Source organism: Lagenorhynchus albirostris, chromosome 5 (genome assembly GCF_949774975.1).
Source record: "Lagenorhynchus albirostris chromosome 5, mLagAlb1.1, whole genome shotgun sequence".
In the NCBI taxonomy this organism is placed as follows: Eukaryota; Metazoa; Chordata; class Mammalia; order Artiodactyla; family Delphinidae; genus Lagenorhynchus; species Lagenorhynchus albirostris.
The window spans coordinates 16,710,638-16,969,675 of NC_083099.1; the positions used below are offsets into that span (position 1 = coordinate 16,710,638).

At 40.4% G+C, this 259,038-nt stretch overlaps 5 protein-coding genes and 1 long non-coding RNA gene across 14 annotated transcripts in view; 4 read left to right on the plus strand and 2 right to left on the minus strand.

Annotated features, from left to right (window-relative positions):
* Positions 1-13,069, plus strand: part of SIAH2 (siah E3 ubiquitin protein ligase 2) — a 17,528-nt gene extending 4,459 nt beyond the window's left edge. The window contains exon 2 of the mRNA XM_060149621.1: positions 11,500-13,069. Within this exon, the coding sequence (XP_060005604.1) occupies positions 11,500-12,057 (558 nt within the window). The 3' untranslated portion in view covers positions 12,058-13,069. The remainder of the gene's footprint in view (positions 1-11,499) is intronic.
* Positions 13,070-49,975: 36,906 nt separating this feature from the next.
* SELENOT (selenoprotein T) lies at positions 49,976-140,657 on the minus strand. 4 transcript variants are annotated; one of them, XR_009540628.1, is made up of 8 exons: positions 140,408-140,657; positions 120,699-120,809; positions 119,762-119,888; positions 117,882-117,969; positions 115,658-115,811; positions 63,328-63,496; positions 57,165-57,484; positions 49,976-51,187 (listed from the first exon to the last, which is right to left on the minus strand). XR_009540628.1 is itself a non-coding variant. In XM_060149624.1 (6 exons), the coding sequence occupies exons 1-5, from the start codon at positions 140,542-140,544 to the stop codon at positions 115,687-115,689; spliced, it is 588 nt and encodes a 195-aa protein (XP_060005607.1). In that variant the 5' UTR covers positions 140,545-140,657; the 3' UTR covers positions 61,957-63,496; positions 115,658-115,686. The 4 variants fall into 4 exon arrangements, 2 of the variants coding, with proteins under 2 accessions (XP_060005607.1, XP_060005606.1); XR_009540627.1 differs by lacking the exon at positions 49,976-51,187 and having other exon boundaries at positions 56,550-57,484; XM_060149624.1 differs by lacking the exons at positions 49,976-51,187; positions 57,165-57,484 and having other exon boundaries at positions 61,957-63,496.
* ERICH6 (glutamate rich 6) lies at positions 54,957-87,957 on the plus strand. The gene is made up of 14 exons (XM_060149622.1): positions 54,957-55,152; positions 55,931-55,988; positions 60,422-60,513; positions 63,838-63,900; positions 64,198-64,253; positions 64,354-64,470; positions 67,429-67,542; positions 68,718-68,875; positions 69,313-69,383; positions 70,227-70,372; positions 77,557-77,642; positions 79,628-79,783; positions 82,222-82,450; positions 87,694-87,957. The coding sequence occupies exons 2-14, from the start codon at positions 55,966-55,968 to the stop codon at positions 87,955-87,957; spliced, it is 1,575 nt and encodes a 524-aa protein (XP_060005605.1). The 5' UTR covers positions 54,957-55,152; positions 55,931-55,965.
* On the plus strand, positions 139,873-142,064 carry LOC132520864 (uncharacterized). The gene is made up of 3 exons (XR_009540629.1): positions 139,873-140,273; positions 140,466-140,600; positions 141,780-142,064. It is a non-coding gene; the product is annotated as an uncharacterized LOC132520864 (long non-coding RNA).
* Positions 142,065-153,902: 11,838 nt separating this feature from the next.
* On the minus strand, positions 153,903-191,948 carry EIF2A (eukaryotic translation initiation factor 2A). 5 transcript variants are annotated; one of them, XM_060149627.1, is made up of 14 exons: positions 191,817-191,892; positions 182,116-182,185; positions 176,909-176,983; positions 173,787-173,905; positions 172,574-172,673; positions 172,131-172,213; positions 169,035-169,108; positions 168,747-168,891; positions 168,446-168,562; positions 164,925-165,496; positions 161,005-161,118; positions 155,824-155,952; positions 154,954-155,019; positions 153,903-154,305 (listed from the first exon to the last, which is right to left on the minus strand). In XM_060149627.1, exons 1-14 carry the CDS (start codon positions 191,842-191,844, stop codon positions 154,240-154,242), a joined length of 1,758 nt encoding a protein of 585 aa, XP_060005610.1. In that variant the 5' UTR covers positions 191,845-191,892; the 3' UTR covers positions 153,903-154,239. The 5 variants fall into 5 exon arrangements, 4 of the variants coding, with proteins under 4 accessions (XP_060005610.1, XP_060005611.1, XP_060005613.1 ...); XM_060149628.1 differs by lacking the exon at positions 191,817-191,892 and adding an exon at positions 182,526-182,636; XR_009540630.1 differs by having other exon boundaries at positions 154,247-154,305; positions 155,723-155,952; positions 191,817-191,935.
* A 157-nt stretch (positions 191,949-192,105) lies between these two features.
* On the plus strand, positions 192,106-196,724 carry SERP1 (stress associated endoplasmic reticulum protein 1). 2 transcript variants are annotated; one of them, XM_060149632.1, is made up of 3 exons: positions 192,129-192,643; positions 192,934-193,009; positions 194,190-196,724. In XM_060149632.1, exons 1-3 carry the CDS (start codon positions 192,560-192,562, stop codon positions 194,228-194,230), a joined length of 201 nt encoding a protein of 66 aa, XP_060005615.1. In that variant the 5' UTR covers positions 192,129-192,559; the 3' UTR covers positions 194,231-196,724. The 2 variants fall into 2 exon arrangements, with proteins under 2 accessions (XP_060005614.1, XP_060005615.1); XM_060149631.1 differs by lacking the exon at positions 192,934-193,009 and having other exon boundaries at positions 192,106-192,643.
* The last annotated feature ends 62,314 nt before the right edge of the window (positions 196,725-259,038 follow it).

Genomic DNA, 259,038 nt, shown 5'->3' on the forward strand with positions numbered 1-259,038 from the left:
TAGCCAAGTATTTCTCTTCGCAGCCGTGGGAAATGTTCAACCATCGAAGCCCACTTACACTGTGAGACGTTTTCTTTCCACTTTTTCTCTGGCTGCTCTAAAAGTTTCTAGCAGCATTATCACCAGATAATTACGGAACTGGAAAGCCTCTGTCAGATTAAGTCTTCCCTGCAGTTGGATTGTGACAGTGTGGTTAGTGTCGCTCAAAAAAAAAAGTCAAATTAGATAATCCAGCTGAAAGTTAAAAGCTCCTCAGTGTGGACTCATCTAGTCAGGCAGGGACAAATTGTAAATACCAGCAGGGACAGGTAATGCGAGGGACAGAGGCATCTGACACGTGGCCTCAGGTTCGGGTGACGTCAGGGGCAGTGGGGGTGGTTGGGAGTTGGACCACACATGCCACCTTCAAAGAGGGCAACTTTTGCCTGAGTCTGGCCGGTTGGCAGGGATGGGAATGTGGATGCAGCCATGCCAGACCTTTGGATTTTTTCAAGAAAAGCCAGAAATCTGGATTTTTTGAATGTTACATATCTCAATTTGGGCTTCCCTGGTGGCGCAGTGGTTAAGAATCCGCCTGCCAATGCAGGCGACATGGGTTCGAGCCCTGGTCCGGGAAGATCCCACATGCCGCGGAGCAACTAAGCCCGTGTGCCACAACTACTGAGCCCACGTGCCACAACTACTGAAGCCCGCGCGCCTAGAGCCCATGCTCCGCAGCAAGAGAAGCCACCGCGATGAGAAGCCTGCGCACCCCAATGAAGAGTAGCCCCCGCTCGCCGCAACTAGAGAAAGCCTGCGCGCAGCAACGAAGACCCAACGCAGCCATAAATAAATAAATTTTTTTTCTAATCTCAATTTTTTTTTTTAACATTGGCCAAATTCAAATGTAAAGCCAGTAGTTGCAGGCCCAACCAACCATGTCTGCAGACCAAATTCCAGCTGCCAGTGTGCAACCTCTGACCTGGTTCTCTTCTAGAAAGCATCCATTGAGACTGGAAGTTCTCATTTAACTCTGAGCATGCATGAACTTTGAAACTCTGATAGGCCCCAACTGTTACAGCTTATTCCCTTTTCATCTTTGTTTTGCCCAGAGAGAATGCTCAACCTTCTGGCCTTTGGGAGACCTGAGCTGTTGTCCCATTGACTAGATGTTTGACGTTGTACAAGGCACCTGAGTGCCTTTAAGAGAAAGAGTTGAACTAAATGATTATACCAAGGATCTTTTTTGGCCCTAAAATTTGGGAATCTAGCGAGCTGTCCAAGGGAAAAGGGCACTACGCAGGAGACAGGACTGGGTTCTCATCCTGGCTTTCTGTGACCTTAGTCCAGTCACTTCTTCCTTGAACCTTTTTGTTCGTCAGTTTAAAAGAACGGAGATAACCCCTAGCTGGTGGGCGCTCTCAGATCAGAAGTGCTGCAGAGGGCTTCTGCTTCACCAAATCAGATGGAAGATGGGTGGGATCACAGTGGTTGCTAGGTGATGGGCGATCAGTCACCTAAAATTCTGAGGGTATAAGCTGATTTGCCAAAACAATTTCAAAGATCTCTTCTGAGCCTCAGTAATTCCCCTAAGACAAAATCCTTTACTTTGGAAATCGTCCCTGCCGTCCTCACTCCTGGCTGAAGTTGACCAGGTTGCCTCCTAAAAGCCTGTGCTGGCAGGCACTGGGGTCCATGTGCATTTCTGGTGAGGCTCAAGGTTTTCAAGTACAAAGTTGACAGCTTTTGAATATCAAATCAAGAACAGAAGCCCCAACTAGGAAAGAGAACCAAAGTTTAATGCTGATTCTACAGAGTTGGCCCAAGATCTTTCACAGGTCGCCACCGCCTGGAACTAGACTAAATCATTGTTACCTAAAGGTGATCTTTAGTACAAGCAGAGCCAAAAGGTACAGCAGGTCTGACCTATAAAGTCCCCAGCCTAGGAATGGATTAGAGTTGCCCTTTTTTTGTGAAGCCGCATATAAAGTGCTGTATACAGATGACTGCAGTAAGACCTCAGTGTAAAATGTCTTAAGAGCCAGACTTGTACATCTGATGAAATTTGTGAACTATGACATTTCTCATTCCCGCCCGTAAGGTCCTCCTCACTCCTTGAAAGGGGCACAGAGTCGGTACACATTTGCCAGAGTGAACACCAGCCTTCAGAGCCATTGTGTGTTGCTGGTGAGTCACACAGAAAGGCTTCCTGAGCAAATGTGGTTTTTGGGGGTTCTTTTTAAATTTTTTAAAAAATTATTTTATTTTACTTTTTTTTTAAAAAAAATAAATTTATTTTTGGCTGTGTTGGGTCTTCGTTTCTGTGCGAGGGCTTTCTCTAGTTGTGGCGAGCGGGGGCCCCTCTTCATCGCGGTGCACGGGCCTCTCACTGTCGCGGCCTCTCTTGTTGCGGAGCACAGGGTCCAGACGCGCAGGCTCAGTAGTTGTGGCTCACGGGCCCAGTTGCTCCGCGGCATGTGGGATCCTCCCAGACCAGGGCTCGAACCCGTGTCCCCTGCACTGGCAGGCAGACTCTCAACCAGTGTGCCACGAGGGAAGCCCGCAAATGTGTTTTTATATTAAACCTGAGTGTACTTTCTGATGCTTGTGAGAGATACAGAAAATTCCCTAGCAGAATTTCATCAACTTTGACCCACGTGTGCATCTTTCTCCATTCGTTTCTTAAAAATCGGGAAGCTGTCATTCTCATTTCCAGTTGGGTAAAGGCTTTATTGTAATGAATTTTACACTGTACAGTGTCTGTGAGTAAAAGGTTATCCCCTTCCCAGTTTTCAGCCACAGACACTGTCGAGATGGATGGAAGGTAACCTGTGTTAAATGTGTGGACCTGGGCCCTGTTTTATAACTTTCAATCAATAAAGGTAGTGTCTTTGGCTCACTCCTTCCCCAGGCTACCTCTTACTCTGGTTGGTTTTTTGGGGTTTTTTTTTTTTGGTTTTTTTTTTTTGCGGTACGCGGGCCTCTCACTGCTGTGGCCTCTCCCATTGCGGAGCACAGGCTCCGGACGCGCAGGGTCAGCGGCCATGGTTCACAGGCCCAGCCGCTCCGCGGCATGTGGGATCTTCCCGGACCGGGGCACGAACCCGCGTCCCCTGCATCGGCAGGCGGACTCTCAACCACTGCACCACCAGGGAAGCCCATGATCGTTATTTTTAATGTAGAACATATGGGAGATTTCAATTTGATATTATTTTCCGTAATCCCCACCACCTAGAATAGCCACTGCACCATTTTTGCATAGGTCCTTGCAAACTTACCGCTACATCAAAATATACAAACAAACAACAAAAAACAAGTCAGATGGGAAATCCACATACTATTTCATAACCTGGTTTTTCATCTAACACGTTGTGACTGCTTTTCCACACTGATAAATATTCCTTAAGATCCTGTTTAATGGCTGCGTAGTATTGCAGTTCCATAACTCTGGAATGTTATGGAATGGAATGTTGATTATGAATGTATCAGTTATTTAATCAAACTCCAGTTTGTGGTCATTTAAATCATTCTGTTTTCTTACTGTGTTTAAAAAAGAAAAGAAAGAAAAGTACTGCTATAACTGAATCCCTGTGCATAAGAAAATAATTATTTCCTAATGATAAATTCCTAGATGTTGAATGATAGGGCCAAAGGGTAGATGCAGAAATCAGAAGCTATTGCTCATACAGCCAAGTTGCCTTCTCACGTAGAATCATTTACAATCAAGTGCCCACTTCTCTCCAGCGTCACCAGCAATGGGTGTTATCCTTTTGCTTTTCTTAATGCTGCTGCCTGCTTTTTCTCCCCCATGTAACATCAGGCGAGAGTTGGCCCCTCCTGATGACCCACTAACTTGTCATCAGACCCACCCCTGCCTTGGAATCCCCTGCAGCCCCAAGCCCTCTCTTCCTACAAACCATCTGCCTAGCCAGCCATCGCCCCACCCCTCCCACCCCATCCTTCTGAAACTCTGAGTCTAACTCTGGAGATAGATGTGCCAACAGAGCCCTTCTGAAGTAGTAGGAGCAGAGGAGTCTGGAGGCCTCCCTCAGTGGTGGTGTTGGAGCTGCATTAAAAAGGATGAGCAGGACTTCCCTGCTGGTGCAGTGGTTAAGAATCCGCCTGCCAATGCAGGGGACACGGGTTCGAGCCCTGGTCTGGGAAGATCCCACATGCCAGGGAGCAACTAAGCCTGTGCGCCACAACTACTGAGCCTGCGCTCTAGAGCCCGTGAGCTGCAACTACTGAGCCCGTGTGCCACAACTACTGAGCCCGTGTGCCACAACTACTGAAGCCCGTACACCTAGAGCCAGTGCTGTGCAACAAGAGAAGCCACCGCAATGAGAAGCCTGAGTACCGCAACGAAGAGCAGCCCCCGCTCACCGCAACTAGAGAAAGCCCGCGCGCAGCAACAGAGACCCAACGCAGCCAAAAATAAATAAAAATGTTCTTTAAAATTAAAAAGGATGAGCAGCGGCATGCCCACAGAGAAGGAAGGGATGGAAGATCCTGATGGGGCTGTGTGGAAGGCCAGTGCTTGTAGAAAATGTTGTTTACCTGGTCCGAGCTGGGTGCATTACCTCATGTTATCCTCCTAATTACTTTGTAAAGGAAGTAGGACACGGTTAGCATCCCCCCTAAGAGATTTGCCCAAAGTTTGTTAGTTTGGGGAGCAGAAACTCCAGAATGTGCCTTATAATTACACATAACCTCCTGCCCTTTCTGCTACCAACTCCACCAGCTGAGGAACAGGGATCCCAGCCTCACGTAGTGGCTTTTGGAGGGATGGCAGTAGTGGTACCAGAAGGGGCCTTTTATTTAACTGGGCATACAGGATGCCCAGTTAAATTTGAGTTTCAAATAAATAATTTTTTGATATAAGTATAACCCAAACATTGTCTGTAACGTACTGAGCTGCGTGTATCTTCATTAGCTACATCTGGCAACCCTACCACTTCAGCCTTCTTGTGAATTCAGTTGCGTTCACTGAGAAAAACGTCCAGAGGGATCGTAGCACCGTTTGAAGGGGGGGCAGGGCAGTGAACGTGATCATGCAGGTGGGAGCTTGGCGGGAAGGGTGTATTGAGAAAGTCTGGACAAGGCCCATACCGCCTCTCACTCCAGCTCCTACTTTACGATGCTTTTGTTTGCTTGAACAGAGACTCTGAAGGGACCTTACGAAACTGGTTCTCCAAGCCATTGTGGGGTTGCCTGCTAGCTCGAGCTATGGTCAGATGAGAGGTATATTTGGTCAAAAGTCAACTTTTGTTTAACATTTCCAAGATTAAAAAGAACCCCCTGCCAGCCCAAGGAGTCTTTGTAAGACCAAACGCACACACACCCCTCCCCAAGAGTAGGATGTTCTCAGATGACTGCAATAATAAGATGCCAGACTCTTCCACCAAGTCCCCTTCAGTAAGAAAACTCTGCCCCGTGAGGCTCGTCGACTTTTTCTTAGGCAAAAAGGAGGAATTTTTGAGCCTAAGATGTGAATTAGCATTGCCTTCTCTGGAAGAAAGTTTTATAAAGTTAAATGTCAGTATTTTCTTAGCCTCACCACTGTTTGACAGCTCAAGTACTGAGTGACACTGTCTTCTCTGTGAAACTGTTACTGCACTATGGGTAGATAATTATGTCTTTGCACTACCTCATAGCAGAGGTGAGGAATATACTGTTTGAGTTAAGTGAAAATCCGCTGAAGTTCTTAGAGGAAGGATGCTAGACAGACAGATGCAGGGTGAGTATGATTATTATAATAAAGAAGAGATGTCACTTTCTCCTGTTGCCCACGTCTGAAATTCTCCACTGGTAATAACAGCTAAGGGCTGAGTAGTAGGTAGCTTTATGGACCCACTCAGAGGTGACTTGGTAGGTAGGTAGGCTCAATCCAAGGTTACACAGGACACTGGGTACTTGAGTTCTAATCACACCCACTCTACCAGTGGTTGTAAACACATTTTAAGCAAGAGGGACATATAGCCATCAAAACGACGAAAGCATCATGTTTCCCCATCTATGTAAGGTTTCAGAAAAGCTATAAACACCCCCCCACACACACAAATAGTTTATGTAAATAAGGTGATGATGTGATATGCAGTAGATATTCTTATCTAATCTATAGTCCATATTCAAATTTCAGTGGTTGCCCCAGCAATGCCCTTTGTAGCAATTTTGGTTTCCCAGTCCAGGGTCAGACATTGCATTTGGCTGTCAGTGTGCATTCTGTGATGATGACAGCTTATTTAGATGGAAAGAAAGTGCACTTTGCTTTTGCTTACGCTTACTCCAAGACAAGGTCGTTTCTTGGATTTAATTCAAAAGTTTATAAGCATCAGCAGCACGACATATATTGTACTTTGTTTCTCTTGAGCCATTCTCGTTTGAGGCGCTGGCAGACACTTTGCGAATACATTTCACTGTTTCCTAGGAGGTAAGCAGGGGAGGCAAGGCGGTTACCTCACAGTCCCCAGGAGGGACCTGCTTCTGTGCACGGCGCCTCCAGTGTCATAGACTGTTGATTGTGGGAGTCCAGCAAGTCGTTCTTGAATCGCATGGACTCAGATTTGATTAAATAGGTGAAAAGACTTATTCTAAACCAGCCACAGGATCCATGACCTTAACTAGCATGCAAGCTAAGAATTGTTTATATACCCATTCCGTAAACAAATATAATATGCCTGCGTTTCTTAGGTAAATAACAGGTGTCTAGTGTTTGACTACGTTTCTGACACACCTCGTCGTGTGTATTTGAGTGTCAAGGTGTCTCTATGCCAAAAAGGGAAAAAAACCTTGTCTAAATTCCAGCCTAAGTAAAACAACCTTCAAACCCCACGTCCAGAAAACAATTGGCACTATTTACTGCTCTCTGCAAAGACATCAGAATGAGGCACCGGGTCACATGTTGCCCTTTTCATGGCAGAACGTGTTTGCACAAGACTTTCGAGCCATCGCAACGTGCAGGGTTTCTAAAAGAGAAGTCAGAAATGTTATTTCAACATCGCTTTGTTTCTCACTCTGCTGGGCCATCTCCCCCATGCCACACACATTCTTCTTTAGCTTTGAGCTCCTGTGTGTGTCCGTGTCGCCCCTAACCTCCCGTTAAAGAGGTTCACTTAAAGCACATCCCACTCAGCCCCGGAAGAGACGAGCAGATACTTGCCGGTGGAGAAATCTCATTTATAACCATGGATGTGTCCCAGGCTGCAGACAGCCCTCTGCGAAGCAGCCCAGGTGCTTTATCTCAGGAACAAGAGTGTGCAGTGAAGAAGCGGGCGTCTCAAGGAAAGCGGGCATCCTTTGAACCCTCCCCTTGGGTGGGCAGGCCCCAGCCAGACTGAGAGAAGGGAAGCCTCAGGACTTTCTTGCCAGAGGCCAGGGAAGGCTGGGAGGGCCTAATTACTGGTTACTTGTTTGTGAGGTACCGCCACCTCATTCCTTAGGGTGGGCTGCTATCCGGGCTGTTTTATCTCCTTGCCACCCAAGGAAGAAGTTCGTATTCGAACCTGCTTCCAGTAGCAGTGTATCTGTGGACGCTGGGTGTTGTGTGTGTGTTCCGTGGAGGGTACGGGGCATCAAGGCAGATGGAAATTGTCTCTTTTTCTCGAGAGTGGTTCTTAGACTGTCTGACTCCTACGCTGTCGTGTGCCGAAAAAGAGCAGCAGAGGACCCGGAAACAGAGCTCTGACCCTGGTGTGGCCACCAGTGACGACGTGGCCAGGATGAGTCAGTCAGTCTGTGAAACGGGTGGAACCAGTGCCCCAGGCTCCCTCCACGCTGCACAGGCCATCAAGGTCTAGTCGTGCGTCAGGGCTGGCGTTCCTGAGCTGCCCTGGGTAGCGCCCGCTGGCTGGGCCGGTGACCAGCCCGACCGCTTCCTGGTGTGGCCCCTCCTCGCGGCTGCGAGCGTGGCAGCCCCGCCAGGCTCTGTCACTCATTGGAGATCAGTGGCTCTCCATTGGGGTGATTTTGCCGCCCAGGAGACATTTGGCCAGGCCTGGCGACATTTCTGGTTGTCAGAACGTGGTGGGTGGGGGTAGAGGGGTAGAGGCCAGCGATGCTGCTAACGTCCTCCAATGCACAGCCCCCCAAACCCAGACTCATCTGCTCTTTGTCAGTAGTGCCGTAGAGAAACCCGGAAAGTAAACTAAACTGTCAGTGACGTCCCTGACGGAGCCTGGGCCCTCCTCCTCATTTAGGTTTCATCCCCACTGTTTGCTCCACTAACCCTCTGCGAAAACTGGATGGACCTGCACCATCCACAGTCCGCTTCATCCACAGTGAGGCTTCCCATCTGCCCTCTTCCTCCACCTCCCCCCACTTTGAAATCACCTATCACCACCCCCCACCCCGTCTTCCTTTGCATAGTTACCCGTTTTTCTGATGTACCTGAGCTGTTTATTGTTGCATGATGTGGCCCCTCTGACAGCAAACACCACAGGGGGCGGGATCTGCGCCACAGAGGTTGGCAGCCCTTAGAAATCCTTGGAGCTTGTCGAGAAAACACAAGCCCAGGGACCAGTGCAGTTTGGGTTTGCTCCTCAGTGGCACCTAGACCATTTTATAGACAGTCTCGGGGAATTCACAGACCCTGAAGCCTGCCCTCTGATCCCTGGAGGAGTGCCCCTAATGTAGGTGACAAGAACGTCATTCGAGAACAATGGCGAGACTGTCACAAGTATGAAGTGTGGCACGAGAGCGCACGTGTATGTGTGCGTGTGAGTGCACACACGTTGAAAGTTTAGATCTTTCCTTATGAGAGATCACCTCTAATCTAGTCGTCCTAACAGTGGTGCCAATGGTCACGAAGACACACCCTCACCCGTGATGGAAAAGAGAAGGAACAGATCGGCATTAACGTTCAGCTTGTTTACGAAAAGCAGAGTAAGCACATGAACGCTTTAAAATTATATTCATTTAAGTTAATAGAGGCCGCAGCAAGATCTTTTCTCATAAGGTCACTGTCCACACAGATGCTAAGTAACGCCTGGTCTATTCGTGTCATCTGGGGAGGTCCCCTGTTCTCTGTATTCGGGTCGAAGGAAGAGTGTGTGACTTGTAAGGCAAACCAATACTTCAGAATATAAATATTCCTACTTGAGTTACGCAAGAAAAAGTTCTAAAATGATTGCTAGGTGATAAATATTTGTTGTACGTGTGACTTCGTGAACCTGGAGTGGTTTGGGGCTTTGGGCTGGGGAAGAGGGGCAGGTGGTACTTTTCTGTACACTCTGTGGCAGAGCTCATCTCATTCCTGGAATTATTCCAGGCAGCTGTGGTAAACAGCCAATGCTGGAAGGTCTTCAGAACCAGGTATCGAGGGCTTGTTTCAGCCAGGGAATCTGCCAGGCTCTGGGCCAGTTCTTGCTATTTTTATTGTGTGGATGTGTGTTTTTAAACACCCGGCAGAAGCGCCTCACCCATCACTCACAGAAAACCATCAGAAGGCTCTGTATTCCGAGCCTCACCCTAGATTTAAAACACAGTTAATAGAGGTGTGTCTTTTAGGGCCTTACACTATTAGGAACGCAAACTATAAATATATGTGGATAAATAAATTTGTTTCTCCTGATTAAGTTTCTTATACCTGTGCTTTTAAAATTAGTCTGTGGTGTTTTGTTTTGTTTTGTTTTTTGCGGTACACGGGCCTCTCACTGCTGTGGCCTCTCCCGTTGCGGAGCACAGGCTCCGGACGCGCAGGCTCAGCGGCCACGGCTCACGGGCGCAGCCGCTCCGCGGCACGTGGGATCCTCCCGGACCGGGGCACGAACCCGCGTCCCCTGCGTCGGCAGGCGGGCTCTCAACCACTGCGCCACCAGGGAAGCCCTAGTCTGTGGTTTTAAAAGATGAATACACAGTTCCTACGGGCAAAGTAAGTAACTGGTCAACTACTTCTGCCAATTTCTACTGAAGACCGTTATAATTCACTTTAGGCACAGAGGAGGAAGGAGCTGCGTCTCTCTCTTTAAGCCACCCTCTTCTTCCGTATTAGGGGAGACTCATCTCCCTAAGGGTGGTAGCTGCCTTCTCTGCTCTGTATTCACTCAGTGACTAGAGCTTAGGGTCTTGTAAAGGAGAGGATGCTCAGTGTCTGCTTATTGCTAGTGATGAATTCAGCTGTAAAGATGAGAATGTGACCTATTTAAAGTTTATAAGGGGTTTATTCCCTAAAGCAGGGTAGGGAGAAGCAAAAACAGCTGTGGGGTTTCGTTTTGTTTCTTTAGCATTGGACATAGCATCTTGGAAAAATGACATGGGGGACTTCCCTGGCCGTCCAGCGGCTAGGACTTGGCTCTTTCACTGCTGTGGTCCTGGGTTCAGTCCCTGGTTGGGGAACTAAGATCCTGCAAGCTGCCTGGCACGGCCAAAAAAAAAAAAAGAAGAAAAATGACGTGGCTCTTCACTCATTTGGTGTCTTCATGTCTCAGCAGGGGGCAGGGGAATCCACGTGGGGGAACCCAGATGGCATCCCTGCCACCCTGGGCTCGAGGAGGATGAAGCTAACTTCTGATTTCCCCTGAAAAGTTCATTCAGGTTTCGTCATCCTTGACAAAACAACAGCATAGTACTCTGGGCAAGTGTCTACTTGTGAGCTGATTCTCTATCTGGTATCTGGGAATTAACGTGGTCATTCTTACGAAGGTTGGGTATAGAAATCTAATTCCTTTTGGCGTGGTCTTGTCTCATGATGGATGTGATTTATCCATCAGGAATGTCATCCTGAGTGCAGGGAGAAAAAGGTTTTGTTCCCACCCTATTAAGGCAGCGTTGGAGGGAGAGACTGTCAGAAAACTCATCTAGGACGAGCGGCCACTCCAGGACCCACTTTAGTTCCCCTTCTTACCGGGCCTGTCACGAGGACCTGACCCACCGGGTCATGAAGAGATGTGCAGTGCACATGGACTTGAGGAAGGGGTCTGGGGAAAGTCCAGCAGGCTCTCTTCTGCCCTGGGCTGGTCACTCCAGCAGCAAGAGCAGGGAACCACAGGGCAGCCTTCCCACAGGCTGCCTGCTGGTCACAATTTGAGCCAGGAAGAAGTGGACAGGGACAATGGAGGGGAATTATACTCTCTGCAAAATTGTCTGTAGGGGAAAACTAGTCTGGAGATAACATATATTCCTTATCCTACCCCTAAGCAATTCTAAATTCTTTTAAAAAATTCTTTAAATTCACAGAAAATAAGGAAAAGGCCAGATTTTCTAGGGCTGGCTTCACAATTTCGTCTGAGACATTTATAGTAAGAGCACTTGAGTTCTCATGTTTTTAAGTGTTGGAACAGGGGCAGGAGTGCAGTTCATTCCTGGTTCGGGATGTGCCCCTGATTTTATGCACAGCAGTACTGAGGATGAATAGGCACTGAGACTCTGAAGTCTTTGAGGTTTAACTCCCCTCGAGCAAAAGTAGTTGAAATAAGAATGCAGTTTAAGTCTTGGAAACCTGAGCGGGTGAAGGCTCTTAGAGGTTTGCCCCCATAGAGGTTGAGGAGGCCCGAGGTCTCACTCTGACTCTTTCTGTCCCCGCAGTACGCCACCACGGGCTGTTCCCTGACCCTACACCACACGGAGAAGCCGGAGCACGAAGACATCTGTGAATACCGTCCCTACTCTTGCCCTTGTCCCGGTGCTTCCTGCAAGTGGCAGGGGTCCCTGGAAGCTGTGATGTCCCATCTCATGCACGCCCACAAGAGCATCACCACCCTTCAGGGAGAAGACATCGTCTTCCTGGCCACAGACATTAACCTGCCGGGGGCTGTGGACTGGGTGATGATGCAGTCGTGTTTCGGCCATCACTTCATGCTGGTGCTGGAGAAACAAGAGAAGTACGAGGGCCACCAGCAGTTCTTCGCCATCGTTCTGCTCATCGGCACCCGCAAGCAGGCTGAGAACTTCGCCTACAGACTGGAATTGAACGGGAACCGGAGGAGACTGACCTGGGAGGCCACGCCCCGGTCCATCCACGACGGCGTGTCCTCGGCCATCATGAACAGCGACTGCCTGGTGTTCGACACAGCCATAGCACATCTTTTCGCAGATAACGGGAACCTTGGAATCAATGTGACTATTTCTACGTGTTGTCCGTGATGTACTGAAATGATCTGGGTATAGTGCTTTATGGTTAATAAAGGTTTTTATAGATGTTTTATTCACTGTGTCTTCACAAGTCAAGACCCACAGTTACCCCGTGTTCTGTGTGAACGGCAGCTTCCCATCTGGCATTGGCTCAACAAAGTTCATTAAACTGGGACGGAGGAGGTTGGCCTGTTAGTCATTTGGAGGCCGCTCTGTGACCTAAAATCAACTCTATTATTCAATTTTATTTACTTCCTGAACAGCACCTGACGGGTCGTTCGGGCTCCTCTAGACCCGTATGTTAGGAATCGGAGGCCCTTTCCTGCCTGCCTCCCCGCCTTGGTCCCTGCAAGTTGACAAAAGCACAGTGACTGTCAGCAGATTCCTTAAGTTTACTCTTATCTTGTGTTTAAGGGGTGTGAATTGTTTCAATGCAATTTAAACAGTGTTTCTCAAACCAGATGGCTAACCAATGTGCATAGAGTCACCTGGAGTGCTCACCTGAAACATGCAGTCTGGGGAGCCTGCGAATTTAACAATCTCATCAGGGGATTCTTTCCAGCAGTAAAGTTTGAGAATTAATGGGTTAAATTGTGGGAAAGGGTCCAGGTTTTAAAGGTGCTTTAAGATTGCCCTCTGCTGATACCGCTTGTCTTTCTACTATTTCATCCACACACACCCCCCACCCCAAAATTAAAACTAGAACTACAGACCCCCATGAACACAGTCCTGAGAGCTGGTCACGGTCTCGTGTTCGGGGTGGATTGCCTAGGAAAGCAAGTCAGATGGCTTTTGATGGCTCTCACGTCGTTTTTGCTCATCACGAGTCCAGAACACCTGTTTACACGTGGCTTCCTTCAGTGGCCCTCCTTGACTTAGATGGTGGGAAAGACTAGATGAGTAGAGTTGGAAACGCTTTATAACCAGTGTCATCTGCTTGCTGTTTAAAGGAATGTGTTGGGTTCGTTTGTTTGTTTTTGCCACGTTCACTTTAGTTTTTTAATAAATATTTTTCAAAAATGAATATCCTGCTTCATCTTCTGAGTGGAATAATGCATATTTATCGGGTACCTGCTAGGTGCAGGTGCCGTGAAGTTTCACCCCTGTCCTGGGCTTGGAGCTCTCACTGTTTCCACGTGAAGAAACCGTCATTCGTCCAAGATCATGGCACGGATTGGTGGTACCACTGGGGTCCAAACTCACTTCTCTGAACCACAGAGTGTCATTGGTGCGGCAGGTCTCCTCCTTGGAGCGGTTCTTTCTGCCTGACAGTGCCAGAGCTTGTGGAAGGAGAGGATTCCTCCTGCTTTACAGGATCAGAAGGAAGAGGCTTGGCTAGAGCTGACGTCCAGAGTACTGGGTTCGAAGCCAGGGTGACCCAGTCCCTACGTCCCAACCCTAAACCCTCAGAGGAATTCGCAATATTAGCCCTGAATGCCTGGTGAGGATTGACTGCTTACCTTGGTGGCCCGATGGCATTAGAGAAGCACCAGGTGGGAATGATGGCTTTAGAGTTGTTTTGCTTTTTAGATGAGACTGAGTTTTTAGCCAGGAAAAGAGTTTTGGCAGTTAAGGAATTGCTAAAGCAACTTATCTCCAAGGCTATTCTTCATATAAAGGTGAAAAACAGTGCCGTGAATAAAAGAACGTGCTTATCACATGTTTAGTAAATGAATGAAAACCACAATCCTTGTCACCAAGAGAGTCACATTTCAAGCCAGTACATAGAGGGATGCCTGGAGGTGAAACTAGAATCCAGGAGCAGGTGGACTTTGACCCTCGGGGGGCAGAGCTGGTCCAGAGATGGCAGTCTAGGGCACGTATGACACCCAGGCAATGTGTTTTGTACATAAACTAGCCTAGCTTGTCATCATCCTGTGGTGTCCATAGCTCACCCTTCTTGTTATATGTGATGGAGGAAATCAGGACCAATTGGTCAATGAGGTACCAAAGGGTAAAACTACAATCAAAGACTGTAATGGAGCAGACAGTGGAATCAAACTACTCCAAAAGCATAAAATGTTAGATTATCAGCCTCAAGAGGTAAAGGGATGGGCCAGCAGTCATACAGCGCATTAGTGGCAGCGCAGATTCTAGAATTCAGACTTCCTGACTCCCCATTCAAACACGTTTCTAGAACTTAACAAATGAAAATACAGTTGTAGGCAACAAAACGGAACTTTCACTTTCCATAGTTTTCTAGCTCTCTTTAATCTGTCACTGGAAATCTGTAAACTTAACTTTTACTCTGACTTTTTTTTTAAACGTAAGCATTTTCTGCCAGAAAACAAACAAAAATCCCCAGGTTATTCCCTGTATTAAGTGGAAGTGAAAACAGCAAAAAAGATTATGTAAATTAAAATCTCTTTTTTGGGCTTCCCTGGTGGCGCAGTGGTTGAGAGTCCACCTGCCGATGCAGGGGGACACGGGTTCGTGCCCCGGTCCGGGAAGATCCCACATGCCGCGGAGCAGCTAGGCCCGTGAGCCATGGCCGCTGAGCCTGCGCGTCCGGAGCCTGTTGCTCCGCAACGGGAGTGAGAGGCCCGTGTACCGCAAAAAAAAAAAAAGAAAAAAAAATTTCTTTTTTTGTAGTCCCAATTGCAAAATGCAATTTAAAACACAGTGATAGGCATTTGTCAAAACTCATCACATGGTACACTTAGGTACCATATAAAAAAAAAGTCTGTCTCTTTTCCGTCTTAATTCTATATACTAATTTGATAGAAATCTGGCTGATTAAGCAAGATGGTAGATTCAGCCGGTATCTTATATGCCTAAGCCATTCTAAAGGAAAAAAGATTCTCAAAATACCTTGAAGGAAATGTTAATAGTTATTAATTCTGGGTTGCAGGAACCCGGTGTATGTTATATTAGTATTTACATTATTCTCTATTCTTTTTTAATTGTTTTAAGCTAACCAACCTTGAGATCAGGGGTTCCCAACTTTTCCGCAAGGCGGAACTGGCCTTGGTTTCCCTAGATCCTTAGGATTTAGAGGATTAAGAGGATGGAGTCCTCACAGCAAACCGTCCAGTGCAAATGATGGGAAACTTCAGAGAAGAGGCCATGGAGGCATCAACCATGGTGGAATGCACGTGAGTAGAATCTGAAACTCCACTCTCAGATTCAAACAAATGGCTGAGTATCTCTGTCTTAGCAGCAGAATCCTGCAACTCCCATACAAAACCATCCCCAAGAAGGTCTCCTTGTTCCTAACTTCAGGCTCTTGGGGCTGGCCAGATAGCCAGCTGTGTGACCTTAGGTCCATGAGTTGACCTCTCTGGTCCCGAATGTCCTGACCTGCACCATTTGAAGTTCTATTTTCTAAATGGTTTTACTCTAATACTAATTTCGTGAGACAACTGAGCTATTTAAATTTAAGGTGTGTAAGTCATTCCAGCGGGCCCTGAACAAGGTGGTTCAGGGATAATTGTGACCCAGCGTGTGTCATTCAGAGTTAGTAGGTGAGTCACACTCCAGCTGCCTCTCAATTCCCATGGTTTAGAGCCGGGGATGGTGCCTGGGCATTGAAATCAATATTGCTTTGTAGTTCTGGCTTGAGGGGACTGCGGCCTTGACCTTTCCTGACTCATGCATCCCGTGCTTGAAGTATGATTATAATTTCACTGACCTGTGCTGGCCCAGAGGAAAGGGAGTCAAGAGTTCTTAAAGAATAGGAAATCTCGTACTCAGTATTAATTTGTCTTGGAGTGCCCAAATGACAGGGCAAGAAAGAACATTAGACCCTGTTGATACGAACACCTGCTACCACTACCACTATTTTAGAGAATGAATGGATGGATGGAGACATACAGAGGGGAAACCACTAGCCTAAAAACCACACAACTAGTTAGAATTTCCTGTGGTGATGACATGGTGTCTTCTGTATTGAATAAAAGGGGGAAAATTATAAAACTATTCAAACTACAAGCTGACATTTTATGATAATTAAGACAAATGAAGGGAATTCGCCCCCAGTCTTGATGCCACTAAATTCTCCCCACTCCATTGCCACCACCATCTGGGCTTGGACTACTGTCAGAGCTCCTAACTGCCTGTCCTCCCTCTTGCCCTGCTTCAACCCAGTCTACACATAGGAAATCACAAGGCTTTTTTTAAGTGAAAACTGACGGCGCTACAAGCTCTTCAGTATTTTCTTTCAGGAAGCCTTGTTCTTTCCTTTCATAGCACTTTCCACAACGGCAACTGTACATTTTATTTGTTCAACATCTGCCCGCACCCCCTCGACAAACTCCAGGGTGAAAGAGATTGTGAGGTTTTTGCTTGTCCTTGTATCCCTGGCACCTGGGCAACCAATTAATACTGATTGAATAAATTACTACTAACGATTAGTCTGAGCGCAGCATTGAACCAATACGTTAAGAGCTAACGTTCTCTGTTTTTATACCAAAAATCACCAGGGAATGTCCACAGGTAGGCAGGGAACAGTAATCTAACAGTCCAGAGAAGGAAGGAAACAAAAGGTTTCTCTGCTCTGTCATTCTCTAGGCGAGGACACGGGCCCGAAGGTCCTGTGCCTTGAGATGTCATGTCATCGTGTCACCTGACATTCAGATCAAAGGCAGACTCTGCTTTGTGCAGCGGACACAGATCAAGGTTCCTCTGACGTGCAGGGAGCTCTATCACAAGATGAGATCAACTTGGAAAGTCCACCAAGATAACAGCGGTTGCCATTTGATGGGCACCTATTGGTACAAAGTGCTTTGTCTATATTAACCCATTTGATCCTCCCCGTATCCTAATGCAATAAGGGTTTATTATCCTGAATTTGGAGTTGAGGAAATTAAGACTCAGAGAGATTAAGTAACTTGCCCGAACTCACACAGCTGGTAAACAAGAGAACTGGGATATAAACCCATGCATAGTCTCCACGCCCCTTCATTACGTCCCATTGTCCATCAGCGTTGGTGTTCGGCTTTCACACATTTTGACCAAGAGAAATACTGCTCATTTGTAACAGGTAAGGATGACAGGATGTAGAGGTGCAGGAAGCTTGGCGGATACAGAACACCTGTGCTTTAGAACTGCTTTCTCCACTGTCACAGCATATTAGAAGGGGACAGAAACCTAGGATCATTAAGACCCTCGCTATTCGAAGAGTGGTCCATGTACCAGCAGCATCAGTATCACCTGGGAGCTGCTTAGAAATGTAGCATCTCAGCCCACACCAAGGCCTGCTGGATCAGAATCTGCATTTTTTGTTTGTTTGTTTTGTTGTTTTTGCGGTACGCGGGCCTCTCACTGTTGTGGCCTCTCCTGTTGCGGAGCACAGGCTCCGGACGCGCAGGCTCAGCGGCCATGGCTCACGGGCCCAGCCGCTCCGCGGCATGTGGGATCTTCCTGGACCGGGGCACAAACCCGTGTCCCCTGCATCGGCAGGCGGACTCTCAACCACTGCGCCACCAGGGAAGCCCCAGAATCTGCGTTTTAACGCAAACCCAAGTGGACTGGATGCAGTTCAAGTTTGACAAGCACTGGTGTAGACCAGGAGTTCTCAACCTACTCGCCCTTTAGAATCACCCGAGGAATTTAAAGCATACCAGGACCTGAGTTGGAATCCCTGGCAGTAGGGCAGGGATTCTGAGCTCTTTTTCACGCTTCCCAGAAGAGTCCAATAGGCAGCCAGAGTTGGGAAACACCAATCTAGCTCCACTCCAGTGTCTTCTTTTCTTTTCCCCTTGTTTTTATATTACAATTAAAACAAGTGAAGTGACCTACCAAGCGTGATGAAAAGAGCGTGGACTTGAGAGCTTAAACAGAGCAAGGTTTGGATCCTGATTCTGCCACTTATTACCAGTGAGGCTTCAGGCAAAACACTAGCCTCCCTGGATCTCAGTTTCCACATTTATAAAATACGAATAATAATGCCCACCTCAGAGGGTCCCTGTGAGAAATACAGGCACAGCACAAAGGGTGGAATGTTTGCGCTTGTGCGTAGTAGGACCCTGATGACAGGCAGCTACTCTGACCACCCGAGTCAGATCAACCCAGGCGGCAGCAGATGGCTGTCTGAGGAGTTAAGAGCTGAAACATTGCAATTCCTTCCCCCGGCATATTCTCCAAGTGTGGAGCCAAACTTTCATTAAGCAAGCAATGATGAAAAGATGCAGAAGAAGTGGTTGAAAGTGAGGTCCACAGGAAAGGAAGTCAAAGGCGGTCTCCTTTTCCACATGCCTCCACTGTCCCCATCCCCCACCCCAGCCCCTGCATCTAGTCCCACTCTGTCCCTTCCTGCCCCAGCTTGCTACCCTGACTGAAGAACCAGCTTGTACCAGTGGTCAAAGATATATAATCACTGAGGGTTTTTTTAAAATATACAAACAAAAAAACATTTTTCATACTGCATGTTGATCTATATTTACTGGAACGGTTGAATTAACACAGGAAGAAATAGCCCCTTTGACTGAAACTCTATAAGAAAACACAAAATGTGGCTTTGCATCTTCACCTGAGAAAGTCCAGGGCTCAAAGGGTGTGAGAAAGAAAAGAGGTGTTCTCAATCTTCTTTTAGCAGTTTTTTTTTAAAACGTTTTTTGGTGTGGTACAATTAGTTAACATAAAATTACCATTCCAACAATTTTGAAGTGCACAATTTGGTGGTATTAAGTACACTCGCATAGTTATGAATCCTTTAACAGTTTTATACTTCCTTCCTTTTCTTCCTGCACACACCTACACACATGCATACACAGTATCTGCATAATTTTGTGGCTCTGAAACCTTTCACATGTAAAATTAGAAATGATCTGCAAAGGGATTTCAGGGCAACATGCATTTTCTTCTCCTTGGGAGGAAATTGATTTAGTGAGTGACAACCATGTGTCAGGTGCTTTCACATACTTTATTCATAACAACCCCATAAGGGAGGGAGGGGGTCTTACACCTGTTCTTTACAGATGAGGAAATGAGGAAACTGAGGCTCAAGGAGGTAAACGAGTGTGTGCACAGTCAGAGAGAGAGAAAGGACTACAGCCAGCCTTCACACCCATGTCTGTGGAATTCCAAAGGCTATGCTCTTTTTCTTAAGAAAACTGTTTTCTTCTTAGAGAAGTAATATTTGAGTTATTATTTTAAGAAAACAGAAAAATGTAAAGAAAAAATAAAAATCACTAACAAACTCCTCTCCCAGAAATAGTCACTGATGCATATTGAGGTCTTCTTGTCCGATTCTTTCCATATTCCAGGTCATTTACTTCCATGATGTCCCATTTAAAGTGGGACAGGAGAGCGGGGTGGCACAGGGACATGACAGAGAACTTTCATGTGTTTTGTCTCTAAAGATGTATGTGTTGCTTGGATCTTTTACAACAAAATGGATTCACATATTAGTTACATAGTAAAAGAACAGAAAATAATTGGAAGTAAAATCCAGAGAAAGAAAAAGAATGTGTTGATCAAAAAGGGAGAATTGTCAACCCTAGAAATATTTAAAAAGGAGAGTCCAAGAGGCAACAATTGGCTCATAATAAGAACGATAAGGCTCGGGCTTCCCCGGTGGCGCAGTGGTTGAGAGTCCACCTGCCGATGCAGGGGACACGGGTTCGAGCCCTGGTCCGGGAAGATCCCACATGCCACGGAGCAACTAAGCCCGTGTGCCACAACTACTGAGCCCACGTGCCACAACTACTGAAGCCCGTGTGCCTAGAGCCCGTGCTCCGCAACAAGAGAAGCCACCGCAATGAGAAGTCTGCGCACCGCAACAAAGAGTAGCCCCTGCTCGCTGCAACTAGAGAAAGCCCGTGCACAGCAGCGAAGACCCAACACAGCCAAAAATAAATAAATAAAATAAATTTATAAATAATAAATTTAAAAATTTTTTTAAATGTTTAAAAAAAAAGAACGATAAGGCTCAGGCTGGCAGGAATGTTTCTAATATGAAGACAGATACATCAGGCTTTCAGAGCAGGATGCCATTAACCCTCCCTCTCACCTGGCCGGCTCCTTGTAGCTTGGGGTCTAATTCTGTGCCTGCCAGACCACTTTCTGAATAGAACTTAACTTCCCATGTAGTTTGCTTACGGGGTAAGAACGTTCCGGGTAGACTACTGTCAATATTCCAACTATCTGACAGGCCTTTCTGCTAACTAAATTAATTGGTTTTCAAATATTTCTTCATTCTCTGAGAGCTCTATTGGTCAATCAGCATCACTAAATTATGTCAAGTCAGGAAACTGCCTGGGTTCCAAGTTCCAAAATTTAGAAATTTGAGATTTCTGAATCCGTAAGTCTGGACGCTGCATCATGGGAAAGGACAATGTAATGCCATTTCACAGAGGACTTTCTAGGGTGAGAAGCAAGAGCGCTACAGCACCCACCCCTGCTCCTACACGCCCAGTACGTACCAGAGAATGCCACGACGGCACCATTGTTAACATGCCTCGTGCCACGTGTTAGGATAGGGCCAACCTTGCGACATTTAACAGCAGTGCGGGGCTTCCCTGGTGGCGCAGTGGTTGAGAGTCCGCCTGCCGATGCAGGGGATACGGGTTCGTGCCCCGGTCCAGGAAGATCCCACATGCCGCGGAGCGGCTGGGCCCGTGAGCCATGGCCGCTGAGCCTGCGCGTCCGGAGCCTGTGCTCCGCAACGGGAGAGGCCACAGCAGTGAGAGGCCCGCGTACCGTAGAAAAAACAAAACAAACAAACAAACAAAAAACACAGCACTGCGATGTGGCAGTGGGATGGGGAGATCCTGGGGAGAGAGCCAGCCACAGACACTAGGGGGAATCGCCATCCAGCAAGCAAAAGGTCGTATCTGGCTCAGGCGGTAGCAGAAGATGCTACCAGTCTCAGCAAACAGTCAGCCACAGTGAATGCAGGTAGGAGTGAGGCGTGGTGAGGGCTGAGAAGAGCAGTGGTAGAAGGATCCCTGCCTCTCACTTTTCAGAGTAAGTGAGAGGCAGGGATCCAGGCAGGTACTGATTTCAGGTGAGCCCATCTACAGGCATCAGCTCCTGGTACCTAGTCACTAGGCCAGGTTTCTTTCACTCATTCATTCAACAAATGTTTACCACATTCTTCCATGGGACTCACGCACCTATACACCTAGCTGTGTGTGCCAAGGATACAAGGACTGACTGCTCTTTACTTGGCCCATTTCTCAGGGTTGTGTCGTCAGCAAGAAACCTTGAGAGATGAGGTCATGTTTCCCTTGGGACAAAGAACAGGCTTGCATACTGCTGACTATCAAAGTCATGAATTTCCCAAGCTCCGTGTCCTTCACCTAGAGCACAGCTCACTGTGCATGTCCTCTCCATCTGGCCCAGGTCATGTCTCCCCCTTGAGAACACAGGGCAAGGAAAACCTGGTTCAAACATGCTGCTTGCTGTCCTGGGAGGAATAAAGTCCTCTGCTTCCGACCTTGGTGTCTCAGGTCTCCCGCCAGCACCCATGGAAGAGTAAAAGGCTAACTTGCTAGCTTGTAAGCAGGCTAGAATCAAATTCCAGACCTGACAGCACCTAGGGTGTGCTGGGCCCCATGCTGGGTCTTGAGGTCAAAGCAGTGCACAAAACCAGCCTGGCGCCTGTTGTCATGGAATGTACGTGAAACGGCAGGGGCGTGTGTGTGTGTGTGTGTGTGTGTGTGTGTGTGTGTGTGTGTGTGTGTGTGTGTGTGTGTGTGTGTGTGTGTGTGTGTGTGTGTGTGTGTGTGTGTGTGTGTGTGTGTGTGTGTGTGTGTGTGTGTGTGTGTGTGTGTGTGTGTGGAGACGAACAACAGATGAGAAACCAAACAAGAAAATATGAGAAGCATTCAGCGGAGAACAGGAATGGGGTAATGTGCTAAATATGACCAAATGGCTGCTTTAGATCAAATGGCCAAGGAATGCAAATGAATGCAAAACCACCTGGAGGGAAGCACCACAGCAAGAAGAGAATGGCAGGTGCAGACGGCCTGAGGTAGAACCAGCCAGCGAGGCCGAGCAAGGTGGATGCGGGGAGGGGGTTTGAGGGGAGGTCAGTGGGGAGCTATATTCTTGCCCCATGGGGCCAAAGCTAGGGGTTGGATTTCTTTCCAGGTGCAAGAGGAAGCCACTGGAGAATTTTAAGAAGGATTTAGATTTTTAAAACTAGCTCTAGCTACTTAGCGAAGAAACATGAGTGTAGTGGGCAGGAACGGAAGCATTTAGGAAGCTATCGCATTAGTCCAGGGGCAACGTGATTTTGGCTTGGACAAGGATGGGAGAGCTAAAGAGAAGTGGGCACATGGGGGGCCATGTTTTAAAGGTAGAGTTGACAGGAGTTGCTAAAGGACTGGATGCAGAGACGGGGTGGGAAGGCGGTTATAGGAATAAGAAAACAGGAAGAGCCAAGGTGGTCACTTCTAGGTTTCTACCCTGAGTAGCTAGGGAAGTTCCATTTATTGAGATGAAAGAGATGGAGGAAAGAGCCCGTTCAGGGGAGAAATCCAGAAAGAGCGCATGGCTGAAGGCCGCAAGCAGACAGTTGTTTATCTGAATCTGGAGTTGTGAGGGAGGCCAGGCTGGAGGTACCATTTGGGGCCATCCCCATCTCTAGGGTATCTGAGCTGCAGGGCAGGGTGAGAAGACCTGGGGGAATAATATGGAAGGAAAAGAGAGACAGACTCAGGCCCCTATCCCAGGACTGCCAACCTCCTAAGAGGTGACGTGAGGAACCAGAGCACGAAAATGAGACTTCTAGGAGTGGCTGTCAAAGTGAGGGGAAATCCAAGAGAATGTGGTGTCACAAACCCCCCAGGAGAATACTGAGTTCAGGTAGAACAGAGGGGTCGGCTGTGGAACGCTGCTGAGAAGACTGTGCGACTGCCTCTCCCTGAGAGCCAAGCCCTACGTCCTGCTCTAGTTACTGGCGACTCGGGTCCTGGGACAGTGATATCAAGGAAGGAGCACCATGCAGCTCAGAAGGCAGAGCTTCCATTACACCAGACAAGGGCGTGGCTTCTGCGAACAACAGGAAGAGCTGTCCCGTCCACAGTGTGGCACGCTGGTTGTCCCTCCACCTAGCCAACCCACCCTGTCCCCTGTCCCCTAAGGGCCTGCAGGGAGGGCGAGCCACTAGATATGCACTTTTCTTTCCCTTACCTTTCTCATCTTTCCAGCTATGCTAACGCCTCTCACCCTTCGAGGCCTAACTTATTGCTCTTCATTCAAGACACATCCATAAATGGCTCTGTGCTCGGTCCTGGGCTTCTACATCCTTGATAGAATTTAATCCTCACAAAACACTTTTAGGTGAGTATTATCATTCTCATTAACAGATAAAGAGATGCTCAGAGAGGCTAACTAACTTGCTCAAAGCCACAAGTTTGCAAGTGGTGAAAATGAGATTCAAACCCAGGACTCTAGCCCTTCCAACAGCCTGGCCAGCCTGCAGATGAGGCTAAGATACAGACTCTGCAGCCTAGCAGAAATCTGAGAGCAAAAGACGAAGAGGCAAATTACAATAACACAAAATACGCAACTACAACTACATAAACTATATCATGACAATGCAGATTAAGGTAAGAAGGACATACGAATTGCTATGGAGTTCAAAGGGGGATCAGAAAATGCTTCTTGGGGAGGAGGTAGTGTGCGCAATGGGCCTTGAGAATTGGACAGGACTTTGCAGGGCTGAGGCTATCGGGAGGATGTGAAAGGAGAAAGGGGCAGTCTCTCCCTGACCAGGCCCAATCAACTCAGTGCCTGGATCCAGCCTTGCCCACCTCACCATCCCCTTTGCACGGTTTTCCATCTCTTACACTTCATTTCTCCCTACATCCCCAGCACCTAACCCAAGGCCACACACGTAGAAGGTGCCCAGTGAGTATTTGTTGAGTTCAACAGTATCCTGTCTGGTCTCCTAATTCTAGTCTCTCCTTTCCCCAATACATCCCCATACTTGCTAAGTTTCATGGCCAGCCCACAGTTAAACCTACTCCTTCTAGAGAATTTCCTGGCCCATAGTTCCTGGAAATCTCCATTTGAATCCGCAATAACTCACACATACACAAGCTAACAAAAGGGGCCACAGCTGACATGACCCAATCCCAGGCAGGCCGTTCACTGGCTGAGCTCAATCAGCTAGATTCTCTTGATAGAATGGAAGGCAGTCAGTGGTGGGCCCTGGAACCACATGGCCCTGGGATCCCAGTCGGGGCTCCACCAGGTTGAAGGAACAGGCACCAGCAAGGAAAGCACAAACGTGGAAGCAAGAGGCCCTGGGACGTGGAGGGAGGCAGGTTCTTTTCAAAACCTTTTATTATGTAATTTTCAAAAGAAGGAAGGGTGAATAATGACCCATCACCAACTTCAACAATTATCAACTCTTGGTCAATGTTGCTTCATCTATACCCTCACCTCCATCCACATGTGTATTTTTCAAATCAAATCCCAGGCATTATGTCATTTCATCTCTCTATGCATATTTCATATAGAATAACTAAAGATGAGGACTTTAAAGTATATGACAATGGCTTTAAACTATAGGACAATACTGATATCACACCTATAAAAAGTAGTAATAAGTCCTTAATATAATCAAATGCCCAATTAATGTTTATATTTCTCTGATTGATGTACACTCTGAATTGGGATCCTTTGTTTGAATTGGGATCCATGTAAGATCCTTACATTGCTACCGATGAAAAGTTACAACTCTCTTAATCTATAGATTCTCCTTCCATCTCTTTTCTTTCCATGAATTTATTCAAGAACCCAGGTTTCCATAAACAAGAGGAAAAGACAACCCTCAGAATGGGAGAAAATATTTGCAAACGAAACAACTGACAAAGGATTAATCTCCAAAATATGCAAGCAGCTCATGCAGCTCAATATCAAAAAAACAAACAACCCCATCCAAAAATGGGCAGAAGACTTAAAGAGACATTTCTCCAAAGCAGATATACAGATCGCCAACAGACACATGAAAGAATGCTCAACATCACTAATCATTAGAGAAATGCAAATCAAAACTACAATGAGGTATCACCTCACACTGGTCAGAATGGCCATCATCAAAAAATCTACAAACAATAAATGTTGGAGTGGCTGTGGAGAAAAGGGAACCCTCTTGCAGTGTTGGTGGGAATGTAAATGGATACAGCCACTCTGGAGAACAGTATGGAGGGTCCTTAGAAAACTACAAATAGAACTACCATACGACCCAGCAATCCCACTACTGGGCATATACCCAGAGAAAACCATAATTCAAAAAGAGTCATGTACCACGATGTTCATTGCAGCTCTATTTACAATAGCCAGGACATGGAAGCAACCTAAGTGTCCATCGACAGATGAATGGATAAAGAAGATGTGGCACATATATACAATGGAATATTACTCAGCCATGAAGAGAAACGAAATTGAGTTATTTGTAGTGAGATGGATGGGCCTAGAGTCTGTCATACAGAGTGAAGTAAGTCAGAAAGAGAAAAACAAATACCATATGCTTACACATATATATGGAATCTAAAAAAAAAAATGGTTCTGATGAACCTAGGGGCAGGATAGGAATAAAGTTGCAGACGTAGAGAATGGACTTGAGGACACGGGGAGGGGGAAGGGTAAGCTGGGATAAAGTAAGAGAGTAGCATTGACATATACACACACACATTTGTGTGTTTTACACAAATGTAAAATAGATAGCTAGTGGGAAGCAGCCGCATAGCACAGGGAGATCAGCTTGGTGCTTTGTGACCACCTAGAGGGGTGGGATAGGGAGGTGGGGAGAGAGATGCAAGAGGGAGGAGATATGGGGAAATGTGTATACATATAGCTGATTCACCTTGTTATACAGCAGAAGCTAACACAACATTGTAAAGCAATTATACTCCAATAAAGATGTTAAATAAAAAATAAAAGAACCCAGGTTTCTTACAACAGAGTTTCCTATAGTTTCATTACATCCCCAGAACATCATTTAACATATTCCTCTGCCCCCTGTATTTCCTTTCAATGACTAGTTAGGACAAGAGGCTTGATGAGATTCATATTTGATTTCTTTTCTATTTTTTAACAAGCCTGCTTCATAGGTGATGGAAGTATTGTGTACTTCCATAACAGGAAGGACAAAATAACCTGTCTTCCTCCTTCTCTCTCCCTCTCCCTCTCTCCCTCCCCATTTCTCTCTCTCTATTTAGGTGATGTTATCAGTCATTGATGGCCTGTGTTCATTTATTAGGGAATTACAGAATGATAATCCAAATCTATCATTCCTTCTTTATTGACTGGAAAACTTCTATAGTAAGAAACGTCCCTCTTTTCAACTATTTGGTTACCCTAAGGTACACTTTACAAGGGAAAGGAAAGATAAATGCTTGATTATTTCCCTTCATCAATTTACAAAATAATGAGGTGATTTCTTAGCATCCTCCAAAAGTAAACAGTGAAGAAATAGTTTTTTAAAACATCATTCAGCCCATTGTAGTTATTATCCTTATTGATAATCATATCATTCTATCTTGACCTAGTGAATGCTTATGCAGCTTGGTTTCTGGGTCCTTTTGATATGACCATAGATGGTAGTCTTTGATGTTCCAGGAGTTTCCTGTCCTCAACCTAGAATCAACTATGTCTCCAAGGAAACTTGGTTTCTTTTAGTGGAAAATAATAATTCAAGATTACAGTCTAATGTTTACTGCAGTATTATTTACAATAGCCAAAACATAGAAAATAGCCTAAATGTCCATTGATGGATGAATGGATAAAGAAGATGTGGTATATATATACATTGGAATATTATTCGGCCATGAAGAAGAGTAAAATTTTGCCATTTGTGAAAACGTGGATAGACCTAGAGGGCATTATGCTAAGTAAAATAAGTCAGACAGAGAAAGACAAATACTATATGATCTCACTTATGATGTGGAATCTAGAAAAGAAAAAAAAAACTAAGCTCAAAGATACAGAGAACAGATTTGTGGTTCCCAGATGCAGGGGTTGGGGATGGGCAAAATGTGTGAAGGGGGTCAAAAGTCACAAAATAAATAAGTCATGGGAAGTAATCTACAGCACAGTGACTATAGTTAATAATACTGTATTACATATTTGAAAGTTACTAAGAGAGTAAATCTTAAAACTTCTCATCAAAAGAAAAACAATTTTTATAACTATGGTGACGAATGTCAAATAGAATTATTGCAGTGATCATTTTGCAATATCAAAACATTACTTTATATACCTAAAACTAATATAATGTTATATGTAATTATACCTCAATTTCCAAAAAAAAAGCTAAAACACAGTCACAGTCTAGGCATTAGGAGCATTCCCTTTATTCTTGAACCAGTTTGAAAGGATTTCCTGCCTCATACCTAAATAGACTTTAACTAGACTTCTCAATGCTTCCACCAAAGTAAATCACAAAGAAGCAAATCTAATCACAAAAATCTTATTTAAAATCTCCCCTTGTTTTAGACAGGGGTGCCAAAACAATTCAATGGGGGAAAATAGCTTTTTCAACGAATGGTGCTGGGACCATTGGAGATGTATGTGCAAAATAATTAAGTTGGATCCCTACCTCACACCATGCATTAAAGTTAACTCAAGATGGATCAAAGACCTAAATGTAAGAGTGAAAATTATAAAATTCTTAGAAGAAAACCTAGGTGTAAATCCTTATAACCTTGGGTTAGGTAACTGTTTCTTAGCTATGACAGCAAAAGCACAAGCCACAAAAGAAAACTGAGGTAAACTGGACACCATCAACATTTAAAACATTTGTGGGACTTCCCTGGTGGTCCAGTGGTAAACAGTCCGCCTTCCAATGCAGGGGACACGGGTTTGACCCCTAGTCAGGGAACTAAGATCCCACGTGCCACAGGGCAACTAAGCCCACGCGCCACAACTAGAGAGAGAAAACCTCATGCCACGACTAGAGAGAAGCCCACGCACCTCAACAAAGAGCCCCCATGAGGCAACAACAACAACAAAAGATCCTGCATGCCACAACAAAGACCCGACGCAGCCAAAATAATAATTTAAAAAAAAAATTTTTAAGTTAAAACATTTGTGCTTCAAAGAACACCATCAAGAAGAGAGTGAAAGACAGCCCACAAGTTTTTGTAAATCATATATCTAACAAGCGTCTAGTATCCAAAATATATAAAGAATTCTTACAACTCAAAAAGACAACCCAGATTTAAAAATTGACAGTCATTTCTCCAAGGAAGATAGACACATAGCCTATAAGCACGTGAAAAGATGCTCAGCATCATTAGCCATCAAAGAAATGTAGACCAACACTATTTATAACAGCCAAGACACAGATGCAACCTAAGTGTCCATCACATATATATACACATATATATGCCAGCACTATTTATAACAGCCAAGACACAGACGCAACCTAAGTGTCCATCACATATATATACACATATATATGCCAGCACTATTTATAACAGCCAAGACACAGACGCAACCTAAGTGTCCACCACATATATATACACATATATATGTATATATATATATAATGGAATATTACTCAGGCATAAGAAAAGAATGAAATATTGCCATATGCAGCAACATGGATGGACCTAGAGAATATCAAACTAAGTGAAGTCAGAGAAAGACAAATATTATATATCATCTATATGTAGAGTCTAAAAAGTAATACAAATGAATTTATTTACAAAACAGAAACAGACTCACAGACATAGAAAACTAACTTACGGTTACCAAAGGGGGAAGGGGGGAAGGGTTAAATTAGGAGTATAGGATTAAAGATATACACTACTATATATAAAATAGATAAACAGCAAGGATTTACTGTAGAGCACAGGGAACTATTTTCAATATCTTGTAACAAACTATAATAGAAAAGAATCTGGAAATATATATGTATATATAGATATATATAACTGAATCACTTTGCTGTACATCTGAAACTAACACAAAATTGTAAATCAACTATACTTCAATTAAAAAAAAGAAAGGAATGCAAACCAAATTCACAAATCATTTCACACCTCCTAAGATGGCTATAATAAAAATGACAGATACTAACAAGTATTGATGAGGATGTGAAGAAGTTGGAAATCTCATACACTGATGATGGGCAGTTCTCCAAAATAAACATAGAGTATCACATGACCCAGCAATTCTATTCCTAGGTATATATCCAAGAGAAATGAAAACAACACAAAAACTTGTACATGAATGTTCATAGTAGCATTATCCATTAGAGTGAAAAAATGGAACAAACCTAAACATACATCAACTGATGAATGAATAAATAAAATTTGGTATATCCACATAGTGGACTATTATTCATCAATGTAAAGAAATAAAGTACTAACACAAGCCATAACATCGATGAATCTTGAAAACACTATGCTAAGTGAAAGAAGCCAGATATAAAAGGTCACATATTATACAATTCCAGAGATATATAGAGAGAGAGAATAGGCAAATCTACAGACACAGAAATAAATTAACATTTGATTAGGGCTGGGGGGATTCAGAGGCAATGGACAGTGACCGCTAATGGGCATGAGGTTCTTTCTGGAGTGATATAAATGTTCTAAAATTGATATTAGTGATGATCTCAAAACTCTGAATACATCAAAAACCATTGAACTGTATACATCAAGTGGGTGAACTGTATGGAATATGAATTATATCTCAATAAAGCTGGTATATATATAGTTTTTAAATCTCTTCCTGATAATCTGATGCCTCCAGAACTTGAGGCAACATTCATTCATTCATTTATCTGTTTATTCAATACATATTTATTGGGCTTCTACTATTCAACCATTTATTTACTCAACAAATATGTATTGACCACATACCCTGTGCTAGGCACTGTTCTATACACGGAGGATCCCACAAAACATATTAAAAGAGTTGCTTACATTCTTGTGGATGGGCCATAAACAAAATAGGAGGGTCTTATACAGTGCAATACATTGAAAGTAATTGATGCTAGGGAGAAAGATAAAGCCAGGAAGAGGGATGGTCAGCAGGGGAATAGAGAGGAGGGGTCGCAGTTATAAGCAAGGTGGGCAGGGAGAACCTCACTGAGAAGGTGACATTTGAGCAAAGATCTGAAGGAGGGAAGGGAGTGAACCACGCAGATAGCTGGAGGAAGAACATTCTAGGCAGGGAAAATGGCAAGTACCGAGGCCCTGAGGTGGACATGCCTGGTGCATCTGAGGAATCTCTAGGGAGCAGCGTCAGTAAGAAGGAAAGTAGAGGATTCGAAGTTAGAGAAGTAAGGGGAGAGACAAACTCCGTTATCCTGTTGAGGTAGGGCACAGTGGAGTGTGTACATCTGAAAACAGCAGAAATTATTCTGGCCCCTGGCTCCAAGCTTCATGCGCATACAATACGCCCAGTTTCAAGATAAGGCTGCGATCACTGGCGTACTGGAGCTGACACACACCAGCGGCGACAGAATTTTTGAGGAATCTGGAGGTTCAGTTGATAAACACAGCTCTTATTAAAAATTAAGTTATAGAAATTTATAATTAAATAAATTATATTAAAAACAAAAGTATTAAATACTGGCAACTTCCAAATTATTTTGCTACATCTAACTACTATCTAGGCTGTTACGGTTATTTATGTCTTTTGTATCTGTACAGTGGGAATACTATAAAAGGTGAGCTCTGCCCTTCTATTCCCAAATCTGCATCACGCTCAGTGGTGTCACACTGGTAATTTGAAATGGGCCATGGTAGGAGTAGTTACACCACAGAAATCGGCAAATGCTACAAATTGGGGCTTGATTTATTGTCTTATTATCCAGACATAGGAAAGTGAAGGAAAAGGTGTTAATAGTGCAGCTTTCACTTAAAAGTTTGTCACATTTGGGAATGCATTACATTGCACATAGAACAAAAAAAGTGAGGAAATATTTTCCCAGGATTCAAAAACTCTTACCCATTTCAGCAAAGAAGTCACTCATATCATTGATGACAATGAATGGACTAAGTGAAATTCTGACAGATGTCTTTGTTGCTTCACTTTAACCTTGATGATATCAACCAACATCCATGTCTTAACACACTCATTCGTCAATTTCAACCACAGGTTGGCCACAGATGGAAGAGTTCAGCAAAAAGCAATGAAAGCATTCTGAAGGAATCAAACGGCTATACAGAATTTACAAGAGAGTTCTGTGGTTTTCTTAATTTGTAAATTGTGTGCTATACAGGTCTTTGACATCAGTAAGATTTATACTATGTGTGCGTAATACATTCATTTTTGGAAAGCCGGTTATTAAACATTTCCTGGCTAATAGCACACAGTCCAATTTCTTTTTTTTGGGCTGCGTCGGATCTTCGTTGCTGCGCACGGGCTTTCTCTAGTTGTGGCGAACGGGGGCTACTCTTCGCTGCGGTGCACGGGCTTCTCATCACGGTGGCTTCTCTTGTTGCGGAGCACGGTCTCTAGGTACGTGGGCTTCAGTAGTTGTGGCGCATGGGCTTAGTTGCTCTGCGGCATGTGGGAACTTCCTGGACCAGGAATCGAACCCATGTCCCCTGAGCTGGCAGGTGGACTCTTAACCAGTGCAACACCAGGCAAGTCCCACACTATCCAATTTCGAATCAGCTTTTACAGAACTTAGGGACCAGACAGAGGGGAGAGAGGCTGCTCAGCCAACCCTCAGAAAGGGATGGAGTTAATTCAAAGTCATTCTGCTCCAGAATTCAGAGTCAGCCAGGCTGGAAACCAGGAATTCCTTTATATTTATATGGATGGTCACCTTATTTTTATTTATTTATGAATTTATTTGTTTTATTTATTTATTTTTGGCTGCGTTGGGTCTTCGTTGCTGCGCGCGGGCTCTCTCTCATTGTGGCAAGCGGGGGCTACTCTTCGTTGCGGTGCGCGGGCTTCTCATCGCGGTGGCTTCTCTTACTGCGGAGCATGGGCTCTACGCGCGCGGGCTTAAGCAGTTGTGGCGCGCGGGCTCTAGAGCGCAGGCTCAGTCGCTGTGGCACACGGGTCCAGTTGCTCCGCGGCATGTGGGATCTTCCCGGACCAGGGCTCGAAGTCGTGTCCCCTGCATCGGCAGGTGGATTCTTAACCACTGTGCCGCTGGGGATGCCCGGTCACCTTATTTAAGGTAGGTGAGTCTAGCTCTCCGTTCACGGTAGTGATCCAGCTTCCTTTTCAAACAAAATTGCTTACCATACCAAAAAAAGGTCACTTTCAAAAAAATATTAAGTAAATGATAATACAGGTAACACACAGAAAGGCCTGAATGACAGAGAACCCGGCCTCTGGAGGTGTGCACCTGGGCTCAAATACAGACATCCCTGGTGACCGATGGCTTTGCCCTCATCTGGCCCACGGGGGCGACACCTACTCCACAGGATGTTGTGACAGTCAGTGAGCTCAGGGAAGCCCAGGGGCTGGCACAACCCGGCTGAGTAAAGATGGGCCCCAGGGAGGAGCCTGGTCCGGGCCTGGGCTCCTCCCTGATCCAAAGCAGGCACGCCTTCAACTCACCCCCGCCCTCCTCCACCCCCACCCCCCGCCCTCCTCCACCCCCCCGCCCCCCTCAATATGTGTCAAATGTAAACATTCACACACACGCAGCATTCTTCCTTCTGTAATCACCTCCCCACAGCGGCCAGCACCTGCTCTCCATGACTCAGCATTCCGAGCCCAAAGTTGCATTTTTGCTCCTGTCCCTGGAGTTTCAGCTGCTTCCTGTAGCAGGCCAGCTGCCCTGAGAGCGGGGGAAGAAAAACCCACCAGCACAGTTTGTATATGAGTTTTGCTCTTTTATCTTGTTTTAAACTTCCGGGGTGGGGGGCGGCCTCTTGGTAAAATAACCTTCAATAGATAAACACAGTGCGGCATTGCAGCTCCAGGGGGCATCCAACAGCTCGCGATGTAAACAAAAAGGCCCGATGCTTCTCCCGGGCGCAGGACAGAAAGCAGGAGCGGCCTCTGTCCTCCCTGCACCAACGGTTGCCCAGCGAGTGAGGGAGACCAGCTGTCGCAGCGCAGCACACTGTGTGCTCTGTGGCTCTCCTTGCAAGGGATGAAGATTTGTCAAGTCTTCAAGTGACAGGCATTCATGGTCACAACAGTCACAGCCACCCTAGCCGGCACTGGTGCTGGACAGACGCCAAGGGCTGCCCTTCCACTCCCCACCCTTCCGCAACTGCCCTGGGCCCTGGCAGGCCGCCCTCTGGGTTCTGCATCCTCCTAAACGCCTTGCCCTTTGTCCCCCCGTTGGATTGGCCTTTGCGGGGTAGGGGCAGGAGATCAGAGCGGGCGAGGAGAGGGGCTCGGGGGTATGCATCCCCTCCACTCCCGCCCTGCAGGGCGGGCTGGCCCAGCGGCACTCCTGGCCAGAGCCCACAGTTGCTGTCCTGCCACCCTCGCCTGAGTCTGCCAGCTGGCTCGTGACTGCCCCTGCCCCTCGCCCCATCAGGCCCAGGAATGGAACCGGCTTCCTGCAGGTACCATTCTGTCAGCGTCTCCGCCTCTGAACCACACCTGTGTAAATGATCCCTTACACCCACCTCAGTTACCCAGCTGAGTGTTCCCCCCAGACCCGGGCTGCCACCTGGTTACAGAGCGCTTCACACGTGCCCGCCTCTTCTCTGCATATTATATGCATTCACTCACCCAGTCCTCACAACAGCCCTCTGAGGCAGACACCAGTATTAGCCCTGTTTACAGAGGCGGAAACTGAGGCACAGAGAGGTCAATAACTTGCCCAACTTCACACGGTAGTAAGCAATGGGGCAACATTCAGACCCAGGCAGGGCAGCGCCGGACGCCACTCTGTTAGGATGTGTAAGGGACCAGGGAAGTAGGTGTGTCTATTTTTGCTCCAGGGAGCACAGGTCCAGCCCTACAAAGTTTCTGGAGTCTGGGGTGTAGTTCCAAAACAAAAAGACCCTCCAGGCCCCTCTGGGGATCCCTCACTACCTCACAGCTCCTGATATGGCCACATCATCGGGACTCAGGCACGATCTCTCCACTCGTCCTGCCACCAGCAGCCCTGCTTCTCTCTGCTCACCTTTTCTCGTCCTCATTGCTTCTGTCTGCTGCCTTCCCTGTGTGTCCTTTAAAGTCCCCAAAAAAGGGTCTGATTGATGGGGAAGCCACCAGTGAGCCCTGAGTCACCAGCCCGTCCCTGAGTCAGGAGCTGCATGTTTACCACAGCGGGACGGGCTCAGGGGAAAGACCTCCACAGCCCCAGGGCAGGATTGTTTCATGGCAAAGAAAACAGAGCCACACACAAGCAGGAGATCACACAGCCTGCTCCAGGGTGTTCTTGTGGTGGGTGAAGGACGGTCCCTCCCCGGCCTCCCAGCTATTCCAGAGCCTCTCCCCGGGGCAGGACACAGGGGCAGGATGGCCTGGGTGAGGGGATACTCAGCTTCCCGGGGACCCCTGCAGAGGCTCAGGCTCAGGGCCATGCCAAGGCCACCCCTGCAGGCGCCCACCCCTGGTCAGCCACAGCCAGGGTGGGACCTCCCAGAACAGAAGGACAGAACCGGGCCGGGGACATGTAAGGAGCCACACAGGGCCCTCTCTGCCCTCGTGGGGCATGGCAGATCCCTCGGTGCACACTCCTTGGGTGCCCCCCACTCCAGTCTCGCTCAGCTTCCAGGTCCCCAAACACACTGTGTTCACCACCTGCCATCTCCACCCAAACCATTCCCTCCGCCCAGAAAGTCTTCCTCCACTGCGTCCCAGCAAACTCATTCCCACTCATCCTTTAAAAGGCATTCTGGAGAAAACCTCCCCAGATAGCCCAAACTATCTCAGATGTCCTATTGCCTCAAGAGCAAGGCCTGGGTCCGATTCCTTTTTCTATTTGGGGCCCTTCCCCAGACAAGGAACATTCTAGACGTTTCCTGCGTGAGTATTAAAGAAATGAAGAGACGAGACCAAAGAACATGATCAGAGAAAAGGACGGGGACTGTTGTCCGCCCCCCTCCCCCAGCAAGCAGAGCACAAGAAGAGGCTTCAGTGCCATGTGTTTGGGGAAATGATCCCAGGGAACAGGGGTGAGGTGCGGGGAGAGGGGAACAAGCAAGGAGGGAAGGCCAGCACGCGGGTGGAGGGTGGGCTAGCAGCTGCTCACCACTGTGGGCGTCTGGGGCACAGTGCCACGGGCACTTCTGAGGAGCTGTGTGAAGGGACCTCGGAACCGCCCAGCTGACAGATGGGGCAGGCGGGGGGTGGTCCTCACCCTCCAGTTCCCATCCCCCAGTCATCGGAGGCTGCCCCGCAGCAGGGTCAGTCCCTCACACGTCCAGAAGGCAACCAGGTGACCAGCGTGTCCACACTGCAGAGTCAGGGAGATGTCAGGCAGAAAATGAAAGAGTCTCTGTGCAGCTCAAGTGAGAGCTGTCGGGCCACAAGCTGGCTGCCACAGCAGCGGCGAGAGAAAGGAGCTGGGCCAGAAGATGTGGAGCATCCACACAGGTCTGTACAAGGAGTAGGGGATGTTAAGGCTGGAGAAGTAGGGTGAAGGTTATGTTGTAGACGGCCTTGAACATCAGCCCAAGCAGTACAGCTTTATTTGGTAGGCTACCGAGAGCCACTGAGGATTTCTTTGCGATACGGCAATAACATGGCCGCACCAATGGGTGGCTTGAGTTAGTTTCAGCCCCCTTCCTCCATAAAATAACAGCTCTTCACCAAGACCTCACCAAATAAACATATAATCATAGTAAAAACCAGTGCAGGTCCTCTACCCTACTGCCATCAATCAAGAGCCACACCTAATCCCCTCCATAAAGAAACACTAAGCCCCAGTTGGGTGCTGCCGTCTCTCTCTACCCGTCCATGAAGAAATCCCTATAAATACATTTTGAAACGTTCAGTTCTTTATTTAAGCATATCTTTCAGATCTAAAGAAAGAGAAGCTTGGGAACCTTTAAGGAAGAAACCAGTTAAGAGAGCCTTCCTTGTTGCAACCCAGAAGGGGTCTTCAGATGATGGGGAACCAGCCAATTCCATCCAAATTTCAAAAAAAAAAAAAAAAGCAACTTAGAAAAATGATAGGTGAAAAAAAAAACCCTTCAAATTGGAAAAGCATCAAGAGAGTTGCACCTGGAGAGTGCATGAGGTGCGATGACATGGCTTTTTAAATAATTCTATCAGTATACATACACTGAAAGCTCTGTGGCCCCTAACACATGCTCTGATGTGTTCCCTGCTCCACTGTAGGAAGCATTTCTTTATCTTACCTCCTGACTCTGGTGGCATATTTATGTGAATATCCTCCAGGGTTGCTTTCTTTGTCTTTTTGTGGTAAATCAGATTTTCCTGAGTAGTCCAAGATCAAAGGCAAGATGAGGGATTAAGATTTATTTTCTTGTGTGAGTCACAGCCTGGATCACCAAACACAGAGTTCACTAATGTTTTGAGTGGTGGTGACACTACCAAGACAAGATTATAGAGTTCTGTGTGATGTTTAATTAAAACTTTTCATCTGATCAAGGGCACCGTCACTGTTGGTGACAATGTAAATTACCCATCACCCAGCAATTCTGCTTCTGGGAATTTATCCTAAGGAACTAACAAAAAATGTGGGATAAGATTTTGCTACAAGGTTATTCACTAGGCTGCTCTCTAAAAGACCAAAAATTTAGAAATAACCTGAGTTCCCAAAGGGGGGTGGGATTAGTTAAACAAAGATAATACCATCATGTAATGGAATCCTATGTTCCATGCTGCCATAAATATAAACACTCTATATATGTATACACACACACACACACATATATTTATATTTTATGCTTTGAGGCAAGGTAAAAGGAATCTGTGGTATCCCAGGGTTTGGGTAGATGCGATTGTGAGTAATTTGTGTTCTTTTCGCTTGCTTTTTCCTTACGAGCATGAACTGCTTTTTGTTTGGTTTTGTTTTGTTTTGTGGCCGTACCACGTGGCATGTGGGACCCTAGTTCCTCGACAAGGGATCAAACCCACAACCCCTGCATTGGAAGTTTGGAGTCTTAACCACTGGACATCCAGGGAAGTCTGAGCATGAACTGCTTTTATAGCATAGAAAAAATAATTAAAGAAACTTCACTGGAGGGAGTCCCATTGCTCATGCATAAGGTGGTCCTCATTTCCCTCTTTTTCGAGCTTCAGCTCATGGAGCAGTTTGGTCCAGGAGACACTTACCCAGCTTCAGTGGGACATGCCAAGCACTGCAAACTTCTGAGGACACAAAGATGAAGAGGGGATATGGTCCCTGCCCTTGCAGGACTCATCTCAAGTGGGGACACATACACCTCAACAGAAACTCATCAGCAATCTCAGGGAAGTCTAGGATTTGAAGCACAGCTGGGCCTCCCAGAGACCAGATATTATGTTAAAGTGCTTTGAAAGGCAGCACTATAGTAATGTGGGCTCTCAAATACTTCCCATAAGCAGGACCAACTCACAAGAGAAGCTAAGTGTCCTCAAGAGAACTGATACACGGCGTGTAGCATGTGAGGAAATGGTTGTACACCCTCTTTATGCAGGCGCACATAGGTAGAATCTGAGTAATGCTGCAGCCATCCTTCCGGAAGCAACACCCCTCTGATATAATAATAATAACCTTTTCCTCCTATAGAAGAGTACCATAAGATACTATATTAAAGGAAGACATTTCACTTTCCTTTGACACTAGACAGCTTAGGTCTTTTTATGGTCTGAGTTTCAAGTGTGATTTTTAACTGCAATTGCATGTCTCCCCCTAGTGTTCATCCACATTATTGCACCCTGTTGTAACAGGGTGCGGAAAGGGTGAGGATAAGGTGGAGGTAGGTCTGGGTCCCTCAACTTCCCAGAAGGAAAAAATAAGTGTATCGGACGTGTGATAGAACCGTCAAAAGCACTCAAATAACCGCCACTTCAATTGCAAAACATAAGCCATGGCTCTATATTTTCTGTAACCACATAAAATTTGCTAGTTTTTGGTTGGGATAATAACAAAAAATAATATTTATTGTACACTTCCCATGTGCGAGGCACAATGCTAAGTGCATTGCATATATTAACCCATTTAGTCCTCATAATAATCCTAAGGGCGAGAACAAGTTGTCACTCTGAGCTCATGCAGTGTCTTGAATTCAAGGGAGGGGACGGACATAAGATGTCCCGTCAAAACAAAGCGAAGGGGCACATGATATACAGAGCAAGGACACTGGAGTGAAAAACCACATGCAGAAGGCGTAGTCAGCGCTCCATACTGTTGTTTAATTGTTAATAATGTCTGGGTGGTGTGCTTTCAGTTTACCCTCAAAAGTAAACCATCTTTTTTTCTTTTAGCAGCTTTATTGAGATATAATTCACATCCCATATAACTCTCCCACTTAAAGGGTACAATTCAATGGCTTTTAGTAAGTTCACAGAGACGTGCAACACCATAATTAATTTTAGATCATTTCCATCACTCCTTAAAGAAACCACATACGCACAGGCAGTCACTCCCCATTTCCCCAAACCCTACTGATCCTAGACGACCACTGATCTACTAACAATCTCTATACATTTGTCTATTTAGCCCATGTTACATTTCATAAAGATGGAATCACACAACACATGGGCCTTTGTGACTGGCTTCTTTCACTGGGCGTAATGTTTTCAAGGTTCATCCATGTTCTAGCATGTATAAGTACTGTATTTCTTTATATTGCTGAATAATATTCCATTGTATAGATATGCCACATTTTAGTTACCCATTTATCAGTATATGAACACTTAGGTTGTTTCCACTTTTTGACTATTATGAAGAGTCAAAAATATATTATGAATAATGTTGATATGAACATTCATGTACAAGTTTTTATGTGAACATATGCTTTCATTTCTCTTGGGCACATACCTAGGAGTGGAATTTCTGGGTCATACGGTGACTCCGCGTTTAACATATCAAGGAATTGCCAGACTGTTTTCCAAAGTGGCTGCACCGTTTTTCATTCCCGTAATCTGAGAGTTCGATTTCTGCATATTCTTCCCAACACGTCTCTTTTTTTTTTTTTTTTTTTTTTTTTTTAGCGGTATGCGGGCCTCTCACTGCTGTGACCTCTCCCGTTGCGGAGCACAGGCTCCGGACGCGCAGGCTCAGCGGCCATGGCTCACAGGCCCAGCCGCTCCACGGCATGTGGGATCCTCCCAGACCGGGGCACGAACCTGTGTCGCCTGCATCGGCAGGCGGACTCTCAACCACTGCGCCACCAGGGAAGCCCAACACATGTCTTTTTTTACTATCGTCAGCTTAGTGAATGTGAAGTAGTGTCTCACTGTGGTTTCGTTTTGCGTGTCTCTGATGGCTAATGATGTTGAGTGTATAAAATCACTTTTTCTGATACTAGTAATACAGTAGCCACAAAGGCCAAATTAATCTAGTTTTACTTTTATTAATAGTCTAAACACCCCAGATAAAATATGAGTAAGGAATAATCAGAGGAGATGGAGTTGAAAATTCTGAAGATGGCAAGTCATTCATTTATTCTTTTATTTGAGTCCCTGTTAGAGGGAAGAGACTGCTCTGGGTGCTGGGAATGGGGCGGACAGCCACACAGGGGCAGTTTCTGTCCTCCTGGAGTTTAACAGTCTATCAGGGGAGACCGACTAAGCAACTATTTACATAATGAAATCATTACAGTCATGAAAATCTCTGTGAAAGAGAGGTAACGGAGGCTGTGAGACATATAACACAGGGTCCTGACTTCGTCGGGCTCTCCCCCTTCATCACTTTAAATATGTCATGCCACTCCCTTCTGGCTTGTAGTTTCCTCCGAGAAATCAGCTGTTAACCTTACAGGAGTTCCCTTGCATGTTATTTGCCGTTTTTCCCTCGCTGCTTTCAATAATTTTTCTTTGTCTTTAATTTTTGCCAATTTGATTACTGTGTGTCTCGGTGTGAAGACTGGGTGCAGACACTGAATGAGGAGAGGCTGGCAAAGCAAGCCAGGTCACGCAAAGCACTACGACTAGTGTTCAGGGTTTCAACCTTTTCCCCAAGAACAACAAGAAGTCATTTTTTGTTTGTTTGTTTGTTTTGTGGTACGCGGGCCTCTCACTGCCGTGGCCTCTCCTGTTGCGGAGCACAGGCTCCGGACGCGCAGGCTCAGCGGCCATGGCTCACGGGCCCAGTCGCTCCGTGGCATGTGGGATCCTCCCGGATCGGGGCACGAACCCGTGTCCCCTGCATCGGCAGACCTTTCAGGAAGCGATTTTGACTATTCCAGGCCAGAGAGAAAGGTAACTTAAGTCTAGGGCTGGAAACAGTAGAGAGACGTGAGAGATAATTAGGAGAAATGTTAAAGAAACTTGGTGAATAATTAGATCGGGGGGCTAGGAAGTGGCACAGTCAAGGATGACTCTGCAGTTGGATAGAAGATGGAGCCATAGACTTGATCATGGAAACCCCAGGGAGGGAGCAGGGTGGGGATGAGAGAGATCATGAGTTCATCGCTGAGAAGCTAAAGTTAGGTGCCCAGGAAACACCAGAGGAACTCAGAGGAAAGAGCCAAGCTAGAGGTACCCATGTGGGATACTCAGGGTGTTGATGGTAAATGCGGCCTTGGGTGGAGATGAGCTTTTTTTTATATATATAAATTTATTTACTTATTTATTTATTGGCTGCACTGGGTCTTCGTTGCTGCATGCGGGCTTTCTCTAGTTGCGACGAGTGGGGCTACTCTTCATTGCGGTGCGCGGGCTTCTCATTGCGGTGGCTTCTCTTGTTGCGGAGCACAGGCTCTAGGCGTGCGGGCTTCAGTAGTTGTGATATGTGGGCTCAGTAGTTGCGGCTTGCAGGCTTAGGTGCTCCGCGGCCTGTGGGATCTTCCCGGACCAGGGCTCGAACCCATGTCCCCTGCATTGGCAGGCAGATTCTTAACCACTATGCCACAAGGGAAGCCCAAGATGAGCTTTTTAAGGGTAAAGGTATAGAATTAGAAGAGAAGGGAGCGCAGGGATGAGGGAGCCCATGTATTACTGCAATATTTAAAGGTCATACAGGAAGAGGATTTGCCAGCAGAAGAGGGAGGCTGTGGAGAGAGTAAACCGGTAGGATGAGAAATGGGAAAGTTATTCAAGTCAAGAGATAAGACAGTTTCGAGGAGCTAGTGATCAACAATATTGGAAACTACTGAGATGTATAACATGACATGCATTGAATTTAGCTACAGAGGTCATTGCTGACCTCAGCAAGATCTAACATGGCTGGGCAGTAGGGGCTGAAGCCAGGCTGGAGTGAGGTGAGGGGTGTGTGGGAGGTGAGGAAACAGAGATGATGCTAGTAGGCAACTCCTTCAAGAACTATGGAGGTAAAGAGCAGAAGAGGGGGAGTAGCTGGAAGGAGATGTGAGGTCAAGGGAGAGTTGAATTTAAGATGGTAAGATGAGGCATATTTAAATGTGAACGAGAAGAATCCATCCTACTGGTAGAGATGGGAAGATGAAGATACAGAAAGGCAACAAAGCTGAGTGACAACCCAAGTGGTCTGGCTTCTAGAGCTAGACCACTTGGGTTCAATTCTGGCTTCTCCATTTGCTGCCTGTGTGGCTTGGATCAGGGTATTTGGCCTCTTTATGCCTCGGTTTTCTCATCTGTAAAATGGAGAGAAAATGGAACTTCCATTGGGAGTGTTAAATAAAAGAAGAGCTGAGGTTTGGATTGAGTTACTTTGCCAATGCAGGATTCCAAAGCCACACTGACTATTTTCACCCCTCACCTGAGCTTTGCCATTAGAGACACCCATTTGCTGCCTTTTAATTCTTCACAGCACCTACCATATAATTCCTGACTCAAAGAGGATGTTGGCGATGGTAAACTATTTCTACAATTAAAATAAAGTGCCTGGGACGTCCCTGGTGGTCCAATGGCTAAGACTCTGCTCTCCCAATGCAGTGGGCCCAGGTTCGATCCCTGCTCAGGGAACTAGATCCCACCTGCCGCAACGAAGATCCCACACGTGGCAATGAAGATCCTGCGTGCCGCAACTAAGACCCGGTGCAGCCAGATAAATAAATAAATAAATATTTTTAAAAATAAATAAATAAAATGCCAAGGGAAGGGGGAAGGATAAATTGGGAGATTGGGATTGACATATACACATTACTATATATAAAATAGATAACTAATAAGAAACCTGCTGTATAGCACAGGGAACTCTACTCAATACTCTGTAATGACCTATATGTGAATAGAATCATAAAAAGAGTGGTGGACTTCCCTGGTGGTCCAGTGGATAATACTCCACATTGACAATGCAGGGGGCCCGGGTTCAACCCCTGGTCGGGGAACTAGATCCCGCATGCATGCCGCAACTAAGAGTCCACATGCCACAACTAAGAAGTCTGCCACAACTAAGAACCAGCACAGCCAAAATAAATAAATAATAACTATTTTTTAAAATTTTAAAAATAAATAAGAGTGGATATATGTATAACTGATTCACTTTGCTGTACAGCAGAAACTAACACAACATTGTAAATCAACTATACTCCAATAAAAGTTAATTTTAAAAAAAGTACCAACAGAATGTGAACATGTGCTTACCAAAAGTCATAAACTAGAAACTTCACAGCAGCGTGACTCATAACAGCCTCAAATTGGAAGCTACCTCAAAATCCATCCACAGAATAATCAGTAAACAAACTGGTATATGCAGACAATGAATACTTACAGCAATGAGAATATAAAATCCACAACTACACACAGTGATAAAAATGAAAGAAGCCAGATACAAAAGAGTATATGTTCTGTGATTCTACTTATATAAAGGACAAAACTGACAAAACTAATCAATGCTGTTAGATATCAAGACAGGGATTCCCCTTGGGGGTGAGTGGTGACTGGAAGTAGGGGAGGGCTGGACAAAAGGGGCGTTTCCTGGGGAGGTCACGAATATGTACTTTAATAATAATTTTTAAAAGAACATTCTATAAAGGACATATATATTTGGAAAAAATACTTCTTAATACTTCCCACAGCCATCTTTCAAGTTCAAGTTCCTTTATCAGGTTAGTGAAGTAAGTACATACATTCTGAGATGCAAAGCAGCAACAGGTTTTTGCATTGTTCCTACAAAGGCAATAACCCCAGACTCTAAGAAAGGCGTTTAAGAGGCACCGCTTTTCAGAGGAAAAGACTCTTGAGTCTTCTCAGGATTTGAGGTCTTCCGTTTAGTTAAGACCTTTGAATAGGTAGCTTTAAAGAAAGCACCTTCCTGATTCAGCCTGGGTATCCAAAAAACCTCAGCCCCAGGGAGAGTCACTTGGTCAGCCCAGGCAGTGTGTGAAACAGCATCTAACGGCCAAGAAACTGTTCTGATCTTCTCTACAACGTGCTTGCCCAGAAAACTAGTGGATTGACAGTTACTTCTCCGCATGATATCTAAATGCCTGAATGTTTCAGAGACACTGTTGGGTGGTGGCCATAGTCCTACCTGACCTCCTGCATAGGTCTCTTGACGTTTTCTCTCCATTCCGGGTTTCTGCCTGGATTTCTGACAGAATGACTGCAGTAATCTAGCTCTGAAACTAACATAAGGATCTTTACCAAATTTTCTTTCAAACCGTACCTCCAGCTTGTTTCCACCATATTAGATTTGCGAAAGTGAGAACTGCCCTGGGTGAGCCGCGTGCTGCTTGGGAGTTGACCTGAATGGTGGCCTCCTCCCTGGCCTTGCTTCCCACACTTCTTATTCTCTTCATACTTGGGATCCTTCCCATTTTCCCAGTTGTGTCCCCTAATGTCCCGCTCAGGGTCAACGGCCATACTGCGGGGTTAAAGATCACCCTTCTCTCTTTTCCCCACCTGCCTGCTAAATGCCATTTGGAATTTGAAATAAAACCACCCAACGCTCAGCCAATTGGTGGAAATCAATAATAAAAAATGAAGCCGGGAAATAGATTCCATCCATTCCATCCAGTCTTTGGTAATTTCCTCAGGAAACAATTATTTTCAAATTGATCTGTCCTTGTTTTCAATTCCATTTTTTTTTTTTTTTTTGGCCGCACTGCCAGGGATTGGACCCGGGCCCCGGCAGTGAAAGCGCTGAGTCCTAACCACTGGACTGCCAGGGCCTTCCCTCAATTCCATTCTATAAATAGTATACAGAAACTCAGGTCCCTCACTTAGTAAATACAATCTTTCCTAATTTTTTTTAAAGAGGAGGAAGCAACTAAATAAACCACTCTGTGACAACCTAGGTGGGTGGGATGGAGGGGGGGATGGGAGGGAGGTCCAAGAGGGAGGGGATACAGGTATACATATAGCTGATTCACTTCATTATACAGCAGAAGCTAACACAACATTGCAAAGCAACTTTATTCCAATAAAAAATAAATATATCATGTTTCATTTTGTCCTGAAGAACCAAGACCTATATTCATAAAATTCTCATTGAAATATAAATAAAAAGCTGCAAAAATAATATGCTGCACGTATCTTAGTGAAGTTAACACCCAGTGAAATCTGCTTATCAGAGATGCTTCAAGTGAAGAGCTCTAAGTGGCTTTCCAGGATATTCTATTGGAATTAGCAGGGAGAGAGAAACTGGGGATTAGGAAGTCAAAAGTAAAATGGTTATGCTCGTCTATGTTAAGGAGTTTACCTAGTCTAGACTGAATAATCCCGTCCAAAATACCATGGTGAAGGATTCCAGAACTTTACAACTGAAAACTTGGTGCTCAATTATATTATTACTGTTATACACACCCCTTTTTGTCAACTCTCAGAAACAAAGCCGGTCTAAGCTAGTCCTGCCCAAGATGCGGTGTTCTCAAAGTTTGATCCCTGGACCAGTACCATCAACATCAGATAATTGTTAGAAATGAAAATTCACAGATCTACCCCAGACTCACAGAATCAAAACTCTGGGGAGGCACTACCAAGCAACCTATATTTTAACAAGCTTTTTAGACAGTTCTGACACATGCTCAAATCTGACAACTGCCACTCGAATTCATCCTCCCTAACACACAGAGACATCAAGTGCCCTTAATTTTTTTTACTTTTTTTAATTTTTTGCAGTACGCGGGCCTCTCACTGTCACGGCCTCTCCCGTTGCGGAGCACAGGCTCTGGACGCGCAGGCTCAGTGGCCATGGCTCACGGGCCCAGCCGCTCTGCGGCATGTGGGATCTTCCCGGACCGGGGCACGAACCTGTGTCCCCTGCATCGGTAGGCGGACCCTCAACCACTGCGCCACCAGGGAAGCCCAGGTGCCCTTATTTTTGTGTGAAGTCATACTGGTGTCTCTCCTCCTTGTCCCATTAGCCCATCCTGGGTATGAGATGTCATTCTTCCTCTCTTATCCAGGACCCACGACAGAGACTATGAATTGTTCAGGATCCATTCCACTCTTCTCTCTCCTACTAATACAAGCAGGAAACTACATATCTAATCCTCTCTTGACTCTAGATACGGCTCTGCAAATAATTAGTTTGGACCAAGAGTATATGAATGAAAGTGATGCATGCGACCTCCAGATTATATCTTTAAAAAACAAGCAAACCTGGTTGCCTTCCTCTTCTTTTTCCCCTCCTCCCCAACTGGAATGCTAATACGATATTTGGCTACGATGATGAGGACGACATTGCTTTGGGGCAGCAACAGGACAGACGTAACCTGGGTCCTTAGATACTCCTCGATCAGAGCTGCCTCAAGAACCTAACCTACCTTCTTCTGAAGTATTATGTGAGAGAGAAATAAACGCACTGTGACGTTGTTTGAACTACTGTATTTCTCTTTGTCATAACCTAGCCTGTACCTTCTTTAGGGGGCAGAGCTTCCTTCCTAGAGTTATAATCCTATTTCCTTTCCTAAGGCTGAGATTTCATGCATTTGTCCCCATAAATCCACCTTTTATATATGTTCCCATCCAAAACAAGTTGCCACTTTACATAAAGGACTTCTACTTCCACTACTGATGGGCTAGGTAATTTGGACCAACTTGCCCACTGAGGACCTCTACGAAAGCCAGGTGCAATTAATTTTAAAAATCTACTTACAGGCATTGAAGAGCTAGCAAGGCAGGTAAAATAAACTAAGAAAATGGAGAAGGGGGAAATCCAGAGATGCATTTGGACTTGCTACTTTCCTGGGTACTTGGCAATTCTAGAAGAGGCAACTGAGAGGCCAAGCAAGATTTCTGACAGCCTTAAATGGGCTAAGGGAATAAAAAAAAAAATAAGAGTCTAAGCCCACCAAGTCTGGGAGAGAGGTGCCGGTAACCCCACACTTGAGACTGGGACACTGAAGGCTGCATTCTAAGCACAGGTTGAAGTGGAAATAGATTAACCCTTGTAGGGATGCAATCTAGCATTAAATCATGGCAATCACTGAAATTGGATTAAGGTGATCCTGCATTACGAGCTCTTCTAGGTTCCTTCCTACAGCAAATGTAATTCCTCTCCAGAGACAGATTACATAATCCTAAACCTCAAATTACTTCTACAATTTTTTCAAATAACAATGTCTGGCATGCAATAAAAAATAACCAAGTGACAAGATTACATGAACAATAACAACAACAACAAATGAGCAGAAAAAGAAACAATAGAAACAGATCTAGAGGATTCTGGATATGGGAGCTCTCAGACATAGGCTTAAACATAACTATGCCTACAATGTTAAAGGAGACAAAAAACGGGCTTCCCTGGTGGCGCAGTGTTGAGAGTCCGCCTGCCGATACAGGGTTCGTGCCCCGGTCCGGGAAGATCCCACATGCCGCAGAGCGGCTGGGCCCATAAGCCATGGCCGCTGAGCCTGCGCGTCCAGAGCCTGTGCTCCACAACGGGAGAGGCCACGACAGTGAGAGGCCCGTGTACCGCAAAAAAAAAAAAAAGAGAGAGAGACAAAAGACAAGTCTGAAAATTTCAATTCAAAAATATTAAAATATGAAGGACAGAGAAGATTTTTTAATGTATATTTAAAAATATACATTAAAAATGAATTAGGAAATTCATTTTTAGAATTAGGAAACCATGTGCCAACCCCTGATTATGGCGAGAGGTTTCGAGAGATCCTCCTGATGGAAATCCCATGAAATGGGGTCTCCACAAGGAAGGAGTAGAGAGAAGAAATCTCAGCAATCACTGTCCACCAGAAGGCTTTATAACCACGAGTACCAGATGCAGAGCAGACAGATCGTGAAATTAAACCAAGGGAAACGTGACCTTTCATAATGTTTCCATATCAAACTCACCCCTAGTATAAAACTTCAGCTATCAGATTTTCCTCTCTGCTCAAGCCATGTTCTTTTCCTACACAAACCCCTGCTTTTTCTTTTGTCTCCGTAAGCCCAGACACTGTTTGCAACTTTTCTGTTCTGCATTCGAAACCTAAGCTCCCACAACTTTTCTACTGCACCATCCAGTGAGATTTGGAAGGAGCTTCTGGGTCAGCAAATGCGATGACGGGACAGACCAGAACAAGGCCCTAGGCACTGCCCTCAAAGACCTGACGTTATTTCTTTGCATCTGGAAACAGCAGAACACATTTCTACTTCCTCCTCCATCCCCTTCTCCCCAACTTCTCTCTGCTGTCCACACCCACCGCTCACCCCGGCTTCCACCAGTGCCCACAGCAGCTGAAAGGGGAGCAGAGAGCTTCCCAGCTGCTGCGAGGCCTCCCATACTGAGCCAGGTTTGGGCATGGTTCCTCTCACCTCCTGAGGGAAAGGTAACCCCACAGGGCTATGGCTGAGAGGGAAGGGGACTTTAGTCCTCCAGGCCACAAGTTGGGGACATCATGAAAGCACCTCAGCATGATTATGGGTATGTAGTTACTTTTCAAAATAGCTCGGGTAATATTGTAAATACACGTGTTGCAAAATATCTATATACGGGTATACATAGAGCTGAAGTTAAAGGACTTCTTCACTCTGCCACCCCACCCCCATTCATTCCTGCTTCCTAGAGGAATTTGTTTTTAACATTTAAAACAAAAAGCCAGCCCTCTCCTGCATGAATGTGTATGCGTGTGTGTTTATCTCCATCTGTATCTAGGGTGCTGCCTGCCGTACCTGAGGGGCATCACACGTGTGTTTGTTCCTTTCTTTAGAGAAGTTTCAGCTACTGAACTCTCTAGGCTAGAAGAGAAGATCACTTTTAACTCCGTCATCTATCGCCATATCACAAACCATCCCCAAACGTAATGACTTTAAAAACAAACCAGGACACTCACCATTTTACTTCGTTTACCGTTCTGGAGTTCAGCTGTGCGGTCCTGACCTAGGCCAGCTGGTTCTTCCCTGTGGTCAGCTGGTGGGTAGGCTGGAATGCCCATTCACAGGCAGCTGGCTGGCCGGCTGACTGGTGGAGGCAGGGCCCACAGCTGCAATAGCTGGGCCGGGCCCCAGCGGCCTAGCCCAGGCTTCAGCATACGGAGACTTCGGGGATCCCAGCAACAGAAACAGGCAAGCCTCCCAAGGCAGGAGTGCTTTTGTACGTCTGCTTATGTCACGTGTGCTAATGCTCCATTGGCCACAGCAAATCATGTGACCAGAACCAACTTCAAAGAGTGGAGGAATGGACTCCACCTGTTGAGGGGAGAAGCCGCAAAGTTACAGCTACGTTACAGAGGAGAGGAGGGAAGGAATTTGTAGCCACCTATTCAAGACCAGACTCCCTAAGGGCATATGGAGGGCAGCTGGGAATTCCTAGGGATGTCTCTCTGAGATGCTATTTCACCTGGTCAGAAGGGCAAGAAGTTCAGTGTCTAGGGGAAAGGCACACCTCCTTTTCAGATTCTTCGTGCTCTGAGTGTTTAAGGGAAAACTCCTCCCTCAAGGGCAGAGCCTGGGAGAGAAGGCAGACAGTGGTTCTGGGTCTGAGAGGGGTGGGTACTGGGGCCTGGTCTGGGGCAGCTATGATGGGAACCGAATGGGATAAGAGCTGTAAGTTTGTGAACCCAAGCGAGGGGCACTCAGCAACCAGGATGTGACTTATCCTCTCTGGAAAACTCAGGGCAGCAGCCTGCGCGGTTGAGATAGTGCCAGCCAGGCAGGTAAGGGCTTAAGTGATTAACTTGGAAAAGACAGTGAGTGTGACCACTTTCACACCAAGTTTATGGAGAGGCTTATATTAATTATACATATTTTAGTTAATGTTTAGTCACTGAAACTTGTCCTAATGTGTTTACTTCATGAAATTTGTCAAGCTGTACACTTATAATTTATACGCTTTTCTGCATGTGTATTTTATTTTTTCTTTCAATAGTTTTATTTTTTTTTACATTTTTATTGGAGTATAGTTGCTTTACAAGGTTTTGTTAGTTTCTACAGTACAGGAAAGTGAAACAGCTATACGTACACATATATCCCCTCTTTTTTGGATTTCCTTCCCATTTAGGTCAACCCAGAACATTGCGTAGAGATCCCTGTGCTATACAGTAGGTTCTCATTAGTTATCTATTTTATACATAGTATCAATAGTGTTTATATGTCAATCCCAATATCCCAATTCGTCCCACCTCCCCCCTTTCCCCCTTGGTATCCATACGTTTGCTCTCTACGACTGTAGACTGCATGTGTATTTTAACTAAAAGTTTGCATTTTTAAAAATTGCCCCAGGTTGATCATAAAAGTGCCAAGGACATGAAGTTTTTCTGGTTTTGTGAAAATAGCATTGCCCTGGGAACCAGGTGACTTGAGTTTTAGTTCCCATGCAGCCACTAACTAGTTTTGGGCTAAGATAAACCATCAAGTATCTTTGAGTCAGAGCTGTTCACCTGTGAGGTTAGGGGTTATTTTAAATTATACCTAAAACACATTAACTTTTATGTGATCCATATACTTTTATTAAGTATCTGCTCGGCCCTCTGAACACAGTGGAGGATAAAATAGATACATTTCCTGCCCTGGTGGGACTTAGAAAACTAGTAAGTGCAAATAGACAAATACACAAGCAGAAATGCCTGTGATCTGTGCAATCTCTGAAGGGAGTAGCATCAGGGGCAATGGGGGAGGGGGCACCTCCTGGAAACCCTGAAAGACGAGTAGGTGTTAGCCAGGTGAGGCAAGGGGAAGAGCACACAGGAGTAGGAACACATGCTGCAAGCCCTGAGGGGAGAGGCACACGGTGGATTCAAGGACTGCAAAGACATCAGTAGGACCTGAACACAGGAGTGGGTAAGAGTTTAATGAGACATCACTGGAGAAATAGGGCCACAGCTTATTAAATCAGCCCCCAACCAAACCCTGGCTGCCCTGTTCACTGATACCATCACTGATGGGACAAGGTGAACATAGAAACACGACCCAGACTCCTGAGACACCCTCAGAGGGCCTCTCCTGAACCAACAGGCTGTACACCTTACCCTCCTCATTAAAGCTGCACTAGGAAATAAAGCAAGATTTTTAACCCCATGGCCAGCTGCTCTCGGATGTCCAAGGCCTGGTGGGTTGTCAGCACTTACTGGAATGTAAGGATGAAAATAAAAACTATAATCCAGAAAACAGAGTAAAGAGCAAACCTGTGCCTATCTCCCTGCTCACAGATGTTGCGCCTCTATGCTCTTCCCACATGTAACATTCCTATAGGGTCAGCCATCATTTATTCAGTTACTCATTTGCTAAAAAATTCCAGACAGTAGGGAGCTAACGAGTGGAGGAGAATCCGACTTGGCAAGGAATTTCCAATCAATCTGCCGCTTCCTTCTCAGCCTATAAATACACTTGGGTATTTATCATCTATGCCTATTGAAATCTCTCTCTTCTTAACCTTCTCACTTATTTTTTGGATCCATGACAAGCTTTGAAAGGGGCCTCCACATGGCTGCCTCTGGCCACAAACTTTAATTTCATTCTCATTGCCAGACAATGAACACCCTAAAATGTGAACAGATAATGCAATATGTACAGTGTGCCGGGAGCTGTTCTAACTTATTATGTATATCAACTCATTGAACCCTCGTGAGCAGCCTATAAACCAGTTTCAAAGAACATTAGTGCCCACTTCATGCGCTTGTCAGGAAGATTAAAATATTATTTTCATTTTGCAGATGTGGAGACTGAGGCCTTGAGAAGTCAGGTATCTTAGCCAGGTAGTGCAGCTGGTCAGTTTGGAGGCCAGGATTTAAACCCATGTCGTCTTGCTCCTCCAATCCATGTCCTTAATCATGTCACTGTTGTCCTTCTCAATAACACCACCTGCTAGGTGCTTGGATGGAGTGACAAAGAGTCCTCTGGGAAGACCACAGTCAAGTTCCAGGAGAGGAATCAGAGACTGCAAGGAGGAAGGTGGCTTTGAGCAGGTTGTGGCCGCCATGAAAATAAACACTTGTACCCTTGCTTTCTCCCAGCCCACATCCTGATTCCCATTCTGCTGAGGACTCTGGAAACAAACAAACTTGCCTCTCCCCAAACAAGCCACTTCCTTTAAGTAGAAGTGGCCAGCTGAGTTTCATGACTTTTAGGATCCCTTCCAGCATCAAAATGTTTTTATTGCCCAGAAAAGGGTTGGGTAATTTTTCAATCCATTTATCTTAATTGTATCTTTTTTTTTTTTTATAAATTTATTTATTTTTGGTTGCGTTGGGTCTTTGTTTCTGTGCGAGGGCTTTCTCTAGTTGTGGCAAGCGAGGGCCACTCTTCATCGCGGTGCACGGGCCTCTCACTGTCGCGGCCTCTCTTGCTGCGGAGCACAGGCTCCAGACGTGCAGGCTCAGTAGTTGTGGCTCACGGGCCCAGTTGCTCCGCGGCATGTGGGATCTTCCCGGACCAGGGCTCGAACCCGTGTCCGCTGCATTGGCAGTCAGACTCTCAACCACTGCGCCACCAGGGAAGCCCCCTTAATTGTATCTTGACATCTCCACCCATACTTCCCTGCACTGGCCCCCTTTCCTACCCTGGGAGAGCTGGAATGCTTTTGAATGGGTTTCACTCTCCTCTCCAAACACCCACATTTTCCCCTTCCTTCCAAAGCAGCTCAAATGTCCTCTCATCTGTGTTGACTGCTCCAATAGCCTGCAAGAGCTCTTCTTCCAACAATATTCCGTGTGTTTTCTCTCTGACTCCCTGAAGTGCACGGCAATTTTGTGCCTCTCACCTGCCGTGTCCTGTCCCAGTGCCTGAGAGCTTGCCGGACCCTTGCCCCATGCTCAGGTACTGCTGGCAGGTAGTGAGGGCAGGACACACTTCTACTCACTCATGGCCCAGCACCCAGCAGAGAACTGGCTCATAGTACTCAATAAATATTAGTTTGATCTGATAATCATAAAATATTGCTTAGTGATTCTCGACTCTTAACTTTTCACTTTCTGCTTCCTTGAAAGCCCTGTATTCGTCTTCACATACATCTTAGGGGTAAGTATTATTATTCCCAATATACTCCCAGGGAAACTGAGGCTGGACAATGTAGGGTTATTTAACAGAGATTATACAAGGGGACTTCTAGGCCTAACCCTGGTCACTTAATATAAGGATCAATCCAGACCCTTTTCACAACATCCAGATGTCCTCAGCCACATAGAATCTCAGTTGGCATCCTTTACTCAGAGCTGAAGTCAAACAGCAGGAACAGAATCCCTCCCACCAGGAACCCTTCTCAGTCTTAACAGGCTCTTCAAAAGAAGCTGAACTGGACGGTGAAGTCATAGCTTCCAGTCTGAGTAGTAGGTAAACAGATGTCCATTGTATTATTCTGCATACTTTTTTGTGTGTATACAAATATCTTACACAAATTTTAGCAAGTATGAAACCAAGCAGGATCCTGCGGGACCCTCCCAGGTACAAAAGTTCTTCTGTGTCCCCTGTTTCTTGTTTGTAGAAGAAGGCTTTAGTCTCCTAGGAGCCTCCCCTGAGTCACAAAAGCCTGGTTCAAGAATTAATGATTGAAAGGATGTAGACATGTAGTGACAAAAATAGCAATTAGACCTAGAGAACTGGTAACAATTTAAACAGGAAATCGGGACTTCCCTGGTGGTGCAGTGCTTAAGAATCTGCCTGCCAATGCAGGGGACACAGATTCGATTCCTGGTCTGGGAAGATCCCACAAGCCATGGAGCAACTAAGCCCGTGCGCCACAACTACTGAGCCGGCGCTCTAGGGCCTGAGTGCCACAGCTACTGAGCCCGCATGCTGCAACTACTGAAGCCCGCATGCCTAGAGCCTGTGCTCCTCAACAAGAGAAGCCACCACAATGAGAAGCCCGTGCACCGCAACGAAGAGTAGCCCCCGCTCGCCACAACTAGAGAAAGCCCGCGCACAGCAACGAAGACCCAACGCAGCCAAAAATAAATAAATAAATAAACAGGAAATCAGCCAAAGAGCAGTCACAGAATCTTTAGTTCTCCCTGAAGGACATAGATAACAATACCTGAGACACATTCCTGAGTTGTTTTGCAGATACTATAACCACCAAAAGAGGGAAAAAGCTAACTGCATGATGACCAGACTGTAGTCATAATATAAGCTGCTCCGTTCTGAGCAGTACTGAACCTATGGCTAGCGCCATTCCAGGGACTGGCCTCAAGAAAATGGCAACACACCGATCCTGGAGCTGAAGACTTACTGTGCTTAAAACAATCAAGATGACGCTGACCAGACCACCGCATGACCAGTTTCAAGATGATGGTCAGAGCTGACTGTGCTGCTCTGCACATAGCCCCGGCCTGCACATCCTTGGAGCTTTCCTTTAAAGGCTCTTGCACTCTGATCTGGCCATTGCGGGATGGTTTGGGGGACACTAGTTCGCCACCTCCCCAGGTTGCCAGCTTCCTGAACAAAGCCCCTTTCTTTTTCCACCTACCCTTGCTTCTTGACCATCAACTTTTGAGCAATGAGCAGCCAAACCCGAGCTGGTTTCTGGCTCCGGGGGTAACAAGTACAATGAGCTGAAAACAAAGCCCCAGAAAGACGCAGGAGATGCCTTGGTGGCCAGATGCCTCAAGCTTTTTCCACCTCCTGGATGGATGGATGAAACAAGCATCAATCAGGCCCTGGACTAGAGCAAGGCACTCACCTCGGTCGCAAAAGGTAAGCGGCATCAAAAATCTCACTAATCAAGATAAACAATATTTAAGGCAGTGTTTTAAAAAACCAAGCCAGCAAACTACGACCAAGGACCAGTGCCAGCTTTTGTAAATAAAGTTTTATTGTAAGCTCCAGCAAGCACCCAAACGCCGGCATCAGCACTACCAAGAGGCCTTATGGGTGCCCATAGATAGTAGCCACGCCCCCTCCCCAGTCCAAAAAGAAAAAGACTGGCTCCCCAATATTTTATAATAAAATTAAATGGAGTATGGTCTACAAAAATATTGAAATCATTATGTTGTACACTAGAAACTAATACAATATTGTAAGTCGACCATACCTCCATTTTTTAAATTTTAAAAAATTTTGAAAGGGCTTCCCTGGTGGCGCAGTGGTTGGGAGTCCGCCTGCCGATGCAGGGGACACGGGTACATGCCCCGGTCCGGGAAGATCCCACATGCCGCAGAGCGGCTGGGCCCGTGAGCCATGGCCGCTGAGCCTGCGCGTCCGGAGCCTGTGCTCCGCAACGGGAGAGGCCACAGCGGTGAGAGGCCCGCGTACCGCAAAAAAAAAAAAAAAAAAAAAAATTTTCGAAAGACTGTCTCCAAAGGAGCTGAGAGAGATCTGAAAGGAAGATCAGTTCACGGCAGGCCGCAGGGTTCTCCGAGACTCCGGAGAGCAGGTGCGAAAGGAGCTTTCAGTGGTCCTAGTTCCCCCCATGGTCGCTCCGTGCCTCTCCGCCCCTCTCCCCGCAGCGCCAGTCCTCCGGGCTGAAGGGTCCTGCGACTTTAATCTCCAGACTCGGGGGCCGCGCGGCCGGCCGTTGCCCAGGGAGACGGACGCACAGGAGGCCTTGCGCGCCCCAGGCCTAGACCCGCCGGTGTCCCCTGCGCTGGCCGCGATGCCGCTTCCCGCCCGCCGCGGCCAAAATGCACTCTAATCACAGCTTCAGAAAGCCCGAGGAGGAGAACGAGGAGGACGAGGAGGACGCGGCGGCGGCGGACCAGGATGGGGGGTTCAGCGAGGAGTACTTATGGAAGCTTTTGGCCTTCGGAGATGGCAATGAGGAAGAATGGAAAGCCTTTCGTCCCCGCTCAGCCAGCGTAGTTAGCCCCAGCCTGAGCCCGACGCCGACGCTCAGCCGAACGCCGAGCCTGAAGTGGAGCCAGACGCCGGTGGCCAGCGAGAGTGCACCCTCCAGCACCTCCTCCCCAAAAAGTACCGCTCCCCGGCCCGCCCAACCCGTTCCTCGAAGGCTTCCCTGTCCCTAGGGGAGGGCAGGTCCAACTCCTCTAGAGCCTCCGTCTACCCGGCAGTCTGTTTCCAAATACACACAAGACTTGACACACACCCTTATCTCAGTCCCTCAAGACACTGAAATCTTGGCTGAGCGGTTGAGATGGTCCACAGTTGAGCCTCGTCAAACTGGAAACAGGCAGTGCTGTACGGAGTGCTCATTTTATAACACTTCGTGCCTTCAGTGACCGCGTCCTCTTACATTCATTCTCTCCCCCCGCCGCCCCCCTCAAACACGAGCGCGCGCGCGCACACACACACACACGCGCGCGCGCACCCCACTCCTGAAGAAGAAGTAGTGCTTTACGGGCGCTCTGCTACTGAAACAGCCCAGCCAAAAATAATTCACTTTTGTGCTTAACTTCCTGGACTGAAACCACTCCAGCCACTTCCTTAAAAAGAGAGGCACAGCGGTTACTTACAGTAGATTTGTCCATCTCCCAGCATTGACATTTTGGTCAGGATCATTCTTTGCTGGGGCCGCGTGGGTTGAGGGCAGTTGGATGGACTACACATTACAGGATGTTTAGCAGCACCCCTGGCCTCCACTTCTGACCATGCCAGTTAGCCCCTACCGGGCTCTGTGACAATCAAAAATGTCTTTAAACGTTGCTAAATGTTTCCTGGGGGGCAAAATTGTCCTTTTGAGAGCCACTGATTTAAAGGGAATGGCTAAATTGTTTAATGTTTCATTCAACAGGTTTTCCTAAAATACTTCAGACATTTAAAAAAGACATGTCTGAAACGGATTTAGATAGGTAAGAAATTGTTTTCAGTGTTCTATATTATTATTTTTTGAAGCTGATGTTTACTTTTGGAATAAACATGTCAGGAAGTAGAGTAAAATCATCCAGGGCATTTACAACCAATTTATTCAAAAAGGTGTTTTTTAATCTACACTGTTAGACACTTTGGAGGAGATAGATAGGGTCCCTGCCCATCACCGGCTTATTATCTACCTGTAGAGATGACATGTCTACTTACTAATATAGCATGAAATCATAAATGTCATGTGCACAACAGTAAGTGCTATGAGGCTGTAGGACATAAGTCTCTATTGGCTAAATTTAGGAGTGATCAGGGACACCTGTGGTGGAGAGTGGCCATTACGGTTTCTTTTTCTTGTTGTTATTGCTATTAGCCTCCAAGCACTTCTAACTATAATAGGAAGACACCAGAGAAACACATTTGGAACATCTTTATCAGTCTTCCCTGAAACCTCACACCAAACATGGGTCCACAATCTCACATTATTGTTCACCTAAGTTTTGCTTTTATAAGCAAATTTCCATTTTTAAGCAGAAAGAGAATTGTTCTGCCCCACTAATGTTTTTATTTATCCAAGTCAACATTTTAATAAAATATATGTACATGGTTAAAACATTAAAGTAGACAAAGCTATAAAATTTAAAATTTCTGTACCCTTCTCTGCTCCCACTTCCACTCACCCAAGTTAACATATTGTTAACAGTTTGTTTTGTTTCCAGTATAATTTAAATAGCATATTTTCATTCCTTGATTTATTAATCTTTGACATAGCTACTGACTTCCCACCATGAAAGCTGAGGAACGTAACACACTACTTCCCTCCTCTCCATTTTCAGTAGTTAGATTATTTTTATACTTTCTAACCTTTAGGACTTTAAAGTATTTAAACCTCTACTTCTTGACTTATAGTAACTATTAACTCTATTTTGAAAAATTAACACCTTAATGCACTTCTACTTCCTTCTCTCTCTCCTCTCACCCTTTCCTCTCCCAATTAACAACAAATTATGTAACAGACTTTATTAAAATATATAATATATAGTCCTATAAAGTCATATTACTTTACCAAGTTTTATAGTGTTTGCATATTCTGTAATTATAATTAGCTCTTAGTGCTTTGGGTACAAGTTGATTCTAAAAATTGAGGCCCAATAACCAATACTCACAATTTCCTGCTAAGAACCCAATGATGTGACTGCATTCATGCACAAGAAAATGAAACCCTATGTCTGTAAAACTTGGCTCCTAAAAGAAGAACTTCTCAACTCTCAGTTGTTTTTAGTTGTCTTCAATTTTTCTGAGTTGGGCTCAACGGCCATACTTTCTTGTTTTCCATATTGTTTTCTTTCTTTTATTACTTTTCTTTTTGCTGTAGAAACTCCCCAGGTAATTATTTCATATTGATCTCATGCATAGTCAAATTTCTGAGTTCTCGCCTGTCTTGAAATTTCTTCCTTTTGCCCTCATACTTTATTAATAATATAACCTGGAATAAAAGAATGGGTTTAAAACCATTTCCCCTCAGAGCTCCGAAGACATTGCTTCATTGCCTTCTAGTATCCAGTATTGCTGATCAGTCTGATTTTCAAACCCTTCTAATATTTATTTCCTCCCCTTCATTTTCTCTATTCTTTCCTTTGGAACTGCTACTAGCTGGCTGTTGGACTTCTTGGATATCTTCAAGATTCTTGGTGTTTACATGCTATGATGTAGCCTTTGTACAGAATTTTTTATTGGGGGATTCATATAATTTCCAAGAACCGATTCTTACTCTCTGAAGAGGTGTGTGTGTGTGTGTGTGTGTGTGTTTAAATCTCTTTGAGGGTACTGTTATAAAATACTAAAGTTCTCATTTGTTCTTTGTATTTCTTCTTTTTTCTTTCAAGATCACTTGTTCTGTTTGTTTTTCTTGGTCCTTCTATTCCATGCTATGGATTGTCCTTCAGTGACTGGTAATCCTTGGTTATCCCATTGTATTTATCAATGAATGACTGACAGGTAGCTGAAACTAGGATAGGAGTCCTGCAGCCAAGTAGTTCTGTTTCTTGACTGGGCTGGCAGGGGAAGGTTGACTGTGAGTCCTGCGTGGGTGGGTAGGGCAGTCACAGCCAGCTTCCTGTGGGGTGTCAGCAGGGAGCAGGCAAGGAGGGTAAGCCCACTATTACTAGTTATGATAAGGACACTTTACTGGGTGGCTGGAGTTCCTCATGCATTTCTTTCATGGGACTCTCCCTTCCTCCTCTTTCACCCAAGCCTATTGGGTAGGTCCTGAGTAACTCATCCTGCACTCTGCTTCTCTTTCAGACCTAAACTTCCCCAGGCAGGCTTTTTAGAAACCAGTTCTTCGGGCTTCATCCGGAAATAAACACAACTGCTGCCAACTGCCCCGTGTAAGAGGAGAGGAAGGGGTCTGACTGGCCAGCTGTCCCATGTTCACTCCTTGAACTACCCTGATGACCATCTCCAGCCCCCTCCCCTGTGCATTTGGTCGAGTCTGGGCTAGGAGCTTCTCAGGAGTTCCCTTTGGAAGAACTTTACTTGTGTCTCTTATCTTGAGCTGTGGCGGTCTCTGCTCTAGTTTTCCATCAACCTGAGGCCATTTATTTTCTTTCTTTCAAGGACTTCTTCAATATTACTTGGCTACTGATGACACCACTCTTGTTTTCCAGGGCTATTGCTTGTTTGTGGCTTTGAAGTGTTAGTTCAATAAGATCTTGGAAGGAAGGGGAGAATTGCGTGTTCAGGTGCCATCTTGACCTGGACTTTCTATCATATGGGAACTTTTCTTTCCTAAATCAAATTCTTAATTTCTCCTCATAAATCTTCCTAAGAAGATGCTTCTTCTGTGCTTCAAAGCATTCTCTGGTGAATTTGGTGAGATTGTGTTTTTAAGGAAATCTGTCCTTAAAAGAAACAGAAATGCAACCAATATCGGCTCAATTTCTACTTTTAATTGCCCTATTACTATTCTGGGGCAAACTTTAGGAGGCAGATGAATCTGGAGAAACACAGGTTTTGGAACCAAATAGGTCTGGGCCCCATCTGCCTCTGCCATGTTTGATTTTGAGAAGGCCCCCCAGAGCCTCGATTTCCTTGCCTATAGAAAAGGAATACTACCTGCTGTATAGCACAGGGGACTCTACTCAATACTCTGTAATGGCCTATATGGAGAAAGAATCTAAAAAAAAAAAAAGTGGAAATATGTATATATATAACTGATTGACTTTGTTGTACACCTGAAACTAACACAACATTGTAGATCAACTATACTCCAATAAAAATTTTAAAAAAAAGGAAAGGGTATACTAATTCCTACCTTGATTGGTTTTTGTAAAGATAAATGAAGTAATGTAAGTAAAGCAACTACTATGTATCTACTACAACACAGTAAGTTCTCAGGAAATGTTAATTTTGTTCTTATCCTCCAATGTCTGCCATCTTTACACAGAATTTCAGAAACAATCTTTCATGTTGGTTCAAGGGAGGCAGAGACCTAGATGAGTTATGTATTGATTTTGTTAACTACTGTATTGGGAAAACACTGAAATGTAAAATGTTGTCTAGGGATTGCTCGTCAATGTTCCTTTACTCTTGGTCCCATAACTTTTTTACATGGGAACTTAGACAATCAGGACTCCCCCAGACACTTGTTCAGGTGGCTTCTGCAGAGGAGTTCTCAACACACAATGTTTCAAGGAACAAAGCACCGAAAAAGGAAGGTGGAGACATAAGAGAACTGAGAAAGGTGAAAAAGTGACAATCCTAAAGTTGACTAAATTATTTGGGAAATTTTGTTGGATAATTTTAGAAGAGCCAGCAAATTATGGCAAAAAAAATTGAAATTCAAAGAGGCAAAGGAACTTGAAAAGCAATAGGTATTGTTTACTTGTTACCAGTAACAGTCATTTTAGCTAGTAAAAGTCAATAAATTCCTGCTTCCTATCATGCAGATGGTAATTAACTGGTTAAACTGCTTGTGGAAAGAATACAGATTGCTTAATTACAACGCATTTAACTTCAGCCCTTTAAAAAGAGCTTGGATTATTTTAAAGCTATTTTAAAATGAACAACACGTTCTAATTTAAATTCAAGTAAATGTTTAAACACACATACCATCATCGCCACCACCACCACCACCACACAGCACAGATAGAGGGGTAGTAATTTACTCCGTGAGAGAAATAATACGGTATTGGGAGCCTCCAGGATTGAGAGAGGAGTGCTTTGCAAAGAACAGATATGATGCAAACACACTGTGCCTGACTTTACTGAAGACACAGAACGGAAGAAAATATTTCAAAGGAAAAAGAAATCAGGATCTTCTAAGAACATCTGTTATTTGATTGTTAAATGTACTAGATTTAGAAGAACTGCTAACAACTCTATAGGTATACTGAAAACTAACATTTTGTCTAAATTTCAGGGCTGTCTATCACAATCTGTATCCAAGAATTTCAACATCAGTACAAACAGAAGAAAGTTGGCTTCAAGAATTGTCAGGCATGCAGCAGCCGAGTGAGTAGTTTGGTTTTTTAGCTTTTGCTGGGAGATGGGATTGTACACTGGAAAGGGCACTGGTGTAAATGGCCAGGAGAGCTAGGATTGAATCCCAGCCCCAAAACAAACTAACACCATGACAACTGGGCAAGTCACTTAACCTCATTGACTCTGTTTCTTTCTCTGTTGGCCTTAATAATCCTTCTGTAACAGGACTGTTATGAAGATCAAAATGAAACTCAACATTTAAACTCCTTGGCACTGAGCCTTTAATAAATGGTAGCACCTGTGTTCACATCAAGACATAACCTGCCATCATATTTTGAAACACATCTTTATTTTTTATTATAGACGTAACATGCGTGCCGTTTTTAAAACATCAAACCATTAAGAAAAATATAATGTAAACATTAAGTTTTTAAATTATCCCAGTATATTCCTCAGAAGTGATCGTTATGAATAGCCTTTCCTTTCAATTTTATTGTTTTATGTTATATCACTTATTCATGAGATGTTTATTGAGCACACACCAAGCACCTGTCATAGGTCAGTTTCCTGTTCTAAGGTAACAGCAATGAATAGGGCAGGCAAACCCCCTGTCTCAATGGTCTTCTATTAAAGTGTGGGAGGTGGAAGTAATAGCGAGATAAATGATACACAAAGTAAGGAAATACACAATATCTTACATAATGTAAGTGCTAAGGAGGAAAATAAAGCAGGGAGAGGGATGGGAAATGTTGGGTAGATGGGTACAAGCTTACCCAGGATGCTGAGGGAAATCTTCACTGAGAAGCTGAAATATTTGAGTAAAGATCTCAAGGAGGAGAGAGAGTGATAATGATCTCTGGGGGAAGAGTGTTCCAGGCACAGGGAAGAACAAGTGCTTCCTTCTAGAACAAGGAGGCAGCCAGCTTGGCTGCAGTGGGGTAAGTAAGGAGGTGAGCCCTACGGGATAAAATCAGAGACAATGAGGACCAAATCTTACTCAATGAGAATGAAGTGGGAAGTCACTGGAGGGTCTGCACAGAGGAGTGACACAATCTAACATAAAAATTAAAAATTTGGGCTTCCCTGGTGGCACAGTGGTTGAGAATCTGCCTGCCAACGCAGGGGACACGGGTTCGAGCCCTGGTCTGGGAAGATTCCACATGCCGCGCAGCAACTAGGCCCGTGAGCCACAACTACTGAGCCTGCGCGTCTGGAGCCTGTGCTCTGCAACAAGAGAGGCAGCGATAGTGAAAGGCCTGTGCACCGCGATGAACAGTGGCCCCCGCTCGCCGCAACTAGAGTAAGCCCTCGCACAGAAATGAAGACCCAACACAGCCAAAAATAAATAAATAATTTTTTTAAAAAATTAAAAAGTAGACGTATAATTAATATCAATATATTAAACCTAATATTAAAACATGTTAATTATTCCCAAATTAATCTATATATTCAATGTAATTGTGATGAAGTTTTTCAATGGAGTTTGACAAGTTGATTCTTTGGTCCTGCTCTGCAGCGTTCAAAGATAAGTTGAGGCATTTTCAAATTTTTAAGAGTTTATTTGAGCAGATGTGGATTGGAAACAGGTAGCACCAAACCAGAAGTGGTTATGTCCACAGACAAGAGCTAAGGAGAGGTTTTTATAGAGAAGTCGTGGGAGCAAAGCAAGGAAATCATTTGGCTGTTGCTCAAGGTTGCATTACAGTAGGTCACCTACATACGAACGAGTTCCATTCCGACAGTGTGTTCGTAAGTCCAATTTGTTCGAAGTCCAACGAAGTTAGCCTAGGTACCCAACTAACACAATCAGCTATATAGTACTTTACTGTAATAGGTTTATAATACTTTTCACACAAATAATACATGAAAAACAAAAAAATTAAGAAAACATTTTTAATCTTACAGTACAGTCCCTTGAAAAGTACAGTAGTACAGCACAACAGCTGGCATCCAGGGGCTGGCATCAAGTGAGCAGGCAAGAAGAGTTACTGACTGGAGAAGGGAGATGAGGTGGGAGGTGGTAGAGCCCCCTCATCTAGTGGCTTCCTTGTTTGATTAGTTTAACAGCAGGAACCTAATGTACCTTTTCAATTTTTTCATATCTTTTTTTGTAGGTTTTTTTCATAGACAACTGATATGCACCTCTTATTAGTTTATTCCTAGGTGTTTTACAGTTGTCTTTTATTGATGTAATAATTGGAATCTTTTTTTCCTATTATATTTTCTAATTGGTTATTGTCAATGTATAGGAAAACTATTGATTTCAATGCATTAATTTTGTATCTGATTCCCTTGCTGAACTTTCTTATTCTAATATTTTATCAGTTAAAAGTCCACTAGACAATTACATTTCCTGTGAATAACAGCAGTTTTATCTCGTCTTTAATTTTTTTTACTTAGCAGTGTATCAGGGACATCTTTCCATGTCAGGAAATATTGATCTAATTCCTTGAAATGACTATGTAGTATTGCCTTATATACCTACAGTTACTGTGACTTATGAATACATCTGATTGTTAGATGTTGCAGGGTTGTTTGGTTTGGTTTGGTTTTGTGTTTTGACCTCTTCCCTATGACAAATAATGCCTTAATGAAAGTCTTGTTCATTCGTTTGTTTGTTTTTTAATAACTGTGCTGGTATTCCTGTTGGGCAAAATGCCCAAAACATATTTTTAAATTGTTCAGGTACTCAACATATGAAGTATGTCATTTTCTGAAGCCCACCTCTTTCTCCAGCACCAGCCCTGGCTATACAGGGAAAATGGGTCTGCCCTCTCCCTTTACCTCTGCTTCATTGTAGGTTGTTCTGATTGGTTTTTCATCATCCCAGTCCTGTCTGCTTACCTTTCCAGATATTTACTCCAAGCGGCTCGTGTGTTGATAGATGGCTGTCTTCCCCATTTCCAGTATTGCCCTGGAATCTGCAGAGGGAATTATTCTGGTGGTTTAGTTCACTGTCTTGAACTGGGAACCGCCCTCTCACCCCACGCCAGCACTCTTTTCCCTGAAAAATCTTTTGCAGAATAACAGTCATAAATTAGACAGAACAGTAATTTTAAAAGGCAGAACACAAAAGTGTCTGCAAACCATGATTATAATCAAATAAAATATGCATTCGTGTAACATTCTACGACTAAAAAGAAGCAAGGAAGCATTTTTTAATGTGATTCATTAGTGGTGAGTCTTCTCTGTTTTTTACTTACTGTTGACAAAATGTTATTTGGGAAAAGGCAAAAAAAATTAAAAATAAAACACAAAAAGGGCACTTATTTTTCCAAGAGGCATATTTTCTTTTCTATTAGACTTCTTTCATCCTCTGTCAGGATTGATGACAAATGTACACTCTTTTTACAGAGAAGGAAGTGCCCTCTGTAGAGAAGGAAGATGAATCTGAAAATCTAGCTTCTAAATTAAGAGGTAACTGGATGTTTGGCATCATCCCCTCTCCTGGCAAAGGCAAACTGCCCTTAGGAAACCAGCCTTAACATGGACGGTGTCCAACCCCTTTAGAAAAGAGCTCCCCTAGGAGTATATGCAAGAAGGTGGTGAAGGTAGGGTTTCAGGGCATTTAGACAGCACGTGTGTGTGTGTGTGTGTGTGTGTGTGTGTGTGAGTCAGTGTGTGTCATGGGCTAGGATCTTCAAACTAGAGAAAATGGAATACACTGCACAAAGTTTTCAAACATTCCTTCTAAATCTGTCTTTTTGTCTTCAGCAAAATGGGTAATTAACCCAGAAGAGCCAAAACTAAATATTTTATGTGAGCTGGAGGTAAGAAATGTTTATCAGTCCAACTAGTACACTGAACTCATGGTAAAAATCACTTATTCAATCTTCAATTTTTTTCTTTCTCCCTCTTTCTAAAATTTAGTTTAAGGAAGACTTCATAACACTTTTTGAGCCCTCTCTGAGAACACTACCCAGCATCGGACCACCATCTATTCTCACATTCAAACAAGAGAGTTCCAATTTAGGCATTAAGTTCAAGGTAATTTTCATTTATATTTCTTTTTGCTTTTACTGTAATAAATGGTATAAAAAGCCCCATGATGATCTGCACAAAAGACAGTGAACATACTTTTACAAAAAAAAGGCAAGGAGCTCATTTACTTGGAATAGCACTTAGGGTGGCTCTATTCGTTTCCTAGGGCTGCTGGAACAAAATACCAGAAACTAGGTGGCTTACAGCGACAGAAAAGTATTGTTCCACAGTTCTGAAGGCTGGAAGTCCAAAATCAACGTGTCAGCAAGTCTAACCTGGAGGGGAGAGTCCCTCCTTGCCTCTTCTGAGCTTCTGGTGGTGGCCGTCAATCCTTGGCATTCCTTGGCTTTTGGCTGCATCACTCCAATCTCTGCCTTGGTTGTCCCAGCACACTCTGTGTGTCTCTGTCCAAATGTTCCTCTTCTCCAAGGGCACCAGTCATATTGGATTAGCGCCCACGCTAATGACCTCATCTTAACTTGATTATATCTGCAGAGACCCCGTTTCTAAGTCAGGCCACATTCACAGGTACCAGGGGTTAGAAATTCAACAGAGCCTTTGGGGGAGCACAACTCAGCCTATAACAGTGGTCATAAAGCCAGGCAGCACAGGTGAACGTTAGCTGTATTTGATCACATTAAATGACCAATTAATGTCTGCATTCAATGGGCAAGGGAGAGGTCACCTTAGTAATTCCAACAGGACACAAACCACCCTGCCTTGCCACAGAGGTAAGGGACTGACCGGTGGTATGATTATTTCCAAACTTGCAGGGCATGGCCATGTGGAGAGAGCTGCACACTCCCCAGACTGGAACCTCCTTGATTACTTCTTTTGGGGTACACTAAAGGTACAGGCTTATTCACTGAAATCAGAGATACCAATCATGTGAGGCAGGACGGCACAGATGCGTGTGCAGGCGTTGACGGGAATGCCGTGTGGATGCACCAATGTGGTTGGTGTTCACTGTCATTTTGTGCAGCACGTTGAACTATGCGATCTAATGCATGGTAACACATTAAATACATCACGTAACGTAATATGAGTCAACATTTACTGTTTATATTTGCCCAGGTTTCTAAATTTTATGGTCACCTTACAGACTCTTCAGGCTGAAATTCTTTCTTCAAACATAGCACCTTCCTTTTTCTGAAGCACAAAGGCTTGTATCCAGGAAGTTTCTTGAGCTCTCTTCCCCTGACACCCAGAGATGCGCCTGAACATGAGGAAGGCCTTGGGGACTTCCTTCCACAGAGCTGTCCCTACACCGGCCCCTGGACAGGGCTGGCTCCCCCTGCATCCCTGGGCCAACCTTTCAGGTCTTCTGAGATGGGCCTGGACACTGGTCTAGTTCAGGGGCAGCAGCAGCTGGTTGGCCAGCTCTCCTCTTCAGCCACACCCTCTTGAGGTGGAAATTCCAACCCCACTCATGTCTTTTGAAGCATCTTTACTTACTTCGCCCCCAGGTGAAGGAGTGAAGGGGTGAAGGGGCCATGGGCAGAGGAGTTCACTACCGAGATGCTGGCAGCACAGTCTGTAGCTGGCCTGGCGTTGCCAAGCTCTTCCTGCCCATCCCATCATTTGGTAGCTGTCCTGGATTCGTCACCACCATCTCTCTCTTACAAGGCTTTCCTCCCTGAGTGCTCTGCTTTCAGCGATGTGCAGTACTTATTATCGGGTACTTTCCATGGCCTAATTATACTGGACTGTACTCTAGGGTCCCTGGCTGCACCGGCCATCTCAGTCACCCTTTGGCCCCATGGCGGTCACTTTGCCAGGCTCGGAGAATGGTTTCCATGGCAACTGCAGGTGCCCTGGTGGTTTCATGACATGCAAGTCATGATCTGGGTCTTTTCCTGGAGGCCTGTGCCGAGGCTTGGCTGCTCACCTGCCAGGACGCTCTGTAGTCACAGCCATGACCTCAGATCACTAAGAGGGCCATAGTGCATCCACCCCTCACTGAGTCACCTGCGCCCGTAACTCCCAGCCTCCTCTTGCGTTCCCTAGCCTCCCCTCCCCTCCTGGATTACCTTCACAGCACAGATAGGAGAATGTGGTGCCCCAACTGGGGCTTCCCTTGAGAAAGGACTCTAATTTATTTTCGAAAGTTGAGCATTGTAAACAGTGGCCCACATGGTAATGTCAAGACTTTTTCTTAGCTGACACTTCTTTTTTAATTTTTATTTATTTATTTATCTTTGTGGTACGCGGGCCTCTCACTGCTGTGGCCTCTCCCGTTGCGGAGCACAGGCTCCGGGCGCGCAGGCCCAGCGGCCATGGCTCACGGGCCCAGCCTCTCCGTGGCATGTGCGATCTTCCCGGACCGGGGCACGAACCCGTGTCCCCTGCATCGGCAGGTGGACTCTCAACCACTGCGCCACCAGGGAAGCCCTTAGCCGACACGTCTTGAAAGAGTTTATGGTATTTAAACACCTTAGACCATTTACACAAAATCAAATATGTGTTATCCTTTGTGTCCCGCATCTAGTCACACACTGTACCTCCCCCTGCTCGACAAGGGACACTGATGTCAACAGTAAAATCATTTCTGCAACTTTCTTCTTACACTGAGGAGGCATCCCAAGGACCCACAGAGCTCCTGATGGGCTCAGCTGCACCCCAACGAACTGCACCAGACAGAGGCCTCCAAAACACCACTTCCGCCTCCCCAGCCCTTAAGAGCCCTTGAATAGAAATGATGTCTCATTTCTGGAATACACAGATCCTGCTGGCTTCGTGCCTTCTGATATAGGATCTCAGACCCCTGAAAGTTCCCTACGAAGCACCGCTGGGAGCCCTCATGTTGTCTGACAGGAGTTCTCAAGCAGGTTTGTACACCCCTCATCAACCTGTTGTCTGACTGGACATTCGCTGGCCCTGTCCAGGGCTCTGGCTCCGCCTGCTCTGAGAGGCTCTGGGCCTCCTTGTGGGCATGTCTTCATTTTTTTTTTCTCCCCTCTGAAGAGAGAAGAGGAGGAGGTATCGCCCACGTGTGAGTTCTGTGGGAGCGATCTAAGACCATTTCTCTCCAATGTGGATCTTTCCTGTGACTACAATAGCTCTGAACTAGTAGAACAGGTAAGTTCTAAAGCAGGTTCATGGAGGAAATAGTGTTATTTTTAGACACTAATTTAAGCATAAGTAGTATTTTCTTCTGCATCTTTCCAATGCATTGCCTTTCTTTTTCTTTTTCTTTTTTTTTTTTTTTGGCTGCACTGCGTGGCTTGTGGGATCGTAGTTCCCTCACCAGGGATCGAACCTGGGACCCTAGCAGTGAAAGCCCAGAATCCTAACCACTGCACTGCCAGAGGATTCCCTGCATTGCCATTCTTAAGAGAGTTACATGTTAGCCGTCAGGGCAACGCAAATCATAACCACAATGGGATACAATTTCACACCCACTAGGATGGCTATAACCCAAAAGACAGATAATAACAAGGATGTAGAGACACTGGAACCCTCATACACTGCTGAAGGGGAATATAAAACGATGCAGCCGCTTTGGAAAACAGTCGGGCAATCCCTCAAAAAGTTAAACATACAGATGCCATATAACCCAACAAACAATTCCATTCCTAAGTATATACCCAAGAAAATTAACACCATATGTCCACCCAGAAACGTGTATACAAATGTTCACAGCAGCATGATTCATAACAGCCAAAAAGTGAAAATAACCCAGACATTTAGCAACAGATGAAAGGGTAAATAAATGTGGGGTATCCATACAATGAAATATTATGCAGCCATAAAAAGGAATGAAGTACTTATACATGCTATGACATAAATGAAAATATTTGCTATGTGAAAGAAGCAAGTCACAAAGTACCACATGTTGTATGCAAATCTATAAAGACAGCAAATAGATTAGTGGCTGCCAGGGGCTGAGACGAGAGGAGAATAAGGAGTAACTGTTAATGGGTACAGGTTTCAGTTTCTAAAATTGATTGTTGTGATGGTTGCAAAATTCTGTGACTATATTGGATTGGCCAAAAAGTTCGTTCGGGTTTTTCCTACAATGTTATGGAAAAACCTGAGCGAATGTTTTGGCCAACCCAACACTAAAAACCATTGACTTGTACACTTTAAATGGGTGAACTGTATGATATGTGAATTATATCTCAATAAAACTGTTACCAAAAAAATGTTATGATAGATTGTTATCCAAAACCCCATTAACATTTTTGGGGTTTTTTTCCCTCCTGTAATTATCATCTAGGACTGATGAGATGAAAATGAACTCTGTTTTTCAGACCTCCTGTTGTAGTTATTTCCAAAACCTGATTGACTACATCTATGAGGGAAAACAAAAAATCCAAAGCTCTAAAGCTGAATTAATCTGTATTGACCCTCATGCCGCCCACGGCAGTGAAGTCGACAGACTCAAAGCAAAGGAAAAAGCTTTGCGGAGGTAACAGTGAGCCTTTGATATTGAAACTCAGATAGGCCCACTTAGTTAGTTTTTTGTAAAATGAACCTCATTTTCTCAAAATAGATAATTTTGAAGATGCATTCCCAGTGAAGAAACAAAAATTGGCCAAAGCAAACCTACTGCAATTCCTGGTGGACACTGTAAGAGTCAGAAGATTTCAGAAACTCAGTGAACTCACTGACTTAGAGTAGAAATTTGCCAATCCCAAATTCTCAGGGCAATTCAGAATTCCTATATTGGAGAAATCTGTCCACTAAATATAGTAGAAACACACGCACACTGATTAAATGACTTGATTCACAAGTAGTAACAGATAAAAATAACAAGGAATAGCGTTTAAACAGTAAAAATTTATAGTATACTGTTTTAAACTTCCAACATATTTCAGACTTATGCATCATCTTTTGATTTTGTAGAAAACTGGAGCGACGAATGGCCCAACACTATGCAATGTTTACAAAAGAACAGACTACTTTCTCTGAAGAAGGTAAGTTCCTTAACACTGATGTTATAGATCAGAAAGCTCACGTTTGACCAAGAGCAAAAATTGACATATTCTAAAAATAACATTTAAATTTTTCATTTTGGTCAATACATCAGTCAAAATGGCTCAGAAAATCCCGCTTTTCCGTCATCTGGCTTTTGAAGCTTTTAGTCTTCAGCTCACTGTTGTTATTGATTGAAATAAATTAGCAACATCTATAGAGCACTTTACAGATAGCTAGAAAGAGCTTTTGAGTTCATTGTCTCTCATTTTATCAAACATACATTCCATTTTGTTTCAAGCTAGGATATGGAAAATCTGTCAAAAACAAATCAGATTCCTTTCTTATAGGCAGGCCCCATCGGTCAGCTGGCCAGTATAGCTGTAGTACTGGTACGACTGAAGGGGCACCGATTTTAGAATCAGAAGTTCTGGATTTATGTCCTTGCTTTTCTCCTCATAGGCTGCCCAATTGGGGATAAATTATTTAATATTTCTGAGCATCAGGCTCCTCCTCTGTGACTCAGAGCCATTGAAAAGATACTTAGAGAAGATTTTTTTTTCAACGAAACCCCTAGTATAAAATTCCTTGGTATTCAACTGTTTTCTACTAAACCTAAGGCCAGAAAATTCCACGTAATGAAAATCATCATTATTTTTCTTTCAACCAAATGAGAATTTCTCATTTTTTTAAACAAAAGAAGGAGGTCCTCATTTTTCTTCCATTAAAAAAATGTCCAATGAATCAATGCATCCGTAACAGAGTTTGCAATTTCATTTTAGAAGAGAGGTTTTGGAAAGTTTTAAACATCGTATATGTATTTCATGTGATTCTTTTCCCATTAGATGCAAAGCAGTTTAAAACAATTTCTTATCAACTTTCCATGGATATTCCAGAAGTAGAGTCAGCTAAGGAAGAACTAACTGATTATCAACTAGACGAAAGAAATATATCCATTGTTTGTTGTGATTCTAGGATAGCATGTGGAAAGGTAATTAGCTTGTAATTTTTTTTTATTTGCTACTCTTTAAAAATCAGTTTTACCTAAAATTATAAAAGCTGTCATGATGAATATGGCAGCGTGGCTACATGACACATTTAACTATTTGTCAAAAAGAATTGGTATGGACTTGGCCTTTTAACTTATACTAGACTTTATAACAATGCTTTACATATGTTTTATGAGGGGGTATTTTGGTTAAAGCTTTTTTACTTTAAAATGTGATCAGTGTATAGTAAGGAACATTTGGAACCCTTTAGAAAACTAAAAAGAATGGGAGAAAATCATCAAAAGTCTCACCCACATCCCCCAAATCATTATTAATATTTCAATATTATCTAGATCTGCACTGCCCAATATGGTAACAAATACTCCACATGGCTATCCAAATTTAAAATAATTAAAATTAAATAACTCATTTAAAATAATTTAAATTAAATAAGTAAATAAAATGTAATTCTTCAGTCATGCTAGCCACATTTCAAGTGTTAAATAGCTGTGTGTGACTAAAGGCAACCATACTGCAGGGCAGATATAGAAAATTTTTATGGTCACTACAAGTTCTATTAGACAGCACTGTTCTACAGTTTTTAAGCATAGGTTTCTGTTAAAACACTTGTAATTATATTACACATGTAATTTTTATCCTTTTAACTTAATTATCAACAATTTTTCCATGATATTACATAGCTTACATTAACATTTTAATATCTATGTGCCTTTTCATATAGTTTAACCATTGCTTTCAATATCTTTGTGTATAAATTTACACTATACTAAATATAGTTCCCCAGAATAGATCCCTAGAAATTAAACTCCTGAGACCAGTTTTGTTTCTCCTGGGTGATACAGAATTTAAGGCATGGCAGTGAACTGAGGTTCTGACAGAATCAAATCCAAATCCTGTCTGAAGGAAGGTCGCTTATCTAGCCCTGAAATCACTCCTACAAATTATCTTTCAAGTTCAATTACCAGCACACAGTGAAAAATAATTAAGAACACAAGGAAACTCAACACCACAAATGAAAACTCAGAGGATTAGTATCAATAAGAGAAGATCTACAAAGACTTCGAAAACTGAAGTAATCTAACTATGTTTATGAAAACAAAAGATCAGCTTGAAGATATATGGAGGGAACAGAAAACTATAAAGGGACATACAATTGAAAAGAAAAAAATGAACTTTAGAAATGAAAAATACAAAAACTGAAATTAAAAACTTAAAAGATGAGAGTTAAATGCAGGTTAGACCCAACTAAAGAAAGAACTAATGACCTGAAAGAAAGGTTAAAAGAAAACTATCAAAATTTACATGGGGGCAAAAAAAGGTAAGGAATACACAAAAGTGTGTATAATATGAAAATAGAATGAAGGGTCTAAAATGTATTTGTTCAGAATCCCAGAAGGAGAGGAAAAAGATAATCAGGCAGAGGCAGTATTTGAAGAGAGAATGGATGATAATTTTCCAAAACTGATAAAAGAGACCTATTCACAGATTTAAGAATCCCAAGCAGGATGAATTAAAAAAATAAAATAAAGTAAAATAAAAATAAATCCTAGACACAGTACAGTGAAACTGCACAAAGACAAAAAGAAAATCTAAAGATTAGCAGAGAAAAAGAAGTCTGTTTACATTTAAAAGAGAACAGTTAGAAATCAGATAACCTCCCAACAGCAACAATGGAAGCCAGTATAATGTCTTCTGTGTGCTGAAAGAAAATAACAGTCAGTCTACAAGCCTATACCCAGTTAAAATATCTTTCATTAAAATATGCCCCCAAAAGACATGGTCTGGCAAAACAGAGTTTGTCACTAGTAGCCTCTGACTAAAAGGAATTCTAAAGAATGTACTTTGTGTAGTTGGATAGTATGAGATTCAAGAAAGATGAAGAGCAAAGAAAACTGTTCATGGGATATATGTATAAAACTAAAAGTTGACTGATAAAACAATAATAATAATAATGGCTCAAGGACTTTCAAGAAACGGTATAGAGTAAAAATACTTGAAAAAATAGTACATGATTTGGCAAGAAAGCTAAATGCAATTATAGTGTTATAAAAGTCCTTGGTTTGGGAGAAGGGCAAACATAGTTTAAACTCAGACTTTGATAAATTAACTTTGCTTGCTGAAATTTCTGGGGTAGCCAGAAAAATAACAAGTAGAGAGTATAACTTCCAAGCTATCAGAGGCAGAGCAAAAAAATTAGAATAATTCACTTTAAATGCCCCCCAAAAGATAAGAAAGGATAAGGGAAAAGAAAAACACATAACAGAGGACAAATAGAACACGTCAAGGAATGTCAGTAGTTATATGTAAATAGAGTAAATGCTTCAGTTAATAAACAAAAACTGCCTGACAACTTTTTTAAGGAAAAATTCCAACCATAAACTGATTACAAGAGACTATATCTAAAATATAAGGATAGGGGCTTCCCTGGTGGCGCAGTGGTTGAGAATCCACCTGCCAGCACAGGGAACACAGGTTTGATCCCTGGCCTGGGAAGATCCCACATGCCGTGGAGCAACTAAGCCCATGCACCACAATTACTGAGCCTGCACTCTAGAGCCCACGAGGCACAACTACTGAGCCCGTATGCTGCAACTACTGAAGCCTGTGCGCCTAAAGCCCGTGCTCCACAAGAGAAGCCGCTGCAATGAGAAGCCCACACACCGCAACGAAGAGTAGCCCCCGCTCGCTGCAACTAGAGAAAGCCTGTGAGCAGCAACAAAGACCCAACACAGCCAAAAGTAAAATAAAATAAATAAAAAATAAAATAAAAGGATACAAAAAGATTAAATATAAATAAACAAAAATGACGTATCATGAAAATATTAAAGAACATCAGTGAGATAGAGGACCACTTCACAGTGACAGAAGTTTTAATCCACCAGGAAGGTATAATGTTACAAAATATGTTTCCCCTATTAACATAGCCTCAAAAAATATAAAGCAAAATTTCACGGAAGTAAAAGGGAAAAAAATTTAATCCATAATCATAATGGGATACTTTAGCCTGCTTCTCTCAATAATTGAGAGGACTATTAGACCAAAAAAAAAAAAAAAAGCAGTAGTACGATAGAATATTTGAACAACCCATTTAACAAATTTGACCTAATATTCATGGATTGGAAGAGTATTTTAATATGACATTCTTCCCAAATTGATCTATAGATCCAATGCAACTGTAATTCAAATTCTAACAAGGTTGTATATTTGCGTGTGCAGGGGGAAGGAAGGTCTTGACAAGTTGATGCTAAGATTTACATGGAAATATAAAGAACCTAGAAGAGCCAAGACTTTCTTGAAGAAGAAGCCTGGGAGGGAGGGGAACACGCTCTATCAGATACTGAGATCTATTACAAAATATAGTAATTAAGACAGTGTAGTGTTGGGGCAGGATAAACAAATAAATCTATGATACAGAATAGTTCAGAATCGGATTTATGCACACACAGACTTCTGATCTATGCCAGCAGTGGCACTGCACAGTAATGGAGAAAGGAAAATCTTTCCAATACATACTGCTGGGACAATTGGATATCCATATTTTTTAATGAAATTGGAATCATACCTCACATCATATAAAAATCAGTTCCAGTGGATTAAAGACCTAAATGTGAAATGCAAAACTACAATGATTTTTTTTTTAATAGGAGACTAGCTTTATGACTTAAGGTTAGGGAAAGATTTACTAACCAATTTTAAAAAAGCAGTATCCATAAAGTAGTTGATAAATTAAACTTAAAATTTGGGGGACTTCCCTGGTGGCGCAGTGGTTAAGACTCTGCGCTCCCAATGCACGGGGCCTGGATTCGATCCCAGGTCAGGGAACTAGATCCCACATGCACACCACAACTAAGAGTTTGCATGCCACAACTAAGGAGCCAGTGAGCTGCAACTAAGGAGCAGGTGAGCCAGAACTAAGGAGCCCACCTGCTGCAACTAAGACCTGGTGCAACCAAATAAATAAATAAAATATTTTAAAAAATTAATATTTGGAAGACAAGCCAAGGGAGATATTTTGCAGCACATAGGATATACAAAGGGCTTTTATCCTAAATGTATAAAGAACTTCTATAAATCCACATGAAAAAAAAGTCTACCTAATAGAAAAATGAACTTAAAAAACTTGACCACTTCTCCAAGGAGAAAATTCAAATAATCAATAAACATATGAAAAGGTGTTCAACCTCATTAGTAACCTGGGAGAGGAAAATTGAAACCACAATTAGAGATCAGTACATACGTATAATATTGGCAAAAAAAAAAATTGTGAAGTCTGATACTACTGAGTGTTGGAAAGGATATAGAGTAACAGTCCCTATTATTTGCCTCTAGTGTGAATGCAAATTGGTACAACTTGAAAATCATTTTGGCAGTACCTTGTAAAGTGGGAGACAGGCATATCTTGGGGTTCAGCAATTCTACCTCTGGGTATAAGATCTGAGAGTAACTGGGTACCAGCATACATGCAAAAGACGGTTCAGAGTATCATTGTTTATAAGCCAAAAACTGGGAACAACTGAGATATCCATTAACAATAGAATGGATAAGTAAATAATGATGAAGTCATACAATACAATCCTACACACAAATGGAAGTAATTGGACTACAACTACACACTGGGACGTGTATGAATCTTACAAACATAATGTTGACTAAAAGAAACAAAGTATTAAAAATTCATAATGTTCGATTCCATTTATGTAAAATTCAAAATGGGAAAAGTTAAACTATATTGTTTAGAGATTACAGAACACTGACTTTGGGGTAGCACAGAGGGAACTTCCAGGGTATCAGCATTGTTCTATATCTTGACCCAGATGGTGATAACATGGGTGTTCACATTATAATTGCTCATTAACAAAACAGCATATTTTAATGCTTATCTGAATCTATTTTATATTTCATAAAAGTGAAAAGTGTATTATCTTTCAAAATAAATGGCAACATTTACATGAAAATTTAGATTGTTTCATTGTTTAGCCCTAGGAAATTCTTGTATGCATTTTATTACAATTCAAGATTAGGAAGAAACAGAATTCAACTGAAGCTTTAGTTCATTTTAAAACATTGTTGGGGGCTTCCCTGGTGGCACACTGGTTAAGAATCCGCCTGCCAATGCTGGGGACACGGGTTCAAGCCCTGGTCCGGGAAGATCCCACATGCCACGGAGCAACTAAGCCTGTGCGCCACAACTACTAAACCTGCGCTCTAGAGTCCGCGAGCCACAACTACTGAAGCCCACGTGCCTAGAGCCCGTGCTCCGCAACAAGAGAAGCCACTGCAATGAGAAGCCCGCGCACTGCAACAAAGAGTAACCCCCGCTCGCCGCAACTAGAGAAAGCCCGCCCGCAGCAATGAAGACCCAATGCAGCCAAAATAAGTTAATTTTTTTAAAAAGACATGTCTATAAAAAATAAAATATTGTTGGCTACAAATTCATTCCCCTATTGAGTATTACATAAAAAGTAAATAGTTAAGCTTACAGGTACAACAAGCAATATCTTTTGTATTTCTTTCTTCATCTTCCCATATTCCACTAGTGTTTTTCTCAAATGAACTTCAAGAGCAACCTTGAAAAGACACCAGATGCTGCTGCTTACACTGGAGTGTAAAGTCAGTTTATTGAAGTATAATTTATTGTAAAACTCACCTTCTTATATGTACAGCTCCATTAATTTTGACAGTTATGTAATCACCACTACAACCAGGACACAGAATATCTCCACTGTGCTAGGGCTGGGTTTTTTTTTTTTAATCTTCTTTTGTTTTTATAACAATATGCATATAAAGTAAAAGCAGATAAATAAAAAATAAACCTGATTGAAAAATTGGCATAAGACCTGAATAGGCATTCTTTTAAAGAAGACATACAGATGGCCAACATCATTAATCATCAGGGAAATGCAAATTAAAACCACAATGAGATATCACCTCACACCTGTCAGAATGGCTGTCATCCAAAAGAACACAAATAACAAATGTTGACAAGGATGTGGAGAAAAGGGAACCCTTGTGCACCGTTAGTGGGAATGTACATTGGTGTAGCCACTGTAGAAAACAGTATGGAGGTTCCTAAAAAACTAAAAATAGAACTACTGTATGAACCAGCAATTCCACTCTTGGGTGTATAACTGAAAAAAAATGAAAACACTAATTCGAAAAGATACACACACTCCAATGTTCATAGCAGCATTTTTTACAGCAGCCAAGATATGGAAGCAACCTAAGTGTCCATCAACAGATAGATAAAGAAGATGTGGGGTGTGTGTGTGTTTTATATATATATATATATATATATATATATATATATATATATATATATATATAAAAAACACACATACACACATATATATATGGGAATACTACTCAGCCATAAGAAAGAATGAAATTTTGCCATTTGCAACAACATGGATGGAGGGTATTTGGCTAAGTGAAATAAGTCAGAGAAAGACAAATACTGCATTATATCATTTATATGTAGAATCTAAAAGAAAACAAACTAATGAATATAACAAAAAAGAAAACAGACCCACAGACATGGAGAACAAACTAGTATTTTCTAGTGGGGAGAGGGAAGTGGGGAGGGGCAAGATAGGGGTAGGGGTTTAAGAGGTACAAACTGCTATGTATAAAATAGATAAGCTACAAGTATATATTGTACAGCACAGAGAATATAGCCAATATTTTATAATAACTATAAATGAAGTATAACCTTTAAAAATTGTGAATCACTATGTTGTTCGCCTGCAACTTATATAACATTGCACATCAACTATACTTCAATTAAAAAAAATACCTACCATATAAGTTCTTTTTAAGTGTTTGCTGTTATGATGATGACAATTACTTAAAATATAATTCTGACTGAAGCCTGAGCACTCTCTTCTATCTTGTTCTATTGAATAAAAATTGTTTTTAATTTTTTAAAAAAGACAAAAAACAAAAAACACTCTTCAAACAGATAAGTAATGTCAGATTCCTGCCAGAAAGGTTTAATCAGGTTATCTGCAGGGGTTAGGGACAATCTTTAATGATTCCTAAGGATTGTTCCCTGTTGCTGATTTAGGATCAAAAATTTAAGTTAAGAAATGGTTTGTGTGAGTGTCTAGCAAGCAAAGGATGTCTGTTGTCATCATGTAACTGTGCTTTTGTTTTCTACGGTGTATAGATCATGACAAATGAGCTCTTTGAAAAGCACTACAAACATGGGAGCAAATTTCTGACTTCATTTCCAGACGGGACAACACAAATATTGTATCCTTTCTTTCAACAACTCATTTTCGTTAGCTTTATTTCTTCACAAAAAGAAAGATAAAGAAAAAATAGATTGAAAAATATGAAGAAAAAAATAGTTATTACCAAATCCTACCACCCAGAGCAAAGCTGTTAACATCTTTTTATACATCTTGCCTTACTTTTTTCCTATGAGTAATTATATGATTCTTTAAAAATTAATTCGACTAGTTATTCATATTTTGTAACTTGCGCCCTTTACATAATATTATACAATACTCATAAATGTTATGAGTATATAATATGCAATAAATATAGAGATAACACCATCTTTATAAGCACATGGCATTCCATCACAGTGATGTACTGTAATTCCTTTCATCTATCCCCTATCACTAATCAAAGGTGGTTTCACAATTTTTGGCTGTTTTATACAACAGCTACATGAACAGCTTTGTGCATCCTTCGCTGCACACTTATCACTTACTTCCTTGAATTAAATACCTAGGGATAGAAATTCTGGGTAAGAAATTATGGACATTTTAAAGGTTTAATAGATTTTGCCCCCCAGAAAATGTGTACCAGTTTACACATCCATGAGCAGCATGTTATTTTTTAATACAAAAATTCAGTATCCATTTTATGCAACACTCAGTTATTGAGTGTTCAAGTTATTGATCACTTGAACTTCTGCCTGATGATCAGACCATTTGCTATTTTGACGCAAAGGCCATTTAATATCTCAAGGAAAATAAAACAAAACTATGAAACGAGAAGGACTTTTTGGCGAACTAAGGGCCTCATTTTGTAGGAGAAAGTCATTTTTAGTCACAGTTGCCTAAATGTTTAGTCAAACCCCAGTAAGAAACCATAAAAATGGCTTTCATGGCATAGAAGTGTAATGAAGTTTTAGTTCCCTAGGCCCTTTGAGAAAGAGTGTAGGTTTTTTGTTTTAATTATATCAAAAAATTTTAAATAACTTCCCCAGCTTGTATCATTAGTTATCATTTCCTGCCCTGGCTTTAATTCGTTTTCACTCCTTTGAAGGCTATGGCTGATTTTCAAAATGATTCAGAATCAATTTTGTGTTTACTTCATCTCTGGACTTCCGATCAGCTGAGATAGGACTGAATATTAACAGTTAGTGAATTATCCTCAGTATATTTTATACTTTTTGATGCTATTGTTAAGTGGAATTATTTTAATTTCATTTTCAAAATGTTCACTGCTAGTGTATAGAAATACAACATTTTTATACATTGATCTTTTAGCCTACAACCCTACTGAACTCTTTTGTTAGTTCTAACATTATTTTGTGGATTCCTTAGGATTTTCTATATACAAGAGCATGTTATCTGCAAATAGAGATAGTTTTACTTCTTCCATTTCCAGTCTGAATGTCTTCATTTCTTTTTCTTTCACAAAATTTTCCTGACTGGAACCTCCAGCGTGAGGTTGAACAGCAGTGGAAAGAGTGAACATTTTTGTTTAGTTCCTGATCTTAGGGGGAAAACACCTAGTCTTTCATCATTAAGTATGATGTTAGCTCTGGGGTTTTGTTAGACATTCTTTATCAGGTTGAGGAGGCTCCCTTCTATTCCTAGTTCATTGAATCATTTATCATGAAAGGTATTGGATTTTGTCAGATGCTTTTTCTGCATCTATTGAGATGATCATCTTTTTTTGCTCTTTATTCTATCAATATAGTATGTTTCATTAATTTATTTTTAGATGGTAAACCAACCTTGCATCCCTGGGATAAACTCCACTTTGTCGTGGTACACAATCCTTTTAATATGTTGCTAGATTCCATTTGCTGGTATTTTTGTTGAGGATTTTTGTGTCTCATAAATATATTTTGATCCACATAAAAAGCATGAAATTATTTTGTAATAACCCTCCCATTTTCAGAATGCTTTATAGTTTCAAAGGGCTCTCTTATAAATTGAATTTATTCCCAGTATAAAGACCATTAGCATAACTCAAATGACCTTATCTGATCTCAGCTACCCATCTGGAAACCTAGCCATCATCCGAGTGCCCAATGAGATAAATGGCTTCACTTGCATAGTCCAAGAAGACATGCCCACTAACCCTGCAATCCTGGCAGTGCTAGATTCTTCGGGTCGAAGTTCCTGCTATCATCCCAACGGAAATGTCTGGTAGGCTTCTAGGTTCCTCCTGCTGTCATTTTGTTTCTCAGGTTTTGTGAAATTTTATTTTTCCTTTTATTTTTTCGACTTTATTGAGATATAATTGACATATACTGTGTAAGTTAAAAGTGTACAGCGTGTCGATTTGATACACTTATATGGTGCAAAATGATTACCTCTATAGCATTAGCTAACACAGGCAACATGTCACATAATTACCATTTCTTTTTTGTGTTGAGAACATTTAAGATATACTCTCTTAGCAACTTTCAAGTTTATAATACAGTGTTAACTATAATCACTATGCTATACATTAGATCCCCAGATCTTATTCATCTTATAACTAGAAGGACAAAAATAGCTTTAAGAAGATTTATTTATATTAGTGGTCTTTAGATAGTAATGTTCAACTCAGATAAATTTTTGATTTATGTCATTCCATATGCTGCTTAGTGGAAAAATCCCAGGCAACTACATAAAACAAAGCTCATCATATTTTTTCTATAAACAGAAAGAAAATATAAACTATACAATTTTAATATTAGAAAAACATCTCTAAATAAATTGTATGGCCATCCTAGGGATCTGAGATATGAACCCAGGCAGTCTCTCTAGATGCTATGCCCTGATAATGTTATCCTGGCTTCATCTATGGAAATAATTCGCAATGGACAGCTGCCATACTGTGTTGTTACTGTTTGAGATATATCCCTAACAAGTAGGCTTCCCATAGCCACAACTAACAATAATATACGAACAAAATCTCTAGAGAAATGAAGGTCCTAATGCCTTCGATCTACTAACTTACACACTCTGTAATTTCATATTATTTCATTTAGTCTGAGAAAGTGAAATTTGGGTTCTAACTTCAAATACAATTTAATCTTTTGAAGCTTTTCAGAAAGAGATATTCTCTCCCTTTAACTTATTTACAGGTATAACAATCTTATCTTGAGACACTCTGCCAATAATTGACAGAAATTTGAACACTCTGCCAGTACTTGAGAAAGTTAGGACACAGGGAGATATTTGTACTTTTAGTTCAAAGCAGTAGTCAATCCATTACCTCCAAGTCTATTGGAGACTTTCTCCTTATCCTTCAGGGTTCAGTAGCAGCTCTGCATCACATCTGGTGGGGCACTATATCAACTGTCACCAGATACTCACTGGCTTCTAGGACTTCTCCCTTTACCAGTAAAGACCTCCCAGCCACCGACTGAACTCCTGGGCCCACTGACATGACTCCTTGACACTCTCATAGCCCCTCTCGCTGCTTCTTGTGTAGCAAGCCCACCTCCCCTGCGGGACTGAAGTCCCTTGAAGGCACACCCTGCACCTTTGCCACTACATAACATTTATCTGTACATGGCATAGACTCAAAGAAAGTTTATTAAATAAACAATTTATCTAGATAATTTTAGCCAAATGTTATTTTCACCCACGTACCAAGATAAAACTAAATCTCCCTCCTCCCAGATACAAAGATAATCACCTCAATTTCTCAGTTGTACTTTTGTTATCAGATTACTGCCACTCATCAAAGCTGGGAAAATACTATGTGAGTTATCTTACTCTAGGGAGCCCTCCTGGCCAATTCATCTGGTTAAAAAAAAAATAATTTATTATCAAATTAAGCCAGCTAAGTACCCAGAACTCTACCTATCCTCTCTCCTCGAGAAAGAGGTGGTGACCCCAGATGGAAGAAAGTGAGAGGGTATGCAAAGGAGCTCATAGAGTAGGATGGCAGTCACTAGTGCCACTAGATCTCAGATTGTACAGGGATACATCTGTAGGTAATGTGGTAAAATGTGGCATTAACAACTCTAAGAAATTGGGGAGGCCCTGCTGGCCTCAGTTCCCCCTTCTGCTCCATTACCAAACTCTTCTAAACCACAGTGATCTCAGAGATGATCCCTGAGCCTCTCCTGCCCACACTGGCCCTGATGAGAGGCCTCCTAGAAGGACTCCTGGCCCCCAGTTGCTGGGCACTGTTAGGAAACAGGTCTCTGTACTGAGGCCAATTTGGCCTTTCCCAGAACTTACACTCACTGATCTTCATTTCGACACAGGGAAAATCTAAGTACGAGTCTTCTCCCCTCTTCCATGTAGAGCCTGCTCTCCTGTATTTCTTCTTATCCAAACTAAACCTTCTGTGCTCCCTCTTCATCCTCCCCAGCACATCATTTTCCAGATCCCTTTACCATCCCGGTTCCAGCCTTTGGACCCATTTTGGTTTATTACTACATCTTAAATCATACCCAGTACTTCAAATTAGTATAGAATTCAGTCACAGTATTATTGCTCCTAAGATTACCTGAGGTTTTCCACTATTCATATGCTATTGGCTAGTATAAACTGCTATTCCCTTTGGTTAGCAAGTGAGCAGGCTAATTCAAGGTTGAATTATAATGTAACTGTTTATGATTTTTAATTTCCTTTCTGCCCAGGGTATACATCAATATCTTGGGCGGTCAATGTTCAGATCAAGCTGGCAACAGAGTAAGGGCTTGGAATTGGTCAAGTTCCGTCACTTCCTCACCCTTCGTTTCATTTAAACCTGTCTTTCTGGCTTTGAACCGTTATGTTGGAATCCGCATCTTAGAACAAGACAAGATTTCAATCACTTTTCTAGCAATGGGCCAACAGGCAAGAATCAGTGTCGGAACCAAAGTGAAGGTAGGTACATTTTTATAAACAGTTGAAAGCATTTAGAATAATAAGAGTAAAGCAATGTTTGTTAGTGTTATTACTGATAGATTATACTTGTGTGTAATCCACTGTGCACTACTGTGAATTTTGGAGTTCAATGAAAAAACATATAGTGAAAGTTTCATATGGATTGAGGCAACCTTACTGTTTTTTCTTCCTCAGAAATTCCTTTTAGTTCAGACTTGATTCCAAATAACATTTACTGAGTGTTTACTCTCTGACTGAGGTAGTGCAGCTTTGGGGGTTTGGTTTTGGGATTTTGTATTGGGTTTGCTTTTCTCTGTGCTCGAGCAGAAAGCGCCTGGCTGAGTCAGGAGACCTGGGTTCTGACCATGTTCAAGACCCAGCACAAGCCCCATCTCCTTGGAAACACTTCCCAGAGCTCCTAGCCCTTTGTCCAATCAGGGTCGAAAATGTCCTTCTCTGGGTTGTCCGTGTACTCACCTCTGTCCATGCACTTGCTGAACCATGTGCCTTACTCGCCTTCATGACTGTCTTTCCTACTGGATGGTGAGCTCCTGCAGGACAGAATCTGTCTTACTGATTCCTTTATCCTGCCCGGGGCATGGCCCAGAGTACACTCTCAGTGACCAGAAATGCTGCACAACGGTTAAGAACACAGACTTCAGGTTACAGAGACGTAGTTTCAAACCTCAGCTCTGCCACTTAGCTAAGTAGCTGAACTTGAACTTCAGTTCCCTCCTCTACAAAATGGGGATAATGATTCCTCTCTTACAGATTGCTGTGAAGATTCAATGAGAATGCAAAGTACTTAGCATGGTGCTTGGAACTAAGTACTTAGCAAATGATAGCTCAGTAGAGATACAGAGTTTGTCAGGTATACCTCAGTAAAGCTGAAATATATATAGGCATGTAGAGAAAGATATAGATAGAGATCTATGTCACATATAGAGCATATATAGTATGTGACTTTGAATAAGTCCTCTAAACTCTGAGGATCTTGTTTCATCAATTATTCAAGGAAGAGATTGTTCCAAACTTCAAAGACATCTTCAGCTTCTAAAAAGTCTATACGTTTAATCGAGTGGAAATATGACTTCAGGATTCCACACAGGCAGGGATATTTCATAAACACCAAACAAAAAGGAGACTTCAGATTCAGCCAACACAGAGCAAGGGTCTACAATGTGCTAAGCACTATTTGAGCTACTTCCAGTCAGTCTAGCTACTGCAGTCAGCTGTCATGCTCCAAACAAGCTTCTTCCTTGGTTAGAAATTTACAAGATAGCCTTTTTTTGGTTCATTACATTCATGGTAAATATACATTTTTACCAAAAATGTCTAAAATGCTCTTTCTCCTCATCTCCCTCCTTCGAAATGAATTTTAATCAGAAAAGAGAGTTGGTGCAAAAGAAAGAATTTGATGTTAAAAGTGATTGCTTTTCTCATCATCCTCATGACCTTTCATTTTTTTAAAATTCCAAAAGTGATATGTGGATACATTCTCATATTTGAAGATTCAAATAATATAGAAATATAGAGAGTAAAAAAATGAGATACCCCCCTTCATCCTTTCTTCTATTCTAATTCTCTTCCCAAAGGTAATCACCACTGAAAATTTGGTGGGTACTTCTCTATGTACTTATAAATTATTCACATACATCTTTTTAAAATAAAAATTGGATCAGACTACACTGATGGTATTATTAGGCTTGTTCTACTTGTTTTTGTTTTCCATTTAACATGTGTTAAAGATCCTTTCATGTCTACATATCCAAGCATATTTGTCTATTTTGTTGCTACGTAATATTTCATATGTACTATAGTTAATTTATGTTGAATCTAATGCCTTCTCAGTGGCATTGGGCACAGTTGCTCACTTCCTCCTCCTAGAAGAATTTCCTCCCTTGCTTCCAGGACCTACTCTCCCTTGATTTTACTTCTACCTCAAGGGCTACTCCTTCTCATTTTTCTTTGCCTATTTTCTTCACCCCTGCCTTTTTCTAAATATTGAGGGGCTCCAGGGCTTGTCGTTGGGCTCATCTTTTCTCTAGCTATACTCACTGCCTAGGTGATCTCATTAGTTTTCTGTCCTGAAATACCATCTGCTTGCTGATGACCCCTCCATTTATCTCCACGTGGATCTCCCAGGAACTCTAAACTTGCAGATCTGATTCCAACCCTCCATCTCCATCTGGTGTCTAAAGGGCATTAGAAACTTCACAGAGCAAAATGACATTTGAAAGCGTGCTCTACCTTGGGTCTTCTCCATCTTAGGAAATGGCAACTGCTTTCTTTCAGTTGCTCAGACCCAAAACTTGGGGGTTGCTACCCTCCTCTCTGTTTCACAACCCCACATCTTTCATCTGCAAGTCCTATAAACTCTACCGCCAACGTATCTCCAGACTCTATCACTCCTGGCATCCTTCAAGACTACCACCCTTATCTGCCTCATGTACCTAATCCATCTCTTGTTTAAATTATTACACTAGCCTCCTCCTAAGTCTCCCTGCTTCCGGTCTTCCCAAAGTCAATTCTGCCATGATAGTGGAGGTGATATTTTGAAAACAAAAGTCTGGTCAAAACTGGAGACTTCTAACCTTACTCACAGTAAAAGCCAAGATCCTATAACTGCAATACTGTATGTGATCTGGACTTCCTTTTATTTACATTCCCTCTGTAGTCCTCTTTTCCTACCCACTCTGTTTCAGCCACCCTGGCCTTTTTGCTGTTGCTAGACAATACCAGGCATGTCGCTGCCACAGGGCTTTTGCACTCGCTATTCACTCAACTTAAAATATTCCTCCCCCCTTTAGCACATAGCTGCTGCACTTCCCTCAGGTTTCTGCTCTCGGAGTCCTTTCCTGACCACTCCCTGTAAACTCGCACGACCCCCACCCCTACCCTGGCACTCTGAGTGCCCCTTTGGCCACATATATATGCCACAGGTTCTAATATGTAGGGCTCCCATTTTCTTTCACCTATAAAGGGTTTATGATTTGTATTCTGATTTCTTCAACTCAGTAGTTATTGAATTTTCAAATGGAGTTCTTAAATTTTCTCTTTTTCTTGTTAACTTCTAAATGGTCAAGGAATATGGCTTGCATTTTTTCCCTGCTGTTCAAAATGTACTGATATTTTCTTGGTGGTTGATGACATAACTTATGACTGTTCCATGTATATTTGACCCCCCCAAAAGGTTTACTAGCACAAAACTGTATATGTCTAAATGTTCTATTTACACTTCTCTCTATATCCTTTTCTTTTTATTATGGTTGGTTTATTTCTGAGAGATGTATGAATGTCTCCCAATATGACTGAATTAGTACATTTTTCCTACAATTTCTATCAGCTTTTGCTTTATCTGTCCTAAAGCTCTATGGTTAGGAAATTAAAGGTGTCAACTGTCTTCATGGTGAGTTATACTTTTCACCCCTGGGCCACCTCATTTATTTCCCTTTCAGCTGTGCCCATTACATGACTCAGCATATCACTGAGGGTTTTTGTTTCTATTTTGACAAAAAAATTTAATGTCATCAATATGTATTATTCCCAGTTTCCCTCTTAATGGTCTTTGCCTTAAATGCTACTTCATATGATGTTAAATTGCTACACCTGCTTTCTTTTAGTTTGCACTGGCTTCATACATCTTTTTTTCATCCTTTGATTTGCAACCTTTTTATGTAGTTTTGAGTTAGATGTGTCCCTGCAAACACATCTAACTTTTGTTGCTTTCCTCAACTTAACAGACTTGATCTTTTAATACGTTATATTTTAATGGTTATTCTAAAAGTAACGTATCTTTTTTTCTATGTGCATAGAACTAAGTTCCAAATCCTCTATTTTCCTTGACAACAATTCTCCCAAGTCCCTCAGAAAATATTAACTATACACACACACACACACACACACACACATATATATGTATGTATATATATATTCTAAGGTCTGTTTCCCTGAATATTAGCATCTCTGACAGGTAAATCTGGCGCCTCTCATTGAGAAGCCCTGTTTTCCTGCATGTTCTCCTTACCGAAGTGTCCTTCTGCTAACTGTGGAGGAGTGGCATGTGCTGCTGAGGGGTGGAAGGCGAGCTCCAGCGCCAGGCTTCCAGCCTCAGCCTGGGGGCACCGCGGCTCAACACAAAGGGGAGGCCAGGGGACCATGGCAATATTTACCTCAAGGCCTCTCCTCCTCCCATTGCTGTTGACTTTGATCTCAGAATGTGTGTGTTTGGGATTAGTGGTCCCATCTGGTCATTTATCTCTGTACGGATGTGGTCCCAGCTGCCTCTTGACTTTCAGGAATTCCTTAAGATTATTCCTGCAGATAAAAAAAATCTTTCCTATTTCCTATTGGTTTACTCTCTGAAAATATTTTCTGCCATTTTATGGGATTTGGGATCGAAGGAAAACTAAAAATGGAGATCCATCCTCATTACTCAGGCATCTCATCCTCCTTCCCCCCTCCCTCCCTCCCTCCTCCCTTCCAAAGAGGGGAGGGATAAAAATGCAGGAAGATGCTGCGAGTTCTCACATCTCTGGCAGGTAAGAGGTCACTCAGCTTTGCAGGAGGTAGTAGGTGGGCTTGCATTTAGCCCCGCCCCGCCCCGCCCCGCCGAGGCTATACAGCCCTCCTGCGCTGCCTCAGAAGCCGCAGCTGGGAAACACCTCAGGCGAGGCTGCCCTAACAGACCCTTGACCTTCCCGCAGCTGCGAGGAGACAGCATCAGCCTGAATCACTCAAGGCCGAAAGGAAGTGGGGAGGGTGGAGGGCAAGGAGGGTCGTGTGGAAGGGCCTCCTGGAGATTGGGGCGCGCTTTAGAAGGAAAGGTGCCTTAGTCATCCCGGCTCCTTCTGGAAAGCCCAGCTCAGGGCCTTCCCAGCCTCTAGGCCCGCACCCACCACGCTCTCCGCACTGGGCGTGTCCCAGGGACCGGGTGCCTGCAGCATCTCTGTGCTTCCCCCAGCAGATGCCGGTAAATGACTTGAATACACTGTAAGCATTTGAAAGAAAGTATCCGATTTCTATGTGGTCTGGCCTGCTGTAGTCTCTCAAATCTCCAGAGCATCTCAACTCATTCCCGTTCAGACTAGCATTACCACCACTGCCCCTATTTAGAGATAATTAGACTCAAGAGGGAATCCAGCCCCAGATGAGTGTCGCCTCTCGCCTCCTCCCACCCCCTGCTTCTGCAGTCACCATTTCCACCCTGGACCCTGAACTTCCCTTCTCTCTTTCCTGAAAAGCTACCAAACCCTGAAGAGATTCCAGCACTCCGACACCTGAACAGGGACGACCTTCTTCTGCTAGCCAGTTTAATAAAGATCCGACGCCTGTTTCATAAACTGGAAGGATGTGTGAATTTCCCCTCCAGCCAGGTCCGGGAAAAATTAAAGCAACCTTCCTACCTTTCTTCACTTTCTCTAAAACTAATTGCCCTTTGTCACAATTCTGGTATGAAGCAAGATACAATAACAACAATAGCAGCTTTGATAAATGAAAAGATTTAACGACAGTGATGGTGCTTTCCTTTGTTTTCTTGAGTCTTTCCGGGAGGGGGTGTCGGAGATTTCAAGAAAAGTGTATAAAACGACTAGGAAATACCAAGGAATGTGCTTTATTACAAATTTAGAGCACATCCAGAGTCATCACTGGTTTGCATTCTTGGTGGGAAAACTAACAACTCACTCTGAGGACAGCAGAGAACAAGCAAGTCAGCCAAAGTGCCCCTATCAGCCAGAGTTCCATCAGGAAAACCGAAAGCAGGGAGGGAGCAGGTGCTTCCACAACCTTCCCCTTCCTAAAGGCTGGGAAAGTGAAGGTCAAGGAACTGCCCTGAGGTCGCTGGGGAAATGAGGGAATCTCAGGAAGCCAAGAAGCCAACAGCACCGAGGAAGAGCTGCAGCCTCACATCCCGGCCGCTGCAAGACAAACAGCTACCCCCTCCCCAAGTCCACCCTCCTGCCAGAGGTGAAGGATGGCTGCTGCTCCTCTCCCGCCTCCCACACCTCAGGCAGCTGCTCCCCATGGGGAAACATAATGGTTCCCGCCGGCAAAGGGTTATGGAACAATATGTATCTCCCCTTCTGAGGGGAGGGAGGAGGGATGTTGCTGGATCTGCAATGATGGCCCAGCACAGCATCCTCTGCTCAGTGATGAAGATGCTTCAGAGCAGAAAGCAGAGTTGAGAGTCGGATGTGGAGAACCCTAAAGACTGGACCGCCCAACCCTGCCCTCTCGTGAACTTCTCTGACTTCTCAGTTCCCTGTTCTTTGGGAGAGGGAGGAATGTAGTTGGAGGGGCCATTCCTTCTAGTGAATAACGCATTTGGTGCTAAGGTGTAGCAAGAGAGATTAAGCCTATCCACCGGTGATTGATCAGTTAGCGTGAGGTACTAAATCATACTGTTTTCCTACTAAGAGCCCGCTGAGGAAGCATGGGGAGGAGAAGGAAGGGACAGGAAGAGTGGAAGGATGCTGTGTCCCAGGGAGGGCCGAGTGCTGGGCAGCACGAAGCAGGCGAGCTACTGGGAGACTAGGGGCTGGTCTTGGTATTAATCCATTCACCACCTTTTTGTTTAAAGCTGCCTTTAACAAATTTACGGTTACCAAAGGGGGAAGTGGGTGGGGGAGGGATGAATTAGGAGTTTGGAATTAGTAGATACAAACTACTATGTACAAAACAGATAAACAACAGGGCCCCACTGTATAGCACAGGGAACTATATTCAATATCCTGTAATAAACCATAATGGAAAATATGAAAAAGAAAATATGTATAACCGAATCACTTTGCTATACACCAGAAACTAACACAACATTGTGAATCAACTATACTTCAATTAAAAAAAAATTTTTTTTAAAGCTGCCTTTAGGGGACTTGTCTGGTGTCACAGGGTTAAGAATCTGCCTTCCAATGCAGGGGACACGGGTTCGATCCCTGGTCAGGAACTAGATTCCACATGCATGCTACAACTAACAGTTCTCATGCCACAACTAAGGGGCCCACAGGCCACAACTAAGGAGCACGTGCCACCAACTAAAGGAGCCAGAGAGCCACAACTAAGGAGCCCACCTGCTGCAACTAAGACCAGGCGCAACCAAAATTTAAAAATTAAAATAGAAAAAAAAATTTTTTAAAGCTGCCTTTGGGCTTCCCTGGTGGTGCAGTGGTTGGGAGTCCACCTGCCAATGCAGGGGACACGGGTTGGAGCCCTGGTCCAGGAGGATACCACATGCCGCGGAGCAACTAAGCCTGCGTGCCACAACTATTGAAGCCTGTGCGCCTGGAGCCCGTGCTCCGCAACAGGAGAGGTCACCGCAATGAGAGGCCCATGCGCCACAGTGAAGAGTGGCCCACGCTCACCCCAACCAGAGAAATCCCGTGCACAGCAATGAAGACCCAGTGCAGCCAAAAATAAAATAATTTTTTTTAAAAAGCTGCTTTTAATTACCTTACTTTTTAGGAACTGTGTCAACACTGAGAATTCAATTTTCTTATTTTTTCATTTCCATTCTTGCTAATCTCCACTGCTTTCTGAAAAAGAGGTTCCGAGGCTTACGTCTTGATCAATGCTAAATGTCTCTTTCTCTTTCTTTTTTTTGCCTTTTGCCTCTTCCTTTTCACTGATAAGTGAAATTTTATTTTCTATAAAGTGAGACAGAAATATTAATTGAGCTAATATGTTTCAATATAGCTCTGAAAAATAGCATATAACAGTATAACGTGTAACAATCACAACAAAGCCTTAACTGGATCTGTTTTTGTACATCATTAAACACTATTTTTGGGTGTGCTGAGCCCTAGTGGATACTGAATAAGGCCTTGATTAACTGGAGATTGGCAGGATAATGAGACAACATCTTTCAACAATTTTGCTTCATGTTTAATAATAAAATGTTATTTATTTAAAATAATTTATGTGTAATAAAGCAATTTATGCTGCTTCTTTAAAATGTATTAAAAATGAACATGTTTATATCTACTTCTAGCTATCTTTTATGGTCATATTTCAAGGCAACTGTATTTACTGAAGGGACTGAGTTGTTAAAAATAACAATAATGATAAATTTTATTTTGAGTATCTATGTATACCAAAAGTGCATTGGGATATGCCACAGATTTTATTTATCATTGTCCATTTTTCCACTTCTCTGTTTCAGGTAATCTTGGTTTTGAATAATCTATTCTGTTAATTCATGGGGTGTGTTTTTTTTTCTCATTTTTCACAATAAAAACCTCTTCAAAAAAATTAATCTCGTCTAGGAAACCATAAACAAAACAAAAAGACAACCTACTGACTGGGAGAAAATATTTGCAAATGATGTGCCTAACAAGTGCTTAATTTCCAAAATATACAAACAGCTCATGCAGTTCAATATCAAAAAAACAAACAACCCAATCAAAAAATGGGCAGAAGATCTAAAGAGACATTTCTCCAAAGAAGATATACATTGCCAACAAACACATGAAAGAATGCTCAACATCATTAATCATTAGAGAAATGCAAATCAAAACTACAACGAGGTGTCACCTCACACGGTCACTAATAGTAAGTCCACAAATAATAAATGCTGCTGAAGAGGGTGGGGCGAAAAGGGAACCCTCTTACACTGTTGGTGGGAATGCAAATTGGTGCAGCCACTATGGAGGACAGTATGGAGGTTCTTTAAAAAACTAAAAATAGAGTTACCATATGATCCAACAATCCCACTCCTGGGCATATATCTGCAAAAGACGAAAACTCTAACTTGAAAAGATAAATGCACCTCAGTGTTCACAGCAGCACTATTTACAATAGCCCAAGACATGGAAGCAACCTAAATGTCCATCAACAGGTGAATGGATAAAGAGAATGTGGTACATATATACAATAGAATATTACTCATCCATAAAAAAGAATGAAATAATGCCATTTGCAGCAATGTGTATGGACCTAGAGATTATCATATTAAGTAAAGTAAGTCAGACAGAGAAAGACAAATATCATATGGTATCACTTATATGTGGAATGAACTCATTTACAAAACAGAAACAAACTCACAGACATAGAAAATAAACTTATGATTACCAAAGGGAAAGGGGATGGAGGGATTAACAGAAACACACTACCATATATAAAATAAACAAGGATTTACTGTATAGCACAAGGAACTATATTCAATATCTTGTAATAACCTATAATGGAAAAGAATTTTTAAAAAGTATACACTTACATATATAGATATGTATAACCGAATCACTTTGTACCTGAAACTTAACACAATATTGTAAATCAACTATACTTCAGTAAAAGAAAAATTAAACTCTTCTAGCCATACACCTGAAAACTAACACAATACACCTGCAATTAACACAATATTGTAAATCAACTATATTTCAATAAAAGAAAAAAAATTAAACTCTTCTAGCCATAAAGTTGTCATATAGTAATATTGCATAAATTGAGGGAGAAGAAAACACTCTAAATATGTAGGTTTTTCCAGATGTAAATTTCAGAAGAATTATTGATGTACTTAAAGCTTAAAGCAGGACTACAAATCCTTGTCTCCATTTATTCCTGATCTCAGGATTTTCACTTTTTTATTTTGTTCATGCATATTTTACATTTTATGTGTACCATTTTGAACAGATAAAATGATCATCTTTGAGAAGATACATATATGCACTTCAATGTAACTGATAAGAAATGAAAACTTTCTGCTTCAGGTAAAGCTGGCAGCAAAGCATGTCAGCAAAGCCTTGGAGAACTGAAACGTAAGAGCACATCCAGTGTATGGGCCTCTGCGCAGTTCTAATAGTGTGTGAGCAACATACACAAAGTGAGTTTCATTGGTAGCTATTCCTGCTAATAAAAGTCATACCAGGGAATTCCCTGGAGGTCCAGTGGTTGCAACTCCACGCTTTCACTGCCGAGAGGTCTGATAATAAATAAAATTAATAAAAAAAAACAGATTATAGACATAGGTCACATAGACTAAAAATTAACAGGAACTGGAGGCTGGTATCAGAGTGAATGATTTAATTATTGCTGTGACATAAGCTATATTGATAAGTACTGACAACAGCAAAAGTAACTTTGTACTATACAGACATATTTGTCTTTCACAGACAGAGAATGGATAGAAAATGCCGTGCACATACAAAACACATCCACGTAATTTCCATAAGCACACTTTTTTTTGCAGAGTTTATTAGTTATCAGTCCTAATACAGATGAAGTTGTGAAGCATGAATCAACTTCTGCTTCATTAAACTACGAAGAAAAGGTTTAAAATAAATTACCTTGTAGTGAATGGTCCTTGGCCCTCCAGAAGGAAACGAAGCAATCCATCTAGAGCAGTGATCTTCACTTTTTCCTTCTCAAGCCCTTAAAAAAATTTTTTTAATGCATGTTCTCCCTTGTACATTTTTCAGTTGACATCTATGATTCATCACAAGTTTAAGCAATTGCAAAGAATCTAATTTCCAATGTATTATAAATCTTAACATTTTGAAATAAAACGTTACTTTCTGAAATGAATCCAGTAGAATCTAAATACCATAGCAATATGATACCCGTCATTATCCATTAAAAATATATGATTTTTTAAAAATTTTATTTATTTTTGGCTGCATTGGGTCTTCGTTGCTGCGTGCAGGCTTTCTCTAGTTGCAGCAAGCAGAGGCTAGTCTTCGTTGCGACGCACGGGCTTCTCATTGAGGTGGCCTCTCTTGTTGCACAGCACAGGCTCTAGGCGCGTGGGCTTCAGTAGTTGTGGCATGTGGGCTCGGTAGTTGTGGCTCGGGGGGCTTTAGAGCACAGGCTCAGTAGTTGTGGCGCTCGGGCTGCTGCTCCGCAGCATGTGGAATCTTCCCGGACCAGGGCTCAAACCCATGTTCCCTGCATTGGCAGGCGGATTCTTAACCACTGCGCCACCAGGGAAGTCCCTGACTAACTCTTCTTAACATCATTCTTTTTTTTTTTCTTTTTGAACTTACACTTTCACCCTACTTCCTTCAAAGAAGTTTATTGGACTGTGATATATTTTTATGCTTGAAGATCTACTACTGATCATCTGCTCATACTTCTTGACTACAAAAGTATTTGACTACAAAAGTATTTTATTTTAAAAAATTTTAAACTTCACTTCTTATGATCTTAAAGCTGTAAGTGTTCAAAAAAATTATTTTGATTGAGTTAACATTACCATTACTAGTAACACATAATTGATCAAAACAACATGACAAATTTTAATTGAAAGTAAAATTTTAGTGGAAATTTATACTCACCCTTTTAAAATTTGATTTAAAGCAAAGAATTGCAAACCCCTTGACAGTGATCTTCAAACTGGCGGCTGTCAATTAATACACAGGCCCCAAGCACTAGGACCTAAGGTGACAAAAGAAAATTTTTCCTCCCAACAGTGTTTGTGCGTTTATGTGTAATAGTATCTGTTTCATGACCAAGAACCATCTCCATTTTGCACCCCATATGGTGGGGAAACTGGACAAAGCATATTTGGGGTGTCAATTTTACCCTGGATATTCAGCTAAAGCTGATCCCCTGGAGAATCCTTCACCCCTGGGTGTCCTCATATCCCCAGTTTAAAGATCACTATTCTCACCATTTCAGTATATATTTAAAAATTTTCACGTTAAGTGAAAAAACCACAACATACATATATATACATACATATAAAATATACATATATATTTTATATTTATATATACACAAAATATACATATTTTATATTTATATACACACATACATATATTTTATATTTAGACACACACAGACACACACACACCTCAGATGGCTGGCTCCACCAGCTGATTCTAAATTTAAGTTGGTCTAGGATGGAGATGGGCTTCAGTAGTTTTTTAAAGCTTCCCAGCTGATTCTAAAGTGCAGCTGAGGCTGATAATGACTGGATTAGGGCTAAAAGAAGGGAGAAAAAAAATTCCCTAAAAGCATCATAATCAGCACAGACTCCTGCCTACACTCAGCAGGGCCTGCTTTTTTTTTTTTGTTTTTTCCTTTTGTACTGGAAGGAAAAACCATCACCTCCACCATGAAGAACTCTGGGACATGGTATTGTCTGGGAATTCGGGGACAGGGAAAGGGTTCTTCCCTGCAAAGCATACTGTCTCATGCAGAGATCAAACTGACAGTATTCAGACTCAAAGGAAATGTGCTTTTTTTTTTTAAACCAAATTTTTACAAGAAATTCAATGCATCCATTTTAAGTGTAGTGTCCTTATCTTCTGTATTGGAAGGCTTCCTCTTCCTCTATAAGCAATGTGTCTTGTTTTTCTCCGGCTGCTTTATAAGGTTTTTCTCTTTATTATTGGTTTTCAGCAGATAGAAAAACAACAGAAAAAAAAATCAATAAACCAAAAGTTGTTTCCTTGAAAATATCAACAGAATTGACAAGCCTTTAGACCGGCCAAGGGAAAAAAGAGAAAAGACTCAAATTACCTAAAACAGGAACAAAAGAGGAGACACAAAACTTACAGATATGAAAAGGATTATAAGCGAATACTATGGACTATACTAACAAAATAGATAAATGAAATGCACAAATTCCCAGGAATACACAAAATACTGAAACTGATATAAGAAGAAATGGAAAATATGACTTGGCCTATAAGATATAAAATTAGTAATTTTTAAATTTCCACAAGAAAAGCTGAGGTCCAGATGGCTTCACTAGTGAATTTTACCAAACGTCCAGAAAAGAAATGATATAACTTCTTCACAAATTGTTCCGAAAAACAGAAGAGGAGCAGACACCTCCCAACACATTCTATGAGGCCAGTATTACCCTGATACCAAATCAAAGATAGCACAAGAAAAGAAACTAAAGATCTATATTGCTTATGAATATTGATGCAAAAACTCTCAATAAATACTAGCAAACCAAATCTAGTAACATATAAATAAGATTATACACCACACCATGGCCACATGAAATTTATCCCAGGAATATGAGGTTGGTTTAACATCTGGAAATCAATTAATATAATAGTGTAGAATAAGGGGGGAGGGAGAGACATGATTAAATAAATGCAGAAAAAGCAGGGAACTTCCTAACCCTGATAAAGGACATCTATGAAAACTTCACAGCTTTAAGTAACATCATACTTAATGGTAAAAGCCTGGATGCTTTCCACCAAAATCAAGAACATGCAAGATGTCTGCTCTGGCCACTCCTGCTTAGCACTGTACGAGAGGTTCTCGTCAGGACAAGAGAAAGAAATAAAAGGCATCCAGATCTGAAAGAAAAGAAGTAAAACTATCTCTATTTGCAGATGGAATGATTTTATACATAGAAAACCCTACGTAATCCACACACACACGCAAATATTAGAACCAATAAACAAGTTCAGCCAAGTTACAGAATACAGGATTAATGTACAAAAATAAATTGTATTTTTACACACTAGCAATGAACATTCTAAGAATGAAATTAAGAAAACAATTCCATTTATGATACCATCAATAAAATATCTGGGTACAATTTTAACAAAAGAATTCAAGACCTGTACACTGAAAACTACAAAAACATTGTTGAAAAAAATTAAAGACCTAAATAAATGGAATGACACCCATGTTCTCAGATCAAAAGACTTGATATTGTTAAGATGACAATACTCTTCAAACTGATTTAACATAATCTACAGATTAACAATCTCTATCAGAATCCTTGCTAGTTTCTTTGCAGAAACTGACAAGTTGATCCTAAAGCTCATATGGAAATGCCACGGGACCCAGAATAGCCCAAACGATCTTGAAAAGGAAGAACAAAGGTGGAAGACTCATCAAACCCTATTTCAAAACATACTATAAAGCTACAGTAATCAAGATAGTGCCCTAATGGTATAAGGCTAGACAATGGAATAGAATTGAGAATGGTCAATGGATTTTGACAAGGTGACAACACAATTCAATGAGGAAACAATAGTCTTTTCAGCAAATGTATTCCACATGCAAAAACTGTACTTGGAACCCTCCTTAAACCCTATACAAAAATAATGCAAAATGGATCAAAGACCCAACTGTAAGAACTAAAACTATAAAACTCTTACCAAAAAAAATAGGCATAAATCTTGATGATCTTGAAGTAGGCAATGGTTTTTCAGATATGATGCCAAAAGCAAAAATAACAACAAAAAAAGACAAACTGAACTTCACCAATATTAAAAATTTTTGTGCTTCGAAGGACACCACCGTTAAGTAAAAAAGACAACCCACAAAAAAAAGAAAACCTGCAAATCATATATCTGACAGAAGTCTAGCATGCAGAATATATAAACAACTCTTATAACTAATGAGTAACAACCCAATTAAAAAAGGGCAAAAGATATGAATAGACATTTCTTCAAGTAAGATATACAATGGCCAATAAGCACATGAAAATATGCTCAACATCATTAGTTATCAAAATTTCAGATAAAACCACAATGAAATACCACTTCAGACACTAGGATGGCTATAATCAAAAAGTCAGATAAAATAACAAGTGTTGGTGAAGATGTAGATAAATTGGAACACTGCTGGTGAGAATGTAAACTGGTGTAGCCACTTTGGATTTTTCTCTTTCTTCAGTTTACTTTCTTTTGCTATGTCTTCAAGTTCATTGATCTTTTTCATCAGTGTCTAATCTTCTTTTAAGCCCCTCCAGGGAATTATTCATATAAGATATTGTATGGTTTCATTGCTAGAAGTTCCATTTGGTTCCATTTCTGTATCTCCAATTCCTCTTATCATTGTATTCATGTTTCTCTTTAAATATCTGAGCATATGTATAAAACCTATTTTAAAATCTTTGTCTGCTAATCCTATCGTTAGTCATTTCTCGGTGCTTTCTATTTATTGGTTTTTCTGCTGACCATAGTTCACATTTTCCAGCTTCTATGTACAGTAAATTTTTAATGGATTAACACTGCAAATTCTGCATTGGGGAGTGTTGAATTTTGTGAATTCCTTCTAAAGGTGTAAGACTGTTCAGTGAGGCAGCTTGGTTACTTTTGGATCATGCTGAACCTTTCAAGGCTTGTTATTAAATTCATGAGTGTGAGTTTAAGATAATCTTTACTCTGGGCAGTTCAGCCCTACTGCCAAGATGTGACCCTTCTGAGGTCTCTACTGAATGGCCTAAATGTATAACTCTCCATTCTAGCAGCTCAGAACATGAATGTTTCCCAGCCTTTTTGAGCTCAGGTAATTTGTTCAGCTTGCCAACTACCCATTCTTTGCCCAGCCTTATGAAGTTTCAGCAATACACTCAATGAAACTCCTATGGAGACTTTTGTGGCCGTTTCCTTTTTTTTTTTTTTTTTTTTTTTGTGGTACACAGGCCTCTCACTGCTGTGGTCTCCCCCGTTGCGGACCACAGGCTCCAGACGCACAGACTCAGCAGCCATGGCTCACAGGCCCAGCCGCTCCGCAGCATGTGGGATCTTCCCGGACCGGGTCACCAACCCGTGTCCCCTGCATCGGCAGGCGGACTCTCAACCACTGCGCCACCAGGGAAGCCCTTGTGGCCGATTCTTTGCATAGCTCCTTCTTCTATGGCTGTCTGCCCTACAAATTCTAGCCCCCTCCATGAATTCCAATCTGCCTCAGCTTAGTAACATGACTATGCTTTGATGGGGATCCCCCTTCTCTGCATCTTAGCCTGGAAAGTGCCTTTGTTATGAACTGAATTGTCTTCCCCCGAAATTCATATGTTGAAGCCCTAACCCTCACTGTGACTATACATCAGAGACAGGGCTTTCAGGGAGGTAAAGTTAAACAAATTCATAAATGTAGAGCCCCAATCCTATAGGCTTGGTGTCCTTATAATAGACAACAGATCTGTCTCTCCACTATGTCTTGAAAACATAGTGAGAAGACAGCTACCTACAAGCCTCACCAGAAACCAACCCTGATAGCACCTTGTTTATTTCTTTCTCGTCTCCAGAACTATGAGAACATAAATTCCTGTTGCTCAAGCCACCCAGTCTGTGGGATTTGGTTATGGCAGCCCGAGCTAAGATAGCCTCCCAAGCGAAAGCCTGAAAGTGGTGGTTGTATGTGGTTCATTGCTATTTTCCTTTCTCTTGAGGATCAGAGTCCTGCACTGCCTGGTGTCCAATTTCTGAAAGTAGTTGTTTCACAAATTTCATCTACTTCTAGTTATCTATTCAGGAAGGTTAGTTAGGTCTCAGTTACTCCATCATGGCCAGAAGCACGAATGCCCTTGCAACATGTTTATCTTTTAACTCAATTATTTTCAGAAATTTCAAGATGGAAAGGTACAACCCCATCATGAGTGACCCTTGAGAAATCTTCAGTCACTGCCCACTATTCTCCAGAGAAAAACAAGTGTATTATGCCATCTTGACTGCTGAGGGAGTGAGGATCCTATATATATCTGGCAGCTCAGTATAGGCTAATCAAGATTTTAGATTTCAGCAAGACAAGACTTTTAGGTCCTACTCATATTTGTAGTAACATGGAGTTCTCATTCAATCCAAGAAAATAATCAGTTTAATATCCATCATACAACTTTCCTTACAGTAAGAAAAATTAATCCCCTACAGAAATATCTAGCTGTGTCCTTCCTGAAATCAATACTCACAGGACATACAGAGTACTTCCCCTGGAGACTGAAGCCAAGATTATGTCCTGGACTGGATCACAAAGGGCAAAGATGGATTCTCAAAAACACACAACAGGGTTGTTTGGCCTGAGGCGACCCAGCACTGGAGGCTACAGGCTCCTTGGTGCAGCTAATGGCTGACTCCGGGAGGGCTCGTGCCAAGGAGTACTTCCCATAACTGCTACCAGTGTCCTTGTCCTCACCGTAAGGCACAGCCAATCCCCACCTCTTCAGGAGGCCCTGCAACACTAGCAGATCACTGGTTCTCAAACTTTGTCTAGCATGTATCAGAAACCCCAGGAGGACATGTGAAAACACAGATGACTGGGTTCCAGCCCCAGAGTTCCTGATTCAAAAGAGAGTATGAGACCATGTAAAAATCCTCTTCCCCCAGAGACGGGCATGAGACGATAAGGCTGCTGCTGCCACCACCAAGAAGCCTGTGTGTGAGCACAGATCACTATCCACACCTCCCTTCCGGGAGCCTGGTGAAGCCCGCCACTGCCAGGGTCCCGTGGTCCAGGGACAACTTCCCCAGAAGAACGCACGGCGCGCCTCAGGCTGGTGCAACGTCACGCTGGCCTCTGCCGCCGCAGGCCCGCCCCGCACTCCGCGCCCCTCCCTCCCCACCCCGGCCTGAGTGAGCCAGAGCCCCCGAGTCAGCTGCTCCTTTAACCCCGTCCTGTCTGAGCGAAGAACAGACGCCCTCCGGCACGCAGAGGCAGGGCCAAATCCAAAGCTGAGCCCCTAGGAGCTGTGAGAACAAAGAAGAGAAAGGGAAATCTCTCCCAGCAGCCTCAGAAGCAGCGGATTAAAGCTCCACAATCAACTTGATGTACCTGCATCTGCGGAATACATGAATAGACAACTAACCATCCCAAATTGAGGAGGTGGACTTTGAGAGCAAGATTTATGATTTTTTCCCCTTTTCCTCTTTTTGTGAGTGTGTATGTGTATGCTTCTCCATGAGATTTTGTCTGTATAGCTTTGCTTTCACCATTTGTCCTAGGGTTCTAACCCTCCGGGATTTTTTTCTTTTACTTAAAAAAATTTTTTTTCTTAATAATTATTTCTTACTTTTTATTGTAATAACTTTATTTTACCTTACTTAATTTTATTTTATCCTCTTTCTTTCTTTCTATTTTATCTCCCTTTTATTCTGAGCCGTGTTGAGGACAGGCTCTTGGTGCTCCAGCCAGGAGTCACTGCTGTGCCTCTGAGGTGGGAGAGCCAATTTCAGGACACTGGTCCATAAGAGACCTCCCAGCTCCACGTAATATCAAACGGCAAAAACCTCCCAGAGATCTCCATCTCAACGCCAAGACCCAGCTTCACTCAACGACCACCAAGCTACACTGCTGGACACCCTATGCCAAACAACTAGCAAGACAGGAACACAACCACACCCATTAGCAGAGAGGCTGCCTAAAATCATAACAAGGCTACAGACACCCCAAAACACACCACCAGTCGTGGACCTGCCCACCAGAAAGACAAGATCCAGCCTCATCCACCAGAACACAGGCACTAGTCCCCTCCACCAAGAAACCTACACAACCCACCGAACCAACCTTAGCCACTGGGGACAGACACCAAAAACAACGGAAACTACGAACCTGCAGCCTGCAAAAAGGAGACCCCAAACACAGTAAGATAAGCAAAATGAGAAGACAGAAAAACACACAGCAGATGAAGGAGCAAGATAAAAACCGACCAGACCTAACAAATGAAGAGGAAATAGGTAGGCAGTCTACCAGAAAAAGAATTCAGAATAATGATAGTAAAGATGATCCAAAATCTTGGAAATAGAATAGACAAAATGCAAGAAACATTTAACAAGGACCTAGAAGAACTAAAGATGAAACAAACAATGATGAACAACACAATAAATGAAGTGAAAAATACTCTAGATGGGATCAATAGCAGAATAACTGAGGCAGAAGAACGGATACGTGACCTGGAAGATAAAATAGTGGAAATAACTACTGCAGAGCAGAATAAAGAAAAAAGAATGAAAAGAACTGAGGACAGTCTCAGAGACCTCTGGGACAACATTAAATGCACCAGCATTCGAATTATAGGGGTCCCAGAAGAAGAAGAGAAAAAGAAAGGGACTGAGAAAATATTTGAAGAGATTATAGTTGAAAACTTCCCTAATATGGGATAGGAAATAGTTAATCAAGTCCAGGAAGCACAGAGAGTCCCATACAGGATAAATCCAAGGAGAAACACGCCAAGACATGTATTAATCAAACTATCAAAAATTAAATACAAAGAAAACATATTAAAAGCAGCAAGGGAAAAACAACAAATAACACAAAAGGGAATCCCCATAAGGTTAACCACTGATCTTTCAGCAGAAACTCTGCAAGCCAGAAGGGACTGGCAGGACATATTTAAAGTGATGAAGGAGAAAAACCTGCAACCAAGATTACTCTACCCAGCAAAGATCTCATTCAGATTTGATGGAGAAATTTAAACCTTTACAGACAAGCAAAAGCTGAGAGAGTTCAGCACCACCAAACCAGCTTTACAACAAATGCTAGGCAAGAAACACAAGAGAAGGAAAAGACCTACAATAACAAACCCAAAACAATTAAGAAAATGGGAATAGGAACATACATATCGATAATTACCTTAAATGTAAATGGATTAAATGCTCCCACCAAAAGATAAAGACTGGCTGAATGGATACAAAAACAAGACCCGGGGCTTCCATGGTGACCCAGTGGTTGAGAGTCCACCTGCCGATGCAGGGGACACGGGTTCGTGCTCCAGTCCGGGAAGATCCCAACATGCCGCGGAGCGGCTGGGCCCGTGAGCCATGGCCAGTGAGCCGGCACCTCCGGAGCCTGTGCTCCGCAACGGGACAGTCCACAACAGTGAGAGGCCCGCGTACCACAAAAAAAAAAAAAATAATAAACAAGACCCGTATATATGCTGTCTACAAGAGACCCAGGTCAGACCTAGGGACACATACAGACTGAAAGTGAGGGGACGGAAAAAGAGATTCCATGCAAATGGACATCAAAAGAAAGCTGGAGTAGCAATTCTCATATCAGACAAAATAGACTTTAAAACAAAGACTATTACAAGAGACAAAGAAGGACACTACGTAATGATCAAGGGATTGATCCAAGAAGAAGATATAACAATTGTAAATATTTATGCACCCAACATAAGAGCACCTCAATACATAAGGCAAATACTAACAGCCATAAAAGGGGAAATCGACAGTAACACAATCATAGTAGGGGACTTTAACACCCCACTTTCACCAATGGACAGATCATCCAAAATGAAAATCAATAAGGAAACACAAGCTGTAAATGATACATTAAACAAGAGGGACTTAATTGATATTTATAGGACATTCCATCCAAAAACAACAGAATACACATTTTTCTCTAGTGCTCATGGAACATTTTCCAGGATAGATCATATCTTGGGTCACAAATCTAGACTTGGTAAATTTAAGAAAATTGAAATCGTATGAAGTATCTTTTCCGACCACAACGCTATGAGACTAGATATCAATTACAGGAAAAGATCTGTAAGAAAAACAAACACATGGAGGCTAACAATACATTACTCAGTAACGAAGTGATCACTGAAGAATCAAAGAAGAAATCAAAAAATACCTAGAAACAAATGACAATGGAGACACGATGACCCGAAACCTATGGGATGCAGCAAAAGCAGTTCTAAGACGGAAGTTTATAGCAATACAATCCTACCTTAAGAAACAGGAAACATCTCAAATAAACAACTTAACCTTGCACCTAAAGCAATTAGAGAAAGAACAAAAAAACCCCAAATTTAGTAGAAGGAAAGAAATCATAAAGATCAGATCAGAAATAAATGAAAAGGAAACGATAGCAAAGATCAATAAAACTAAAAGCTGGTTCTTTGAGAAGATAAACAAAATTGATAAACCATTAGCCAGACTCATCAAGAAAAAAAGGAAGACTCAAATCAATAGAATTAGAAATGAAAAAGGAGAAGTAACAACTGACACTGCAGAAATACAAAAGATCAGGAGAGATTACTACAAGCAACTCTATGCCAATAAAATGGACAATCTGGAAGAAATGGACAGTTTCTTAGAAATGCACAACCTGCTGAGACTGAACCAGGAAAAAATAGAAAATATGAACAGACCAATCACAAGCACTGAAATTGAAACTGTGATTAAAAATCTTTCAACAAATAAAAGCCCAGGACCAGATGCCTTCACAGGCGAATTCTATCAAACATTTAGAGAAGAGCTAACACCTATCATTCTCAAACTCTTCCAAAATAGAGCAGAGGGAGGAACACTCCAATCTCATTCTACGAGGCCACCATCACCCTGATACCAAAACCAGACGAAGATGTCACAAAGAAAGAAAACTACAGGCCATCTATGATGAACACAGATGCAAAACTCCTCAACAAAATACTAGCAAACAGAATCCAACAGCACATTAAACGGATCATACACCACGATCAAGTGGAGTTTATTCCAGGAATGCAAGGATTCTTCAATATACGCAAATCAATCAATGTGATACACCACATTAACAAACTGAAGGAGAAAAACCATATGATCAGAGAAAGCTTGACAAAATTCACCACCCATTTATGATAAAAACCCTGCAGAAAGTAGGCATAGAGGGAACTTTCATCAACATAATAAAGGCCATATATGACAAACCCACAGCCAACATTGTCCTCAATGGTGAAAAACTGAAACCATTTCTACTAAGATCAGGAACAAGACAAGGTTGCCCACCCTCACCACTCTTATTCAACATAGTTTTGGAAGTTCTAGCCACAGCAATCAGAGAAGAAAAAGAAATAAAAGGAATCCACATCAGAAAAGAACAAGTAAAGCTGTCACTGTTTGCAGATGACATGATACTACACATAGAGAATCCTAAAAATGCTACCAGAAAACTACTAGAGCTAATCAATGAATTTGGTAAAGGATACAAAATTAATGCACAGAAATCTCCGGCATTCTTATACACTAATGATGAAAAATCTTAAAGTGAAATTAAGAAAACACTCCCATTTACCACTGCAACAAAAAGAATAAAATATCTAGGAATAAACCTACCTAAGGAGACAAAAGACCTGTATGTAGAAAATTATAAGACACTGATGAAAGAAATTAAAGATGATACAAATAGATTGAGAGATATACCATGTTCTTGGATTGGAAGAATCAACATTGTGAAAATGACTCTACTACCCAAAGCAATCTACAGATTGAATGCAATCCCTATCAAACTACCACTGGCATTTTTCACAGAACTAGAACAAAAAATTTCACAATTTGTATGGAAACACAAAAGACCCCGAACAGCCAAAGCAATCTTGAGAACAAAAAAATGGAGCTGGAGGAATCAGGCTCCCTGACTTCAGACTATACTACAAAGCTACAGTAATCAAGACAGTATGGTACTGGCACAAAAACAGAAATACAGATCAATGGAACAGGATAGAAAACCCAGAGATAAATCCACACACATATGGTCACCTTATCTTTCATAAAGGAGGCAAGAATATACAGTGGAGAAAAGACAGCCTCTTCATAAGTGGTGCTGGGAAAACTGGACAGGTACATGTAAAAGTATGAAATTAGAACACCCCCTAACACCATACAGGAAAAGAAACTCAAAATGGATTAAAGACCTAAATGTAAGGCCAGACACTATAAAACTCTTAGAGGAAAACATAGGCAGAACACTCTATGACATAAATCACAGCAAGATCCTTTTTGACCCTCCTCCTAGGGAAATGGAAATAAAGTCAAAAATAAAGAAATGGGACCTAATGAAACTTCAAAGCTTTTGCACAGCAAAGGAAACCATAAACAAGACCAAAAGACAACCCTCAGCATGGAAGAAAATATTTGCAAATGAAGCAACTGACAAAGGATTAATCTCCAAACTTTACAAGCAGCTCATGCAGCTCAATAACAAAAAAACAAACAACCCAATCCAAAAATGGACAAAAGACCTAAAGAGACGTTTTTCCAAAGAAGATATACAGATTGCCAAGAAACACATGAACGAATGCTCGACATCATTAATCATTAGAAAAATGCAAATCAAAACTACAATGAGGTATCATCTCACACCAGTCAGAATGGCCATCATCAAAAAATCGACAAACAATAAATGCTGGAGAGGGTGTGGGGAAAAGGGAACACTCTTGCACTGTTGGTGGGAATATAAATTGATACAGCCACTATGGAGAACAGTATGGAGTTTCCTTAAAAAACTACAAATAGAACTACCATACGACCCAGCAATCCCACTACTGGGCATATACCCAGAGAAAACCATAATTCAAAGAGTCATGTCAGGCTTCCCTGGTGGCGCAGTGGTTGAGAGTCCGCCTGCCGATGCAGGGGACACGGGTTCGTGCCCCCGTCCGGGAAGATCCCACATGCCGCGGAGCGGCTGGGCCCGTGAGCCATGGCCGCTGACCCTGCGTGTCCGGAGCCTGTGCTCTGCAACAGGAGAGGCCACAACAGTGAGAGGCCTGCTTACCGCAAAAAAAAAAAAAAAAAAAGAGTCATATACCAAAATGTTCATTGCAGCTCTATTTACAATAGCCAGGACATGGAAGCAACCTAAGTGTCCATCAACAGATGAATGGATAAAGAAGATGTGGTACATATATACAATGGAATATTACTCAGCCATAAAAAGAAACGAAATTGATTTATTTGTAGTGAGGTAGATAGACCTAGAGTCTGTCATACAAAGTGAAGTAAGTCAGAAGGAGAAAAACAAATACCGTATGCTAACTCATATATATGGAATCTAAGAAAAAAAAGGTCATGAAGAACCTAGGGGTAATACGGGAATAAAGACAGACCTACTAGAGCATGGACTTGAGGATATGGGGAGGGGGCAGGGTAAGCTGTGACAAAGTGAGAGAGTGGCATGGACATATATACACTACCAAACGTAAAACAGATAGCTAGTGGGAAGCAGCCACATAGCACAGGGAGATCAGCTAGGTGGTTTGTGACCATCTAGAAGGGTGGGATAGGGAGGGTGGGAGGGAGGGAGACGCAAGAGGGAAGTGATATGGGAACATATGTATATGTATAACTGATTCACTTTGTTATAAAGCAGAAAGTAACACACCATTGTAAAGCAATTATACCCCAATAAAGATGTTAAAAAAAATAAAATAAAACCAAAAAAAAAGAGAAACACACCATTGTAAAGCAATTATACTCCAATAAAGATGTTTAAAAAAAAACCCACAATAATCACACTAATCCACTAGACACTTTAATTACAGTGAATTTCATGCTCTCAGGACAAAAAGGGAGGCTCCTTAGTCAATAAGCAGAAAATAGATACAAAGAGATATTTAAATGATACCCAAGGGTTAAAAGTTAAATTGTAAACATGAGACTTTAGATTTAAGGAGGGTAATTCTAAGGGAATGTAAATTTTATCATGAACCCAAACCTTAAAGTGAAAGAAAACTCCCGAATATAAAGGGACTATGACCACAGAAGCTGACACTGATTTTTAATTGAATAAATCAGTGTGTGTGTGTGCGTGCGCGCGAGGATGCCAGAATAATATTTTTGTTACAGCCTCTGCCTCCCCTACACTCCAGCCCTCCGTATCCTCTCTACAGCCAAATCACCTCAAAACCCAGATCTGATCCTACTACTCATCTGCACAAAAACCTTCCTTGGCTATCATCCATAGAATGCAGCCCAATTCCTCAGCTCTCAGTGCCCTCAATCATCTTTCCCCAACCTACCTTTCCAGCCTATTTCCCACCACATCACCCACCCCTCTTTCACCCACCCCCTCCCAGACACTTCTCCTCTATGGTCCTTCCCTTACAGGAATTATCACAAAGACCCTGTGCCTCTGTGCTGTTTTCCATCTCTAAAATGCTCTTTGTTCCTCTGTGCCTTCCCAACCCCCCTCCCCCATCTATCAAAAATTCTATATTTAAGGGCTTAGAGCCACTGCCCCACCCTCTGCTTCTGTAGTCCGCTTTGTTAGGCTTCTTTTACGAGGTCTTATTATGTTGTGCTGTGTTTAACTAAACTATAAGCTTGAATGCAGCAATTGTATTAGACGTCTTCACAACTGTTATCCTCCACATTACCTGGCACAAAGAAACCTCTCAAAACATGCAGGGCTTCCCTTGTGGCGCAGTGGTTAAGAATCACCTGCCAATGCAGGGCACACGGGTTCGAGCCCTGGTCCGGGAAGATCCCACATGCCGCAGAGCAACTAAGCCCGTGCACCACAACAACTGAGCCTGCACTCTAGAGCCCACGAGACACAACTGCTGGAGCCCATGTGCCACAACTACTGAAGCCCGCACCCCTGAGCCTGTGCTTTGCCACGAGAAGCCACTGCAATGAGAAGCCCACGCACTGCAAGGAAGAGTAGCCCCCACTCACCACAACTGGAGAAAGCCCACACACAGCAACGAAGACCCAACGCAGCCATAAATAAATAAATTTATATATATATATAAAAACATGCTTGTAAGAAGCTAAATGGAAACATTATTCTGAAGTTGGAATATTCCAAGAACACGACTGACTTTCAAGTTGTGGATCTGCTTGTCCCTCGGTACAGAGTCCAAAGCTATTTTTCCCCCCTCAGTCAGCCTAAGGATAGGTGGAAGCCTGGAGAATTTAAACATAGGTTATTTTAATCGTTGGAAGCCACTGCTGGACTCTACCAGTCTGGAATGTTAATCATCTTTTACCATCCAACTCATTAATACAAATGTCTCAAGGGGAAAAAATATTCCTACACCAATGCCACTTTTTTTAAGTTATTTCAAAGTTGCTTCTGATCATGTAGCTTCACTTTCCCACACAAGTTTCAAGAGAATAGGAACTTCCCTAGGAAACACTGTGAAGTCTCTTCTTTATGTACCCTTCTGTGCTCTGCTCTGACCCACTACCAACCTCAAGCCCTCAAAGTTCTTCTCTCCTTTCCCTAATCAAAAACAGGATTTAATAAGAGCCATTTCTCTTTGTTGGCCTGTTACATTTGACGGTTCTTTCCCACAAAAATATGTCACCTTCAATTTAGCTTTTTATTTCATTACTGGAATGAAAGGCTTCCTCTGTTGAAGTAATTTGAAATTTAAATATGGAAAAACTACTCAGGGGGGCAAAGGAGACCCTTTGAAACCACATCAGGCCTCCTTAATAGCAAATCCTTTCAAGCCTGGCTAGAAAAGAGCCGCCCTCTCCCACCCCCGGAGGCTGATCAGTTTTTCCACCCTCCTTCCCCTCCAGGTCCCAGCTAAAGGCTATGTATGGTTCCCAGGCTCCATTCCAGGACCCTCTCTGCATGATGTGTTGGTCCACCGGTCTCTGTCTCTCAGTCTTTTTCTTCCCCTTTCCCACCACCCTCCTCCAACTCTCCTAACCCAGAGTTCTCAACAGCTGCCCTACTAACATTTTGGACCAGATTATCCTTTGTTGTAGCAAGCTGTCTTGGACACTGTGGGATGTTTCACAACATCTCTGGCTCTACCAGCTACATACCAGGAGCAACACACCCTACGCTCCCAGGAGTAACAGTCAAAAATGTCTCATCACCACGTAGAGAATGGACTTGAGGACACGGGGAGTAAGAAGGGTAAACCGGGACGAAGTGAGAGAGTAACACTGACATATATACACTACCGAATGTAAAACAGCTAGCTAGTGGGAAGCAGCTGCATAGCACAGGGTGATCAGCTCGATGCTTTGCGACCACCTAGAAGGGTGGGATAGGGAGGGTGGGAGGGGAGACACAAGAGGGAGGGGATATGGGGATATATGTATACGTATAGCTGAATCACTTTGTTATACAGCAGAAACTAACCCACCATTGTAAAGCAATTATACTCCAATAAAGATGTTTAAAAAATAATAATAAAGCAAATAAAACAGAGGCTTAAAAAAAAAGTCTCATCACCAGTGTCTAGAGGGTAAAACCCCCAGCTGCGAACCACCGCCTTAACCAAATCCATTCATTCATCCATCCATCCACTCATTCATAGGCACCATTTATAAAACCACCATTTTAGCCTTCCTCAAGACTTCCAGAGGCTTATGTTATCAGCATGTCTGTCATTACTTTACTCTAGACAGTATTTAGTTTTTTGGTATTGTAACTCTATTTAACACTTTAAAACTCACAGTTATGCTTCTCACATTATCTTCCCACATGCATCTTCTGGATACAAATTTCCTGGAACACATCCTCTTCAGTTATTGTAATAAGTCCTAAGTGCAAAGCTTTAGTGCAGATTATATATAAACTTTATGTACATTTAAAGAAAATGACTATAATGTAGATCACTCCATGTTTCCTAAGATGGTGTGTACAAACAAGCACACTCACACACCAACACCAAGAAAAATAAGCAATGGAGCAGGGATTACACAGTCTCAGGAGAAACGGTTTCCTGGAATATGAATTTTGCTTGAAGATTTAAGGAGTTATTAATACAATAAAACAAAATTTTTATGTTAAAAGCAACATGAACAATTTGGAGCGAATTTCTTGCATGAATTTTAAAATAAGTATTTGGCAAAATTGTATTTTGCAAAGGATCACATCAAGCCGTAGTCCCAGGCAGACCTGTGCTTCAGCAAAAACGCTGAGAAGCCCTACTTTAGTGGAACTTGCCTTCTCTTCTTCTGGGGTACCCTGCACTGTGTCGCCTTTTATTTTCAGTTTCGTTGAAGTGAAAAATTCCACACCATAGCTAAAGTAAAAGTAAATAAACAGTTGTGAAGTGAAACTGAGATTAAATTTTTAAGTTTGCTTTGTTACTGGTCTCTTCTCTTCCCACCAGGAGTAATTTCTGAAGAAGCTCTCTTTGCTTTTCTACTCCTTCCCCAAGCCCCACCAACAGTATAGGGTTTTGTTTTCCTTTCATTTTAGCATTGCCACAAGCTATAGAAATCAGGGCAAGATACTTAACTCCTAGTCTTTTCTTCAGAATTCTGAAATAAATCTCAAAATCTTCTGTAACACCAAATTTCCATGGCTCTGAATAATATAGAATTTTACTAGCAGAATCACACTGATTAACTTACCTATTGTTTAAATACATTATATATTTTAATACCTTTAAAATAGTCTCATCATGAAAGCCTATGGACTATTAAAAGATGAAATGCAACCGCATTTTCTAATACATTAAAAAATATATATTTAGAAGGAAATGTCATCAGTACACTTCCCTGCAAACAGACCTGCTCTTAGCAACTCAAGAATAAACAAGAACAGTAATTGTCTTTTCCTCTAGTAAGAGTTGCTAGTACACGAAGTCATGAGTATAGCCAGTGGCCGAAGGGAGTACTGGTAGCAACCTGCCTGCCAGGTTCTAACACTTTACTAACCAAGCCAAGCGACCCAGTGCTGGCTCCTGATAATTCCCAGATAGCTAAGCACTTGGTCTCAGCAGCTTATAACCACAAAGCCATAAACTTGTCTTACGCAGTTATGATCCTGAATAGGAAGGAGGTTGGGTGGAGGGAGTAAAGTCAATAATTAGAGAAAAGGGGGCTTCCCTGGTGGCGCAGTGGTTGAGAGTCCGCCTGTCGATGCAGGGGACGCGGGTTCCTGCCCCGGTCCGGGAGGATCCTACATGCCGCGGAGCGGCTGGGCCCGTGAGCCATGGCTGCTGAGCCTGCGCGTCCGGAGCCTGTGCTCCGCAACGGGAGAGGCCGCAGCAGTGAGAGGCCCGCGTACCGCAAAAAAAAAAATAATAATAATAATAATAATTAGAGAAAAGGAAGAACTAACATGACAAAATTATTCGTGGATATCAAGTGAGGAACAGAATCCAAAGATACGAATGTAACCCCAAGTTACACCAAAGTGCTCTCTAGGACTTTATCAATGTTCTCATTCCTCTCCCATCCTCCCCAGCCCCCCACAATCCTCTCCCCAATTATGGTGGAGGCTCATGGAGAAATGAGGCCAACTTTACCTTGGATTTTTCAGTTAAGTGAAAGTAAATCCTTTACTTTTGGGGGGCTTAATTAAGTTCAGATTGGATTTCCCCAGTGATATAAAGAATTCTATTATGGTTGCTAAAATAAAACTAAAAGTATGCATTTTCCCTACTGAGAACAGTAAAAATTTAAATAATTTGTTTGACGTGAAAATCAAGATCAGTTGTCATTATAAAGATTAATGCAGGCATGTTGCCCACTTTAAGAAAACCTGGCAATTCAAATCAGTTATTTTATACTCAAAGATTTAACATTTCCTTTTAAAATACCCACTCCAAAAGTTTAACATACTAACCCAACAAAGGATAACAAATATGTTGCACTGATACAACAGATTAATTGGGACAATTAAGTCCTCAATTTGTTTTCTTGGAAACAATCTCCCTCTCATCTCATTCTGTTTCTTCTTTTGGGTTCTCATTTTACTGAATTTCTTGTTGTTAAGTCATTCCATAAATGTGAAGCAAATATGCAAAATTTTCTTCTGTTCCACGACCTGTATTTCCTTCCAGAGTGTCCTGGGTCTTTTGCACTCTGACCTGCGATGGTGCAGTGCTCCTCAGTGTGGACCTCAAACTGACAGCATCAGCATTATCTGGAAGCTGGGCTAAAGTGCAAATTATATGGACCCCTCTCAGACCAAATGAATCAGAATCTCTAGGGATGGGATCCAGTAATTTATCCTAATGATTCTTAGGCACACTAAACTTTTAAAACCACTACTGTTACACGTTTGCCTAGATATCATGCTGTTTCTTTTTATTTTGCTCATGCTTAACAAAGGCAACAGAAGACATTCTACAAGCCTTGACAAAGAATGGGTGACTTAACACTCTTCCCACTGTACATGAGACCAATTTCAATTTTTCTTCAAGATACAGTTCAGATCTGGGTCTAATTCTATTTGCTTTTTTAAGCCTAGGGAAAAGGAGCCTGGGACTGTGAGGGAAAAGGCTCAGCTGGATTTAAGAAAAGTATCTGAACTTTTGCTTTCTCTTCTGAGATTGTTAAACTGTCTGTATCAGTCAAGAGAAGTCCTCATCTTATTTCTATCCAGATTTTGGGATGCTAGTATGACTTTTCTCAGGGATTCTGGAGGTTGGGGGTAAAGAAGATCAATAATGTAAACTGCTCGTCTTTGCTCCACCCCAGCACAGAACACACCACAGAACTGTTGAAATTTCAGGTAACAATGAAGCACACGAAACTGGACCATAAGGCTCAAGAAGTAGTTTAAGGTCCCAGAGTGGTAATACTGGGAGTGCCAGACTGGGAGGGGGAGAGGGGGGTGTAGCACTGGTTGGGTTAAGAAACCGTTAGAAAACATTACTTGATGACAACAATTTTTACAACATAAAATTTCCTAAATACAGTTATCATATAAAGTGCTCTAGCACAGATTCAGTTCCAGAAAGGAGGGGTTCCTTTCATATCAGCTTAATAAAAGTTTATTTTCACAATGCTTTAAAGCCCCCCAGACTCTACAATTCCTGTTTCTCTCAAAAAAGATTTTTTAAAGTCTTAGTATGAAATATTAAATCATGCTTTAAAATTCTGTAGGCTATTTCCTTTTCATCTAAATTAGTTAAAATCATGACAATAAAATGCCAACCAATCAAGGTCCCCAGCTAATAACATTCAAAATAAGAATCATCATTAGGATCCTGTTATGTTTTGATAGTGGTAAAGGGTGATCAACTGCTGCCATTGATCTTAGTGCCGTTAAGTTAATAACGCATTTATATTCTGAAAGCATGTGTCTTGCACATTTTGATGCTGAGGTATAAAGCCATGTTTTGCCAACATTTTTAAATTAATCTAACATGTAATCTCTTCCACAATAGCAACTATGGTAAAAATTCCAATAACAGTAGCCAACCTGCTGTCATGTTCTACTGTCTTGCAATTAACAGAGTACATAAACATTTATAAACTACACAACCACACCAATTTGTAAGCAACTATGTAATAAATTTTGAAATGTTAGGAATATAATAAAGCCACATTCTAAATAGCTTTCTAACTTTCCGTTTTTTCAGGTTTTTTTTTTACATTCACACTTCCCACTAATTTTTTCACTAGACTACATTAAAGCTTAGATTTAAATATGGCCAAACATAAAATAATATTGAAATGGGTGTGAACAAAATAGTTGAGTTTTATCAATGACCTAGCCACTTAAAGCTATTCTCCAAAGGATAAGTTATTCACCCAAGGCAAACATGGAAAAAATTAGAATTAAATCTTAAATTCTTCATGGTTGGCCTGTCAGATACATGGGAATATCCAAGACAAGTTTGGAAGGTCTAAATGTCAAAAGGTTAACTGTCACTGGTGGAATGTCTGTCACTGAAGAAAGACCCTACACACACTCAGCAGTGTGTTCAACTTGCAGAAGGAAGTTTGGGCTGGTACAAATCAAGTTAACAAAGTTTTAAGCCCTAGTCAAAGATAACAAAATGTTATTACACCTGAATAACAATCTCTAAGTAACCTCTAGCTTAAATTGTATAGACTCTTGCTGCTGTATGATCTTAGGTGAACAGTTCTGCAGCCTTAATTAAAAGGATAAGGCATTTAATCAATTTTCTGCAGTGAATTATTAGGCTAACTTCTTTTCAGCTAGAGACTGCAGTATGTTCCACCTTGAGGCTGTCACAATCATGATAATTACCAGACATGCATTTCAACAAATATTCACTGACAAATGAAGTATAAGATTGTGCTAAGTGTTTGGTGGACTCAATATTGAATTATCTCATTATTTTTCCATAAATCCCTTTACTTCCACTAACAAATGTAGACCTACCACTTTTATTCCTACAGGGAAGATGAAGTATGTTACGACTGTTGCTATATGACTATTTTTCTACATTATGGTCCTATTTCTGCTAAATTACTCTTATAGTCTTTATCAATTTAAGCTTTAAAAAAAAAAACTACCTTTTAGAACTCTGGAAAGATATTAAATTCACTGAATAAAAAACCTTTCAATTTTGTCCCTCAAATATAATAAAATTCTGATATGATGTTAGACAAGTTAAATTATTAGACAAGTGATCTCCATTTACCTAATATTAATGTTGTAAAGAGGTTCAACTAACCTTTCTTTAGTGAGGCAAGTTTCAATTATCCTAAAAATGGTAAATGACCTATTATTTGTGTGTGAATCTAAAGTGTGTCCCATAGGAAATTCTCTGTGAGTCAAAAACAAAACTTTGCAGACAACTGTTAAATATAATGTTAATAGGTACGCTGGGCAATAAACTCAAGCTTTTTATTTAACTTACATCTGCTTAGTTTTTTATTGAGTTAAGTATAAAGGCCCAGTTAATCAACTCATTAAAGTGGTCAAGGCAGGACACTTGAACTACATTAACAGGATTTAAAAAGTGGTTGGTCTTTTAGTAGTTCTCTGGTAATCACACACGCACACACACACATACACAAATTGGTAGAGTACTCTGGATATAGGATTTCCCCCCTTAATCTTATATAATGTGCTGTTCACAATCCGCAGTATTTTGAAAACTATATAAATTGGACATGACCAAATTACAGATGTCTGATAAACTCTTATAAAGTATTTGGGAACTACAGCTCGAGTCCCAAAAGGATCAATTTTAAACTATAAAAAAGGAAAATTCATATAAAATCACAACAGACTTAACAGACATCTTTGAAAAAAAAATCAAATTGCAACTCAATTTTCTACTTTTTCAAATATGACCGAGAAAAAAGAAGTGCAAGTAGTAATGTCTGCATTTTTTTAAAAAACTATTAACCGAGTGGACTTGGGGAAGAAAAAAAAACGATGCAGTATTATTGCACTCCACGAATGTGCAGAATCCCAAATGTGCCAGCACTGAAAGGCTGCCTTGCACTGAGGTTTTCCAAGAGGTACAACGAGCCTGCCAAGAAAGCATCTGGTCTGTACTAACAGCTTGCTGTCTTCAGTACAGGCCTTCATAATGTCAGTCACGCTGCTCTTGCAAAAATCCCTTAATGTCTGAAAGACACACAGAAAAAATATTTTGTTTCAAAATTCACTCTTGTAAAATCCACTCACTGATCAGAAAAGAACTGAGAACATCTCTGTTAAACAAAATTAACTAACTTGCACCTCTCTATGTTCACCCACATTTGCTTATAAATTTTCTATCTTGAGCATGTGAAAAGAATTTGCATAGTTTTAGGAACTAGTTATTTGAAGGTAAGGGGAGGGTATATATGTACAATATATGTACAGTATATGAATTCTGGCCATTAGAAGTTCACAAGTCAAAAAAATGATGTTACAGGCCCAATTATTAAGCCTTAAACATAAAATTAATAGTACAACCTTACTTTATTTTAGCAGATCCAAACTCTCTTGGTCATTTATAAATTTTAATGAAGAAGACAACCATCTGTTAAACCTTAAGTTGGAAACTCAATTGACAATATATGCAATATCTATTATTATATATATCTATATCTATTATGCTAATATATGAAATATCTTGCTGATTCATTACAATTAACTGATACCTATACATAGTTACTGTATTTTTAAACTACTTACAGAAGAGTTTTCAGTGCTGATAGGTGGGGCTATGATCGATGGTGTGGGATTGAATCCATATGCACATTGAGCTTCATTTCATTGTCAAGAATTTGAACAAGCTGTTGCATGGATGGAAGGTGACCAGATTCCAGCTTAGACCACACAGGTACATCTATAAAAATAAATGGTACCACCCCTTCCACATTAAAGATGATTCTATAATAGACATTCATTCTATAAACATGTATTGTCTATGCACACAGCTGGAGATAGAATTCAGCTTCTTGCTTTCATGGAGTTTACATTCTAGTAGGGGAAATATAAAAAGAACTATATAAATAGCTACAAAATCACATTTGTACACTAAAAATCAAAACTAGAAGATGCTATGAGAGGGACATATGAGAGGCTGGGAAGGAGCTTTTGTACTTACTATCATTAAAAGAGAGAGATTATTAAAATTGGGAGATATTATCAAACGTGAAAGCTGAAATATAGAAGAGTGGTACAAGGGAGGCTGGAAAGGTTGGCAGGGATTAGATCAGGGATCAAGAAACTATAAAGTAAGCATTTTCAGCTCAAGAAGATGTATAGTCTGTCCCAGCTACTTAACACTCATTGTAGCCTGAAAGCAGATAAATGAATGGGCATGGCTGTGTTCCAATAAAACTTTATTTACCAAGCAGGTAGCAGAGGACATGGTCCACAGGGCTATGGTTTGCCCATGCCCAGGCTACATCATTCAGGGCCTTTTGTCCATGTTAAATGTTCTGGTCTTTATCTTGAGAACAAAATAAAGCCATTTAATAAACTTGAGGGAGTGAAGCAACAAGATGAAATGTGCATTAAAAACATTTTCTTTTAAATGACTCAAGTGTTGGAGCAGATGTCAGCACATTTTTCTGTAAGAAGCCAAATAGTATATATTTTAGGCTTTACATACCAAGAGGCAAAATCAAGGATACCATATAGGTACTTATAAAACCAGGGAGATATATTTCCACAAATTTTTCAATGATGAAATCAAAACTCTAGGTATGAATACTGAAGTCTGAATGTCATATAATTTCCACATCACAAAGTATTTTTAATTTTTTTAGCCATTAAAAAATATAAGAGGGAATTCCCTGGCGGTCCAGTGGTTAGGACTTGGTGCTTTCACTGCTGGAGCCCAGGTTCAATCCCTGGTCGGGGAACTAAGATCAAGAAAGCCGCGTGGCTTGGCCAAAAAAAAAAAGTAAGAGCCACCAAGCAAGATGGATGTACCTAGAGATTATCGTACTAAGTGAAGTAAGCCAGACAGAGAAAGACAAATATCATATGATATCGCTTATATGTGGAATCTTAAAAAATAAAGACACAAATGAACTTATTTCCAAAACAGAAAGAGACTCACAGACACCGAAAACAAACTTATGGTTACCAAAGGGGAAAGGGGGGTGGGAAGAATAAATTAGGAGGCTGGGATTAACATATACATACCGCTTTCTATAAAATAAATAACCAACAAGGACCTACTATATACAGCACAGGGAACTATACTCAATATTATGTAAAAATCTATAAGGGAAAAGAACCTGAAAAGAATCTGAATCACTGTGCTGTATACCTGAAACCTACATGACATTATAAATAAACTATACCTGAATAAAAAAAAATTTAATATAAAGAAATTTTAAAATTGTAAAGCCACTGTTAGCTCATAGGCCATATCTGCCAACCTCTGGTTTAGAGAATATGTTAGAGGATAGCAAGATAATTGTGGCTTGGATTAGGGTGGTTAGCAATGAAGATAAATAGAAGATTTTTGAAAACTGTAAAAAGTAGAATTGAGAAAAATTGGTAATCCATTAGATATGGAGAGTAAGGGAGAAATCTAGGATGTTATCCTAGGTTTCTGACATGGTCAACTGGGTAGAATGATAATGGTGCCCTTAAATAAGTGAGAAATGTCAGGGAAGGAGCAAACTGGAGTATAAAACAATTGCAGGAAGCTGAGGTAATCAACAGTTTGGGAGTAGGTAATGTTCAGGATTCCTGGCTGTAACACCTAGAAGAGAGGTCTAGAGCTCTCCAGAGCTATACATTTAAGGGTCATCATATAGATGTTATTCTAAAGCCATGGGAGTAGGTGAGGACCATGTAAAGAGATAATTTAGCACATTATGAAAAATGGAAAAGCCTGATGCTTATTATCAATCATTTAACATTTATCACAGAATGCAAACTATTCAGAACCTACCATTCAAAGTTATCTCAAATGCACCTGTTGACATACACTGGTTCTCAATCATGTTGCTCAAGAAAAAGACCATCATACATGCATAGACCTAAAAGAAAATACAATTAAGTACAATAGGTAAACTCATTTTCAAATCAAAACAACATCACAAATTAAGTAAGCTTTTAAATAGTCTCATTTTTATTTGGAAATTGCTCTTTTTAAATCTACTTTAAGTTTCTATACGAATTATTACTGCTACTCCATATATTCAGATAGTGTACACAGAAAATTGCAACATTAATTCACAGCTCTATACATTCTGAAGAAATTACGTTATTCCTAATGTAAAGATAAAATTTCTAGAAATCTCATAATAGCCTTAATAAGTTAAACAAAAGAATACCAGCATAAGAAGGGTTCATTTTAGAATTTTTATAATATAATGTACGAACTCACAAGAGACTAGTGATTCAACTAGTCAGCAACTCCCTGTATTCCGTGTTCTAAACAAATCATTTTAAGTCAAACTAAAAAAAAGTTGGTTAGAAAGCACTAGCATATTAAGTTACATTCATTCACCTTTTGAAGGCAAATCTATACTGTCCCAAAAGATCAGAGGATCCTGTTGAACAGAAAAGTTTCAATTTAACAAAATTACCTAAAAGAAGGATGTAGTGAGGATGTCAATTCACAGCCAGCTGTTTCAGAAAAATAAATCAAAATGCCTATAGCAGATGAGAAGGAGATTTCCCCTAACCCCACTTGAGCTAGGTGGGCTTTGATTTCACAGAAGTTATCCTAGCATTTGGGCACAAAGTCTACTTTCATGAGAACAATACACAAGTTAAGTGTCACGAAAGCTATAGTCTTCAAGTATCCTCTTCCACAGTAGACTGACAATGTTATAAGCCTAAAGAAGTAAAATGCACTAAAGACAATTTAGAATCAACAGAATGAACAAATATAGCACAAAACATTATCAGTAAGTACTTAATTTCTAATTCTTAATCCTATGTAAATCAATATTTTGTTAATAACAGAGTAGAGACACATCTGAATTAGAGGTAGCACCTGAGGATGTTTATGTTAAGAAGCCTTGCCTGTGACTGGAAATAAGTGATTCCCTAAGAAGCACAGCTATGTTAGGAGTTGGCTAAAGGCAGTCTCAGCCTAGAACTAAAGGATAAGACCAGAGGGCTCCAAAAGAGAATACTTATTAGAAGGAAACCTAGTAATCTCATTCAAGGGAGAAATTATTCCCATTTCTCACAGCAGAAAGGTACACCCTCCAGAAAAGATGGTTTTAAGTAAAACAGATGAGAGATCTGGAAAGAGTATATGATGCAGCAAGACCCTACCAAAGAATAAAATAAACAGCACAAGATTCTTATGTATATTTATATTGATTGTTTCAGGTAATCTGCTTTAGGTTACCCATGAACAGAAAAGTGAAAGAACAAATAATAAAAACAGAGAATTCTGATAAGAATAAATTGGTGGAAATCCCATTTTTAACATGAATAAACCTATTAATACCCATATTAGTTGGTATAAAAGGCCTACATTATGTATATATTATGTTTTGCTGTATGATTTGGCCCAACTTATATAATCAAAATCAAAATCGGGTATTAAATTATTTTGTGCCCAGGTTCTACTAAAGTAACACCTCTCTGTCCTTCAAATAATAAAAAGGTAAGACCTAATCATTCTTAATGTATAAATATGGAGACTAAGGCTAAAGGAGGTTAAGTGCTTTGCCCAGAAATAAAAAGTGGTTTAAGTTGAAATAGCAAAAAGGACTTAAAAAAAAAAAAAAGAAAGAAAAAGAAGAATCCATTAAAATATCTCACTGACAACTAAGAACCTACAGCTACCAAAGCTATTACATTACATACCTTGTTTTCTTGGCCCCACTGCCAGATGCTAGGCGCTTGCATGCCAAAGAAAGCAAAAGGATCCTTGCCAACAATTATTAAGCCTATTAACACTAGCTTGAAGACTGACAGGAAAGATGCTATATGTCTATGAAAAGAAAAGAAGGAAATTCATCAGAAGCTGCAATTTCTCATCTACTTCAAAATTTCTTTAACTCAAGTCTATGTGTATACACATTTTCTAAACACCAAATCTAAAAATTGCCAATTATACTAGGAAAAAACTAGTAACTAAATTTTATTGTGCAGTTTTAAAAAATGTTTAACATTTTTTGAATCAATCAAAAATTAATTTATAAAACTATAGAGCACTGGCCTTTAAAAATACTATTTTAACAGTACAGAATCTTGTACCACTGACTTTCTATAAAAATGTAGTAGTTCTTGGGCTTCCCTGGTGGCGCAGTGGTTGAGAGTCTGCCTGCCGATGCAGGGGACATGGGTTCGTGCCCCGGTCCGGGAAGATCCCGCATGCCGCGGAGCGGCTGGGCCCGTGAGCCATGGCCGCTGAGCCTGCGCGTCCGGAGCCTGTGCTCCGCAACGGGAGAGGCCGCAGCAGTGAGAGGCCCGCGTACCGCAAAAAAAAAAAAAAAAAAAAAAAAAAAAAATTGTAGGAGTTCTTGATCTACGGCCACAATAAAAATTACATAAGAAAACACATCTTTAGAAGGGTTGCCATCTCTGAAATGATCTTCCTCTATTCCTTGTTACAGAAAAATTCTTCCATATTTGGATCAAATAAACTTGCCATTTATAAAACTGTTCTCTGTAAATTATAACCAACTAAGAAATTATAATAACCAAGGAAAGTTAATTGAACCAATTCACAAAAGTTTATTTACAAATGTGAAAGAATTCACTTAAAAAACTCGTTTATAAACTACAGAAATTTACTTACCTATATATTGGTTGAGGGAGGTAATTCTCTCCTTCAATGCGGATGTCCGGGTACCGCTGGCTAATAACCCGCATGTACTCCTCAAACACCCGCCTATAACCTCAGGAAACACTGCAGAAAAATGAAAGTGCTTCCAATTAAGTCGTTTAGAATATGACTAGATTTATTTTGTGGTTATACAAAGCCTAAAAATTATTACCAAGATTAAAAATGTTTCTCAAGAACAGTCACAAACTAATAATGATTGATGCTGGATACATGAACTTTTTTCATAGATTTCACATATTTAAGTTATCTTCCCTTCAAGTGAATCCTTCTATTAGAACATTAAACTTTATAGATCTGGGTTACTGTTGGAGAGGAACAAATACCTATTCAGAGAATCCACCATATTCTGAGCTCTCAAATCATTTTGCCTTTTTTTCTGTTGTTGTTGTTGGTATCAACAACTGTATAAACACTGAAATGAAAACAACTCTTATTTATCTGAAATAGGGACTTTCAACATTTGGGCACAGGAAGCTTAAAAAAATACCAAGGCACGAGACATGACACCCTGTTTCTTATTCCCACTCTACCCTTAGCTAGGCAAACATGCCTGCTCAGTCACAATAAAAGAAACTTGAAAAATTCTTAGAAAAAAAAAAATTCTTAGATCCTTTCTGACTCTAAGATTTGACTCTATTTTGCAAAGATTGGGAAGATACTTTTCAGCAATATGACAGTAATCTATGTCGTTACTCCAGAAATTAAGTCAACAGCATCCCATCACCTTCATTAAAATCTCTGAAAAACTAAGCTATGGATATATGATATTTGTTGCCCCAGCAAGAAAAGGGAGATATGCCACCAGAATGAATATACAGGGGGAAAAAAGTACACTGAAAACTTTAGTAAGACATTGATGAAAGACACAATTAAATGAAAACATATCTCATGTTTGTGAATCAGAAGAATTTATATTTTTAAAATGTCTATACTACCCAAAGCAATTTACAGATTCAATGCAATCCATATCAAAATTGCAATGACATTATTCACAGAAATAGAACAAACAACCTAAAATGTGTATAAAACCAGAAAAGACCCCAAACAGCCAAAGCAATCTTGAGAAAGAAGAACAAAGCTGGAGGCACCATGCTTCCTTATTTCAAACTATATTACAAAGTTACAGTAATCAAAACAGTATGTATGGTAGTTGCATAAAGACAGAAACACAGATCAATTAGACAGAAACCAGAAATAAACCCACACATACATGGTCAATTAATTTTTAACAAAGAAGCCAAGAATATACAATGGGAAAAGGATAGTCTCTTTAATAAATGGTGTTGGGAAAAGTGGACATGCAAAGAATGAAACTGGACCACTATCTTACACCACACACAAAAATCAACCCAAAACAGTTTAAACAGTTGAACAGAAGACCTGAAACCATAAAACTCCTAGAAGAAAACATAGGGGGTAAGCTCCTTGACACTGGTCCTGACAATGATTTTTTTTTGGCCTTGACACCAAAAGCAAAGGCATCAAAAGCAAAAAATAAACAAGTGGGACTATGACAAACTAAAAAGCTTCTGCACATCAAAGGAAACCATCAACAAAATGAAATGAAGGGCAACCTACACAATGGGAGAAAATACGTGCAAATATAACCTCTGATAAGGGGTTACTATCTAAAACATATAAGAAACTCATACAACTCAATAGCCAAAAAATTAATAACCTAATTAAAAAATGGGAAAAGGCGGGCCTTCCCTGGTGGTGCAGTGGTTGAGAGTCCGCCTGCCGATGCAGGGGACACGGGTTCGTGCCCCGGTCCGGGAAGATCCCACATGCCGCGGAGTGGCTGGGCCCGTGAGCCATGGCCATTGAGCCTGCGCGTCCAGAGCCTGTGCTCCGCAACGGGAGAGGCCACAACAGTGAGAGGCCCGCGTACCGCCAAAAAAAAAAAAAAAAAAAAGGGAAAAGGGGGGAATTCCCTGGCAGTGCAATGGTTAGGACTCAGTGCTTTCAACTGCAGGGGCCTGGGTTCAATCCCCAGTTGGGGAACTAAGGTCCTGCAAGCTGGGTGCATCCAAAAAAAAAAAAAAAAAAGGCAAGGAAAGCTGAATAGACATTTTCACAAAGATGACATACAAATGGCCAACAGGTAGATGAAAAGGTGCTCAACATCCCTAATCAACAGTGAAATGCGAATCAAAACCACAATGAATTATCATCTCATACCTGTTACGATGTCTACCGTTAAAAACACAATATAAAGCAATGAAGGCACCACTTGGTAGGAGGGAGCAGAATCAGTAAGAGATAGTAGGGTGAAACCCGAGATGCCAACTTTGTCAATCATACAATCATCAAGGAAAAACATACCACAATCATCAAGGAAAAAAATATCGACCACCACCACGACCAACTCAAGGGATCAGCAACAAGTTTATATCTGATAGGGAGAACCAGTCTAAATATTAGTAGATCTCAATGTAAGAAAACTCACTTTTCAAAAAAAAAAAGAGAAATTCACCACTCTTTCTTTGCAAGTAATACTTCTTTTACATTTAGAATGAAAATTTCACACAAGATTAAGTCCCTAAAAAGTATGAAATTTTTGCAAAGGGAGACAAGTCTCTATTAACTAAATACTTAAAAAGAACTTAATCTCCAGACACCTTATCTTTCCTAAACATTCACCTTATCCAATATTTTATTATTACTGTTGTCAGATTCACAACTGCTTTCTATATAAGAAAATTTTAATGTTGCTTTTGTTTTGAAGATACTACCAAAAAAAATGTAAAGCACTTATATGCCTAACTACCTTGAAACCAAGAAATGCCACCTGATTTCAATGCCTAAGTTTGCATCGGTGTTTACAATGGAGTTGATGATCTAAAATGATAGTAGATAACTTTTAATGCATTAATTGAGAGCTGGAGACTTACCTGAGTTGAAATTTCCTTGAGTTGAAATTTCCTTTTTTATAGATGAAGGGGAAAAAATTGAAACCCAGAGAGATCAAGTGACTTCAGATATGGTCCCTGCCCTTAGTCAGGACTGAGATCAGAACACAGACTTTGTGATTTGAGATCCTAGGCCCTTTCCATTAAACCTCAATAAAAGTTAGATGATGTAAGAGCTAACCTTCCCTGTGTCCACAAAGCCACAATCAAGTACCCATAAAATAGCAGATATCTCTTGAGGTTCTTCCATGATGAAGATATAGATTTTCCCTCTGGGTGAACTAAGCCTGTGAACCCCAACAGTCCTCATATTTGCTCTGGGACTTCCAACCCTTCGTAAAGGAAAGTATGTCTATATACAGGCCACACTTTAGGTCAGAGTCCTCCTAGTCACCCAGTTTTCTGGCTATTATGCTCAGAAGCCTAACTCTATCCTTGGTTCTTCAGGTCTCAACTCCTCAGTCACAAATCTTTTTATCAAATTTCAAACAGAATCAATCCATAATCTTGAAATATAAAAAGGACTTTAAACCTTGTAAGTTTCTTCAAATTTCCAGTTATAAAATGATAAAGTCGTGGGGATATATAATGTACAGCATGGTTGACTGTAATTAATAATACTGTATTTCATATTTGAAAGCTAGGAGAGATCTTGAAAGTTCTCATCACAAGAAAAGAATTAATGTAACTGTATGGTGATGGACATTAACTGGACTTATCGTGGTGATCGTTTTGCAATATATACAAATATCAAGTCACTACATTGTACACCTGAAACTAATGTGTTATACCTCAAAACAAACTGTACATTTCTTATTTCTGAAAAATGAAGTAGTTTACAAGACTGACACAACCTATTTTTAGGCAAGTTTACTTATGCATTAGTAAACTTTCCTCCCTACATTTGCTTTGAGACTTGTGAAGAAAAAACAAGTAACTTTTTCCCTATGTAATAATTTTCCCCAAATGTTCAAATTGTTTTGAAATAGCCATCTCTACTGCTGACAGATGTTTTCCAAAATAAAACATACCTACTGTTTATCAAGGTGGGCAAAATGTTAAGTTAAAGGCACACATGGTAAGGAGCCAGTAATCATTCCACCTCTACCACCACACCCAGTTCTTTCAACTTTTCACTCTTTCTGGGTCAGTGAGTAAAACTATATAGCTCATAGTATACCTTCAACGAATAAATATGTAAACATGCTAAAAATATGTTGTAGCTGCTGCCTATTTCTTCTGCCCCTGGACCAAAGGCCCTTAAGTAAATTAAACTGTGAAAAGAAATCTTAATTTAAGTCCTAATCACCTTGCAAATCTCCTTCTTGCAATACAAAAGTATCTTACTACATGGAGTCAACTTCTGCAGTTGTTTAATTTAAAATATTTTACACAATACTTTGCTAAGATTAATTTTCTAAAAGAAAGAACTTACATACAAATTAGATCGTCTTTCTGTAATGAACAGAAAGGAAATTTAGGCAATTTGTCCATGCTATTTCAAATAGATTCTGTGCTTTTTTAAGCCCATCAAGTTTCAGTCTCCTAATCCATGGTGCCAACCATCCCACTTTTCCTTTTCTATACTAACATCTGCCCCTAATTGTAGTCAAATGCCTACTTATATCAACTTGAGTCTGTCACAAACCCCAACCTCTCCTATCTCCTTATTAAAGGAAAATGGGGGCAAAATCTCAGATATTTACTGTTATGAAGTAAATACTTGTGATTTCTATTTTTCGCATCTCTTGAACTCACCTTCCCCTTTTATTTACGATAAGCTCCCCTCCAATTATCCTCCCACCCACACATAGGATTGGATCCTGTTTATACAATAACACCCAACCCCTTGCCAATATCTAATGTTCCAGAAATGCAAACCTGTCATGAAGGCTTGAGTTTCCTCCCTAAAAATGAAGAACTGGAATTTTAAAAAGTAACTATCTCCAGACAGGTAAACATTTAATCAGAGCTGTTGTAGGTAGAGGAGAGTGGTAATCTTTCAAAAGTACTGAGGAGGACTTCCCTGGTGGCACAGTGGTGGAGAACCCGCCTGCCAATGCAGGGGACACAGGTTCTATCCCTGGCCTGGGAAGATCCTACATGCCGCAGAGCAACTAAGCCCATGTACAACTACTGAGCCCACGAGTCGCAACTACTGAGCCCACGTGCTCTACAGCCTGTGTGCCACAAGAGAAGCCACTGCAATGAGAAGCCCACAAACCTCAATGAAGAATAGCCCTCCACGTGCTGCAACTAGAGAGAGCCCATGTGCAGCAATGAAGACCCAGCACAGCCATAAATAAATAAATAAATAAATTTTTAAAGTAGTAAAAAAAAAAAAAAAGACTGAGGAGATAAATCAATCTTCAAAGAGAAAAAGAAAAACGAAATATATTTTACTGAGAAGAATACAGATGTGAGCCAGAGCAAGAGTGTATGAAGTCCTCTCAGACCTTTCAGTTTTCTATTTCAGGCCATCTTCAGGCACTGATGCATTCCTGCCTTTGGATTCTATACTATTCTTTTAGTAGTTTTAAACAGATTTCCAAATGTGTTGTTTAAAGCAGTTCAAAACTGGTTTCTCTACTTGCATTCTAAGAATGTCAACTAATATTTCTCCCATGGTGTATGCAGAAAATCAGGAAGGTATTTTTACCATGCTTTCTAATTGTCAACAGCATTGACCAATGCAATGAACACTGGGTTTTTAGAGGTAATCTTTACTTCTCCTTGCTCTGTTTAGTAGAAGCACTAATAGACATTTGTCTGGTACGTTACCTGCTCTAAGTGTTTTAAGCAATGAAATCTGAACAAGGGGCTCTATAAACCATACAAGAAACAAGATATTCAGGAGTGAACAGACTAACCTTATAAATGCTTTTTTTAAAAATTATAAACAAGAGTGCTCACACAATGTTCACAGCAGCACTATTTACAACAGCCAAGGCATGGAGGCAACGTAAACGTTCATCAACAGATGAATGGATAAAGAAGATGTGGTACATATATACGGTGGAATATTACTCAGCCATAAAAAGGAATGAAATAATTCCATTTGCAGCAACATGGATGGACCTAGAGATTATCATACTAAGTGAATAAGCCAGACAAAGACAAATAGCATATATCACTTATATGTGGAATCTAAAAAAGATACAAATGAACTTATGTACAAAACAGAAATAGACCCACAGACATAGAAAACAAACTTATGGTTACCACAGGGGTGGGGGGAGGGATAAATTAGGAACTTGGGATTCACAAATACCCACTACTATATATAAAATAGATAAAAGACAAGGACCTACTGTATAGCACAGGGAACTATATTCAATATCTTGTAATAACCTATAATGGAAAAGAATCTGAAAAACTAATTGAATCACCTTGCTGTACACCTGAAACACTAAATCAACTATACTACACTTCAATAAAAAAAAAAAGGACTTTGAATGAAGTCCTTTGAATGAAGATCAAAAGGTACATCAGAACTTGCTCAGCCTTTTGTTCTGTTTTGTTTTAATTGCGGTGTAGTTGTTTTACAATGTTGTGTTAGTTTCTGCTGTACAAGGAAGTGAATCAGCTATATGTATACATATGTCCCCTCCCTCTTGGACCTCCCTCCTGCCCCACCCGACCTGCCACTCTACCCCTCTAGGTCATCACAGAGCACCAAGCTGAGCTCCCTGCACTTATACAGCAGGTTGGCACTAGCTATGTTTTACACATGGTAGTGTATATATGTCAATCCCAATCTCCCACTTCATTCTCCCCCTCCCCCTTGTCCACACGTTTGTTCTCTACATCTGTCTCTATTCCTGCCCTGCAAATAGGTTCATCTGTACCGCTTTTTAAAGTTTCATATATATGCATTAGCATACGATATTTGTTTTTCTCTTTCTAACTTACTTCACTCTGTATCACAGACCCTAGCGTTTTTAAAAGTTGAAAAACAGCACTAAACAGCTATGGAGCTTATCAGGTTTAAGAACTGTATTATATGAAATCAAGTGATTTCCCTTCCAGCTGCCTCACTCTAGGAGCACCGCAGTGGCCACCACAGTAAAAACGCATACGAATACAAAATATGCCTAACGTGGCTTCTAAGATTCCAGGCTTCCTGGGACTTCCCTGCTGCTTCAGTGGTTAAGACTCTGCGTTACCACTGCAGGGAGCTCGGTTCGATCCCTGGTCAGGGAACTAAGATTCCACATACTATGTGGTACGGCCAAAATTTAAAAAAATTCAGGCTTCCTTAGAGTTTTTTCCAAAGATTTGATAAACCAAAAATTCAATTAATGATCTGTTTTTATTCTCTTCCTTCTTTGTGTCTTATTCTTGAGATCACTAGTTTCTAGTTTTCCTATACCTTTGGCATAACATTTCAGGATATTTTGCTGCACACTATTCCACAAAGAATTTATAAATTTTGGGCTTCCCTGGTGGCGCAGTGGTTGAGAGTCCGCCTGCCGATGCAGGGGACACGGGTTCGTGCCCCGGTCCGGGAAGATCCCACATGCCGCAGAGCGGCTGGGCCTGTGAGCCATGGCCGCTGAGCCTGCGCGTCCGGAGCCTGTGCTCCGCAACGGGAGAGGCCACAACGGTGAGAGGTCCGCGTACCGGAGGGAAAAAAAAAAGAATTTATAAATTGTGTAAGTTCCTCAGCTCTTTGTGGGGAAGGAATTTTATCTCTTTACTCTGGAAAGCATTTCTCATCAACAGATTTATAAGGTATGGCAGCCACTCAGTAAAAGTGACTTGATAAAAGCATTCAATAAATGGTGACTTACCCGCATTTTGCAGGAATTTTTGTCTCATCTTAAATTATTTCATACATAACTTGATGCTTCTGTTAGAGGAAACACTGACTGAAACTGCCCGCCCTGGCCAGGCAAAGACAGTAACAATGTGTGTGAGTTATTTTATGACAGGAGATCCTGGTAAGGAACACGAACTAACAAGCCACCACCAAAGGGAAGAATTCGGGAAAGGTCAAAAAGAGAGAGGAGGGGCTTCCTTGGTGGCTCAGTGGTGGAGAGTCCGCCTGCCGATGCAGGGGACACGGATTCGTGCCCCGGTCCGGGAAGATCCCACATGCCGCGGAGCGGCTGGGCCCGTGAGCCATGGCCGCTGAGTCTGCGCGTCTGGAGCCTGTGCTCCGCAACGGGAGAGGCCACAACAGTGAGAGGCCCACGTACCGCAAAAAAAAAAAAAAAAAGAGAGCAGATGCCACATGTCCACCTCCCAGAATCCTCCTCGCTGGAATCCATCTTGGCTGAGCAGTTGCACGCGCCACCAGGAAGGACCCTGAGTCAGAATGACTGGCCAGAGACAACCCAGAAACTAACCCACCACCATAAAACCCGAGACTGCGAGTCACGTGGCAGAGCAGTCCTCCTGGATTCCCTTACCCTCCTGCTCTACGCCCAGGCGCCCCTTCCAAATAAAGTCTCTTGCTTTGTCAGCATGTGTGTCTCCTCAGACAATTCATTTCCAAGTGTTAGACAAGAGCCCACTCTCAGGAAGGGGTCCCCCTTCCTACAACACTTTTATTCTTTACAATACATTTTAAAAAATTGAGATATAATTCACACACCATAAAATTCATGCTCGGTGCATTTTTATCATTTGTTAGAGAGACTGATAAAAAAAATATATTGTGTTCTATGCTAATTCAATGGCAAAACTGGATATGTCTCTTGTCTGCTTTACTGCTTTCCTGTTTGTCTTATACTTTTACCTGTTGGTTGTAGACTGACTTCAGACATTAGAATAAACTCGATTAAAAAACCCAGGGATCTAAGAAAGAAAACCACCAACAGGATAAGCAGTAAGGGTGTGTTGGCCAATAAGAGCAGCAGCAAGATGACTGACAATAACACAATGAATTCTGCAAGTTTAGCCCCATCAGCAGAGATGGAGGCCAGGTCGAGAACGTTACTGAGTGAAGAGTATGTTCAAAACTGAAGTTTTACATGTATCACATTCTATGCCTAAAAGCTACCAAACTGAAGCAGAGGTCAACCAAGTAGAAATCCACCTGAAAGGAACAGTATCAGAAAACATTGATCTATACTCCAGTTAAGAATTTTTAAAGGGAAGTGAGGAGGAAGAAGATAGGTTATGTCAGAACCAAACACAGTGGACTACCACGAGATTGTACTCACTTTTTCAATAAATATTGCCTGATGACAGGTACTGTTTTAGGCTCTAAAGATATATGGCAGCAAGCAAAACAGACAAAAATCTATGCCTTTCTGATGCTGGCAACATTCTAATGAAGAGAGAGTAAGCTGTAACAGTCTAATGGAGAAGATACAGTTCACCAGTTGATAATATCCGAAGTTGTTTCCCTTGTCTTGCTTGAGAAACAGGAACGAAAAAACAAAACAAAACACCCGAGGGACTATGGAAAAAGTGTCACAAATTGAAAGAGCAAAAATATCTAACAAAAGATTCAAAACAAGAACCGACACCCAAAAATATTCTGCAAGAAGCGGAAGAAAAGGATGATAAAAGAGGTAAGGAAGGACTGTAAGAAACCTCAAAATCAAAAGCAGAATTTAAAAAAATATTTCAAGGCCCTGAAGAAGAAAATTGATCGGTGGAAAACTGAATCAGTGTTAGAAGATGAATAATAAAAAGTACAGAAGATCTGAATAGTATCATCAATAAATGGAATCCACAGATACATCAGTTTTTTCCTATAGAAAACACCCTGAGAGACCACAGAATATTTACAACAATTGACCATCTGGGCTTCCCTGGTGGCGCAGTGGTTGAGGGTCCGCCTGCCGATGCAGCGGACACGGGTTCGCGCCCCGGTCTGGGAAGATCTCATATGCCGCGGAGCGGCTGGGCCTGTGGGGCATGGCCGCTGGGCCTGCGCGTCCGGAGCCTGTGCTCCGCAGGGGGAGAGGCCACAGCGATGAGAGGCCCGCGTACCACAAAAAAACAAAAAACAAAAAAACACAACAATTGACCATCTATGTTAGGTCACAAAGAAAGCCTAGTAAGTAGGTGGATGAAGAATGTCACCAACTATCAGTAAACAAAGGATGCTGCAACCATCAAGCCACTGCAGACACCCCCAGCTGTGCACCCTGAGGAGATTCAGGATGGAAAAAGACTCTTGCATCTTCCCATACACAGAAAAGCACTAAATTCATTAACTTGAGATGTCTGGTTTTCTTTAATGAACACTAATCTTTTGATGTTCCGATAACCTGGAGGTTTTTTTTTTTTTAACTTCTATATATTCTGGCTCCTCCCTTCTTCAGAATAGTTCCTCAGGGTTGAGAGGCTGTCTCCTGGGCCTAAGGCCTCAGTATGTCCGAGGAATAAAACATAACAGCAAATGTCACATTCTCTAATTACAGTGCAATAAACTAGAGAATTTTAAAAACCCAACCCACTTTAAGATCTTCTGGTAGGAATATTAACTAGTTTAATTATGTCAAAATTTTAAATGTGATACCCATTAACGTAATCATAATATTTTACTTCTATGGATTTAGTTTATGGAAATAATTGGACAAGCACACATGATATCTGAGGACAGTCATCTTAACAAAGTAATTTTATGAAAAATTAGGACCAACATTGTAAGGTCGGATCTTAACAAATGGCACCGCGAAACAGAGGAAAGCTTCAAGTGAGCTTTATTAGGGAGCACTCCCGGGCGAGGTTCACTGGTCCGAGAGAAAGGGGCCAGAGAAGTCGCACTCCGGCGAGGGTTGGGCAAGATTTTATAGGGGAAGAAGGGAAAGGGGTGTGGTGAATCTGGGAGGGCGCAGGGTATTCCTTATTTGGTGGTCTTTTCGGGTATCCTGGGGGACCGTTAGTCCCGCCCCTCGAAAGGCGGGAAGGCTGGGCCAGGTGCAAAGTCCCCAGGTCAGTTCCTGGAACTGGGTGGTCCGGAGAATTTCAGTCTGATACAACCTGTGAATCTGATTGTGCTCCCCTGCCTCGGGCCAGTTGGCCTTACAAACATAAATATTAAACAAACAGATTCAGTGGCTTAAATAAATTAAAGAATACCCATCTTATGGAGTACTGTGCCTGTTGATACAGAACAGTATCTGTCGATATGAAAAGATAAGTGATGAGGGGAAGGCAAATTTCAAAAAAGCATACAACTATAAACTCACTAATATAAAATTATATAGCATTATGTTTCTGCGCAAAGAGTCGGCTTGAAGGAGGTTCTTCAAAATGTTATTAAAGAGTTACAAGGATATTTCACTTTCTTCCATATACTTTTTCTAAAATTATTTTTACAGTTAACATGTTATTTTCACAGTGAAACCGAGAAGGATCCTGTGGGGCTCCAGGGCACGGAAGACTTTTTGTCCCCCATTTCTTATTGTCAAGACTCCAGCCTCCATGAACAGTTGCTAATCAAGGGAGGAGCAGCCAAGAAACCACCTGAGGGAAGATTAAAGGGACCAGAGAAGCTCATCAAGATTAAGAGACCCTGCACACACCCTAACCTTGTCCACGACCCCACCCTTGAATTACTGCTGTAAGACTCCTCCTCAAATCCTCCTGGGTTGGGACACATAGCTTTTCAAGGCAGGAGCCCGCTGTGTTCCCCTTTGCCTGGCAAAGCAATAAAGCTATCCTTTTCTACTTCACCCAAAACTTTGTCTCCGAGATTCAATTCCGCAGTGTACACAGAAGTGTACACAGAAGCTGAGCTTTTGGCATCAACAGCCAGATGTACACAGAAGTACACAGAAGCTGAGCTTTCGGCATCAACAGCCAGAGAGCTATTTTCACTTTTTTAAGCTGAAAGTCAATAAGTAAAGCTTTCAAAGGTTTATTTACTGCAGGTCTTATTACAACATTAAAGACAATACAAATAATAAGTTACGATAATGAGCACTTGATAAATGGTAGTAGCAGGTACACTGTGCTAGGCGTTTTTAACTGATTAGCTTACTCCAGCTCTCCTCATTTCCTGTCTCCTCCTCCCCCTCTATGCTGAGTCAGGCTTCATTTGCATGTGTTCTTCTTTTAGCTAGTAAAGCTCATTCTCTGTATCTCCTGGTAGAGTTCCCCATACCCTTGCAAAATTTCATTTCCTCCTCTGCAAAGCCTTCCAACTCTCCCTGAATAAGTAATACTTCTTCTCTCTGGGTTTTTAAGACTTCTTTTAGAACACTCAGAACAGAGTGGTTTACTGTTATATTGTTTACATGTCTGTCTCTCCCACCAGACAACTGGTCTTCAAATGTTACTGTGAACAACAAATTCGTATCTTCCTAAAAATTGGACAAAACAGGAAAACAAGTGGCATGAAAAAGGGGACATTAAAAACAAGGGCCTCGGCGTCCCTGGTGGTGCAGTAGTTGAGAGTCCGCCTGCGTCCGTGCCGGTCCGGGAAGATCCCACATGCCGCGGAGCGGCTGGGGACCCATGGCCGCTGAGCCTGTGTGTCCGCAGCCGCAACAGGAGAGGCCGGCGTACCACAAAAATAAAACAAAAAAACAAGGGCCTGATAACACAACACTGTAAATCAACTATACTCCAATAAAAATTAAAACAAACAAAACAAAACAAGGGCTTGATTATGAGCACTTCGTGCTAAAATCTGTGACCAAGATTTCTTCCTTATCACTCCCAAGCTACACCCCAATCAAGATAAAGGATGTGAAAACATGATTTTCCTTTTTGAAAAGCAGGGACGGTGGCAAAAATCAAATGAACCAGAGGACTCCAACTACACTCTTAAGTGACAGAGATGGAAATGAAACATACATGCATGCTTTTACTTTTTTCCTTCAAGCTTCTTTACAGTACCTAATAATAGAATATTAGAGGTAACTGGAATGCAACCAACACCCTTATTTTACAGATGAACAAGTTGAGAGCTAGAGATTAAATATTTCCCCAAAGTCATTCAGAAGATAAAAGGCAGAAGGAGTTAAGAACTAGGCCTCCAAACTGCTAGTCCAGTAAATGCTCACCTTCCCAGTACCTATACCATTCAAAATCTACGAGGTTATTTATGAGATTTCCAAATAGTATATTAAATTTGATCTCTACCACTTACGTTAATGGCAAACTGTAAGGAAACAATGTTCCCATTTTCTGTAAGAGAAGATAAAACCTTAAACCATTCATATTTTACTTACATCTAAAAGCTTTGAACTAAGGTACTTCATTATTAAGAAGAAACAACTATTTTGTGCACGGTATTCAGTTAACTCCTGAGCTATTTATTGCTTAAAATGGTTAAAAAAAAAAAAAAAACAGGGCTTCCCTGGTGGCGCAGTGGTTGGGAGTCCGCCTGCCGATGCAGGGGACGCGGGTTTGTGCCCTGGTCCAGGAAGATCCCACACGCTGCGGAGCGGCTGGGGCCGTGAGCCATGGCCGCTTGGCCTGCGCGTCCGGAGCCTGTGCTCCGCAGCGGGAGAGGCCACAACAGTGAGAGGCCGCGTACCGCAAAAAACAAACAAACAAAATTGGTGACTAAATTCTATGTAACTTTAAAAATCTAACATAGTGGTAGGTGCAGCAGCCACCATTTTATTTGTTCTCTAGAGCACTCTGTACTACTCTACAATCTGAATCAACTTATCTTATTACTCCTTTACTTCACTGTTTCCAAGTAGTACATTCTTCCTATTTAGCATCTTTTTAAAAACCAAGATTTATCTTATAACCATTAGTGTGTCACAGTTTAAATGGCCACAGTTTTTTCCTTCTGAGTGGTATACAGAATAATGGTGTATCTTACAACCTATCATATTGTAGGTTTGGAGATATATAATAACTGTTATTTAAATTTTTAGTGTCAGTTACTGTGACTATTTTGGGGAGACGAAAATTTCTTTGTAGGATTTTCCCCTAACTACTGTGTTTTTAGTTTTAAAAACTCAGCAACAAAGCAAAACAAACTTATGGTTACCAAACAGGATAGGGGTGGGGGGAATAAATTAAGAGTTTAGGATTAACATATACACACTACTATATATAAAACAGGTAAACAACAGGGACCTACTATATAGCACAGGAAACTACACTTAACATCTTGTAATAACCTATAATGGAAACGAATCTGAAAAAAAATATATATACTATATATACTTACATATATCTATAAGTAAAAATATATACTATATATATAGTATATCTATAACAATCGCTTTGCTGTACACTTGAAATTAACACAACATTGTAACCTATGCAAATTTTTTTTTAATTCAGGATTCATCCCCTTCAGTCCCCCCCACCCCCTGCCCTGCAAAAAAAACCATAAAAATTGTCTTCTTTGTTTATCACTACAGTGAATGGCACAGCATCGCTCCAGAACTCAGGAGTCACCGTGACACCTCTCATTGCATGCCACCTCTCCGGCCCCTCAAATAATGTAATCACCAAGAACTGCTAAATTTATCTGCAAAAAAATCTCTTAAACCTGTCCCTTTACTCCTACCACCACCCTTCTATTTCAAGCTCCATTGTCTCTTGCCTGGGCAACTCCAAGAGTCCCCTAAAATGGTCTCCCCACATCTATTTTTGTGTTCCTTGCAATGTCTTTTCCACAATACTTACTGGTTTTTCCTTAACATAGCCATCCAGACCTTCCAGGGTCTGTGCTACCTTCTCTTTGGTCTTTAAGGTCAGCAGCCTTGGCCTCAAGAAATTATGTTCCCTTCTTGGATTGGAAGAATCAATATTGTGAAAATGACTATACTACCCAAAGCAACCTACAGATTCAATGCAATCCCTATCAAATTACCAACGGAATTTTTTACAGAACTAGAACAAAAAGTCTTAAAATTTGTACGGAGACACAAAAGACCCCAAATAGCCAAAGCAGTCATGAGGGAAAAATACGGAGCTGTAGGAATCGGGCTCCCTGACTTCAGAGTATACTACAAAGCTACAGTAATCAAGACAATATGGTACTGGCACAAAAACAGAAATATAGATCAATGGAACAGGACAGAAAGCCCAGAGATAAACCCACATGGTCAACTAATCTATGACAAAGGAGGTAAGGATATACAGTGGAGAAAAGACAGTCTCTTGGTGCTGGGAAAACTGGACAGCTACATGTCAGAGAATGAAGTTAGAACACTCCCTAACACCACACACAAAAATAAACTCAAAATGGATTAGAGACCTAAATGTAAGACTGGACACTATAAACCTCTTAGAGGAAAACATATGAAGAACACCCTTCAACATAAATCACAGCAAGATCTTTTTTGATCCACCTCCTAGAGTAATGGAAATAAAAACAAAAATAAACAAATGGGACCTAATGAAACAAAAGCTTCTGCCAAGCAAAGGAAACTACAAACAAGACGAAAAGACAACCCTCAGAATGGGAGAAAATATTTGCAAACGAATCAACAGGACAAAGGATTAATCTCCAAAATACATAAACAGCTGATGCAGTTCAATATTAAAAAAACAAACAACCCAATCCAAAAATGGGCAGAAGACCTAAATAGACATGTCTCCAAAGAAGACATACAGATGGCCAAGAAGCACATGAAAAGCTGCTCAACATCACTAATTATTAAAGAAATGAAAATCGAAACTACAGTGAGGTATCACCTCACACCAGTTAGAATGGGCATCATCAGAAAATTTACAAACAACAAATGCTGGAGAGGGTGTGGAGAAAAGGGAACCCTCTTGCACTGTTGGTGGGAATGTAAATTGATACAGCCACTATGGAGAACAGTATGGAGGTTCCATAAAAACTAAAAATAGAATTACCATATGACCCAGCAATCCCACTGCTAGGCATATACCCAGAGAAAACCATAATTCAAAAAGACACATGCACCCCAATATTCACTGCAGCACTATTTACAATAGCCAGGTCATGGAAGCAACCTAAATGCCCATCGACAGATGAATGGTAAAGAAGATGTGGTACATATATACAATGGAATATTACTCAGCCATAAAAGGGAACAAAATTGGGTCACTTGTAGAGACATGGATGGATCTAGAGACTGTCATACAGAGTGAAGTCAGTCAGAAAGAGAAAAACAAATATCGTATATTAATGCATATATGTGGAACCCAGAAAAATAGTACAGATGAACCAGTGTGCAGGGCAGAAATAGAGACACAAATGTAGAGAACAAACGTATGGACACCAACGGGGGAAAGTGGCCGGGGGGTGGGGGTGGTAGTGTGATGAATTGGGAGATTGGGATTGACATGTATACACTAATATGTATAAAATGGATAACTAATAAGAACCTGCTGTATAAAAAAATAAAATTCAGAAAAAAAGTACAATTGATATAATAGCAAAAAAAAAAAATTATATTCTCTCCTACTGTAAGGTCACTGAACGTGCTATTTCCATTGCCCAACAGTGCTCTCTAAATACATTTTATCCTTCAAGCCTCAGTTCAAAGTTCATTTTCTCATGGAAACCTTCCCTGACCCTGTGACTAGGTCTCTTTCATATCATTACTTTCCTACAGCAATTAACACAACTGTAATTTTATGTGTTGTCCATGGATTAACGACTGCCTTCTACTCTTGCCTTTAACATCTATGAGAGCACTGAATGGAATTCCCAGCACCAAGCAAAGCACCTTCACACAGTCGGTGCACAAATATTTGTTAAATATACAAATGTTGTCTAAGTAACTAACATGATCTCTATAACTCCCAATTTCTCAGATTTCTTCAATTCAGCATTTTACTAATCTTGATCAGTATCAACACCCAAATCAGACTTAGGTCTTTATTTTCTTGCCTCCATACCATCAAAGCAAAGGCTAAATTGGTATGTTCTTCTAGTAGTTGCTTCATTTACCTCTTAAAACTCCATTTAGAAGTTGGTTGTCCTAAAATTATAGCAGTGGATTCTTAAATTAACAAAAACTGGAAAATTCTGCTGTCTTCTGCTTATGTTTTGATATATTAACTTTAACCCACTATTCTTAGTAAATCAACTGTCAAATATTCACATAAGTGTTAACCATAAAGAGCTGTAGATAGTAATCTTTTAAACTCCAACAACTGATAAAATGCTGTAAATCTGATGACATGTTAATTCACATGTATGGGAGGAAAAAAGCATGCATACAAACATGCCAAACAGTACCTGTCAGAATACATTTACACAAAAAAAAATCACAAGAAAGGAAAATGTGACGAGGGAACTTTATTTTAAGCTCTGATTAGAGAACTTCCTTTTTTATGTTTAATACTTAAACGTCCAAATAAGCAGTACAAATTTTTCCCCCAAATATGCAATGAATGTCATCAAACTTATCTAATTCAATTGCTCAATCAACGGATGTAATAAATCAAACACTCAGGTACATAAAGTAAGTCTGTGCCTCTCTGTAGGCTTCCAGAGGAGCCACATTTGTCTTGTTCACCAAGGTATCTTTAGCCCTTGGCACAAGCAGGTACTGAATGAGGATTTACTGAGAAAATACATCAACACAAAATAGGAAAGTTTGTTTTAAGCTATTTTGCATGCTTGATCTCTCTCCCTTCAACTCCATTTATGTGTGGGTTATTTTTTTCTATTAGCAATTACAAAAGTGCCACAATTAACAGATGATATATTGAGCTAAAGTTAAAGAAAGAGTACTCATAATAAATATAAAATAATAAGGGACAAAAGCAATGGAAAGGAAGGTAAAAACTGTTTTCTCCTTTGTTAACACTGGTAATTAATGAAAAGTTGCATTTTATAGCACTCCGATTTCAAATGGAATTAAAAGAATTTTCACATATTTACCCTCAATTGTCTTCGCTTCCTCTCCTTTCCCAAACAAACTTGCAAATAAATGCCCAAGAAACTCTACCAAAATCAGAAACCAAATATTCACTTTCCTATATACACATTAATCTCTGGGGGAAAAAGTAACAAACAAGCTAAATTTACCTGTAATGGGTATGGCATGGGGCATATTAATAGTTATTTCCCATATACAGATTAAAAAACAAAAGGGAAGGATTTTTGTATGTAACATGCTCAGGATGACTGCAAAAGAAAATACTTAACAGACTTTTGTAATTCTCTACTTAAAGAAAAAAAGGAAAGGAAACAAGAATTAAGTATCAAAAGTTTAACTGAAGTACTTAGACTTTTTTAAAAGTTTAATTTGAAGGACTAAATGCCCTTCCCCCTACATTTGTTTACACATTTTCAAAACTTTATAAGGTACATTTGTTAAATTATTGTGACAAGTATTCCAATACAAGCAACTGTAAAAGAAGAGTATTTTGGAAAAGCCCATGTGAAACCAAGACATACAAAATAGAAAAATTACATAACTTGGAAAATGCAGTCTTTTTTTTAGCTACTTAAATCCAAAGTATCACACTTAATCCTTAACAATATTTATGTTAGTAAGACGACTGCCACTTTCTAATGGAAAAAAATAAATATGGAGAAAAAAATCAGAATAATCAAGCCATAACTCCCCCTTACAGTATCATATATGAAAGATGATATGATGATATATGCCAAGCACACAGTAAACACTACAGAGAGCTTTTTTTTAATCATAAGGAAGTTGCAAGGTTTTTAGTTTTCACTCCAAAAATAAAGACTTACCGTCTTATTTTCTGACTCTTTAAACAGCACTTAAATTGATTTAATATTAAAGATTTGCTTAGTCTTTAAAGATAAAGCAAAAAAACTAGTTGGATAAGTAGAAAATCTAAACTTTAGTACACTTATATTAATACATGAAGTTTGAAAAAGCTGATTTTAAATGCATTATGGGCAACACCAATGTTCCAAAGTATCAGGACTCTGAAGACTTACTAATCCAACCATCCTATTCTGAAAAAAGTCACCTTTTGAGATACGGGATTCTAATTTCCACAACTTTACAATTTTGTTTGTTTTTAATCTGAGCCTTTCAAACCTTCCCCGACACCACTTACCTTATCACATGCATTACTGCTCTGCTTCTAATACTTAACTAGGTAGCAACAAAATCACTTACAGAACATTGTCGAAAAATGCCGGGTGTGGGGGGAAAAGGGTTGTTTTTTTCTATTTCTCTGAATGCCCAAGAGATTTAAAAGGCAGAACTCACGGGAGTAAGGGGAGTGGGGGAGAAGATGCAGTTGTCTGGGAGCGAAAGGTTGTCAGAAGAGCAACGTGCTCCTTTACAAAAACACTTTAGAAATTGCTAACGGAGAATCAGCCTCCCCGTCCAAGCTTATCAGCTGTCAGAATCCCTACGCTCTCACCCAACAGTCACCCCGGCGGATCCTGGAGAAAAAGGCGTCTGTCCCTCGCGGGTCTCCTTCAACGACCCGAGGTGACCTTCGCCTAGCGGGGCAGCGAGGCCGCCTGGCGTACCCCGCGGAAGCCGAGAGGAAGTTAACCGGAAAACAAATGCTGGAGCTCCTCCGCCGACCCTGCGCCGACTCATGCCCACCTCCGCAGGCAGCCGGGTGGCCATGGCGTGACGCCGCCGACCCGTCCTCCGTACTGACAAGTGTCCCCGCGTCTTCGCCTTTCAGTATTTAACCTTCTCGTGCCCTCCTTCCCCATTCCCGCCATTATAGGAACCAAAAAAGAAGTGAGCGGTTGTGTCTGGAGGCAAAGAAGGCGGCCTGGCCATCCCCGGGAAGAGCCCCGGAGAAGGTAGGCAGCGGAAGGCTGCTGGCACCGTTCTTCCGGGGCAGGGAAGGTTCAGCTCTCTAGGCCGCGAAGCCGCGGCCTCGCGTAGTGAGAGGCGCCGAGCGAAGGCGCGGCGGGGCGCCGGCGCACATACTCACCAAATCTGGAACTTGAGCAGCGGCCCCGTGGCGTACTGCATCTTTAATCTCTTGCCAGGCACGCCACCCAGGTTGGCCGAGGCATCGCTCCGGACCACCGCTGACGCCGCCACCAGGAGAAGTAGCAGAAGCCTCATCTTAAACGAGCAAACCACTTCGGCCGCCCTCAGACTCAGACTGCAGCCGGCCCAAGGTAGAGCCGGAGCCGCGACCTGCTTCCCACCGCGCAGGCGCGATCCGCCAAGGTCGTGAGGGAAGCTGGAATGCGCCTGCGTATCCCGGCCCCTGCGCGCGCTCTGGGAGGGAGAGCTGACCTGTTTCACGGTTCTGACCCACCATCTTGGATGTGCGCGGAGACTCTTGGGATGGAGTGAGATAGGTAGAGAACAAACAGCAGCTGATGGGATAGTAGAGGAGCCTGCTAATTAAAGCTTCTGGCACACCTGGGTTCTACATACAATTTCATGTAGTTCAGACTTTTATCTCCCCGAGACACTTAGGAACACCTGTTTAACAGCCTTGATTCAGGTGTGGGAGATAAAAGAGAAAGCCCCCGCCTTCCAAACCGGAATGCTTCACTCTTTCTGGGTGCATGCTATGGCCTTTTCTTTGAACTTGGAATATTGCGCTCTCCTAAAGGAGTCTTTTTTAAAAAGACCTTTGGAAAACTTCGACATATACAAGAACAGAATAATTACCTAACTCATTAACGACCTTTAACAATTACTGGTATTTTGGCAATCTTAATTGTCTATAGTACAGCTCTAACCACTTCTCCCCCAAGGAAGCAAATACCAGACATATCACTTCATCTATGGATTTTTAAGCATGTATCTCTAAAACATAACTTTTCTTTGGGGAGAAGAAAACTGACCACAATACCATTATCCCACCTTGAAAAATAAATTATTGCTTAATACCAAAATATCCAGTGTTCAAATTTCTATCTTAAAGAATATTTATTTATTTTTATTGTTAATTTGTTCAAATTGTTACGGAACGAAACTTGGGTCTGCTCACCTGTGGGCAGTAAACCAATTTACTGACACTGGACTGTAGTGAAGGAAAATGCAGCATTTACTGTAAAGGCGCCAATACAAGGAGGATGGGTGGCTTGTGCTCTAAAACCCTGAAACCCCTGGTGGTTTTGCCTATAAAAGTCTTTATAGGCAAAATTTGGCGTGAGGGATGCAGGGTGTGCGGCTTTCTTCTGGTTGGTTGGTGGTGTGCTCAGCTTGAAGTTACCATCCTCCACCACGGTAGGGGCCTTAGTTCCTGCAGAGGAACTCAAAGATATTGTTATGTATATTCCCAGGGCTGCACTATTGTTTCCTGACTGCTCCTCCCTTGTTTCTGTCCCTTCCCTGATTAGCAACTGTTTGAATCTGCCCTTTGGAATTCAGGGAAGGTCAAGGAGTCTGAATGAAGCCTATTTGCTACAAACAAGAAACCAGAGACACAGAAAGGATTTGTACCCAGGAGGGCCCCACAGGGGCCCCACAGTTCCATTTCAAAATCAGGACCAAAATAAAAAGTAATCCTTTGCCATTGGTTGATATGTCTTTTAGATCCCACCAAACAAAGCCTTTAAGGTCAAGATTACACCAGGAATTGAAAAAGTTTCATGTATTATTCATTACAGCAAAGGGAACACACACCACAGGGAATCAAGGGGAGTCTCAGTAAGAGGGTGTTAGGAAGATTATTATAGCATCTGGGCTTTGGATGATTTGGGAAGAGTATTGGGAGTGCCAATGGAAAATTTGGTCATATTTTTTAAATAAAGCCTCAGAATGAATAAACATCAATCATTTTGGATTATTTAGCCCAGGTATTGCAGTTATGAAATATATCAGGTATGAATTCAAGAAATAGTTGAACAGGAAGTTCTCAATAAATGTGTATGCCCATAGTTTCTCATATCCAATAGTTTGAATGAAGCACATGATCAAAAATTGTTTCCTAATTTAAGGACACAGTGAAAGTCTGAAAACATTTCACAATATTTGATTTCAACTCAAAGTGACTAAAACAAGTCTTATATATCTTAGTGAGATAGGAAGGGGGCAGGGCACAACCTTTAAAAGAATGACATAGCTGTTGAGGACGTGACATAAACTGGTTAGAACCAACTAGGTCCAAGATCGTGGACGAGTAGACTTCCACTAGACCTTGAGCCTCAGTATATGCTCATCTACTGACAAACTCTGAGTACAGCAAGGTTGCTGGATGTAAGCTCATTTTACAAAAATCAATAATTATCTTTCACCAACAATTTAAAAATGTATTTTAAAAAAAATGTATCCTTTACCAATACTTCCTAGAATAAATCTAAAATGAAATGTGCAGAACTTTTATAAAGAAAAATATAAACCTTTCTACTTACTCTTCAAGGCCAATTCACTGTTTGTTCAGTGAAGTCTATCTTCGGCCCTTCCTGCACTATGCCCCTGAGGCACTCAGCACTGACCTCCTACCTAGTCATTATATAACACTGTAATCGGTTATTACTATGTCAGACTCTTCTGCTTTTAGCTGAGACTGGCAAGGTTAAGGACTGTCATTCTTCCTTGTAGTCCAGGTGACCATGGACTTCTTGAAATAACAATGAGAATAAAATGAGAACAAATAATATCAGCTACTATCTATCGAGTGCCTACTATATACAAGGTGCTATTAAGGGCTTTACCTATATTATTTTTATTTATTAATTACTGACACAGAGCAAATAATGTTAGAATGTGTGCATGTCATGGATGGTTAAGATTTTAAACAGTGAAGAAGAAAAGAGAACGTAAGCAAAAGCCAGGAGAGGGGTCGTTGCAGGACTGCTGTGCTAGAGGGGGGTTCCACTAGGGGATGAATGGGAAACCAGGTTGGGAATGTAGGTGGGGCAGATTGTGGAAGTCCTTGAATGCCAGGCTAAGCAGTTTAAATTTTTTTCCTATAGAAAATGGAAGCTATTGAAGATTGGCAGCATTATCAAAGCACTGTCTTAGGAAGACTGATGTAGTAACTGTGTGCATAATGATTGAAGTAAGAAGTGTCTAAAGGTAGGAACTCAGATACAACAGGGAGTAGTTAATGCAGAACAATCATTATAAACCACTTTGACATAGCACAAAACCAGGGCACAAGGAATAACTAGACTTGCTGGGTTCTTGAGGAACGACTTCTTAAAGAAGATCACTATAGGGTAAGAAAATATTTCAACTGGGAACAATAAGATGTGCAAAAGTAGACAAGTGGAAAATCTCATTAAGCCTAGAAGGTTTCCACTGCTGGGGCCCAGACATGTGTGGTGTGGCTGGCAGGTAGACACATGTGTATGTGGGTTAGGGTGGGGGGACATGGAATGAATCCTTCTGGGAAACAATGCATTTTATGAGAAGGAACCAAACAACAAGAGCCCAGGCAGCGACAGAGCACAGGTCTTTGGGGGAAAGATGATTCCAAATCCAGCATAAGGACTGTTGCTCAGATTGTATCCCCATCCCAGCCCAGCTCAATTCAAAAAAAGTGACAAGTCTAAAAGCCTAAAAATGCAGCACAACATTGGAACCCCAGAAGCACAACTTTTAACAACTCTCCCCCAAAGGAATATAATGTAAAGGGAAGAGAGACATTCTCCATCTTATCCAGGGACACAAACTATGGCATGATGAAGCTCTAGCATATCAGGCTTATGATATGCTAAATATGCCCAGATGTTGAAAGAGACCCCAGGGCCCAGTGGAGCAACCTCAGGTGACAGCAGAGGGTGGGGTATGCAGCAGTGCAGATGTAGCAGTTATCAGAAGTGTGGTGCAATTAGGGGCAGTGGCAACACCTGATAAGAGTGAATTCATTTACTGAATATAAATCAGACATCCCCTGGAGCCTCCCAGACATACTTGGAAGTGGGGCAGGGGTGACAGGCATTAAATGGATTTGCATGTAGGACCAATGAGTCTGTGACATGTGAGCTGGTATTATTATTATTTTTTTAAATAAATTTATTTTATTTATTTTTGACTGCGTTGGGTCTTCGTTGCTGCGTGCAGGCTTTCTCTACTTGCGGCCAGCGGAGGCTGCTCTTCGTTGCGGTGCGCAGGCTTCTCACTGCAGTGGCTTCTCTTGTTGCAGAGCACGGGCTCTAGGTGCGTGGGCTTCAGTAGTTGTAGCACGCGGGCTCGGGCTCTAGAGCGCAGGCTCAGTAGTTGTGGCTCACGGGCTTAGTTGCTCCGCAGCATGTGGGATCTTCCCTGACCTCCCCTGCACTGGCAGCCGTCTTCCAGCCAGGAAGAGGGCCCTCACCAAGAACCAAGCTGGCCAGCACCTTGATATTGCACTGCCCAGCTCCCAGACCTGTGCAAAATAAATGTCTCTTGTTCAAGCCACACAGTCTATGGTATTTTATTATAACAGCCTGAGTTAAGACAGTGAAGAAGCAATAATCATGTCTCTAGCTCAGGTGTTCTTCTGATTTAATTGGTCTAGGATGAGGCCTGGGCACTGATGTATTTAAGTTTCCCCGGACTATGAAGCCAAGTTTAGTGTACTAGACTTGAGGTCTCTTAGGGTATAGACTCAGGTCTTATTTGTCTTCAAATCTCCAGAGAACCCAGCAAATTACTATGAACATGGAAGTTACTTGAACTTTGATTGCAGTGAATGGTAATGGAAAATTTGGCAAGTGGTAAAAAAAGCTAATTTGTCAACGTGTTAAATTTCAACTTTTGACTAGATAGTCAAGTAAACTTATGATGGAGATAACTAGTGATATGGTACTAGAAAGAGACAGAATGTACACATATGTATTTGGGGATAATTTAAGTGCACGTGGTAGCTAAAATTATGAAAGAACATCCATATGTAGTAAACACATAATAGTTTTGAGGCCTCAATCAAAAGCATTTGATACAAAGTAAATTAATATAATCATCTAGAATTGAACTTAAAAACAGTATCTAGAGAACATAGGCTGTATGGGAAAATATTATTTGAACTGAATGTATCCATTTCAAGACCGAAAGTAAGAAAGAAATAAAGAACGCTGTACAAAATTTGAGCAGCAAGTTACCTTGTGGGGGTTTCTTCATAATATTAATAAGGTGCATATTGTAGGAAGGCTCCCCAGCATTGACTCCCCCTCTTCTGGTAATGGCACTTCGGTTTCTCTTTGGAGGACTGGCCGGAACCCATTGCACACAATCTTGTTGGGACTGTCAATTAAGATGCCCAGGGCTTCCCTGGTGGCGCAGTGGTTGAGAGTCCGCCTGCCGATAAAGGGGACACGGGTTTGTGCCCCGGTCCGGGAAGATCCCGCATGCCGCGGAGCAGCTGGGCCCATGAGCCATGGCCGCTGAGCCTGCACGTCCGGAGCCTGTGCTCCGCAACGGGAGAGACCGCAACAGTGAGAGGCCCGCGTACCGCCAAAAAAAAAAAAAAAAAAACATTCGCAGCTTTCCCAGCCAGAGCTGTGACCATGTCCCAAGCCAAAAACTATTGAAGCCAGTTAATTCTGGTAGAAGAACCCTGAGGAGCATTCTAGACCCCAAACTACTCTGGTTCCTGTCATCTCCTGGGCCTCATTGTTTTTCTTTTCACTTGAATCTGTGAGCTATAACATATTCTGTTACTACTCTTTTCCTCTTAAGTTAGAGAAAGACCATTTCTGTTGCTTGCAAACTAAGAACCCTAACCTAGAGCCATGTTAAGCTCTTTCTTTCCTTAAGCCTGGTTTCGGGTTTTAAACTCTTGCCACTCCCATCTCCAACTCTTAAACATAGAATTGTTGGCAGACAATACTTAGAAGTTCAGACAGTAGACTATCAGTGTCTAGGAGGCCATTACACAGATGGGATAACCCGGGCCCAGCAAGCTGTTCAGGCCAGCAAGCTCAGAATCAAGGCCAGACCTCAGTACCCGGAAGGGGCTGGAGCAAGAGGCCTAAGATTAAAGGCGTACAATAAAAACTATGTTCACACAAACACCTGCACGTGGATGTTTATAGCAGTTGTATTCACATTGTCAAAACCTGGAAGCAACCAAGATGTCCTTCAGTAGGTGAATGGTTGAATGGTTAAATAAACTATGGTCCATCCAGACAATGGAACACTATTCAGCGCTAAAAAGAAATGAGCTATCAAGTCACGAAAATACATGGCGAAACATTAAATGCGTTATTATTAAGTGTAAGAAGCCAATCTGAAAAGGCTGCCTACTGTATGATTCCAACTACGTGACATTCTGGAAAAGGCAAAACTACAGAGACAGTAAGATCAGTGGTTGCCAGGGAGAGAGTAGGGAGATGAATAGGTGGAGAACAGAGGATTTTCTCATCAGTGAAATGACTCTGGACGCTACTATAATGGTGGATACACGTCATTGCACCTGAGACCAAACCCATAGAATGTGCAACACCAAGAGTGAAACTTAATGTAAACTATGGACTTTGGATGATTATGATGCATCAAGATAGGCTCACCAGTTGTAACCAATGCGGGAGGCTGTGCATAAGTGGAAGAAGGGGGTATACAGGTAATCTCTGTACCTTCACCTCAATTTTGCTGAGAATCTAAAAACTCATCTAAAAAAAAAAAAATCTGAAAAAAAACCCCACCACCTTCCCTTCCTCTGCAGCTGTCTTGCTAGGGTCAGCCACTACCTCTTTCTCCTCCAGGGAACAGGGGGATGTTCAGAAACAGTCAAGTCTCTTCATTTAGATTGGAGGGAGTTCAGATTCTCACAGCTTCTGTGCGGGGTTGGCTTCATGGCTGTGTGACCTGTGTGGTTACACAGGGCCCAGGACTTAAAAACGCCCTGCACTTGGTTTAATGCTTTGCTGTCACTGCCATGAAATTCTTAGTTTTTGAACAGGAACTCCACATTTTCATTTGGCACTGGGCCCCTGCTACTTCTGTGCCCAAGGCTGATCACTTCTCTGTTCTGGTCAATATTACCAAACTCTCTATCTAAATTCCCAAGTCTTCCATTCCCAGTGTTTAAATGCAAATGCCTGCTTGAGTTTTGTGGTCCAGATGTATTATTTCAATCAATAAGTATGCATGAATTGTCTCTATTATATGACTGGGGGCTTGGGAGAGGAAGCACAAGCCAAGGACTTTAGACTCCTTAAGAGGGTACCATGGGCCCTTGCTGGGAAGAAGAGGGGGAGAGAACACAAAAGCAAAGCAGGCTGGGCGCAATAAAAGGTTCTCTCTGGTGATATCACAATTCTAGGATTTAACCTGTTTAGCTTCAACTGAACATAGACAAATAAACAAAACTGTGCTCAGAAGTAATTTTGCCCAAGGATGTGAATGCAAGCAGCTCTGCTTTGCCATGTCTTTTAAGACTTTAAAAACACAGCTGGGGGCTTCCCTGATGGCGCAGTGGTTGAGAGTCTGCCTGCCGATGCAGGGGACACGGGTTCGTGCCCCGGCCTGGGAAAATCCCGCATGCCGCGGAGCGGCTGGGCCCGTGAGCCATGGCCGCTGAGCCTGCGTGTCCGGAACCTGCGCGTCCGGACCCTGTGCTCTGCAACGGGAGAGGCCACAACAGAGAGGCCCGCCACCGGAAAAAAAAAAACAAAAACAACAACAAAAAAAAACCACAGCTGACTTTTCTTTTGAAAGGAGCTTAATTCCTAAGAGATTTGTGGAGGTATTCCCAAGTCACACAGTTCCTGATTTGCAGCTATACCTGGGTTACACAGCACCTATTTCCTCTTCCAAGGGTGCTCACCATCACTCCCAGCTCAGAAAAGAACCAGAGATGGTGTCCTGGGTGTGATGGCTCTGACTCAATTCCAGGGTCTCTTCGCTTCACTTCTCCCTTGCTTTCTGTCTTTCTCTGTCCATCTCATGTATATCTTTTTCTCTGTAATGTCTTTTTCACTTTCCCTCCTGCTTCCATTTTTTGCTTAGTGATCTTAGGAAAAATCTCAATTGTGGTTGAATTTGGAAATAGTGAAAATTTAAATGAAGGAAAAGAGAACATAAGTTTATATGTACGTAGCAAAGAACCAGTATCTAAAGCACACAAAAATGACCAAAAGCATCTATAGGAATCTCCTAAAAATTATTTTCTTCTACTTTTTCCTTCATTTAAATCTGCTTAAAAAAAAAGTTAGCATTCAAACTTTCAAAAAGAATTCTCAATGGGCTTCCCTGGTGGCGCAGTGGTTGAGAGTCTGCCTGCTAGTGCAGGGGACACGGGTTCGAGCCGTGGTCTGGGAGGATCCCACATGCCGCGGAGCAACTGGGCCCGTGAGCCACAACTACTGAGCCTGCGCGTCTGGAGCCTGTGCTCCGCAACGAGAGAGGCCACAACAGTGAGAGGCCCGCGCACCGCGATGAAGAGTGGCCCCCGCTTGCCGCAACTGGAGGAAGCCCTCGCACAGAAACTAAGACCCAACGCAGCAAAAATAAATTAATTAATAAACTCCTACCCCCAACATCTTCTTAAAAAAAAAAAGAATTCTCATTCTATTTTCTATTATTGGCCTTACATTTTAAAAATTAATTTGTAAACAGCTTTTTTGTTTTAATGAATCTATACTCAGTTCTTCCATGTAAAGTTTTCATGGACTCACCTCAGCACCAATAACCACTTATATTATTATCCTCTATGGGAAAACATATGCAAATTCCATTTGCAAACATTTGACCTACAAACAAACTCTTGAGACACGATTCATTTGCAGCCAATAGGAGATTACTGACAGAACTCAGGGGAAGGTAGGAGTTAAGTCTGATGGCAGGGGGCTAAAGAGGGTTAATTCAAGGAGTTTGTCAATATAAAAAGAGCAGGGACTTCCCTGGTGGCCCAGTGGTTAAGACTCCATGCCTCTAATGCAGGAGGCATGGATTCAATCCCTGGTGGTCGGGGAACTAAGATACCACATGCTGTGCAGCCAAAAAAAAAGGAGCAGCACCCCATGCTATTACGTTTTCATTTGCATATTTCTAGTACGGAACATATTTCCATAAATTCTAATTCCTTAATTCCCCAATTCTCTGATCTTTGAAACCCTCTAGTGAACATAACAGGAATTGTGTTTTGGATGAAATGAAAAAAATGCTTTTGATTTTCAAATTCACTTAAAATATAAAGATATTATAAAGTATTTTTTAAAAAACCTTTAGAAGTATGCTTTTCTGACTTCCGCTTTAAGATAGCGAAATAAGCACATGCCTTTGCCTCTCTCCTTTCTCAGGATCTTAGAGAAATGACAGTAAAGTGGTACAGCAATAAATCCATGGCAACGCTGGAAAGAAGGCAGTGGTCTAGAAACTGTAAAAACTCTAGACAGGGAAGTGTAATTCTCCCACATGACCAGAAGATAAGAACAAGAAATACCGGTAAACCACAGTAGTATCTCCCATCTCTTTATATCGATATACAATGTATGCTTGTTTTATGTATTTTTGCCTAGGTGTTATATAGACTGAATGTGTGTGTCCCTTCAAAATTCCTACATTGAACCTAGTCCCCAGCATGATGGTGTTTGGAGGTGAGGCCTCTGGGAAGTGGTTAGGTCATGAGGGCAGGGCCCTCATAAATGGAACTAGTGCCTTTATAAAAGTGGCCCCAAGAGCTCCCTCACACCTGCCACCACGTGAGGAGATGGTAAGAAGACAGAACCGGGAAGCAGATTTGTCAGAAATAAATGTCTCTTATTTATAAGCAACCCAGTCTATGGTATTTTGTTACAGCAGTCCTGACGGATTAAGACACCTTGCTACATCTTTTGGTACCAGGTCTTGAATCTTCAAGTGTCTTTCACTTCATTTCAATGTCAATCTTAACATTTCTAAATACATTGTATTTCCTTTGTAACCTGCACTTTACACAGTAAACACTTGATGAATTGACCTATGCACCTCTCTAAAAAGCACGAAGTTTATTCCTCCTCAATCTGGTTTGATTTTATGGTCTTGGGGGCAAAGATGACCCAGAGAAGTAGGCACCTGGTGTGGCTTATTCCACTATTCCTCCTTCCTTCCAGGAATAAAGAAAACACTTAACTTTGGCAAGATTGGAACAGCAACGCTGTCACTGTAATTTCTGTCATTTTACTACTTATAAATTCATATCACTTCGCCTTGCTCTGGACATTAATATATTTACATAGGTGGATGAATCCAAGAACTGCTTTGAAACCTCACTTGAATAAAGATTTTTAATAGTCCTAGCTGTCCTTTCTAATATCTCACTAACTCAAAGAAATATACTGCAAAAATGACCACCAGTTAAACTGAGCATCCATAGAACAAATTTAATTTCTCACAACATCCAGCTTAATCCCAGAATACAGATAAACATTGATACTTGTTATTTTAAAGCATGTGTATATGTGTGTTTAACTGACATTTTATAACCTAAATGTCCATCAGTATGAGCTGGTTAAATTATCTTACCTCCACACAATGTGGTCATTATAAAGATATATGTATAAATTTTAAAAGAGCTATGTACTGATATGGAATGATTTCCAAAATATGTTAAGGGAAAAAAGGAATAAAGAACAGTGTATATGCTTTTTTTTTTAACGGAAGTGTATGTATACTTGAATATAAATATGCAATGTATCTTTAGCAAGATACATAAGGAAGTGGAAATTGCTGCATCTAGAACAGAGGTACTTTTCACTGTGTGCCTTTTGTACTGCTTGAATTAAAAAAAAAAAATCCTGTTCATGTACTTCCTATTTAAAATTTAAAAAAAGAGGATTTTATGTGTTACTATATATGATATTCTTACAGATCAGTAAGATGAAAGCCAAATAGAGAAATGGGCCAAGGAAAAGAAAAACAAATTCACTAAAAAAATATAAACAACCATCAAATGTGGAAAAGTACATAACCCATTACTAATAAAAAGAAATAACAAAACCAAAAAGTATTATTTCCCTTCCCTCGATTTGGTAAAAATTCAAAAGCCTTATAGATTTGAAAAGAATATGGGAAAATTTCACTGGTAGAAGTATAAACCTTTAAAGAAGGAAGGACTTCCCTGGTGGTCCAGTGGTTAAGAATCCGCCTTCCAATGCAGGGGACTCGGGTTCGATCCCTGGTCAGGGAACTAAGATCCCACACGCTGTGAGGCAATTAAACCCGCATGCCACAACTAGAGAGCCCGCATGCTGCAACTACAGAGCCCACGTGCTGGAGCCCGAGCACCCCAACTAGAGGAAGCCTGCGCGCCACAATGAAGAGTAGCTCCTGCTCGCCACAACTACAGACAGCCCGTGCGCAGTGACGAAGACCCAACGCAGTCAAAATAAATAAATAGATAGAAAAAAGTTAAACATTACAAATAAGGTTGAAGTTCCTTTTGACTACCGCCCATCCTAGTAGTCAATGTTATCAGTCCAGTGCATACCCTGTCCAAAGTTTTTTCTGTAAGTTTACATACTTAAATGTAGCCATAAAAAACAGTATTGTTTCAAAAATATTCTGTATTATTTGGCAACATATATGTTTTGACGTAAATTGTATCTCTATTCCTTTTCTAAGAGAATTCCTTTTTTCCAGCTACAAAAGTTGGGTTTTGCCCCTTTTTCTCTTCTCTCACTGGGAAGCTTGTGTAACGCACGCACGAGCCTTTGTGTCTACTGCAGTTATCTCCCCTCAAGCTTACAATGGTATTCACAGATGCTTATGGTAAATGCCAAATACATTTCAGAGATGATTAAGGAAAGGAGATTTTTATGAGAATACAGGATTTATAGATTTTCCTTTATAATGAATACACAGCAGTGTATTTAAAATTTCATTTTCAAGCACACGTTTATCACCTTACACTCTTCTATCACCTTACTCTTACTCCCTGAGGACAATGTATTTAAAATAAAAATCAAACAAAATATGTAGTCAAAGAACACGTCAGTGATTTTTATATTGATATGTGCTCAGAAATAAAACATTTCTTTGGAAAAAATTAAATGGATTAAATGATTACACAAATAAAGACAATTCTAAAGAACGAGTCCAAGCAATCTAATTTTGGTCAGAACAGTCACCTCGGAGCAATTAAAAAGTATCTGACTAAAACAAAAGGTTCAATGATACTACCTCTAAAATAAACATTTTATTTTTCTTAATTTTGTTTTTGGCCACGTGGCATATGGGATCTTAGTTCCCAGACCAGGGATCCAATCCATGCCCCTGCAGTGGAAGTGTGGAGTCCTAACCACTAGGTCGCCAGGGAATACCCTTAACATTTTAAAAATGATGAATATATTTGCTGTAAACTGTGTAAACTGGTAATTCATTTAAAAAATTTAAAATTAAAAAAAATTATTAGGCTACCAGGCCAAAAAACATTATACTGTCTCAGGATGAATTATTTAACATTTTATTAGAAAAACAATTTTTAAATATATCATAAAAGCAATATATTACTTTAAAAAAGCTTAAGTTTCTATTAACAGAAATAAATTAATGTTGAAAGCAATTATATGTACATGAGTGTGTGTATGTTCACACTCACTTCACACACAAAACATTTAAAATACCACTCAAATTTTAATGCATTAGGTCTTTACCAAATCTTATTTCCAGCTTTGGGGCATCAGAGAACTCAGTTATCTGTTTGTGTATATCTCTCAAAGTATTCCTAGATTCTTTTCTTTTACTTAAACACTGGCTCTAGATAATGAAAACCTATATCAATGCAAATGAAATAAAAATAACTTCAAATGTAAATCAGATGAAAAAAATTAACAGTAATAGATTCTAAAACCAAATAGAAATTAGTTTTGATAGCTGAGTATCTTGGATTATCAGTACATCTTTTATTCTTCATATGAGTGAACAATCAAAACAATGACGATGACTATAGCAAAATGATCACAGTTCATGTTTAGAAAATATTTACCTCATCATTAAATGATCAGGTTTATTATTTGAAATATCAAAATAAAATGTTTTGCTATTTTCTATTTTTATTCTATACTTACTTTTTAGAACTATTCAGAAAAACTTTACTTCAAATATTACAAATAATGTAAACAATTTAATATATTTATCTTATTATTTCTTAAAATTTTATTTATTTATTTTTGTCTGCATTGGGCCTTCATTGCTATGCGTGGGCTTTCTCTAGTTGCAGCGAACAGGGGCTACTCTTTGTTGCTGTGTGCTTCTCTTGATGAGGAACACGGGCTCCAGGCGCGTGGGCTTCTGGAGTTGTGGCGTTCGGGCTCTAGAGTGCAGGCTCAGTAGTTGTGGCACATGGGCTTAGTTGCTCCACAGCATGTGGTATCTTTTGGACCAGGGATCAAACCTGTGTCCCCTGCATTGGCAGGCAGATTCTTAACCACTGCGTCACCAGGGAAGTCCCAACAATTTAATATATTCAGTACAACCTGATTTTAAGGTGTTTAACGTTTGATAATACAGTGTTTAGGATCAAGATAGCCACGTTATATATTCAAAGGAAATATTTCCCAAACTTGCCTTGTAAATTAATAAAGAATCTGTTAATTGACGAAAGTCAACAATGATCAAACTTAAAACATCTTTATTCATTTATATGGTAAATACTGTCCCCTACTAAAAAACAATGACATTGGTCTTTCAATCTGTCAAGCTTAGCTTAAAAGAAAAATCTTATGTCTCTTTTCTATATCATGTGTTGACAAGATATAGGATGCAGGAGGTAAAAATCAATTTAACAGACATTATTAAATAATTCCACACATATGCAGAATCTTGGATAAATGGTTAAAATTATAAGTGAACATTAAATGTGGGCACATGAATATTCCATGTACACCAATGGGTTTAACAGAAAATATGTTTGCATTGATTTCTGGTAACCAACTTGCTTTCTTTGAATCTTTAAATACCCAGTTCCAAATCTTCCAGCTCCTGGAGAAGGGCTTTCTCTTTCTGAATTTTCTCCAACTAGAAAAGTTTAAAACAATAAAGTTATTAAATAGGAAATAAAATAATTATTGGATCTATAGCCATATAGCAAAAGAGAAAAAATTTAGAGAAAGAATATTTCTAAGACTTTACCAGATCTACTGGTAAACATAGATTTAAAAATACAGATTAGAAACAAGTTCTAATTTGTTATTTGGTATGAATTAAGGGAGCAAAAAACGGAGCTGTCTTACTGCATGCATCTTTAGGTCTAATAAATCTTCCAAAAAAAAAAAAAAAAAAAATCTTCCATTCTACACTTGGGCTTCAAAGTGTTGAGGAAAGGAGGAGGGAGAGGGGCAAACGGGACAGTGTGACCTGAGACACAGGAAAGAAGAGAATCTTCCATTTGTCTAACATAATATAAACTGCCTTTATTTTCAGCAGCAATGGCATTAGTATGCCTCAGAGGAAATAGGGACTTCCTCATTCACCACGATCCACATCATGTCTTCCCCTACCCTTGCCTATTTAAGACTAAAAATGTTAAAAAAAAAAAAAATGGCACATGGTTTTCAAAAGAAGTTTTAAAATCTATACGCTCTTTTACCTGATTAAATAATTGCTTATAATAAAAAGGGAAGGGTGGTAGTGACTGTGAGCCCAAATGAAAAACGCAGAAAAGACCTGATTTTTTTCTAGCTGTTTTCCAGTTGCTGCTTGTTCTTTCAGTTGTTCAATTGCTTTCAGTTTCTGCAAACATCAAATATATTATGAGTCAAAAGGAAGAATAAGTAATTTTAGAATGCAAATTTTCTTATTAACAATTCAATCATATAAATGTGAAGCCTGAATAAGGAAAATCAATTATCTTACATTTGTATCAGGAACAGACTGCTAAAATGCTAAGGTAAACTACTTTTTAAAATTAAATGTAAAATTGGGTATGTTAAGAACATGGAATTTAGCGAAGTATTTTTCAAGATTTTAATTAATATTATCATATATGTACATCTATGTGTATACATGTACATGTATATGTATTTAAATACATCACCATTTTCACCATTTATTTCAGAACCTCATTGTACCTGGACGATGTCTTTGGCTTTAAGAGAAACTCCATAATGTAGCCTGGGAAGGGCTCTAGAAACCTGGATTTTACCTCCAAGGCCGCCATCACAAACTGGTTGCAATTTGACAAGTTAATAAACTTCCTTTTGTTTCTCTTTCTTCATCTTTAAAAATGGGATAAATATCTGCTCTTACCTGTCTCACAAGTGTCTAATGAAAAAGTGAGTATAAAAGTGTTCAAATGTACATTATTTCTTATTACTCCAAAAATCAATAATAAAGACTAATATCCTTTAGACAACTGTGAACAGAACTAAACTAGGTGCCATTCCTAAGTTACAGTATTTCATGGTGAAAAAGCAACAATGAGGACTGTACAAACCTCTCGCATGCCTGTCTTTAGGCATCTAAGCATTACTTTCTTTGTATAATTCTCATGTATTCTTTCAATAAACACATGTGCTTTTCACTTAAGCCTCCCACCTTCTTCAGGTTCTTGATTTTTTTGTCTATCTCAGGGTCTCCAGAAGTTGACTGAGAGATAGTATTTCGTGGTGCGCTCTGTGGGGCAGGGGTAGGCGCCATATCTGGACTCTTATCACTTCTTGCTTCCTATAGGAAATAGTTTCAAAAATTCAATTTTCTAAAATGAAATCATTAAAGTATTTCAACAAACATAGCCTTGGTACATGAAATTCACAAACCAATATATGATTTTATCTTTTGCACATTTTATATAAAGAAAGCATCTGAATTGCTGGTCTCATGAAGTATGCTATATTGTCCCATAACAGATAATTACAATGAAGCGTTCAAAAAAGTCACAGTATAATAAACTACCCAAAAGGTTTTCACTATATAATTGTCATAGGGAACACTTTGCTAGATCTAGGATTTAAAGTTAGGGAATTCCCTGGCAGTCCCATGCTTAAGACTCTGCGCTTCCAATGCAGGGGGTACGGGTGTGATCCCTGGTCAGGGAACTAAGATCCCACATGCTGTGACGTGTGGGCCGCCCACCCACCCCCCAAAATTAAGGTAACATAATAATAAAATAAAAAATAATAGAATATTAGTAATATAATATTATATTAGTAATATGATAAAATATTATGTTAGTAATATAAAATATATAATTAGTAATATAATAACAAATGGAAATAAATGAAATAACCTTAGCAGAGTAAACTAGGAGGTTTCTGTATCAGCAAATAAGCATTCCAAATTTTTGGATATTTTGGTAAGTGCCACTATGTGGATGGTTGGAAATGTGAGAGGCCTTTTCTAATTAAGGTGTTTGAAGTTTCACTCTTGGAATATCCTCAAAAACAATTACACATATATCAAGTACATGTAATAGGTGATGCTACAGCATAAGTTCCATAGAGATTTATTTATAATCAGATCAATTCAGCTCTGCAAGAAAGTGCCACGGAAAACTTTGTTCCCTGAAAGGGACAGTATATTGCTCCCAATGTGATCAGATCTCTGATGACCTTTCTAGCTTCATCCCTTCTCACCGAGTAACCACTGATTCTGAACCATTTTTATTTCCCCTAAGGTGCCATATATTCTTATTTCCTGGCCTTCATGTGTACTGTTCCTTGTGCCTAGAACACCTTCAGGTCACCTGGCTAACCCTACTTATCCTTTAGGCCTCTGGAAAATTCCCCCACCCCCCAAGAGACCAGATTAGTTGCACAACACATGGTATGTTTCCTTACTGTAACTGCACTGTACTATCCCCCACGAGACTGTACCTGAGGTTTCTTTGTTCACTTGTGCCCTCAGCATAATGTGAGCTCGACTGTACATGCTAAATAAATGAAAGAGCAGAAGACCGACTCTCCTTTGTAATTATGACAAGACATACGTTTTGACAAGAGGAGGGAAAGGTTATGAAAGTCTTTCTTTATTGGACCAAAGGTAGGGTTTCTACTTCTTCCTTATAGAGTTCCCAGTGGAACGCACAGACCCTGCAAGACTCTAAAACCTCTTAAGAGTTCTGGATGGAATACTCCGAACTACCAAAGCATCCCAGGGGAATATGGGACAGGCTATCACTCCTAGATCTCCAAATTTAAAAATGTCTGCCTGAGAGTTTTTAGAGAGTGCAGAATTGGAGTATTTTTTTTCTCTTTAGAGCCATGTTGGTTGTATTTTGTACATTACAATCAACAAACATTAATTCCTAACCTTCTATGTGAGAACATTACTGAGCACTTTAACAGAGTATTCAGAAAGAAATTATTTACTTTCCACTCTTAAGGAGCCTATAAGTTCTGATAATATACAGTTTGGTATTTTTCATAATATAAAATTAAAGGAGAAGAGTGGATAAAAGGAGAAGAGACACACTTTGCCTATCAAAATTCATTTTTGACATCAGATAAAAAATTTTTTAATTTAGTTGTTTGTAATCAGCTGAGAATATTAATTTTCTAGGAAGATAAATGTTATAAATATGAAAAACTATTAAAGTTAAGTGAGGGACTTCCCTGGTGGCGCAGTGGTTAAGAATCCGCCTGCCAATACAGGGGACACAAGTTCGATCCCTGGTCTGGGAAGATCCCATGTGCCGTGGAACAAGCCCGTGTGCCACAACTACTGAAGCCTGCGCACCTAGATCCGGTGCTCCGCGACAAGAGAAGCCACGGCAATGAGAAGCCTGTGCACCACAACGAAGAGTAGCCCCTGCTCGCCAAAACTAGAGAAAGCCCGCGCACATCAACAAAGACCCAACGCAGCCAAAAAAATAAAAATAAAAATATACTTAAAATAAATAAGTAAAGTTAAGTGAAATGACGATTTTCCTCCATATTTTAAAAAACCAAGAATAAGTTAAAATGTTTGTGTTAATATACCTGAATTCTGGTCATTCTCTAAAAAAGGTTATGTACATGGTAAGATTAAACTCTTTGTTTCAATTATTTTTGGTAAAGCTGATGAGCTTACAAAATCACCAGTTTATAAAAGTACTTGGTTAGATTATGTACATCTGACTCCTTTATCTTTGGTTCCTTAATTCAGTCAGGGATGAGATCCTGTCATAGATCATTTACCTTTGTTCTATCACACAGTCATAACTTTTACTAACTCCAGCCAGTTGTCTCAAAAATACTTAAAGGATTACCTTGCAAGTAGAAAACTCTTTGTCATCACTGAGAAAACACGCAGAATAACTCCAAAATGACGGATTAGTAGTGTCATCTTTAGTAAATAACATGTGTGGGTGATTATATGGTTGTATGAGGTGGGGTGTGTGGGGGGGTTGTTTTTGTAATTATCATGTTTTACATTCATAGCACTGATTGTTTTTTCAAAAGAACCACAGAGTTATCTTTAAGAAAGTCACATTGGGACTTCTCTGGTGATCCAGTGGTTAGGACTCTGCGCTTCCATGACAGAGGGTGTGGGTTCCCTGGTTGGGGAACTAAGATCCCACATGCCGTGCGGTGTACGCAAAAAGAAAAAGAAGTCAGACTATTTTAATATTAATTTTTCTAAACAAGACATACTGATTCTATGACCCTCCTCCCCAAATTTTATGTGCTCAAATACCAGAATAACACACAAAAATAAACAACTAATGGGACTTCCCTGGTGGTCCAGTGGGTAAGACTCCATGCTCCCAATTCATGGGGCCTGGGTTCGATCCCTGGTCGGGAACTAGATCTCACATGCGTGCCACAACTAAGAAGTCTGCATGCCACAACTAAGAGTCCGCATGCCTCAACTAAGACCCAGCACAGCCAAAATAAATAGTAAATAAATATTTTTTAAAAATAAACTAATATTTTATTACAAAGGGACCTTAGCTCAGTACCAGCAACGGTCATATTAAAAATATCTTCTGATAAAGAGGAAGAAACATCACTTATAAAAGTGGGATTCTACGTTGAGGGGGTTTCTGAAGGCCCTTAAATCTCAGTTAGAAGGAATCTTATACAGTCATTATAAAAAACAGTATGGCGGTTCCTCAAGAAATTAAAAATATGTGATCCAGCAATCTCACTTCTGGGTATATATCCAAAGGAAACAAAACTCATTATCCTAAAGAGACAGCGGTACTCCCATGTTCACTGCAACATTATTTATAATAGCCAAGGTATGGAAACAATCTATGTGCCCTTCAACGAAAGAATGGATATAGAAAATGTGATATGTAAACATACCTACATATTTACACAGAGTAGAACATTATCCAGTCATAAAAAAAGGAAATCCTACCATCTGCAACAACATGCATGAAACTGGAGGGCATTATGCTATGTGAAATAAGCCCGAAAGAGAAGGAGAAATACTGCATGGTAACACTTATATGTGGAATCTAAAAAAAAAGAAAAGTCAAACTCATAGAAACAGAGAGTAGAATGTGGTGGTTGCCAGGAGCTGGGGGGTAGTGGGAGAAATGGCGAGAAGTTGGTAAAAGGGTACAAATCGTCAGTTATAAGATGAATAAGGTCTGAGGATCTCATGTATAACATGGTGACTGTAGCTGATAATACTATATTGTACTGAATACAGTAAATGAAATTTGCTAAGAAAGTAGAATTTAAGTGCTTCATCCCCCAGAAGTAAATATGTAAGGTGATAAATGTGTTAATTAACTTGATTGTAGGAATCCTTTCACAATGTATACCTATATCATATCATCACATTGAACACTTTAAAATTTTTATTTGTCAATTATACCTGTAATTATTAGCTGGAAAACCAACAACAACAAAAAAGGAATCTTAGCTACCAGTTTGTAATATTCGGGGCCAGCAGAGGTGTCTACCCACTCTGATGAAAGGCCAAGTCCTCCTTTTTACACAAGTCTAATACATGGACTAGATCATTTTACTTGGAAGGACCTAAGCCTGAGTTATTTAAAGACATTTCTGGAGATGAAATATATTAACTACAAAAGAGCACACCGATTTTTTTAGGCCCAGATTTTAACAGAATATGGCTGCATAATGAAATTCTATACCTTAAAATAGTAACTGCCTGTCAAAACACACAAGTAACCCAGAACTGTCAAAATCCAAGCATTAATAGGCAAGATGGAATTGTCTCAATCTCAAAAATGTGGTTACCATGATTTTACTAACCACAAATTTCCAGCCCAGCAGATCTCACTATCACCGTAAGCCACACACCATCACAATTTACTTGTCAATTATTATGCTGGTGTGGTTTTTCAACTACCAAATCATATAAAAAATTATTTTAGAACAATTCCATTGTTTGGGTACTCTAGTGTTTAGATTCCCAGCTGAACAATTCCTATAGTAATATACTGAGTGACAAAATGGCCTTATAGTCATGTAATTTCTGGTTTCTCTTAAACATATGCTTTCAAAAAAGCAAACTATACCACTTCACACAGGCTCCTCCAAAAGGGTCTGTTGCAAGTAACACACTACATAATCCCATGAGGGTTTCAGGTTTTAATGTCAGTTCCAGTTTCCTAGGTCCCACATTATATATAAAGGACTACTGAGAAATTCATAGGCAAACACAAAAGAGACATTCTGGCTACTTAAGTCTAACTCCAACTACATTTTATAACCTGTCAAGTTTTTAGGACTACAGTTCTTTAAACTTTAAGGCACACAGCTAATTTAACTGGTTTCATTTGTTTGTTTTGTTTGAAAAGATAAGCACCCCAAGTACCTGCTTTGCAGCTTTCTTAGCCTCATGCTTCCTTTGATTTTTAAGAGCTGTTTTTGATAACGGCTTCTCATTTCCTGGTTGTGGTTTCATATTCTGAGGTGGTTCCTCCTCATGCTATAGAAAATGTAAAATAAATGACTTTGAAATGGAGTCCACGTATTTACAAACATATACAACAAATTATACAATTTGGCTAGTACAGGACAAACTTACTTTACCAAATTTATCATAAGTTCACTGGCAAAGAATATTTCAAAACTCTTGTTGTAGGCACACTTCAATGGTCAAGATGGATTTAATAAGGATCTTCCTACTAGTTGATATATGATATCTTTCAGTTATATAAGAGCCAGCAAAATTCACTTTATTTTTGTTTAAACAATGGAATTTTTCTTAGTACTACCACTGACACATGATTTTTATGAAATTAGATACTAACAATAGTTTCTTCTGGGGTCCTTTTGGATTTGACTACTGCCAACAGAAACAGTTGCCTCATTTGTTTTCTCTGCACAAAGAGTCACTTGCTAGTGACTAGCAAGTGATTTGCAAAATCAGAGATTAGAAATTAAAAATAAAAGCAAATGGAAAAACTAAAACAGACAATAAAAAATTAAATCAAATATGAAGGGGGTAACTACATAGTTATAAATCCAGAATTAACATAATGAAGAGGTTTTAAAACACTAAATGACTTGTCAGACTATACTGTGAAAACAGGCAATCATTTTCATCATCAGATATTTATATAACTATCAACCACATTCAACAACAACAGAATTACATACAGGATCAAGAAGGATCTAATGTAAAACACAGTGACTATACTTGATAGCACTGTATTGTATAATTGTATAACTGAAATTTCCTGAGGGTAGAATTCAAATGTTCTCACCAAAAAACAAAAAACAAAAAAAGAAGATAAATATGTGAGGTGATGGATATGTTAATTAACCACATGAGGGGAAACCTTTCACAATGTGTATTAAATCACCATGATGTACACTTTCGAAGTTTCTTGAGTACTAGATCTCAGAGCTGTATTGTACTTATAAGTGCTATAATCAAATGTGCAGGGCTCAAACATTTAAGATATAGAGGAATAAGTAAAAAACCATAAAGTGATTTTTATCTTAGCAGCTGCATTAACTATTGCAGGCATCGAAGTTCTGTGTGTGAACATACCCTACTTGAAGCAACTGAATATATGAGAACCCACATTTGGAGAACAGACACATTTGCACGGCAAGCCTCTTGCACTTCTTTGATCCCCACTGCACATAATGTTAGTTAAGATATACTAATCCTTGAACATTTGTTTTATATTCTTTCAATAGTGAGTTCTTCTATAGTATCTTGCTTTGGCTGAAAAAGTTTCTACTCATGAGAACTTTAAAAAAAAGAGAAAGCAATTAAGAATGATGCAAGAAGAAAGGATGAGTTACAAGTCTCTTCCACACTATGAGCATCATGCAGCCACTAACAGACTTTCATTTTGTTTATTTATTTTTAGCTGTGTTGGGCCTTTGTTGCTGCACGTGGGCTTCTCACTGGGGTGGCTTCTCTTGCTGCGGAGCACGGGCTCTAGGTGCGCGGGCTTCAGTAGTTGCGGCGTGTGGGTTTAGTTGCTCCGTGACATGTGGGATCTTCCTGTATCAGGGATCGAAACCATGTCCTCTGCACCAGCAGGCAGATTCTTAACTACTGCACCACCAAGGAAGTCCCCTGACAGACTTTTATTTTAGATGAAAAAAATCCACACAGCTACTATGGCTCATGAGCTTTTCTGGCTTTAGCAATATGTGTCTACTGTACACACTTTCATCCTCATTGATAAAGTTTGTTTCTTCAATTACATCAATTATAAGACTGTTTTGATAAACACATTATAAAAGTGAAGGGTTTTTTTGAAAGCCAAGAAATACTTCTTTAAGTATAATTTATATATGAATTTTTACTTATAAAAAAAGTTATTTTTTCCTTCAGGGGGAAGAATCCAAACACCTTTTTTCCCCTCTGCTATGTAACCTTCTTCCTTTGTGAAGTTATTGATCAGACTACCTTTGTTTCTAGTAATTTCTTGACAACGTTTTCTTTGCCATTTAGTTTTCTGGAATTAGATACAAACAATAATTTCTCATTCATAGGCATATAGTTCCTTCAAATAAAATGATGTGATAGGATCACATAATCACCAGGTTATATACAAAAGCAAGAATTTAGTAGAAATCTTAAATGTCAAAAAAGTTTGGTTTGGGGACTTCCCTCGTGGTCCAGTGGTTAAGAATCCTCCTTCCAATGCAGGGGGCGCACGTTCGATCGCTGGTCGGGGAACAAAGATCCCATATGCCGCGGGACAACTAAGCCTGCGTGCCACAACTACTGAGCCTGAGCGCCACAATTAGAGAGAAGCCTGCATGACACAATGCAAGACCCCACATGCTGCAACAAAGATCCTGCGTGCTGCTACTAAGACCCGGCACAGCCAAAAAAAGAGTAAAACAAAAAGTTTGGTTTTAAGAAGTTCTTACCTAGTTTTTTTTTTTCATTGTTTTCAAAATATATTCTTTCTATATTAATTTTTCTCCCTCCACCAACCAAATCAGTTTTATGAGTCAGAGAATAAAAATATACACTAATTCAGAAGTTCTTCCTCTTGTGCTATCTTACACAGATTTAGAAAGCAGGATGTGTTAACGTCACTTCTTTTTTTTTTAATCTCAGGTAAGGAAAATTTCAATAAAGAGACAAAACAAATCCTAAGACTATTATATCCTTTTTTAAAAAATCTAAATACAAAAATAATAAACAGGGCTTAATTTGTTATATGTTTCTATATATTTTTACTAAATAACTTAATGCAAGAAAAATGTTTCAACAACATTTCATTGAAGTCAAAATGCTACATTTTGTGGAGGAAGAAGGCTTGTTCTTTTGTTTTTCAGAGGGTTAGGAGCACAATGGAGGCACAGAAATATTTATCCTTTGAAAAAGTGTCTACTTCCCTGAGTGCCTTAATAATTAAGTGACTATATATTCCCATTTACTTGGAACAGTCCCAGTTTATACCTATTGTATGGTCATCATTCTATTAATATGAATAATATTGTTCATTCTTATAGAGCAACTTTATTCCTTAACGTCATCACAGAAACTCAGGATATTAATAAATGCTTTCCCCTGAGCTCTGAAATGCTAACATTTTAAAGCAGATCAGAATCTGACCAATACTCCAGTCATAACTTTACAACAGAGGTCTGGAACTGATAGCCTAAGGACAACAAGTGTGTTTTGTTTGAATAGCAGTGTTTTAAAAATTGAGAAATTTCATACAAGCATCCAGACTTGCCTTGAAAAATCAAACTTTTGGCAAACTGGGCCTAAAATCTCCTGTGGAAACAATGGGCTACTGCTGTGTAGTTGCTATGGCCTTGAAAGAGGGCATGCTCTCTCCCTTTCACCATTCTCTCCCACTCACCATTGCCTTACACTAGCAGCCTAGCCTGACAGGCATTTGAATTTGAGCCCACAATCTACACCCAGTAAGTCACACCCAGTTATCTTTCCCAGAGATTTTACATTAATTACTTTGTCAACTTAACAATAATTCACTGGAACTTCCGTGTCAGTCCAGTGGTTAGGACTCCTCGCTTCCACTACAGGGGGCCCAGGTTCAATCCCTGGTCAGGGAACTAATCCCGTAAACCACAGTGCATGGCCAAAAAAACAAACAAACAAAAAAACAAAACCCAAAACAACCATTCACCATCTTCAGCAGCAGGTCCTCCACAATTTCTACCCTAGAGTTTATATCTTCTAATCAGATACTAAGTAACACAAGAACATGCATAAGAGAAGGATCTAGGGAACGCTACACACTGAAAAACCTTTTCCTACCAAAGTAGTAAAACTTTACTTACCAGTTTGGAATTGGTGACTGGTTTATTTCTTAAAGCTGGGGGTCTATAAGCTGTTGCAACTTTAGGTTCTTCACTAGGTACATCACTTGGAACTGCTTGGTAAGTTATCGCTTTTTCTGGAAATATTCCATCTAAGAATGGCTGCCAAGAAACCTGCCATAACTCTGCATTTGATGGTACATCATACTTGTGTAAGACAGAGCCGGTATAATGCCAAATCTTGTACCCATTATTAACACGTAACCTGGGAGCACATGTGGCTGTTAAAATATGCTCACCATCTGGGCACCAAGCAAAATATGTAGAATCAGAGGCCACCGGTTTAGAAATAAGTTTGTAGTTTTTAACATCCCACACTTCCATTTGCCCCCTCAGATTTCCAAATCCAGCTAGTACTAATATATGTCCATGAGGGCTGTAGTAGGCTGCATTACGAGGGCCAGTTCCAAAGTCAAACACAGGATCACACTTCAAGTTGAAAATTGTTGCTTTGGCAGGCATGAAACCATAAACAGCACAAAACTCAGTAGAACTAGAATTCCAAACTACATCATAAATGGGGCCATTTTTTGCTAGAAAAAGAATATAAAATCCAAGTTAGTGATAAAGAAATACGTATAGTATTATAATATTTAATAGCACAAATTACAATCATAACACTCATAAACACAACAAACACTAAAAAAAAAAAATCCAAAAATTTCATGGTATGTTAAAATATTTTTACATGACATACTATGGGGATTAATGTATGATCATAAATTTATTTAAGAACCCTTAATGAATCTTAATTTCTTTTATTTTTTTATAATTGTTTTACGATTTTGTATATTATTATTTGTCTTTAGTACTTTTATTTAAATTTTTTTTTGGCCATGCCGCGTAGCACATGGGATCTTAGTTCCCTGACCAGGGATCAAATCCGTGCTCCCCTGCAGTGGAAGCACGGAGTCTTAACCACTGGACCACCAGGGAAGTCCCTTAATTTCTTGTAAACGTTCTGGCAATGTGGGCTCATAGAAGCATAGGTTATTATTACTATTAAAAAACTAGTTTTTCTTGGAAGAGGTAATATATGCATACAGTAATAAAGATACAAACTATATAAAAAGACATGCCACAAAAATAAGTCCCTCTACGCAAAGGCAGCCCTCTGTTATACTTCTTGCATATCCTTTCAGAATATTTTTGTTGAAATTAAGCATCTCTCTCTTAAGCACTTAACACACACACAAAAAGTTCTAAACCTTTGTTGTTTTCATTTAATACTCTTGGAAATTTTTCCATGTAAGCACACTGAGCTCTGCCTCATTCAGTTGCACTGTATTCCATTACAAATCTCGCTGTTTATACTCCACTGTAAATGTACACAAATACATCTGTAGGAGAGAAACTGCCTGGTCAAAGGGCACATACATTTACTTCATAATGTACCACCACAATGCCCTTCAAAGAACTTGTACCAGTTTACACTACCAGTAGTGTTTTTTTTTTTTTATTACTAAATTTATTTATTTTTGGCTGCGTTGGATCTTTGTTGCTGTGCATGGGCTCTCTAGTTGCGGCGAGTGGGGGCCACTCTTCGTTGCGATGGCTTTTCTTGTTGCGGAGCACGGGCTGTAGAGCACAGGCTCAGTAGTTGTGACGCACGGGCTTAGCTGCTCCGCGACATGTGGGATCTTCCCGGACCAGGGCTCGAACCCATGTCCCCTGAATTGACAGGCAGATTCCCAACCACTGCACCACCAGGGAAGCCCTACCAGTAGTTTTTGATAGCAAAGATTCTCCCCTCACTCTCACTCATACTGTTTCATATTTTTATCTTTGCCAACCTACTAAGTGAAAAATTGTATCTTCTTTTCCTTTATTATAAATGAAGCACCTTTTAGTATACTTATACATAATTTTATTTCTTTTTTGTGGACTATTTTTTACTGTCCTATACCTATTTTTCTCTCCTGTTATTGGTCTTTTATTGTTACACTTGAGATATTAACAAAATTCACCTTTTCTCATATTTATCCCTTGTCTAAAACTTTTTTTCCCTAATTTTTTGTTTGTTTTAATTTATGGACTCTTTTCTTCTCCCAGTGTAGATATCTGTAACTTCATATACTAAAATTTATCACTTTCCCCATACGACTTCTACTTTGTTTAAAGTCTTTTTCTACTTTAAGATTAGAAAAATATACGTATAGCTGATTCACTTTGCTGTAGCTGTATAGCAGAAACTAACAACATTGTAAAGTAACTATACTCCAATAAAAATTTTAAAAAAAATTAGAAAAAAATTCTCCCACATTTTCTTCTAGTTCTGTAGTTTTAGATACAATTTTTTGGCCCAACTGGAACTTATTTTGGTAAAGAATTAGCAATAGTAACTTTTTGTTCCAAATAGCTAGCCAACTGTCCCCAAACCATATATTAAATGATCAATATTTTCCTGCATTGATTCAAATGCTGACTTTACTGTATGTCAATGGCTTTGGAAGTATGGATCTATTTGTGGATCCTATTGTGTTCCACTGATTTATCTGCTTATCCATAAGCCAGAACCAAATTGTCTTAATTACAATTGCTTTACATTTTAATATCTAACAGTATCAGAATCCCTCCTTCGCTACTATTTTTTTTGCAAAGTTTTCAAAACATTCTTGCATGTTTATTTTTCAATATCAACTTTAGAACCAGCTTATCTAGTTGTAAAAAAGAAAATCTACTGGCATTTTAGTTTAATTTTTAGATCAATTTGGAGAGAAATGACATCTTGGTAAAGTTATTAAAGCTTATAGTTTGCCCCTCAGAAGTTTTAAAGTTTTCTTCCCATCAGTCCTATATATTTCTTTTTTGTTGCTGTATATGGAATCTTTCCTTCCATTTTGCTTTTTAAGAGGCTGTTGTTTATGCTGTAACTTCATCTGATGAGCAGAGATGATTCGATTTTCACCTTTCAAAACTGTATACTTATTCTCTTGATCAGGTACACTGACTAGGTCTTTCAGAATGTTAAATAATAAATGGAAGGGAGGCGGGTCTTCCTTGTTTTGTTCCTGATTTGAATGGGAATACACAGTTTTTGAAAGAAAGGTTACCTTACCCTTACATGTTCAATTCAAAATAAAAAAGATTAGGGAGTTGCCAGAATTTTAAAACTGGTTTTTCACAGTTAACTCATCAAAACAAAATATGAAGTGGTTAAAACTCTTCAGTTCTGAAGATGGTGCTAAACATGCTACACCAACTTGCTGTCATAATTAATTAAACAAGTCCCCAAAGAGCTATTACAATGGAATTATCTCACTCAGCAAGTTCCCTACTAAACTGCTGGCATAACTAAATTAACTAATTGGATTCTGTCAAAATAAGGTATGTTTGGGGAAGATAAGAGGAATTTTATCTTAAAGGTTATTAAAATATGTGAGTTCTATCACTTGATCAAGAACTTAGATGATATCATCTTTATGGCACTGTAGTTTTTACTATCATTTATTCTATTAAAGGAAGACTGCTGGAACACTCACGTAATTGCACCACAGCACTTTCTCCATTTGTGGCAATGTAATGCAGCGTCTGTTCCCCATAGTAGGAAGCTCCTGTCTTGTCAACTTCAGTACTAGCTATTACCAACACAGCAGTAGCTGTAAGGGTAAAAACTTTAATTAGATTTAAAACACAAATTAAACTAATGGTGATTGTAACAAAGCACATGTAAATTTTCACTGAATAAGCACTGATACTCTTTTCTTTTTCTATACACATAGGAATATAAGTCTAAATTAATGCTTGATAAACAAAATGGGAGATAAAATATATTTATCATACCTTTTTTATTCCATAGCATTGTAACCTTATCAGCCTTAAAGAAACTTTTATTGGCTAAAGCTGCATGAGGTCCATCAAAGTTGGGGTACTGATATAATCTAACAAATGAAGGTGCACCCTTACTTCCTGGAACATAGACAGCCACCTAAGATACACAGACATAAATAATGACTTAAATTTTTTGAAGCATATAAACTAAGATGGACATGTTTTTAAAGTCACTAAAAACTAGGAAAAGGCTTAATCTCATAATATTCCACATGAACAAACAAAAACATTAGCAGTTACCTTGTACGGCTGGGGTCCAGGTGATAACACAAAATCATTAATTTTTTTCAAATGCAACTTACTTGCAAATGTATCTAAAAAAAAGTAAATGGTATTAGATTAATGAGAGAAGCTAATAGAAATATCTCAAATTCTGAATGCATTATAAAAGGTTAACGTAACTATACACAAAACGGCTCACTGTAGTCTCATGTCGGTCAGGCAGAGTAACAGAGTGGAAAAAGCATGGGTGAGTGAGAAAGACCTATGCTTGAATTCCTACTCAGTCACTGTGTGACCTTGGGCAAGTAATGGGATTACATACCTAATTCCTAGTGTACAGTGCCAGGCACACAGTAGGTATTAAATAAATATCAGTTCTCTTCTCTTAAATCTCTGAACTAAAGTAGTCTTAGAGCCCATTTGATGGGACAGATGACCCTAGCTTGCTACTGTAGAACGTGGAAATGAAAATTCTGTAACTAATGTGATAAACAGATCCACAACAATGATAATCAACAATAGTAACTATAACAATGGCCGATATTTGTTGAGTGCTTACTCTGTGCCAGGCAGTAAGAAAGCATGTTATGAACACTACACTCTCCTAGTTAACGGGATCAAGAGCTATTACTCTTTCTTTGTTCAAATATAGAGACCAACAGCTATTCAAAAGTAGCATACCAAACTGCTAATCTGGCAGCCCCCTTCTTCTGGCATGCTCATAAAGAGGCAAGGAAGATAAGCGAGCAAGCCTACCCCAAATTAGTGGGGAAAGGATTAAGCCTCAAAAGCAGGAAATTGAAGGGTAATGCTAAATGACTGTGTAGATGGTGTCAAAATCAGCCTGCATGCCATCTTCTGTACATGTGAACATTTGCCAATTCCCATTCTACTTTCTCGACTTATGATGGGATTATGTCCTGATAAACCCATGGTAAGTTGAAAATATCATAAGTTGAAAATGCATTTAATAAACCTTATGTACTGAACATCATAGCTTAACTTAGACTACCTTAAATATTAAGTGCTCAGAACACTTAATATTAGTCTACAGTTGAGCAAAATCATTAAACACAAAGGCTATTTTATAATAAAGTGTTGAATATCTCATGTAATCTATTGAATAATCAACTGAAAGTGAAAAACATAATGTCTGTACAGGTCCAAAAGAGTTCTAAGTGTATCAATTGTTGACCCTTGTGATCATGTGGCTGACGGGGAGCTGTGGCTCACTGCTGCTGCCCAGCATCACGAGAGGGTACCATTCCACATGGCGCTAGCCCAGGAAGAGATTGAAATTCAAAGTACAATTTCTACTGAATACATAGCACTTTCACACCATCATGAAGTTGAAAAATCTTAACTCAAACTATTGTAAGTCAGTGACTGTACTAAAAAATGTTCAGTCACCAATGGAATATTCTAAGGACAAAAGGAACTGCAAAACTTTCTTCTTTAAATTATTTTTCAGTAATCATGTTATAGGTGTTACTATTGGTATTGCTATTCTAAGAATGCTATGTGGTCAATGAAGAATAAAGCAAATGAATAATTATGTGGATGTGATATTCTCAAACTATCACCCCTGTTATCCCAGAGAAACACATTCTTGGTGTTGGCAAAAGGCAATACAGATATAAGATTAAAAAAAAAAAAAAAGGCCTAGAAACAATGATCAATCAACACAGTAGCAATGAGAATCCTCTACACCCAGACTGTGGTCTCTAAATACCATTTTCCACTAAAAGGGAGCAGAGTATATTGGAGAATTGGCTGATTCTATGTGTATAGCAAGAAATATACAAGATAATCCTAGAATGATTTGTCCTACCATATAGCAAAAAAGTCATTAAAGACTAATTGACCAATGATGGGACAATTTGAAAATCAATAAGAATAGTAATTAAAATGGACTGAAACACATCATGTTTAAATCCATAGTTCATTAGGTTGGGGGTGGGGACTAATCGGTTGCAATGGAGATTGCTAGAGAAAGAACTCATTTTATTAAAAGTGATAAAGGAGAAGAATACTTATTTTGCCTTTCCCATATAAATGGTCCACTAGGTAACCAAACAGTAGAAAGGGGAATTTCTCCTTATAGAGGTAGTACAGCTAATAAATGATAGGGGAAGGAGGGAAACTATAGTATCACCAATTTTTAACCACGCATTGAACATTAACGCCAATTAACCATACAAAATTAAAGACAATGAGACATTATGTGCTTCTTGATAAAAGAATTGAACATGGCCTTATGATGTAGTCTTGCCCTCAGCTCTGCAAAAAAGAACTTGAAGCTGATCAACTCTGGATCCAAATAGTTATTTACAGGAAACAGATGAACATGTTAAATTACAGAATGGGATACAAGAGCAAAACTCAAATATGGGAGTATATATAAGACAAGTAACTTTGTTTCTTAAATAATAAATTGCAAGGGGGAAAAAAGAATGGAGAGGGAACTTATAGCTTAAAGAAACTTAAAAGATATATAAATCAATTGCAATGTGAAGGACCTTATTTGGATCCTGAGTTTTAAAAAAATTATCACATTTTCAATTATTAGAAATTTGAACACTGACCAGATATTCTATAATCTGTGATAATGGTATTATGACTAAGTTTGAAAAAAATATTAAGAGCCCTAATCTTCAGAATACATACTGAAATAGTTATAGGTAAAATTATACGATGTCTACAATTTTCTTTAGCAGAGTAGAAGAGATGGTAGGTGGACAGATGCATGGATGAAGAAGGTTTGGCAATGGGCTGATGGCTATGGGACTAGGTGTCTACTTTTGTATTTGAAATTCTACACAACAAAATATTTTAAAAATTTGTATCACAGAATTTCAATAGCAACTAAACTCAGAAAGAGGTACTCAAATGTCTTAATAGTAATTATTAGATAGTAAAAGTTTATTATAAAAGAATGTTTGTGTTATAAAGTTTTACTAGCAATTACACTTGGAGTTATTCAAATGAATTACTATAACAGCAACTGTTAATATATTAACAGTATTTAGGAGAACCCTATGATACCATATAAGGCAATAAAAACTGTACATATTTATAGCAAATAATAAAATTATTTCATAAATCTTTCCATACTAAAATTGTTGTTTTCAAAGAAGTGAACTTCATTGTTAACATTTCGGGCACAAAGAGTTTCATCTTCTGACCAGGATGGACACCTACATTGAAAAGAAAGAATATTAAAAAATTTTAAATAGAATGTAACATCATATGTTAACATGTTAAAGTTTATGATATTGTTTACTATTTAAGGAAAAATACTTATAAATATGATGTCAAGTCAGTTACTAATAGTTTTAGTCAGCATATATAATAGAAAAATATTATTCCTTTTGATTCAAATACTAAATAAACGATCGAGTTTTTACTCTATTACATTCTCACATACAAAATCCTTAAAGATCTAGATTTTGATCTGAGAAGTTATTTTCTAAATCAATACCAGAGAAAAAAATAACATACAACAAAGATATTTAAAATATTTAAAAAATAATTAGTATTTTAAAGCATTTATTTACCAATTTTGCATTTTTTTCTGGATGAAAGACTTCAAACACGTCCCAGTTTTCACATCATAAAGTTGTAGGTTAGGTATCCCAGCTGTATCATCTTTAGAAGCTGCCATAAAAACAAAAATTTTTGCAGTAATTGTCTCCTAACACTAGTAAAAAGATTTCATTCTTAGAAAAAATTTGAACAAGATTATAAAGATCGGGTAAGAGCTGCTTTAAATCAACTTTCCCCTTTAGCTTTAATTATAGATTTAATCATCCATTCCTAAAGCTATGACAATATGACGGCTGTCTGAGCAGAATTTTGTTATTTCTGAAATGAGTTAATTACTACAGTTTTTAAGAATACTTAAGAGATTAAGTGTGACATAGCTTGCTGTTAAACAGATTAAACTGTCTTATCACGAAAGCTGTGTCTGTAAGTCACACACATGAAAAAAAGTTATATAAAACCACTCACAGTCTTCAACTGATTCTCAATTTCCCTTTTACTTACTTGGAAAAATAATATTCATTAGAGTCCATGCCTCTTGGAAGAACGAACTCAGGAAGTTCATAACCCAACAATGAGCTACTATCATATATTTATTCAACAATATCCACATTATTACAAAATGCTTCTTAAAATAAGCCCTATACCGGGACCCAATATTTTATCACTGATCTATGAAGCACAGCTATATATTGGGTTGGCTAAAAAGTTCATTTGGATTTTTCTGTAAGATGTTATGGAAAAACCCAACGAACTGTTGGCCAAGCCAATAAAATGTTCATATAATGTATATTAGATCTTTAAATGCGTTAGAAAATGACACACCATTTCCTACCTTCGTCACACCATAAACATTTCTTAGATGTTGTGTCTACTGTACTTCCTCTTTCATTTATAATTATATAAAACGATTTTTATTTTAAAGGTCATTATTCTTAATTTTTGCGATCTTCTCTATCCATTGGTTATTTACTTTACAAATTTTCCCTTGAGCTTTTTTCTTTTCCTCTATCTCATGATGGATCTTCTCACTAACTTACTATACCTTGAAATTACTTAAAGTACATTCTATTTGGGGAATACAAGATTCATTGTCAATTAAAAATATTCTCAAACACTATTTACTATCATAAATATTAATTACTTTCCTATAAGGTTATAAACCTCCTTTTTTTTCCCCACTGAGTTGGTCCTGTCAGAATATTTTTACAATTGGAAAATACTTACTAGTGTAAGGCTGCCACGTTGCCAGGACAGTGTTTTTTGGCGAGAACTCAAGGCAAACTGTCTTTGGAAGGTCGAAGGAGTGCAGTTGTCCCTTGTTAGTGACATTGATAACATTTATTCTGGTTTCAAAAGAAATTACTTCAGCAATGAAACACTGTTTCACAATAGCCAGCACTATCCAAAACATTCATACTTCTTTTTAAGTACAGATCACTCTAAAGTGTTCATTCCTCATAAAAATCAATTTTCAGTCAGTTCTAGAAAATATCCAATAAACACTTTAACGTAAAAGAGTACATTTTACCAAAAGGCCCCTATTTAAGGCTGGTGTTGGGAAGTAGTATAGAATTTGCACAAAGATACAATAGATACCACTTTCAACCAAAAAGGAAAAAACAGGCCTTTAAGTGAACACAGAACAAATCTACAGACAAGCTGACGAATTTCAAATCCAAGAGAAAAATGAAAAGTATATATTTTTTAATTTGAGTAAATGGAAACTGCAGCGGTTAGGGAAATCAGCAAGGATACTTTTGATGTCTATAAAAATCTCAGAAGCAGTCTACAAAAGATATTACTGTAAGAATTATCGTGGTACAATGACAAAAAAGACAATAATTGTAAAAAAAAAAAGCAGTTTCCACTTTTGGGGACACTTTCTATGAACCATGTTCTGGTTTAACCACTTTATGTACATTTTCTCATTTAATCCTCACAACAATCTCATAAAACAGGTATTATCATCTCCATTTTACAAATGGTAAAACTGAAGGTTAGAAAAATGAAATGATCTGATGATTTGCCCAAGAGCATACTCCTAATAAATGCCAGAGCAATGCGCTGAAACCTGTTTGGCCTGACTTGCTCTTACGTAGTCCTTGTGGTGAAAGAAAGAAAGAAAGAAAAAAAGATACTCCATCTCATTGCAGAAGTTCCTTAAAGTTACTTTGTTCAACTCAAGTTTGAGGACGCTGGGTTAGGATAAGTGGCAACTGGTAAGAATAACCAATTACCATATATTATTTAAACACAGAAACATACACACAAACACACACACTTATGACTGTAGATTCTTTACAACTTACTGTAAATTACATATTTTAGAATTACATGAAGCTTTCTTTTTTGTTGTTGTTAATAAACTTTAAAGTTATTCTTAGTTTAATGAAGGGTGTTTATTTTAATTTAATAAGCACACATTTAAGGAAAAATCAGTTATAGCTTCTGACTTAGTTAACCGTGAACCCAGCAAAGACCACAATCAATACACTATATCTGTTTCTCTTGCCCCAGGAACAATATGTATTGTTGTGGCTGCAGCACCTTAAGGAAATAAATGCTAGAACCAGGTATAAAAAAATCTATTAAAAAGATGGACACAACATGTAGGGACATATTAAGAGGATTGAGTTGAATCCAACAGAAAACAAAGTGGAGATATGACATATAAAAAATTAATAATAATTGCCAAAGTGAAAATAGACTTACTCAATAAACTGTAAGCTAGTAGAATAACGGATACCTCAAAAAGATAATAGGCAATGAAAAGATGTATGATATGTCCCATCAGATAGTAAATTTCTATCAACTCATTACTCAAATAGTGTAAACTAAAATATGGATTTAGGGACTTCCCTGGCGCAGTGGTTAAGACTGCACTCCCAATGCAGGGGGCCTGGGCTCGATCCCTGGTGGGGAACTAGATCCCACATGCATGTCGCAACTAAGAGTTCCCATGCCACAGCTAAGACTCAGCGCAACCAAATAAAAAAATATATATATAAATATTAGAAAAACAATAAAATATGGATTGGAAAAAAAACCCCAAATACCCACAATAGGTTTCACCTAAAGAAATAAGAAAAGTTGAGAGTACGTCCTTTCCTTGAGGCTGAGAGTAAGACTGTCTGTTAACACTGTGAATAGGACCCAATATAATTATATCCTTAATAATTTGAGAGTAGTAGTTTGTTGGTTGGATTCAATAACTTAAAAAAAAATAAAATACTGATGAACATTTTTAATTATAAAAGCTAATTCTGCCAGCTACTTATAGTCATAGAAATGAATCAACTAATTCAATGCAATCATTTTAGCATTTTTAAAAATCATGTGTTAATCCAATCTGACCTGATAGCTGAAAGACCTCAGAATATAGTACCACTGTGTAAGAAACATTTAAAATATACTTTTTAAAAGGATGCAATCATTTTTCCCCCTTTAAAAAATCTAAGATATTATATCTGGCTAAAAACAACAAAAATAACTTTAAACCAAGCAACAAATATTCAGGCATTTTCCTGCTGTGAACTGAAATACAGTGACTATGGAAAATTGAAAAGAATTGGTTTTCTAAGTGAAATTATGAACACTGAACCAAAATACTATTTTTGGCAAGACCAATTTTGTAATCTGATTATTTTATGTAATACAGACTATACCAAACATACTTTTGAATAACTTATATTTAGATGACATGCTGTTATACACAATAAAACTAACAGTAATAAATATAGACAGTTGTTAATAAGTTAACAGCAAAGATATAAGGTATCTACCATAAACAAGCAAAGAGAGTTATTCTCTAAATGTTAGTGCAGAACTTAGGAAACCCTAACCAATCACTTAGAGCACTATTTAAAACAACCTCTCAGCTTCTTCTGCATTAAATTAATTGCCCTTTTTTTTTTTTGCTGTACGCGGGCCTCTCACTGTTGTGGCCTCTCCTGTTGCGGAGCACAGGCTCCGGATGCGCAGGCTCAGCGGCCATGGCTCACGGGCCCAGCCGCTCCGCGGCATGTGGGATCTTCCCGGACCGGGGCACAAACCTGTGTCCCCTGCATCGGCAGGCGGACTCTCAACCACTGCGCCACCAGGGAAGCCCCATATGTTACTTTTTCATTCTAAGTAACTAGAGAACTCAAAGAAGTCCTGGCACATAAACAGAAACTAACAACTTTGTAGATGTTCTATGGATGTTATATTGGAGATAATACCTAACAGCACCAACACATTAAAAGATGGACTTTATAAATGACATCCAAATACATGTTATTCACATAAAACAATTATGTTTTATATTCACAACACACACATAAAATGTTATATAAATGAACACTCACTTTTCTCCGTTGCCCCAGGCAAACAAGGTCCCATCCTTACTAAAGGTACAGGTTTTGCAATTTTTCCCAGATTCTCTGAAAATAATAAGAAAAAAAGCTTAAATTCATAAGCATTAATACTTTTTTAAAAAATCTGATTAAAAATCCACAATCTTACCACAAATTTAATGACTAAGAACTTACATAAATTTTAGAAAATAATTCCAAAATGCTTTAGTCTACCAAAAATACTTTCTCGCTTAAAATGCAGTGCCAACTACCACTGTAAGGCTGGAAATTGATTTTATACCAACAGACCAATGTTAAGTAAGAAATAGAGCCCTTTTGGGTAAATAACTAGTTGGTATGAAAACCCAAAAATGTAGGTGTATGTGGAAGCTACCAGCTGTCAGCCCTTATCTTGAGAGAGCTGAAGGATTTCAACACGGAGGTTTTGTGAAGAATTTCCCAAACTACCTGCATAACAAAACAATGGTGGATAAAATATCCTCAAGCGGCCAAGAGGTGACCCTGGATTTCAAGGACAAAGACCTTCCACCAATTTCTCATGTGCAGAGACAGAAAGTATAACAACGATAAGAGGATCTTCACATTAAAAAAATATGGATGCAGGATTCTGTACAAAAACTAACCTGTGGAACTCGAACTTCTTGGCAACATTCTATCAAACGATCAAAACTTTAAGTACTGTATTTCTCAACTGGAGATGGCTACTGTGAGTACACCTCCCAGTGATAATGAAGACCCAAACAGAAATGTGTGCATGTGTGTACAGTAGATGTCCATATGTGCAGTCACAACATTAGATCAGAACTTTGTGGCTAACAAATATTTGAATTGTCAAATAACGACACACACAGAACTGACCAGTACACCCCTTCTAAATTGGACAATGTCTTTGTTTCTGTTGTTGTTGTTTTAAATAAATTTATTTATTTTATTTATTTTTTTGGCTGCGTTGGGTGTTCGTTGATGTGTGCGGGCTTTCTCTAGTTGCCGCAAGTAGGGGCTACTCTTGGTTGCGGTGCGCGGGCTTCTCATGGCAGTGGCTTCTCTTACTGTGGAGCATGGGCTCTAGGGACACGGGCTTCAGTAGTTGTGGCTCGCGGGCTCTAGAGTGCAGGCTCAGTAGTTGTGGCGCACGGGCTTAGTTGCTCCGTGGCATGTGGGATCTTCCTGGACCAGGGCTCGAACCCATGTCCCCTGCATTGGCAGGCGGATTCTTAACCACTGCGCCACCAGGGAAATCCTGGACACTGTCTTTGCATTAATTCATCTGAAGATGACATTTGTGTTTCTGCAATCATACAATAATGGTAGCTTATCCTCAGTGTATAGTTACTAAAACATTTTTTTCTCACTCCCTTACATAAATAGCTATTGACCAAGATGTCCTCCATTCTATACTTGTGCAACTTATTTCTGAACCTTAAGGCAGAATTTTACAATTATTCTTTTTAAATCTTACCCAACTTTTGGTCTATTATTCCAGCCTACTGATATCTACTTATATCTTCATTTTCCCTTTTAAAAGCATTAGTCATTTCTCACAGATTTAAGTAAAATATAAGTTATAAAACATAATTCTAAGCTATCATCTAAATTAATTATGAGAATATTGGATGACTTTTTAACAAGCTCCTGTGGCTCACCAATAGTCCTTCCCTCAAACTAAATCAACTTATTTAGTCAGCTGACTTCACAGCTCTTAACCAATGACAACTCTGTCACTAACATCATTCAACCAAAAGACTTTCTCATTTCTCACATACTTTGCTAAAATCATGTTTATAGTTCTATTCTGATGTGTCTGGAAATTCTACTCAGAAAGGAAATGAGATAAACGTGAAACAATTTATTCTTAGCAAGCTCATTTTGACTCCAATAATTACCTCCTTAATGTAATGATTATAAATTGTCTTTTTAATAACTTATTCTAGAATTCTGTTTAAGAATGAAGGCAAGCTTCCTAGACTATAGTATCCAGACTTCAATTCTTTTCTTAATTTTGGCATTTGGAAAATTTTGTCTATTTCCTTCTGGAACAACCTTTTAAATGAAAAATTTCAAATATACACAAAAATAGAGCAAAAGTATGATAATCCCCCTACACACTTATCACCAAGCTTAAATAATTATTAACTCATGGTCAGTTTTCTTTAATCTACTCCCTACTTTCATACTTAATGCCAGAATATTTTAAAGCAAAACCAGATGTCATATCATTTTACTCTATACTTCAGTATGCATCTCTAACTGACGAGGGCATTTTTAAAAAAGAGAACCACCACCATGCCACTTTAACTCATGAAATTAACAATAATTCCTTACTATCATTTAATAGCCAGTATTTGGATATTCGGTTTTTTAAAAGCTCCCCAAGTCATTCTAATGTGCAGCCAAATTCAAGGACCATTCATCTAAAAGCTTGATTAGAAGCAGATTTTAAAAAATCTTCATAGAAGGTAAGTACTGCATAGTTCCTATTGCAATTTACCAGGAGACACATATTGTCTCCTTGTTCTGCTCTTAGTGATGCTGAGATTGTACTGGACTCATTATGCGCCTGCTCAGACTCACCTAATCCTTCCTGTTCCCAGGCACCAGCTATTCAACGAAGAGACCTGGCCACCTCATCTCCTAACACCACTGGTTGTCTCAGACTCTCCAAGAATGAAGGCCCCATTTCAGCACGGCTTCCATTATGCCTATTGCAGTAGCAGGAAGAGAAGCACGGGCACTCAGATTCAACCCGAACAGATCAAAAGAAGATTCTGGCTGCAGACCAATTTCGTACCCATCCTCTTCAAAACAGATTGTTCTAAGGCACAGTGGTTCTATACAACCTCTCTGGAGAAATTCTGCATGACCAAGCAACTTGGATGGATTTTGTGAATCTGTGGTCAGTTCAGTGCACCTCACTCTATATTTGCTTTCACTCCTTCCTTGTCTCATTTCCCTTTCCCCCTCACTCCTGCTGCCTTGGGATTGCACTCCCCAATGAAGCGCAGCACAAAAGCTTTAACACAGACTCTTATTTTCTAAAGTGGTGCTTTTCAAATATTAATGTGCATACAAATCACTGAGGAGCTGATTAAAATACAGATTTTGATTCAGTAAGCTGCGAAGGGCCTGAGATGTTCTGATGTTTGATTTCTGCACTGGCTCAAGGTGATGCCAGTATGGCTGATCTTGGGCCCATACTTCCTGTAACAAGGTTCTAGAGAACTGAGTCTAGTAAAAAACAATGGTCAATAGAGTCAGATGATGGCAGCCTGATTATAAAGTTCCCTATCAACAGTTCATCTAACAGCATCTTTTAATGATCATTTGCGTAGATCAGTCGTTCTCAAAGTGTGGACCCTAGACTTGCAGTGTCAGCATTACCTAGGAACTTGTTAAAAATTCTAATTCTTGGGCCCCTGCCCCAGATCTAATGAATCAGAAAATCTGAAGAGGGAACAGTATCCTGTGTTTTAACAAGCTCTTCAGATGACTGTGATGCATGCAAAGTTTGAGAACCACTGATACATGACTTCTTTAGGATAACGAAATGGTGATTATCTAATCCCATCATTCTTTTTAAATTTATTACTGTTCTAAGGTGATTTTTTTTTTTTTTTCCCCTCTGTACGCGGGCCTTTCACTGTTGTGGCCTATCCCATTGCGGAGCACAGGCTCCGGACGCGCAGGCTCAGGGGCCATGGCTCATGGGCCCAGCCGCTCCGCGGCATGTGGTATCTTCCCAGACCGGGGCACGAACCCGCGTCCCCTGCATCGGCAGGCGGACTCTCAACCACTGCGCCACCAGGGAAGCCCTATTACTGTTCTATAAAGAAGTTTTCCTCATCAACAATTTGGTTACTGAAAAATAGTTTGTACAGGAAAGGCAACATAAATGCTTGATTTTTTTCTTTCTTTATCAATTTTCAAAGTAATGAACAAGGATCCCATCAATTTCTAATGCTGACCAGTAAGATTTGGAGGGAGGAGGATTTTTTTACAGACTACTTATATACTTAACATGTCTTAATTCTTAGAGTCATTATTCTTCTTAATGCTCAAATTGTCCCATCTAAGGTTGGTATAAATCCCTTCATGTTGACTCCTGTGACAGTTTAGCAAAACCCCATTAGTCTTTTGTAACTTCCTTGCTTTCTGGCACAAGACATGTATGGCTCAACTCATACATTTTTTGTCCTATACCTGGAGTTGACCACTCCTCCAAGGAACTGGTTCCTTTTAGTGAAGAATGGCATTTAGAAATCATAATCTGTGACGTATTTACTGCTACCAGGTTATCACTGGCTCTAGCCCTTTAGAGTGGACAGAACTACGAAATACAAATGTTTTTATGAAAAGAAATCATGAATTCATATTGATACATGCAAGTCTATCTCCCCACTTCACTCTTATGCTGAAACTTTGGTTCCTAATGACATTAATATAATTATTTATTTGTTTTACCCTACAATAGATTTAAAAGGATGACATCAATTTTCTATTAATAATAAAACTATTGAATGCATTTAAGAATATTGTACATCATCATATGGTTATGTCACCAACTTAATATAAAGCTAGGTTCACTTGTTCCCATTTTCCATTTAAATATTTTTTTAAATTTAAAACAATTACGTGGTCCAAAGTCGAAACTATATATACCAAAGTTCATTTACAGACATGTCCCCTGGATCCTGCAATTCTCTCTCCTCCTATAGATAATGACTTTTGTTAGTTTTTGGTTTACCTTTCCATTATTTCTTTTTGGGAAAAATGTCTCTCTATTTATCTAGCTATATATTTATATGTATATATTTTTTGTATATTTCTTCATTTCTTATACCTTTTTCATTCTATAATTTATCGAAGATTATAGGCAGTGGTTTGGCTATCACATTTACAGGTCTTTCCTCAGTCCCTAAGATAAAATTCTTCTAAGCTAGAGGTATGAACTGAATTACACTATTGCCTACACCTTTTCTTTTAAACATGCTTAAGCTATTATTTTCAAATCTAAAGATCATTTTTCTTGATAGAGAATATGCATTCTTTCATTCTTTCCATCTTCTGTTAATATTATATAATATGTCCCAAGAAACTAGTTTATTTGTTCTTTTTCTTTTTTGTTCAGAATATAACAACAAAAATACTTTAGAATGCATTGTATAGTTCTCTGTAACATTACTCGACAAAATAAACCATACCTTGGAAACACTGTGCTTTCTGTAAAATGTGGTGGTCCATTCACCATGTATAGTCCTTCTGACCCTCGGACTAAAGAAAAAAAAGGGAAAGAACCACCATTACTTTGTTAATAAATACTCAGTTATCACAAATGTTTAAAAAAAAAAAAGCTTTCAGTCAAAATACTAACGAAATCATTAAACATTTCATAGAACTATCAAACATCAGCATTAAAAGGGCACACTTTACTTCCTCTTGCATAAAATCATGTAATCGCTGAGAAATAAATAGGTAATGCAATGGACTGAATGTGTCTCCACAAAAATCCTCATGTTGAAACCCTAATCCCAATGTGATGCGATTGGAAGGTGGAGACTTTTGGGGGGTTATTAGATCACAAAGGTGGAGTCCTCATGAATGGGATTAGTACCTTTACAAGAAAAACACAGAGGATACAATAAGTTGGCAGTCAACGAACAAGAGGGTCCTCACCAGACATGACCATGCTGGCACCCTGGTCTCAGACTTCCAGCCTCTAGAACTGTAAGAAATAAATTTCTGTTGTTTATAAGCTACCCAGTATGTGGTACTTTGTTATAGCAGCCTGAACTGACTAAGACAGGTAATATCCCTCTTACTTCTTTTCCTATAGAGCAAATTCATTTAGTCTCTAAGGAGACTACTTCAATAAATCCACTTTTATCTATCTTACAAGAAATCTATGCATTTGCATTGAGATACAGCATTCATACTTATATTCCTTCATTCAAATGGAAAAAAGTGATCTTAGTATTATGTTTTCACATTATTTTCTAATCTCATTTTCAAAATGTATGGATGTTGGAAACAGAATTAGGAGCTGAGTCTACGTTAAATCTTCTTTGTATCAGCTTACTCTCTCAAGTAACTTTTATCATTAAAAACTCAAAATTGTAACTGTCACCAGTGAAAGGCAGTTGTACTATAGTAGAAAAGACATGAACTCAAAGGTAGACCTCAGTTCCTATCTGATTGTGGAATCTTAGATCCTCCCCACCTCTGAATCTGTGCCCCAATCAGCAAAATATAAACTTTAAAATACTGTGTGCCTTATGTAAAATAATAACATAAAAATATAGTATAAATTCATTCAAAGTTCTTAAAAAATATGACATTATTAATATATTTACAATTTCTCAAGCTAAGAGAACAAGCAGGATGAGATACATTCATTTACTAAACTCCCAATGATAGTAATATTCTAAAAAATTAAGTGGGAACAAAGTTCAAGATTAAATAAGCAGAAACATCTACAGAACTAGATTATACTTTTTTAAAATGACTGAATTAGAAGCTTCTAAAGCTGAACCAAATAAAATGATTCATTCATTCAGCAAATGCTTACTGGAGGAAAAAAAAACTACCACCAAAACCTTATGTTGAGTACTACAGATACAATAGGGAGGAAAATCAGCCTGTCCCTGACCTCACTAATCAGATAATTAGTCAAATATATGGAAATCTATAACTGCATTTAGTGCTACAAAGGAAACATATAAGAGGCTACTACAGTGAATAATATGGAGTTTTAATCTAAAAATGGAAGGTTAGGGAAAGCATCCTTGAGTAAGTGATTTGTGTGCTGAGATCTGAAAGATGAACAGCAGTTAACAAGCAAGGAGAACAGTAACAGTCACAGAAACTCCGTGACAAGAGAGATGACAGCGTCACAGGAATGGAAAGGAGGCCTGCGTGGCTGGAAGGAGGTGGATCTGGAGAAGAAAACAGGGCTCAGACCAAGCAGGATCCTGTGGCTTAAGTTAGGCAACGTTGGACTGCAGCCTAAGAATGTTGGGAAACTTCAAAAAGTTTTAGGCAGATTTTTAAAACTAGACTTGCAATTTGAAAAGCTCAACTTGGTACAGTGTAGACAGTGAACCAGAAGGCAGTAAGATGTGAAGAAACTACTCAAGATGGTCTGCAGTAGTCCTACAGAAGAGATAATAGAAACTTTGGGAATTCCCTGGTGGTCCAGTGGTTAGGACTCCAAGCGTCCACTGCCAGGGGCCTGGGATCCATCCCTGGTGGAGGGAACTAAGATCCTGCAAGCCGAACAGCACAGCCACAAAAAAAACAAAACAATACAAAACTCGGACTAGGGTAGGGCAGTGGAAATGGAAAGTGGAGAATAAGTGTTCAATATTCAAGAGAGAAAACTGACAGGACTTGGTGATGAGTAACTATTTTATCAGCTAGAACTCCTGCTAGCAGCAACAGTATAAGAGCTGAAGAAAGGAATAAGTTTTACTGAAGTCCATGGCTACAATTTCACTTCTTTCCTTTTCTGCCAGCTATTCACAAATCTCCCACTCTTCAGCAGCAAAGTTGGTAGCGAGGGGTCACTCTTGGCTCCAACTCTGATCCCTATATCCTTTCCCTTCTCAAGGGACAGTTCTCATAACATCAATTTTCTACCTGTAAATTAACTAGCTCAATCTTCAGATATTGAAAATAATATAATCTACCTTCCCAAAGTAAATAATTTAAAGTTAGACTGAGGGAATTCCCTGGTGGTCCAGTGGGTAAGACTCCACACTCCCAATGCAAGGGGCCCGGGTTCAATCCCTGGTCAGGGAACTAGATCCTGCACGCATGCCACAACTGAGTTCGCACACCACAACTAAGATCCCGCGTGCCGCAACTAAGACCTGGCGCAGCCAAAATGAATGAATAAATAAATAAATAAATAAATTTTTTGTTTTTAAGTTAGAATGAAAGTAAAAGGACCACTGACAAACAAGACAAAAATCTATGTACTCACAGAGCTTCCATTCTAGTGGAAATGATGAAAAATAAGGGAGTAAACACGTAATTGAATAATGAGTTTCTGGTCAGATATCCACAAGTATACAACTGGATACCATGTTTCCTCATATACTAAACTGAGTTGCCAAACTGCTGTGGGTAGTTTGCCCTTGAATAGAATGGAGTCTAGCAAAGTGTTGTACATATATCAAAATCTAAACTCCTCACACTACTGCCTACAAGACTCTATACCTGGCCCCTGCACAGCTCCATGTGCTAGGCATTAGGGATCTTAAAAAATGAGTCCATCACTACACTCAAAATGATGATTTCAAAAGGAGCTCAGTCTACTGCTACACCTTGAATGAAACACTGACGATATCTATTCTAAAAATCTCTAATACATTTAGTAAACATTTTGTGCCAGGAAATGTTTTCCTAGAAGACTTGAAAACTACAAAGTTTAATTCTTTAGCATCAGAAATTCTCAATTGCTTCTTGGCGTTCTGGCTAAAATCAAGTATTGCATCAAAATTCTCTTACTACACAGGCAAAGCTGTGTTGTTTCTTGTCACCAAATCAATCGTCTGCTGCAATATAATGTATGATACATTATGATTTAGAAGAAAACAAGCCATTCTTTTCTTAATACTACAGTTAAGGTTTTAATAAACATTTATTTGAGGGATTAATAAAAAGTGAATTTCCCAAACTAGGGGGTTTGTAGTTGTCAGATTACATGTTATCGCTAGGTTGCATAAAATTCTGTCAGGCTAATGAGGTCCCTCCCACAAGCTGCAGTGACAATTTAACTCACTAATCGCTCTTTCAAAATTCTCATACTTATCTAGGAAAACAAAACAGTACATTATCAGTGTATACCCAATGAAGTCGCAATACTTTTAAAATGTACCATATGATGATGCAATCAAACCATGCTCTATTGCCTTAACACATGCCTGAAGTGATTGGCAAAAAAGAAAAAAAGCTTTCCCTAGCTCATCTCAGCTTCCTGTGTTCTCATGACACTTGTACCTAGTGACCTTGGTCCTCTGTATCTGTTGACTTTGCTGTTATTACCGACCACAATGTTCACTTGGTGAAAATCCAAAGTTTTCGTACGTTATATTAAAGTGGCAGCGGTACCTCAGAACCCATGAAGGTGGCCTTCTGGCCACAGCAGTGGGAACTTTCAGGGTATTCAGGGCAACCAGTATGGGTACAAGGTTTTCCTTTTCCAAAATTTCTATTTCATACTTATATCCCAAACTAAGACATGTAGAAGATCCCAAAAGAGTTGCTAAGACTGAATGTTTATGGACCCCTACCCAAATCCATATGTTGAAACTTAATCCCTAATGATATTTGGAATGGCTTTGGGGAGGTAATTAGATCATGAAGGAAGAACCCTTATGAATGGGATTACTGCCCTCATGAAAGAGGCCCCAAAGAGGTCCCTTGTCTCTTCCACCATGTGAGGACACAGTGCAGAATGGCTGTCTATGAGCCAGGAAGCAGGTGATCACCAGACGCTGAATCTGCCAGTGCCCTGATCTTGGATTTGCCAGCCTCCGGAACTGTAAGAAATAAATTTCTGTTGTTTACCACCCAGTCTATGATATTTTTGTTACAGGAGCCAGAATGTACTAAGACAGGAGTGGGGGAGCAAAACTCCCACTTAACTTAATAATGCAGATTATTAACCCAAAATCTCAGAAGGCAACACCGACAGAAATGTCAGTGTGAAAAGTGCCATGTCTTTCTTGCTCAAGTAGCATTCAGTCTCATGTGGCTTTCAATTACTGGTTTTAGTATGTTTCTGGAGAAGCAAAATCTTGAGTCAAATCAATCAACTGCTTTTCAACATGCATATGTTCACATTCTAAATAAAGAACACTTTGAAAACAAAAATTAAAAGGTTACATAGTCTATGACTCCATTTATAAAACTTTTTTTTTAAGGAAAATACATTTGTATTTTGCATAGAGATGGAGAAAAAAAGGCAAACTGTTGTTGTTTGAAATTTAGAAGTACATTTCAATTGTCCCTTGAATAATAATCAAGATAATTTCACTAGGTAGTCTCAATAATTTTGTATTATATTAAGGTTGCTATTCAATATTTATCACAAATCATTATGTTCGGCCATGCTATAAAAACTTACTAAAAAAAAATGGTTGGCTTTTCACCAGGATATATAACACTCATGAAATGACAAAATTATCATGATACAGGACAGATCAGTGGTTGCCAACGGCTGGAGTTGGAAGGAGGGTCCAACGATAAATGGGTAACATCTTTGTGGTGACAGAGCATTTCTATATTCTGATAGTGGTGGCTACATGAATCTACACATGATAAAATATAGATATGCACAAACTAGTAAAATCCAAATAAGGAGAGCAGTTTAGTAAATACGACTGTACCAGTGTCAATTTCCTGGTTTGGCTAAGATACTATAAGATATTATCATTGGGGAAAGCTAGATGAAGGATATGCAGGAACTTTCTTTATTCTCTCTGCAACTTCTTTCAAGTCTTAATTTATATCAAAATAAAAAGGCTTTTAAAAAGCCCATCCCTTTTTGGTAATACTTTGTTCACAAAACGGCAAGAAATAAAACCAATCAAAAGTCTGTCAACATTTCTCAAGAACTGATTTGCCTGGGAATACAGAACAGAGGTGTTAAATTAAAATTAAAAATCGAATAGACCAAGATTTTTGTACTAAGATAAAAACATATTCTGCAAGACAAAAGTACATATCAAAGCTACTTCATACACTGATGATACTGTTGATTCCCATTAAATTAGACAACCTTTGTACATGATGCTTTACAATAGATATGTCTGTTATATGCGAACTAATTATCAATTAAATTCATCACAAAAGTCATATTGAGTCATTATAGTTTTCTTCGTACATGTAAACCACTATTTAAAACAAATATTTTCTTTCACACTTCCCTACATAGAAGCATAACTATGAGAAAGTGCTGTAAGACATTTTGGAACCACTAAGATACTATACTGGATTTATTAGTTTGAGCAACTTCTTATACAAACTTGAATACGTGGATATACAAAGTTTATCAGAAGAAACACAAAATCAGGTTCATAACAGAAGATAAACTGCATTATAAGTTAATAAAAGCAAAAATAAATATGGACTCAAACTCTTTTCAATAACTGAAACAATTTTTTTCTACATATGAATTTCTAATGAGGAATTCATTTTAATTAGAAGCGACTAAATGTAAAACACTGAGTAAAATGTGGGGATAGCTTAACATAGTGTATTGACACTTGATATGATTCCTTATTTTTAGTGATTTTCCCCTTAATCAAAAAGGATCAGCAATATGTTCTACTGGAAAGAAAAATCTGGAATGCTAACAGTTCTTTTCATTAAAGCAACAAATAAATGCCAGAGTTTCACACAGAATAACTGTTTAAAAACAACAATTACATTAAATACTGTACCTACATAGTATCTTTTTAAAACTTACTAGCCTTTCTAGATACTCACATACTATTTATTGCTCTAGGCCTGAGTTAATATGAGAAAACTACTGGACTTCAACAAACAAGGGTCCTATGCCAGGGATATGGTGATCATTATAGTATGATACTTTTTCCAATGCTTACATCCCCTGAAGTATATATCAATTTAAGAAAATGACTCAGTCTTGATTATCTCAATGGCTTCAACTAGGCAAGCTGATTGGACAATATGGGCTTCATGTAAAGGCTATTGTTTTACATACCTAGCATCCAGGCCCCCCTTTTAGGAGACTTTAGTTTTCCTTTGGGAAATATCCAGGGGTGAGAATATAATTTGGTCCTGGTGATCTGATTAAAAATTGACTGATTCAAAGATGAGCATGAGCCAAGCCAAAGACAGCCAGCCTTGAGACGGGCACAGATGTGCACTTTCCTCTGGGGCCGTTGAGCTGCTTGACTGTAAACCTGGAGCTCCTGATTAGAACGTCAGCCTGACAATAAGTTTAATCGGAAAGAAAGCAAGAGCTGAAGGAGGAAGAAAAACAGATTTTTGGAGTCATGTGAATACCTGGATGTAACAGTAGAAGCTTTAAGGTTACATGAGCTTTTTCTTAAAAAAAAAAAATCCCCTTTTCGGGGCTTCTCTGGTGGTGCAGTGGTTAAGAATCCACCTGCCAAAGCAGGGGACACGGATTCAAAGCCCTGGTCTGGGAAGATCCCACATGCCACAGAGCCACAACTACTGAGCCTGCGCTCTAGAGCCTACAAACCACAACTACTGAGCCTGCGTGCAACAACTACTGAAGCCCACGCGCCTAGAGCCTGGGCTCCACAACAACAGAAGCCACTGCAATGAGAAGCCCACGCACCACAACGAAGAGTAAGCCCCGCTCACACAACTTGAGAAAGCCCACGTGCAGCAACGAAGACCCAACGCAGCCAAAAATAAATAATTTTTAAAATATCCCCTTTTTACCTGCTTTAGCTTTTTGTCATTTCCAATTGAAAGTCATAACTAATAAAATTTACTGGATAATCTTTAAATTATTCACAACTCCAAAGTCCCATAAGTCTATATTTAAAAAAAGGTTTTGGAAGTAAAAGAATCTATTATTGACTGAAATACCTATACTAAGAATGATTAAAAGATTAATCAGTGTGTTCCAGTGAAAGAAAAATGGGCCATGGAGTTGAATGACTGAATATAATCCTGACTCTGCCAATTTGCAATGTGAATTTCCCTGAGCTGCTATAAATATGAGAATATTTGGAGCACACAGACTAGATAACCCTTAAGCTCTTACGAAGTCCTTGACCTTAAGCACTGTAAGAAAACTGTCACTCTTGGTTAATCTGACTACAAATAAAGTGGTTATCATTCATTAATTTATTCTTCCATTAAACACTTAGTGTTGGGCTTCCCTGGTGGCGCAGTGGTTAAGAATCCGCCCGCCAATGCAGGAGACACGGGTTCGAGCCCTGGTCCGGGAAGATCCCACATGCCGCGGAGCAACTAAGCTTGTGCGCCACAACTACTGAGCCTGAGCTCTAGAGCCTGCGAGCCACAACTACTGAGCCCATGTGCCACAACTACTGAAGCCCGTGTGGCTAGAGCCAGTGCTCTGCAACGAGAAGCCACCGCAATGAGAAGCCTGTGCACCACAACGAAGAGTAGCCCCTGCTCGCCACATCCAGAGAAAAGCCCGCGTGCAGCAACGAAGACACAACACAGCCAAAAATAAAAAAACAAAACAAAAACAAAAAAACCCACTTAGTGTCTATTGTTTACCAAGCATTGTACTTGGTACTGAGAAGACAGGGATGAATAAGGCTCTGCCCCTGCCATTAAGGAATTCACAGTCTAGCAAGGGAGAAAAGCATCTAAACAACTAGATAATTACCCTATGTGATAAGTGGGGAAAAAAACCCCAAAAACCTCAAGTATATATGAGGTACCAAAATAGGCTGGGGAAAGACTATCTGGGAAGAGTAAGGAAAGACTTCACAAAGTAATGATGTCTAAAATGAAATTTTAAAGACAAAAAGACGTCAGCCAAATCAAGAGGAAGAGAGTAGTGTTAAACTGAGGAAATAGGTTGTTCAAGGGTTTTATGAGCAGTTCAGTATTGATGGAGAACAAAATAGGATAGGATGGCAAGGAGTAAAATGAATGACAAGAGCTATTCAAGGATTATAAAGGGTTCTATATGCTATGCTAAACAGGATGGAATTTACCCTGCAAGCAGTCACTGTAAGGATTTTAAAAGGGAAAAAATAATGATCAAATTTTAAAATGTACCAGTTTTTAAAGTTCAAAAAAAGCATTTAGTATTCCAAAATTATAAGTAAGATACAAGCTACCTTTATGAAGCTACAGAAATAAATTCATTTAGTTACTTTTTAAGCAGTATCTGCCTGGTATGTTATCTAACAAATTAGTTTTTGATAAATGTGTGGTGAATGAACTGTGGTAGCCAGATTGAATATGAATGGGCAGGGTGCTTAATAACAAAGATTTCAAAATGTAGAATGGTGAAAAGTGCAAAAGCTTATTTTCCCCCCAAGTCTCAGAGGCAAATAACCCCTTTCCTCAAAAGTAGACAACCTTTCTCTCAAAGGCTTCTTTTTCCTTAATGTTATTAAGTTATTGGTAACTTATAGCCTTCTTTTCCCTCCCAACTCCCCTCTCCTTACTTGATGCTCATATATGAGACTCCAGCCATTAATCCAGAGTCATCGCCGACATTGTCCAAGACTAAGTTTATTATCTTCTCCAACATTATAAACTCTGCCTCAGCTTCGAAACCTCAGGAATCCTGTAATGTTCTAACGTTGCTACTTTATCTTTATAATGTTCATTATATGCTACCACCCCAGACCACACTCTCATCCCCTTAAAACCTACACTACTGCAGCTCCACTCGCCCTACTCAGTCCCACAAATTTCATTAAAGCAAGGAGTGCAGGATTCGATATCACTTAAATTCAGGTGTATTTAATGTGCGTGGTTATTCTAGTAGACCGAGTCATACGTTTACGTTTTTTTCTTATTACAGAGCTAGCTAAATGACTTCACCCTGTCAACAGGGCCTGTCACCAAGTAAGCGTTAGTGTAACACCAGTATTGCAGACCCAGAGTAACAAATCCCACTAGCACTCTTCGTTTTTATGCCCCTTCCTCTATTCCTGTAGGACTTGAAGTGTCAGGAAAGAATGATGGACGAGCAAAAGGGAAGGGGAATGCTGGAGCTCCGAGGCTAGAGCCTAACTTCCGACTGCCACGCTACACCAAGAAATCCAAAAGGCCCTCCGGCTCTCCTACAATCCACAAGAAAAGGCGGATCAGACTCCAAGGCTTCTCGGGTGGTGCCCAAGATTAGAGACACAAAAATTATTGCTGTAAAGAAATAATCCCTGGCTCGTTCAGAGCTCACCTGTAAGGAGCGGCGTGGACGGCGCCATCTTGTCCCGGAAAGAGAAACTCACATGCTTGGGTCAGAGTTCACGAGAGCCGAACCCGGCCCCAACACGTCTCCTCCGGCGTGAGGCGGCGAACTGGTGTTTCCGGGGTCGCCAGCCTCGGGGCCAATTCACTTCCGGTCGGAGAGAGACGTGAAAAAGGAGGCCGAACGCGCACGCGCAGCTCTGGGGCAACACTTCACAGAGCGTGGAGGGGCGGAGCTAAGGCTGGAGTGCCGGCCTTCGCCCTCCCTCTCCCTCTTCCTCGGCAGGCGGAGCGTGCACTTCCGCGGGGCGGAGTCGGCCCAATGCTGACGTTGGCAGCCGAACCCGAAGTAGTTCGAGGCGACGGCTTGCACCGTCCGGTTGTTGCGTTGTGTAGCGTTGCGTTCTCTTCCTCTCTCATTCCACGCTCCCGGCGGAGGCCCCAGCGGGGACGCGAGAATATCACGGCGGCCTGCTCTCCCCCTCCCGCTTGCCCGTCTCGCTCGGCCGGACGGTCCGGCGTCGTCAGTCAGCCGGCGGCCCGCGCCCAGCTAAGGGCTCAGCCCCCGCGCCCGCCGCGCCCAGGCCCAGCGGCCGGAGCTAGCGCCCCACCTGAGAGCCTCCTCGCTCCGGCGACGCGGGCACCGGGAGTGGAGCGTTGGTCGCAGCGGCCCGAGGAGAAGCGAGCGAGCGAGGCCCAGCGGTGGCCGGGGCAGGTGGTTGCGCTGCGAAGATGGTCGCCAAGCAGCGGATCCGTATGGCCAACGAGAAGCACAGCAAGAACATCACCCAGCGCGGCAACGTCGCCAAGACCTCGGTAAGGGAAAAGCGGGCGCCCCTGTTGGTTCCGTAGCCGGGTATGAGGCCCGGGCCCCGGGGCCGCGCGGAGCTCTCTTCCCCAGACCCGGGCGACTCAAGGGCCCGAGGTCGCGAGCCGGACGCTAAGTTGGGAGCTCAGGGAGGTGGGTGCCGGGGCCGGGCGGCTCGGGAACGCAGGGGAGACCAGTGAGGTGCAGGGACCCGGCGACCTGGCCCGGGGTGCAGGGTGAGAGCCCGGGGTCTGAGTGGTTTTTTTGCATTGGAGACCGTGCATTTTCCTTTTTGCAGAGAAATGCTCCCGAAGAGAAGGCGTCTGTAGGACCCTGGTTATTGGCTCTCTTCATTTTTGTTGTTTGTGGTTCTGGTAAGTGCTTTGGGGGCGATCATCGGGTAGGGTGTTGGATGACGGGTTGGGGATGACGTGGTGATCCATCAGTGGTGAATCCTGCCCGCATAGTTCTCAATCCACCTGCCGGGAGCTCCTCATAATTCTGTTTTATCTGAACCCAGTTACTTGTCCCACATATGCACAGAGGGTGGTGCTCTAGAAACTTCTCCCCGCTTGATTTGAGCTCACAGGAGAGCAGAAAAGGAGGTCAGGTCTTTAGTAATGATCGAGTTGACAAATATTAGACCAAAACAAAAAACAAAAACACCTCCCAGAATGAGAATTTAGAATATTTTGAAACCTTTGCGAAAGTGAAGCTTATGAACAACATGTACATGCGGATGTTCGAACTTAATTTAACAAGTTCCGAAATCTAATGTCTTTATGTCAAAATTGGATATATTTTATAAAGTAAAGCTAGTGCAAAGAATTGGCTCATTGTAGAGGAACTTGTACCTGATTGGCAATTTAACGTGCGAGACAAATGTTTTTAGTTTAATAAAAAAAATGTTTGACATATGGTAGGAAAAAATAGTTATCAGGGCAGACTGCTGTTAGAGTAGTAGACTCTTGCCCAAGGAGATGGATTACAGAATGCCTTCTTCTCTTCATCTTACTATGCAAGCTGTTAATATGGAAATACTTGTTTCTGTTTTACATGTTCTGACATCTTAAAGTTACTGAGGTTTCTTTTAAACATTTCACTTTGCCTGTCTCCTAAACATACCAATTGGAAGCTTTCCTGATAAATGGCCAAGAGCCAAGCAATTTATGTAACCTAAAGATTATTGAATTTCAGCCTTGTGAGAATGAGGAACTGTGCATATGTTACAGGCCAAGTACACCTAATGTTTAGGGTTAAACCAAAATAATTGTATGCTAGAAAAACCTTTTTGCTTTGGTGCTTTAATTTCTTTCTAAAAATCACTGCTTATTTGGTAACTCTCTAGACATTTTGGCATAAAATTCAAGGAAGCTGAGGCATAAAAAAATTGTATTATTACGGTAGGCCTGTGTTCATATTACTATGAAGTTACATAGTACTTGCAAGTAATTGTAAGGGTATTCTTGGATTCTTGAACTACCTTAATATTTGTCAGTTGTCAGGCCTGTTTTATTCCAAGCATGTTTTAATACTTGCTCTTTCTCTTTACAGCAATTTTCCAGATTATTCAAAGTATCAGGATGGGCATGTGAAGTGACTGACCTTAAGATGTTTCCATTCTCCTGTGAATTTTAACTTGAACTCATTCCTGATGTTTGATACCCTGGTTAAAAACAATTCAGTAAAGCATCCTGCCTCAGAATGACTTTTCATATCATCCTTCATGTGTCATTCCAAGGTTTCTTCACAAGTCATTCCAAGTTTTCTAGTCCATACCACAGTGCCTTGCAAAAGCACCACATGAATAAAGCAATAAAATTTGTTAAGCTACAGTAGTGGACCCTACTTATTCAGTCAGTAAAGAGTAAGTTTTTTTTTTAATGTGGTTATTAGAACAGTATACAATATAGGTAATTAGATTGAATCTCTGTAGACAGGGTCTAGATTTTGTTAGCCCTAATGTGTAAATGCAATTAGCTTAATTTAAAATTTGGAATCTTACGGTTTTTATATAGCTAGGCACTTTATTACTATTTCTTGAAAGCACACTCCCATAGAGGGTCATGTAACCGTCCTGTAATAAGGTGCTTATAAATGGAACAACTACACGGTTAGCCTAGTTTCCCCGAAATCTTTAGCACCTGAAAATTTTAAAAAGCTTCTAAATGCCTAATATAAAGGGAGATGCTTATAGCCACAACGTCTATTTTAACAATATTATTTCTATTACACTACCTTGGATTTTGCATGAGTGAATATACTAACGTAAGAGGCCATAAGAAAACAACTTGGTTGAGCATTTTATAACTTAGTCACTTCGGTTTCACTATAAGCAGCCATGGTGGAGTAAAGTCAGGGAAGGTTTTTTATATCACCATTGATTTCACCAGAATTACTTTAATATATCAAAGGGGCCTATTATGCTCACAACACTTTAGGGAAAAATAGTACTAAAAATGGATGCCTCATCAGGACATACTGTTGAGTCCAGTGTGCCGTAGGACAGCATGTTAATAGCACTTTTAATACCAAAAAGGCACATCAACTGCAAATTAGTTTGGAAATGCTTTTTCTTGATTTATGATTAAAATTCTGTTAGGGTACTAGATACATCAGACTAAAGTGTCATGTGAAATTAAATGGATTTACTGATACGGATCAGTCTTCAGTCTTCCCTTTGTTGTATGATTTTATAGGTTATGATTGATAAAACTTTCTTTTTACTAATGGTAAGGGTGAGTGATAAGGCAGGTTTTGAGTTTTCTGGTACTGTTGAAAATTTCAAGTATTGGCTATTTAAATTCTTAGCCATAATGATGAAAAAAAGCCTGAGAGGTGTCTATGTGGTAGTGAATTGGAAAGAAAGCTGCTTGTTTGCTATGTTAATTGCCTCAGGATACCTCTTGAAAATAAGCTGTTTTAAGAGGAACAGAAGGGAAATCTACTACCTAGTCTATATACAGTGTGAACCTCAGAGCTTCCCATACCCCTAAGTATGGGGAGAATAAAGGAGAGGAGTGGTTAAGGACGTTTAGGAACTTGACTACAATAGGAAAGGAATCTGCTGACCTTAGGCCAGCAGGTTTTTATCTGCATTGTTACCTGCCTTTCTCACCCAGGAAATCAACCCCTGTACTTGTTTCCCTCTTGGAAACAAGTGTCTTGGTTAACTAATTCTATTTTGTTGTAACTTAAAAAATGAAAGTTATCGTTCTAAATTCATAGCAGGTGCCTTATTCTTTGCTTTGAGTCAAACTATTCCATATCAGAATTTCCCTTGGTTTCCTATAGATAACTGGCTTTAAGACATTGAGGGTTTTTGTTTTGTTTTGTTTTTAATGTACAATGTCTGTTAATTTGACTGTTAAATTGCCATAGTGAGCAATCATTTTACATATGTAAAGTTGCATTCCCTTTGTATATCGTGTCATTACCAATTGGGTGCATTTTTAAGGATGGATTATGCATGTTTGGGTCAATGAAAGCTATGTCATTTCATTAACCCTTTAAAAATAAAGATCCCTGAATATTTGATGCCTTCTAAAAGGAAATGATTTTATAGAGTTCTTATCTGAGTATACTTTTTATACTTAATAGAAAATGATTTTAAGGAACGCCTGGTATGTTGTCCTTGAGTTAAAAGAAATAGTACCCAGAGGCACAAATTTAAGGTTTTAACTGGGAATAGGTAGCAAGAAAAATATATAAAAGCACAATGAATTAAATACTTTCCCAACTGGGGTTTACCCTCATCTCATTATTTGAGTCTGGTTCAAGGAAAAGCACAATTTTTTTTCTTTTTTTTGATTTCCCTTTCCCAGTTGAATTTTATACGTCATCTAATATTGAGCACAATGTGAGAATAAATACTTTATCGGGGTTGTCTACATTATCCAATTACTCTTTGTAATTTAGCTATAACGTTTCAAGGAGTTGTCAGTGATTTCATTGTATCTGTTGGGTTGTATATAATGTTGCTCAAAATGATTGAGTGAGCTTCCAAAATAAGTGAAGATTTTCATTGTAACAGAATGCATTGTAATAGGCTTTGATTTACATTAAAGAAATGTATATACTCAACTGCAAGGCCATGGCTGTTGTCACTGAGGTTCCTGGAGTTTCGTTGGCACAAAGGACTACCATGTAGTGCTGGATCATATTCTTGGGAGGTTCAGCAACAAAATTTTATTATGCTTTTAGCATCTGTAAAATTTAGGACATCATCAGATTTTCCATTTAGAAATTGTTCTGAAGTTTGGTTCACATTTACCTATGTATTAGTTTTTTTAACTTGTCATTTTAGATGCAAACCACAACTTTAAGAGGTAGGAGTTGGGTTCAATAACAAATTCTATGACACTCCCACAGAGAATCCTTTCCTGTCTAAACACAGTCCCACTCTAGCTGCTTGTACCACTTTATCTTCAAGTTAGAACAAAAATGGCCAAATCTGGAAAGAGTGCTAACGAGCAATAAAATGCTAGAAATCAAGCTGAAGGGAAAAATTCAACTGTCTGGACTTAAATAATTCAAAGTAAATTCATATCAAAGAATCAAAGATAGAAATGCCATAGAGGGCTTCCCTGGTGGTGCAGTGGTTAAGAATACACCTGCCAATGCAGGGTACATGGGTTTGAGCCCTGGCCGGGGAAGATCCCACATGCTGCGGAGCAGCTAAGCCCATGTGCCACAACTACTGAGCCTGTGAGCTACAACTACTGAGCCCACATACCACAACTACTGAAGCCCACGTTCCTAGAGCCCATGCTCCGCAGCTATAGAAACCACTGCAATGAGAAGCCCGCGCACTGCACCCACCCGAAGAGTGGCCCCCACTCGCTGCAAGTAGAGAAAGCCGCGCACAGCAATGAAGAACCAAAGGCAGCCAAAAATAAATATATATTTTTTTAAATGACGGGAAATTTAGTACAACTGCCTCCATTTACAGATAAGTAAAAAATTCATTTATTCAGTGAATATTGAGTAACTTATGTGCCAGGTCTGGAGATAGATATGTGAATACGGAATCTCAGCACTCAGGTATCTTTCAGTCCAGTAGTGAGGAAAAAGACAATACAATGAAAACGACCATAATTGTGATAAGTCTTTCAAAGGAGAAGTAAAACCAGATAAATGGTGGATTTGCCCTCACAGAACTAGTTGAGGTAGAGTAGAAACGAGAGCCAAGATTTCCTGACTCACTCAACCATCTAGAAACCATAAGAGTGACTGCAAAACACCCACACAGCACACTTCTGTTTTCATGAGCTCTTTGCTTCTGCTTTTAGAAAGCTAAAATTTTTTTCATGTTGCCGATTTAAAGAAGAAAGAAAAAAAGTTTGTCCTTTTATGGATGCAACTGTTTTTTGAAAATGAACTTGTGACAAATTTACTATTGGTGTTTCCTGTACAGCACAAAATTAACAAAGATCAAATCAGTAATGTTATTCACTTTCACATATTCCAGAGTACATTTTTAAAAGTAGTTTTGCTAAAGTTTTTTTTAATTTCTTTTTTATCTGTGATGTTGAAAAATAATTTTTGATAGCCCAGTAGTCAAAAAAATACACATATGTGCTCTCCACAGATACAAGTTTCAGTGAATAATGCATATGTGACTTCTTTTCCAGTGTAAAAAAATTAAAACCATGATTTCAATATCATTAAATGGGTTAGTAACAGGTTTTTCTTCTTTTCTCACTGTTACGGAGAAAGTCAGGAGAATGAGAATAATTGAGTTTGGAGCTAAAAGGAACTTTTCAAATGATCTTGATTTACACTTGAGGAAATTATGGCCTAGAGAAGTTATCTTTCCCATCAGTGAACCAGTAGCAGAGCAAGGATTAGAAAACTGGATTTGGGATGACCAAATTGGCTCTTTAGTATGTTGAGTGCCAAGGAATTACAATTCTTTAGGAATGTTTCCTCTTACCTTAGAAGATTATATATGAATCGCATGAACCCCCTTGAGTGTTTGATAAAGGTAAAATCTGAGGATTAACTAAACTTCAATGGCTTCCTACTGCCATTGGGTTGCATTAGCTCTTTAGCGTTGATTTTTAGGACATTTCACAACATGGCCCAACCTAGCCTTGTCCCAACATCTTCCTGTCATAAACTCGCTCTAGCCCAAAGACTCTACTTTCATTTTTCAGATGCCTTGTGCCTTGTGCTTTTTTTTTCAATGCTTACTTCCTTTATTTGTATAATTCACAATAAGTTTCTTGTACCTCAATTTTTTCAGATTCAGCATTCCAGACATGGTAACAAACACAGAATTGACCTTAAATAGAGACATAAAATGGTGATTTGCCTACACACTCTGACTTGAGGGAGGTTATAAAAGTGAAAACAACTAAAAAGTATTCCTTAACTCTTGGTTTTGGGCTCAGAATTTTACCATTTTGAGTACTGTTTTCTCCCTGGGGTTCTGTTAAAAATCACAAATACATGAAAGGCTCATATTATCTAGGTTCAATGTACATGAGCTCTATTGCATTACTTTTATTTTGACTAGTGGAATTGGTTAGCATTAAAATCACTTTTCTTTCCTGTAGAAGGAAGAATGAACTTCAAGAGAAAACTGATCCCCATATACAGGCAAACCTCAGAGATAACGTGGGTTCAGTTCCAGACCACCACAATAAAGTGAATATCACAATAAAGCGAGTCACAGGAATTGTCCGATTTCCCAGTGCATATAAAAGTTATGTTTACACTACACTGTAGTCTATTAAGTGTGCAATAGCATTAGGTCTTTAAAAGATGAATATACCTTAATTAAAAAATACTTTATTGGGACTTCCCTGGTGGTCCAATGGCTAAGACTCTGAGCTCCCAATGCAGGTGGCCTGGGTTCAATCCCTGGTCAGGGAACTAGATCTCACATGCCTCAACTAAGAGTTCACATGCCACAACTAAAGATCCCACGTGCTGCAACTAACACCCGGTGCAGCAAAATAAATATTTTTAAAAATAACAATCATCTAACAATGCAGGGTTGCCACAAAAACTCAATCTAAAAAAAAAAAAAGCAGACTTCCCTAATGGTGCAGTGGTTAAGAATCCGCCTGCCAATGCAGGGGACACGAGTTTGAGCCCTGGTCTGGGAAGATCCCACATGCCACAGAGCAACTAAGCCCACGAGCCACAACTACTAAGCTGGTGCACCACAACTACTGAGCCTGCACTCTAAAGCCCGCGAGCCACAACTACTGAGCCCATGTGCCACTACTGAAGCCCACGCGCCTAGAGCCTGTGCTCCGCAACAAGAGAAGCCACTGCAACGAGAAGCCCGTGCACTGCAATGAAGAGTAAGCCCCGCTTGCACAACTAGAGAAAGCCCACGCGTAGCAACAAAGACCCAAGGCAGCCAAAAATAAATAAATTTAGTTTTTAAAAAAATGAAGCAATATCTGCTTAGGCATATCTTACTTTATTGTTCTTCACAGATACTGCATTTTTTACAAATTAAAGGTTGCAGCAACCCAGTGTCAACTATAAGCACCATTTTTCCAACAGCATTTGTTCATTTTACTGTTTTTTTCTAGTTTCATTAGGATATAATTGACATACAGCACTGTGTAAGTTTAAGATGTAGAGCATAGTGATTTAACCTACATACTTCATGAAATGATCACAATAAGTTTAGTGATCATCCATCATCTCATACAGATACAAAATTAAAGAAATAGAAAAAAAATTTTCCTTGTGATGAAAACTCTTAGGATTTCCTCTCAATAACTTTCATATATAACATACAGCAGTGTTCATTGTATTCCTCAGGTTGTACATTTACATCTAATACTTATTTTTCTTATAACTGGAAGTTGTACCTTTTGATTGCCTTCATCCAATTCCCCCTCCCCCCCAGCTCCACCACTGCCTCAAATCTCATCTCTTTTTCTCTGAGTTAGTTGATTTGTTTTTGAAGTATAGTTGACCTACAACACTGTGTCGGTTCCTGGTACCCAACATAGTGATTCAATATTTCTATACACTTCAAAATGATCATCATGATAAGTCTAGTTATGATCTGTCACCATACAAAGACATTACATAACCATTGACTATTTTCCCCACATTTCACCTCTGTGACTCATTTATTTTGCAGCTGGAATTTTGTACCGCCTCACCTGTCACCTACTTCTCTCCTCCCCCTAGTCCCTTCCCCTCTGGCAACCACCTATTTGTTCTCTAGATAACCTGCACTTCAAGTGTTTTTGCTCACTTTTCCTACGTTACAATACTACACAGCCTTCAAAGTCTTAAATTTTACCTCCTCTGTGAAGTTTTCCCTTGCTATGGGCGTCAGAAACACTCTCTTTGGAACTGATGACTCTGGACCAGTTAGTGTTTATTATGTTCCCATAATTCTTGGTTTTGTTTCTTAGTTTCTCAGCTAGTGTATGCAGTCCTTAAGAACAAATGCCAGGGGCTTCCCTGGCGGTGCAGTGGTTAAGAATCCGCCTGCCAATGCAGGGGACACGGGTTTGAGCCCTGGCCTGGGAAGATCCCACATGCTGTGGAGCAAACAAACCCGTGCGCCACAACTACTGAGCCTGTGCTCTAGACCCCGTGAGCCCGCGCACAGCAACGAAGACCCAATGCAGCCAAAAATAAATTTAAAAATTTATTTAAAAAAAAAGAACAAATGCCATATCTTTCTTTTTCATTCTTTTTCATTTACTCTCACCACCACAAAAGCTAGTGTGAAACTTTACATACATAGGGGGAGCTCAACATTTTATTTATTTATTTATTTTTAAATATTTATTTATCTTTGGCTGCATTGATTCTTAGTTGCGGCACGAGGGATTTTTGATGCGGTGCAGGAGCTTCTCTCTAGCTGTGGCGCATGGGCTTCAGAGCAGGCGGGCTCAGTAGTTGTGTCACTCGGGCTTAGTTGCCTGGCGGCATGTGGGATATTAGCTCCCAGACCAGGGATCGAACCCACTTCCCCTGCATTGGAAGGTGGATCCTTAACCACTGGACCACCGGGGAAGTCCTGAGCCCAACATTTGAGTTGAGTGATAAAGTGAAGGAGAGCAGTGAGAACACTGTTATATCAGAATCATCTTTAAAGTAAGAACGTGTCTTGTAAGATCATCTAACTCCAAAATAACATGCATCCCAGATACTTCCAATCCTGGCCACCTCTGCTTAATGGCTGAGCTCAGCATTAGAATTCAGACTACCTTAGAAACAAACTCTCCCAAGAGAAGCTTGATATTTGGAAATATATCAATAGCCGTATTTGTCCTTTAGTCACATTTGAGAACCGTTCATAATAATTGTAATTGAGAAAACCAAAAAATGCTTCACAAAGAAAGCTGATACCTCACTATACCAGTCTGTCCAGTTATAAGGAATGAGTCAAACCACCGCACCTGCTGTTTAGGACAGGTGCCTATGGGCTGTCAGCTGCCCTCTCTCCCCAGCCCCATTCTAGGGCACAGGAAGGGGCAAGGATGCCACACTGGGGCACCCTTCTCCACACCAGACTGGGAACCCAGAATGGCTCTGTACCCCCCAAACCAGATCCAGTCCCTGGGAGAATAGCTGCTTCTCTTCACAGAGGAATTCCCTACAGCAAGGCCGTACCACATTGTTAAGCATTTGGGGTGTGGTGTGGTTACCAAATCAGATCTCATACTCTGGGCAGAGGAGACTCACAGGGCCCCTCTGGGTAAATGCGGGTCGCGCTCCCACTCAGAGCTCCTGAACAGCACTTAGTTCCTGACACCCAGGAGTGCTGGGGAACCAGGGTGAACCACGAAGCTGCTGCAGGTTTGTTTTCTGTTTGACACACTGAGCATCAGTTAATAAACAATTGTAGATTCTAAGGTGGAAAGGCATCCAGGACTGAGACAGACTATAATTTCTGACAAAGCCTGAATCATAAAGAAATCAACACTGGAAGTACCCAAGCATGTTTCTGCCTAGCTCCAGTCTCGGTTACCCGTGCATGGCCCACCTATTAATTACAAATGGATTACACAAAGAAGGAAGGTGTCAGAGAGAATGAAAACATGAAATCTTAAAGTCATTTCTGCTTGCTTGAGAACAACATCAGGATTTTTTCAAGGTGAGATCCCTTTCTTTTGCTAAACATTACGTTTAAATCCATCTGCACTGCGAAGGACAGACAGCGAAAGTGGATCAGTGGAGTTTAATATCCAGCCTGTGTCAATGGTCTAATCTCCCACTACTCAAGAGTGTGGCCAGGGGACCCACAGTAACCTGGAAACTTCTTAGGAATGCAGAATCTCGGGCCTCACCCAACGCCCACTGAAAGATAATTTGCATTTTCACAGGACCACCATCTGATTTGTATGAAAATTAAACTTTGAGAAGTTTTAAAGCGGGCTCCGAGTTCTCGATCTATAGCCTTAAATCCCCTAAGTTTCTTGGCCTAAGGAAAAGGAAACACTTACCCTCTTGTCACACGCAACTGTTCTGAAACCTAATGATGGTAAAAGCACTTTGAAAACTTAAAAATACTCTATGCAAATAACATTCCCCTGCTTCGTGAACCGCAAAAACAAAGAGATCTCTGATAGGGTAAGGGGCCTTCCTCATCGAAAACAAAAAGGCAGCTTCCATATTTAACGTGGCAGGAAGTCACCAGCTTTCTTTTTCTCAATATTTGTAGGGCTGCAAAGAACGTGGATGTTTATACGTTGTTTCCTTGTACAGATGTATATAGAATTTCTCTAGTCCAGAAGTGGAACTTCTGGGTATGAGGTATGTACATCTTCAAATGTATTAAGTATGGTGAAATCATTATCCAAAATAGGTTCTAAAAAATTAAATTTACACCAGCAATGTGTAAGCGTTCCTATATCCTCAACTTTTGCCCTTCTAATAAGAAAATAGTCTCAGTGTTGTTGTAATATGCATTTGTCTGATTCCTAGCAAGGTTGAGCAACTTTTCAAATGCTGGCTCTGAAGCCTGGATTTGTATCTATTTTTTATCGCTTTGTATCTGTGTAACCTTGGGCAATCTATTTAAAGTCTCAGTTTCGCAACTATAAACTGAAATTAAATGAGCTAATGCATGTTGCATGATCAGGCCACCCAAGATGGATATTCTCTTGCTCTCTGTACATCCCCTGCCCAACCAGTGCCTGCTTTGCCTCTGCCCTACCCATATGACTGACCTTCCTAGTACTTGCCCCTGGCCCCAGCTAGTGAAAGCTTATCAGAGTCCTAACCACTGGACCTCCAGGGAATTCCCAGTGACAGCGGATCAAAGGTGTGATGAAGGGTGTGCTCCTCTGCTCCTCTGCTCCCTGTGCTCCTCTGTTTCCCTAGTAACTAATGAGCCTACCTGATGTCAATTCCCCTATAACTGGTAAATTTGCCCCCACCCCCAACCCAGCAAAGACTGCCACCATGTCCTGCTCACTGTCTGCCACACATGGTGGGATGTCGCTCCAGGACCTTGCTTCAGACGTGTAAGCTCCCCCTTATCCATTAAACCATTGATGTCTCTGTTGCTGACTCCAGGCTCTAGGCCTGAGAGGTACAGCCCAACACATGTAAAGCACATAGAAAAGAGACTGGCATAACAAGATGCCCAAGATTCAGCTGATATGTTTCCTGCCCTAGATATGGAATCGGCCATTTTCTCGGAGTTCTTTGTACCAGGATACGGTATTTAGAGATCACAACCTAAAGTCTATGGATGCTAATTGCCCATGTGTTTTCATTGCTTCAAAGACTTTTAGTGAACAAAGAGAGAAAATATGATAAAACAAAGATAACAAAAGAGAAAATACAACATGAATTTATATCAATAATTCCAACTAAAATTTAAGATGACAGGTTTTCACATATTTCTTAAATTTTATATTTGATTCTTTTTTTCTTAAATTGAAAACCTTGGCTCCTGAGAACATTAATATAATTATTTAGTTACTTTATCCCACTAAATCTACACTAGCTTCAAAATACAGTAATAATTTTATTAACACTATGATTACTGAAAACAATGTTTTAAAAAATTTCTTTGCAAAAAAAATTTTTAAAAAGAAAAAACAAAAAGAATAAAAAATTTCTTTGCAGTTCTTTTTGTCCTTGGGCAATATTTCATGAGGGAGATAGAGTCAATTGGGTTTTCAACAAGGACACCAAGGCGATTCAATAGGAGAACAATAGTCTTTTCAACAAATGGTGCTGGGACAACAATAGCCACAAACAAAGGGATAAAATTGGACCCTTGCCTTATATCATATATAAAAATAAACTCAAAATTGGTAAAGACCTAAATGCAAGAGCCAAAACTATAAAACCCTTTGAAGAAAACATGGGCATAAATCTCCATGACCTTAGATTTGCCAATGAATTCTTAGATATGACACCAAAAGCACAAGCAACAAAAGAAGTAGATTAATCGTACTTCATCTAAATTTAAAACTTGTGTGCTTCAAAAGGCACTATCAAGAAAGTTAAAAACACAATTCATAGACTGGAAGAAAATATTTGCAAATCATATATCTGACAAAGGACTTGTATCTAGAATTATATCAAGATCTCTTACAAATAATAGTAAGAAATAAATATTTTTTTAAATGGGCAAAAAGAGATCTCATATTAAATGTTCTTTGACGGATGGTTACCGGAGGCAGGGGGTGGTGGGTGGGGTGCGTGAAACGGGTGAACAGAGTCAAAAGGTACAAACTTCCAGTTATAAAATAAATTAGTCATGGGGATGTAATGCAGAGCATGGCCACTATAATTAATAATACTGTATTACATATTTGAAAGTTGCTAAGAAAGTAAATCTTAAAAGTTTCCATCGCAAAGAAAAAATGTCTGTAACTATGTATGGGGATGGATGTTAACTAGAATTATTGTGGTGATCATTTTGCAGCATATATACAAGTATTGAATCATTATGTTGCACACCTGGACTAATATAGTGTTTTATGTCAATTATACCTCAATTTTTAAAATGTTCTTACTAAAATAAAATAAAATAAAAATAAGCACAGGATCTGCATAGATATTTCACCAAAGTAGATACACGCTCAGCCAATAAGCACATGAAAATCATTCGCCATCAGGGAAATTCAAACTTAAACCACAGTGAGATACCGCTTCACACCCACTAGGATGGCTGGAATCAAAAAGACAATAATAACAAATGTTGACAAGGATTTAGAGAAATTGGAACCCCCATACACTGGTGGGGATGTAAAGCTGCTTTGGAAAACAATCTGGCAGTCCTCAAAAAAGTTAAACAAAGACTTAACAATTTGACCAAGCAATTCTACTCCTAGGTATATATCCAAGAGAAATGGAAACGTACGTCCACTCAAAAACTTGTACACAAATGTTTATAGCAGCGTTATCCACAATAGTCAAAGGTAGAAACAACCCAAATCTCCATCAGTTCATGAGTGGATTCACAAAATATGGTATATCCCTATAATGGAATATTGTTCAGCTGTAAGAAGGAATGAAGTGTTTATAAATGCCACAACATGGATGAAGCCAGTCACAAAATATCACATATCATATGATTCCATTTATATGCAATGTCCACAATGGGCAAATACATAGAAACAGAAAGTATATTAGTGATTGCTTTAGGCTATAAAGTGAGGGGGGATAATTGAGTGATAATGGCCAAAGGGTACTAGATTTCTTTTTGAGGTGATAAAAATGTTGTGATTGTGGTGATGTTTGTACAGCTCTGAATATCCTAAAAACTGCTTAATTTTTCACTTTAATAAAATGGGTGAGTTGTATGGTATGTGAATTATATCTCAATAAAGCTGTTAGGAAAAAAAAGAAAGAAAGAGAAGCCTGAAAATCAAAATCAAATGGAACAAATGAACCTAACTGTGTAACAAATTAGTGGCATAGTCACAGAGAGGAATTTCAGGCGATTAACTGGTTGATTGATTGATTATTTTTTTGGCCACACCGTGGGCATGAGGGATCTTGGTTCCTGACCAGGGATTGAACCCGTGTCCCCTGCACTGGGTTAGGGTTAAGGTTAACACTGGACTGCCAGGGAAGTCCCTCAGGTGGTTTATATATATATATGTTTATTTCTGAACTTTCAGTTCTATTCCATTGATCTATATGACTAGCTTTACACCAGTCCCAGAATGTAGATTACTCTTGTTATGTAGTAAGTTTTGAAATCAGGAGGTGTGAGTCATTTAACCTTGTTCTTTTTCAAGATTATTTTGGGTATTCTGTGTTCCTTGAGTTTTTATATGAATTTTAGAATCTGGTTGTTAATTTCTACAAAGAAGTCAGCTGGCATCCTAGTAGGGATAGTGTTGAATCTGTAGCTTGGGAAGCATTGCCATTTTAACAATATTAAGTCTTCCAATCCATGAACATGAGATAACCTTTCATTTATTAGGTTTTCTTTCATTTCTTTCAACAATGTTTTGTAGTTTTCAAAGTATATGTTTTGCACTTATGTTAAATTTATTCCTAAGCACTTTATTCTCTTTGATTCCATTATAAATGAAATTGTTTCCTTTCTTTTTTTTTTTTTTTTTTAATCGCACCCCAGGGCTTGCAGGATCTTAGTTCCCCGACCAGGGATTGAACCTGCACCCTTGGCAGTGAAAGTGCAGAGTCCTAATCACTGGACTGCCAGGGAATTCCTGAAATTGTTTCCTTAATTTCAATTTTTTGTTTGCTCAGTGCTACTATATAGAAAAATGATTTGTTTCTGTATATTGCCTTGTGTCCTGCAAACTTACTAAACTCATTTATTAGTTCTAACAGTTTTTTTGCGGGGGGGTGATTCCTTAGGATTTTCCACATACAAGATTGTTTTCTGCAAATAAAAATAATCTTAGTTCTTTCCTTTCCAATATGAATGTCTTTTCTTTTTTTTGTCTAATTACTCTGGTTAGAACCTCCAGTAGAGTATTGACTAGAAGTGGCAACAGTGGACATCATTATCTTGTTCCTGATCTTAGGAGAAAGGCATTCAGCCTTTTACCATTAAGTATGATGTTAGCTGTGGGTTTTTGTAATGCATTTGTTGAGGATTTCTGCATCTAAATTCGTAAGAGATCTGGGTGGAGTTTTCATTTCTTGAGATGTATTTGTCTGGTTTTGTTATAACCAGGATAGGATAATACTAGCTTTATAGAATGAAATGGGAAGAGTTCCTTCCTCTTCTATTTCCTGGAAGAGTTTATGAAGAACTGGTGTTAATTCTTCAAATGTTTGGTATAATTCACCAGTGAATGGTAATCCTTTTGCAATTTATACATATATGAAATAATTACATTGTACACCTTAAACTTACACAATGTTATATGTCAATTACATCTCAATAAAGCTACAGGGAAGGGACATCCCTGGTGGTGTACTGGTTAAGAATCCGCCTGCCAATGCAGGGGACATGGGTTCGAGCCCTGGTCCGGGATGATCCCACATGCCACAGAGCAACTAAGCCTGTGAGCCACAACTACTGAGCCAGCATGCCACAACTACTGAAGCCCGAGTGCCGAGAGCCTGTGCTCCACAACAAGAGAAGCCACCACAATGAGAAGCCTGCACACCACAACAAAGAGTAGCCCCCGCTCGCCACAATGAGAGAAAGCCCGCATGCAAGGACCCAACGCAGCCAAAAATAAATAAATAAATAAATATTTTTAAAAAGCTGCGGGGAGAAAAGAATTCACCCAGGCCATCTGGGTCTGGATTTTTCTTTATTGATAGTTTTTTTAAATTACAAATTCTATCTATTTACTTGTTAGCTTTTCTGTCTTCTTGACTCAGTTTATGTCTTTTAAGAAATTTGTCCATTTTATCTAAGTTACCTAATTTATTGGCATACAATTGTTCATAATATTCTTTCACAATCCTTTTTACTTCTGTAAGATGAGTAATAATGTCCCTCTTACATTTGAGCCTTCTCTCTTTTTCTTGATCAATCTAGCTAAAGGTTGGTCAACTTGATTGTTCTTTTCAAAGAAGCAACTTTAAAAAATATATATATATATTTATTTATTTATGGCTGTGTTGGGTCTTCATTGCTTCTCTTGCTGCAGAGCATGGGCTCTAGGTGCGTGGGCTTCAGTAGTGGTGGCACGCAGACTCAGTAGTTGTGGCTTGCGGACTCTAGAGTGCAGGCTCAGTAGTTGTGGCGCACGGGCTTATTTGCTCTGCAGCATGTGGGATCTTCCTGGGCCAGGGATCAAACCCATGTCCCCTGTATTGGCAGGTGGATTCTTAACCACTTTGCCTCCAGGGAAGTCCCCAACTTTCAAGTTTATTTATTTTTGCTATGGTTTTTCTATTTTCTACTCCTTTAATTTCTGCTGTATAGCCATTGGTATCCTTGGCTTGCTTGTCTGAGCATGGAACCTTTGCTTTATGAATGAGCTAGAGCGAGGGGAATCAGACCTTCGTATTCTCAGCATGCCAGACCCAAGGTAGAGCCTCTGTCCCATGAGTGGGAGGTGGGTGGAAGATGGGAGCCTTATGTCTTGGCAGCATCCATCTGGAGTGAAGGTTCCATCACCCTGAGTTGGGAGAAGGGAGGGAGTGGGTTCAGAGGCCACAGATTCTCATTGCTCTTACCAAATTTTAGTAAGTTTTCCTGAATAAATGTTTTTGCATTTGCTACATGGCCTAAAGACGATCTCTAGAGAATTGAATATTTTAAAGTGATTTTCACCAGTTTTACTGTGGAGTGAACCATGAAGATCCTCACATTACCATGCCAGAAATAGACCCCTGGGGGCTGCTTTCTAAGTTTTTAGTTTGATTTTATAACTATATGGCACATTTACATGATTCTAAAGTCAAATCTATTAAACAATGTATATTCAGAGAAATCCAGTGTCTATTCCTATCCTTTCTACTCTGTTGCCTCTTCCTACTGATAAGACTAAAACATTTAAAAATATGAGATACAATTAATACACGATAACATTCACCCTTTAAAGTGTACAAGGGTGGTTTTTAGTATATTTAGTATATTTAGTATTTTTAGTATATTTACAAAGTTGACAACTATCATCACTATCTAATTTCAGAATATTTTATCTTCCCCCAAAGAAATCCCATAGCAGTTAGCAGCCACTCCCCATTTTCCCTTCCCCCGAACTCTGGCAAACACTAATCTACTTTCTTTCTCTCTGGATTTGCCTATTCTGGACTTTTCATATCAATGGAATAATATAATATATGGCCTTCTGTGACTGACTACTTTCACTCGCACAATGTATTCAGGGTTCATTTATTTTGTAGTATGAATCAATATGTTTTCTTCTTCTTTTTTTATTCAAACAGAAAGTCCCAAAAATTATAATCATCCTCATCAGTTCACTCAATATGTCTTCTTTTTAACGACTAAATAATATTCCATTGTTTATACATAACACAATTTGTTTACTCATTCATCAGTTGATGGGTTTTTTCCATTTTTTGGCTATTATGAATAGTGCTGTTATGAACATTCATGTTGAAGTTTCAGTGTGGACATACGTGTTTTCTTTTCTTTTGGGTATATGTCTAGGAGTGGAATTGCTCGGTTATAGATAACATTTCTGAAAAAGTTTTTGTTTTGTTCTTCCATAGACAGATAGAGGTAGAGATATAAATATTATACATATATCATCACTTTCTTAGGCAAGCACTTTCTTGTGGTAGCACTGCATACATATTTTTTTCTTCTCTTTGCTTTTTTCACTTAAAATATATCCTGCAAAACAAAATAAAAATTTCATATGCTAGGCATCAGTCCATTTCAGTATACAGATATTCCTTGCTTCTTTTTACAGTTGCATAATCAGGATATGCCATGATTATTCAACCAGTAACATATTCACGGACATTTGGGTTGTTTCACAGTCTCTTGCAGTTTCAAAGTGAACTGGAATAAATTGCCTTATGTATATATCTTTAATTTTTTTAAAAAAATTTTTTGGCCACACTATGCAGCTTGTGGAATCTTAGTTCCCCGACCAGAGATCAAATCCATGCTCCAGCAGAGAAAGCACTGAGTCCTAACCATTGGACCACCAGGGAATTCCCTATCGTTTCATATTTTTGCACATGTATTTTTGAGATAAATTCTTGGAACTGAGATTTCGGGGTTAAAGGATAAATGAAGTCTTCTCAAATTCCTTTCCACTGAGGTTTCCCTACATCATATTCCTAGCCAGTATCCCTATGTGGTTACTTTTTATAATGTACTATATATGATTAAAAAAAAATAATGTGTATTTTTTAGTTTGTGGCGCCAGTTCTGTGTTTGTTACCTTGATCAAATTGTTAATTATGCTGTTTAAATCTAGATTCTTATTAATTTTTAAACTTCTTGATAGAAGTTTATGGGTTTGTAAGTTTCTAAGTTTCTTCTAATATTTCTGCATGTTTTTGCTTTAGATATTTTGAGACTATGTTTAGGTATATTCAAATTATACCTTTTTTTTTTTACTTTTTTAAACTTTATTTATTTTTTACTTTTTTTTTGCTTTTTTTAATTGGAGTATAGTTGCTTTACAATATTGTGTTAGTTTCTGCTGTACAGCAAAGTATATAAGTTATACATATACATATTCAAATTATACCCTTTCTGATAGCTTTTTTCCGCTATGTAGTGTCTATTCTAATCTCTGACAATGCTTTCTGACTTTATTATATTTCATGTGGAATATATATTCATATATATATGTATTCACCTTTCTTTTGGGTGCTGTTTGTGTGGTGTCTTTTTTAAAACAATTATTTATTTATTTATTTATGTCTCCGTTGGGTCTTTGTTGCTGTGCGCAGGCTTTCTCTAGTTGTAGCGAGCAGGGCTACTCTTCATTGCTGTATGCTGGCTTCTCATTGTGGTGGCTTCTCTTGTTGCAGAGCACAGGCTTTAGGCGCGCGGGCTTCAGTAGTTGTGGCACATGGGCTTAGTTGCTCTGAGGCATGTGGGATCTTCCCGTACCAGGGCTTGAACACGTGTCCCCTGAAATGGCAGGTGGATTCTTAACCACTGCGCCACCAGGGAAGTCCTGGTATCTTTTTCTATCTCTTTATGTTCAATCTTTCTATGTTATTATGTTTCAAGTATCTATTTTAAACACCATATACTTGAAATTTGAATATGTTTTTATGTAGTTAAAAAACTATGCTTAGTACATTTATATATATTATTATCAGTGATGTTTTGGAATTTATTTCTACTATCATATTTATCGTTTTCTGTTTACCATGTATTTTAACTTTTATCATTTTTTAATTATTTTATTTTGCTTATATTTAACTCCTATTCCTGCCTTCTACTGGACTGTTGGGTTATGAAATTTCTGAGCTTTTTTATGGAAAATATGGAAAAAATCTATCTCAGCAGCATGATATTTTCTTTAGTATAATTTTTACCATTTTTTTTCTTCAGAAATTGGAGACCATCTTTCCATTTAGTTTTTTCCTTTCCTCCCAGGTTAGGGATAACTTGAGAGGAGCTTATTTTGTAGAAGTTAGTATAAAATTATTTTTATTTCTAAACCATAATTTAAGTACATGTAAAGCACACAAAACTGTAGCTTACAATGTATGAAGCTTCTGGAAAAAAATTTATCTTAATCTTTTGTACTGTAAAAATATTTTCTAAATATCATCAAAAGAGAGACTCTTTTGAATATCCCTATTATCAGGAAATACACACTAAAATATTTAGGGGTGAAGACTCCTTATGTATGTAACTTTTCTGCAAATGGTTCAGGAAAATATTTATAGATAGAAAGAGTTATTAGAAAGAAAGAGAGAGAATGATAAAAGTGAATGATATAAAATGTTCATATTAGGTAAATCAGGGTAAAGGGTATATGACTGTTTTGGTACTATTTTTATATTTGCAACATTCTATAACTTTGAAATTATTTTAAAGAAAAAATATTTCAAACTATATTTGGAGAACTCTAAATATAAAGAAAAATTTTAAAACTCTATATTTAGCAAAATATTTAAAAGAAAGTTTCTTTTTGTATGAAAATTTCCATTCATATTAAGTAAAAAAAAGTGAATACATTAATATTTTTGATGATGATTCGGTGCCACCCAGTGTTCAATTTCTGCAACTGCTAATCTTACAAATTTAAACCCAACTGTATTTGGAAATGACTTTTTGTTGATTTCTTTATGCTGGCAACATAAGACTATAAAAACAATGTATGTGATCAAAATTAGTAAAAAGAAATCTATTAAATATGAAAAAAGAGTCATGCATTGTGATATCAAATGCAGATTTCTGCCTCCCTTGAACTTTTAAAAAAATATATATATTTATTTATTTGGCTGCACTGGGTCTTAGTTGAGTTATGTGGGATCTAGTTCCCAGACCAGGGATTGAACCCAGGCCCCCTGCATTGGGAGCTCAGCATCTTAGACACTGGACCACCAGGGAAGTCCCTGCCTCCCTTGAATTTTAGCAAAAATGTGAGAGGACATCAAAGTAGCTGGAGCATACAAGAAGCCTCTGATCAGTCACAGACTAGTCAAAACTAGGGATTTACACATAATCCATAATAATTACAGGGCATAAAATTTATTATTCAGAACATCCATATACTGGAGTGAATTGGTCACAGCAGAAAACTAGTAGCTTTTTTTTTCTTTTTCTCTAAACAACAGATGTAGTTTTTTTTTAAAGCAAATTAAATTCCATTATAACAAAAGAACAAAGTGGATTTAACATTTGACTTAAGATAATTCAGTATCATACTTTTTTAAAAATTTTATTTTATAAGTTTATTTATTTATTTATTTTTGGTTGCATTGGGTCTTTGTTGCTGTGTGCAGGTTTTCTCTAGTTGCGGCGAGCAAGGGCTACTCTTCGTTGCGGTGCGCGGGGTTCCTATTGCAGTGGCTTCTGTTGTTGCGGAGATTGGGCTCTAGGCATGTGGGCTTCTGTAGTTGTGGCACGCAGGCTCAGTAGTTGTGGCTCATGGGCTTGGTTGCTCTGTGACATGTGGGATCTTCCCAGACCAGGGCTCGAACCCGTGTCCCCTACAATGGCAGGCAGATTCTTAACCACTGCGCCACCAGTGAAGTCCCTTAGTATCATACATTTTTAAAGAAATATAATACTTTAGGGACTTCCCTGGTGGTTCAGTGATTAAGACTCCGTGCTCCCAATGCAAGGGGCCCGGGTTCAGTCTTGGTCAGGGAACTAGATCTTGCATGTCGCAACTAAAGAACCCACACACCACAACGAAGATCCTGCGTGCAGCAGCTAAGATCCAGTGTAGCCAAATAAATAAATAAATATTATTTAAAAAGAGAAATATAATACTTTAAAACAAATATCAAAAATTTATCTGCTTTAACACACCACTCATGCTAATGATGTTTTAGTCTTCTTCACGGGTTGTGGCTAAGATCCAAATTGTGCAAGAATCCTCAGAAAAATCAGGATGTTAATAGGATGTACCTATTTTTACCTTTATTCTTGGGCATGGCTGCCACGGGGATCTGGGTTTGTGTCTCCTTCCCTGGTGCATGGGACACAGCAGTCCTGGGAGACTGGGTGCCGTGTGTGGGAGAGCGTCCAATTGAGGCTTCTTTATCACCCCCCACCCACCATCTTTTTTCATAGTTATACATTCTATACCTATTCTCTCAATGAACACTTTTAAAACTTAACTAGGTATGTTTGATGAGGTCTAAAATTAACGTTTATTCCTACCTTCTTGAGCAAAGACTTTAACATGCTTTGATTTCAATCATCTCTTCTTCCATAATGTATGTTAATGTTGTCTTGTATTTTTCTTTGCCCAAATTAGCTATTATTGTTGTCTTTTATGAGCCTGTGTTGTTTTTACATTGCTCCATGTTTACCAATTTATTTATTCACCATTTCTTCTTGCATCTCATTCCTTCTGGGTTCCATTTCCTTCTTCCAGAAGTACATCCCTTAGTACTTCTTTCAGCAACTAACAGTGAGTGATAATTGCTCTCAGTCTTTTTGTTTGTTTGTATGAAAATGTTTTTATTTTGTCTTCTGTCCTGAATGGCTTGCATATTGAGTTCCAGATTGACAGTTATTTCCCCTCAGGAATCAGATGTTATTCTATTACCTCCTGGTTTCTCTATTATTGCTGTTATAAAGTCAGCTATCAATTTACTGTCCTTTCTTTGTGCATTATATGTATTTTCTCTCAGGGTTCTTAAGTCTTAGAAGATTTTCTCTTTGTTTCTTGGTTTCACTAAGGTGTTTGGGACAGTGAGTCTATCTTAACTTTTCCTGATTTCCAGATCATAGTGATCCTTGAATCTGGGGATTTATGTCTTTCACCAAGACTGAAAAATTTTATGCCATTTATCTCTTCAAATTTCTCTCTCTTTTCTCTTTCCTTCCAGAATTCCTATTCTAAGTATGGCTAACCTTCTCATACTGCCTTCTATGTCTCCTAATCTCTTGGCCATAACCCTTTCTCTTTATCTCTCTTTAGTATTTTGGATCATTTTCTCATATCTACTAGCCTGATAATTATCTTTAGTTTTGTTTAATGGGTTTTGACTCATCCATTGTGTGTGTGTGTGTGTGCTTGTTTTAATTTCAAATAACTCCTTTTTACTTCTGAAGTTTCTATTTAATTCTTTTTCAAATTTTCTCCTCAAATTTGCCTTTAAAAATTGGGTTTTGTGGTTTTCTTTGGTTGGTTTTAATTATTTTAAAAATATTTTAAATAATTTTAATAATTATTTTATTCCTTCAGTTTATCACTTTTTTTTTCTTAGCCACGCCATGAAGCATGTGGGATCTTTAGTTCCCCAACCAGGGATTGAACCCACACCCTCTGTGGTGGAAGCGTGGAGTCCTAACCACTGGACTGCCAGGGAAGTCCCAGTTTATCTTTTTAATTACCTCAAGTTCTGGTACTTGTGTTCACTGAATCACTTATGGCGGAATATTTCCTCGTGCTTTAACAATTTTTTAGAGTTAACTCACTTTAGTGGGGGTTGTGTTTTCTGTGAAAATAGTTAGTGGCCTGAGCTGTGGAAACATTCTTCCACAGAAGAGTATTGGACTTTTCACAAAGCTGGAAGATATCACTAATCTCACAGTATTTTATATTAATTTATCACCTGGGGGGGGGATGGAGTTCCTGAATCATGAAATTCTTATACCAAAACTGAGTGAGGTATTAGGCCCAGGGTTTAAACCTTATAAACAAACAAACAAAAACAAAAAACAAAACCTGTTTTTAACCAGAGTCTAGAACAGAGACAGACAAGCTTCCTTGACATCTCCCTGACTTGGTGGACACATTTCATTCTGATCTACCCTGTCACTGAGGTCATAGACCTGCCAAGGGCTCAATTTATTCACTTCCACCTCCCCTAACCCCTGTGGAACCAAAGTTTGTCTCTAGTCACTTCTAGGACAGCCACAGGATTCTCTCTTGCACTTCCCACCTTGGTTTTCCATTCCTTCTTTACTCTGGCACTTGGGGATTCTCCTTTATAATTTGCGAGTTTAGCCACTCACTTAAGGAGATAATTGTTATACTTTATTTAGCAATTCTTTGAATGGAAGACTAGATTTTTCTAGTACTCTTATTGGAATTGGCAGGTTTGATCTTGTTAAAGGATGATTTTCAAAAAAGGTTAAAATCATAATTCTCAATTAGATATATGAACATGTATTAAATATTTATTTAATTCATTATTAATGAAGGAACCTGTAAGATGTTAACCAGTTCAAACAGGAAGTCAAGAAACACAAACTTATATGAAATAAAGGAATGTTGAAATGAATTTACAAATGAATAGGGAAACTGGCTTTTCCATGGGGAGGAGAACAGTCAATTAAACATCCATCAGACAGTATATTTGCATGTTTATAGACAAGACTTTCCTTGCATTGCTATCATTTATCCATAATTTACAGAGTTGTAAAATACCTAAAAAGCAATGAAAGGCTAGAATCAGGTAACCTGAAAAGGTGAGCTCTAAATAGTGCCAGTTTTGGGCTTCCCTGGTGGCACAGTGGTTGGCAGTCCACCTGCCAATGCAGGGGACACGGGTTTGAGCCCTGGTCCGGGAACATCCCACATGCCGCAGAGCAACCTAGCCCATGCGCCACAACTACTGAGCCCACGTGCCACAACTACTGAGGCCCACACGCCTAGAGCCCGTGCTCTGCGACAAGAGAAGACACCGCAGTGAGAGGCCTGCAACCACAACGAAGAGTAGCCCCTGCCCCATGTGCAGCAATGAGGACCCAATGCAGCCTAAATAAATAAATAAATAAATAATGCCTAATTTGGGGATGTGAGTAGGGGATAAAGAAAGAAAAGGAATTACTTTAGTATCGTCTCCCCCATTTCTGCCTTAAATTTGGAGAAGCTATAAGGGGCCATAAATGAACATTTGAGTCTAGTCCCCCTTGGGACCTTAGTCTAATCAGATTCTTTACTGGTGGAGGAGTGGGTGACAGGAGGAGGGGAGCCATTGCTGATTTGTGGAATATGCACAGGGTGTAGATGCTTTAGACTCCAGGGATAGAAAATCCATTCTCCTTCCTCCTAGTACTCCAAACCATTACCTGTGCAGCATATTTTGAAAACCACTGCAGGAGTTTGAAAGGTGAAGCTGCATTCAGGATTTTTCCTTTAGATTTCAGGGTTGTACCTTATCACTTTTGTTTCTAGGAAGGAAGACTGAGCAGATTTTGTTCATATATTATCATAGGTCTGAAAGCACTTTGGGGATAGCCCCGCATGCCTAGCCTGGGGAACTCTAAGGGAGTTAGACAAAAAGTCTTTCTTGGTTGGGATAAAAGGTAGGAAAGATGACCTCTTCCTCCAGCCGTGGGTAAGCAGCTGGCTCTGCTTGTCACTCATGTTATGTCTTTCTCTGTGAGGCAACAACAGTGTCTTACACAGAGGCACTTGACTGAGGCAGTTGCTGTTTCATGTAGAAGAGATTAAGGGGATGGAGTAAAATGTGGAAGCATTCTGTTTTGTCCCATGTGGGGAGGAATGAGAAATTTACAAGGAAGAAAAGATTGATAAGTTTGCTCTGAACACTTGTGTTAAGTAGAATTCGGAGTGAAATTACTAGGTTGAAGGATTTAGGCATATTTTAATCAGTTTTACATAGCTCCTATATATTCATTTAATCAAGTTTGTCTAGTAACATGGAAATCTTTAATAATAAGTGAGAAGGGCAGGATATAAAGTAATAGGTGTACTGATATATGCAGGCGAAAATGGGAAAGGAATATGGGTAATATTAATTTGGTGGTTTTTTTTTAACCATTGTAGGGTCATGTGTGTGTTTTTAAAATTGTTTAGATTTTTATCATTGTGTCCAAAATACTTGGATAATTTTAAAAAGCAAAAGTATAGGAACTCCCTGGCAGTCCAGGGTTTGATCACTGGTCAGGGGAAGTAAGATCCTGCAAGCCCAGGGGCACGGCAAAAAAAAAAAAAAAAAAAAAAAAAAAGGAAAAGTAAAGCAAGAGGAAAAAACAATGCAATTGCTTATTGTTATTACGACTTAATTGCAAACGTTCACATTTTACCCTTATGTATAGCCTTGAAGTGGAACAAATAATACATATCAGATTACTTAAGGGATACTGGGAAATACCTATGGCTAGATAACTTATGGAATTTAAAATTTGAGTTTGCTCTCCCTGCATTTTAGGTCCTAAGGGCTTTGAGGCTTCAGGGATTCTTGCAGGATTAAACGCAGAAACAACCAGAAGTCAAATGTTCTCCCGGGCCTTAAAAGCCAGAGAAGAGATAAAGCCGGGTGCCGTGGAGTGTGAGAGATCTGAGAGGCACAGCGGGTCCCCTGGGGCTGGAGGTGACTTGGGTAGGTGCTGGAAGGGACCTGTGGAGGAGATTGCCTGACCCCTTGCAGGGTTTGGAGGCTGAGCGCTCCTGGCAAGCGAGGACCCCAAGGGAGCGAGACCCATTTTTCCTGTTCCATGCATGCCTCCCTGGAGCTGCATAGCTTGGGCGCGGAAAAGAGCACGTCTCGACCGAAATGGGTCTCCCTCCACTCTAGGACGGGCTGTTCAAATTAAGGTGATAGAAAATAAAATAAGCTCCAGTCTGTGCCCTGAGATTCATACTGCTAAGCAAGTAACCCCGGCAAAGAAGACAAATGTGTTAAAATCGGAGTCTACATCCAGTGTTTGGGAGCTAAAGCCAGGTGTTTGAAATGTTAATCATCTGTAAAGTCCGTGCCTACACAAAGTACTTGGGCACAGCGGTAGCTCTCAAACCCAAGCGCACCCAGAATCATCCAAACCCTCCCTGAACATGGCTTCCTGGGCCCCTGTCCCATTGCTTCTGATCTGATTCTGGCAGGTCTGGGTTGGGGCCTGAGAATCTGCACTTCTTTTTTTTTTTGCGGTATGTGGGCCTCTCACGTTGCGGAGCACAGGCTCCGGACGCGCAGCCTCAGCGGCCATGGCTCACGGGCCCAGGCGCTCCACGGCATGTGGGATCCTCCCGGACCGGGGCACGAACCCGTGTCCCCTGCATCGGCAGGCGGACTCTCAACCACTGCGCCACCAGGGAAGCCCAGAATTTGCGTTTCTAACAAATTCCCAGGTGAGGCTGCTGCTGGTTCTCAGACAATACTTTGGTAATTGGCAGTAAAATGTGTTTTCCAGATACTTTATTATCAAGTGTCTTTTTAAAAAAAAAATAAATTTATTTATTTTATTTTTGGCTGCGTTGGGTCTTCGTTGCTGCATTCGGGCTTTCTATATTTGTGGCAAGCGGGGGCTGCTCTTCGTAGCGGTGTGCGGGCTTCTCATAGCAGTGGCTTCTCTTGTTCCAGAGCACAGGCTCTAGGTGGGCAGGCTTCAGTAGTTGTGGTGCACGGGCTTCAGCAGTTGTGGCATGCGGGCTCTAGAGTGCAGGCTCAGTAATTGTGGTGCACGGGCTTAGTTGCTCTGTGGCATGTGGGATCTTCCCGGACCAGGGCTCGAACCCATGTCCCCTGCATTGGCAGGTGGATTCTTAACCACTGAGCCACCAGGGAAGCCCTATCAAGTGTCTTGATGCCCACTCCCCCCCATCTAATGTGGTGTGATGTCAGTTTCACCAACATTACCATCCCCTTGACTTTGGCTTCGTTTATTTTCAGATTTAGGAAATGGAGCCTTTGGAATTTGTTAGGCTCATTTCAAAGGCCCCTTAGGCAGAAGTTGTCCCAATGCTTTCACTTACTTTATAGAAGACTGTAATTTTTTAGAAGACTTCCATAATAGAAGTAAAAGGATCGTTTGTGTAACCTCTATCAGTTTAGAAAGTTTTCACATATATTATCTGATCAGGGTATTTCTCTTAATGTAAATATTCAAAAATATGTCTTTGGATCTTTTAGCAGCAGTCCCGTGAGGTAAACAGGAATATTTTTTTCTGTTTTCTGTTGTTAGTCACAGAACTGGGATTAACTCCACACTGTCTCCTAGCAGGTATGTGTAGGTGTAACACCTATGATGTTACAAAGGGGTGTGATTAGGGAATAATGAGGGGAAAACCCCTAAACAGCAAAGGAATGTTAATCATCTGACTCTGTAATGAGAATTCATACACAAAGGCTTGTCTCCTCCCAAACTCCTTCCCAATAAGCCTTCAATTGGAAAGAGATGGAGCCCTCCACCACAGAGGAAAAGCTTCTGACACCTAAAGGACCATACTCCCAAACTGAGTGGGACCCACCACTATTTCTGTAAATCAGTGCATTCCCTGAGGCCACAGGGCACCCTATTTCCTGCCCCAGGTCTCTCATATCTTAACTTTTGCTTCCTCACCGGCTGGAGTGGTAGAAACAGAAGCCTACACTCCAGTCCTGGAGTGGACAAAAACATACAATGTTTGGCCTTCCCTACAAGTGGAGGGAAAGAGCATATGTGGGGAAAGGGGGGCCAGCAAGCGTGAAAAAGTTGAGATTTGATTGACAGGAAACTGCATGTCTCAGCCTCAGGAGAAAGCAATTCTACAATTTCATGCACTGTCTGAGCTCTGACATATGAAGAGAAATGACTTGAAAGGAAGGAAAAACAAAACTGGCAACTAGAGAGCAGCTGGGCTCGGGGCATAGAGATATTTCAACTTCCAGGGTCTCTTCTTCCTTCTCTTCTCCTCCCCTCCTTTCCCTTCCCGTCCCCCTTCTCCCTATCACCTCTATTTTATCTACTTGAAATCAGTTGTATCTGACAACTGAAGGCAGCCTTGAAGGGGGAAAAGTTAAAAATACACAGAGCAGAAAAGCATTATGACCCAGTTTGATTTAGTGATAAGAAATTTCCCAGGCTAACTAGACTGGTGGGATTGTGCTTTCAATTTTATTTATCTAATTCTTCACAGTTTTTTAAAATTGTGGTTTAGGGGCTTCCCTCATGGCGCAGTGGTTAAGAATCTGCCTGCCAACGCAGGGGACACGGGTTCGAGCCCTGGTCCAGGAATATCCCACATGCTGGGGAGCAACTAAGCCCATGTGCCACAACTACTGAGCCTGTGCTCTAGAGCCTGTGCTCTGCAACAGGAGAAGCCACCGCAAGGAGAAGCCTGCGCACCGCAACGAAGAGTAGCCCCCGCTCGCCGCAACTAGAGAAAACCCGCATGCAGCAACAAAGACCAAACACAGCCAAAAATAAAAATAAATAGAATAAATAAATTTATATAAAAAAATTGTGATTTAACTTACATAAAGTGAACAAATATTTGTTGTACAGCTGAATGAGATTTCACATATATATCCATCCACACACACTCTTGTACCCATCTTTCAGATCAAGATATGGAGCATTTCTTTTTTTTTAATTTAATTTAATTTATTTTTTATATAGCACGTTCCTATTAGTTATCTATTTTATACATATTGTATATATATGTGTATATCTGTCAATCCCAATCTCCCAGTTCATCCCACCACTCCCTGCCTCGCCACTTTCCCCCCTTGGTGTTCATACGTTTGTTCTCAACATCTGTGTCTCTATTTCTGTCCTGCAAACTGGTTCATTTGTACCATCTTTCTAGGTTCCACGTATATGTGTTAATATACGATATTTGTTTTTCTCTTTCAGACTTACTTCACTCTGTATAAGATATAGAGCATTTCTAATATCTCAAAAGTCTGCCTCATGCCTGCTCCCGGGAAATACCCCAAAGGCAACCACTGCTGACTTCTATTGCCACTGAATGGAATCATACAATATGTACTGTTTATTGTCTGGTTTCTTCTTCTTTCTTTTTTCTTGGCCGTGCCATGCAGCATGCAGGATCTTCCCTGACCAAAGGTCAAACCGTGCCCCTGCACTGGGAGCATGGAGTCTTAACCACTGGACCACCAGGGAAGTCCTGCCTGGTTTCTTTTTTAAAAAAATTTTATTGATGAGTTTGATCAGCCAAGATGGCAGAATAGAAAGACCCTGAGCTCACCTCTCACGAGCACACCAAAATCACAACTATCTGCAGAACAACCATTGATGAAAAAGACTAGAACCTACCAGAAAAGATCTACAGCCAAAGACATAAAGAAGGATGGGTAGGAGGGGCAGACTCACGGTATAATCGAGTGTCACTCACAAACTGGAGAACAGAGTGCAGAGGTTCTCCCATAGGAGTGAGAGTTCTGAGCCCCACGTAGGGTTCCCCAGCCTGGGGGTCCTGCACTGGGAAGACGAGCCCTCAGAGCATTTGGCTTTGAAGGCCAGCAGGGCTTAATTTCAGGAGTCCCGAAGGACTATGGGAAATAGAGACTTCACTCTTACAGTGCACACACAAAATCTCATGTGCACTGGGACCCAGGGCAAAAGCAATAATTTAATAGGAGCCTTGGCCAGACCTACCTGCTGGTTTTGGAAAGACTCCCAGAGAGGCGGGGGTGAGGGGGTGGCCGAAATTCATGCTGGGGACATAGACTCTGGTGGAAGCCATATTTGGGAGCATTCTACCTTGTGGACACTGCTACTAGTGGCCACCATCTTGGAATCCTTCCTCTAGCTCATTAGTGCCAAGACCTGGCCCCACCCAACAACCTGTAGGTACCAGTGCTGGGCTGCTTCAGGCCAAACAACTAACTGGGTGGGGACAGAGCCCCACCCATCAGCAGAATGGCTGCCTAAAGACTTCCTGGACCCTCTAGACACAGCTGTGCCCACCAGAGGGCCAAGAACAAGCTTTACCTACCAGCGGGTGGGCACCAGCCTGGCCCTCCAGGAAGCCTACACTAGCCTCTAGACTAGCCTCTCCCACCAGGGAGCAGACACCAGATGCAAGAAAACCACAATTGTGCAGCCTTCAGACCCAGACTGCCCATTGCAGGCCAGACTGTACCTTGCGACAAGCTGGGTCCCAGCCCTGCCCACTAGCAGGCCAATACAAGTTTCATGACATGCTGGACCCCATACCCTACTGCATCAGGATCTGCCACTGCTCTTTCCCCCCACCTCCGCCCCCCCACCCACAGAAATCTGAAACCAGCTCTGGGTCCCTGGGTCCTGAATCCAGACTCCAGGACCTGGCTCTGCCTGCCAGGAGTCCAGCACCAACCCCAGGACCTGGCTTCACCCACCAGTGTGGAGGCAAGAGCCCTGGAGTCTTTGGACCCTAACTCTGCCCACTGGTGAGCCAGCACTAGCCTTGGAATCCCCTGGGGTTCTGCAGTCAGCCACCTTGTGGCCAGGACACACTAACCAGCAGCCAGGGCCAGACAACCAACACACAAGCATTCACACAAGGCAGGGCTAGACAACCAACTGGGCTAGGGGCCAATCAATTCTACCAGACCACCAACATAGTCAGCCAGCCACAACAGAAGGGCCTGTGCAGCCCTCTTAGGGGGAACCCCTACAGCACATAGCTTGCGTGATGAGAAGGGAGTGCACTGCTGGGACACATAGGACATCTCCTGTGGAAGGCCACTTTTCCAAGGTTGAGAAATGTAACTAACCTACCACAAACATAGAAATACAAATAGCAACTTAGACAAAATGAGACAGCAGGGGAACATGTTTCAGATGAAGGAACAAGATAAAACCCCAGAAAAGGAACTAAGGGAAGTGGAGATAGACATCTACCTGAGAAAGAGTTCAGAGTAATAATGGTAAAGATTATGAAAGAACTCAGGAGAAGAATGGATGCGCAGAGCAAAAAGTAGAGGTTTTTAACAGAGTTAGAAAATATACAGAACAACCAAACGGAGATGGAGAATACAATAACTGAAATGAAAAATACACTAGAAGGAATCAATGGTGACTAAATGATACAGAGGAACAGATCAGTAATCTGGAAGACAGACTAGTGGAAATCACTGCCGCTGAACAAAGAAGAAAAAAGAATGAAAAGAAATGAGGACAGTTTAAGAGACCTCTGGGACAACATTGAGTGCACTAATATTTGCATTACAGGGGTCTCAGGAGGAGAAGAGAGAGAGAGAAAGGAGTTGAGAACATATTTGAAAACATAATAGCTGAAAACTTCCCTAACATGGGAAAGGAAACAGTCACCCAAGTCCAGGAAGTGCAGAGAATCCCGTACAGGATGAACCCAAAGAGGAACACACCAAGACACATTGTAATTAAAATGACAAAAATTAAAGATAAAAGAAAGAATATTAAAAGCAGCAAGGGAAAAGCAACAAATAACATCAAGGGAGCTCCCATAATACCATCAGTTAATTTTTCAGTAGAAACTCTGTAGGCCAGAAGGGAGTGGTACAATGTATTTAAAATGATGAACGGGAAAAACCTACAACCAAGAATACTCCACCAGCAAGGCTCTTGTTCAGATTTGTTGGAGAGATCAAAAGCTTAACAGGCAATCAAAAGCTAAAAGAGGGACTTCCTGGTGGTGCAGTGGCTGGGAATCTGCCTGCCAATGCAGAGGACATGGGTTTGATCCCTGGTCCAGAAAGATCCCACATGCCGCGGGGCAACTATGCCCGTGTGTCACAACTACTGAGCCTGTGCTCTAGAGCCTGCGAGCCACAACTACTGAAGCCCGTGTGCCTAGAGCCTGTGCTCTGCAACAAGAGAAGCAACCGCCATGAGAGGCCCATGCACTGCAGTGAAGAGTAGCACCATGGCTAGAGAAAGCCCATGCACAGCAACAAAGACCCAACGCAGCCAAAAAAATAAAAATTAAATTAAATCTTTAAAAGAGTTCAGCACCACTAAACCAGCTTTACAACAAACGTTAAAGGAACTTCTCTAGGTGAAAAAGAAAAGGCCACAGCTAGAAACAAGAAAATTACAAATGAAAAACTCATCGGTAAAGGCAAACATACAGTAAAGGTAGGAAATAATCCACACACAAAGCTAGTAGGGAGGTTAAAAGACGAAAGTAATAAAATCATCTATTTATATCCACAATAAGCAGTTAAGGGATACACAAAACTAAATATAAAATATGATATCAGAAACAGTAATCATGAGGGGAGGAGAGTACCTATGCAGGGTTTTAAAATGCATTTGAAATTAAGAGATCAGCAACTTAAAACAATCATTTTTATATATAGGCTACTATACAAAAACCCCATGGTAACCACAAACCAAAAATCTATAATAGATATACACACGAAAAAGAAAAAGAGGACTTCCCTGGTGGCTCAGTGGTTAAGGACCCACCTGCCAATGCAGGGGATACGGGTTCAATCCCTGGTCTTGGAAGATCCCGCATGCCACGAAGCAACTAAGCCCGTGCACCACAACTACTGAACCTGTACTCTCTCCCAAGATTGGACCAGGAAGAAATAGAAAATATGAACAGACCAACCACAGCATTGAAATTGAAACTGTGATTTAAAAAACTTCCAACAGGGCTTCCCTGGTGGCGCAGTGGTTGAGAGTCCGCCTGCTGATGCAGGGGACATGGGTTCATGCCCCGGTCTGGGAAGATCCCACATGCCGCAGAGCGGCTGGGCCCATGAGCCATGGCCGCTGAGCCTGCGCATCCGGAGTCTGTGCTCCACAACAGGAGAGGCCACAGAAGTGAGAGGCCCGCGTATCGCAAAAAAACAAACAAACAAACAAAAAAAACAAAAAAAAACCTTCCAACAAACAAAAGTCTATGACCAGATGGTTTCAAGGGAAAATCCTATAAAATTTAGAGAAGAGTTAACATCTATCCTTTTGAAACTATTCCAAAAAATTTCAGAGGAAGGAACACTCCCTAGCTCATTCTACAAGGCCACCATCACCCTGATACCAAAACCAAAGATACCACACAAAAAAAGAAAATTACAGGTCAATATCATGATGAACATAGATGGAAAAATCCTCAGCAAAATGTTAGCAAACCCAATGCAACAATACATTAAAAGGATCATACACCATGATCAAGTGGGACTTATCCGAGGGATGCAAGGATTTCTCAATATCCACAAGTCAATCAATGTGACACACCACATTGACAAATTGAAGAATAAAAACCACATGATCATCTCAGTAGAGGCAGAAAAATCTTTTGACAAAATTCAACATCCATTTATGATAAAAACTATCCAGAAAGTAGGGGTAGAGGTAACATACCTCAACATAATAAAGGCCACATATGACAAACCCAAAGCTATCATACTCAATGTTGAAAAGCTGAAAGCATTTCCTCTAAGATCAGGAACAAGGTAAAGATGCCGAGTCTCGCCACTTTTTTTTTTTTTTTTTTTTTTTGTGGCGATACGCAGGCCTCTCACTGTTGTGGCCTCTCCCGTTGCGGAGCACAGGCTCCGGACGCGCAGGCTCAGCGGCCGTGGCTCACGGGCCCAGCCGCTCCGCGGCATGTGGGATCTTCCCGGACCGGGGCACGAACCTGTGTCCCCTGCATCGGCAGGCGGACTCTCAACCACTGCGCCACCAGGGAAGCCCCTCGCCACTTTTATTCAACATAGTTTTGGAAGCTTTAGCCACAGCAATCAGAAGAAAAAAGGAATCCAAATTGCAAAGGAAGAAGTAAAACTGTCACTGTTTGCAGATGACATGATACTATACATAGAAAATCCTAAAGATGCCACCAGAAATCTACTAGAGCTCATCAATAAATTAGGTAAAGTTGCAGGATACAAAATTAATATACAGAAATATGCTGCATTTCTATACACTAACAACAAACTATCAGAAAGAGAAATAAAGGAAACAATACCATTTATCATTACATCAAAAAGAATAAAATACTTAGGAATAAACCTAGCTAAGGAGGTAAAATACCTGTACTTGGAAAACTATGACACTGATGAAAAAAATTGAAGGAATAGATGGAAAGATATACCATGTTGTTGAATTGGAAGAATTAATATTGTTAAAATGACCATACTACCCAAGGCAATCTACAGAGTCAATGTAATTCTTATCAAAACACCAATGGCATTTTTCACAGAACTAGAGCAAATAATCTTAAAATTTGGAAACACAAAACACATGGAAAACAAAAGACCTCAAACAGCCAAAACAATCTTGAGAAAGAAGAACAGAGCTAGAAGAATCATGCTGCCTGGCTTTGGACTCTACTATAAAGTTATAGTCATCAAAACAGTATGGCACAAAAAACAGAGAGAGATGAATGGTATAGAATAGAGAGCCCAGATATAAACCCATACACTTATGGCCAATTAATCTGTGACAAAGCAGGCAAGAATAACAATGGAGAAAGACAGTCTCTTCAATAAATGGTGCTGGGAAAACTGGACAGCTACATGTGAAAGAATGTATTCTCTACCACCATATATAAAAATAGACTCAGAATGGATTAAAGACCTAAATGTAAGAGCAGAAACCATGAAACTCCTAGAGGAAAACATAGGCAGAACACTATTTGACATAAATCGTAGCAATATTTTTTTGATCTGCTTCCTAAAACAAAGGAGATAAAAGCAAAAATAAACAAATGGGACCTAATTAGACTTCAAAGCTTTTGCACAGCAAAGGAAATCATTAAAAAGACGAAAAGACAACTATGGACTGGGAGAAAAATATTTGCAAATGATATGACCGATAAGGGGTTAATATCCAACAGTTCAAACAACTCAACATCAAAGAAACAAACAACCCGATTAAAAAATGGGCAGAATTTTTGAATAGGCATTTTTACAAACAGGAAATGCAGGTGGCCAACAGGCACATGAGAAGATGTTAAACATCGATAACTGTCAGGGAAAGGCAAATCAAAACCACAGTGAGATATCACCTCACACCAGTTAGAATGGCTCTCATCAAGAAGAACACAAATAACAAATGTTGGCAAGAATGTGGAGAAAAGGGAACCCTCCTACACTGTTGGTGGGAATGTAAACTGGTGCAGCCACTGTGGAAAACAGTATGGAGGTTTCTCAAAAAACTAAAAGTAGAACTATGATGTGATCCAGCAATTCTACTCCTGGGTATATACCCAAAAAAAGTAGAAACACTAATTCAAAAAGATATATGAACCCCAATGTTCATAGCAGCATTATTTACAACTGCCAAGACATGAAAACAACCTAAGTGCCCATCAACAGATGAATGGATAAAGAAGCTGTGGTATGTATATCCAATGGAATACTACTCAGCCATAAAAAGGAACAAAATTTTGCCACTTGCAGCAACATGGATGGACTAGGAGGGCATTACGCTAAGTAAAATAAGTCAGACAGAGAAAGACAAATACTGTATGATATCACTTACATGTGGAGTCTAAAAAATACAACAAACTAGTGAATATAACAAAAAAGAAGCAGATTCACAGATACAGAGAATAGCCAAAAGAAACTAGTGGTTGCCAGTAGGGAGAGGGAGGGGGGGAGGAGCAATAAAGGGGGTATGAGATTAAGAGGTACAAACTATTTGGTATAAAATAAGCTACAAGGATCTATTGTACAATATGGGGAATATAGCAATATTTTATAATAACTATAAATGGAATATAACTTTAAAAATTGTGAATGACTATATTGGACACCTGTAACATATAATATTACTGTACATCAACTATACTTCAGTTAAGGAAAAGAAATTTAAAAAATTTTATTGCAGTAAAATTGGTATGTAACATCACATACATTTCAGGTGTACATTATGATTTGACATCTTGTGTTTAATACAAAGTGATCATCACCAAAAGTCTAGTTACCATCCGTCACTATACACTTGATCGCTTTCACCCTATGTCTGGCTTATTTCACTCAACTTTATGTCTGTTAAATTCACCTACATTCTTGCATATAGCAAGAGTTTATTCTTTTAAATTGTTATGTATTATTCTACTGTGTGAGTACAGTACAATTTCTATTTATCCATTGTACTGTCAGTAGACACTTGGGTTATTTCCAGTTTTTTGCTATTACGAATAAAGTTGCTATGAACATTCTTTTAAAAAAACAGTTTTACTGAGATATAATTCACATATCTTAGACTTTACCCATTTAAAGTGTACAATTGTTTTTAGTATGTTCATACAGTTGTGCATATAGCACCACAATCAATTTAGAACATTTTCATTATCCCAAAAAGAAACCTTGACCTCTCAGCCTTCACCCCCAGTCATTCCATTCTCCTAGCCCTAGGAAACCACTAATCTAATTTCTGTCTCTATAGCTTTGCCTATTTCAAACATTTCATCTAAATGAAATCACACAATATGTGGTCCTTTGTGACTAGTTTCTTTCATGTTTTCAAGATTCATCTGTCTTGTAGCGTATATCAATTGTTCATTTCTTTTAATTGCCAAAAAATATTCGACTGTATCGATATACTACATTTTATTTATCCATTCATCAGTTGATGGACATTGGGTTGTTTTTATCTTTTGGCCATTGTGAATAACACCGCTATGAACATTTGTGTACAAGTTTTGTATGAACAGTGGACATAAGTTTTCATTTCTCTTGGGCATATACCTAGGAGTGGAATTAACTGAATCAAACGGTAACTCTACATTTAACTGTTTGAAGAATTGCCAGACTGTTTTCCAAAGAAAATGCACCATTTTACATGTCCACCAGCAGTGTATGAGGGTTCTAATTTCTCCACATCTTCACCAACCCTTGTTATTATTTGCCTTTTTGATTCTAGCCAACCTGGTGGGTGTGAAATGGTATCTCATTCTGGTTTTAACTGACATTTCCCTGATGGCTAAAAACGTTGAGCATTTTTTCATGTACTGGTTGGTCATTTATATATCTTCTTTGGAGAAACGTGTATTCAGATCCTTTGCCTATTTTAAAAACATGAGTTGTCTTTTTATTGTTGAGTTGTAATAGTTCCTTTAATATTCTACATATAGGTCCCTTATCAGACATACGGTTTGTCAAAAATTTTCCAGAACCACTGTTTATCTTGGTGGTTTTTCATTTTTATGGATGTAGAGCTGCCAGTTGCTTTTCTAGGATTTGGAGCATTGGTGTCATGTTAAGAAAGGCCTTTCTCATCTAGAGGTATACAAATATTCTATATTTTTCCTGGTATTCCTCTCTGTGTGTTTTTAAACATGTTTTCTTTAATGTAACCGAAATTGATTTTCATGCATGGAGTGAAGTGGAGATTTAATTTTATTTTTCTTTAATACGGTGCTAAAATAAAGTACATTTAGACAAGGGAAAGACTATACAAGCCTGTGACTCTTCATCCACTTTGACAGGGGCCATGTTCATCTCCACTCTGTTATTACTTATAAGATTATTTGGAAGGGTTTTTTCTTTCCTGATTAAGGTGGTAATACTTGTTCATTGTGGGAAATTTGGAACCATAGTCATATCTAAAACCTAAAGTTAAAAGGGGGTATTATATTTGCCTTTACTTTAGCCTAGTCTCAGGCCTGGCTCCACTCCTGTGTGTTACACACATACACACACACACACACACACACACACGCACACACTGTGGTAAATTTTCTTGACCACACTTCACCTCTTCTTCCTTGTTCTCAGGTGAGTTGGTAACCACAGGGGTTCCTTTTGACCTCAGCTTCAACTCCTGACAATGTGAATAATCTTAGTTTAAAGAATCACGGAGTTAAACGAGCCCTGGATGAATGGTTTTCCCTCATCCTTTCACCTTGCACAGGATTGCACCAACAACATTCCAGAAAAACTATCCCAGAGAATTCTACCATCTCCTTCCAGAACCCTCACCGTGTTAATTCTGCAGACAGAAATTTCTTGTATTTAGCCCAAATCCTTCTGATGAAATTCAAGCCCATCTCTCCTTGTCCCCTTCTCAGATCTAACAGGCAGCAGCTGCTTACCATGTCTCACAGGATAATCTTGTTCACACGTCCAGACATTAGATGTACTCATGGGGACAGTGGCAGTGTCTCCCTTGATCTGCAGGACAGCCGTGGTGTCCCTGGATTGACAAGGAGATTTTTCTTCTTAAACTCCTCTCTTTCTGTTGAAAGAAAGCTGTTTAGTTCAGCATTTAGGAAAGCAGATGCTGAGGCAGACTACCTAGTTTTTATTTTGGGTGATCTTGTAACCCAGCAAAACCCTACGGGGCCTTCCTTCCCAGGGCAGACCCCTTCCCCATATCCTCTGCTTTAGCTCGTCTCTGAAGTACCTAGATAATACATCTGCTGCACATTTCCTGAGTTGTTTTACGGATGTGAAAACCTCCACCGAATGGAAGATGTTAACTACTTGATGACCGTGAGCACATTGCCCCCAGGCCTACTGGAGCCTAAGGATGGAAAATGTTAACCCTTGTGACACCACCCTGTTACCTCACCATCAACCAATCAGAGATTGTACAGGAGCTGATCACATACCCTGAGGACCCCCCCACACACCCGTCCTTCACCTGGCCTTTAAAAATGCTTTGCTGAAACCCCTCGGGGATCTGGGGGTTTTAGAGCATGAGCCACCGGTTCTCCTTGCATTGGCTCCTTCACAATAAACGCTGCACATTTCCTTCACTACAATCCAGTGTTAGTATATTGGCTTTCTGTGTGCAGGCGAGCGGACCCAAGTTTGGTTTGGTAACAACCTCAGGCAGGTCAACTACTCTTTCTGGGCTTTGTTTTTTCCTCAGCAAAATTAAAACAGTATTATTTCATTAATAGCCACTGTCCAACATGTTTTAGGTGCCAAATATAAAGAAAAAAATGTAGGCTTCTTATGTGAGTGACACTTTAGCCTTTTGGATTGTTTCTATAATTTTTGCATTTCTTTTTTATTTTTAATTGAGATAAAATACACATAATAACATAATTTACCATTTAGCCATTCAACATAAATTTACCATCTTTACCATTTTTAAGTGTACAGTTCAGTAAGTATATTCACATTGTTGTGAAAATTTTTCATCTTGCAAAACTGAAAATCTATCCTATTAAATAATAACTCCTCATTTCCCTCTCCCCCCAGGTCCTGGCAACCACCATTCTATTTTCAGTTTCTATAAATTTGACGAATTTAGATACCTCATACAAGTGGAATCATTATAGCATTTGCCTTTTTGTGACTCGTTTATTTCACTTAACATAATGTCCTCAATGTTCATCCATGTTGTAGCATGTGCCAGAATTTCCTTCCTTTTTAAGGATGAATAATATTCCATTGTGTGTATATACCACATTTTTTAAAATCCATTTATCCATTGACAGACACCTGGGTTGTTTCCACCTTTTGACTTTTTGGATTATTTTTGCTATATTAAATATTTTTGTGACTTGAAGACAACATATATTTTGAAGAAGTAAATAGAAAAGGGATTATGGGCCACTTCAGGTATTTGTGTATTTATTCTAAGCAGCTATACGGTCTTAGAAGAAAGTCTTTCCTAGTACATTGTGTCAGATTCTGTAACCCTCTGATCACTTGCAGTAGCCTCCTTGTAGGCCCCCCAGTTCTTCTGTGCCTACTATCTATCTCAATATGAATTACTTGGCTAGTTTGCTTGAGAACAGAGTAGGGGGTTATGGGGTAGCATCAAATATAGCCACTTGTCGAGATACAATTTCTTTCTAGTTGAGATTTTATGGAATATTACATGTTTGCAAAGTATTGTGTGATCAATTTAATCACGCAAGCATTTTTTTTTTTTTTTTTTTTTTTGCGGTACGCGGGCCTCTCACTGTTGGGGCCCGTCCCGTTGCGGAGCACAGGCTCCGGACGCGCAGCCTCAGCGGCCATGGCTCATGGGCCCAGCCGCTCCGCGGCATGTGGGATCTTCCCGGACCGGAGCACGAACCCGTGTCCCCTGCATCGGCAGGCGGACTCTCAACCACTGCGCCACCAGGGAAGCCCCCAGGTAAGCATTTTAATAGTCCTCGGGGATTTATGTTTTAATCAGTGAAATATCCAGATCTAATAGGAGATAAGGAAAGAGGGTTATTCCTGGCCAGGGGCACTGAGAGGGGAAGAGAGAAAAGGGGTGGGAGAGGCTTTTCACTTCTTTTAGTGAAACTGACATGCTACAAAGCAAAATTTTCTCTAAGACTACAAAAAATGAAAAAGCAGCATTTGGACATGTGACTTTGAGTTTCTAATCTACTCCTCAGCAACGTCTAAAGTTCGGTAAACCATACCTTACTGCTTTAAAGCACTTCTAGTGGTCATGCTTCATCATTGCCAAGAGGAGCAAATAAAGATCAGACGCATCAAAAGAATGGGAGCCAAGGCCAGGCATCCCTGGTCAAATAGCCAAGAAAACTAGCTCCAAATTACCAGGAGGGAATTCAACCCCAGAAGGTAACAAATGCAGCTGGCCTTAGCAGTTAGCTACAGACCTCGTCAACATCTTGATTGTCAGTAACCTAGATTTTAAAGGCACCCGTCCCCAAGCAATAGCTAAACAGAATTCACAGTAGCTCTCAGGGTCTCACTGCACCCAAGTGAAGCGTGATATTTTGCACCTCAGCCACCTTGTCATCTCTGGCCATTTCATCTTTTCTCTGGCACATTTTCCCTTCTTGTTCCTAACTGATTATTTGCTGTAGCAGGTGCCCTATACTCGTGTGTTAGATCTTGCCATCCAAGCTTCTCCTCTAGCTGTGATTTGAGCACCTCGTCCAGGACTTTGCTTTCCTGTTCATTTGGCTTCTCTTCTTTGTGTAGCCTGATCCTTACTACGACGTGTTCTTCAATCTCTCACTCATTCCAATTTAAGTACAGTGTTACAAGCCTTCAGAGTGGACCCGCACAAGAGTATAAATAGACTCGGTGCCTCCATTGGCTCTTTCCATAACAGCTAAAGAGTCAGGAACCCAAACTTCAGATCACGGCTACTAAAGAGCAGGTGTTTTCAAACTGTAGCCCATGTCAAATCACCTGAAGGGCATGTTGAAACAAAGCATTGCAGGCATGACTCCCAGAGTTTCTGATTAAGTAGGCCTGAGTCGGGCTTAGAATTTGCATTTCTAACAAATTCCCAGGTGATGCCATTGCTGCTGGTCTAGGGACTACACTTTGAGAATTAAAGCTCAATGGTAATACTATTAATGTCAGAACCACATCTCATAATTATTGGCCATGTATTATATCCAACAAGACACTATTCTCAGTGCTTTACTCCTTATATTTTTAAAGCAGCTTTTGTTTTTCCTATTTTCAAATGAGGAAACTGAGTCCCAGAGAAATTATCTTTCCCCAAGTCACACTGAGAGTAAGTGTTGGTGCTGGTATGAACCTTGATAGCTTCAGAGCCCATGCATTTAAATTAACCTCTATAACATCAAGTAACGTATTTAACGGCTTGAAATGAGTATGCTGGCATACATTTTACAATTACTTATGGAGGCACATATAAAAGCTCAGAGATGCTTAAGAAAAACAATCCTGGTTGTTAGCATTGAGCCAGTTGTTGCATTTCTCCCCCGTTCTATTCATTTTTACTTACTGTCCCCATTGTGGACCAGAATGATGAAGAATGAGTAATATCAACAATTTTTAGCTGAAAAGTATAAAGAAGATTTACCTCTCAAAATGAAGAGTATTCTTGCATATCATTTCTCTTCTAGCTCCCTTCCTTTTGAATCCCTGCATCAATCTCCAGCCATTGTAGTATTTTTTCGCTCACTTTGATCACCTGTGAAGATGTGGCTTATTACTGTTCTTCTCCCAAAGAAGGGCCCTTTGTCTCTCTCTCTCTGCTCCACCGATGCTTTAATCTGGGCTTTCCCAAGAGCTGAAACTGAAAAACATGATTGATTTGAGAGTTTGCTGCTAGAATGACTGTAAATTGTGACAAATGCGCTCCTCTTGGGTCTCCACACCCGTGACCACCATAATTTAGAGCAAAAGAAAGGTCTTGAACCAATACGACTGTATTTCATCAAGTCCAAGATGCCCCTAATTGTAGGAAGAACCATTACATTATGTATCACTAAGAACGAAAAAGAATGCTGCCAATTAAACTATGACACAGTGTCTCAGCTGAAGTCCTTATGCAATAATTGGTTACACTAATCTCTCATGTCTTTGGCAATTCTTTCATCTCTTCTGAAGGTTTTGGCGAGGTCTCCAGATTCATGCAGGTGCCCTTCTTGGAGTGTGATAGGGCAGGCAGTACTTCTCAAACTTGACTGGGCACATGAATCACCTGGGGCTCTTGTTAAAATGTAGAACCTGATTCAGTAGGTCTGCGATGGGGCTAACATTCTACGTTTCTAATAAGCTTCCAGAGGCTGCTGACACTACTGGTTGCACACCGCTTCTTGAGTAGCAAGGTGACAGGCAATCTTTTACATATGTCTCCTTAACAAAATGTAAATTCCTCTTCATCTACTCTTGGCAGCAACATGGATGGACCTAGAGATTATCATACTAAGTGAAGTAAGTCAGACAAAGACAAATATCATATCACTTTTATGTGGAATCTAAAAAAATGATACAGGGCTTCCCTGGTGGTGCAGTGGTTGAGAGTCCGCCTGCCGATGCAGGGGACGCGGGTTCGTGCCCCGGTCTGGGAGGATCCCACATGCCGTGGAGCGGCTGGGCCTGTGAGCCATGGCCGCTGAGCCTGCGCGTCCGGAGCCTGCGCGTCCGGAGCCGGTGCTCCGCAGCGGGAGAGGCCACAACAGTGAGAGGCCCGCGTACCAAAAAAATAATAATAATAAAATAAAAAATTTAAAAAAAATTAAAAAAAAATTAAAAAAATAAAAAAATGATACAAATGAACTTACTTACAAAACAGAGATAGACTCACAGACAGAGAAATAGTTCTCTCACAGAGAACAAACTTATGGTTACCAAAGCGGAAGGGGGGAGAGATAGTAGGGCTCTTCCTGCTTTGCAAAAAAATTAGTTGCAATAATTCCTTCAACAACATATATTTGCTTTACAAATATCAAACTTAAGTACCACACCTTTGCTACTAGGGCTTTCTTTGTATACGATGACTTCTTGTTTCAATATTGAATCATACTGTAAACATTTTGAAGACATTTTAAAGGGCAATAAAGCTTAACACATCCAATAGGACAAAGCACACAACTCAGCAGAAGAGATCATATGGACAGCCATCACCAAGTACACGGATGCACAGGCAATGACAACCCTGTCGCAGCTGCCTCCTGGGTGACAGTGAACACAGGACACCAAGTTGAATGATTCATCTGGATTTCTCTGCAATATTAAAATATGAAAAAAGAATATACGAAAAGCGTAATTATGGTATATTAAAAGAATGAGAGCAATAGGAGGGCCAGTAAAGACATTGGAAGTTAAACTATATCAAGTGCTTTTCACTTATTGGTTTGTTCATGATCTATTTATTGAGGATTTTACTGTAGGTAAGGCCCTGTGCTCTGAGGAAATAGCAGTGAACAAGCAGAGCCACAGTTCTTGTCCTCATGTAGCTTACAATTCATCAGGGAGACCGACACTGAAGAAACACAGTCAATGCTTATTATTTGTGGATTCTGTACTTGCAGGGAGGAACTGAAATGAGTACTTTTTTCCAGTTCCATTAAGGGTTTGTGTTCTGCTTTCCAACCACCAGGTGGAGACCACACAAAACTAATTAAAGTGTTCCCTAAGTCCGCTTTATACTGAATTTGCACAATTCCTTAAGCTCAATCAGGGGCACGGAGAATTCTTTTTCTCTTGTGAGTGAACCACTGACCTTCTAGGGCACAAAACCATAGATCAAAGACCACATGCAAATTCAAAACAAACACAATTTTCACAAGAGAACCTACTGCGTTCAGATCAATGACTTTGAAAATTAATATTGGGAAACCTGTATATTTTATTTTATTCTGGCTGCACCGCTCAGCATACGGAATCTTAGTTCCCTGACCAGGGATTGAACCTATGTCCCCTGCAGCAGAAGCGTGGAGTCTTAACCACTGGACTGCCAGGGAAGTTCCAAAACCTGTATATGTTAAATAAGTTTAACAAAAGTAAATATATTTTCGTGTTACCTTATGGCCAGTTAGAGGGTGAGTGAGACGAACTAGAAAAAAACAGCAGCCAAAAAAAGAAAAAAAAAAAAAAGAGGAAGAAAGAAAAAGCAGACACGGACAGGCCTACACAGAGTGAAACACCAGTGGTTGAAAGTTGGGCTGGAGTGTGGGAGAGAAACAAAGAGGGAGCCTAGTCTGATTGTCTGTCCTGGGGCAAGCGCCGTTTTGCTACTCCTTCTCCCTGTGCCCCGAGGCTAGCAATCCCACAGAGCTCTTTCCAAGGCTGATTAGCCTCCAAGCATCCCCCTTTCTGAACTAGGAACTGGGTCTGCTTTTATTTGCAAAATTCCAAGTTTAATATTAAAACGAAGATTTCTTTTTCCATCCAACTTGAAAATTTTTTCCACCCCACGTAAAGCAATCACTTGTGTTTTTTTGTTTGTTTTTGCGATACGCGGGGCTCTCACTGTTGTGGCCTCTCCCGTCGCGGAGCACAGGCTCCGGACGCGCAGGCTCAGCGGCCATGGCTCACGGGCGCAGCCGCTCCGTGGCATGTGGGATCTTCCCTGACCGGGGCACGAACCCGTGTCCCCTGCATCGGCAGGCGGACTCTCAACCACTGCACCACCAGGGAAGCCACTCACTTGTGTTTTTAAAGTTTCTTTTTTGTAATTTTACAAGTGCTGTCTTTGGGGGCGAGATATTTACTATTCATAAGCAGTCAGCTAGCCTTATGTCTTTTTTTTAAGTTAGGGGTTTCTCATTCTATAGTATTTGGAAGTTATAATCATTCTAGTGGCCATATAATTGTTCTGAACCTTGTTGCCAATCACACCTCTGTCTATGTGTGCGTGAGAGCCGTAGTGGGTCACAGGCCTGCTGCCTAACTGAGCCTTGTGAAGATGTTCTGTGGTAGGAACAGAGACAAAATTGCCCTCTGGGGAACAGCAGACCCTGTTTCCTGCCTCTTTGGGGATCCAAAAATTTCAGTCACTACGGCTCACCACAAAGAGGGGGAAATAGCCCTGTGTCTGTTGCTCACTTCTCCTTATTTACCAGGAACTGGACGCAATAAAATTAGCAGCAGAACTTCTCCCTGAGGGTCTTGTTGTGCAGACTGTCTGGCATAGCTGTCATTGTAACTAGAAAGTCATGGGGATATTGGAACCAGTTTCCTTGTTCAAGAAAAGCCCGTCTCATAGGTGCTGTGAATCACCACCGTTTTGAGGCTTCTGTGAAATTACGTCATTGGAAAGTTGGTTACCTTTTGACAAAAATGTGACAGTATTCATATTTCTTCTTTTTTTGGGGGGGGGGTGGGTGCCGCACCATGTGGCTTGCGGGATCTTAGTTCCCCAACCAAGGATTGAACCCAGGCTACGTCAGTGAAAGCTCTGAGTCCTAACCACTGGACCACCACGGAACTCCCCATATTTCTTCCTATACCACTTGGGGATTAAAAAAAGTGGATCACAAAGAAAGCTAATGTTGTCCTGCTATTTCACAAGTATCTACCTACTTTTTAAGAACTTTAATCCGCCTGCCAATGCAGGGGACACAGGTTCGAGCTCTGGTGTGGGAAGATCCCACATGCCATGGAGCAACTAAGCCCGTGCGCCACAACTACTGAGCCTGTGAGCCACAACTACCGAAGCCCGCATGCCTAGAGCCCGTGCTCCGCAACAAGAGAAGCCACCGCAATGAGAAGCCTGTGCACCGCAAAAAGAGTAGCCCCCGCTCCCCGCAACTAGAGAAAGCCTGTGTGCAGCAACGAAGACCCAAAGCAGCCAAAATAAAACAAACAAACAAGCAAAAACCCTAAAATTGCCTCACTGGAGCCAGCCGTGTGACCTTGGGCTGTTCATTCCACCTCTCGGGGTGCCTGAGTCTTGAAGGTGGAGCACGCCCTCCTGAAGCCTGGGTTAAGATGCTCCATTAGGGAGCTGGAAGAAATGTGAGAAGCTTTATTTACATTTTTCCATCTGAAATGTAAAAAAAAATATGAAGTTTTACTAATATTTGATATATGGATCAAGAGAGCACAAGTATATAATTTATAAATATACAAAAGTGGGGAGTGCATGCTCAAAAATGTTTCACTCAATGGCATATGAACAAAGAAGTGTGGAGATTACTGACCTTCACCTTTCCAAGATGGGGCTACATTCAGTGTTTTTTTAAATTGCTGGTTGCAACCTGTCGTTGGATTGTACAATCCATTTAGGGAATTTCAAAAAAGTAAAATAAAATAAAGTATAAAATATCAGAGTGCATTGCTTGTAGTAAGAATTAAGTATTGTTCCGTGAAACTCTTCAGATGAACACATGTGTGAGTCCTGGATTCGGATGTAAAATGTATGTCCTACTGTGTGGCTTGTGCTTCAAAGAAAATTGAAAGCAACTGGACTAGAACACTAACGTTTCATCCTCGGAACAGCAGCAGTATCATATGAGAACTTACTAGCAAGGCAATTTCTTCAATCCCACCCCAGATTTACTGTAGCAGAAAGTCAGGGTGGAGCCCGGCAATCGGGGTTTAAAGAGTGTTCTAGGTGATTCTGCTGAACCCTAGAGTTTAGAGCCACTGGCCTAGAACATCTCTAGGACTCATCTGGTTACAAAACTTTAAGACTCTGTTGGAGTTATTCATTTAACTAAGGCAATGTTTTCCAAACTTACCTGGTCATAATACTCACTTGGTGATTTCAAAGTACTTCAGAGTAAGCAGGTCTGGGGTGGCGCCTTGGAATCTTATTTTTAACAAACATCTCTGGTGACTCTTGTGATCAGACAAGTTTGGGAGCTACTTTACCAAGAGATATGGAGAAAGAGTCTGGAGGCGCTTCCCTGGTGGTGCAGTGGTTGGGAATCCACCTGCCAATGCAGGGGACACGGGTTCGGGCCCTGGTCCAGGAAGATCCCACATGCCACAGAGCAACTAAGCCCGTGAGCCACAACTACTGAGCCTGCGAGCCACAACTACTGAGTCCACATGCCACAACTACTGAAGCCCGCACGCCTAGAGCCCACGCTCCACAAGAGAAGCCACCACAATGAGAAGCACGTGCACCATAACGAAGAGTAGCCCCCGCTCGCCGCAACTAGAGAAAGCCCGCAGCAACGAAGACCCAGTGCAGCCAAAAATAAATAAATAAATAATAAAATAAATTAAAAAAAAGAAAAAAAGAGTCTGGAGAAGGTAACTATTTTCCTGAGCAGAAACAGTGTTACAGAGAAACCAAGTCTAAGGCAAGGGAAATCAGCCCTTCAAACCGGAACCCAAAAGGCTAAAATTATTTAAACATTCATAAGCTGAATGACCTTCCTTTCATTTTGCCTCAGCTGAGATTGTGAGTCTCTTCTGAAAACCTAGCTCTGGAGTCCTGCATGGCACTTCCACACTAGCACATAGTAGGTGCTCAAGAAGTGCTAATTGAATGAGCCTTGCATGCCTACAATAATTAGCCCTGGGGTGGGCGTGAAGGGCAGTTCCTGGATTCAGGGAGTTTGGGGCAGATGTTGGAGGAGATGTTCTCAAAGTCCTTTACAGCTGGACCAGGCCAATTTCAAACACCTTGGTGGGGTAGAGACCCCACTTTCAAAAATTAACTACTGAATTAAAAAAAAAAAGAAAGAAAAGAAAATGGTCAGAAGAACCTAGGGGCAAGACAGGAATAAAGATGCAGACCTACTAGAGAATGGAGTTGAGGATATGGGGACGGGGAAGGGTAAGCTGGGACAAAGTGAGAGAGTGGCATGGACATATATACACTACCAAACGTAAAATAGATAGCTAGTGGGAAGCAGCCGCATAGCACAGGTAGATCAGCTCGGTGCTTTGCGACCACCTGGAGGGGTGGGATAGAGAGGGTGGGAGGGAGGGAGACGCAAGAGGGAAGAGATATGGGGATATATGTATATGTATAACTGATTCACTTTGTTATAAAGCAGAAATTAACACACCATTGTAAAGCAATTATACTCTAATAAAGATGTTAAAAAAAATTAACTATCAAAGTCGACTTAGTTTTGCTACTGCTAAAACTACATTCCCAGTTGATTGTAATTAAAAATAAAATCTTTATAAGTTAGAAAAATAATGTCTGCATATTATAAATATATTCAATAAAAATGTGTATAAAAATCTGAAAATCCTCTGACACCCTCCTCCCATTCTCAGCCCTAAATGCCCCCGTCATCATTGCTAACAATTTGGAGAATATTTTCTGACTTTTTGATATACATACATGTAACCTTTAAACAACAAAATTATTACTGATGTTATTCTGTAATTTTTCAGTAGATAATAGATCATGGCTATTTTTCTGTGTCATCATATATCTAGCCAATTCTTTAGAACACAAGCAGGTTTTAAATGTTTAATCTTTATGAAACGTATTTGACCTCAGAACACTTAAAATTAGAATGTATTTTGACTGGGGGCTTCCCTGGTGGTCCAGGGGTAAAGAATCCGCCCCCCAATGCAGGGGACCCGGGTTCGATCCCTGGTCAGGGAACTAAGATCCTACATGCCACAGGGCAACTAAGCCCGCGTGCCACAACTACTGAGACCGCATGCCTCAACTAGAGAGCCCATGTGCCTCAAACTACAGAGCCCATGCACTCTGGAGCCCCGTGTGCCACAACTACAGAGCCCACACGCCCTGGAGCCCACATGCCACAACTAGAGAGAGAAAACCCGCACGCCACAACTAGAGAGCGCTGCAACAAAAGATCCCGTGTACCTCAGCTAAGACCTGATGCAGCCAAAAAATTAAAAAAAAGAATGTATTTTGACTGAATATCCACAAGTACTCAAGGCAGACAATGTGTGCTTGGATTAAAGTAGACAGCAAAACAATGTCTCCCGAACAGCTTATACTGCAAGAAATGATATAAATTTAATTTATGGCATTGAAAAATCTTTATAACAGGAAGAATAATGAGTGAAAAAATTAAATCATCATATTTTACAAAGAGCAAATTATGTTGAGATTAAGTAAAATGTTTTCATTTTATATTTTGTTATAAAATGTGACATAAAAGCAAACTCAAAATAAAAATAGCATTTGGGGTTATTTTATCACATAGCTTAATAGCTGCAATACTCTTGTGGAGGTAAACATCTTATATGTAGTAAATTATCAGATCTGTTGCTATATGTTGACTCATAGCACAATATTTTTAAAAATCGCGTTTTTAATATAAGAACACTGTAACAAAAGAAAGAAGTACACAAACCATACAAACATTTTATGGTCTTCATGTATTCTTGACTTAGATCCTCTAAAAATACTTAATTATATCCTGTTTGATAGCTCTCTGCTGATTTTTCTGGAAACTGACGGGTACGATCATTCATTTTTATGTCGACTTGTTCAATAATTCTGCTCTTTTAATTTGCACAAAGCTTTTGAACTACAGGACTGTTTTTCTTTGGAAACTTCTTTTAGGCTTCAGTCTATGAGGAGCAAGTTTGTATATTATATGTTTAATAAACATCAAATAATAGCCTCAAATGTATGTGTCAGTTATGAGATAAGACACTTGGCATGAAGAGCAGTCAGCATCCAAAAGAGGATGTGTGGTGAGGCGGTCAGAGGAGTGAGTTTCCCAGGCATAGACTTACACACTAGATATTTTTCTCCTGCAATTTCCTCGCATTCTGAGGTAGGAAGCAACCTTAGAATTTGATGAAGCTTTATGGTTTAAGACCCAATTGTTATATTTAGCAAGGGAGTAAATAAATGCTAAAAAGATGCTATAGATTTAACTTCGGGGTCATTTTTTTCTAATATCAGAATAAAACTCCTGAATCTGAATTCTTCAACCCGAGACTCAGGCCTAAGAGAGGATATTCCTCTAGTGAGACATCTGCCATTAATTCAATTAATATTGAGGGTGAGGAGGAAAGGAAACACCCTTCCATCACTTTCATCGAGGCTTTATAACTTTCTTTTATAGTCTACAAAGCGTCGTGTATAGATTATTTCATTTAACCCTTAGAAACACACTGTGAAACAGTGTATTACTGCCATTTTACAGATTAAGAAACTGAGGCTCAGAGTGGTAAAGCGACTTGTGCAAGGTCCCTAGAAATCAAATTTGTGTTTGGTGTCAAAGCTTATGTTTTATCCACCGTGGCAAGATTCCCAGTGCTTCAGTCATGTACCCACCATTAACATTTTTGCCCCCTGTACCGCTGCTTTACTTCTTGATTAAGATTTATTTTTAAATTGACTCATTTGGAGGGGGGTTGCTTTTTACATCAGGATATTATAAAAGGAAATTTTATAACGGTGATCTTCAAAGTGGGGAGTGAAGACGTTATGAAAGGAACCAGGCAAGGATTTGTAAAAAAATCATGGCCGTGCCTTGTGGCTTGCGAGATCTTAGTTCCTCAACAGGGATTGAACTCAGGCCACGGCAGTGAAAACACGACTCCTAACCACTGGACTGTCAGGGAACTCTCCCAAGGATAGTTTTAAGGCAATTGTTTTCAGATCCTCAACTTCAATGGGTCCTCTTTACTCTGCCTGAGAACATGCTCTTCCCTTCTCCCCTCTCCCATCCTGTTCTTACTGGGTGGTCTTACCCTGGAGGATAAAAATCTGTGGGGTCCAAACAAACAGATATTTTGAAATATCCTTTTTTCTTCTTTTTAATATCTTTATTGGGGTATAATTGCTTTACAATAGTGTGTTAGTTTCTGCTTTATAACAAAGTGAATCAGTTATACATATACATATGTTCCCATATCTCTTCCCTCTTGCGTCTCCCTGAAATATCCTTTTGATTTCAGCAAAATTAAAGAAAGACCTGATGGTGTTTTCAGCTTATTGATCAGTAAGAGTAATATGTGAGGAAAGATCACTCTTTGGATTTTGGGATAGAACTCAAATGAATTCAAAGATTGATGTTGCTGTAACAAAACTCCCTTTCCCACTTATTTATGTCAACAGGGTTTTTCAGAGCTGACATCCATAAAAATGAAAAAAAAAAAAGAAATAGAGTTGAAGCTAAATATGTTTCATTCAACCGGTATGTAATATTCATCAGTTAACTTAAAAAATTAATGATCTGAAAGTGAAATCAAGAAAACACTCCCATTTACCATTGCAACAAAAAGAATAAAATATCTAGGAATAAACCTACCTAAGGAGACAAAAAACCTGTATGCAGAAAATTATAAGACACTGATGAAAGAAATTAAAGATGATACAAATAGATGGAGAGATATACCATATTCTTGGATTGGAAGAATCAACATTGTGAAAATGACTCTACTACCCAAAGCAATCTACAGATTCAATGCAATCCCTATCAAACTAAAACTGGCATTTTTCACAGGACTAGAACAAAAAATTTCACAATTTGTATGGAAACACAAAAGACCCTGAATAGCCAAAGCAATCTTGAGAACAAAAAACGGAGCTGGAGGAATCAGGCTCCCTGACTTCAGACTATACTACAAAGCTACAGTAATGAAGACAGTATGGTACTGGCACAAAAACAGAAATATAGATCAATGGAACAGGATAGAAAGCCCAGAGATAAACCCACGCACATATGGTCACCTTATCTTTGATAAAGGAGGCAGGAATGTACAGTGGAGAAAGGACAGCCTCTTCAATAAGTGGTGCTGGGAAAACTGGACAGGTACATGTAAAAGTATGAGATTAGATCACTCCCTAACACCATACACAAATATAAGCTAAAAATGGATTAAAGACCTAAAGGTAAGGCCAGAAACTATCAAACTCTCAGAGGAAAACATAGGCAGAACACTCTATGACATAAATCACAGCAAGATCCTTTTTGACCCACCTCCCAGAGAAATGGAAATAAAAACAAAAATAAACAAATGGGACCTAATGAAACTTCAAAGCTTTTGCACAGCAAAGGAAACCATACACAAGACCAAAAGACAACCCTCAGAATGGGAGAAAATATTTGCAAATGAAGCAACTGACAAAGGATTAATCTCCAAACTTTACAAGCAGCTCATGCAGCTCAATAACAAAAAAACAAACAACCCAATCCAAAACTGGTCAGAAGACCTAAATAGACATTTCTCCAAAGAAGATATACAGACTGCCAACAAACACATGAAAGAATGCTCAACATCATTAATCATTAGAGAAATGCAAATCAAAAGTACAATGAGATATCATCTCACACCAGTCAGAATGGCCATCATCAAAAAATCTAGAAACAATAAATGCTGGAGAGGGTGTGGAGAAAAGGGAACCCTCTTGCACTGCTGGTGGGAATGTGAATTGGTTCAGCCACTATGGAGAACAGTATGGAGTTTCCTTAAAAAACTACAAATAGAACTACCATATGACCCAGCAGTCCCAATACTGGGCATATACCCTGAGAAAACCATAATTCAAAAAGAGTCATGTACCAAAATGTTCATTGCAGCTCTATGTACAATAGCCTGGAAATGGAAACAACCTAAGTGTCCATCATCGTATGAATGGATAAAGAAGATGTGGCACATATATACAATGGAATATTACTCAGCCATAAAAAGAAACAAAATTGAGCTATTTGTAATGAGGTGGATAGACCTAGAGTCTGTCATACAGAGTGAAGTAAGTCAGAAAGAGAAAGACAAATACCGTATGCTAACACATATATATGGAATTTAAGAAAAAAAAATGTCATGAAGAACCTAGGGGTAAGACAGGAATAAAGACACAGACCTACTAGAGAATGGACTTGAGGATATGGGGAGGGGGAAGGGTAACCTGTGACAAAGTGAGAGAGTGGCATGGACATATATACACTACCAAACGTAAAATAGATAGCTAGTGGGAAGCAGCCGCATAGCACAGGTAGATCAGCTCGGTGCTTTGCGACCACCTAGAGGGGTGGGATAGGGAGGGTGGGAGGGAGGGAGACGCAAGAGGGAAGAGAGATGGGAACATATGTATATGTATAACTGATTCACTTTGTTATAAAGCAGAAATTATCACACCATTGTAAAGCAATTATACTCCAATAAAGATGTAAAAAAAAAAAATTATCGGCCATATTCATCTTGTTAAGATGTGTTTTTTTCAATTCAGCTTCTCTTTTTAAGTTTGAAATTCATCATGAATTTTAACATATTTAGGTTTTTTGATCAATGTGTACTGATATAATTATAACTTAATTGAGGAAAAAAAAGTTTAACACGTAGAACTTTATGGTCATGGGTAATGAAAATCGCTGTAGTCTGTTCAGGCTGCTATAACAAAAATACCTTAGATTAGACGGCTTACAAACAACAGAAATTTATTTCCCACAGTTCTGGAGACTGGGAAGTCCAAGATCAATGTGCTGGCAGATTCAGAATCTGCGGAAGACCCACTTCCTGGTTCACAGAGGGCCATCTTCTTGCTGTGTCCTTACATGGTGGAAGGTGCGAGGGATCTCCCTGAAGTCTCTTTTATAAGAACATGAGGCTCCACTCTCATGACCTTAATCACTTCCCAAAGCCTTCACCCCCTAATAGCATCACATCGGAAATTAGGATTTCAACATAGAAATTTTGGGGTGATTAAAAACATTCCGTCTATAGCAAAAACGTATGTTCGTTCTTTTTTTTTTTAACAGTATTATTATTTTAAAAAATTAATTAATTAGTTTATTTTTGGCTGCGTTGGGTCTTTGTTGCTGCACACAGGCTTTTCTCTAGTTGCGGTGAGTGGGGGCTACTCTTCGTTGTGGTGAGCGGGCTTCTCATGGCAGTGGCTTCTCTTGTTGCAGAGCAGGGGCTCTAGGCGCACGGGCTTCAGTAGTTGTGGCACGCAGGCTCAGTAGTTGTGGCTCTCAGGCTCTAGAGCACAGGCTCAGTAGTTGCGGCACATGGGCTTAGTTGCTCTGCGGCATGTGGGATCTTCCCGGACTAGGGTTCAAACCCGTGTCCCCTGCATTGGCAGGTGGATTCTCAACCACTGCATCACCAGGGAAGCCCTGTATGTTGGTTCTTATAAACATATTTTTATTGCAGTAGGTAGAATAAGGTTATAAAGGCTTTTAGGCTTAAGAATGTATTATATGGGGTCAGGGTTTCTTAACCACAATACATTATGGGGCAGTTAATTCTCTGTTGTTGGTTCGGGAAGTGCTTTCCTGTGTTCTTAAGAATAATTAGCAGCATTCCTGACTTCTACCAACTAGATACCAGTAGCACACTTCCCCCACGGCCCCAAGTTATGACAACCAAAAATGATCTAGATTTTGCCAAAAGTCTCTTGTGGCGCAAAATCACCTGCAGTTGAGAACCACTACATTAGGCTATAATTCTGTGGGGGAGTTAATAGAAAATGGAAATTCAAGGAGAAAAGGAATTGTGCAATTTCCGCTTGTTAAAGAAGAGCCTGTTCATTTTTAGTTGTAGTCACTAAGGGATTTTGATTCTACTGCTCTGTATCACCATACAAATAGAAACGAAATTTTCTTTGCCGTTATGGGTTGAATTGTGTTCCCCTCCCAAAAGATATATTGAAATTCTAGTTCCTGCCACCCCAAAATATGACACTAATTGGAAATAGAGTCATTACAGAGATTATCAAGTTAAAATGGGGGTTATTAGGGTGCATCCTAATCCAGTCTGGCTGGTGTCCTTATAAAAAGGGGGAACTTGGACACAGACACAGACATGCACAAAAGGCAGACAGTGTGGACATGGCCACGTGTTGATGAAGACAGAGATTGCACTGATGCTGCTGCAAATCAGGGAATGTCAGGGATTGCTGGTCAGCACAGGAAGCTAGGAAGAGGCAAGGAAGGATTCTATCCAGAGTCCCAGAGGGACACAGCCCTGCCAACACCTTGATTTTGGACTTTTAGCCTCCAAAACCATAAGGTAATAATTTTTTTTTAAGTCATCCAGCTTGTTATAGCACCCCTTGTAAACTAGTATTCTTGCCATAAATATAAAACCATAGAAACAAATACAGTAAAAACAAGACGATGCTCTTAAATGTTATTAAATTCCAGCTAAAGGCTTAGGAATCTACTAAAGACAGGCTTGAGCCTTATCATCTTTTTATTAAAAGGAAGAATAGTCAATGTTACACCCATGTTCACAGCAGCATTTTTGGCGATAAACAAAAGGTGGAAGCAACCTGAGTGTCCATTGATCAATGAATGAACAAACAAAATATGGTGCTAACACACAATGGAATATTATTCATACTTTAAAAGGAAGGAAATTCTGACACATGCTACAACACTGATGAACCCTGAGGGCATTATGCTAAGTGAAATAAGCCAGACACAAAGAGACAAATACTGTAAATGATTTCAATTATATTATGTACTTAGAGTAGTCAAATTCATAGAGATAGACAGTAGAATGGTGGTTGCCAGGGGCTGGGGGGAAGGCAGAATGTGGACTTACTCTTCCGTGGGTATGGAGGTTTAGTCTTTCAATATGAAAAGAATTCTCTGGATGGATGGTGGCGATGGTGGCACAACAATGTGAATGTATTTAATGCAACTGAAACATACACTTAAAAAACAGTTAAAATGGCCCATTTTATAATGTGTATTTTACCACAATTAAAAAGAAAAAAAGAATAGCTAATGTTAAAAGAGGTCGCAAAGGCACAATAACACAATCACACAAATTGGACATTAATTGAAATTTGAATAACTTTCTATGTGAGTCAATATAATTTTTTTGCTGGATAAATGTCTGCCCAAGGTCATCTCACAGGGTGGGAAACTCTATCCTACAACATGTTAACTTCCCTAAAAAGATTTAAGACATACAGAGCCAGTGCCGGATCCAGGGCTTGAACTCAGCCCTTTGTTTTTTGAACTCAGCCCTTTGACTCAGTCCAGCACACTTTCCTTGTAACACAAAGGATGTTTATTTTGAAATAATAACACCTGGTCCTTGGTTGTTGGACCAGGGGATAAACTGAGCCTGGTGCCCTCTGTTAGGTTGGTGGTTGGCAGGGAAGCATTCTGAGGTGAAGGAGAGAGAAAGAAGAAACTCTTGGATGGCTGAGTTTCCAGGGGGAGGTCAGGGAGCTTTGAAGCAAAAGTAAAGAGCTGAGGAGAGAGAGACAGTGACCAGAAAAAATAAATACAGTCTTATTACCGTGCAATTGAGGGGAAAAAGTGAAGATCCATACTGGAAAATTGCATACTGTAGGCCTCTTGGAAAACTGCAGTTATTTGATAGTTGTCTATTTTATTTCTGTTTTGTTTGATCATTCTGGGGAACTGCAGCATGGGTGATTCAGTGATAACTGGAGACAGAAGCTTAGAGGTGTTTAATCCAGAGTTAGAAGCAAGAAAGGTGAGAACAATTTTGTTAAGTGTGAAGGGGAATAGTGGAATATTTTCAGACCAAATATTATTTGAAACACTGTTTTTATGGGTGGATTGGAAGACATTTTAAATGTGGGTTTAAAATTAGTTTGGAAATTGTCTTTAAGCAGGGATTGCATAAGTTATTTTAAAAGCTGGGCCTCATTAAAAATGCATTAAGGAACAATCAGATACTGTGTGTCTGCCAATGTGATGCAGTCTGAGGCACAGAGCACCTCCTAGGAAGCTTCTAGCCAGTAACGAGGACTTGAGTCTAAGGAGGCCTCTGGAGGTGCACTCCTATTTGCAGGAAATGGGGGAGGGGGGAGAAAAGAAAAGGTTAAATGATAACATTTGAGCTGAGATTTGCTGTAAAATACTACAGTAAGGAAAAAAAGTGAAAGAAATGTGCATTAGTTTCCTGTTGCTGCCATAACAAATTATCACAAACTTGGTGGCTTTAAATAACAGAGATGCTTTCTCTGTAAGTTTGGAGGCCAAAAGTCCAAAATCAAGGTGTTGGGAAAGCTGCACTCCCCCCAAAGGCTCCCGGGGAGGAGTCATTCCCTGCCCCTTCCAGCTTCCACTGACTCCAGCTTTTCCTTGGCCTTGTGGCTGCATCACTCCAATCTCGGCCTCCACGGTCATATTGCCTCCCCTTCTTCTATGTCAAAACTCCCTATATCTCTTTCTTATAAGGATACATGCAGTTGCATTTAGACCCGCCCGGATAATTCAGGATAAGTACCTCCTCTCAATATCCTTAACTTAATTACATCTTTTGCCATATAAGATAACATCCACTCCTTTGCCATGTAAGGCAATATTATCTTTTATGGCAAAAGATGTGATTAGGGCTTCCCTGGTGGCGCAGTGGGTAAGAATCTGCCTGCCAATGCAGGGGACATGAGTTCTAGCCCTGGTCCGGGAAGATCCCACATGCCGTGGAGCAACTAAGCCCGTGCGCCGCGACTACTGAGCCTGCACTCTAGAGCCTGTGAGCCACAACTACTGAGCCTGCGTGCCACAACTACTGAACCCACGTGCCACAACTACTGAAGCTCGCGTGCCTAGAGCCTGTGCTCCACAACAAGAGAAGCCACTGCAATGAGAAGCCCGCGCAACATGACGAAGAGTAGTCCCTGCTTGCCACAACTACAGAAAGTCTGCGTGCAGCAACAAAGACCCAATGCAGCCAAAAATAAATTAATTAAATAAATAAATTTAAGATGCATGCTTTTTCTTCTCTAGCTCAACAGACCAAAGACAAAGTAGTTCTCTGAAAGTAGAATCAGAGGACTTTAGAATTAGTTAAAAACAACAAAAAAAGATGTGATTAAGTTAAGGATATTAGAATGCGGGCATATCTTTTGCAGGTCCACCATTCAGCCCACAAAATCTTGATAATCACTAAAATTTATTTATTTATTTATCCAATGTTATTGAGGAAAATTTAACAAATATAATTATACATATTTAAAGTGTAGAACATGATGATTTGATATACCTGTATGTTGTGGAATCATTACAAGATCAAGAAAATGAACACATCCAATGCTTCGCATAGCTAACTTTTTTCTTTTTTTTGTGGAGAGAACGCTAAAGATCTACTCTCATCAATTTTCAGGTTTTTTGTTTGTTTTTTCTGCTTTATAACAAAATGAATCAGTTATACATATACATATGTTCCCATATCTCTTCCCTCTTACGTCTCCCTCAATCCCACCCTCCCTATCCCACCCCTCCAGGCGGTCACAAAGCACCGAGCTGATCTCCCTGTGCTATGCGGCTGCTTCCCACTAGCTATCTACCTTACGTTCGGTAGTGTATATATGTCCATACCTCTCTCTCGCTTTGTCACAGCTTACCCTTCCCCCTCCCCATATCCTCAAGTCCATTCTCTAGTAGGTCTGTGTATTTATTCCTGTTTTACCACTAGGTTCTTCATGACATTTTTTTTTCTTAAATTCCATATATATGCGTTAGCATACGGTATTTGTCTCTCTCCTTCTGACGTACTTCACTCTGTATGACAGACTCTAGGTCTATCCACCTCATTACAAATAGCTCAATTTCATTTCTTTTTAGGGCTGAGTAATATTCCGTTGTATATATGTGCCACATCTTCTTTATCCATTCATACGATGATGGACACTTAGGTTGTTTCCATCTCCAGGCTATTGTAAATAGAGCTGAAATGAACATTTTGGTACATGACTCTTTTTGAATTATGGTTTTCTCAGGGTATATGCCCAGTAGTGGGACTGCTGGGTCATATGGTAGTTCTATTTGTAGTTTTTTAAGGAACCTCCATACTGTTCTCCATAGTGGCTGCATAAATTTACATTCCCACCAACAGTGCAAGAGGGTTCCCTTTTCTCCACACCCTCTCCAGCATTTATTGTTTCTAGATTTTTTGATGATGGCCATTCTGACTGGTGTGAGATGATATCTCATTGTACTTTTGATTTGCATTTCTCTAATGATTAGTGATGTTGAACATTCTTTCATGTGTTTATTGGCAGTCTGTACATCTTCTTTGGAGAAATGTCTATTTAGGTCTTCTGACCATTTTTGGATTCGGTTGTTTGTTTTTTTGTTATTAAGCTGCATGAGCTGCTTGTAAAGTTTGGAGATTAATCCTTTGTCAGTTGCTTCATTTGCAAATTTTTCTCCCATTCTGAGGGTTGTCTTTTGGTCTTATTTATGGTTTCCTTTGCTGTGCAAAAGCTTTGAAGTTTCATTAGGTCCCATTTGTTTATTTTTGTTTTTATTTCCATTTCTCTGGGAGGTGGGTCAAAAAGGATCTTGCTGTGATTTATGTCACAGAGTGTTCTGCCTATGTTTTCCTCTAAGAGTTTTATAGTGTCTGGCCTTACATTTAGGTCTTTAATCCATTTTCAGTTTATTTTTGTGTATGGTGTTAGGGAGTGATCTAATCTCATACTTTTACATGTACCTGTCCAGTTTTCCCAGCACTACTTATTGAAGAGGCTGTCCTTTCTCCACTGTACATTCCTGCCTCCTTTATCAAAGATAAGGTGACCATATGTGCGTGGGTTTATCTCTGGGCTTTCTATCCTGTTCCATTGATCTATCTTTCTGTTTTTGTGCCAGTACCATACTGTCTTCATTACTGTAGCTTTGTAGTATAGTCTGAAGTCAGGGAGCCTGATTCCTCCAGCTCCGTTTTTCATTCTCAAGATTGCTTTGGCTATTCAGGGTCTTTTGTGTTTCCATACAAATTATGAAATTTTTTGTTCTAGTCCTGTGAAAAATGCCAGTTTTAGTTTGATAGGGATTGCATTGAATCTGTAGATTGCTTTGGGTAGTAGGGTCATTTTCACAATGTTGATTCTTCCAATCCAAGAATATGGTATATCTCTCCATCTATTTGTATCATCTTTAATTTCTTTCATCAGTGTCTTATAATTTTCTGCATACAGGTTTTTTGTCTCCTTAGGTAGGTTTATTCCTAGATATTTTATTCTTTTTGTTGCAATGGTAAATGGGAGTGTTTTCTTGATTTCACTTTCAGATTTTTCATCATTAGTGTATAGGAATGCCAGAGATTTCTGTGCATTAATTTTGTATCCTGGTACTTTCCCAAATTCATTGATTAGCTCTAGTAGTTTTCTGGTAGCATCTTTAGGATTCTCTATGTATAGTATCATGTCATCTGCAAATAGTGACAGCTTTACTTCTTCTCTTCCAATTTGGATTCCTTTTATTTCCTTTTCTTCTCTGATTGCTGTGGCTAAAACTTCCAAAACTATGTTGAATAAGAGTGGTGAGAGTGGGCAACCTTGTCTTTTTCCTGATCTTAGTGGAAATGCTTTCAGTTTTTCACCATTGAGGACGACGTTGGCTGTGGGTTTGTCATATATGGCCTTTATTATGTTGAGGAAAGTTCCCTCTATGCCTTTTTTTTAAAAATCATAAATGGGTGTTGAATTTTGTCAAAAGATTTCTCTGCATCTATTGAGATGATCATATGGTTTTTCTCCTTCAATTTGTTAATATGGTGTATCACGTTGATTGATTTGTGTATATTGAAGAAACCTTGTATTCCTGGAATAAACCTCACTTGATCATGGTGTATGATCCGTTTAATGTGCTGTTGGATTCTGTTTGCTAGTATTTTGTTGAGGATTTTTGCATCTATGTTCATCAATGATATTGGCCTGTAGTTTTCTTGCTTTGTGACATCTTTGTCTGGTTTTGGTATCAGGGTGATGGTGGCCTCGTAGAATGAGTTTGGGAGTGTTCCTCCCTCTGCTATATTTTGGAAGAGTTTGAGAAGGATAGGTGTTAACTCTTCTCTAAATGTTTGATAGAATTCGCCTGTGAAGCCATCTGGTCCTGGGCTTTTGTTTGTTGGAAGATTTTTAATCAGTTTCAATTTCAGTGCTTGTGATTGGTCTGTTCATATTTTCTATTTCTTCCTGATTCAGTCTTGGCAGGTTGTGCCTTTCTAAGAATTTGTCCATTTCTTCCAGGTTGTCCATTTTATTAGCATAGAGTTGCTTGTAGTAATCTCTCATGATCTTTTGTATTTCTGCAGTGTCAGTTGTTACCTCTTCTCTTTCATTTCTAATTCTATTGATTTGAGTCTTCTCCCTTTTTTTTTCTTGATGAGTCTGGCTAATGGTTTATCAATTTTGTTTATCTTCTCAAAGAACCAGATTTTAGTTTTATTGATCTTTGTTATTGTTTCCTTCATTTCTTTTTCATTTATTTCTGATCTGATTTTTATGATTTCTTTCCTTCTGCTAACTTTGGGTTTTTTTTGTTCTTCTTTCTCTAATTGCTTTAGGTGCAAGGCTAGGTTGTTTATTTGAGATGTTTCCTGTTTCTTAAGGTAGGATTGTATTGCTATAAACTTCCCCCTTAGAACTGCTTTTGTTGCATTCCATAGATTTTGGGTCGTCGTGTCTCCATTGTCATTTGTTTCTAGGTATTTTTTTATTTCCTCTTTGATTTCTTCAGTGATCACTTCGTTATTAAGTAGTGTATTGTTTAGCCTCCATGTATTTGTATTTTTTACAGATCTTCCTGTAATTGATATCTAGTCTCATAGTGTTGTGTTCGGAAAAGATACTTGATACAATTTCAATTTTCTTAAATTTACCAAGGCTTGATTTGTGACCCAAGATATGATCTATCCTGGAAAATGTTCCATGAGCACTAGAGCAAAATGTGTATTCTGTTGTTTTTGGATGGAATGTCCTATAAATATCAATTAAGTCCATCTTGTTTAATGTATCATCTAAAGCTTGTGTTTCCTTATTTATTTTCATTTTGGATGATCTTTCCATTGGTGAAAGTGGGGTGTTAAAGTCCCCTACTATGATTCTGTTACTGTCAATTTCCCCTTTTATGGCTGTTAATATTTGCCTTATGTATTGAGGTGCTCTTATGTTGGGTGCATAAATATTTACAATTGTTATATCTTCTTGGATCAATCCCTTGATCATTATGTAGTGTCCTTCTTTGTCTCTTGTAATAGTCTTTATTTTAAAGTCTATTTTGTCTGATATGAGAATTGTTACTCCAGCTTTCTTTTGGTTTCCATTTGCATGAAATATCTTTTTCTATCCCCTTACTTTCAGTCTGTATATGTCTCTAGGTCTGAAGTGGGTCTCTTGTAGACAGCAAATATATGGGTCTTGTCTTTGTATCCATTCAGCCAATCTGTGTCTTTTGGTGGGAGCATTTAGTCCATTTACATTTAAGGTAATTATTGATATGTGTGTTCCTATTCCCATTTTCTTAATTGTTTTGGGTTCGTTATTGTAGGTCTTTTCCTTCTCGTGTGTTTCTTGCCTAGAGAAGTTCCTTTAGCAGTTGTTGTAGAGCTGGTTTGGTGGTGCTGAACTCTCTCAGCTTTTGCTTGTCTGTAAAGGTTTTAATTTATCCATAATTTCTGAATGACATCCTTGCTGGGTAGAGTAATCTTGGTTGCAGGTTTTTCTCCTTCATCACTTTAAATATGTCCTGCCAGTCCCTTCTGGCTTGCAGAGTTTCTGCTGAAAGATCAGCTGTTAACCTTATGGGGATTCCCTTGTGTGTTATTGGTTGTTTTTCCCTTGCTGCTTTTAATATGTTTTCTTTGTATTTAATTTTTGACAGTTTGATTAATATGTGTCTTGGCATATTTCTCATTGGATTTATCCTGTATGGGACTCTCTGTGCTTCCTGGACTTCCTTTCCCATATTAGGGAAGTTTTCAACTATAATCTCTTCAAATATTTTCTCAGTCCCTTTCTTTTTCTCTTCTTCTTCTGGGACCCCTATAATTCGAATGTTGGTGCATTTAATGTTGTCCCAGAGGTCTCTGAGACTGTCCTCAGTTCTTTTCATTCTTTTTTCTTTATTCTGCTCTGCAGTAGTTATTTCCACTATTTTATCTTCCAGGTCACGTATCCGTTCTTCTGCCTCAGTTATTCTGCTATTGATCCCATCTAGAGTATTTTTCACTTCATTTATTGTGTTGTTCATCATTGTTTGTTTCATCTTTAGTTCTTCTAGGTCCTTGTTAAATGTTTCTTGCATTTTGTCTATTCTATTTCCAAGATTTTGGATCATCTTTACTATCATTATTCTGAATTCTTTTTCTGGTAGACTGCCTACCTATTTCCTCTTCATTTGTTAGGTCTGGTGGGTTTTTATCTTGCTCCTTCATCTGCTGTGTGTTTTTCTGTCTTCTCATTTTGCTTATCTTACTGTGTTTGGGGTCTCCTTTTTGCAGGCTGCAGGTTCATAGTTCCCGTTGTTTTTGGTGTCTGTCCCCAGTGGCTAAGGTTGGTTCAGTGGGTTGTGTAGGCTTCCTGGTGGAGGGGACTAGTGCCTGTGTTCTGGTGGATGAGGCTGGATCTTGTCTTTCTGGTGGGCAGGTCCACGTCTGGTGGTGTGTTTTGGGGTGTCTGTGGACGTAGTATGATTTGGGGCAGCCTCTCTGCTAATGGGTGTGGTTGTGTTCCTGTCTTGCTAGTTGTTTGGCATAGGATGTCCAGCACTGTAGCTTGCTGGTCGTTGAGTGAAGCTGGGTGCTGGTGTTGATATGGAGATCTCTGGGAGATTTTCGCCATTTGATATTATGTGGAGCTGGGAGGTCTCTTGTGGTCCAGTGTCCTGAAGTTGGCTCTCCCACCTCAGAGGCACAGCACTAACTCCTGGCTGCAGCACCAAGAGCCTTTCATCCACACAGCTCAGAAGAAAAGGGAGAAAAAGTAGAAAGAAAGAATTAGTAGAAGTAGAAAGAAAGAAAGAAAGAAGGAAAGAAAGAAAGAAAGAAGGGAGGGAGGGAGGGAGGAAGGAAGGAAAAAACGAAAGAAGATAAAGTAAAATAAAATAAAGATAAAATATAATAAAGTTATTAAAATAAAAAAATAATTATAGAGAAAAAACCCCAAAAAAACAAGAAACAATAAAACGGACGGATAGAACCCTGGGACAAATGGTGGAAGCAAAGCTATACAGACAAACTCTCACACAGAAGCATACACATACACACAAAAAGAGGAAAAGGGAAAAAAAGCATAAATCTTGCTGTCAAAGTCCACCTCCTTAATTTGGGATGATTCGTTGTCTATTCAGGTATTCCACACATGTAGGGTACATCAAGTTGATTGTGGAGTTTTAATCCGCTGCTTCTGAGGCTGCTGGGAGAGATTTCCCTTTCTCTTCTTTGTTCTCACAGCTCCCAGGGGCTCAGCTTTGGATTTGGCCCCGCCTCTGCGTGTAGGTCGCTGGAGGGCGTCTGTTCTTCGCTCAGACAGGACGGGGTTAAAGGAGCCGCTGATCCCGGGCCTCTGGCTCACTCAGACCGCGGGGGAGGGAGGGGCAAGGAGTGCGGGGCGGGCCTGCGGCGGCAGAGGCCGTCTTGACGTTGCACCAGCCTGAGGCGCGCAGTGAGCTCTCCCGGGGATGTTGTCCCTGTATCCCGGGAACCTGGCAGTGGTGGGCTGCACAGGCTCCCCGGAAGTGGGGTGTGGATAGTGACCTGTGCTCGCACACAGGCTTCTTGGTGGCGGCAGCAGCAGCCTTAGCGTCTCATGCCCGTCTCTGGGGTCCGCGCTTTTAGCCGCGGCTCGCGCCCGTCTCTGGAGCTCCTTTAAGCAGCGCTCTTAATCCCCTCTCCTAGCGCACCAGGAAACAAAGAGGGAAGAAAAAGTCTCTTGCCTCTTCCGCAGGTCCAGACTTTTCCCTGACTCCCTCCCGGCTAGCTGTGGCGCACTAACCCCCTCAGGCTGTGTTCACGCCGCCAGGCCCAGTCCTCTCCCGGCGCTCCGACCGAAGCCCAAGCCTCAACTCCCAGCCCCGCCCGCCCCGGCGGGTGAGCAGACAAGCCTCTCGGGCTGGTGAGTGCTGGTCGGCCCTGACCCTCTGTGCGGGAATCTCTCCGCTTTGCCGTCCGCACCCCTGTGGCTGCGCTCTCCCCCTCCGCCACCCGCAGTCTCCGCCCGCGAAGGGGCTTCCTAGTGTGTGGAAACATTTCCTCCTTCACAGCCCCCTCCCACTGGTGCAGGTGCCGTCCCTATCCTTTTGTCTCTGTTTATTATTTTTTCTTTTGCCCTACCCAGGTACGTGGGGGGGTTTCTTGCCTTTTGGGAGGTCTGAGGTCTTCTGCCAGCGTTCAGTAGGTGTTCTGTACGAGTTGTTCCACATGTAGATGTATTTCTGGTGTATCTGTGCGGAGGAAGGTGATTTCCGCGTTTTACTCTTCCGCCGTCTTCCCGGAAGTCCTCTAAGATCAATTTTCAGTTTTAAGGTATATCATACTGTATTGTTAACTATAGTCACCATGCTGTACATTAGATTCTCTGAACTTATTCATCTTGACAATTGAGAAATTTGAGTAATGGGCCTATACAGGTTTTTAGTTTTGGATAAACTTGTAAATTTTCAAAATTAAAAAAAATTGGATTTCTACCAATGGCAATGATGGAGTAACAGACCGGATTATGAAACAACTGTTTCCAAACACTGGACAAAAAACAATGCAAAACTGTGATCCCTGACAAAAGGAAAACAAATGAGATGAGCCCTACAGTCACCCTAGATTTCTGTATAGAGGTAGTTTCTAGTTCACTGCACAGGGAGGGAAAACTCAAATAGGGCACAGTAGTGTCACTGAATTGAGAATACTGAGATGGGAGTTTGGGAAAGCCGAGGAGGTTGGAATTTACAGGGCAGAGTGCTGCAGAGGAAGGAGCTGAATGGAGACATAGCTCCAGAAAATTGCATAGGGTTCCCAGTGAGTATATTGCTCAATACCCAATTGTACATGTATGTGTAGGGCAAAATTATATGGGACTAGACAAAGAACCACCAGAGGGTTGAAAGATGGACGTCTCAGAGCTTATTTGAATTTCCATCAGCCAGAGTGTGAAATCCTCAGTGAACACCCAGGCCTTCTGTAGAGTCCACACAGGAGTCACACCTTAAAAGCAGGGGCTAAACTAGCTCCAGAGGAACAGCTACTCTTGGGCTGCCCTTTCAAAAGGTTAAAAATCAGCCTCAGAAAGATTAAGCTTATCCTCAGCTTGCTTAACTAACTGTCAGAACAAAGTCTGACACTCTTTTAAGGAAGTCAACAAAATTCAGTAATCAAGAATGTAAAATTTACAATGTCTAGCATCTAGTCAAATATTACTAGATGTGAAAAAGGAGGAAAATGTGACCCTTAATTAGGAGAAAAATAAGTAAATAGAAACAAACCCAGGGCTTCCCTGGTGGCACAGTGGTTAAGAATCCGCCTGCCAATGCAGGGGACATGAGTTCGAGCCCTGGTCCGGGAAGAT

Coding starts and splice junctions, on each gene's coding strand:
- ERICH6 (XM_060149622.1), top strand. CDS start 55,966: ATGTCTGAAACGGATTTAGATAG. Junction 67,543..68,717: donor GCTCTGAACTAGTAGAACAG/GTAAGTTCTAAA, acceptor TCTGTTTTTCAG/ACCTCCTGTTGTAGTTATTT. Junction 69,384..70,226: donor GACTACTTTCTCTGAAGAAG/GTAAGTTCCTTA, acceptor TTTTCCCATTAG/ATGCAAAGCAGTTTAAAACA.
- EIF2A (XM_060149627.1), bottom strand. CDS start 191,844: ATGGCGCCGTCCACGCCGCTCCTTACAG. Junction 173,906..176,908: donor GCCTGGGGCAACGGAGAAAA/GTGAGTGTTCAT, acceptor TTTTGAAACCAG/AATAAATGTTATCAATGTCA. Junction 168,892..169,034: donor CTGGACCCCAGCCGTACAAG/GTAACTGCTAAT, acceptor TGTGTATCTTAG/GTGGCTGTCTATGTTCCAGG.
- SERP1 (XM_060149631.1), top strand. CDS start 192,150: ATGCTGACGTTGGCAGCCGAACCCGAAGTAGTTCGAGGCGACGGCTTG. Junction 192,644..194,189: donor GCAACGTCGCCAAGACCTCG/GTAAGGGAAAAG, acceptor TTCTCTTTACAG/CAATTTTCCAGATTATTCAA.